This window comes from Gasterosteus aculeatus, chromosome 3 (assembly GCF_964276395.1).
Source record: "Gasterosteus aculeatus chromosome 3, fGasAcu3.hap1.1, whole genome shotgun sequence".
NCBI classification, from domain to species: domain Eukaryota; kingdom Metazoa; phylum Chordata; class Actinopteri; order Perciformes; family Gasterosteidae; genus Gasterosteus; species Gasterosteus aculeatus.
Window position 1 is genome coordinate 10,265,294 of NC_135690.1, and position 265,671 is coordinate 10,530,964.

At 43.9% G+C, this 265,671-nt stretch overlaps 25 protein-coding genes, 2 long non-coding RNA genes and 1 other non-coding gene across 66 annotated transcripts; 10 read left to right on the plus strand and 18 right to left on the minus strand.

Moving 5' to 3' along the window:
- Positions 1 to 633: 633 nt before the first annotated feature.
- b3gnt5b (UDP-GlcNAc:betaGal beta-1,3-N-acetylglucosaminyltransferase 5b) lies at positions 634 to 5,303 on the minus strand. Of its 5 annotated transcripts, none has more exons than XM_078099121.1 (3): positions 4,227 to 4,573; positions 1,535 to 2,850; positions 634 to 974 (listed from the first exon to the last, which is right to left on the minus strand). In XM_078099121.1, the coding sequence occupies exons 2-3, from the start codon at positions 2,549 to 2,551 to the stop codon at positions 930 to 932; spliced, it is 1,062 nt and encodes a 353-aa protein (XP_077955247.1). In that variant the 5' UTR covers positions 2,552 to 2,850; positions 4,227 to 4,573; the 3' UTR covers positions 634 to 929. The 5 variants fall into 5 exon arrangements, with proteins under 5 accessions (XP_077955247.1, XP_077955248.1, XP_077955245.1 ...); XM_078099122.1 differs by having other exon boundaries at positions 1,535 to 2,846; positions 4,227 to 4,432; XM_078099119.1 differs by lacking the exon at positions 634 to 974 and adding an exon at positions 5,039 to 5,303 and having other exon boundaries at positions 1,320 to 2,850; positions 4,227 to 4,432.
- Positions 5,304 to 9,326: 4,023 nt separating this feature from the next.
- tbl1xr1b (TBL1X/Y related 1b) lies at positions 9,327 to 23,905 on the minus strand. 3 transcript variants are annotated; one of them, XM_040171610.2, is made up of 16 exons: positions 23,663 to 23,905; positions 21,585 to 21,649; positions 19,848 to 19,951; positions 19,562 to 19,707; positions 19,160 to 19,385; positions 17,785 to 17,917; positions 15,906 to 16,047; positions 15,424 to 15,487; positions 15,240 to 15,337; positions 13,252 to 13,312; positions 12,817 to 12,938; positions 12,508 to 12,582; positions 12,296 to 12,423; positions 11,817 to 11,982; positions 11,587 to 11,688; positions 9,327 to 11,509 (listed from the first exon to the last, which is right to left on the minus strand). In XM_040171610.2, the coding sequence occupies exons 3-16, from the start codon at positions 19,903 to 19,905 to the stop codon at positions 11,483 to 11,485; spliced, it is 1,548 nt and encodes a 515-aa protein (XP_040027544.2). In that variant the 5' UTR covers positions 19,906 to 19,951; positions 21,585 to 21,649; positions 23,663 to 23,905; the 3' UTR covers positions 9,327 to 11,482. The 3 variants fall into 3 exon arrangements, with proteins under 3 accessions (XP_040027544.2, XP_040027543.2, XP_040027545.2); XM_040171609.2 differs by having other exon boundaries at positions 23,241 to 23,883; XM_040171611.2 differs by having other exon boundaries at positions 23,237 to 23,883.
- A 3,335-nt stretch (positions 23,906 to 27,240) lies between these two features.
- On the plus strand, positions 27,241 to 31,920 carry kcnmb2a (potassium large conductance calcium-activated channel, subfamily M, beta member 2a). Of its 8 annotated transcripts, none has more exons than XM_078099129.1 (6): positions 27,314 to 27,406; positions 29,682 to 29,883; positions 30,024 to 30,140; positions 30,290 to 30,460; positions 30,668 to 30,863; positions 31,011 to 31,920. In XM_078099129.1, the coding sequence occupies exons 2-6, from the start codon at positions 29,705 to 29,707 to the stop codon at positions 31,293 to 31,295; spliced, it is 948 nt and encodes a 315-aa protein (XP_077955255.1). In that variant the 5' UTR covers positions 27,314 to 27,406; positions 29,682 to 29,704; the 3' UTR covers positions 31,296 to 31,920. The 8 variants fall into 8 exon arrangements, with proteins under 8 accessions (XP_040027111.1, XP_077955255.1, XP_077955252.1 ...); XM_078099128.1 differs by having other exon boundaries at positions 27,351 to 29,602; XM_040171177.2 differs by lacking the exon at positions 29,682 to 29,883 and having other exon boundaries at positions 27,241 to 27,406.
- Positions 30,273 to 32,837, minus strand: LOC144405504 (uncharacterized). Its single transcript, XR_013467119.1, has 2 exons — positions 32,444 to 32,837; positions 30,273 to 31,262 (listed from the first exon to the last, which is right to left on the minus strand). It is a non-coding gene; the product is annotated as an uncharacterized LOC144405504 (long non-coding RNA).
- Positions 32,409 to 44,875, plus strand: LOC120815991 (phosphatidylinositol 4,5-bisphosphate 3-kinase catalytic subunit alpha isoform). The gene is made up of 21 exons (XM_040171173.2): positions 32,409 to 32,927; positions 33,819 to 34,234; positions 34,376 to 34,585; positions 34,700 to 34,950; positions 35,300 to 35,545; positions 35,760 to 35,845; positions 35,944 to 36,049; positions 36,643 to 36,795; positions 37,285 to 37,419; positions 37,770 to 37,894; positions 38,020 to 38,101; positions 38,270 to 38,434; positions 38,535 to 38,638; positions 39,104 to 39,275; positions 40,016 to 40,122; positions 40,394 to 40,515; positions 40,895 to 40,973; positions 41,164 to 41,334; positions 41,486 to 41,603; positions 41,711 to 41,862; positions 41,989 to 44,875. The coding sequence occupies exons 2-21, from the start codon at positions 33,883 to 33,885 to the stop codon at positions 42,257 to 42,259; spliced, it is 3,207 nt and encodes a 1,068-aa protein (XP_040027107.1). The 5' UTR covers positions 32,409 to 32,927; positions 33,819 to 33,882; the 3' UTR covers positions 42,260 to 44,875.
- Positions 44,876 to 45,176: 301 nt separating this feature from the next.
- Positions 45,177 to 47,649, minus strand: kcnmb3 (potassium calcium-activated channel subfamily M regulatory beta subunit 3). The gene is made up of 4 exons (XM_040171180.2): positions 47,416 to 47,649; positions 46,678 to 46,875; positions 46,247 to 46,421; positions 45,177 to 45,630 (listed from the first exon to the last, which is right to left on the minus strand). Exons 1-4 carry the CDS (start codon positions 47,499 to 47,501, stop codon positions 45,292 to 45,294), a joined length of 798 nt encoding a protein of 265 aa, XP_040027114.2. The 5' UTR covers positions 47,502 to 47,649; the 3' UTR covers positions 45,177 to 45,291.
- Positions 47,650 to 49,004: 1,355 nt separating this feature from the next.
- On the plus strand, positions 49,005 to 56,602 carry mfsd8l2 (major facilitator superfamily domain containing 8-like 2). Its single transcript, XM_040171174.2, has 11 exons — positions 49,005 to 49,390; positions 49,594 to 49,779; positions 49,992 to 50,054; positions 50,163 to 50,282; positions 50,516 to 50,595; positions 51,038 to 51,299; positions 53,142 to 53,215; positions 53,558 to 53,771; positions 54,638 to 54,760; positions 54,936 to 55,066; positions 55,847 to 56,602. Exons 1-11 carry the CDS (start codon positions 49,315 to 49,317, stop codon positions 55,925 to 55,927), a joined length of 1,410 nt encoding a protein of 469 aa, XP_040027108.2. The 5' UTR covers positions 49,005 to 49,314; the 3' UTR covers positions 55,928 to 56,602.
- Positions 56,603 to 73,918: 17,316 nt separating this feature from the next.
- ephb3a (eph receptor B3a) lies at positions 73,919 to 99,298 on the minus strand. Its single transcript, XM_040171537.2, has 15 exons — positions 98,763 to 99,298; positions 94,029 to 94,093; positions 91,409 to 92,081; positions 89,226 to 89,381; positions 87,342 to 87,677; positions 86,472 to 86,596; positions 85,586 to 85,742; positions 85,278 to 85,386; positions 84,951 to 85,003; positions 84,590 to 84,712; positions 83,705 to 83,952; positions 79,945 to 80,160; positions 79,540 to 79,689; positions 77,764 to 77,957; positions 73,919 to 75,602 (listed from the first exon to the last, which is right to left on the minus strand). The coding sequence occupies exons 1-15, from the start codon at positions 98,818 to 98,820 to the stop codon at positions 75,491 to 75,493; spliced, it is 2,775 nt and encodes a 924-aa protein (XP_040027471.1). The 5' UTR covers positions 98,821 to 99,298; the 3' UTR covers positions 73,919 to 75,490.
- Positions 99,299 to 108,458: 9,160 nt separating this feature from the next.
- LOC120815695 (neuromedin-U receptor 1-like) lies at positions 108,459 to 111,090 on the plus strand. The gene is made up of 4 exons (XM_040170587.2): positions 108,459 to 108,589; positions 109,396 to 110,120; positions 110,289 to 110,513; positions 110,660 to 111,090. Exons 2-4 carry the CDS (start codon positions 109,418 to 109,420, stop codon positions 110,974 to 110,976), a joined length of 1,245 nt encoding a protein of 414 aa, XP_040026521.2. The 5' UTR covers positions 108,459 to 108,589; positions 109,396 to 109,417; the 3' UTR covers positions 110,977 to 111,090.
- Positions 111,091 to 113,117: 2,027 nt separating this feature from the next.
- On the minus strand, positions 113,118 to 117,930 carry cpdp (CPD photolyase). Of its 2 annotated transcripts, none has more exons than XM_040170586.2 (10): positions 117,817 to 117,930; positions 116,462 to 116,808; positions 116,213 to 116,361; positions 115,807 to 115,989; positions 115,538 to 115,696; positions 114,888 to 115,086; positions 114,527 to 114,679; positions 114,288 to 114,409; positions 114,039 to 114,198; positions 113,118 to 113,942 (listed from the first exon to the last, which is right to left on the minus strand). In XM_040170586.2, the coding sequence occupies exons 2-10, from the start codon at positions 116,715 to 116,717 to the stop codon at positions 113,794 to 113,796; spliced, it is 1,530 nt and encodes a 509-aa protein (XP_040026520.2). In that variant the 5' UTR covers positions 116,718 to 116,808; positions 117,817 to 117,930; the 3' UTR covers positions 113,118 to 113,793. The 2 variants fall into 2 exon arrangements, with proteins under 2 accessions (XP_040026520.2, XP_040026518.2); XM_040170584.2 differs by lacking the exon at positions 117,817 to 117,930 and adding an exon at positions 116,989 to 117,233.
- Positions 117,242 to 120,686, plus strand: LOC120815696 (UAP56-interacting factor). Of its 2 annotated transcripts, none has more exons than XM_040170588.2 (9): positions 117,242 to 117,453; positions 117,651 to 117,791; positions 117,873 to 118,045; positions 118,969 to 119,117; positions 119,291 to 119,363; positions 119,458 to 119,513; positions 119,702 to 119,776; positions 119,964 to 120,090; positions 120,188 to 120,686. In XM_040170588.2, exons 1-9 carry the CDS (start codon positions 117,381 to 117,383, stop codon positions 120,287 to 120,289), a joined length of 969 nt encoding a protein of 322 aa, XP_040026522.2. In that variant the 5' UTR covers positions 117,242 to 117,380; the 3' UTR covers positions 120,290 to 120,686. The 2 variants fall into 2 exon arrangements, with proteins under 2 accessions (XP_040026522.2, XP_040026523.2); XM_040170589.2 differs by having other exon boundaries at positions 117,313 to 117,453; positions 117,876 to 118,045.
- A 210-nt stretch (positions 120,687 to 120,896) lies between these two features.
- Positions 120,897 to 134,632, minus strand: LOC120815693 (TSC22 domain family protein 2). 3 transcript variants are annotated; one of them, XM_078099130.1, is made up of 5 exons: positions 132,216 to 134,514; positions 127,220 to 127,294; positions 123,504 to 123,555; positions 122,581 to 123,136; positions 120,897 to 122,508 (listed from the first exon to the last, which is right to left on the minus strand). In XM_078099130.1, the coding sequence occupies exons 1-5, from the start codon at positions 133,784 to 133,786 to the stop codon at positions 122,444 to 122,446; spliced, it is 2,319 nt and encodes a 772-aa protein (XP_077955256.1). In that variant the 5' UTR covers positions 133,787 to 134,514; the 3' UTR covers positions 120,897 to 122,443. The 3 variants fall into 3 exon arrangements, with proteins under 3 accessions (XP_077955256.1, XP_040026516.2, XP_040026517.2); XM_040170582.2 differs by having other exon boundaries at positions 120,897 to 123,136; XM_040170583.2 differs by lacking the exon at positions 127,220 to 127,294 and having other exon boundaries at positions 120,897 to 123,136; positions 132,216 to 134,632.
- A 2,553-nt stretch (positions 134,633 to 137,185) lies between these two features.
- Positions 137,186 to 141,760, plus strand: LOC120816103 (profilin-2). The gene is made up of 3 exons (XM_040171441.2): positions 137,186 to 137,613; positions 138,729 to 138,921; positions 139,736 to 141,760. Exons 1-3 carry the CDS (start codon positions 137,485 to 137,487, stop codon positions 139,831 to 139,833), a joined length of 420 nt encoding a protein of 139 aa, XP_040027375.1. The 5' UTR covers positions 137,186 to 137,484; the 3' UTR covers positions 139,834 to 141,760.
- Positions 141,761 to 142,582: 822 nt separating this feature from the next.
- On the plus strand, positions 142,583 to 147,827 carry LOC120816101 (uncharacterized). Its single transcript, XR_013467120.1, has 6 exons — positions 142,583 to 142,901; positions 143,027 to 143,215; positions 143,335 to 143,456; positions 143,532 to 143,694; positions 144,134 to 144,249; positions 144,318 to 147,827. It is a non-coding gene; the product is annotated as an uncharacterized LOC120816101 (transcript).
- A 647-nt stretch (positions 147,828 to 148,474) lies between these two features.
- On the minus strand, positions 148,475 to 150,902 carry LOC120816530 (alpha-2-HS-glycoprotein). The gene is made up of 7 exons (XM_040172198.2): positions 150,621 to 150,902; positions 150,076 to 150,183; positions 149,847 to 149,928; positions 149,589 to 149,743; positions 149,399 to 149,494; positions 149,183 to 149,254; positions 148,475 to 149,076 (listed from the first exon to the last, which is right to left on the minus strand). Exons 1-7 carry the CDS (start codon positions 150,885 to 150,887, stop codon positions 148,666 to 148,668), a joined length of 1,191 nt encoding a protein of 396 aa, XP_040028132.2. The 5' UTR covers positions 150,888 to 150,902; the 3' UTR covers positions 148,475 to 148,665.
- Positions 150,903 to 151,663: 761 nt separating this feature from the next.
- LOC120816534 (sentrin-specific protease 5) lies at positions 151,664 to 156,618 on the plus strand. Of its 13 annotated transcripts, none has more exons than XM_040172208.2 (11): positions 151,664 to 152,066; positions 152,690 to 152,781; positions 152,903 to 153,799; positions 153,888 to 153,993; positions 154,387 to 154,534; positions 154,654 to 154,701; positions 154,861 to 154,938; positions 155,365 to 155,502; positions 155,595 to 155,678; positions 155,791 to 155,841; positions 155,938 to 156,618. In XM_040172208.2, the coding sequence occupies exons 3-11, from the start codon at positions 153,046 to 153,048 to the stop codon at positions 156,052 to 156,054; spliced, it is 1,524 nt and encodes a 507-aa protein (XP_040028142.2). In that variant the 5' UTR covers positions 151,664 to 152,066; positions 152,690 to 152,781; positions 152,903 to 153,045; the 3' UTR covers positions 156,055 to 156,618. The 13 variants fall into 13 exon arrangements, with proteins under 13 accessions (XP_040028142.2, XP_077955262.1, XP_040028147.2 ...); XM_040172213.2 differs by having other exon boundaries at positions 151,839 to 151,933; XM_078099141.1 differs by having other exon boundaries at positions 151,839 to 151,933; positions 154,460 to 154,534.
- Positions 156,545 to 164,596, minus strand: LOC120816532 (protein crumbs homolog 1). Of its 2 annotated transcripts, none has more exons than XM_078099132.1 (8): positions 164,354 to 164,596; positions 162,056 to 163,021; positions 160,405 to 160,955; positions 160,112 to 160,277; positions 158,135 to 159,053; positions 158,013 to 158,054; positions 157,757 to 157,879; positions 156,545 to 157,502 (listed from the first exon to the last, which is right to left on the minus strand). In XM_078099132.1, exons 2-8 carry the CDS (start codon positions 162,717 to 162,719, stop codon positions 157,250 to 157,252), a joined length of 2,718 nt encoding a protein of 905 aa, XP_077955258.1. In that variant the 5' UTR covers positions 162,720 to 163,021; positions 164,354 to 164,596; the 3' UTR covers positions 156,545 to 157,249. The 2 variants fall into 2 exon arrangements, with proteins under 2 accessions (XP_077955258.1, XP_040028137.2); XM_040172203.2 differs by lacking the exon at positions 164,354 to 164,596 and adding an exon at positions 163,325 to 163,512.
- zbtb41 (zinc finger and BTB domain containing 41) lies at positions 164,471 to 171,189 on the plus strand. 3 transcript variants are annotated; one of them, XM_078099134.1, is made up of 11 exons: positions 164,471 to 164,905; positions 165,155 to 166,471; positions 166,708 to 166,915; positions 167,179 to 167,248; positions 167,366 to 167,513; positions 167,809 to 167,938; positions 168,046 to 168,141; positions 168,211 to 168,317; positions 168,428 to 168,533; positions 168,636 to 168,724; positions 169,300 to 171,189. In XM_078099134.1, exons 2-11 carry the CDS (start codon positions 165,331 to 165,333, stop codon positions 169,929 to 169,931), a joined length of 2,727 nt encoding a protein of 908 aa, XP_077955260.1. In that variant the 5' UTR covers positions 164,471 to 164,905; positions 165,155 to 165,330; the 3' UTR covers positions 169,932 to 171,189. The 3 variants fall into 3 exon arrangements, with proteins under 3 accessions (XP_077955260.1, XP_077955259.1, XP_040028136.2); XM_078099133.1 differs by having other exon boundaries at positions 165,298 to 166,471; XM_040172202.2 differs by having other exon boundaries at positions 164,608 to 164,905; positions 165,295 to 166,471.
- A 144-nt stretch (positions 171,190 to 171,333) lies between these two features.
- On the minus strand, positions 171,334 to 172,894 carry LOC144405505 (complement factor H-related protein 3-like). Its single transcript, XM_078099148.1, has 6 exons — positions 172,754 to 172,894; positions 172,478 to 172,604; positions 172,136 to 172,297; positions 171,882 to 172,046; positions 171,647 to 171,672; positions 171,334 to 171,538 (listed from the first exon to the last, which is right to left on the minus strand). The coding sequence occupies exons 1-6, from the start codon at positions 172,754 to 172,756 to the stop codon at positions 171,527 to 171,529; spliced, it is 495 nt and encodes a 164-aa protein (XP_077955274.1). The 5' UTR covers positions 172,757 to 172,894; the 3' UTR covers positions 171,334 to 171,526.
- A 3,958-nt stretch (positions 172,895 to 176,852) lies between these two features.
- LOC120816533 (complement factor H) lies at positions 176,853 to 179,812 on the minus strand. Its single transcript, XM_078098916.1, is given in 12 exon segments — positions 176,853 to 177,037; positions 177,146 to 177,171; positions 177,338 to 177,502; positions 177,595 to 177,756; positions 177,835 to 177,882; positions 177,988 to 178,047; positions 178,498 to 178,689; positions 178,802 to 178,975; positions 179,342 to 179,533; positions 179,618 to 179,672; positions 179,675 to 179,713; positions 179,804 to 179,812. Coding segments are annotated over 12 exon segments (1,134 nt in total). The 3' UTR covers positions 176,853 to 177,025.
- A 733-nt stretch (positions 179,813 to 180,545) lies between these two features.
- Positions 180,546 to 184,943, minus strand: LOC144383028 (complement factor H-related protein 1-like). Of its 4 annotated transcripts, XM_078099144.1 has the most exons (10): positions 184,742 to 184,928; positions 184,466 to 184,657; positions 183,925 to 184,098; positions 183,621 to 183,812; positions 183,144 to 183,209; positions 182,963 to 183,019; positions 182,369 to 182,530; positions 182,111 to 182,266; positions 181,475 to 181,500; positions 180,546 to 181,358 (listed from the first exon to the last, which is right to left on the minus strand). In XM_078099144.1, exons 1-10 carry the CDS (start codon positions 184,869 to 184,871, stop codon positions 181,245 to 181,247), a joined length of 1,269 nt encoding a protein of 422 aa, XP_077955270.1. In that variant the 5' UTR covers positions 184,872 to 184,928; the 3' UTR covers positions 180,546 to 181,244. The 4 variants fall into 4 exon arrangements, with proteins under 4 accessions (XP_077955270.1, XP_077955272.1, XP_077955271.1 ...); XM_078099146.1 differs by lacking the exon at positions 183,925 to 184,098 and having other exon boundaries at positions 184,742 to 184,943; XM_078099145.1 differs by lacking the exon at positions 182,369 to 182,530.
- A 1,243-nt stretch (positions 184,944 to 186,186) lies between these two features.
- On the minus strand, positions 186,187 to 189,850 carry LOC120816535 (uncharacterized). The gene is made up of 7 exons (XR_013467121.1): positions 189,723 to 189,850; positions 189,353 to 189,418; positions 189,177 to 189,233; positions 188,583 to 188,744; positions 188,325 to 188,480; positions 186,595 to 186,620; positions 186,187 to 186,500 (listed from the first exon to the last, which is right to left on the minus strand). It is a non-coding gene; the product is annotated as an uncharacterized LOC120816535 (long non-coding RNA).
- Positions 189,851 to 190,991: 1,141 nt separating this feature from the next.
- cdc73 (cell division cycle 73, Paf1/RNA polymerase II complex component, homolog (S. cerevisiae)) lies at positions 190,992 to 204,340 on the minus strand. The gene is made up of 17 exons (XM_040172218.2): positions 203,768 to 204,340; positions 202,944 to 203,049; positions 202,703 to 202,772; positions 202,543 to 202,605; positions 202,262 to 202,314; positions 201,878 to 201,966; positions 201,507 to 201,720; positions 200,571 to 200,669; positions 200,325 to 200,403; positions 199,250 to 199,314; positions 194,201 to 194,258; positions 193,290 to 193,325; positions 193,061 to 193,148; positions 192,804 to 192,965; positions 192,449 to 192,549; positions 192,028 to 192,169; positions 190,992 to 191,877 (listed from the first exon to the last, which is right to left on the minus strand). The coding sequence occupies exons 1-17, from the start codon at positions 203,896 to 203,898 to the stop codon at positions 191,841 to 191,843; spliced, it is 1,593 nt and encodes a 530-aa protein (XP_040028152.1). The 5' UTR covers positions 203,899 to 204,340; the 3' UTR covers positions 190,992 to 191,840.
- Positions 194,862 to 199,184, plus strand: LOC120816537 (beta-1,3-galactosyltransferase 2). Of its 2 annotated transcripts, XM_040172222.2 has the most exons (3): positions 195,367 to 195,772; positions 195,875 to 195,991; positions 196,601 to 199,184. In XM_040172222.2, the coding sequence occupies exon 3, from the start codon at positions 196,818 to 196,820 to the stop codon at positions 198,039 to 198,041; it is 1,224 nt and encodes a 407-aa protein (XP_040028156.2). In that variant the 5' UTR covers positions 195,367 to 195,772; positions 195,875 to 195,991; positions 196,601 to 196,817; the 3' UTR covers positions 198,042 to 199,184. The 2 variants fall into 2 exon arrangements, with proteins under 2 accessions (XP_040028153.2, XP_040028156.2); XM_040172219.2 differs by lacking the exon at positions 195,875 to 195,991 and having other exon boundaries at positions 194,862 to 195,772.
- Positions 204,341 to 204,482: 142 nt separating the features above from the next.
- Positions 204,483 to 209,744, minus strand: LOC120816538 (parafibromin). The gene is made up of 8 exons (XM_040172223.2): positions 209,549 to 209,744; positions 208,917 to 209,022; positions 208,698 to 208,767; positions 208,481 to 208,543; positions 208,199 to 208,251; positions 207,811 to 207,905; positions 206,654 to 206,867; positions 204,483 to 205,769 (listed from the first exon to the last, which is right to left on the minus strand). The coding sequence occupies exons 1-8, from the start codon at positions 209,677 to 209,679 to the stop codon at positions 205,662 to 205,664; spliced, it is 840 nt and encodes a 279-aa protein (XP_040028157.2). The 5' UTR covers positions 209,680 to 209,744; the 3' UTR covers positions 204,483 to 205,661.
- A 6,119-nt stretch (positions 209,745 to 215,863) lies between these two features.
- rgs13a (regulator of G protein signaling 13a) lies at positions 215,864 to 219,139 on the minus strand. The gene is made up of 5 exons (XM_040172040.2): positions 217,411 to 219,139; positions 217,239 to 217,298; positions 217,090 to 217,151; positions 216,829 to 216,995; positions 215,864 to 216,749 (listed from the first exon to the last, which is right to left on the minus strand). Exons 1-5 carry the CDS (start codon positions 217,479 to 217,481, stop codon positions 216,564 to 216,566), a joined length of 546 nt encoding a protein of 181 aa, XP_040027974.1. The 5' UTR covers positions 217,482 to 219,139; the 3' UTR covers positions 215,864 to 216,563.
- Positions 219,140 to 220,081: 942 nt separating this feature from the next.
- rgs1 (regulator of G protein signaling 1) lies at positions 220,082 to 221,658 on the minus strand. Of its 3 annotated transcripts, none has more exons than XM_078099150.1 (4): positions 221,497 to 221,658; positions 221,138 to 221,222; positions 220,894 to 221,060; positions 220,082 to 220,698 (listed from the first exon to the last, which is right to left on the minus strand). In XM_078099150.1, exons 1-4 carry the CDS (start codon positions 221,641 to 221,643, stop codon positions 220,522 to 220,524), a joined length of 576 nt encoding a protein of 191 aa, XP_077955276.1. In that variant the 5' UTR covers positions 221,644 to 221,658; the 3' UTR covers positions 220,082 to 220,521. The 3 variants fall into 3 exon arrangements, with proteins under 3 accessions (XP_077955276.1, XP_040027777.1, XP_040027778.1); XM_040171843.2 differs by having other exon boundaries at positions 221,138 to 221,217; positions 221,497 to 221,648; XM_040171844.2 differs by having other exon boundaries at positions 221,387 to 221,573.
- Positions 221,659 to 224,593: 2,935 nt separating this feature from the next.
- On the minus strand, positions 224,594 to 228,960 carry rgs18 (regulator of G protein signaling 18). The gene is made up of 5 exons (XM_040171842.2): positions 228,688 to 228,960; positions 228,119 to 228,220; positions 227,857 to 227,918; positions 227,224 to 227,390; positions 224,594 to 225,950 (listed from the first exon to the last, which is right to left on the minus strand). Exons 1-5 carry the CDS (start codon positions 228,807 to 228,809, stop codon positions 225,696 to 225,698), a joined length of 708 nt encoding a protein of 235 aa, XP_040027776.1. The 5' UTR covers positions 228,810 to 228,960; the 3' UTR covers positions 224,594 to 225,695.
- Positions 228,961 to 265,671: the final 36,711 nt, after the last annotated feature.

Here is a 265,671-nt window from a genome sequence, read left to right on the forward strand (position 1 = left end):
CCTGTCAGCAGGTACATGGGTGCAGGAGCCATTTATTATAATTTCGCTGTTAACTGTATTATAAAAGCAATAAGGTACTTGAGGCAGTACTTTATCTTCAATAATTTGCTCCGTGTCGTGCCAAACACCCCCGAACTGTTATATTAATGGACTATAAAGTACAGCCTTGTATGTTATTGCTTTTCTATAACATTTGTTATGGTAGTTTCACTTTGAAAAGTAATGCAAAAATTGCAATTGCATTATGTATTGAATATTTTTAAGCCATGACAACATAGAAATCTATCCTGTGAAACGTTTCATGGCTCTTTACATGTTATGTTTCCAACTCTGTTGGAGCTCGTTTTAAAGGTGGGGAAGGAAAACGGCAGAATGACAACAGCTCCCTCGCTTTTTTTCACATCCGTTTGAAAAGATTGCAGCTTCTACGGAAAGTACGGGCGGTAAACCACATCTTGCACACACTGTCTCTACACTGTGTGTGTGCGCCATGATTCCCCCAAAGTAAGGAAACTGTTGCCGTGACGTGCTGAGATACTTCTGTTTCTTGTAATGTAACTGTTAAAAGAGTGGGGCAATTAACCGCTCTGGTCAGGTTGTTGATATAACTACTATGACGAATAATAATAACTCTTTTTCTGACTTTCAAGTAGATTTTATTTAATAAAAAAAAAGTCTTTTCACAAATCTAATAACAAAAAAAAGATATTATGACAAGAAAATGTTCAATTTAGAGGCATTGCGTTGTTGCTCATAAATACATATATATTTTTCAGCACACAAGCCGTTTGTAAAGTTTTCTCACGGACACATCAGTTCTACTTCATTGTGAGGAATGTTGCACATCGTGACATGGAGACATTTTTAGATTTGACTCACCAAAGAACTGCATATCTTCAAGCTGCTTCTGCTGTGTGGTTTCTGTCTGGTTATGTATTTTTCGTTTCTTTTGAGGTTATGGAGTTGATACATGTCTGGGAGAGAAGTTTTTATCTTTTGAGTACCATAATGTTTTTCAACCGATATGTGTGTCGCAGCAGTAGAAATAAAATGCAAGATAAGGAGAATGTTCTTTTATAATCAACTGGAGATTGAAGATATAAGCTAGTTCACATATTAGAATCTAATTTGTGAGAACATGGGGTTTGAGTTTGGACTACATGTAAACAGTGTCTTTTTATGAACTATCTCAACACAACCAAGTAAACTTGTGCGTTGTCCATCGTGAACTTTTTTTTTCCTCTTTGCCTCCGGAAACACAGAACATGCGCTCCAGTGTTTTGACATCGGTGTCCGACTGAAAGGACTGAGGTAATATCTGCAGCGACAACCCTCCATTTATTTTGACCTTTTACAAACTCCCTCTCCTGCATACCAAACACACACACACACACACACACACACACTTGACATGATACTACAAAAAGGCTGCTTTGCAAGGGTATGTGTTAAATCTGTAGGGTTTACAAAGGAGGGACATTTTCACGGCAGTACAGTACAACCTGCCCATGAGTCCGGAAGTCTTGTGCTTCACCTGCAGGTTGGTCGCCGCCTCCCAGAGATGATGGATGTCCTCCACGTGACCATGTGAGGTCATCATCTGATCATAGATACACATGTGGTAGGGTGCTTTGCCCTCGCCTGCGAAATACACGTGCTCCTGCGGAGACACACCCACTGCGTTGGCACAGATGCCCATGAAGACGTCGTCTATGTAGATAGTGGCGTTCAGGGTCAGCGTGGCTTGGTAGATTTTGTCAGCCACGTCCCTGGAGACCACGTACCCGGCCCCGGCTGTGTAGTCAGGGTAAACCATCCACTGGTACATCTCGTAGGGCACGTAGTACTTGCTGTCTCTGCTGCGGATCGGCGGTGCCCCCCTGTGCACTCGACCGACCCAAAAGTCTGTGACGCCTCTGCTGCTCACGTCCCGCAGGTAGCTCACCAGGTTGGGCATGTGCACGAAGATGTCGTCGTCGGCCGTCATGAGGAAGCGAGCGTGTGGGCAGCGGGTGTGCATCCAGTGGAACTGCAGGATCAGCTTCAGGGTCAGGTTGTGGAAGGAGTCTAAAAAGTCCTGTTGGATCAAATCCCTGTGTAGACGGTCCTCGTGGACGAGCCCAGTGCCGCCTTCCTCCTGCTCGGCCGCAGGCCTCCCCAAGGCAAACACCACCTTGACCGTGGCTCCCAGGGCGTTCTGGATGTAGGTCTCATTGCCCCAAGTGGACCTGATGGCGTTTCGCCTGTCGATGTTCTCCGGGGATGTTTTGACAAAGAGGAGGAGGAGGACGTCCGTGTCGGCGCACTTATCCGAGTGGTCCAGCAGGTAGCGAAAGTCGCTGAAGCGCCTGGCCTGTTCTCGCGGGATGGTGAGGCTCTTGTTGATGAAGGTGAAGCGGTTGCCCAGGTAGCGGTAGGAGTAGGACTTGACGGGGCTGAAGACGTTGCTGTCCAGCTGCTCCCAGCAGACCATCATCACCGACAGCACCAGACAGGTGGTCATCAGCTGCACGTACTGGCATCTCCGGATGCGCCGGCAATTCACAAACATTCTGGAATCTCGTCACCCTGTGCCGCCGGTCCCCGTCTGGTTCAGGATAGTGGTGAAAGGGCCGGTTGTGCGTGTGTGTTTGAGCGAGCAGGTGGAGAGGTGGAGGTTGATCGTGTTGTTCCAGGGCCTCAGACCAGAACTTGGTGGATCGTCCATCCTAGGCATTCCACATTTAGCAGGCGGCTCATGGGGAGGTGGAAGTCACTTAGTCTGCAGGGAGACGTCCTTCATCTCGACAGAACCAAATTCACAGTCGCCCAACAGCTGGAGAGTCATCCTTCCTCCTGGAAGCACTCTTCCTGAGTGATGAGAAGAGGTACACTTCACTGTGGGGGCAAGTTTATTTACGACAATATTGAAGCCCAGAATTGGTTCTCCTTTTCTTTCAAAAGGAGGAAGTGTGAAATGTAAAATCACTATATTTCTTCAAACTCTGCTTGGCCAATATCTATAACTGTTAAAAAACTGGTTTTCTGTGCAAATATCTTGTTGAGTAATGTTCCAGGAAGCCTTTGCTTTTTAAAATATAGGCGTTTAAGTAATCGTACATTCAGGACGTCATTATGGAGATAGAGATACACATTTAGACCACTTTAATTCATAGTCACAGAGAGAGTCATTGACACTGTTTAGCAGCAGCACAGTGGAAAATAAACTGAACTTTGCTACATCTGTTTGTATTCAGTCTTTCTTTTTGCAGCTGAAAAGTCAAAAGTTGTGGGCGGGGCGAAAGCAACGGATCGACTGAATAAAAAAAGCTAACACAGCAAATGTGCCAATGCAAGCCAGTCCATAATGGAGGGGTTTAAGGTGCAGACCCAGTGAAATCGCTGAGAGTCATGGAAAGCGTCGCACACAATGGAATAACTCTCGGCACAATGCGGGACAAGAATAGTCTGCTTCCGGCCGGCCCTGGGCTAAAAGCGTGGGGCGGTGTCATGATGGTCATGGGGCCTGGGACTCCCACCGCACCCCAGGAGCTTTTTAAACATCATCGGATGGCCTGTGCCTAATGGGTTCACTGGCTGAGAGCTAATAAGGACAAACCTCTGTTACATCGAATTATTTACTACTTTACCAGGGTGGGCCGCATGCTTCAATTTGCAACTTGACCAGATGTATATCTATATCTATTTGCAGGATATCGTGTTTGCACCAGAAGAAAATTCAAACACAAAATACATAGCAAACTGAGCAGTTTGTATAAGTCTCCTATTGCTCATGTGAAAATCTGTGTAATCTGTCACCAACCAACAACGTGAGTCGATCATTATGATCCGTACTACAAAGAAAGTACCTCTATTTACAACGTTAACACTTTTCCTTCGATCATAGTAGTTTTGTGTTGGCCTCTGGTCGGGTGCGTGAGGGCACAATGGTTACAAGTAGTTAATTATACTTCATTTTGTTTAGATTATTGACTAAAGGCGTTGACCATGATGCGCTTTTCAAAGGCCGTTCTATCTGAGCATAGTACAACACACTGTACGACACACAACCACTAATGAACGTGTCAGTCCTCCGTCTGCTGCATCTAAAACCAGGCCTGTGAAAGCGAGCCGAGCCTGGAGCTCATTTACACAATAATTTGTATAAATAGAAAACACACACGGGTGGTGGCAGAGAGGATGTTTGGAGGGGGGGGATCACTCAAACTGATCTCTCCAAAACTCACCGGTCAAAAAGATTTCTTCTCGGCTGCACGGATCCGATGCTCAGCCTGAAGTTTACTTCTCCTCTAGTTGACAGGAGGGGAAACGGTTCTCAGGAGCAGCCATCGATCCCTCGTTTGTCTCGCGTGTGGGGACTGCAGTCAGTCGACGTGCCAGTTGCCTCTGCTCTTCTGTCCCCTCCCGTTCCTCTTTTAGTGCGGGGGTGGTCCTGCCGTATGCGAAGGAGTCAGAGAGAGGAAGCATGATGGGTGACTCTGTCCCTTCATGCTCCCCTGAGAGACATTGAGCTCATGAGAATTGGACGGATAGGCGGATTGAAGAACTGCAAGAGCTTTTGTTTTTTGCCGGTGTAGAGATTTTAATACATGCTAATTGCTTTACCACTTTGAATTTGTGGTTTGTGATGGAGCGTAAGTGGGTTGTATCAAAAACAATATATTCTTAGTATCAGAAAATACTTTTGAAACTCGAAACTTGTCCAGGATGTGGGGAGAAATATTTAGCTTTGTTGAAATATAAGTTAGGGAAGACAGAGAGAGAAAGAGAAAGCGAACCAGAAAATGAGTTTCTCTGAGTTGGTTAGTCTATTGGCTATTTATGTATAGAAGTATCTTCACAACTAATAGATGGGCTTTTTATGCTGATATTCATGGCCCTTTTCGTCCAGCGTCACTTTGACATTCACTTTTAGTCGTTCCGTGAAGTCTCAATTACAATTGAGTAGACTTTTTAATGACATTTGGTGGTTGGATCCTCATGACTTTTGTCATCTTTAACTTTTTTCTAGCATCAACAGGCCAACGCATTCACTTACCGTTTAAAATACTTACACATACTGGCTCAGTGTGGTGAATACATTCAGGGATCCCAGATTATGCATCCTGATGTTTATTGACGTCACTGTACTCCTGATGGCCCCCTCATGTGATTAAATCAACAAAATGAGGAATTTGCATCTCGTGACAAGGTTCGACACAAAACAAAGTGCGGCATGTAAATATAGTCATGGTGGTATTCCTTCATTTACTTCATATTCTGTGCAGACAAACAAGCAGCCACAAAACAGTCACACTAGATCTGATGTGACGGCCCATTTCAGTTCAGAGTTTGACCCGTGCGGTGAGTGAATATCTAAAAATATACTGGCCTGATTAGAAGAAATGCTCCTCAGGAAGTTCCAGTCCGGGGGACTACAGTACAAGACTGTCAGGTCCTGCTCGATGCGTCATCGCCCCCTGGGGGTCCTAGACAAGAAGGACCACGGGCCCCCCAGAATCATGATAAATGAAGTCCAGGACTATGGATCAGTAAAGAAATCTTTTATTAAGCAATTAACATATACCATAAATAATCAATAACATAACTATCTGAATGCAAACTTTACACACAACATTTAAACAGAAAAACAAACATAAATAAAACTGCTGCTTGCGGGCCTTGGCTTCTGCAAATGCAGCCGCTATGACTTTCGTATCTCAGGACCTCCAAACATCTCTTTCCATTGAACTCAGTGCCATGTGAGCCTCTCCTGGCACATGGTTGACCTCATATAGGTTTTGATCAACTTCAAAGCAGAAACGCTCCTCTCACCAGAGGCAACAGAGACAAGAAGAGTCAAGAGGAGACGCAATGCAATGCTTAGATAACTGTACAAATCCAGAAAGTTTTCACTGTAAATGTAATTTAACATGTCATTTGGGCAGGTGAAGGCGTGGTGTGGAAAAGTGTAGACAGCGGAACTGATCTCCAATTCAAATAATCCTCAATGTCATGCATTGTTTGCTCCAAATTCTTGCAACTTGCACAACGTGTCCCACTCTTTAGCACCTGTTGCATGCTTGTCTTTGAAAACAGGCAACTGTAGAGAACATAGACATCTTTCAGTTTCGAGAATGTGACATTCAGGCTTCTAAGGGCTGTGTCTACTAAAGGGAGAAAGAACTGCCCTTTGAAGGATTCTTCTGGACTGGACTGGGTTTCTGCTGCTCCCTCATGCTGAAAGTGTTTGCTGCCTTTTCTCTGGAAGCTCCATTTCAATTTCCAGTTCTTCTGCAATGTGTACTGCATCAAATTGACATGAAGCAATTCAAGTCCTCACTCCCTGTGTGTCTCTTCTAAGAGTTGCCACAGAAACATCTAGACTTTGCAGGAGCTTGCTCACAAGGTTAACCTGGTACAAGCCCAGAGAGATATGTGCTTCATTTTTTCATCTGTGTGTTTGACCGGCACGTTGATGCCGGCTAGTAAGGGGCCCCTTGCATCAGGGGATTTTTTAAGGAAAAATGTTAAGTGTAAAAATAAAATTGTTAAGCTGGTACAGAAATACACTTCCAGCACTTGTTTTTTTTAGTTAGAATGTCTCCATGTATGAATCCACCTCTTAGAAGCTGCTTCCTTACTCCACTGTACAGTAAGACAAGGGAGTTTTTGTTAAAATCACTTCTTAAATCAACCGGGTATTTTTTTTTGGTGGTATGATAGTAAAACAATCGCACGCAGTGTGTGAGATCACTCACAGCTGGCTTCTGTTGGAGGAAAAATAAACACTTTGGAGTAGTAGTTGGAAATGAACTAGAAATAGTAGGAATAATAATAATATTTAAATTTGATATAGCTCTGTTCTAAATTAAAAAAAACACTTTACAAATGGAAACAGAAAAAACAATAAGAAAAAATCCAAGAAAGACAGGCATAAATAGAGATATACACGTGGCTCCGCTCCTTTACCAAAGCAACCCGGCCTGTCCAAATTCCTCCCCATCTCATAACTGCTCTGTTTAACACCTGATCCCTAAACAACAAGGGCCTCCTACTCAATGAATTCATAACCGAAAATAATCTGGACTGTTTAACCGAAACATGGCAAAAAACAACACGACTACTTTTCATTGAACCAAACCACACAAACAAAGGAGACACGTTTTGACAAAACATCAAAACTCCATCAAAACTCCTTCACCCATTGTGCCCCCTGGTACACTGACCAACAAGACAGGGCCGTCCACTGGAACGCCTGTGCCCTTGACCCCCTCCCCCCTAATCACTGACATTATCAACTCCTCACTGTCCTCTGGTTTCATACCCCACTCCCTCAAGCTCGCTGCTGTCACCCCTGTGTTGAAAAAATCCGGTCTCGACCCCGACATCCACAGCAACTACCGACCAATCTCCAACCTCCACCATTTTTTTCCCTTCGGAAGCTGTTGACTCAGAACTCAAGTCCCACCTCAACCTCCCTCTACGAACCCTTCCAATCCGGCTTACGCTCGAAACCCAGCATGGAAACCCCCCTACTGAAAATCGCAAATGACATTCTCCGGTCTGCGGACTCTGGTTCCTCACCATCCTCCACCTCCCGAGTCACTCACGGTGTCCCCCAAGGTTCCGTGCTTGGTCCCTTCCTCTTCGTCATTTACATTCTTCCCCTTGGACAAATCATCCCTCGTCATGGCTTCCAACTTCCACGGCTACGCCGACGACACCTAACTCTACTTCTCCTCCAGGACCATCACCGCAGTCATCCACTCCACTCTCACTGCCTGTCTCACTGACATATAATCATGGTGTTATGTTCCCTGCTAGGGTCCGGCAACATAACAAAAACAAACGAGATGGAAAATAAGGAATAAGGAACGTCAAAGGTGCAGAAGCAGCATGAAGAGGCGAGCGAACAGGAGAAGAAGGCTGCGAGCCTTGCAATGAATCAGCTGAAGGAACTGGTGCAGTGATGGAAAGACTTTTTGTGGCCAATTCCAACTCCAGCTTGCGTAACTCGAACTGGCGTTCCTCGCACTCCCTCTGTCTGTCCTTTTCAACCGCTTCATATTCCAGTTCTCTCAAGTCAAAATCAACCTCCAATTTCTTAATTTCAATTTCTTTTGCAATCTCCTTTTCTTTGACACTTCGATTTTCTCTCTCAACCCTTAATTTAGCCGTTCGATATTGCAGTTTACACTCCTGGAATTTATATTCCCGTAGTTTGAGTTCCTGTTCCGATGAACTTCTAGCAGCTGACAACTGAGAAGCAGGATGAAAAAGAGGACTTTCCTCTCCCTCAGGAAGGAACTCCCTATCTACTAGGCCTGCAAAAACAGCCTTGAGCAAAAACAAACGGAATGGAAAATAAGGAACGTAGCAGCCAATAGTAACTCAAACTCAACTGCAATAAATCTGAAACACTCATCGTCGGCCCTCCCACCCTCATCCGCTCAGCCCAGACCGTCTCTCTCAACATTGATGGCTCCATCGTCCCCCCCTCCTGCCTGCTCCGCAACCTCGGTATCATCATCGACCCATTTCTTTCCTACCGCATGACACCCACATCACCAAGACTGCGTTCTTCCACCTTAGGAACATTGCACGGCTCAAGGCCTCCCTCTCCATCTGCCACCACCGACATTCTCATCTCTGCCCTCATAACCTCCAGACTTGACTACTGTAACAAAATCCTCACCAAACTCCAATATGTGCAGAACTCTGCCGCTCGACTGCTCACATCACCCCGGTCCTATGCAACCTCCACTGGCTCCCGGTAAAATACAGGGTAGACTTCAAAATATTACTCATCACCTAGAAAGCCCTAAACAACCTGACACCTTCCTACCTCTTAGACCTCCTCCCAATCCACGTTGATTTCTTTTTTCTAGTTTCTGTCGATTTCTATTATCTGTACTTTTCCCTTTTACATTGTAAAGCGTCTTTGGGTACACAGAAAAATGATATAAAATATATATACACTTTCATTTTTTTTATATCTTCGATACAGAAAAGTGGTCGTTGCATTGCGCATTGAACCATTATAGACATACTTGCATGAGTTTTCATATGTAAAAACTCCAGGCCAAATGTTTGACTTATAGGTTTGCAATTAACAGTGAAGAGAAAGCCAAAGCCGGGGGTCTTTGTCTTCTAGGTAACACCAATGTACATTCAATGGCAATCAATCCAAAAATGTGTTATTTAAGAAACATTTATCTGGAACAAAACGATGGACGAAGCAGCGAACAACCGCTGAAGTCCTGTCAGCCACAAAATCTACACAGAAAAACTGGTGATTCAAGAACTCCTTCGATGAAGACACCAAGGAAGAAAAAGCAAACACATTATTATCAAAATAGATTTTATTATAGACCTTCTGAAATCTGAGTGATGTTGAGAACAGTCAGTTCAGGAGGCTGCAGACTGCAGCCATGTGTGAGAGAGAAAGAGAAAGTACAACATCGGTGAGGCCAAAGGCCAAGCAACAAAAAGAAGTTGGTATTTACATGTTCTGTGATAATACAATGACAATTAAATCCAGATTTCATTACAGTTTTTCATCTTGTGTACGTAGCTACAAATAAATCATTACAAAAGTTTTGAGAAGTACAAAACCTTCAAGGGGTCTCTGACGTAGCAAAGATAGAATAAGGTTAGTACTTTCCGAAGCGGCACAAAGTAGCAAACACACACCTGAAAGCCGTGTAAACACTTATCATCTAAAAACAAAATGTTATAAAATACCTTTCCACCGTCATAGATGTCATTGGAAATAGTGTCTTTGTAGTACGATCCAATCACTGCTGACTGTGGTAAGCAAACTTCAAAATACTCTAACTTCAGTACAAAACCTTCCAACACAAGTAACTGACGGGGTGTGTGTGTGTGTGTGTGTGTGTGTGTGTGTGTGTGTGCGTGCGTTAAGCCATTAGTCGTCAGGGCTGAGAGATTAGACATGGAATGCCATAAAGTTGTCTTCTTAGAGGTCAGACACTTTCTGCAGATTCATCTTTCAATGAGACGCGTCCATGACGGCTTGAATAAAAGCAAAGAAAACTTCAAAGAGGATTTCTCTCCGCATTCGTTCCTATGACTTTAATCTTAGTTTATTTGAAAAAAAACATTCCTCATGGTCACAACCAACAAGAAAAACCTCAGATTCTCCATTTCAAGCGTGAAGTAACTTTAAAAGCCTCCATTGGCGCACAAAAGTCTCACCCGTGAACCCACAAATATATTCAGATACAATATATAGAATTACATGCTGATGCCATGTTACTTTGAGTCATATTCTGCTATTCAACAAGCAGACGTGCCTCAAGAACACTAACAAAAGTGCCACCGCTGCCTGCATCGGCCGACGGGCAACGACTGGACTGCTGGACCAACTGGGAAACAAACTCCGGCCGGGAAGTGAAACTCAAGCCTGATGTTTAATGAGCACGCGGGGGAACAGGACACGATTAGCACGGCGCAGTCGGGTCATCATTCAGCATTAGTTAGCAACCAGTCATTAATACAGGAAACAAGCACAATTACGACTTATTTGTTCACATCAGATGGATGCGAGCGGTTATAGACCTGCTGTCCCCCCTCCCTCCCTCTCCCTCCCCACAGGGCACGATTCTCCTTTGGCTCGTCGCCTCACTACGGACACAAGAACAGGGCGGCCGTCTGATCACGAGCTCGAGACCCAACCAGGGCGAGTTTGCTGCCGGACGCTGGAAGGTGACTTCACATCGGAGTTGGTGTCTTTCTGGCCAGCAGACTGAGAGACCAGTTACAAAGATCTTTTTTTATGGGAGTTCTTTAGCGCTCTATATTGACCTGATGAATTGGGCACACCTGAAAAACATTTCTGAAGGATAGTTGCAAAAACAAAGGACAGTTCAGCCTTTTATTAACTGTTTTAAACTTTGTTGAAAAATCTCAATTGTGACTCGGACATGTTAGATAAAAAAGAGCCCATAAAATGAGAAACTAATTCCATCTTCTCAGCCATACATCTGCATTATTGATGAACTGATCTGATAAACAGCTTTGAACAACCATTGTAAAAGACAATAATTGCCCCCTCCTCCCCCTCCTCTCCCGCCCCACATGTACAGTAATAAAAAACCTGCAGAGATCAGTCAAATCCAAAACAATAATGTGCACAGGACATCAAATGCTGACATATGCAATATGCACACACCAACAGAAGAACACATCTTTAGAATTCTGGTACAAAGGACATAAAACAGGAAAGCAAGAAGAATCCTAACGTTTTGGTTCGCACGTGATGGGTCCGACACGTTTGCACAGTTACAGAGACGGCTTGCACAGGTGTCCGTACAGACCTGATGCTTGTGCATATGAACTGTGTGTGGCGACGGTGTGGTTCTTTTGTGTACATAGTGACGGCATCTGACTGCAGCAGTGTGGCGCACAGGCAGGGGCAGTCCCTCATTTTGGCTATGTACACATTCGTAGTCGGTCCACTGCTGCCCCCTCACGAGTGTCATTTCCTCAGGTCCAACACGCAGACCTGCAAGAACAGAGAGGACGACAGTCTGACACAATGCTGTGGAGCAGCGAGAGGCGGAGCCCGCGGGAAGAACTCACCGATCCGTCCGACGCGCTCGCTCCCACTTTGTCCCCCGTGGCGTTCCAGCACACTTCGAAGATTCCTCCGGTCCCCCGGTAGCTGTGAACTAAAGCACCCGTCTGAGGAAACACACACACATACACATATCAGCAATGAAATATATTCCGCCCTTGTATTCATGTAAAGTGTGTCCAGTCATTTGGGCTGTGGTAAAATGTGGTTAGATTTTGAAAGCATTTCCCCGGACCTGAGTGTTCCAGATGTGGACACACTTGTCAAAGGAGCCGCTGGCGAGGTGCCGGCCGTCGGGACTGAAGGCCACGCTGTAGACGGGCTCCTGGTGGCGGGTCAGAGTGTGGATGCACACGCCGCGCTCCACGTCCCACAGACGCACAGTGGAGTCGAACGATGCACTGAGAGACGGAACAGAGCGAAGAACGAGCTGAGGGAACCAACATACGGATCTGAACGGCTCGCCCTTCTCGCTTTATCATGTGAATCAGTTGATACACTAACAAGTATCAATTACCTCCCAATCCGATACAATAGCATACTTGTGTCTTTCAGTAATAACACGATTGTCACGGTCAGTTTGCCACTCCTGCTCTGACACGTTAGGAGTTTAGGATCGGCGAGGTTGGGATTATGGAACGGGAGGCTACGGATCTCTCAGCTGTAACATACGGTTTGTTCCTTAAGATGCTCGGGTACCGCTGTGTGCCCTACCTGGCCAGCATGAGGTTGGCGCTGGGATTGTTGGTCCCAGGGCCTGTGGGGCTCCACTTGATGGTGTAGATTTCTTTACTGTGGGCCTGGAGGTCGTGGACGCACAAGTCCTGCTTCATGCTCCAGATCTAAACCGGAGAAGAGACCGGCTTTTATCACCACGTCCGTCGGCACGCTTGATGCAGCTACATGTGCACGATAATCGCACTGACCTTTAGTGTCATGTCATCGGAGCAGGAGGCCAGCAAGCTGCCAGTGGGATCCCACTTGATGGCGTTCACCTCATTCTAGTGAGCAAGATTTCAGTTACAAAACAGTACAAAGCAACTGGACCGGTACGTGATATAATAAATGCACTTCCTCTACTAAGAGGTTTATAAGCCAATGCCTCCCAGTAAGTGAGGGACTTTCCTCTTAGGGTCCTTGTTAGACTTAAGAATAAATACACCTTAAGGGCATTAATTATCTTTCATCAGAAGCTTTCGTGAGTCAATGCCAGAATCCATATTGTTCCGTCTCACCGTGTGTCCCTGGAAAGTCTTGACAGGCCGGTCCTGACCCAGCTTACACACATGGATGCACATGTCCGTGCTGCAGGAGGCAAACGTGTTGTTGCTCTGCCAGTCCACGTCCAGAGCGGGCGCTGCAGGGAGGCAGAGGCACAGCTTAGAGCTGCTGCAGCAGTGTGGTGTGCGGAGAAGGAGCACGAGGACAAAAGACGTAACCAATATCACAGCCTGACACTAGTTTTCGTACTGCCACGTCGGGTCTGGGAATTCACGTTGACCATTCTTGAAAAGGCAGAGCCGTTGTACTAAAGTGTGTAAAGAAAAGTTTGGCTGAATATGGCTTGCGGCCAGATCAGTTAAGCTTAATTAAATGATATGAGACTATCATCAATATGATCTCAGCAAAACCAAATCCGTCTAGACTGCACAAGGACTCCCATCACTCACCGGAGTGGAAAGGGAATTGTTGTTTTGCCTCTCCTGTGTGGGCGTCCCAAATAATTGTTGTCTGTGTGGAGGAGGACATTTTCATTATTAATACTAAACCAGTAACGTTCATGTCATGAATTGAATAAAAACACAGACATACAACATAGAAGAGGATGCTCTTATTCAACACCAGTTGACCTGAACAATGGGAGCGAGTTACACGGTGACGGTAACATATCACACACACATTTTCATGCCTCACAGCCTTCAGCTTTTTAGCATTCAGATGAAAGCTCAAGGTGACTCTGCGCATGCAAATATATTTGTGTACACTAGATGGCCACATTGGACACAGGAGGTGGGCCTGTCTGGCTCTGTAGCCCGTCAGTCTGTAACATCTGGGAATGTACCAGGAGCCCTACGTGCAGGGATCTACTGAGGACGGACCCTTCGAGCACGTCCACGCAGAGCTTCCATTTGCAGCTTTTCAGCTCCGCCGGCACTCGGCACGAAGGAAACTCGTACCGATCGCATGCGTTTTAATGACACACCAGCTACTCAAATGCGCCTCCCGATACGCATCACTAATGGAGCCACGTTAGGAGAGGCTGATTAGTCGGAGAAGGGCACCATGGAAGTTATTTCACAATAATAAGAAAACAAAAGCCAGACCAACGCTGTCAAACAGGAACCGGCCGTCCATTCTCTGCAAGGCCTTTCGAAATAAATCTGTGTCTCATTTGTTCAGAGATTATTAAAAGCTGCAATGTGAAGCAGCTGATCTTTTGAGAAAACGTACACACTCGCATCCAAAACGAGGTCACAGAAAATAAAAAGCCAGGCACGCTATCTTTCACTTCACAATTGGATTGGATTGAAAGCAGCAGCAAGATACAGATTTAAAAAATGAAGTACTACATTTTAAGCTTTATGTTTTTAAAATGCAGCATTTATTTTTTACGTGAAAGATCAAAGACTTAACATAATGTTTGTATTATTATACTATGTATTAATGAATTCATCTAGTGTCAATTGAAAAACTGACAATAAATAAAGTTGAGGTATTATTGAATTTAGATGTTTTTATTCAGGTGTCAATAAAACTAATTCAATAGTACTAAATTAGAGCGCAAGTGAGACATTACTGTGATGTTTCTCTTGAAGTGGAGACAGATTGTGCCTCACCTTCCAGTTCCCATTCAGAGGGCTGTCACGCTCAAAAGGATTATCCATCAACATTTTTACACACGATAGATTATTTCTCATTGTTACTGCTATTTTCAAAACACTGCATATTTTTAAAGATGCATTATCAAAAACCAGATGACTTTGCTCCCACAATATTTTTCGGTTCAATATTAGTAATGAATGGAACAGCTGTGTCTCCTTGAAGGTTAAAAAAATGATTGCAAAGAAAACCAACAATGAAAAACAGCTCTTGTTTTCAAAAAGTCGTAATCCTCCTAAGGGAGATTTTGGTGATATTTGAGTAAATATAGTTGTTTAAAAAAGATGATTCCACCGCTGTATGAAACAGACATAACAATTAAAAACACCCTGTTTAACTACTAACCCTTAAATAATTTTTGATTCATTATACCATTTATCAAAATAAAATACAATCATTTAGTTCCTAATCATTTGCACAGTGTGTTTTTATGCAAATAACCAATAGATGACAACGAGGTGAAAAGGTAGCATTTATCATTTTTGACAGTTTACATTGAATTCTTATCGGTTGAATATTCTTTGGGACGTTGGTAAAATACGTTATTCTAATTACTGGTAATTTTCTCCCACATTTTTGAATAATTCCACACTCCAGTCAGTCATATATCATATTTAAGAACCATCCAGGTGTTACATCCCTCTTTAACACAGTGTTATAATGTCACACTTTTAGTTTCCTTTACAGTGGTAATTCAAAATAAGCAAAAAGTGACCCAAAAAATCCTTTGGCAAACTCATTCTTCTAAAAATCCAAATCTTAAATCAGTGAGCCTTACCTTGTCTACGCCAGCACTGAGGATGAAGTTTCCTTTCTTGTTCCACTTGAGTGCAAATATCGGCCCTTTATGCTGACCCAAAGTACTGGCCAGGTTACCTGAAAATATTACACATTTAGCACAGCGTAGGAAGTGAGCAGAAGCACTTCATCGTCCGTGCGTCCTGGCAACCCGCTGGTCTTACCGTCTTTTGTCCATATTCTAGCAAAGCCATCGTACGAGCCCGTTGCTAGCAGCGTCCCCTCGCTCTGAGACAAGGACAGAGTTTCAAGTCACATCAGTTTCAAGCTACATGCATCTTTCTCAGTTTTTATTTACATACGAATTTGGCCGAGCGTTACTGTTAAATGGCACTTCATCAAGGAGAAACATGAAGATGGAAGTAGTTAATTAAAGACAAGAAACGGAGCTGATTTGCTGTTGAGAACTGACTTGTACAGGTCAGATAAAAAAAAGTTTGCAGCTGAGCAGCATTAAAAGCCCCCCTCCCCGTGGGAGTTATCTGGAACCCCCATATATCTGGAAGACGGAATGCCTTCCAAGCAGAAGGGGTCCCCCCCCCCCCCCCCCCACTCTCTTACTAGAACTGCCCTCAGTGGAACAGACGTAACACATCGACGGTTCAAACCCCCACACCCACACCCACACACACACACACACACTCACATTCCAGTCAAGTGAGGTGACGTCTTTGTTGCTGGGTACGTCCTGACCCCCTTCCCGTATGCAGTGCCTCAGAACCAGCTGAGTGGACCCGCCCGTACTGTTCTCAATCAGGTTCCAGATTCGTGCTGTCGAGTCCCCGGACCTGTGAACGCACACACACACACACACACACACACACACACACACACACAGACACACACCATTAGGCCGCTAACATGGCTTCGACTCTCATAATCCGTACTGAAAGTGATATAAAACTGACCATCGCTGCTCTTTAGTAGGGTTGAGGTTTGAAAGCATTTTATGGAACCTGAACCCAGTATCAAATCCAAAATCTTTTTAAATCCCTATCAAACCTTTTCACATCATCTGTTGAGGAAAAAGGAGAAAGAAGTTTTACAAGCACAAAACTCATTAACTGTACGGCCCCTAACGGAACTTTGTTGAGGTGTGCTGATGCGGAGAAGCAGGCCTGCTGGATAAGTTCCTCATTTGTTGTTTGGAAAAGTTAAATACAAACTACTAATAATGATAATACAAATTGGTCCATGTGCTGTGAACTAATTGATGTTCTGGATTACAATAAACTTCGTTTTGGATTATGGTGATTGACATTTTTTTAGTCATCAGAAAAGTCATCAGACAAATTTCCACTTGTATCTCCAATGTCCACCAATAACTTCTTTTAGTCAACAACTGACTTTTAAATCTGATTAAAAAAAGTTGTGTGGAACATTTGCTTCAGCTCCATTCCTCCCTGTTTACATCATTGATGGGCAGTGAATTCCCGCGTGAGGGTTCTTATTGCGCTCTCCTGTGAATTGGTTTCCGCATGTGATCGGGTACGTTTGCTCTGAAGGGTTTGGCTGTTAGGAGTGACGCTTCACACCGACTCTCTCCGCGGTCTTCGAACATCGGAGACCAACACTTGACCTTTTTGTAGAACACCACGTGGAAAGACTTGTGACATTTATTTATCAATTACAGTGAAAAAAGACGTTGGTGTGCAGCAGCGGACGGACTGCTGCTGCTGCTGTCCCGCTCGGGATGAGACATCTTATATCGATGGGTTTCATTTTTCTATGCTAATCTTTCATTGGTCAAAATGTCTGTATTTTGAAGAGTCTTTGGTTGACTGTGATATAGCCGAGCTCTTGTTTTTGTGCCAACTCTGTTCTTTTGTTTGGTTGAAAAATAAAATTAAAAAAATAATCTGAAGCCACGAGTTTCCACCTAGTGTGCGAGTCACCAGCATGGAGATCTGTTTCGATATGGGGACTTGTGCATTTTGCTTGCTTTGACCCTCCACAACAAAAGGAGGATGCAGTGAAAAGCAGTAGAGTGAACAGAACCCTCCTCTTGAAGCAACTTGTCTGGTTTTGCTTAAGACAGAGGAAATAGTCTGGGTTGTTAAAGATGATGAATGAAAACAAACTTTCGCACAGGTGGCTCCTCAAGTCCACTATTGAGCAGCCAAATTAGTGTACAAAAAACCAATGACTTGAGTCAACAAAGAAGAAGGACTCACAAAAAAGGCTCACTCTCCCAAACCTGTTGTCCCCGAAGAAGACAATAATACATGTTCAGATAATCAGCTAAATGACCAGTAATGAATATTTTACTTTAACTCACGGAGGTCATTTTATGTTAAATAGGATAAATAAGCCTACTCTTGGCCAGAAACTGGAGTAGAATGTCATTAAAACCACATTACTACTAAATGTAAAAAAATGCTAATAACTTTACTCACTTCCTGCATTAAGACAATAATGCATTCATTGTCAACTGTCTCTGTAGGAACAACATGTTCCCACAATATTCTTAACCAGGGAGCGTGCGTTATGACCAGCGAAGCGATGGATGAGGTGGAGCTACTGACCCGGAGGCGAGGAGGTCGTTCACTGGGTTCCAGGCGCAGATAAAGACTTCGGATTCGTGTCCTCTCAGCACCATGGCTTTGCTTTGCGGGATTTCCACGTCCCTGTCCACCTCCATCATCTCAGAGTGGTGATCTACAGAAAGGTTACCAAACAACGGAATACATGAGCTATCGTTACGAAGATGAGGAGGATTATGGCGTATTATTAAGATTTGATTAACAATAGATTATTCAATTTAAAAGTAATAGCCAGCGTTTTCCTACTTTTCTGGCCCACTTTTTCTTTACGGCTAAGTGTATGAACAAAAAACTATTTAAGCCCCAGCAGAGACTCATGGGGAAAGTCTGACATCATCCGATTTCCTACGAACCGGAGCAATTCCCCAGCAGGATGGCAGAGGAGCTGGTTCTCGACATGGCTCAACAACCATGTTCAGAGTGTAAACCAGCTTGAATACCCAACAGTTGCGGATTTTAGGAGCACGGTGTTCTTGTTATTGCATGACTAAGAGTGGTTATAGTAAGCCGCGGCGTGTCCAAATAAATAGCCACTATTCACGTTATGGAGCCCATGTAGGACACTGCATGGCAGTAAGCCAATGCTGGACCCGTCTTTAGCACAAACGAACCTGAATCCATCCCTCAGCGCTCTGTGTAATGGGATTCTGAGGCTCAGCGCGTTATTTTGATTACAGCCCGTTAGGTGGTTTTGAGGAAAAAACAACCAGACCCCATTTTTTCCTTTTTACGCTAAAACAAACAAACAAAGTATGTTCAGGGAAAAAGTGAGTAAAAACAGGAAGGACCAGACCACGAGGAAACACATGTGCCAGTTTCAGGAAAACACCATTGTAGCTTTGAGTAATATCAGGCAACCCACAGAGCGTTTACAAAAAAAATAAATCCAAATGTTTTTACTGCAGCCGTCAAGCGAAAACAACCCGCAAGACGCCCCATTGGTTTATCTTACTGCACGCTACTTCAAATATACTTTGCTATGTACTTTTATACAACACAGCCCGTCTTTGTAGAACTCAGGTCTTTTGTTTATTAGACTGACAAAAATAACAATGTTTCCTTTTCTTTCAGTGATGTTATTTATCACCACACCTTTTATCAACAGTCTGCAGAATAAACCAAATGGCGTTTGCGAAGATTATAACAGAATTAATGCCAATAATGGAGTTAAACAGTTTACACCAAATCTTATCAACATGAATTTGATAATATTAAAGCGTTAAACAAAAAAGTGTATAATTCTGAGTAAGAATCATTCCTTGATTTTGGATGACTATTCCCTCCACAGAGCACAAGAACACCAACCCTTTGATAAGGAGCTGATACAGTCAGTGTTCACAATCATGGGCTAGCTTACTGGCCAAGGCGTGGGATCCGTTCTCCTCCCCGTTGGCAGCAGGCTCTCCGTTCTTGGTGCTTCCCTGAGGCCCCGTCCCGCTGCCGGCCGCCTGCTGCTGCTGCTGCTGCTGCTGCTGGGCCAGCTTGTCCCTGTAGGCCTGCTGCCTGGTCTGGACCACATCTGGCATTACGGCGTCGATCAGAGACAGCGACTCGATGGGCCGCCCGTCAAATAAGGTCCCATCCTACAGAGGCAACATATTTATATTCATTATCCTGAAGATCATCCACCAATTCAGAAACAACGTTCAATCCAGAGAGCGTTCTGGAGTCAAAATAAAGCTGACGGGGCACCACTTCTTGCCAACGTGTTGTGGCGCTACAGTCATTAGTAGTGAACAGTGTAGAGAGGGAGCTTGACCTCATTGATGCTGACTTCAGCCTCCACATACTGCAGGCCCTTCTGGATGATGGAGATGAGGGCAGCAGGGGGCACAAGGGCTCCATTGATGTTGGACTGGCTGATGTGGCTCTCTATGCCGAAGGTGAATGCTGAGTGGGAGAAGCCTTGAGGAGGCACGGGTGATTGGGAAGGTAGGATGGTGTCAAAGATCAATTACAAAAAGTCAGGAGCAGAACTGCACAATGTTGCATTCTAAATATTTAAAAAGTAAATACAACAGAGATTTACCTAAAAAATGACTTACCTGATTCTTGCAGGTATCTGTAAACCAGGAAATTGACTTCATCACTGCTTATGCTCATTTTTAGTCCTGGTGATTAAACCATTGGGTCAGCATAGGATACGAGCCTGTAAAAGCCAACCACAGAGAGGGAATCTTGCTTAATTAAGCTTTGGTAGTGTTAAACACCTAAGAACAGCTGAGAAAAGGTTTGAGTAGTAAGCAAGGTAATGATAGTTAAAGATGATATGTTATACGCAGGGGCACTGTGCCAAAGAGCAGAGGAAAGTACAGGCACACACACACACACACACACACACACACACACACACACACACTATGGTGTTACACTACGAGCTCACTAACAAACTGGCACACACTGTGAAAAGAGAGAAGAGGAAGAAGATCAAATATCACCTCGCTTGACCTAGATCTTGCAATTTCCATACAGAGATGCAGAACAAGGCAAGCTGTGATCTATCTGGTGCATGGTAATGTTTTGGCTACCGAAGCCTTCTAGCACTCGGCAGGGCACCAGTTTCCATTCATTAACCTACAACTGGGAATAATTATCAGCTGTCTTGGCAAAGCATGCTGGGAAGTTTGGACCAAAATGTCCAGAATAAATGGGTTTTAAACCTCAGCAATAATAGATTCTACAGCGCTTGCATCTGGGCTCCTCATTCATTTATGCAGAACCCGCACTGTTGAAATGGGACTGTGGAAATAAACAAGGGGTCTGGACGGAGGACTGTTTCCAATACGCCAGCCTGCTGAAAAGTCAACATGTCTCCTGCAGTTTCCCAGAGGCTGAGGTCCAAGACCAACTGCACCAAGAGGCGTGGACTCTAGTAGAAGCATACCAGCTGTCGGGATTCAGGGTCCTGATGGCTCGTAGGCTCATGTTTCTAAAAACCCTGCTACCCGAACGATGACCGAACGTCTGTTGACCATAAATGCCAGACATTTTTCTACATAATGTAATTCTAACAAAATATTATATATTTTACCAGAACAGTTAACCCTACTTTAAATGTTGTTTAGGGTAGGATCAGTATAGTTATTGTTGATTCGGGTGGGATGGTTGGTACCATCTTGTACAAGTGTAAAAAAGTATTAATCAAATTTAGTTTGAAATTTATTCAAAAATGTATTAATTTCTGGTTCTCTTTTCAAGCACGGAAACTTTGTCACGGAAAAATGTTTAGCCACCGCTAAACATTTAACAGAGTATCAAGTGCAGGTAAATACGTGATCCAGAATGCATTTAATAAAAAATAATAATTAAAAAAAATAATTTTGCAGCAAAAAAAATAAATCATGGCGCTGTTCGATTACAATGCCACATATGGCCTCATTCGCAGAACTCAACACAATCACAGACAACCTCAGTGTCAAAATGAAATCCCTCTAAAATGTAATATATAAGCTTTATAGTTTGTATAATTATCATACTTGCCAAAGAGTTAACATTATGATCTCAAAATGACAAAGAAATACCACTGATCAGTTTTGGTCCGTCTCGATGTTGTTGATACACTGACAGAGATTTCGCTCTTTCAACCAAGTCACATTTCCTCAGCTTATTGCTGAAAACAGGGTTCAACATTTACTATCAAGGGGACATTTTAAGCGGTGACCTATTCAAAGAGCTGTACCGACAACTAGTTATGCAGGCAATAGATATTTCAATGTGATTCAAAAAGCACACAAGCATGCAACCAAATAAAGGGTTTGACATTAAACAGTGGAATATATTACCCATGCGGTCGTGATGTCTTCAGATGTGCATCATAGCGCCGTAGTCCTCAGCAATTTTTCAGCCCCTGAGTGTAAAAAAAGAAATTGAGTGCTTCAAACAGATGAATTATACTAAAAAATCTGGAGTGGGCATCACAACTGATGCAGAGGGCAGTCGATATGTCGCCTATTCCCTTCAGTACTGTAAACAACTGTATCTATGATGTAATTACTACCACTAAATAAAGAAAAAGAAAAAAATACATGTAAGATAAATTCAATTATATAGTCTCGTTTAAGTGATTTTTAAACTTCCCACCATGTGTGATGGTTTGGAACATCACACATGGAACACTTTTGCTCATGTTAACGTGTTTCAGTCTTGGCTGAGCGGGAGAAGAAGCATATAGGACAAATCAAACACACATACACCTGTCAGTCCTGTGACAAGTTATCTTAGTTAGAACCAGCGTGTCCATGTGGGTAAAAGGGGGGTGAGCAGAAAGTGTTGAGAACAAAGGGGCCATGTCGGAGAACAATAATATAAACTGGGTCAGCAATACAAAAGAAGCAAACACATCCTGTGGGTATTAGTGCAATACATGATGTATACGTGAAAGACAGTCAGGGGAAGTGTGCTGATGTCTTGTGTGTAGAGTAATTGAAACGGAAATGGTATTGGCACATAGTAGATGCTTGATGCCTGCAATTGTTGCTGACATCTGGTACCCCCCCCCCCCCCCCCCCCCATGGGGCCAATGACTGTAATGTCTTAACCACTATTTCTTTAAATGTGTTTTTTTTTTAGCTGGGGGGGGGGGGGTGGTGGTTCGGCTGTCCCTCCACGGGTATGGTTGAATAAGTGCAAGTACATGGTCATCTGCCGGATGCTAAACAAGCAAGCGAGCATGGAGAGCTACGTGAAATGTATCCCCCGCGCACAGCGCGACTCGGTGGGCTGGAGAAACTACAGTGTGCACGTTAGCAGACACGCTGCGCGGAGCAGATGATCGACTTCAACTAAAAGTCAAGTCACAATCAAATGTCCGCTCTTATACCGGGGAAACAATCAAATGCATCACAGCACGGTCTCAGTAAAACGCATCACTCATTTGCCGCTTTACTGTTCGTTAACGTCAACTTACTGTACCGACAGTCACTAAGTGGATGTACAGGGGAGCTGGGAACACACTTTATCCGCGCATGTTAGTCTGGGTAATTGTCCCGTTAACACGATATATTTGCCCCTTTTTGCTTCGTTGACAAATTAAATCGACGTATTAATCTACCGCCACATGGAACGCTCTAGTTCCACTTTGGTGACCTGGCGTTAGCACGCAGGCTAACATGCGTGTTATCATAGTTTCACGTTGTGGCGCTAACGGTCACCACACATGGCTGTCAGGCGATAATAGGCTGAATTTAATTTATTTGATTCGGGGCACCCACATTTAATAACACCATGACAAACTAGTGCATTGAAGCCATATGGTTTAGCGTTTACAGGTTTTTGGCTAACAATTGACTCCAATAACGTAAAGTTAGCTTCTTTGAAACAGCATTTCTGAGTACAGTGAAATCAGCTTGACATCACTTCTAAACCTGCTAGCACGCTAGCTATGTTGCTAACACTAGCATGCTATGCTAATGACAGCGTTGCTACAATCTCGTACCTACTTGGATAAAACCTTTCAATAGACGAGATCTTCCACAGCTCGTGTGTTCAACTCAGACCATGTTATCTCTTTAATCGATCGCAAGACCGGCTTTTTACGCACATGTATAACTATCGATATGTTATAATATTTAAACTTAAGCCCGGCGGTAAAGACCCAGCAACGGCTTCAGACGTTCGACTCGGTGGAGTGACCAGTCATGCAAAAATGAGCTGCCTGTAACTACTGTTATTCCAAAGCGCCGCTTTTTAACGCTCCACGTTATGAGCCGACGAAGGCAATGTGTTCACCGTCTCCTCTGTTAAATACTGCAAAATGGGATAGGTGACTTATGTAAGATTACTGTGAAATACAAATATACGTCACAACAGCAGTACTCGTACCGAGCATTACTAGGATATCAAGCTACGTTAGGTGACAAACCTAATTCTTCAAAGACCTCGTGGTTTGCTGAGGTGAAAGTCGCCCTCAAACGTTGAATTAAATGAGCTCCTGGTCCGTTTGACAGGTTCACGGCAAAATGGAGCCACATTTCCTAGTTGAAACCGACCAATGAGACGCAGTTGCAATGTATACCCGGGCCTCTGGAAGTTTGTCCCGTAGCCAAGCACTAGTCATAACAACGGTGCTCGCCCATCCCCCACTACACCCCATTTCTGCTTGTCCGGTCATCACTAGCCATGGCTTAAATGACACCCCGCCCCCTTTCCTTTGCTCGGTCATTCAGACTGGTAAAGTCAACAACAATCTTACGTCACCGTTGCAATATGCGTTTTACACCGTGTTTTTTTTCAGTGTACATAATCCATAACCATATTCACTCATCCAATGTTCCCAAACAAAGATTATTGCCTGACATTCATGCCCTGATTCTCTGTAAGATCTATGAAAGATTTGCACGAGTGTCTGCAGAGCTTCAACATTCTGTGTGTCATTCTGTCGTGGATCACAGTCACATTTACTGTAATTAGTTGCAGTTTAAGTGACGGCAATACCTCAACCTATTGTGATGTGAGATGATGAAATAGCATGACATTTGAATTTAATTAGGGAGCCTTGAATTAGTACAACAGCAGCAAGAGTGCAGTATGTACTTTTCAGTGCAGTGTTTTTCTTTTTTTCCTGTTATCAAAAACTTGCTTTGCTGGGAGCACAGATCCCCTTGCAATATCCCCTCTTCATTTATGACATCCCATGCATCCTTACAAACAAAGAACAACCATAACTTTAAAAAAAAATATATACATATATATATATATATGTTTTGTAAGGCAAATCATTTATTAATGCAAAAATGTCCCAGCATTTACCAAGTTGACAATAAAAATGTAGCCGAGGTACAGATTTAGCATGCAATTGGGTGATAAAAGTCTCATAGGGTACCCTGTCTGATTTACTGTGTTGTTGAGCGATGGATTATTTGTCAGGCGCTCTAAACCACTGCAGCCCGCTGACTTTGTGCCTCTTCTTCCTCAGCCTCTGAGCTGTTTGATCCTCCCTCTTCACAGTGCTCATCTGGTCCTTTGACAACATCCTTGCAGTTCCATCCATCTTGTCTAAGAACTTGAGCAACATATTCACCAATATGAATGGCAGTTGATACGGTATGTTATAATGCATTGCCTATTTTTATAAAACCTAGAGCAATATTAGGAGGATTCGACTCATTCTCTATTTGTAGTAGTTCATTCAAGGGTGATTTCCCACATTCTGCCTCTTGATTCTTTCTCCTCAAACTAGGAGGAACAAAAATCTGTTCTCTATCACTCCCACTGTGTGAGGGTGTTTTGGCTGCCAGCTAAGAAATGTGAAGCAAATTCCTCCTCTCCAAAGCTTTGTTTGCAGCATGCGATTCCATCCGCTGTGGACATTGTAAATTGACTGATCGCTTCTATAATACATGTACATACTGGACTTTAACGTACAGTCAAATAATATGTGTCCAGCATCAAATTTTCCAAATGTCTACAACACAAGTTGTTCTTGATAAAATAACATTATCACTAGTTCCCTCCATAAATGTGAGGATAGAAGGAATACATCAGTATCTGTGTGGGCGCGAGGAACTAATCTACAGGAGAATAACACAAGGTTGCTAGGGATGCGATGACAGCGGCAAGACTGATAAATATGTACCAGGGCTGTTGGTATTGTGTAATTTCTTGGATACTGGTACACGAGTGTCAGCCAGTTTTATCCCCTGCCTCAGCAACAGCAGGGTCGTGTTGTCATTTTTTGTGTGTAGAGAGGAAGTAAAACAAGCAAGATATTGCTTATATATTAAGATATATAGAGGCAGATAACAATTCATAGTCTTAGATTTTCATCTCTTAAAAATAGCAAATATATAAAGCTGTGAATAATAACTGGATACCCCGCCCCCTCCAAAGAGAGAGAGTTACAACCTGAAACTGTGTTACTTCTTTCAGCAGAGGGATGCACAGTAGTTGACTCTTTACAACACAAACCCACTGACCACCAAACACTGCCTTGGGTCCAAGCTACATGCCATATGTCAAATAACAGCAAATCAAATGTAGGACTCAACTTAACAGCTGAGACCCCACTGCATCATTAACGTTACATTCTGCTCATGTCTGCAAGAGAGTAACGGACAGGAAAAGAGGAAATGGGAGCAAGAGAGCAGACTGGAGCTCAGCTTCACTGCTTCCTCAGCAAGTGCTATTTTTAGAGGCCGATAAAACAAAGAAGTAGAATTGCCTTTCATCCCCCCTGTTTCACCTCCAAATGTGGTACTCAATAACAGTCTGCGTCTCTTTGTAGCCATGTGAAGGCAAATAAATATGCCTTTCCATCTGCCCTTGAGTTTCTTTGTTGTTGTCCTACAATACTTGTGCATATTCTTTTCTCGCTTAATGTATAAAAAATGGACTGTTCTTTTTTTTTCAGGCTAAATTTAAGCCCTGGGTATAATTAAATGGGAAAGCATGTGAGCTAGGAGGCAGGGAAGCTTTGGAGTTCTTTAGAGAGATATTTTTGTTCTACATTGTACGCTGTGGCTGGATGTGGCTTGGTGGATGGGGTGGATCTAAAGAGGAAAGCAGTACACGCTTCTCAGGATCTGACCCGATGCTGCGGCTGGGCCGAGATGGCTCACCCACACTGTGGTCTAAGCGAGAGAAAATCCTCCAGCTGTTCGGGCCAACATTGTCGGTGAAATCACAGCCCACATAACACGTCTCATAAGAGAACAATAACATCTACAGATTCAGTTTGTTTCAGGTCTAGCATGCAAAGCTAATTTTCTGGTGTATAGAACTGAATAAAATAAAAGAAGGCATATATTCCACCCGGCCACTTCAGGGTTTATGAGCATTCAGTCCATCAAGGAGACTCCTAGGAATTATTATTGTTCATTTTCTCAGAATCATATAAAAATAGGTCTAATTCTTTTACCTGGAAATATAGAGTTTCTATGGCAGCAATACAATATAATGGTGATGTGTGACTATGTTTTAATCGATTGGTAAGACAAAACAATAGCTTATGTCTGCAAATGTTCTCAGTCTTTATTTTTGCCTTAAAGAAAAAAATGTCTCTGGGGAATAAAGGTCAAATTGCGCCTTTACCAACAGACCACCTAATCGGTCTTTAGCAAGGTACTTTTCAACACTTATTAACATTTTTCCACGCTTTTACATTTGTCATATTATCAACATGAAAGCATCACTCCCAAAAATTCCTAAGTATTCAACGAGATCTGTTGCTTTGTTCGGCTGCCGAGGTTACAGAGACCTCTTGTGGCAAGACGCAGGGCAACGTCTCCCAATCAGAGACCCAAGCTGTGGCCTCCAAGTTGTTTATGTGTCCGGTGCATTCTTTGATATGGAAAGGCAGAGGTGTTTGAAATCACCGCTCTTGAACTCCTCTGAGGATGTGCTGCAACGTGCATAGCAACGGCCACACGGTCCAGCCAACCACAGAGAGTGAAGATTCATTGTTCCAGACCAGCTAATTTTAAGCATGACAACATTGTACAGGGAACTCATGTTACTAACACAGGTATGGCAGGCATTCTCTTCACTTAGGGACAGACTTTAAATAAGAGGTAGCCAGCTGCTATCCCTGGGAGGGACCATGTTGGAGAGCCACAGCTGACAGTTGTAGCCTAAGGTCCGGATTAGCATAACAACACGGATTGAAGAGGTAAGATCTCACTGATTGTGAGTATTATCACCACTATTTCATGTCAGCTTACATGGATCACACTCAGACGCTGTACTTTGAATGTGCAAAGACAAGAGGTGATTACAGGCTTTGTAAATACCAATTGAGACCGTCTGCTGGAAATTGATCACAACCAGAGGTGAACCTGCAACTGGGAATAGAATGGATTGATTAGGAAAATATTTCATCGCATACAATCAATTTTTTCCAAGTGCATTGATGATTCTTAACTAGATAATATTGGTAGAATAACGCTGTTTTTCACTTCTGTGTTTGTGCGACAACTTAACAGCAAACAGTTGCAAAATACTATTAACTGTGAACTGATGACTGGTTTTCATACATTATGCAGAATGATATAAACTACATGTTCATTACGCTTGAGACGTGTCATTTGTAAAGCCTTTGCACTGTTCACACCATCTGCACCTCGGTTAAGTGTTTACTGCTCCGCTTTGCCTCGGTGGGGTGCTGTGCAGTGCAGCATGAAGTCACCACACACTATAGGGTGACTGACGTGACAGCAATAATCACTGGAGGGACAAGGCAAAAAATACCTCCTGAGACATTCTTCGTCAAAGGGCGTGTTGACAGCAGGTCGGGCTTTGAATTCCGCAGCGCTGTTCAGCACGCAAGGTGAAAGTAAACACCTTCCGTACTGACTTATTTACACAGGCTTAGTTTCTACATCATGAACGCACCTTTATTTCACATATTATGTACGACTAGATTTTCTCTGATTGACAGAGACCCAAAATAACCCTTTAATCCGTAGTTGTTTAGCGTCTTTTGTGTGTGCCCTTTACACATATCTGTCTTTAACGGCTGCAGCAAAATTCTTCAATGCAGCTGTTGGTTTAAAATCTACTGCTGAACTTTAGTAGTAAAAAAGACGCTGTCTGCTCACAGGCCCTCTGACCCATACAGTGATACGTCCACGTGTAAGATAACACCGGCTCTGTTGACGTGTGGTCCACCGCTTGCCATTTTGGTCTACCACTCATTCAGTCAGGTTCATCCGTCACAACATGGGAGAGAGGCCGCTGGAAGAAACATGAACCGAGGACACATCCATAAAGATTATACAGTGAGGTTGACTGATCCCATTTCCCTCCGGCTCTGGATGTGTAGTCCATTAAACTGATAATCGGAAAATGTGAACGATAAGTTCCTGCTGGGGAAAGCAGTTTCACACTGGTGCATTTATTTGGAAACAACAGACTGCCTCCAGTGCTTCATGTGGTGACAATGCAGACTCAGTAGCTATTAAAAAAAACATGACAGGACGAAAAATGCATTTAAAATATTGTAATTTTTCTACTGTTTTTTTTACGGCCGATGCTATCTCAGATTTCTTTCAGATTCAGTTAAGTTTTAGCCATTTCAATTCAATGATTTCTTGAAAACTTTAAGTATTTCCTAAGTTGAATATCATTTCTACCATTTGATTGATTGTTGATTTTGGAAACTGAGAAAAAAATGATTGAATATAGAAACTTCAGAAGATAAGAAGTTTTGAATGTCTAACTAATGTCAATCTAGCCTGCCTGTCCCACAAACCAGGAAGGACTGTTTATTCCTTATATTATTAATCAGACAATCAACTGCCACTGTAAGACCCGCTGTCACGAGGCACGGCTACAAATTCACCGCTTTCAAAGCCCTTTTAAAAATCGGCTTATGGAGTATGAAGCGATCTTTCCGAAAAGGGTGTGTGTCCATGTTTAGCTGTAACCAATACAGACATGTGTGGAACTTGAGGGACTCCAGTGGCAATGGTCAGCGTGCTGCAAGGAGAGAAATTGAAAAGTTGTAAGACGGATGTACATGGGGGGTACACGTGCAAAATCCTGTGAAATATTTCTAAAACATTTGTGGTTTCCTTCAGATTCCCTTCGTCACACGGGAGTTGTCTCTCAGCAACATTTCCCCTAAGCAGCTGGAAAGGCAATACAATGAGGAAATTACTCATCTATGAGGAATTCCTTGGCTTGTTTTCTAACTACTCTGCAGCTTATACTCTGACAAGGTTGTTATCGCCCACAAAATGAAAACAACATTCTTATTGTACTCACTTGTTTGAGGGCTGAATGGAGGCATCCAAGGTGTCCTTGTTGTCCCAAGAGAGGACCCAATGACTTTGTGTTGACAGAAGAAGTGTGCAGGACACAACAGGTAGGTTTTTCATGAGCACCTCATTAGGAATGAACGCCTTTCATCTGCTGCTATCTGTCATCTTGTTTTCCCTTTGTAGAGTTCCTTTGTGCTGAGAAAGTGATGTTTACCCAGTGGAGACCACTGTATCAGAGGTGCTTCCTGTCCCAACACTGCATGCTACTCAGACAAACTGCTCATTGCAGAGTTACCAAGGGAGGCATATGCTTCATAGTGCTATTGTACAAAACTGGACATATATTTGCAAAAGTAGTGGGTTTGACCGCAACAATGCACCAAAGGTACTGTATGTTTTCTTTTGTCTGACCTATTTGGTTTGTAACTGGGGACTTGGGACTTCTGTTGTGTTTACCATCCTCGTGGTTTGTGGTTTGTGTTTGCGGGACGCTAAACATGGGAAAAAACTGGCCATGATTCACAGGTCCTTTCAGCAATCCTTCCGTTCCAGCTCAGCAAGCAAAGGAGGACGTGGACCATCAGGAAAGATGTTTTTCGTGGCCCGGAACAGAAATGTAGCAGGTCAAGGAAATGAAAGGAGGTAACAGCAACATTGCAGAGGAGAAAAACAGGGCCTTTGTGGCCGTGTAAAAAAAACACCGGAAATCTCTAAAATGCAATTACATTTAATGTCATGATATTTGTATTGTATTGAGAAAAACAAGGTCTACTCATCTTCCCCATCAATAGGTCAATTTATCAGAAATTTCGTGACGTAGATTTATTGGACAAGAAGAAGACAGTGACTGCTCTAAAGCCCGGTGAAGATCGAGCCATATTTCTGGGACTCGGGATGATCCTCTCTTCAGTCATGATGTACTTTGTCCTGGGGATCACAATATTACGCTCTTATGCAGAAAGGTACAGGCGTGCTGTTTAACGTCGGCTTCTGGATGAAACATGTTTTATTCATCAGATGTGCTTGGTGACAAACTGCATTCAGTGCTCTCTCAACCTGAAAAGTGCAACAGTACAACAATACATAGCTCATGCCAATTTTCATATCATCAGATTCCTGAAATGTTTTCTGCTGCATTTAAAACTGGATCTTCATTTAAATGTCAACAGTGTGTGGACAGAGGAGGGCGTGTGCGTTGTTCTCAACTCCACGGTCACAGCAGACATGAACTGTTCCTACAACTGTGGGTCGGAATGCTGGAGAGCCTCCAAATACCCCTGTCTGCAGGTCTACGTGAGCGTCAATAACACGGGCCGCGTCCGCCGCTTATCTCACAACGAGGAGTCCCAGGACACCAGCTCCGAAGTGAGTACAGGGCCAGACGCACCTGAAGGAAATTCTGAAAATACTCCCATCACGATTAAAAGAAGCGGCGCGGCCCTCGCTAAATACAAAAAAGCATGACTAATCCCCCCTGGATGACCTTGGTGTCCTTCAATCCTGTCCTTGCAGTGCGTCTACGTGCCCAGGTGCCAGAAGGACAGGGTGGCCATGCATGTCATAGTCATGAACATCTCCGAGCACCTGAAGGTGAACCAGCAGGTCCCCTGTTACTACGACCCCAGCGAGCAGCAGGAGGCCGTTCTCCTGACGAGGCTGTACGACCATCGCGTTGTCTTCCACTCGCTGCTCTGGCCCTCCTGCATGCTCACAGGAGGGGCCCTCGTTATCGTGATGGTCAAGCTCACGCAGTACCTCTCCAGACTGTGCGAAGAGATAGGGAAGATCAAGAGGTGAAATACGTGCAGTCACCGTCAAAGCATTTGCTGGTTTGGTGATGGACATGTGAGATGAAAGGAATTGTATCTACTAAACACCCTTTCTGTGACCTATTGCAAACATTCCTCTTCTTCTGAGGCATCGGGAAGAGCTGACTCTGTCTCCAGATCCAGGATGTGTCTGTTTATCAAATTGAACTAAATGTTCCAACTTTTAGAAATGCAACAAAAAGACTTTTGTACAAGGAAGTCTATGACTGGATATGCCTGGTGTCAACGCATTGTAAAATGTTTTATGGGTATTTTCTATGCTCTATCTCAGATATGGTAAGTTATGAGCATGTGGTTTGATATTGACAATGCCAACTTAATTTGACGGAAAAAAATTCTGTACGCATTATTAATGTTGAGGAACAACTTTAACAACTATCTCAAACGTTTCTTAAATTCATTTGTTATCTCCTCAACTTGATCATATGTGTTTATCTTATGAAGTGTTTTTTTGTTTGCTGTGACTTTTTAAAAACTGTAACCATACCAACAATTCAAAATGTAAAGTGATTGAGACATTATTGCACGATGTCAACTTCGGCACCGGTTTACCAAATAAAGCTTACGGCCCAGAAATAAATTCTGATCTCAAATTCCAGGGTCACAATTTCCCTCTTTAAAACAAAAATGATATCCGTTTACAGTTTATCTCATAAATAATCACAAAAAGGGAAATGGATAGATTGCATGACTTTGCAGGGCCCTTACTAAGCTGTATGGGCACACACTTCTTTTTCCTGCAGTAGAAATAAAAGACCATTTCCCCAGGATGTTTGTGTGTTAGAAACCACACAGAGAGGATGTACTTCTGCCACACTTGCAAAATCTTTTTACTTTAGTTTGAACGGTTGGCTGATTTGGTGGCGATAGCCATGGTCTTTGCATTCCTATCCTTGAATATATGACTATGTCTGTACAAGGATTTATTTGAAAATAATTAAGATTACACCAATATTGTTTGAAGTTAAAAAATAGTTTACAGTTATATAACTTAGTCAACAAAAAGCAGACGTATTGAGACATAAGCGATGAAAACCTACAAATAATTCAACTACCAGTGAAACTTTTCCCTCATCTAACCTTTTTATTCGGTGGCTTTTCTCGTGTGCTATTTACCGGGCGTTTGCTAAGTTCCATACTCCATAAGAAAAACAGTGGTTTCCATCTCATGACGACCAGCTTTTCTCCAGCAGCTCAGACGCGCACTCGGTGTGGGAGGGAAGGTCCACGGCGATGAGCCCGCTAGCAGCCTTCCAACCGGCTATCGTTAGCTGCGCGCGGCTAACTCGCCACCAAGCCGTTCACTTTTGTTTTCGGGACGCCACGATGAAGAACGTCGCGAAGTATTAATGGACTTATTCCACTGTAGCATATCGACAAGAACCAACGGGGTCCCCGGGGCGTCTTTTCTCCTAATAACATCGGGTCCGCGCCGACCCCTCGGTGTCATTGTTCGGATGGACCGTCGTTAAGAGCTAGCGCCGCCGCTCCAGACTTCCCGAGCGGGCACGAATGGGATCTGCTCGGCTCGCGGCTGCCACTGGGTGTACTGGCGGATTAGCTTCGCGGCTAACCGGTTGGCGTTAGCTATCTGACACAGGTAGCCTGATATTTGTGTATTTTGTTTGTGTCGTGCGTTGTCGTGTGTGTGTTGACTTTCAGCTGTTATTCAGAAATACGTGAACGTGACCCCCGGGTTACATTGTGGGAACGCCAGACTAACAGCAGCTTAATGTCTCAGGCGGGGTACTCGTATCGTAGCGTTAGATGACATTGGTCCCCTTGGATAACTTGGCTAGCGTGATTTCCCCAGCTAGCTAAGAAAAGGCACCCAACGTTAACGCTGATACACGAGCAGCAGCAGCACAACACAAACTACCGTAATAGTTCGGGGAGACTGTCGAGCCCGGGTTAAAAAACTGTAACTTAACGTTAGCCGCGGTTACCGTCTAAAGCCCGAGTGACATCAACGCTCGCTAGCAAACATGTTTGTTTACATGCTTTTGAGGCGCTTTCACTGGACATTTTCCAATCAGCTCATCGTTGCCCTCTCCGAGTTAGCCTCGAGTTATTCTAAACGCCAACTCGCCAAGCCTAAGTTCCTTTCGTGTAGTTTCCGTCCGCTGTGATGACACGGTGTCGTTGGGTGAAAGCTAACGCTGAAATGATTGACAAACGTGTGCGGTGACATCTTGGACGGCTGCTAAGTTTAATTGTGACAGTTCAGGCTGCGATGTGTCACTACCGGCTCGCAAACACGCAACATAGAAATATGCAGTGGTGCCACGGGCATTCCCTGTTATCCCGTTGCTACATTTCCCATCAGCTTTGGGCACCCAACTCTGGGTCTCTCCCCCCGGAGTGTATATATAGCATCATTATAGCCTGTCACTATGCAACTCTAGCATAGGTCCAATGTTTACCGCAAGCCTTTTGCATTAGTGTGCACAGGTCAGTGACTCTCTTCTAATTTTTTTCTTCTTTCTCACAGCTGGTTGACATTGCACATGTGATAATTAGTCGACTCAGAAAAAAGCAGATTCCTTGGCACGACCATGCCTCCAAGGCCTTCCTCGGGAGAACTATGGGGGATGCACTTGATGCCCCCCAGCATCCTGGTGGACTGCCTCCTGCCAAATGGCATGATCCTCACGTTGGAGTGCCTCCGGGAGGCCACGCTCGTTACAGTCAAGCACGATCTTTTTAAAGAGGCCAGGAAGTACCCTCTTCACCATCTGCTGCAGGAGGAGAGCTCCTACATCTTTGTCAGTGTCACCCAGGAGGCCGAACGCGAGGAGTTCTACGATGAGACCAGGAGGTTGTGCGATCTCAGGCTCTTCCAGGCCTTCCTCAAAGTCATCGAGCCGGTGGGCAACAGAGAAGAGAAAATTCTCAACAGAGAGATAGGTATGGTTCATGAATTATTCATAACGGGTGTACGTAGACCGTGGGATTATTATTACCCATAGTCAGGGAAATTAACATACTGTTGTTGCACGGCAAATCAAGGCAAATGTGTTTTTATCAAGCCCTTGTTCTTCCTTTCAGGTTTTGCCATTGGAATGCCCATTTGTGAGTTTGATTTGGTGAAAGACTCTGAAGTGCAGGACTTCAGACGGAACATTTTAAATGTTTGCAAAGAGGCTGTGGACCTCAGAGACAGTAACGGACCCCACAGCAGAGCTTTGTACGTGTATCCTCCCAATGTAGAATCGTCTGTAGAACTTCCCAGGCACATCTATAACAAGCTAGATAAAGGTGAGACGCTTTATGTATGTACGCAAACATTTACAGTCGTGTTGTTTACTCCTTCCATACACATAGAACAATTCTAAACTATTTTAATTGGATCTTTTGTACTCTTTCCCTCAGGTCAAATCATCGTGGTCATATGGGTTATTGTGTCACCAAGCAATGACAAGCAGAAGTACACCCTGAAGATCAACCATGACTATGTACCGGAGCAGGTGATTGCCGAAGCCATCCGCAAGAAGACACGTAGCATGCTGCTCTCCCAGGAGCAGTTAAAAATGTGTGTACAGGAGTATCAGGGAAAGTACATCCTCAAAGTCTGTGGCTGTGACGAATACTTACTGGAGAAATACCCTCTGAGTCAGTACAAGGTAATCTAATTTAATCTTGCGTGTGCTGCATCTTAATAGCATTGTACTTAGTGGGGGAGAGATCCATTTTGTGTCAAATTATCACGTCAATACAAATGTGCCTGACATTTATGGGATAAAATTAATATGCTGATTTAAGGATAGAAGCTAAACACATCGTGGTATATAAGTACAAACAACGGAATGTCTGTGTTACTGCTCAGTTGTACCTTTTTAACATCCAATAATTTGCATGTTGATAAGCCTAGAAATTGTATGAAAGGGTATCAAAAATGTCAAACTGCATGAAAAGAATCAAAATGTCACAATCCTGGCCGCTTCAGAATGTCACTTTCTGTGTCCTTGACAGTACGTCCGCAGCTGCATCATGTTGGGACGGATGCCCAACTTGATGCTAATGGCAAAAGACAGCCTGTATTCCCAGCTGCCCATAGACAACTTCACCATGCCGTCCTACGCGAGGAGAATATCCACAGCAACGCCCTACATGAATGGGGAAACGGCCACCAAGTCCCTCTGGACTATCAACGGAACGCTGAGGATCCGGATACTCTGTGCCACTTACGTCAATGTCAACATCCGAGACATTGACAAGGTACGCCCGCTGTGGTGCTGTGGCTGCTTCACCTTGTTTTATTTACAGCTCCTCTGCTTTGACAAAAAAAAAAATACATTCTGGCGGCTGTCTCTCATCTGCACCTCCTTGGAGGTTCTGAGAAGACGTTCTTCATTTCATGCAGTCAGGCGTCCAGTGAACGATATCTGCCCCCGGATCAGCGTGTAAAACCTTTTGTTTGTGGCTGCTCTAGATCTACGTCAGGACCGGGATCTACCACGGCGGAGAGCAGTTGTGTGACAACGTCAACACCCTGCGCGTGCCCTGCTCAAACCCCAGGTAGGAACACGCCATGCAGACCGGCGCTCCACGCTGTGGGAACATTTAGCCGCTATGAGGTTTGATTACGTTAACGCCATCGTCCCCGTTTGTTCCAGGTGGAACGAGTGGCTGAACTACGACATGTACATTCCAGACATCCCGCGTGCTGCCCGACTCTGCCTCTCCATCTGCTCGGTGAAGGGAAGGAAGGGAGCTAAAGAGGTTGGCTACGTTGAAATCTGTAATGCTTGAGATTTCTGCTTTGGTAGATTTGACGTTGTGAAGCTCGTCATCCAGCAGCTCCACGTGGTTGCTCTCGCTTATTTCAGCACTTTCTGCAGCGGATAAAACTGTTTAAGAGTACGAAAAATGATAGAATCCTATTTTTGTCATCGCAGATTTCTAGAACTATCTTGTTAGCTTTGCCAGGGCAGTGGAAGAGTTAACGGTAAACAACGAGGCTGATAACAATGGGTTTAAACACTTACTCGGGATTACATTCAGACATCTTGCAAATCCCCTCATGCGAGGTTGGGTCATTCGAGTCCAGCGTTGCAATAAAACACAATTTTATATCAAGGTCAATACGGAATATTAATGCATTGGCTGTTTTAAAAAAAACAAAAAAGCATTGCCAGCCTGATAAATCAGGGTGGGACTTCACCATTGTAGATTTGAATGTTATATTTAAAAATAATTTTACAATCCACTTCTGTTTGGTCGTTATTGAAGTAAACAGTCAGCTAATATAAGCGTGGGAGACAAACATACCTTCGTTTTCTTAATCTCATCGTCTTTCTGGTGTTTTCCTGCAGGAGCACTGTCCTCTCGCCTGGGGCAACATTAACCTGTTTGACTACACCCACACACTGGTGGCAGGGAAGATGGCGCTCAACCTATGGCCCGTCCCACACGGCCTGGAGGACCTTCTCAACGCCATCGGTGTCACAGGCTCTAACCCCAACAAGGTGAGCGGCAAATGTCAGCATTGTGTCGTTTCTACTAGAGTCTCATCTTTCCTTACTGAGCGGCTTGATACACGTCTGAAACGTAACCAGACCCTGCTTTCCTTTGGCGGTTTGTCTGTGTCTGTTAACTGGAAAATATGTTTTTGCAATAAAACAAAATGTATGAATTGTAATATCGTCTCAACTTCAGCTACGAAGGGTAGTTTCGGAGGGTGTTGAAACTCAAAGACGATGGAATAACATTGCATAAAAGATAATCTTTTTGAAGCTTTTCTACTATGTTTTTTGCTCATGCCGGCGACTGACCTCTAAGCCTCATTACCCAGTTTACAGCAAGCTGGGAACAGGGAACTGTAGATTTTCAGAACTGGATTTAAGCCGCTTCGGTTAAACCTTCTTATCCCACCTAATTAAACACTCATTGTGTCAGGGGACTTTTTTTGATTAGAACAAATACCTTTCCCCTCTCACCACTTTCTAAACCTGCAGGAAACTCCTTGTCTGGAGCTGGAGTTTGACCACTTCAGTTGCCCCGTCAAGTACCCGGAAATGACCATCATTGAGGAACATGCAAACTGGAATATATCCAGAGAGCTTGGCTTTAATTACTGCCACACTGGTTTGGTAAGATAACGAGAATTTGTTATTGTTTCCCCCCCCTCCCCTCCCCACTGAGATCTAGTTCAATTACTTTATTTTAGCGCAAAAAATCACAAATTTGCCTACGAGGGCTTTACAGTCTGTACGTAGTAAGCCAAATAATGATTTAAAAATTGTTATTTGTAATCACAACCGTAGTAGAAATGGTAGATTAACAACGATAACAAGCCTGGATGAGATCTCATTGTCATTCTGAGCAGCCGCCACATTTTTTTTCCTTCCGCGGACGGCAACCTCCTTTTGACTCTGTTTAATGAGACACACCACCACGCTAACTGTTCAGCTTTCATTGATTGTGTTCTTCTGCGTCTTAGAGTAACAGATTGGCACGTGACAACCCGCTGACCGACACTGACAATGAGCAGCTACGACAGGTGTGCAACAGAGATCCACTCTCTGAAATCACTGAGCAGGAAAAAGACTTCCTATGGAGACACAGGTAATGGGTCTGCACTTTCATACCAGTCTATGGGGCTTTTAAGTAGTTTAAAAAAAAAAAAAACATTTCATTTTTACATAAAAGTCAGTGTACTAATTCATTCTCTCCCCCTCAAATCCTTCCAGACAAGACTGCGTCAACATGCCGGAGATCCTTCCCAAGATCCTCCTGGCTGTGAAATGGAACTCAAGAGATGAGATTGCCCAGGTAAGCTCAGGTTTCCACTGCTGACTCGGCTTCGTTTTAAAGGACGTTACTCTGGGAGATGGGTGTGTTCCTTACTTGGTTGTTGTACTACTGTAACTGATATTTACATATAAAGCGTGTGTGTGTTGTATCCAAAGTCATTGATGTTTTCCTTCTTTCTGTTTTTAGATGTATTGCCTCCTGAAGGACTGGCCTGCTATCAAACCAGAGCAAGCCATGGAGTTGCTGGATTGCAACTTTCCTGATCCTATGATCAGAGAGTTTGCAGTAAAGTGCCTTGAGAAATACTTAACTGATGACAAACTCTCCCAGTACCTCATTCAACTGGTGCAGGTGTGTGGTTCATTTAATGCCTCAGTTTCATACACTGTGTTTATTGTGTTTTAATGCCAATGTTTCATGCTATTTTCTATGTGTGTCATTTTGTGCCCAGGTTCTTAAGTATGAGCAGTACCTTGATAACCCACTGGCACGTTTCCTGCTGAAAAGGGCCTTAACCAATCAGAGGATAGGACATTTTTTCTTCTGGCATTTAAAGTGAGTTCATTTAAAAAGGTCTTCTTTCAAGAATTTGTGCAGCCGTGACTTGGAAGTTTAAACTGATGTTTGAATGTCGGTAAAGGGAAACGTTGCCAATTCTCAAGCTGCTTTGTGTTGTTGCAATGCCAGCAACACAAAGCCACGGATGACACACATTTAGAGGACTTGAGCTGGCAAATGAGCAGGCAGCTCTGGGCGCCGGTAACTCAAAGGAAGGCAGAGCTTTTTCACATACCACCCACATTGCAATGATACAAAGATGGTTGGAAATCTGCCACGTTTCCCTTTTTGAGTTGTCTGTTTCTTAATCCTAAAAGATTCAAGACAGTTGTGTGAACAGCTGATGGCGGTCGATGTTTCGGGATGCTCTTTGCATGCGTGCATTAGCGGCGAGGCTGTGGATACGTCTCCCGTTGGCACACAGGCTGCCTCTTCATTAGTGTTTCTCCTACATTTGTGCAGGTCAGAGATGCACAACAAGACAGTGAGCCAGCGGTTTGGGCTGCTGTTGGAGTCGTACTGCCGGGCCTGTGGCATGTATCTAAAGCACCTGAGCCGACAGGTGGAGGCCATGGAGAAACTCATCAATCTCACTGACCTCCTCAAACAGGAGAAAAAAGATGAGGCGCAGAAGGTAATGAGACAGCCGGCATCTGTTAATTGTGATCCACTGAATCGTTGAGTTTAATCTGGTCAACATCTGGACCAATCAAGCCGCACTCGAATGATAGTTTGAATGGTTGCTTTTTCATTTGCTTGCTGCGCAATACATTGCAACCCCACATTTAAAAAAACATCAATAACAACATCTTTTCAATAATAGGCATTTGGAATATGGAATATTCTTTAGCTTGTATGACTATTAAGCATGCTTTAATAAATATATATACACATTTTTATAGTAAAGAGCCTTCTAAGGAAGTGAATACTACTACATTCACAAATGAATGCTTCTTATTAGAAAAATAAATCTTTGTGCTTATTTTGAAGAGGACACTATTTAAAATATATAATAGGTATTTTAATATGTGACAGAGTAAACCTTCATATTTGTATTTTGCTAGCTCAAAAGGAATGTTGACTATGATCGTAAAAGTACCGGTAATGGTCTCTAAGCAAATGCATTTGTTAGCTGGCTAACAAGCAAATTGAGCTAATATCTTAATGCAACATTATGAATTCGCTAATATAGCATTCATCAATGATGAAAGGACCGGCAACCAGCCACACAGCACAACGCAGGTGCTGGTAGAAGCTGCATTCATCTCATTGTGACAGATATTTATGATGCTGCTGCTGCTGCTGACTACTCACCAGCTGTCTAAAACTAACATTTGATTAACTCATCACATCACCTTCTGTCTCCCTTTTAAGGTTCAAATGAAGTTTCTGGTGGAGCAGATGAGAAGGCCAGATTACATGGACGCCCTGCAGAACTTCACGTCCCCACTGAATCCTGCTCATCAGCTGGGAAACCTCCGGTACGTCAGCATCTAACTCCCTCCTCTGAAAAACGGCTGGCATTTAAAATTAATTTCCTTTTGCAGGTGTTGCTTTGGACTTTTCCTCTCTAGAGAAGCAAAGTTGTTACCTAATAAAAGTGTGTGTGTACATTTACGGACATAATTAACTCCATGCTCTGAAAACACTGCCTCATTTTTACAGCAAACCCAGTTGCTTTTGTCGAAATAATGTACATTCTGGTTTGAGAAAGGATTCTGGTGCACAAACGTATCCTTTTCTTTGTTTCAGTCTGGAAGAATGCAGAATGATGTCGTCAGCCAAGCGACCTCTCTGGCTTAACTGGGAAAACCCAGATATGATGTCAGAGCTGCTCTTTCAAAACAACGAAATCATCTTCAAAAATGGAGACGGTGAGTTTTGTCTCTGCGTCATTCCCTCGAGTCTCTATTGTTGCCTCTCTCTATTTAGCCGTCCATGCTGTATATCAGCACACACGCAGACTTGAAAAAGCTCTTGCTGAGCACGGCGCATAATTCTTTCTAAGCGCGTGGTTCATAAAATGGCACATAAACTCAACCCCATCCCCGTTCTTTACATAGAAATTCCGAAAGAACAAGCCAACTATCATTGGAATCGCTGTTAACGCATCGCTGTTTGAGCATTTTGCTGCACCATCTGTGGCATAATTGACTTTGACAGCTCTGCCCCATAACGCAACGTGGAGTTGATCAAAGCAACTAATATTCACCTTACTGTCATCCGCCTCCTCGGCTCTCTCCGCCTCCGCAGATCTGAGGCAGGATATGCTGACGCTGCAGATCATTAGAATAATGGAGAACATCTGGCAGAACCAAGGCCTTGATCTCAGGTAGGCTCCTCACTTCACCGCGACAGGAAGGATGCAGGTGCATATTAACAGGCGCTGGATGCTTTCATGTTCTGCACTCATACACAAATGCAGATTAGCAGCAAGCCAGCACAAGTCATTTACTATGAAGACCATCACTTCTTCCCTAATTATTTGTGCCTCTTTATGTTTCTGGTCCTTCCTCCAACAGGATGCTGCCGTACGGGTGTCTGTCAATCGGTGACTGTGTTGGATTGATTGAGGTGGTGAGGAACTCTCACACCATCATGCAAATCCAGTGTAAAGGAGGCATAAAGGGGGCCCTGCAGTTCAACAGCCACACACTGCATCAGTGGCTCAAGGATAAGAACAAGGGAGAGATGTGAGTGGCAAAACAGAGATTTATACAGCTCTTCCGTAGGATGTAGAATCAGTTATAATGTAAAGACTAAATACAAGATTAAGTGTCTAAAATAGTTGGATACAGCTACTGAATTGATTCTGTGACTGAAGTACTTTCCATGTGTTCTTAGGTATGACCAGGCCATAGATCTGTTCACGCGCTCGTGTGCGGGCTACTGTGTAGCCACATTCATCCTGGGCATAGGGGACCGACACAACAGCAACATCATGGTCAAAGATGATGGACAGGTAGATATTGCATTATGAATGATTTCTGTGAGTATAGATGCTGCAGCTATTGCAAAAATAGCTGCAAAAATAGCTTGCAAAAATCATTCATATTTACCTTTTCACAGCTGTTCCACATAGACTTCGGCCATTTCCTCGACCACAAAAAGAAGAAGTTTGGGTACAAGAGAGAACGAGTCCCCTTTGTGCTCACGCAGGACTTCTTGATCGTTATTAGCAAAGGAACTCAAGAGTGCACCAAGACGAGGGAGTTTGAGAGGTAACACCAGCTACCGTTTGATTTAATCAGGATCAAGATTATTCATCATGGACTTAGTAGAAATTTTGATTGACAGACTTGAGTATCCCGCACTTTTCTCATTTATTTTTCTCTGTCCACCTTCAGGTTCCAGGAGATGTGTTACAAGGCGTACCTGGCAATCCGGCAGCACGCCAACCTCTTCATCAACCTCTTCTCCATGATGCTGGGCTCGGGGATGCCCGAGCTGCAGTCGTTTGACGACATCGCCTACATCCGAAAGACCCTGGCCTTGGACAAGACGGAGCAGGAGGCGCTGGACTACTTCATGAAGCAGATGAACGACGCTCACCACGGCGGCTGGACGACAAAGATGGACTGGATCTTCCACACGATCCGCCAGCATGCCATGAACTGAAAGGACGACTGACACAACAGAGGAGTAAACAGCGACTAAGACCCGAGATAATACTGAGACGCGAGGGAGGTATTTTTCACCCAAACACACTACGACCTGGTGATACTTCTGCCAGCGAGTGACTGTGAAACATGCCAGAGCACCACGGGATAAAAGGGTGCTTAGAGGGCCTATTTCAGGGACATAATGCCTAAATGCGCCTGTTTCTACAGGTTTCTGACTTCTTTCCCTCGTTCGCTGCACTATGAACTTCAGATGACGTCATATTTCATCGGTCTTCTTCATAGGAACTAAGCAAGTGTAATGGACCTCGACAACGTTTGCCTTCTTTTGTGTGGACAAACTATCTACAATACTACTAGATTTTTATTTTTGTTTTTTTTCCTATTCCTTTCAATACATCTTCAACCATCAGCATTAAGAAAGCCACGTGGTGAAGCGGTGTACCATGAGCACAGACGGTTTTTCTAGAGAGGAACACTGCTTCTTTTCCACTACCTATTTCAAACTGATGAAAGGCAAGGGAGACCTCGGCGAAACAACGGGAAACGGGCGATGAGAAGCCTGGCCGGTGACCACAGAATCACCATTACCCCATACGACCATGAAAAAAGCAACTGCAGAACTTATAGGGGACATGCCGTTAAACACTTAATAGCATTTAACACTTAACGCTAACCAAAATAGCAACTTATTTGTAGCCTACAGATGACGTGTCCTTTAGCACTATCGCCAGATACCTGACTTTTTACAGCAGAATATCCACATACTTGTAGCAATCAGTGCACATGTTCCTTTTTCGAGTCTATTTTCCACTGAGCCAAAGTACTAGATGTTCAACCCCACTATTTAGCGTTCTTATTGTAAAAAAAAAAGATAAAGAAATAGTCACGACTATTCCAAGTCTCTTGTCTGCACTCACAGCACTGATCTCTGCAGTATTTATTTTTGTTTGTTTTCGTCTATCAGTATTATTTTGTGTTGTTGAAGCACAAGCGTCCGTCGTCCATCCCCACGCAGTCGTAACACACACGGACCAGAGGAAGCTCCCCGGTCGGTCACCTGTCATTCAGCTGATAAAGACAAGAAAGACCAGGGGAGACGGATGTGTAGTGTTCCCTTTGTGTGCTGTGCTGTTACACTATGCAAGTTGTGATACCTAAAATGTAATGAATACTGCTTGGGGGAAGAAATGGAACGAGTCAACGTCAAAGTAAAGACGAGGAGCGAGAGAGACGGATGCTTCTCTCCATCGACGTGCTCACGCTTTGTACAGACAGAACAGAGAAGAGGACGAAAAAAACCCGAAATCCTGCAATGTAACAGAATCCTCTACTTCTTCCCAACAAAAATAACTTTGAGAAAAGCCTTTGGACCTTGCCTTTTTCGCTTCTCCGTTTCAGGTTTATATTTGGAGCTTCAATCTAAGCCATCTGCATAATGTTTTCGAGCCGTGGTTTTGCTCCCGTCGTCTTGTTCTCAGTCACACGTTTGACTGGTAACTTAAGACCGATTCTCTGCTCGCATTTTGCCATGTTGTCCCAGATCGTGACGTCCAGGTAAAAACAAGTAACCGAAGTGAATTTCCGTCAACCTTCCAAGTGTCTTCTTCCCTCTTTCCTATGATTGTCACCCTTATGTGTGGAAGAAGGATCTCTGCAGGTTCGCTCACTGCTCAGACACGTACGTAAGAGGTCAGTAATTGTTCCAGCTTCACCAAATGATACACAGCGTTTTCCCGGACACTCAAGTCTGTGTGCGAATCCACTTTTTTTTGTTTTTAGTACCTGGCTATGGATTTATAAATGCCGGGGAAACCGATCCTAGTGAGATGCGCGTGCTTCTGTACAGGCGACAGAGCAGTGGGCCGGACCCAAAAGGAGAAAACCAGACCCCGTAAACTTTATTGAGCAACTCTAAAATGACGCTATTTCCCTTTTTGTAATTGTTGTTTCTTTCCTCTCACAACGCTTCATGCATGAGGTCCTTGAATTATCTACTTTTCTTTTTGACCTCATGTTGTTTACTTGAATTTCGTGTAAAGAAATTACCTGTTTACTTGTGTGAGGTACAACAAAGTCACAGCGACGGTAACTGATACTGACACTGCTACTACATGTGCAAATGCTTTCTTGAATTACTACAGAGGTAATATATTTTTGTATTTTGAAATGTAAGCAAACTCGTATATGTAACTGCTAACCAAAAAACAAAACAAAAAAAAGGACAGCGAGAGGAATCATGCATCATGTGCACCATCCTACCCAGTAGACAGCTTGTAGTTGTTGAAATGATATGAATGACAAAGCAGAGGTGGATTGTTAAATGAAGGACAGGGACCTGATGCTGTTGCCAGAGTACGATGTTCACGCCGAGTGGAGATCTCTCGCCCTGAGTGGAAGTCTGTAAGCACAATGAGGAGGAAGAAGAAGCTACCTGCATGTTTCAAAAGAAGCAGATCCCATATGTAAGTTATATATCCATCTGAGTATATATATCATTAAACTCTTCAAATACTTGTTTTAGTTATCCCATATGACAATGTCTGATGAAAAAAAACCCTGTATGCATTCATTTATTGTATTGTTGAATAAAAACATTCTACCGATCAAAAAAGATAACCAGACTCTTTTTATTTATTACATTGCTTTCTTGCAAACGAAATGTATGTAATTAACGTGCCACTTTTGTGCTTCGTGAAAAGATAGAAATTCACGTGGCTGATATCCTTCAATTTGTGCCCAACAAGGGAATCTTCCAATTGAAATTACACTAAGAATCTTTTCTTCTTCAGCCATACTGAATAAGCTTTCAAGAACTTTGACGTTACCGTTGCTTTTATTTCATTAGAATAACCCTGCTTTCCAAATCACCTACTTTTTATTCAGCTTGCTTTTAACAAGTGTATGCTGTATATGCATTCCGTTTGGACCTACTATTTCCTCATAACATTGCTTAACAAGGTTCATCCTCTTTCTCTTCTATCCATTTCGCGCGCACGCGCGCACACACACACACACACACTGGATGTGTCACGACGGAGACTGCACGCCGGATGGCTGCAGCATTCGGTACAGTTTGCCCTGAGTGTCCGTCGGTGTCAGCCGGCCCGCTGCGGCCAAGCGCTGCGTCAGCTTCACAAGGCCCACCAGCAGCGCTCCGCCAGCCAGCATCAGCCCGGGCCACAGCAACGCAGACAGGCCTTTCTTCAAGGTGTACTTCCTGCTCAGGATGACGTCCCCGGGGTGCCTCGTCGGGTCCGTGAAGCAAGACGACGCGCTCCCCAGCTGAGCGTCCAAGCTGTTTTTCAATGTCCGCACCTCCGCCAGAAGTTCGGCTCCGTCCGATTGACATTTGGGGACGTAGAAACACTGAGCGAGAGAGAGAGAAGATACGATTCATTGTCATCGAGTGACCTGCTTGTTTCAGTATGCAGCACTGATTGCAATCAGGGAGACGAGACGACAAGTTTCTTTTTATATATATATATATATATATATATATATATATATATTTAGTATTTTGTCTGTTGCAGAGAAGAAAAAAAAAAAGCCCTTCCCAGCCTCCATTTGCGGCTCTGAAAAATATGTTTTGTACAATTCCTCTGAATGGAGCAGAAGTGCATCATGCGAGCGTCTCCTGATAGTATCTGCTGGCTTATATTCACAAGGGTGCAGGAATCAGTAGTTTTCCATGCTGTCATCGTGCTCAGTGCAGCTTTTCTTCCTCACCTCTTTTCTCAGGTGCTTCCTCAAGTCCCTGCCTGGATGTCTAATATGGAAACATTAACATGGATGACCTGAGTCCTGAACAAGCGACGCTACGACCCACTGCACGTAGTCTTCATGCTCAAGCCCACTAAACTCCTGCAGGTCTTTCAAGTCACCTGCAGGTTATCCCACCTGGTGTGGAGCAGATTCAAATCCGGTGCTCATGAGCCTTTGAGTCCAAACATTAACCCTGGAATGTAGAGCTGTGAATCCCTACCTGCGGAGCGAGCAGGACGGACTCCTCGTCAAAGTGGAGGAAAGCCCTCTTATTGGAGCTGGTGAGGTTGACCGTGACCCTGAGGCAAGGTACAGTGCTCACACCTCTGCAGTCCACCCACTCCTCCAGGATGTCGGCCTGCAGCAGCACGCAGCCAGCCTCCTCCTCCCAGTCACTGCAACACAAGAGCAGCATTCGGATGCATCCCAGCCAGAGCCACAGCCATCGGTAAGGTAACACCTTTTTTTCATTTGATAATATAATAAGTGTAATGCTATGTAAGGCTATTGGTAGGAATCCCCAGTGAATCTACGAGAACAATAACCAGTTGCAGCCCTGGTTGCCTCATCTCATGCTATAAGTTATGTCATATATATATATTATACGTATATGACACATCTAACAGCATCAGCAGACAAACCACAGTGCACCTGTTCACGTAAGGTTTGACCACAGTGAAGCCGACCACAAAGAACATGAGCACGGAGAAGGCCATCATGGCGTAGCCCAGCAGGACGGCTCTGTCCTCCCCGACGCTCGACGCTGGCATCCGAGCTCGCTGCCCCCCGCGGCCCCCCACGCCGCAACTCCACTCCTGCTCCTGAGCCGTGTGCAGCAGCTCCCTGTGTCTCTCTCACGCACACGCACACACATACACACGCACAGGGTTTAAGGATTTTGTCCAACATTTTAAATTTAATTCATCAAATTTAGTTTTTGACTCGTTTTATGATTTGGTTCATTTTAATTAATCTTCTATTCTTTCAAACCATGTGATTCCCTTCTGTGCTCAAAGTATCCACATTCACTTTGTTTTTCTACATAAAACCTTTGTTTACACGAGTTTAAAGAGTGGAATTTAGTCTTTCAAATAACCTTGGTGACCTCATCAGATAATATTTTGTCGAATAGCTCACTCCAGGTCGACAGAGGACACAAAAGGCCTAAAAGTCCTTCTTCTCACACGTGAACTGACCTTGATTTGTCTTTATTGTGATGCAATTAAAAAAAAAAATACAAACTGCTCAAAGCGATGCGCCTGGACTTTCCGGCATGGACAGTTTGTTCGACCATACATCCTGTGTCCAGGAGTTGAAAATCAGAATTTGGAGGTCTGTTGAGACTTGACGGGTTTCACAACAGTCTACGGTCGATGGTCCTTCTCTTACCGTGTCTGCCGCCTGCGAGCACCCTGCAGGTTGATGCTGATGGGGATGGTGAAAGACCTCCGGGGAGAAGCTGTGTTCACGAACATACCCGCTCCTATCTCCCTCTCGGCCACCTGCCGCTCCTGAGTGTGTGCGTCCGCCTAACAAGCTCTTCTCCCTCTCTGAAGGTCAAGGTTTGTCAACAGCTGATCATCTTGTGTCTCAGATGAAGCACGGCGACTGAGAGAACCAGATTTCAGTTCATTCACAGGGAGGCTTCCCGTTGTTTACCGCGGCTCAAAGGTGAGTGCTACAACAGCTTCCGCCCTCCTGTGTGTTTCTATAGAAACCCCCACAGGTACAGTAAGCCAGGTAGGATGCTAATGGCCTCTCAGTGGGCCCTGGAGGCTCCGCCGCATGAAGCAGTTTGTCCCGGAAAAGCAGAATGAATCCCTTCTTGTTGCTTATTGTTGTGCACTGAATGAAGCAGCACGTGTTCGAAAACGATCAACCGCCTCTACACCCATTAAAACACACGTTCACAACAGATACCGACCCAAACACGCGTGTGCTTTGATCATCCTGCTGGCCTGTCGAGCTGAAAACCCCTCACATTGTGCAGAGAGCGAGTTGCTGAGCAAGTTTATATGTGTTATTCAAACGATTGAAACTCATTGAATTATTCATGCGCTGAAAGAAAAACATATGGAGGTATTAACTTGGTGACAGGTGAGTTTAATAAAACAAGCCCAAGGCTTGGAACGCGACTGCAGCTTGAGAATGGAGCCAACTATTCATTAAACAGAGAGCAATGTCACACCTAATTTATTCAGTGTTGAATACAAAAGAGCATTATTTTTGGAGGGGAATAAGGCATCTAATCTGAAAATGTAATTACAGTCTATCTGATGTATTTTGTACCCTGGATGTTTTTTATTACTCTGTGTGAGGCCTCATGTTTTTGAACAGTAAAGTTATTCACATGCATGGTCTACAACAGGGTACATGGGTCCGGATGAAGTGCTTTTGATGATGACATTAAAAATGCATAAAGCTCAGTGTACACTGTAAAAGAGAATCCTAATTTGACGGGAAATAGCTCTAACTTTTTACTGTAGTTTTTCTGTTTTTATATTATATCCAAAACTGTAAAATCACAGATATTATCTGTAACTTTGCAACCCAACTCATTTCAGGTATTATGTTAATAAGAACAAATTAGATTTCTGTCTAATTTTTGTAGAAAAAATTGACTGTATTATTTATCTTTTTTCTTAAATTACATTAAAACGTATGTACAATAACAATAATACTCTCAAGTTAAATGTCTAGCTTATTATATAAAGGTTTGTGTTCATATTAATAACATTTTTAAGGTAAATCGTTTTATATTAACTTCAAAATCATCTGAATCTCAATTTAGCTGTTTAACTTTTTCATCACCAAACACAATGCAGTTTTTTCAAAAAGTACAATGTTATGTTCAAACCTTTTAAGCTGCCGGTGGTTTTTTACAGTGTACTTTACCTCACCTGGTAACCTGAGACATTGCCTTGACCATGAGGCTCACAGCTTGCTGCTGGCTGTGCACGTGACTCAAACAGAATGTCCTCTTCAACATGAGTGGAACTACTGATATAACCTTCCTGGACTGTGTTCTTTTCACTGCTCATTCTGATGTATTCTGCCACGTGTTTTTGACTTCTTATGCAGGAGAAGCGTTGCTCATCTCGGTTTTCCATCTCTTAGCGTCTGGATGAATTCCTGGGATAATCCGAGCCCGCGAGTTATACTAATTGAACGCACAGTGTTTCCTGTCATCTGATAATGCCGCTGAACAAGACTCTAAACAGCATGTGCAGTAAGAGGTTTGTGTATCAAAGGGCAGCAAGTCACTGAGCGGATGGGCAGCTAGTCACAATGGATAATCTCCAAAAGAGGAATCTAACTTTTCTTACAATTGGATTGATATTTATGCTGAACGGCATTGAGTACGGTAAGTTCATGATTGCATCTTTACGGACCAAACCACGTAAGATAATGGTCTCATTATAGCCGAATCTGCCTGGCAGTTAGGCTTTAAGCACGCATCACAAAATATATTCATTTTCTGTGCGAGTAAACAAGGCTCATTATTTACATATTACCCCTTGTTTTCCTCCTCACCCGCCTTCCCCCCTGCTTCTCTGGTGGTCTCAGCCGTCATTCTGCCCACAATATGGAGGTATCTCCAGATTTTAGAGGCCCCCCCTTACTTCTTGGGCCTGGGTCTGTCGGCCTTCAGCCTGAGCGGGCTGCTCACCGGCCCGCTTTTTGGCTTGTGGTCAGATCGGAGCCAAACTACAAAGTCCATCATCCTTTTCTCCAATCTTTTCGAGATTGCCGGTGAGTGATCAAACCACAAGAGAAATGTCACGACTTTGGGCTCGGTCAATGTTCGCTGCAGTGTACAGACTTACAAGTCAAATAGATTCGTTGCACCATGTTGTTCTTATATGTACCTGCTGCTAATATTTCCGTCCCAACCTTTAAGTGAGGTGTTTGTTTTACACAGGAGATGCATTTTTCAGCAGGATTTTGTCTTTATTTGTCCTCAGGGAACTTCATGTATTTTATTGGGTACTCAAAGTGGCTGTTGTTGTCCAGTCGTCTCGTAGCAGGTGACACGCTCGCTCACCTGCACGCATATCACAAAACAACACCCGAAAGCATTGGCTGTGTATCCGCACGCTGCGAGGCGTAACAGAAAGACGCTGTTCCCGTCTCAGGTGTCGGCGCGGGAGCGGGCTCCTCCATCTTCGGTTTCCTGACTCGCAGCACTAAGCCGGAGGAGCGCGCCGGCGTCTTCGCAGCCATCATGGCCTGTCGACAGGCCGGCCTCCTCGTGGGTCAGTTCCTCCCCCTTCGTCTTACCAAAGACACAGGGTCTCATTTCACCTCGCCTCCGCCTTCCGCCTGTCTTCTCAGAAATATCAGACACAGGGGACGGTGCGGCGTCTTCTTTGATGTTCAGCTTCGACTGTGAGAAGAAACCGTTCAACGAGGTTGGAGGTTTCAATCTCCGCACGTCCTCTGTTCTCACTCCATCTCCTCTTTAAAGTTCTTCTCCATGTCTCTCCAGGGCCGGCATTCAACCTGTTCCTGCGGCTGTGTGATTTCAAACTGGGGCCCTTTGTTGTGAACAAATATACATCTCCTGGGGTAACAGCATCCAGATAATAAGTAATCTAAGGATCTCCGAAAGCCTCATGAATACAGAAACAACCTTTAGAAATAGTCGCCCTACATTCTGCACTCCTCTTAGCTCACACGTCTTTTTTTATCTTCTTTGTAGAAGAATACAAAAAATGCCAGCAGCAATACTCGTAACAGCTGAAATCGATCTATTTTCCAGCTCACGGGTCTCTGAATAGCACACCTGTAGAACAGTTGCAACCTAAATGAGATATAACAAAGCGCTTACGTTCCATTATTCCACATAATTTGCCAATGTGTGTCTCTCTGTATTACACTGTGCCAGGTTACTTTATGTCTTTAACGCTGTCCCTCACACATCCAGCGCTTTATCTCTGCGGAGAGTTTTCTCAGATTTTGATGTTGTACAAATAAATAAATAATTAATCTTCTTCATCCTTCCTCTCAGATCTTTATGTGCCTGTTGTGGGTGCTGCTCCAGTTTGCCATCCTGGGTCTGTACTGGGACGTACCCCCCGTCAGCTCGGAGGAAGGATCAGCGATGCTTGAGATGAAACAGGAGGCCGACGATGAGGAAGAGGGGCTGCTGATTGGTTCTGACGAGGAGCCCCTGCCCACCTACAGAGCGGTTAACTCCGACCAATTGGAGGCCTCCACCTCGTCTGGGACGCGGCCCGTCCGCGGCGCTTCCATTCTCAGCACCTGCAGAGGTGAGCGAGCCGGTTCGACCAGCTGTTTCGGAACAATGACTGTCATCTCTGCTCTGCCTTCTTTTTAGTTGTTCAGGTTGGAAGACGTGTCACTGCCAATGCACATGTTTTGTATCAGCTCCATTGATTCCCTTGCATGCACGCACACACACACACACACACACACACACACACAAACGCCTTCCATTCTTCAGGGCTCTCAGGAGTTCTGTGCGGCGTGTCGGATCACATTCCCTGTGTATTGATTGGACTTGTGTGTATGTGTCGGGGTTATGTTATGAGTGTGCATGTATATGCACGATGTCACGTGTCCTATTGGATTAGTGTCACAGCAGGTTTACATGGGATGCAAGCAGTGATTGTGTGGCATTATTGATTAACGCTTTCTATATGCTGTTTTTGTGCGTTGTCCCCTGTGTGTGTGTGTGTGTGTGTGTGTGTGTGTGTGTGTGTGTGTGTGTGAATCGATTCACTCTTTGAGGATGTGCCAAAGGGATGGACAGTAGACTTTGTTCCTTATTGACCGGGTTGCTGCGGTGGGCTTGTGGATGAAATGGAGAAGGAATTGATAATGTGGTCAACGTTCTTCTCATTGATTCCTGTTGGAATTGTTCGAATTGACAACGCCGGAAACTTGCGATCAAAAATAGGGGGTCTGCAGCTTTTGCACATGCTGTCAAAGCGTCTGTTAGCTGTTGGATGGAATTAATTCATTCAAACATTTATTTAAGCCTTGAAAATCATCAAGGGCCCCCCTTATCGCAATAATGCAAATAAATTAAACAAGCCTAGTTAAACCACCTCCGCAACATTTTTTGTACAGCTAAAGAATCCGAAACTTGATAGTATTTATTTAAATTCACAAACAACTGCATGCATGTCCTATAATTAGCACTAAGAAACAGAAAGTAATGAATTGCAGGAAGAATTAAACATCTTGTTGAATAAGCTTGCTGAGAGTTAAATGTTACATTTCTTAGTCAGTCCAGACTAAACACACAAAACAAACAAGCTATGCGGCTGATTTTGTTTCTTTTGCACAGAGCATTGATGTTTCCAGATGTTTGCAGTCTTCACGCATAGCCAAGCAGCCGGCTCAAGCTTTGTATTCACCTTACAGAGAGTTATGTGGGTCAAATGAAAGACATTATCAAGTTGCATCATGGAAGTTGTCGTTTGACTCGACTCGCGTATATGGAGCAAAATCCTGCAGTATCAATAGTGGTAAAACATTGTCTGTGAAAATAAACCAAACGAGAGACCACTGATGATGTATTTCTAACCTGTGCCTACATGTGCACACATGAAATTCTGGCATGGAATAAATATGAACACTAGCTTTTTACACTGTAATGCAGTAGTTCACAACAATGAAACCACATCAACAACCGTGAACAGAGAGAAATGAACCGTAGTAGATCCCACACTGCAATATCAAGCCATCGAGCCATCTGGTGCATTCTTCCAAATTTAGCAAAGCGCCCGGCTCATTTTTACTTCTCTCCAAGTCAAGACGGGGGTTTTGTTCCAGGGAAAGCTGGTATCAAACATTGGATTTTTTTTTGTATATATCCAAATAACCTATTATTATACTAATTATTATTGTTATTATACATATCATTTTTTCTTGTGATCGTGTTTCCGACTCTCACCGACCTCTAGAAAAAGTCACGACTCATCCCGCCTGCCTCCTCCTGGCTGACGACCTTCACATTAATACGATTTACCCTCCTTTGCCAGTTGAAACTTTCAATTCATCGGCACCACTTGAGCTGGCTTCATCATTTTCTCCTCGCTTTCTCTGGTCCTCAGTATCCGTCTCTCCTGTCTCTCCCTCCGCAGAGCTCCTGAGAGAGGAGGTGGTTGTTCTCCTCACGGCTCAGTTCATCACTCTCTTCAATCAGACGGCGCTGGAGGTGAGAGCAGCTACCGTTGATATCCATCAGCCGGCTTTTCCAAGCATTTCACACAGTGTCACACTATTTTACCCCGAGCCTCATCCAGACTGCATCAATCCAGGCCTCACTTGCCAAGACTCGCTGTTACTTTGAGAGAATAATCAAGTATCACTCAACGCTCAAAGTGCGACTGATGCGTAATCAGTCTCGGGTCCCAGACGTGACACACGATGAGGTGTTTCCCCCTCTTGTCATTAAAACTTCTTCTTTTGATCTGTACTTAAATTAACAATTGATAAGAATCTCCTCCTCCGCTTCCGACAGAATCCCTTTGTCTAACCTCTCTCTAAAATCCCTCAGACCATGGTGACTCCCATGACGCAGCGCCTCTTCAGCTTTGGCGAGCTGAGCAACAGCCTGATGTACAGCCTGTGCGGGGTGGAGGTCATCCTGGGCTTCTTCTTTGTGCGCTGGCTGAGCAGGAGGGTGGCCGACCGCGCCGTCCTGGCCGCAGGCCTGGTCATCTGCTGCGTCGCTTGTATCTGGTGCCTCATCTTCCTCTGCAGCCCCCGAGGTGCTGACCTGTCCAGGGGAAAAAACACGCAAGCACCACACCGAGGCCAACGCGCTCTTAGGAGATGCAGCTCCGTGCGCAGGCCTCTCCGTCAGACTGCTGTCGCCGTCGTGTGCATTTTTGCAGATGAATGGGCCCTTTGAATGACATCATCCAGGCAAACTGGATCCTGGATGCTCACGTTGGCTCCGCGTCTGAGGCGGCTCGTCACGTTTATCACTATGATTACTAGTGGCAGGTGCTGGGGAGTGCCTGAGCAAATATAACAGGATTACAGTAATCTAATTAGACCAAAAGGCTATTTGCTAGACCGTATCCTACTTTTGTTTGCTATTTTCTACAGTTACAGTTAAAACAAGCAAACACGTGTATTACAACTTAGAAGTAGGGGTACCACAGGATAAATACATTTTTCTAGAATCATTCATTCAAAATCATCATTATGCAGGAACATCCAAAAATGGAGTGGGCACGTATATTCACACCAACACGTGCACGCTGCAGAGCGGCACAGAACAAATATGGAGTGGCTGCCAGCTTGGCAGTGGTTTAGCTTTCACACGGAGCCATCTCAAGTGGTGCCAACCGGTTTTGTGCAAGGAACCTAAAAACTGAGAGAAGGAGGGATGGAAAACGAAAACAAGATCTGATGCGAGTCCCCACCACCACGAATCAGCTAAAATATATATTTTTCCAAATAATTGAACAGCTACGGGATCTAATATATGTATTTGATGTTCTCAGGGGGGAACAGGTTACATTGCAGTCAGTAAATGTGATTGCTTAATAATATGTTCCGACGTTAGGGGAAAATGAAATAATTCAATGGGCCTGACGCCGGGGTGTTATCTTTGCAATCCTGCCAGGTGGATATGGATGGGAGCTGTCGAGTTTCATCATCGGAGTGTTTCTGCAGCTGCTCGGGCTTCCCTTCGTGGCCGTGTCTCAGGTGTCTCTCTTCTCCAAAGTCACTGCCGAGAAAACACAAGGTTGGCTCCCTTCACTGCTGTTTACACGGTCTAACATATTCAAACAACAGATTGTTGCTCAGCATATGTGATGCAAAGAAACAGTTATACGTGCGTTTTTTTTTTTTTTTTACGTGCCATATTTCGGCGCGGGAAAAAAATAACTTCTCCTTATTCTTTGACGCTTTACCAAAAGGATTCAGCCAAGGTGTCAGACGCTCGGTGGGGGGTCTGGCCACCATCTTGGGTCCTTTGTGGGCTGGAGGACTCACCAATAATTTGTACATAATGTTGGGCATGATGCTAGCTCTCCTCATAATGATCACAGTAAGTAGAGCGCAGCTCACAAACAGCGTCCAACTGATAGAAAATGGCTAGAAATAAAGCAATTCTCATGTTTGCAATAGTTTATAGTGTGCATACTCTTAGCTCAGCTCTGCATTTAGACTGGAATTGATCAAATGGCAAGCCGTCTTTTGTTCTTAACGAAATGCCAATACAACCACCTAAGCATCCTTTACCTTTTAATGGGTCTTAACACTTTGATTTAAATCTTCTAACAACAATGAGCAAGATGCTTAATTACTTTCTTGAAAAGCGTATTTAAGATCATGAAAAGGAAAATCAAAATCTACATAACATTTCACTCTTTCTTTGAGTTTTTTGAGACACTGAACTATTATAGAATAATATGGTTAATTAACAAAGCCGTGCTGAATGTCAGCTGCTTGCAAAGCTTCTCCTGGCTGTAGCTATTTTATTTTAAATCCATCTTCCTGAAGCTCTAAAGCACGACAGTTAACATGTGATTTTTTTGTTTGATCAATACAAGTACCAGCGTGTAAAAAACACGACTTCTGCTTCTACAGGGAGGTATATTAGGAGCTGGAATTGACATAGTAAATACTCTTATCACAGCGCTTCTCCCCTCCTACCCTGCACAGCACACTATGTTCCTTCTCTATTAGAATCTATCGAACGGCGTGGGGTGTTTTAAAAAAAAAAAAACAACCAGTGGCTACTTGCCAGTTAAATCCTCATCCCAGCATGTCTTTGATAGCCTCTGTTTATCCTCTGAAGCCACATCACGCTCTTCATTCTCCTCAGGTCATGACGGTGTTGTCCTACGACCGACTGACGGAGCCGCGGGCCGTGCAGAGCGCCCAGGGCTCTGATGGAGGAGGATAGAGCCGCAGTGTGTGTGTGTGTGTCTGTGTGCAGACAGACTTCAGAGAGAATGGATGCTCATTGCGGAGGAAACAGGAATGAGTGTGTGAATAAAAATTGTTCAAACCCCAATACGGTACCTGAGAAGCTGTCAGAGAGGTGATCACACAGGTAAAAGCACTTTGTGTTTGCTTGTCAGCTGGTATTAGAATCTATCTCCAATGCGCATTCCTATCAGACTCTCCATTATACTTCACACAAGGGGGCACCATTGCTCCCGCATCGAATGTTTCGGAGGCGTAATTGAAGATGAAAGCAATTATTTATAAACTGAACTATTTATATTCCCAGGTGTTGATGAGAGACGGGGTTTTTTTCTCTCCACGTGACCCACGCACCAAGTTGTTCATTTCTTCCTTTCTTCCTGCAAAAAAAAGGAAATGAAACGGTTGACACAATGGGTGCAGAAGTGGAGTTGTCAACATCTGAGCAGCTCGGTGTCGGCGTAGCCGATAGAAGAAGAGGGTCAGATAAAGTGACGCTTTAGAGGATATTTATTTGTAGTGTTGCATTAAAACTTCATTTCTAGTCTTCATACAGCCTTGGATGCCGATAGACATTATCAGAGAGCATATTCCTGTATATCTAATGTGCAAATGAGCAGCTCATGAATTAAACCAAATTGGGTAAATACTTGTTAATTAGCCGGCTGTATCCGTTGACTTTGGGGAGATTTAAAGTTTAATTGCCTGTATTCATAATTCAAACCATGACAAGGTGTATCGTCAGCTGTTTTTTCCTACATTCTCCTCTAGGATGTGCTGTGAGCTACACTTGAGGAGAATGCAGTAAGCAGCATCACGGCATTGTGGATTCCTTTTGTTCAGTGTTCATGGTTTGGGCCAATCTCTGTGTTTTTGCATAATTGCAGATAAGGCTCAGTAACCTTTTCCTGTTTTCTACACCCAGCATGTGATATTTGGCTTTCCAGAGGCTTTTCGCCTGAAATGGAAATTTTAATCTTTGGGACTCAAGGATATAATATATATAAGTACTTTCATGCTCTGATCAGCGTATTCAGGTACTTGACATTTTAAGGGAGATAACAGGGTGCAACAGAAATCTGGTCAAGCCTGAATTTACTGTTTGAATACGCTGGCTTTTTCAGCGCGATTATTTCTGTGTTCTTCAAGAATCTCATTCACAACAACCTAAATAACCGGAAGCGTTTTGCAGCCCCTGAACACTTGCATTCAAATCTTCCATCTACGATGCTAAATATTCACAAATAGGAATCAATGTCTTGTAAGCTGTAAAAATGATGACCACACAAAATAATACCTTCCTCCTTTCACAGATGAAAAGTTGAATTTATATTCAATAAAACACACTGAATCCAATGCTACTGCAGTGCTACTCGGTCTGGTATCACCAACGTTGAGGGGAGACAAAATTACATTGCATTTATATGGAAAGTGTGTTAAGGATCATAAGACAAAATTGGAAGTAATTCACTATATTTATGACATAAAAAAAAAAAAACGTTACACTATATTTCCATGTTATTGATGCAGAATTTGCACCCCGATTTGTGTGGGAACGCTTTGATCAGCTTTGACTGATGGTGAACAAGCGCCATTCAAATGTTTCAATATTGTGATGGCGTCACCTTTTGGTTCACAAAGATGCTTCTAACCAGCACGGACAGCTCAGAGAAAGAATGATTTGATTAAAGAAATGTCTGACGTGAAATACGAAAAAATCATTCAACCTTTGGCAGGAAATAGCGCGTTCTTATAGGACCCCACCGCTAATAGTAAAATGCTAATAAATGTATTTTAGGGCCTTTAGAGAGATTGCATGAACGCTTTGTTATATAACTCATAAACAGGGTTTTCTGTGTGGTGCCAAACAAGCCCGTTCTCCTCCACACCGCGATGATGCTGCTTTCACACACAAGACGCCATCAGCGCAGTCAGCTGAGGTAAAGGTGAAGGTTTAAGGATACAGAGAACAACCACATGATGCAGCAGCCAACAATTATTTGTTTTAAGGACTGACGAAAGTTGTCACTATGGTTGTGGAACAAACCAAGGTACAGTGGAGCTCCAGTGGAAGCATCTGCATGCTGCAGTACTACATGAATTTAAAATGTCTCGGTCTGATTTGTATACTAACTGTTTCCATGCCACGTCCGGGACGAGCAACCGGGCTCTGTGCAGTACTCAGTGGAGCGCAAAATATCTTGGTAGCTTCAACAGTTATTCAGTGTCGAGTGCTTTTCTCTTTTTTTTTTGGTCTGCTTGCTGGTGCACAATGAACTCAACTGTGAACACGGAACAACATTCCACTTTGTCCAAGGCTGCTCCTCCAGCTTTGTGAGGTGCGGATTTAACCGAGCCAGTTTAAGAGTAGTTTATCTTTCTACATATTGATGCCCTGAAGCAACACAAACACCCTCCCGTGTACGCTTTGAATTTACACGTGCAAGATGTTTCTGATGAATCAAACCAGGGGCTCGGATCTCCGTGTGAACACAGTGCCAAAAAAAGGGTGAGTTAAGTTTGACATCAATGATGCCACAAACATTCTGTGAATTGAACAAAAAGGAGACAACAACATATTCCACTACAAACGTTTCCTGTTTGGACACATGGTGCTTAAAATGTGATTCCTTGTTTCTTGACGGAGAGCAACGGCTTCATGAGGTAATGAGGACAGCTGTTTAGGAAATATTTGGCGAAAATGCAGAAAGCTGTTGAAATCACAATTCTCTTGTTTTTACACCCACTGTTGAGAGGGAGAAACATTTGGGACGGGGGTGAGAGTGTTATTTTCCCCAAAACAGCCCCAATTTGTGCACCAGATGACTAGTAGAACGAATCCACTTTCCATCAAAGGGAACTTTACCCGGGCCTGTTTTCACTGTTTTGCATTGCTCGCAATGAGAGAGTCTAACAGAGATAAAAGTAATTGGTCATAAAGAGGAAAACAGCATTCGACTGGAGCCAGTGTGTAACAATTATGTTAACGGGTGGATGTGCTCTTCCTGATGGCATCACAGTAGCTGGACTTCGTAGATAGATCGATGAGTTATCCTCTAGTGAGGAACGGGAAGCGGGATGAAATCACGCCAGCAATTTTACATGATTCACTTTTTTGTCATCCAGTCTTTGTGCAGCAAGATTTATCCCTACAAATCATCAATATATCTAATTCAACAGGAATATATTTATTCAGGATGTAATTTTGTTTCTGCAATGGCAGCAATTCATTAAAAAATCCCTGACATAGATGTCAACGCGTTGGTCTCCTGCCAACCGAGGTAAAGATTTACTGTTTCACCGTTTTTGTTGCTGACTGGAGGACCTGACTTCTGGATGTCATTGACAAGGTGTGGCTCAAGTCCAATTCTGTGCGTGTGCAGACACACAAAGGGAGGGAGGGAGGGAGGGAGGGAGGAGGAGGGGTGGGTTGCTACAATCTTGTGACAGTTTTTAAAGTATTTTCTTTTAGTATTACGTCTGTGAGCCGGCACAATGCTGTGAGTTTTTAACGTAAACCATTGCAGAAATATAAAGACTAATGAGCAGACAGGCGAGCGGGAAAAGACAAAGAGGAGGGACAGCGTGCACGAGGCGCCCATCGATGAATCACAATCCAGCGTTAGATTCAAAGACCTGTGTGTCTGGCTGGGAGGCAAATGATTTGATTCATTACATGTGATGGCGGTGCTCGTAGGGGTGAGGGGGGGGGGGGGGGGGGGGGGGGTTGCACATGTATACAGTCACTCAGGAAGCCCCCCGCTAAATTTATTGTAGACTCCCACCACTGTGTGTCTGGCATCGCCTCGGATACATCGAATCAATTGCCTCCACCCACACCGACCATCCACCCCCGTACTCACATTAGAGCCTCGGTGAAGTGAATTCCTTCGGGACGTGAACGAGCGCCGTGTTTAAACGCAGCCTGGCTCATTGATTGCAGCCTTTTGTAACAGCAATGGAAATATATGCAGATAATTAGCCGGCGCGTTCAGGTATGTGGTTTGCTTGTGAACTTGGCGTTGCTTTGCGAAGTGGGAGAGTTTTTTTCTTTTCTTTTTTTCTTCCTGCAGCAGCAGCAGCACCAAAGAGCCTCGGAGCAGACAGTACATTTGCTCATCAACTGGTTTCGTTCCAGTGAGAGGTAAAAATTATCCAATATTTCACGGTCTGGCCCTTTGAAGGTGGCATTATTTCAGCAAAGCTCAACGCGCAATGGGGCCAAAATTGCCATAGTTGTTCAAACAGAAGCATCGTTTTCATGGGTGGATTTTTTGGGGGGCAGACTGCAGTAAACAAAGCACGTAAACAATCGACCCCGATGGGTCAGGTCACACCTCCCGCGCCCCCCCCCCCCCCCCCCCCCCGAGGCGGCGAAAAAACGCGGTCATGCTTGTTGTCTGCCAGCGATGCGGTCGAGGTTTATGTGCGAACGGACACGTGGGAGCTCATTGATCCCATTAAGAGCCTGTGAGAAGAATATTATAAAATGATGAGAACTTCATAGGAGGTCAGGCGAGGATCAATATTAAATCCTATCTCATTTATAATCCTGCTGAGCAGAGGCTCCGCCGGGCTTATCTGCTTAAAGAAAAACGTATTTGACAATTTACTTTAATGCTTGTTTGAATAAATGTAATGAGACGCAAGAGCTTTGAGATGAAATCTTTTTCTCGTCTGTTTGCAGGCGCTTCAGTGCTATTTCGTTGTCAACAAATCCACTATAAATACACTGATGGATGATGGAGAGGTTTGACCAAAAAAAAGGGCTCACATGCATAAACACAAGTATAATCAGGGAAAGTATTGAGATATAAAATAAAAAATTCAATTCATCACATTTTTGTTACATCTCCTGGCAGATTGATATTGTGTCCTCGGCTATTTTTAAGTAGATTTGGCTGCTCTTATCTGCAATCTCCGCCCTCTTAGACACAGCGTCTTCAGATCAAGGATTAACTTTCTCATTATACATATCACTTAGAGGATTAACCCGTTGGCGCACTCTCATCTCCCCCAGCTATGGATCTGACCTGTAAAAATGTAAAATACGACGGGGCCAGCTGCAAAGAAGCTCAGAAATCTTTCTCTCTCACTCTCCCAAAATCTGGAAATACAAACCTCTGATTTTTGCACAATCCTCGAGGCCAATTAAGCTGTGAGATTTGTTTGAAGTTGCAGATTGAAAGGAGAGTTTGACGGTCCGGGGCCCAAACAGTGGGAGGGAGACCACGGGGGTCCGGGTTCCCAGAGCCTGCATGTGTAATCCAGTCTAACATGCATGCAAATCTCATCTGTGCCCGCACACAATGGCCTGTCTGTGTGACGGAGGGAGGCGGGTGGAGGGGAGCAGAGGGAGGGAGAGAGGAGAACCTGTAAGTGTGTGTCCACTGCTGCCAAAGCGTATATACACCATGATAGGTGGAAGGAGACCGAGCGCAGGCACACTAAAGTTCACAGACGAGTAAGACCCTTTTATCGGGGGTTGATATTCAAACATCCATGATTAATCCAAAATCTGTGGAGCTCTCCAAGGAGTAAAAAAAGAAAAAGAAACCCACAGCACAACCCAATGAAAAGAGAACATTGTGAATTCCTGGCACTGCTCTGAGTTCTTCTTCGTTGCGGTGTAAAAAAACAAAAGTTGGCAACCAAGATCTCGGGGGAAATTAAAAAATCGTTGTCTTATCCAGCCAATTAAATGATATACACCTTTTTGAACGTGGCTGGAGCTGGCCGCCGGAATCTATTTATGACAGTGTTGTGGTTTCCACCTCCACCGCTCACTTCAGAGAGACGTACACTTCCCCCCCCGCAGGGTGAGGCTGGAAACCAGAGGTAGGGGGGGGAGGGGGGATTTCCAGACACAGAGAACTTACTTTCCATCTGTCTTTATCATATAGATTCACAGGATTAAGCCAATTGCAGTTTTAGTCCTGAGCAGAGGCTCAACATTGGATTAGATAGTCAGAGAGCCTTTGTGTGTCGCCTCCAGTCTCCCAGCGTCTTACTACTGAAAAGCGGGGGTGTTCCTCGATGCACGCCACGCCTCCCACTCCGTCACATTTGGATAACTTTCTGCATGGTGTGTGCGTCTTTACTCTCCCGGGCTGCTCGCGCCTCTGCTCTGTCGGGACCCCGGTGGGCAGACCACGGCTCAGCGGGGGGTTTTCACTCCAATTTGCCATCGTTTGTCACCATTTGTTCGTCCTGACAAACGAAATGTTTGCCCTTGGTCCCGTCCCGTTTGGCCACAGTCACAAATGGCGTCAGCTGCTGTCTTCTTTTTCATGGCTCTATTTTTTTTCACTGAGTAACTCGGCCCTTCATGCCAGTCAGGGTGGACGATTTCTTCAAAATAGTTCCCCCGTATAACTACGTAACTTCATCCAACATTTATATTGTAGCATGTTGGTGTTGCATGGTTGGTGCCGTGCTTGTCTCTTGTGTTTGGTGAGTTCATTAGAAGATGAACTGGGGCCTTTCGGCTGTAGTTTCTTCATCCGGGAGCCAGCGGGGCTCTGAGACTCCTTTTCTTTGACCGCGTCTTCTCGTCTGCTGTTAATGTGCTAGGACGTCTTCTCCAGGCTCCAGCTTCATTGTGTACCTAAATGTCTCTTTTACTGGCCCTTGGATTTCAAGCTAATTGCATGATGCACTTTAAACAGACATCCAGGAGGCCAGCTGGTTTGAGGCCTGACAGATGAGGTTGAGATGTTTCGGGCAGATACGGCAGGCATGGCGACCTTCTCCGTGGTCAGATGAAGCTGATTTCTTGCTTTCAATCACTCTCTTGCATCTCAGTTGACGTAGCTGAGGAACTAAAACATGTTCAATTGCGGTCCGGCTCCATAAAAACACAGGAAGGTCAGACAACCAAAGAGCTTTCTGTGGCGTCCTCGGCGAGTTAAGCCTTTGTTTGGGTTGCTTGCAAATGGGCAGGCCATAAACTTTAGGTGACTTTAACCGCGAGGAGCCGATCCAGCCGGGGATTTGGTTTCTCGTTTCTTCCGGCCGCACTCCTCTCCGACGTTCTGCGTCACAGTGGTGGCCGTAGCGTTATGCCGAGTGGCTGTTTCTCCGGCCACGGTGACAAGCAAGATGGCAGAGATGTGGACCGGAGGCTCCTTGGCACGGAGGCCCGGGCGGCTTCCTTTCAGCCCCAGTGAGGGACTAAGCACAGATGTCTGGTTGGGAGTCATCGAGTTTTTCTCGCGAGCTGTAATTTTTGTCTTGTTTGAAGTGAAGCCCGAGGCCCATCTCATGTTCAGCCCTCGTGCCGATTCACACGCACACATTTATTTATCGTGAAGACTCATTACGTGAAACGAAGAGTGTCAGATATGAGGGAAGCTATTAAGGAAGAGCAGCGGGCCCAGTGGTCTGTCGTAAGGGGAAACACTATTGCTGAGATGAGCTTTATATTACCAGCGGAAGAGTAAATACTGACCTTGCTGTTTCCACGTTTGTGGCCCTGAGGGTGTTTTTAGTCACTGGTTGGGATTTATAGAAAATTAATTGTGAAACATGAATCCAGAAGACAAATATTTTGTCTTTTGCCTACAAGGAAATACTAACAAGTATTATGTGTGTAGCTTAAGCCGGATATATTGTATTCTTCCTGGCCATAGACCTTTGTTGTTATTCAAAACGATTAAATAAAAATCTAATTAGGATGAACATGTATTTTTAATCATTCATTTTAAGTCTATCCAATATGCTATCCTGCAGCTGTAAATACGGACTGCAGCTCCAAGTGTGTGTTAATCCACTCCTATAATAATCCTTAACTAATGCTCCATTTAGTGCTGCTTATGTAAAAAAGTTATTCACTACCGGGCTGTTTAAAATTCCGTTTCTCACAATGCTGTGATGTGATACGATGGACGTTGGTAAAAGGTGTGCAATCAGTGACTAACACATAAAAACACTTCTAAGTTGAATTAACTGAGGTATTCTAAACTTCATAACCATCCACCACGTTCTAATCAAATCCCTTTCATCAAGAGCTCATCTAGTTGTTGCAAACTATGTTAATGTGTTAAAATGAGCAGATGATCCACCATTGTGGCTGCAATCAGCACAGACTTTCATTACTGTATGTTAAATATTATAAAGTAATGGGAAGCACAGCAGTGCAAAAACAAAGCGATTATGAGTCGGCGCCGAGGGAAAAAAAAAAGTCTCACTCCATATCTCACTTCCATATTTAGTTTTGATTGCGTGGTGGCTACAGGTAACACTCGTGGGATATGATAAAAAATTGAAGTACAACATTTAAGCTTCCTAAATTAGATTAAATGCAGGTCTCTAAATGGAAATCACTCGAGAAAAAAGGTATTTCATGCAGACCATGATCTTAGTCCAAATGCAGCTTTAAGGCATAATTTAAATAGAGGCTTAAAGTATTTTTAAAAAGGCTTAAAACAAGTTTTTTAATCTTGTTTTTTTTCTTAATTTTTAGGCTTCTGAGAAGGATACAAAAGATTGATACTGTCCTGTCTGGATTTTAACTTTAACTTCTTGATACACTTCCATAAAGTTAAAGAGCCTCGCAGAGAGATGGTCAAAATGAAAGCAGAAGAAATCCAGACTTTTAGTTCTCGATATGGTTCAAGCTCCCAACCACCTGGATTGATAATGCAACACAATAACAACTTTGAACCCTGTTAGGTAAAAAGTCTAAAAAGCCCGACGTGGAATCACCCATCAGTGGGGTTCTGTTCTCAGGCGTCACGATGCTCCTTCAGAGCTACAGAAGACATCACGCATGCTCCTCGTGACTGGTACATTCACATTTTAAAATATTGGATTCACCCTTTTTAAGATGATTTACAAGGATGAATATACCAATCCATTAGATCCACCCCATGTGACTAGAGGTCACATGTTGACGATTTTGATGAATATTGACTCAGCTTTATAACACGCAGCTTTACCTCGTACATTCCGTCTCATTGCCTAACACACATCTGCACGCACACGTATTGTTGCTCTGCTTTCAGTCGCTGTTTCTCTGCATGATTGTTTGCACCAGAAACAGCAGGAAAGTCTCTGTTTCCTCCTAAAATCGGATTACAGGGAGTTTGAATTCCTGCCAGCCCTTTGATGACCAGGACAAGATGAAGACATGGAAAACTCACGAGAGACCATGCAGGGTTTCTTCTCGGAAGCTTGCAGAAGAGCTTTTTTTTTTCTTTTTTTTGTTAAACTACACACACTTCATAGAAGAATGTCTGTGCTCTTGCCAAGAGGAGCCAGCAGCACAACAAAAAACAACATCAAAAGAGCTGACCATCACTCGTACATTTAGAACAGTAGAAAGACTCAACCACGAGCGTACCGAAGAGAAGCATCTGACAGGGAAACATCAGCAACACTAGTGTAGCATCAGCTACATTAGTGTAACATCAGCAACATTGTAAATAATTCATCTTAAACTCTTCATTATGATTCATTGATTATGTTCATCTAGGCATATTTAACAGGCTTTCCGGCATACTGCTAATGTCTAATTTCCGTTTTGTAGCAGGAAAAAATACATTAACAATTGTGAACATGTCATGCATGATCATTTTTAAAACATTAAGCGGTCTCAGGGAGCTGATTGGATTAGCTGTTTGACCTCACTTAAGATGTCAGCAGCGGTGTGTGTGTGCAAAATGAGGATGAAAGCTAAAAGGCAAATACCTTTCTGCTTTTATTAATATACCAATCAATATTCTGACATATCCTTGGCCTACAGTCAATGCCACAGAGAATCTATTGTTTTCCCATAATTATGGTCGGTCAAAAGTGACACAACGTGACGTACATCACATGATCAGGCCAGTCAGACGCATGCCACTCAAATGCAATGATTTTAATTATCATGATCATTCTGTGTGACATGTGAGAGCATCTGCGTGTGACAACAACACGAACACCGCGTGTAGCACAAGAGAAGACATGACGTGAAATTAAACGAGCTGCAGACGAAACAAAAGCAGACTGACTGACTAATTAAAAACATTTTTACAGATTTGTGTTCGGTGGGCAAATATGCAGCCTCCCTGCGCACATTACCAGACAAATTTGGCGTATTTAACAGTTTCTACTTTGCCCTCTGGCTGTATAGTTAATATTTTTGTTGGAATTTACATTTTCATTAGCATAGGGAAAAGCCCATTTACACGTTTCAGTAATGTCAGCTTTCAAGTTTGTTGAGTTGGTTCATTTGTCTGCAGCCGCCGAATCAGTCTGGCTGAGTTCCTAAAATCATGTTTTCTGCTAAACACTCAAAAATAAAAGATGCAAATGTTGCTGCCAAACAATCTGCGTGTGTCGTGAAAGGCAAATTGCAATGTCAAATCTTGATTTAACATTCATAAATAATGCATAGCTGATCATGAACATTGGAGTTTTTTTTTTTTTTAAGTGCCGCTACGACACGTGCACAACATGTTATGGAGCAAAGTCCCAAAGTCCCTCTTCCTCAAGCCGAGTCTCCCATTTTCTGTCTCGACTTTTCATTATCCTTACAAATCTCCCAGTGTGCTAACAAGACGCTACGCTCAGTGAGTGAACAGACGGAGCTCAGGGGGAGAAGAGGATCAGAGAGACTCGCAGCTCTTGGGTTTGTGTGTGTTTAGAGATTCACTTTTTTCCCCCACCGCGTACAGCTGGGGCTCAATTAGTGTCCATTTTTACTAATTAAGTACACTCTGCCTGAATCAGTGGTGCAAAAACTAACGTTGTTTTTGAAATGGTGTGCTGCATCGGGGCGAGCTGCCCCTGAGGCCGGCTGGAGGCCCTTCTACTGTACACTGCTCATCCTCTTACTCTCTCCCTTCATGTGCTCATGAGATGAAGAGAGGAAATGAAACACTCCCAGTGGTTTTCACTAAGTCTTTTTTCCTGGTCGTGTACACAAAATCCTACATGCGGGACGAGCGTGTTTTTAACAAATCAGAGCGTCGATGTTTAATTTGACTCCTTGTGTGATCCCGTCCTTCTTGAACCCGGAGCCCTGCAGACGTGGAGCGTCTCTTTCTGCATGATATCCGTTGCTGCAGCGCCGCGCTGACGCCCAGCTAAAGGCTGGTGGAGTTCTGTGCATATTCCCCTAACAATGTGAAGCCGAGTAAGCTTGGCACAGCAGATCAATCCTAAAGGACTCGAAGAAGAGACCCAGTCACAGACATTTACAGTGTGAAAATACCCTCCCTGGTGTCTGAAGTTAACACTTTGTAGTATGATATGTGTTAAATTGCTACCGCAGAGAGAACTGGGTCCAAGACGGTCAATCTCTACACACCATCTGCGTACGGTATTAATTTCCCAGACAAGACGACGGTCCTTCGGCAGAAGGGTCAGACTTCTCCAAAATGATCTGTCAACCCCTTCATCCCCTGTCGCACTCTTATCAATGCTGCACACTTCCCTCTCCTCTGTTGCCATGGCTACGGTTGGGCAGGGATGAGCTGTATCAAAAGCGCTCTGGAGTTTAGCGAAGACTCTTCTCCACACTTAGCTCTGTTATGTTGCTCTAATCCCTTGCTTTTGATCTTTTTTTTCATGATGGAGACATTAAACCCGGAGGAATTCAGGGTGTACCTTACAGAACCTCATGCTACCGTTTGACTGGTTGAAATGCTGCTCCTCGGCGGACTGATGCTCGGGTCTGGCCGGCGCTGCTCTCCTTCCGCCAACAGATACCGCCTCATTATCTGCAGTCCACAGATAGCGAACCTCTAGCAGTCTCGAGCACCGCTTTCTTCTACTCCCCTCTTTGAAGCAAAGGCAAAAACAATGAAATGCATTATTTCAGCTTGACAAACCCTTGAAAAAGAAGCCCTCTTTGTACTGAATTAGGACTTTGAAATATTTTACCGGCATTTGACATCTAGCTTTAAACAAGATTAACAAGACTAAAGCCGTGCAACCAACTCTGTGAGGCTGCAGTTTGGCGCAGCTAATGTCAGAAAGCTAACAATGGGCTAATGAGGGGAACATGCTAATGTGCTTTATGGGTCCAAAATCAATGTCTAATGCTACGTGATGCGCGGATGCCAACAACCGCTTTTGTTTCATCATTTTACAGCCTCCTCCCCGTTCTGTCACTTTAAAAAGAAAAGGGAAAGGAGAAAAAAAACGCATCCTCCCCTCCTTCCAGTGCAATTATGAAGTGACTAAAACAACAAGCACTTGAGTAACACTTCAACGGCATCTCAGCAAAATGTAGTTCAGCTCTTTCATTTCTTCTGTCACTCATAATGTGAACGTAACGCATTCCAAATTATTAAATATAACGTAGTAGGCTTCATTTGTTCAAGCCCTCTAATGCTATTTAGAAATACTTGTAATTAACTTAAGTGTATCCCTGAACACCCTTTCACATTTGTACAAACCCTGCATATTTAACGGTAGTTAACAGACTGCGACCACTGCATCTCAACTGTATTGTTGCACTGCTGAAGTTACATCTGATCGCTTCTTTCACCGCTGACTCAAATTGATGGCCATCGATATAAAGCCTGCGGCCCCTCTGCGTGCCTCAGACAGTGTGAGGGCGCGATGAGGAGATGCGCATGACTGTATTCTGCTTATATTTCCCTCACTCTGACTACTCTTCTCCATCCTGCGCCCTGTGGCCCTCTGTGAGAAACATCCACATCACTGACAGATGGTTGAAACGCAGCGAGAGTGAAGAAGAAGAAGACAACAACAAGTAGAGTTTTATTTATGGGATGTGTGCATCCTCATCTAGTCTAATTTATAACAAAGTCGTTTCCACTTCTGCTTGTGTTCAGGCTAACCGAGCCTCTGATTCCTGATTATTCCTCCGCTGCACACTCGACCGGCGGATATAAACTATAGCAACACATTGGAGTCAGTGCTGTCTTTAGAAATCCACTTTCACCTGTCATATTAACTCTAGCGACTGACAATTAATGCACGAGGAGCGCACAAACTAGCCCACGCATACTCATCTGACACGCAGCTAAAACCTTAATTAGCAGATTCGATTTTGAACGTATCATCATGCAAAGACGTGTTTTGTGTGCAGCGGGTATGAAAAGTTGACTGTGTGTCGTGCTGTTGTGAATATGCTGGAGTTTATACGGGCTGCATGATGAATAGCTCGTGTCAGATGTTACCATGGGGATGATTACTTGAAAGCAGCCAAGGCACTATAAGCATTTGGGATTTCTAGCCAACCCTTCAAATGCTTGGCAGGCCATTTATTTTCGAATATAAAGGTAGTTTCAGGCGATCAGAATCTGTTTGTGTGTGTGTGTTTGTTGTGTGTTGTTGTTTTTCCGTGATGTAGACAAAAAGGAGACCACGCTGCATTTCAGTCAAACACTCTGCTCCCATTTAATTACAAACCTGCCGGTGACACATATCGCTGTCAACATCCGCGGCTCTGACCCCGTTAGCAGCTGGCTCGTCGCTGCTCTCAGCTCGGACGGCGAGGAGGTGCTTTTGTTCCTTGTGTGTCTCTCTCCCTCATCTTTGCAGTGAACTGTGAAGCCCTCCTCCGCATGTAGCGGTGAATCCCTGAAGCCGGCCGGCCGGCCTCTCTCACTCACAGCCTTGTTTCTGCCAACACGCTCCACAGGCCACAACAAAAGGGGGCCTGTGGAAACAACCCCTCAGAACTTTGACTGGTGCGATCCGCCCCGCTGCTCCGAACGGATACTTCTGCAGATTTAAGAAAGATAAGGAGTTAAGCTCAGAATCCACCGATCCCTTTGGTCTTCTTTTCTTCTCTTTGCCCAATTTGGGACATCTGCCCCGAGACCACAGCATCACCCCCCCTCCCACACTTTGTTTACTTAAAAGCCTAAAGCCTGACCCCCCCCCGGATCTTCCCTATTCGTGCCCCCCTCTGGTGAGGACTTGTCATTCAAACTGGGTTGAGAGACCCAAGCCCCTCTATCTCATCAGCAAACATACAAATGCATAATCTGTTCATTCTCTGGAGCCCATTCACGTGCGTGCCAATGATCTTTGTTGGTCCTTGTTTTCACCAAGAGCTCATTGCTTTGGTGCTTTAAAGCTCACGCCGGCACTCAGATGTGGTCCTTTAGATGCTGCATCAGGCTGCATTTACTTTTTAGTGTGAAATGGAGAATGTCACAGTGTCTGTTTGTTTTTTTCACCTCATGGCAACGGTTACGAGAGCGTAGCAGAGCACGCGCAAAAACTCAGCTATGAAATGTCAACTATTCACTCTGAGTCACGGTGAAGAGCAGTTTGAGGTTTTATGAAATTAGTTTAATCTAAATGAGTTACCACAGGTATGTAGTCAGCGCAGCCAGTTAGCTTAGCTTAGCACAAAGACTGGTCACAAACAGCCTTTCCCCGAAAAACAGTAACTAAATCCGTCTCCATCTGAAATCTTGTAAATTTAATCTGTACAAAAAAACTAAAGTATTCAAACCAATAAAGGAATTTATATTCACTCAAGTAATGTACTAAAGTAAAGGTTTGAGGTACTTTATTTAGGCAAGTCAACGTTTTTTCTCATACTTGCAGATTATTTATAAAAAATATAATCAACAAATAAATAATGATATATTTGTCCGGGTTAGGTTAATTAATAATCTCACTAAGATCAAAATGAGAACGGCATATTTTTCTACCCATGGAAAGCTTTTATTTGCGGCGCTCTCTGTGTGTCTTTTGAGTTGATATCAATGGGATTTTTAATGAGGTTTTGTTGCTTCGGGATCAGAAGGTCCTGGTTCCACTGTGGTTCTGTGTCTTTCAGTCAATTCCAAGGAGTTACAGGTCCCAGGCAAGGAATAGTATGGCGCATAAAACAACCAATTGTCATTTTAACAACATGGTTAGCTTTTGTTCAAGAGTTAAAAACGGCTGTTTCCTCCCTTTTTGGGGTATTTTTTTCTACGCCAACAGCTAACAATTTTTCTGATGCACAATATCCTCTCCCTCAAACCCAACAGAGTATACTGACACCCGTAAATCATTGTCCGGGGCTTCTAAGGCCCTTTATTGGATCACACACTGCAGAGAGGCGCGCGCACACACACACACACAAGGTGGTGGGTGAAGCCTCTCTGGGCACAAAGTGCACTGTCATGCTAATCACCAGGCCCTGCAACACTGAGGGCTTTCATGAGGAAAGTGCTGGGAGGTAAAGGCAAGCCATTATTTACCACCGCAGACCCGTGTGTGTGTGTGTGTGTGTGTGTGTGTGTGTGTGTGTGTGTGTGTGTGTGTGTGTGTGTGTGTGTGTGTGTGTGTGTGTGTGTGTGTGTGTGTGTGTGTGTGTGTGTGCCAGGGTGTTCCTGTGTTGCAGCTTTCTTAATTAAATGTGAACAAATCATTTGAGGGTAGAATTGAGTATCTCTGTAATGAGACGTTTTTCAGCTCCCCATTGATACTTTTCATTAGACACGATGCTGCTGCAAAGATTACAGATGCATTTAGTGTCATCTTTGCTGAAATTCTCAGATATAATACTTGAAGACCAGGGTTAGGGAGTAACGGATTATCTTTAACAAGATTAAAATAATCTGGTTATAAAAACTGGTTAATGTAATCCGTTAATTTGGATTAAAACAGAAGAATATATCAGAATTTAGCTCTTTTACGAATATAGAGTAAATAATGGGGAAAATGGGAAATGATACACTGTTTTCTCAAAGGGCAATTAGTGTCTATAAATCAATCAATGACTTCAGTGGATTTAAGTGGGCAGGTTTCAGTTGCCAGGGTAAAGCACAGCTGAAATAGTTAATTTTGTATAACCGGAAGAGGCTGAGTTTCATGGAGATACATTTTCTACTTATTCCTCATCTCTGATTCTGCTACATAATTGCAATGCTATCAACATTGATGAATAAAATCTGCTTCTTTGGGATTCATGCACACTACTCTTTAGAGATAATACAATCAACGTCAAATATGGATGAACTCAAAACACTTCACCGTCAATGTCAAATCAAAGGTGATTTGAATAAAAATAGATCATAAAAATGTTTCCCTTTGAGTGTAGTGCAATGCACCGTATCACATGTTATGTTACAGCATTACTGCAGCCAAGCTGTCGGTTTCCTTCATCTTTCAACCATCACTTTCTGCCGTGCAGTATTTTAAAGTATATGTATTATAATTAAAATAGAGCATAAAATGATTACTGAAAAGGCTTTGATTTCATTTGTGCTTGCAGTGCAGAGATGCAGAAATTCCTCCACAGTGAGCGTGAAGAAGAGCCGGTACCAAGTTGTTAAAAAGACTCCATTTTTTTTTTTTTTTTTGTGGTTCTCCTCACAGCTTCGGCTTAGTGCTGCATGCGCTTCACCACAAAGAGGGTAGCTTTCCATTGATGAGCCGGCACAGGCAGCTTCAGCACCACCAGCAGCAAATCACTACTCTGTTAAAAGGCCCTGATGCGTAGCAAACTCTCATGCCAAGCCTCCTCGCTCCAAATCTGCCTGCTTGCAGACCCCCCGTAATTGGAGGCATTAAACCTGCTTTGGACAGGATGGCAAATGAGCGCTTTGAGCTTGGAAGAGAACTGACTGGTGCATTCAAAAGGCAAGTAGATGCAGCTAAATCTGACAAATCACTGCCAATCCAGCAGATCTGTGTGCGAGATGTGTGTGCGTGTAAGTGTGTATCGTTATGCATTTTGTGCCTATGTGTCTTTTTTTGTGTGTGTGTGTGTGTGTCTTTTCTTGGCTGGTATTCGTGTGTGATTATGTACATTCAGTGTAACGGCGACGCTGTTAATCTCTCGGTAATCGTGGGGATCACCCGGGGGTAGCAGGGATTTGACGCAGATTGCCTGGTCGCTGACGGGCGTCCAGCAGCCATGGAATAAAAAGCGTCCGTCATTCTATCATCACTCCCTGCATTTTTTCCCTCCACCGAGCGCACTCATTAAAACCTCTGCGGAGGACTGCCGCAGCTGATTTACCATCACTTAATGGCCTGCGATACAATAATGAGACATTTTCCTTTAGGTCCGGTGCCATTTTGCATCATTTTTAAGATGCAGCAGTGAAAAACATTGCAGCCGGCCCGCTCAGATGGAGGCTTTCCTCTAGTGAGAAGCGAGCCACTGCAGCCTGCAAAGCTGGAGACGCTTCAAATGTTTAATGGTAAACAGGAGGAAAAATCTCACTGCTGACATTGTGTCAGATCTCAGATGCCACAAGTCACACGTTAAACGATGTGGTAGCTTCATTAAAAGCCGGTAGCACAACAATGTAGACAAATGGTTTAGAATGTCGACACTTTTTTTGCATTTATCGGCTATCTACCTTCAAAGCTTTGACACAAATGATAAAAGCCGGGCTTTGTGAGCTGCCCAGTGGAATAACACACAACGTCTGCAGTCGGTAAACTGCACATTTCGATCTGAGTGCTTCACAAGACCTTTGTGTTCACCATGTATGTGTGTGTGTGTGTGTGTGTGTGTGTGTGTGTGTGTGTACGTGCACATCTTGCGAACAGCAGAGATGATTAGAGAACATGGAGAGAACACGACATTACCAGTCCCCCCCTTTGCAGCTGCTGTCTAAACATCGTGCCCCCCCCCCCCTCAAAAGAACAGCTCCTTTTCAGTCAATAAACACAGAAGGTGACAGCTTCTCTCATCTGCACTGGAATGGAAAGAGACCCGGTTCTGTGTCCTGGGTGACAGATTAAAGCCAAACAACACTGACATTTGGTGCAAAGCCAGATTAACTTTGCCTCCTTGAAGCCTCTCCAGCAGAAACACAGACTGAAATCCCCGGAATAGTCCTGTGGTCTCGCTAATTGGCGAGCCGCGTGGACCGGCCTTTGATTAATCTTAAACCTTAATGAGTCCATCCCAAGCTGCTGTGATATTCCGACTGAGGAGGTAAAACACACTTGCTATTCCGTCTTTTCATCCCCCGGTCGGATCAGATGAGACCCGGAACTTAGCCTAGTGAACCCGCCAAGAAATCAAAGAGAATACCAGAGATCTGTTTAATAATTTATTTGCATATGATTATCGTAAAAATACTGAAAGAGAAATGCTTATTTTTTGTTGTAGTTTTCTTGATTTTTTTCTTCGCTTTTTTACAATCTAATACACCTTTAATTGCACAGGAAAAAGTCTGTCCTAACAGACACACAGTTTCTTCTTTCTTGGTGACATATAGTTTCAGATATGTAATGACCATTTAAACGGAAATTTCTCCAATCGTTTGCTCCTTTACAATAACCAAACAAGCATATAAACGAGGGTCATAGAGGCCAGCATCAGGTCAGATGGTTGTAAATACTGAGCTGGCTGGTCAAATAGAAATATAGTATTATATACAGGCAGTTGTTTTAGATAGGAACTGCACTGACAGCTTGCTGAAGAAAACACATTTCAGAAGAAATAAACCAATGAGTGATTTGTTCTACATTAGTGTTTGTAGGTCAGGTCAATATTAAGTCACAAAGATATAAACTGGATATGGAACTTTTTAATTCCCACTGATCTGCAACACATTAGCCAAATTAAAATATACAACACAACACTACCACAGGCGCTTATTCTGTCTGAGCAGAACATTTCACTTCTTAGTTTCACTCATTCATGTCTGTCTGGTTTGTTAACGTGTGAAAAAACAAGCATTGTAATAAAAAAGTTAAGCCCCGGTGCTTTAAAAAAAAGCAAAACACCTCTTTGCAATAATACGTAATAACTTAGCATTCAAACAATGCATATATGAGTCAAATAAGATTAGGAAAACATGGACGTTAAAGTCCACACAGCAAAATGCCACCAAAGCAACAGTTAATGTGGAACTTATTTGTACTTTTCTCATGAAGAAGTTTCCACTTTGGCATGCACATGACGTGTCCCGCATAGTGTCAGTTGCGTCTCTCCTCGGACAGAAAGACGGTGTGAAGACTCGGATGCTTTGTACAGATTTGTGACATGTATGTCCCCCAGTACATGTGGAAGACAGTATTTAAAAGGAAGCAGATGAAAAGTGTGTTTTCTTGGTTTCCCCCCCCACAAAAAAAACATAAAAGAACAGGTTGGGTAAAAAAAAAAAGAAAAAGGTTGATTGTGTGATTGTATTGACGGTCTACAGATGTCGGGCAGTCTTAAGAGTTAGTTTAAAGCTTTATTTTGCTTTATCTTGGCACTGTTGTGTCATGTAGGCATTGATTCCCATCATCTGTGTGAGCTCTCCGGTCCTCAGTCTGAGGGGAATGAGAAGAAAAGACTGATTCCCAACCAGCAGAAAACACATGCAGACATGCAAACACAACCTGAGAGGGGGCAACAGGAAGTTTGGCTTTATGTCAATAGTCACAAAACCACAAGTGTCAAGTAATGAACACACACACACACGCACACACGCACACTTCAATGGACAGTTCTCTTTAAACGCACATTAAATCTCCAGTCGGAAAGAAATCTCCAAAACAGTCCTCTTTCTCCCTCTGTAGCTTCTTTTCTTTCCTTCTTTTTTTTATTTTACATCACGCTCTTCACATCAGAGTTTTTAGGTAGTTTTTATTCCCTCTGCGTCCTCCCGTTTGCAGCGGCTCACACTCTGATGGGGAGAGTTTGGCTCATCTGTTGCCGAGCTATTTCCTCACAGCTTTCCGGGCTCTTCCTGTTGTGTCCCGGCAGCGTCCCTCCGAGCCGCAGCAGGTCCCTGCCAACACACAGCCGCACAGGTCAGCAGCGGCTCCGCAGCCACTTCAAACCACGGATACGATCATTGTCACGCGCGCTTAAGTGCTCTCGCTGCAGGCGGACGAAAGGTGTAATCCGTCTTAGGGTCGGATGAATTCTGCGTCGTGCATATGCAGCGGAGATGTCACGCTTCTAAACAATGTAAGTGGAGCATCAGGAGCTGTCTTGATCAAGCTGATCTGGGCAGCCGTAAAAAGTCCATCTCCAAATGCCCAGCCAAATCTACGCATCAGCTTTAATAAAAACTCTACATTTTTCTTTGCTATCTTGGAAAGAGTGCAGCGAGCCCCTCTGTGTCTTTTGTTGCTCGGCCAGTGTCCTTGTTTTTAAGGCCCTCTGCGCTGGAGATACTCTGCAGATAGAGAAGGATATGAGATGCAGCGCTATCTGCTCCAACATCATTGAGCAGCCAATGGCAGGTGAGCAGGAGCGTGCGCCGAGACGCTCTCAAAGCCCCGCTCTGACAACATGATCCTTTCTCTCTCCTCCTGCTCCTCCGTCTATCTGTCTTGCTGCTGCATATAGATGAGGCCATAAATTAATCATCGGCGTGTCATCTACACACAGCGACACGTAGCATAACATGCACACGCGCACTCGCACATGCAGGCGCTCGAACACAAACAAACGCCGCCGCGTGCGCACACACGCACACACATGCATCGCCCTCCCCTGATGCATTAAAAAGCTCATTAGCAACCTAATTAAACACATTCCTCTCTTTTAGCTTCTCCTCAATCTCCCTTATTACACACACTTCATCACCTCCTGCTTTTCCACATCAGCAGCTCAGGCTGCTGTCTGTCCTATCGCCGAAATTCCAGCATCCAGCCAAGAAAAGGGGGAATTAAACTGAGGTCAGCCATTACATTTCCACACACAATTAGCTTCGCTGAGCCCAAATCCTGGCATAGGAGCTGCCCTCGGGGCTTTGTGTTCGAGTGAGACTGCGAGCCAAGGAGCTGGCACATAACCTCAATACTGTATGTATGAATTCTGCCTTTTGTGGCTATCGCAAACAGGGAACTATAATAAAAAGTCAGAGCCAGAGCTTGATTTATTATACATAACTCCAGAGCTGAGGATCTAGCATCTAAACCAGTTCTAATTATATAATTGACTGGATGCCAGGCTAACAAAATTCAGAACAAAGGCATCAGTGAAAATGGCTGGAACTTTTGAAGCCCCGGCGCTGAGAGTTGAAAAACAACTTGTCATCATGAGGATGGCTACCTATGAATAAGTCAACATCTCAACTTCCAAGGGAATCGTCAAGAGAAGAAGAGCCCGACACTTAGAGTAATAGCCTCAAAGCTCAAAGAAATATCAACGCAAAAGATAAAACAAACCAAACCCAACGAGCATGAATCTCCATTTGCCTCTCTTTAGGATAGCCATATATATATATATCTTATTCCAACGACCCAAAGCCACAGCTCCTCTCTGCACTGATAAGCCTTCACCGTGCACTTCACAGCCGCCAAAATACATGGAACAATTTCACACAAGTTGAAAGGGAGAGAATTGCATCCACCCGTTTTGTGTTTGCTCTATTCAGCTCAAACCTCAAAAGCATGCAGTGCCTATATGGGAATGTAGCTAGCTGAATATTACATATATTTTCAACAAAAAGTCTACTAAAGTCAGCCAACAGCACGACACATAACAAATCCAACATAGTGAACTTAATGATAGAAGCTCCTGTAAATATGTTGGCAAAAATTTCTACTTCCACTGTCCACATTTACTGCAACCTCTGGTTGCCGTTTCTATTCTTAAGACCGGTCAGCAGTTGGAAGTGTATTTTGCGTCTACTTGGTAAAACCTCCTATACGTAGGCTGGAAAACCAGCAAATTCAGCAAGCTCATCAGAAAAGTTGCCAAATTTCACAGCGAGCTTTCCAGTGTCGCTACAGTGAAGCGCTTTGCTCTTTGTTGACAGAGATTTCAAAAAACACTTCACATCCGTTTTGAAAGTTCTCTCCACTCCCTTCAAAGTAAGAGAAGCCACTTGACCAAACAATGCCGAAGGGATAAACCATGAAAAGACCCTTTCCCTACCGAAGAAGACTCTCTGTGGGGAAGCAACAGGAGTCTTCCTCTGCGTGTGCCGGACTCACCCTGAGTAGGTGCTGGTCACCACCTTTAGGCTGGCGGCGTTGCGGAGCAGCTTGTCCAGGGTGCTGACGATGCGGCAGAACTTAGGCCTCAGGTTCCTCTCCTTCATCCAGCACTCCAGCATCAGCTGGTGCAGCACCATGGGGCAGTCCATGGGCGGGGGCAGCCGGTAGTCCTGCTCCACTGCAGTCATCACCTGAAGGACGGGAGGTCATCCTGGTGAAGCTGTCCTTAGGCAGAGCAGTGAGCTCAGTGCTAAAACCAACGTGCTAACAAAGCGCTCCGTAACCGCGTCGACATGTTACTGTGTTCTTCAATCTTCATTTATCCTGTTGGCATGCACAAACATTTACAGCCGAGGTTGCAGGGGAGGTCCTAAATCTTGCAGGTATGTGGTCATTAAACACCATAATTGGAGAAATTGTACCTTGGTGTTTGTGCTTATTAGTTATTAGAATCATCAGAGTTATTAGAGCGTATCCTCGTAGGTAACAGTTTATTCCAAACCAGAACGTTTTACAATATTATTAAAGGAAAAGTGAAGAGATCACCCAGCTTATAACAATTCGTCCTGTGGGGTCCATGGATATCACTATTTTGTTATATTTTAAGATTTAACTGATATGGCAGTAAAGTACAAATGATTTACCCAGAATATAGTACGTTTCATGTCGCTTCACAACAGAGTCTGGTTCTGACTCATTTATGTTATGATCACTCTTTTTAAGTGTGCTGGAAGAATAAAACCCAGTTACTGTATTATGTCCCACATTAGACAGTTTCTCAGCTCGTGCTGTCGTACATTACAATCTTCTCCTCAGCATCTTTATGAATCTCTGAACACTATGTTCTCAAGTATTCTCAAAGTTGTCACTTCAAAGCTGCCCTGACTGATAGGAGAGACAATAAGTGGAGGATAAAACCGTTCACCCATTGATTGGATTTTGCCTAGCAACCACCGTTCCCTCCATGAGCTGTGTATGGGTTTTAAAACCCCCACAACAATAAAAAAAAAGCCATTTGGGAAAAATAAAACATTTCTTCAGCACCTCTCTTCTCCTGCTGCTTGTCCTTTGATTTTTATGTTGTGCTTCTAGCTGGCGAGTATTTCTGTTTATATCTCGCATTTGTTGACTCGGTTGCTTATTGAGCGATGACTGTGGCACAAAGGCTACTGGGAACAATAGAGGGCCTCCACTTTGATGCTTTCATTACTGCATGTGGGCTTTGTTATGAAAGTTATATGCATTACTGGCATTTTTCCTTTCAGCCCATTATTTTTGTACCGTTACAACTGTCTTTTTAAAGCCCAACACAGCAGACATTCCCAGGAGAATAAAGTGGAGGTGTACACGGGCTTCAGTGCTTTGTTCATGGAGGAGGAACCAAGAGATTTCTCTTCCTTTCCTCAGAGCTCACTGGTGTAGTAACAATGTCTGTGGGGCGCAGATAGCCTACAGGTAACAACGCACAGAACCGCAAAAAAGGCTTTTCCTGAGTTCTCCTTTGTGTATGTGAGCGAGGCTTTGCAGTATGGATTTGTAGAGGGTGGGCAGGCCAGGGCTGTAAATAAGGTGCTGCAAAAAAAACACTACAACACAAACACACAGCAGCACCAGCAACTGCAATGCGTAGATAAAGCCAGCAGAACAGGCCCAGGTCCAAAGCGCCACGCTGGAGTTAAACTTAAAAGTCCCTGAATGTACATGTAGTCTATACATATATATATATATATATAATATATATATATATTGTAATACGAGACTCAGTTGACTCACATCCTGGTTGCTCATGTCCCAGTATGGCCTCTCTCCATAGGACACCACCTCCCACATGACGATGCCGTAACTCCACACATCACTGGAAGAGGTGAACTTCCTGAATGCGATGGCCTCCGGTGCCGTCCAGCGGATGGGAATCTTCCCTCCCTGCGCACACGCACACACACACACACACACACACACACACACACACACACACACACACACACACACACACACACACACACACACACACACACGGAAAGAGGGCATCAACACAGTGAGATACAAAGCACATTTCACTGAGATACGCAAATATATATATATATATGCATGCACCATGAAAGAAGCAAATTAGATGAACGAGCTGAATTTAACATGCACAGAGTGTGCAAACACAGAGTCGGCAGACGTGATACTGACCAGGGAGCTTGTGTAAGTGGGGTCAGCAGAAGTGTCGTCCAGAAAGCGCGACAGGCCAAAGTCGGAGACCTTGCAGACCAAGTTGCTGTTGACCAGGATATTCCGGGCGGCGAGGTCTCGGTGAACATAGTTCATGTCTGACAGGTACTTCATCCCTGCAGCGATGCCACGCAGCATGCCGACCAGCTGTGTCATCGTGAAGCGCCCGTCGTTCAGCTGCGAAAGCACAGCCGCAGGCAGGTGGAGGAGGACGGGGGGGGGGGGGGGGGGGGAGGGCGAGAGCAGGGGAGGGGGAGGCAGTTAATGGACAAGTAGCAGAGACCAGGAATGAAAAAAGACAAGGAGAAGCACGGGAGGAGACGATAGGGGAGAGCGCAGGAGATGGAGTGGAGGAGAAAGCACCAGAGAAAAGCAATCAGTCACCGAGGGCACACAAACATGACATCTGTCATAGTGCTTCACGGCGGCTCCTGACAGTCAGTGACGGCTGACCTTTTCACGCACGCCGTCCAATTACCTGATTAATTAGACCCTTTAATGTCGTACTGAAGATTAAGGCTCTATATTGACTCCACACAAAAAAACAGAAAGGAAGCTGAAACGCTGAAATCAAGAACAGACAACTGCAGGTATTTTGTTACATATTGCAACTGACGGACAAACTAGTACACAAAGCTTTGTTTGTGCATTTTTCCCCAAACGCAAACATTAAAGCGCAATTGTTTCTTTGACTGCATTCGAATGGCATGTTGCTCAAAGCTTGTTTGCCACACTTGAAAGTTCCTGATGTGCAGAATTCTGCCATTTAATGTTGAAATGAAAGAAGCATGAAACAAATCTGAGATTAGTGCTTCCAGGGTTTAATTTTCAATTCTCCACGCGTGCGAGGCGCGACATAGTGGGATCCACTCCAGATCATAACACATCAAGCCAACGGCGGCTCTTGACCCCCCCCCCCCCCCCGACGCGGGTGAATCGAAACGAACCCATTCAACGTCAATACACAATCATCCATCCATCCATCCATTGTCAAACCGCTTATCCTGCACACAGGGTCGCGGGGGGGCTGGAGTCCATCCCAGCCAACTTCGGGCGATAGACAGGGTACACCCTGGATTGGTCGCCAGCCAATCGCAGGGCAACACAGAAACACACAACCATTCACACTCACATTCACACAACTACGGGCAATTTAAAGTCCCCAATTAACCTAATCCCCAGAGCACGTCTTTGGACTGTGGGAGGAAGCCGGAGAACCCGGAGAGAACCCACGCAGACACGGGGAGAACATGCAGACTCCACACAGAAAGGCCACTGGGCGGAATCGAACCCAGGACCTTCTTGCTGTGAGGCAACAGTGCTAACCACCACGCCACCGTGCCGCCCTACACAATCATCCGATTTGTTTTTTTTTTTTTTTTTTTTAAGGAACGGATGAAAAAAAAAAAAAACACACTACGCCGCCAGCATTTCTATCATGAGCCCAAAACGTAACGCGAGTAGGAAAAGAAAAACAATTTCCGACATAATCAATCCCGCCTTCGACTCCACAGCGAGAGAGACAGCGCAGAAGCACAAGACACGACATGAGAAAACGATAAACATTCTGCTTTGTAGTCGGCACACTCCAGTGAAGTCTGACAGCTAAACCAGCCGGAATGGATGGATGTGTAAACAGCCGGGATTCATAGCAGGCCTTCGGAGCCGCGGCGCCGTGTACATATGTCCGTCTGTGAGTGGCTGTTATTGCTGTATATCGTTAAGGCCTCTACATGTGCATATGTCCTGTGTGTGTGTGTGTGTCTGTGTAAGTGTGTCCATGTCTCCGGGCACCGCGGAGCAAAGTCCCACGTGCGTCACAATGCATGGGCAGTTTGGGCGTGTGCGAGTTAACGCCACCACCGTCTCCTCGCGTGAAGCAGAACTCTGAGTCACTGCAGGCGGCGTGAGGATGGCGGGAAGCGGGAGGTGAGGACAGCGCGGGCCGTGCAGTTTATTGTGTTACTTGTGGGACAGCTGACTGAGAGGAGTGGGTGAGAAGGAGGAAAGAGGCTCCGGCTGGACGCTCAGATGCAGCTTTTCATTGTTGATAAATCATCTTTAAATAATAAGAGTCGTTTTTAATAGCCTAAAAAAAAAAATTTCAGAAAATGAGTGGTGTCTATTACAATGTTCAGGAGCCCGAGGGGATGTTTCCAACGAAAAGTAATTGCCAGTTATCCGATAATTACTTTTCCGGGAAAAAAAAAGAAAAACATTTGCTTCGGTGAGGATTTTTTTTTTTACTGCGCGTTGAAGTAAACAAGTCAGTTTGAGATCACTTCAGGGTCTTATTATCGACAACTGAGGAAGAAATATCGTTGCAGCTATTTCCAATGGCGTGTTGTGTCTGAGCAACAACACAAAGCCATACATTCATACATTTTGGAACTTGGCGACACAAACAATTTTGCTTGATGTTTTACATTATACAAATGGTTGGTTACAAACAGTAAGTATTACTACCAATATTCAGCATTCAAGACTCATTTATTTGTTCTTTATCATCTTCATCAATTTTGCCAATTTACACTGCACCTTCTTCAAATAAAGTTATTGTAAGGCGTTAAATCACATTATATTATGATATTGTAGAAGTTATAAATAAAACTACGGATTTTACTGGAAAAAATATTTCTATTCTATAAAGCATGATATATTTTAAGAAAAATAGGGCTGATTTTTCTAATAATTTTCCAGATTAATAAATCAATTGATAATTGACCAAAAAACTGTCAAAGAATTGTCAATGTTGTCCAAAGCCCAAAAAACTATCCTGTTTTTAAAAACTGGTTTTGGAAAAAAATAGTTTAAAAATGATAAAAAAACTAAGAAGCTGAGTTTTCAATGTCCTATTAATAAATGAAGCCTCGGCATATTGAACGACAATGAATATTACACCTTGTTTGTCCATGTTTGTCTTTCCATGTCCAAGCAGACAGGAAGTAAGTACAACAAACTGTAAATGGTTCTCAGCCTGCATCAAACTATAGAAGTGTGGCTCCTGGGCATTAAGCCCACTAACATTAGCAAATATCAAACAAGACGGACAGTGTCAAGGCCCGTCTGCATCACGTATTCCTCCTTTATGCAAACAAGCAGCTGCACATCACTTAAAGATAAACTGCTTTTAAGACCAGCAGCGTAGCATCGATTGACCAGACGCATTAAGTAGCCTCCTCCAGCCGAGCAGTTACAGTAAGTAGACTTCTTCACGGCCCAGGCGTGCACGATAACACATTTTCAAGAATGTAAATGACATGTAATAGCCCCCCACGCAGCTGCAAATGTACTGCGTGACACCTCATTCCTTATCCCGCTATTGTTCAGCATTGTGTGTAGGTGGCGGCAGGTCTGAACATGAAACTCTGATCGGTAATGTATTCTTCTGTACAAAGAATCTCTAATGCACCGAGGCAACCCGAGCCAAAGGTCTGCTTTGTGACAGTTTTCCACCAGGACGTTTTTGCATCAGAAAGCCTGTCAGCATCAGTCAGTCCCGTCAAGCTGTCTCCAGGCGTTATATTGCACATTTAATCTCTATCACTCAGCAAGCGAGTGCCTCAGGGCGTTTCCACAGAGTCAAACACACCGATAACCCGCAGGTGTCGTGTGTGTGCGTGTGCGCGTGCGTGTGCGTGTTCCTCTCAGCTTTGATACAAACAGAAAGTCGTCTCCTTTGTCAGAGGTGTTTCGGCACGCGTCTCCCCGCCAGACTCACCCTGAGGAAGGAATCGAGCGCGCCGTTCTCCATGAACTCCGTGATGATGAGGACGGGGCAGCTCCGCGTCAGGACGCCCTCCAGACGGATCACGTTCGGGTGGTCGAACTGCCCCATGATGGAGGCCTCGGCGAGGAAGTCCCGCCTCTGGCACTCGGTGTAGCCGGCTTTCAGCGTCTTGATCGCCACGACCATCTCACGGCGTCCGGACTGCTTGAGCCGTCCGCGGCAGACCTCCCCAAACTCACCTGGATTGAAGGAACACGGTGGGGGAGGGGGTGAGGAGAAGAAGGGGGTGAGGGTGATGGTGAGCAGGAGTGGAAGGAAATGGGAAGTTGGGGAGGGGAGGTGGTGGGGGGGGGGGTGCAGGAAGAGGGAACGTTACTGGTCGGATTCGGGAGTGAGGGAGCTGATTTGAAAGAGTTGAGGGTCGGCTTCAACTGTGGGAGGATTAGAGAAGAGAAGGAGAGAGGACAGGAGGTCAGGGGTCAAAGAGGTCGGGGAGAGAGGGAGTGGCCCATAGCGATTGTCTGTACGACCGTGGAGTGGTGAAGGGAGAGAGAGGACGGGCGAGGAACCTGGGGGTTTTGCATTTGGTTTCTGAGACCGAGTGTGTGTGTGGGGGAGAGAGAAAGAGAGAAAGAGAGAGAGAGAGAGGAGGAAGGTTCAACGAGCAGGAGCAGATTGTCATTTGAGTTTGAGACACAACATGCCGCCGGAGGGAGCAAAAAGAAAAAGAATCCTCCAATCCTTCCCACCCAGCAGCTCCCATGCAAACTCCATCCCAACACCTTCCTCCCAAAGAGGACTCTCGAGGCTCGGCGGCGTCCTGCTGCTCAAATGAATGATTAATAAACCAGAAACAAAAAGTACTTTGTTGTTTACCTGCACCGATGACTTCTTCTATTTTCACGCAGGATATGTCTATCTCCTTGGCAAACTCGTGGACGGCATCGTTGGGGTCTTCGTAGGTGAAAGGGTCGATGTACACTTTGACCCCTGGAGAAACTGGATAAAAAAAAAGTCACATTCTAGTCATATATGCCGTGGTAATGTAACTTGGTAATGAAAGTTCAATTAGAAGCTTAGTTTAGCAACAAATAGAGGGCCAAGTCTTCCCCTGAGCAAACAGGGAAATGGATCCCTGACTTAACCATGTGATCGGATAATTGATTGAATCAGCTGGATAACTGTACTGGCATGACCCCGAAAAAACACGAGGTTCTCAAGCTGAACACAAACTCACTGTATTGCTGCAATTTCTCGGTGTACTCGAGCTCTGAGCCGCTGCGCTGCTTCCTGTAAACAAGCGGAGGACAAACAAGGTCACACTCACACAATCAGTCTTGACCCTTCCCACTTTCAGAGAAGCAAACAAATATCTGACTCAGCGCCGTAATAAAAGGCAAAGGCTGCTGCGGGTCTTTTCTCTTCTGGAGATCCTTGTTCAAGCCAAAAGGATTACAAACCTTCTGAAAGTATGTTAAAATTTAATGAGCCGCTTTGTTCTCAGTGTAACCGACAAAGTGAAACATGTAGTTCAGGCTGCGAGTAATAAAAATCCATCACTTACTTAAGGCAAACCACAGCGATAACCACCAAGGCAACGATGACCACCAGACCCGCCGAGGCCGAGCCGATGATGAGGGGCAGCTGGTCCTGCACGGACTTCTGAGGGTTACCTGCAGCAAACACCCAACACGTACACGGACAAGTGAGCAACAGGACAAACACGCTTCAAGAGATTAAAGGGAGGCCTGTAATGAAAGTATAACTGCTACCAATTAAGGCCGCTATAAAACAAACAAGCTTGAACCATTATTAAGAAAACCGCGGCAGCGGATCACGGAGAAGTAACGGGGGGGGGCGGGTTGTCCGTACTGTGCAGGCTGGTGCTGAAGTCCATGGGGTTGCTGTAGCGTCCGTATCCGGCGACGGTGCGAGCTCTGACCTGCACCAGGTAGGACGTGGCGGCGCGCAGCCCTTCCACCTTGGCTGAGCTGTGCTGGGACGTGACGGTGTGGGACATGGCCTGGCCCTGAAGCCGAGCACAGGAGCGTTAAAGCGGTCGCAGAATTAGGAGGTTGTTGCTGCTGCATCTGGTATGAACCACAGCTTCTGGTTGCTAATGTAGTTTTTATTCCTCTTTTATCATTTATCATTAGCCTTTAATTGTCAGGTATATGAAAACAAAATGAAAAGTTTAATGGAAGAAATAAAACACACCTTTGCTCAATTACATGGACATGGAAATAGGATAAAGGCGTTACTGCAGTTTATCTTAATATAGTAAATGACCTTTAATTTCTGACAGCTAATGTTACGTTAATGTTACGTTAGCTAACACATCTTTTCTTCATTGTACTTCATCCTGTAATTGTTACTTGTAACAAAGGTTACACCAATTTAAAAGCCAGGCTTAAATACACAAATAATAAAAGACAAAAAGCAATTAGGATTTAGGATTTGAGTCTTTCTACATCAGTACATTGTACTTCGGTGTCGGTCACACATTGGTCCTGTATCTACGCGGTTTTACTACGGAATTTAATGAAACTAATACATTTTTATCAGTCTGCCTGGCGTAATCTCCGACAATAGACATTTCTAAACCTCCCCAGCCGATCCGCCCGCACACGATTCAATATTCAATTTTTCAGCATCCATAAAAATGCTTCTCTCTGCACGAGGCTGGAAAAGCAGATTTTCGGAGTCATTAAGAAAAAGCATTGTGAAGCAAACGGGGGGCAGAGAAACCAGCGCTCACCCTCTCGTGGTATTTAATCTCGTAGTCGAGGATGACCCCGTTGGGCTTCTCGGGCGGCAGCCAAGACAGGCTGAGCGCGTCGGAGGTGGAGCGCATCAGATGGACGGTGGGCACCGCTGAAGGAGCTGCGGTTCCAAAGAGGACAAAGGCACTTTCAGGCATTAGACTGTTACTTCACATTTTGGGGAAAAGGGGGGCGGCGGGGGGGGGGGTCGGGCGAGGGTTCCGTTTTGTGACGAGTCACAAACCGTCACTGTAAGATCATTGTTATTCGAAATGCTTCAACCTTAACGGTTTAAGGAAAAAAACGGTGCACATTTCACCTCCTCGGTTTGGCAGCTTATTGATTGATGAGGCCTGAAAGTGACTCGATTGATGCTCATTGTCCATAAAGTCCATAAACTGCAGTGCGGTGGATTAAGTGCAGGTTAACTGGCAGAGTAATTTCAGCCTGTGAAAGGCGGCGAGCAGTTTGGTGGGATGATGACGGTGCAAATATTGAGTAGAAATGATGAAAGGTGACATTGTCAGTGATGTGAACGTTACGACGCCTGGTTGACCGAGTGCTGAATGCCGACAGTGAAGATACAAAGCGTAGCCCACTTAACCTTTTATCCCCCGTAACTATAACTCCCTCAGCGGAGAGTCCGTCGCTCTCCCCGAGCGTGTTCAACAATGTTTACTGTTGGTGTTGATACGGCTCTGGAAACCAGAGCTCATTAGACAGTCATTGACATTGACTGAACTTAGGATCCACTCACGCGCCTGTTTCCTCCCGATGTTAAGTGGTATTGATCGCGAGGGGGGGGGTCTCTATGAATTAACTTGTGCACACGTCCCACGTCACTGACGCATCGCGCTTCCACTAACCGGCTTGGTTGGTGGTGATGTTGACCGTGGAGTAGCTGGGGGAGGTGGGGTTTTTCCCAGAGACCCCGTTGACGGCCTGCACCTCGAAGCTGTAGCGGGTGTGAGCCTGCAGGTTTCGCACCACCACCTTCCTGGGCCTCAGGCCCAGCCTGCGAGGGGCGATGTCCACGTTGTCGTCGCAGCGCGTGCAGGGGCTGCGGTCCCGCAGGCATTTCTTGCACACCACGTTGTAGACGAGGTCGCTCCTCCCGCCCGTGTCCTCGGGGTCCTCCCACTCCAAGGACAGCGACGTCTCGTTCACGCTGGATATAACGTTCTGCGGCGCCGAGGGTATTGCTGCAGGAACACACACACACGCGCGTGCGCACACACGCACACGTAGGCGTTTGAGAAGGTGGGCAGGCAGAAAGGGAAGAACACACAGTTGAGGCTTTAGTCACGTTCCCTATGCACCGCTTACATTATCCTCCCTCAATGGGGAGGGAAATGTTTTAATATCGCTGAGCAGTAAAATGAAGAAGAGCACGCACAGAAATAAGAAAAGACAGTAATCCTTTTTCTTTCCTCCTTTCCTTTCCTTTTTTTTTTTTTTTTTTTACAAATTCCTTTTACACAAATAAATGTGTTGCTTTACATGCACCTAAACAAATATGAAGAAAAAAAATAACAATTGGGCAAGGTCCTGGAACAAATGAATAAATCAACATATTCAGAGACAGGAGGATAAATCCAACATGCGTGAGCAGAACGGCTGTTCATCGCTAAGTAATGCCGCTTTATGAAAAGCACGATCCTATAGAGCTGCACGCCGTCGCTCAGCAGCCATGCACAACCCCACCCGGTGCTCGTGCAACTTGGCTAATCCACCCTTGATGGAAATTCACGTTTAGCTACGAGTCCACCCCAAGGCCACCACGGCTCAATAAGAAGGGCCGCATCTTGAGTGTTTCCAACCTGGAGAAAGTGTGATGACCACAGCGGGAGGCAACAAAGATCGCTTCGTGCTTTTCGTTCTCTTATGGAGAAAGAAGAGCAGGGCTTCCCCCCCTCCAAGCCCCCAGTAGCAAAGTCTAAAGTATCTCAAGCAGAAGAGAGAAAGGGAGAGAGAGGGAGAGAGAGGGGGGGGGGGTTGGAGATGCTCTCAGGCCAAGACTGCCTGCCGTCCGAGTTCAGCTGCTCAGCCGGCTCGCCTTGAGCAGCGTTTCCCTCGCCCTGTCCTCGCTAATTAGGCGCACACAGCTCAGAGTGGAGGCTCTTCTAATTGGACACCCGTCTAAAACGCACGCTGAGCCCAAGCTGCCGGCCGTTGACCGGCGCCCGAGCATCTCTTGTGCAACGCGGCCCGGCTTTCCGACACGAAGCCCGGGGCAGCTTGGCACGAGCTCTGACAGCCCGCGGGGACGGAGCTGTCAGGACGCCGTGTTTGTGTGTCTTTGCGTGTTTAGTCGGAGGTGGCGCTGGAGTCTGTGCGCGCTGGTCAATGTCAGAGTCCACAGTGTTCCTGTGAGGAGAGTCTGGGGAAGACAGCCCTGCGTGTCGTTTTACAGGGAGGGGAGGAGGGACGGGGGGAGGGAGGGGGGGGTCACCGGTCAAGGCAGCACATGTCTCTCTCCATCAGTACCACTGCTAGGACTAATCTCAGAGGCCTCGCCATGCACGACGAGCGTGCACGGCGCGGTCGGCAACCGGAAACAGACCAGTTACCGCCAAACGGTTTGTAACGACACCCCAGGGAAATGTCTGTCTCTTTAGCTACTGAACACCGTCACAGTCGCTCTCTTTTTCGGTGTAACACGCTTTTTTCTAAACTGGAAACCACGAGGTTCATCGATACAAGCAACATCTCTTACAATGTTCTTCACAGGGCGCCAGAAGACGACTTACTGGTGCAGGCGGAGTCCGGCGGGTCGCTGTCGGCGCGGTAGAAACCACTCTGGCAGGGACAAATGTTGGCTCCCCGTGCGCTGGTGCGACTGTTGGGTGGGCAGGGAGTACAGGATCCCTCCCCGTATTTGGATTTGAAGGTCCCGGGGATGCAAGCTGGAGGGGCGGCGGAGAAAACAAAAAACATCAATAAGAACAAAAACAAAACAAAAGCATTCTGTGCTCGTCATTTATCTAAAAGAAAAGCAGCTGTCACATCTGTCACAGAAACAAACACGGCTGCTGTGAAGTACCTGCAAAGCTCCACATTTATGCAGGAAACGCTGATAGGCGGGTGAGAGAGGGGTGAGCGCGTAAGTATGAGGTCTTATCTGTCTATTTGCACGTGCTCTTTCATTTTCACTATCTACCAGGGGACATTAATCTCCCCAAAAAGAGAGTCGGGATGACAGCCAAGTTTCATGTTGAAGAGGAGGAAGAGGACGATGGAGATGAAGATAGACTGCTGGAAGGAGACTTCTGTTGTCAGACAAACAGGGATGGAGAATGCTTCTGAGAGAAGGGATCCACCCTAAACCCATCAATCAATGTCTGCCGTGTCTTCAGCCTCTCCAAACCGCACGGATGAATACAAACAAGGCCCCCGCACGCATGCACCAGAGCTCCATAATGATCTGGTAAATCGATGCGCGCGAAGGGACCAGAATCGTACGAGACTTAAAATTAGCCGAGGCGAGTTATCAGAAAAAACATACAAAATGCGGTAATCTTAAAGGCGATGTGTGCAAGCGATTAATTTAAATTCCAAAGTGTCACGCCGAAGGTTGGCTGATATCGAGTCTTAAGGATAAACCGGCGTAAGCCCACACTAAAAAAGGATTCAGATAAAGGGGATTAGCAGCAAAAGGTCTGGATTTATCAGCCCCCAGAGCCCCACATTTTACTGTTTGCCACATTCCTGACTGGTGGAGTAAAAGTGGGATCTCTGGAAAACATCTGTCCTCTCAGCGTGAGGGCTCGAGAAACCCAGCCGGTGAGAAAGAGTGTGATTAACTAGTTAACCTAAGTGGTCTTTCAGTTTGAACTCAAGTTCCACCCTAATTCTTAACGACGGCGCTGCGGCTCCAGAACCGTGCAATAAAAAGCCCCCGAAAAGATAAGATGAAAATGTACTTTCTCTCATAATTCACAGAGACCGTACGGCTCTACATTCTCCGGTCTGATTTATTTTTCCTCTATTACACGGCGCCTCATCATTTTCATTTATTTGTTTGTTTTCCTCGCCTCTTTTTCGAGGGGGTGCTGAATCACCTCGCCGTCTTCCATCCATTAACCTCTTTGGAGGGCAAGATGATTCTCCCGTTTTTTTTTCTTCCGACACACTAATGTTTTCTTCTCCCTCTCCATTGTCTCTCCTCCTCCTCCTCGTCGTCGTCGTCGTCGTCTCTCCGCCTCATGCAGTTAGGCGGCCGGACCGAGGTAAGAAACCAAACGTCTGGGTGATTAATGTTGGCTCACGTTGGTTCTGAGCGGCGGTAATGAGTGTGGCCGCCCGTAGATTAACTGACGGCAGGCCGCGGAGGAAATTGCACTCCATCGCCACCGCTGGCTGAGGCTCTGGAGGGATTTCTATCAGACATCGGCGGCAAGCTTTTAACCTTGAGCCGCCAAATGGCAACGAATGAGCTCCCCGGCGCATGTTAGACACCCTTCCTCGCACCGAGGTGTGAAGAGGCTTCACTTGTCTGTCTTTGACTTCCTGCAGGCCCCCCTCCCTTTTCATCCTCCTCCTTTTGGCTGCTGTTACTATCCCATCTTTGGCAATTCACACCTTTTTAGCCACGCTGTCTGGCTTTCTCTGTAAATATCTCTTTTCCGTGGACTCGGGACGCCTTTCCCTTTATTATCTGCATTTCCCCTGCACTGATCTACGGGGCCTCTACTTGCATTCCCGCTATCCTTCTGTCCCTCCCGTCCTGCTCTCGCAATATTTGTATGCTGCTCCTCTCTGCAACACCTCATTAATTCATACTCTCCTCCACCCTCCTCCACCCCCCACCCTCCCTGCAGGAGCCGCAGAATAAATGCAGAGAAGAGGGCGCGGGCTGAGGTGGTGACTTGCTCGGAGCATATCAAGTCGCTTTGGTTAAATAAGAGTCCAAACGCCTGCTAAGCACGCTTACCTTGGCACTGAGTGCCGTCCGCAGAAGGTTCGAAGCCAGCGACGCAGGTGCACGAGCCGACGGGAACCATCCACTCGCCGTCCCCGTTGCAGTACAGCTTCAGGGGGACGGACACCTCCATGGCGTTGGTCACGCATGCCCCGGGAGCGATCACCAGAGAGGTGGCCTCCGCCCCCGTAGCGGTCTCGGGGAACACAGCGAAATTGGCGATGGTTGTGGAGCACTTCTTAAAGAAAACCCGGACCGAGATGAGAGACATGCAGGCGCCCAAGTCCTGGAACGCCAGGTAGAAGCCGGCCTTGGAGAGGGGGCCAAAGCTGCGCACTTTGGTGTTGATCCTGCCCGCCTCCAGCAGAGAGAAGCTCTCGTCCGGGGCAATAGTATCCACCTTCACGTAGGGGTTCTCCCTCCACAGGGGGCTGGCTTCTGTAGCGGTGTCCCCCTCCGACTCATAGTAAAAGAGGTTAAAGGTTTCTTTGCAGGAGCCGGGGATGTTGGGGATGCTGGCACAGTCACGGACGGAGAACTTGAGCTCTACGTAGACGCGCAGCACGCCCTTGCGGGGGATGAAGTCCGTCCTGAGCCAGTTGTTCTGGTTGGGCTGTCGGACGTTACACACCTGGTAGGTTCGGATTGGGCTCATGGAGTCGTCGTAGCCGCTGACCTCCTCCCACTGCGGAAATAACGGAGACATAAAGCGGAGAAGAGTAGGTTTGAGTCTACGATTTGACTGAATTGCATTTATTATCCAATGCTTTTTATTAATGCAGCGGCAGTACCACATGTCGTTCAGCAGCTACTGAGCTACGAGCAGAAACTTGTTTATCCAATATGTTGTTAATTAAAATTGAGCACTGTTAAAGGCGGTGCATCTTAATGCGGCGCATTGAGGCGTAGAGGGCATCCAAAACAGCAAAGTGACGTCTGCTATGAACAGAATGTAGAAATGCAACATAAGCACACGAAACACAGACATTCCCAGTGTGGCTGTGTACATGTGGCCTGTGAGGAATAATTTGCAGCTAAAATCCATCTAATTAAATGAATCATTCAGAAAATCATTACAGACTATTACATTTTTCAAACACATTTCTTGCCTCAGGGCCGTTTGACTAACTGTACGGATGCTGATCATGTGTTGTAGTTAAAGTGTGGAGACACATACCTTTATAAGCAGCGTTCATAACTAAAACTGGCGCAATCAAAAAAAGTCTGGAGAGAAGATTGGGTTTCTATCTCATATAAATATATATTATCTGTGCTAAGAGAGATGAGAGCGTGACATTGACACTTTGAATGGAAACTTTGCCCAAAGATCTATAATGCAAACAGTGAGTGATTTATTAAACTGGTCATCTAAATGCAGTGCTGTCAGTGTGATTGCACGGTGGGAGCCCTCCTGGGCACGATTACGCAAAAATATATATATATATTTATATACACCTGATAGCATTTGCCTCTGTTGTGGTTAATATACCAGGTACTTTTTTTTAAATTGTGTAACTTTGAAAATCACCCCTCTAGACATGGACAAAAGCTAGACATTAGCTTTTCATGTTATTAGCCCTCACTTTGTATATGTACCTAAATCTGACTAACATCACAGGTTTATGATAAATGGCCTCATTGATCAACTGATCAATTTAGTCTATTAGGAAATAACCTTGTGGGAAGTCAATCTTTTTTTGATTTTTTCCCTAATTCCCTCTTGGACAGAATCCTTCGTTTTCATTACAAATGAGCGTCCCAGAAATTGATTATTTCAACTGGGAGAAAATAATGCATAACTCATCTCACGTCTCTGAGCTCCGGTTGCAATTTATCCCCAAACGATGAGCCCAAGAGTCAGCATTAGATGTCGTAAATCACCAGCAACACGTTGATGCACTACCTGACAAATATGATAATTGCCGGCCCCCCCCCGAACGTATGGGCTTGTCAGGCGGAAGGAGAGGGGCTGCCTCGCCAGCCATGACACATGACTTCATGGACGCTGGGACATTCACAGCCGGCCCTCGAAGGGGGGAAAAAGGAAGGAGGAGGGCTGCCCGAAGATCGTTTCCATGGCAACCCAGCATTTCCATTGACTGACTTTGCGCTCACGTAGCGAAGACAAATTACGCTGGCTAGGAGTGGGGGGAGGTCTGTCGGGGCTCTTAGCCCCGGGGTCAAATTCATGTTGTTTTATTTTCTCACCATTCCTACAGGGGGTATCAGCTTAAAACTTTAATTTCTACCAGCAACGCGCTCTTGGGTCCGTATTATAAAAGACCCAGACACATGCTTTCAATTATCAAGCTCTCTATCCAGGGGAGACGTTCAAGGTAGAGCCGACCTACCAGAACTTACACACTGTGGGGATTAGCTCTGTGTATCCCAAGGTCTGCCATTTATTGTCGCCGTTTGCAGTACTTCATACAGAAAATCTTTTATTTCTCCCACACAATGTGTTTCCCATTTGCTTTTTAGTATCCTGGAAAGCAAACATACTCTGCAAAAACAAAGATATAAAACAGTAGGAGGTGTGCTGTTCAAGGCAGACTGGTCTCTATTAACAAGCAAATGGAACAAATGTTGTTAAATTAAGAAGAAAAAAAAACTTGCATGCTTAGTAACTCACCCCGCTCTCTGGGAACGTTGTCCATGCGAGCTCTGTGGTGGCCCACCGACTGTCAATAAGGGTTTCTGCAAATTAGGAGGAAGAGGAAGGTTGACAGGTAATGATAATGGTGTCCGTGCAGGAGGGAGGGAGGACAGAATTGTTGCACAGCATTAAGGAGCACACACACACACACACACACACACACACACACAAACACACACACACACACACAAACACACACACACATTCCTTCTGCTTGACAAAGGATTAAAGGTAAAACTTCCTTTCTTCGTCTTTCATAACGTCCACCCACACGCACTCAGATTTTGAAAGCGCCGTGACAATAAAGGCATATCTGTGATGCCGCCCAATTAGGCTCTCTCTCTCCCCGTGTGTCGCTGGCACCTGCAAATGTCTTCCTTTCAATATTCATTTGTAGAATTAAGAACAAAGCAGCATCCGAGATGCCTTGGGATGCGAAATATTCCATTAAACTAGCGCCGGCTCAGAGAGGTCCCGAGCAGGAAAATGGGTAGATCACACCAAAAAAAAAAAAAACACAGTAAGCATAACGAGTTCTCACGTGAAGCGGGCAGACGTCTTATGGCTCCTTTTTACGACTTTGCGAGGAGGCGAGTGCCGGGCAGATGAATCGCAGGCCGAGAATAAAACAGCAGGATCAATGAGCGTTGTTGTCAGACTGTCAATCAGCCGTCACCTGATTGGTGCTGCCGAGTTCATTACACCTCCGAAGACCCGACGCCTCTCCGGCCTCTCAACACACAGCTGTGGCCGCGTCCACTCCCATTGTTCTGTTGCCGTTAGAACGTAATTACTGAAGCGATTATGCCCCTTTTTTTTTCCACGGAGACTCAGCGACACGACGCCTGCTGTGCACCATTTGCTTACAAGGCGTTGATTGTAGTTGCCGAAGGAGGGTGCGAGATGGCAAACAAATCGCGTGACCTGCGTGGAAATACGGCGGCACTCTTCCCAAGACACGTGGCTTTGTTCTGGAACCACGGCGTGGCCAGATGTTTTGCATTAAAGGCCACTTCCACTACAGTGTTGTCTTTGTCCCTGTCTGTCAATAACAGAAGCAGAGAGATCACTGGTCCGTCTGTGGCTGCCGAGCGGGAGATATGTGCCGTGTTTACAGTCCTCATTAGAGGGACCACAATGGCTCTTTTTCTTCTAAGAGGACGAGAGATAATGAATAGGAGAAACATGAGAGATTACATCTGTTTTAAACCAGTGCATCAGGTGGTCACATTCATACCGTGTTCCCAATAAAAGATCAAAGGCAAAAGTCTTCTTTGTTCTTACTTTCAATGCAAATGACCACGGGTCTGTGTGTGAACGGGGACTCAATTTCACCAGTGCTTTTTGGATGTGCAGTGCAGCGGGTCACTGTCCACCGAGCATGTTAACGTTTGCACATGACTACCAGTTCTCATTTGCACATCTTCATATTCCTCAGAACGGGTAGAGTTCTTTTTTCAAGACAAACAAACGCGTGACCCTGAGAACGGCTCTTTCTACGGAACTAAGCTCCAGCTAATTCGGTGGCATATGAATTAAGAGAATGAAGCATCATTGATTTAACGACCACTAAATGATGATGCATAAAAAATTAACTAATCACATGAACCCGTAGTGACTTTATAATTTCTTAATGGTGGGTAAGCACAGGATTCATAACCAGAATACTTCCATGTGCAGAAAGCGGTGTTTTAGGGAGTGAAAGGTTTTAATAATCACTTCAGCAGTGCTTCAATGTGAAAAGTAATTACATACAAAGGGCTTGTAAGTCGCTGCCTTCTTCTCTGTTGGAAATGGAGATGACGTTTACCTCTGTGTTAAATTGAATAAGCAGCATTTACAGCCCAAAGAAAATGTGACATTTACCGAAAGAACTTTACATACAAGAAAACTCCCTCTCGCTCACTTATAAACGCATTCTCGGGCCTTCCATACCGAGTTAGGACATTATCTGCAAAGCCCAGATATAGCACACCGAATAAGGTTCTTCTGCCGATTAGCAAGACGAGCAGCTGCTATCTCCGCTCGCAGCGCGGCCCCTCTGACTGGATGCTCTCGGCCTACATGCTGCTGATCCGGCTCGTCCCTTGGGGGGGTCCGATCCCCCCCCCCCCATCGCCGGTTACCCGCGGGCGGTATGGTGACGATCACAATCGATGAGAGGTGGAGAGGAGCAGAAAGTTGACCACTCTACGACTGTACGAAGCTCGCTCCTTTTCGAGCGCGATGCTGAATCCCCGGCACATTGAGACGTCATCTTCTATCAGAACATGACCCTTGACCTCCCAGCGAAGCAAGAGACCAGCCGAGTTCTGCACTTATAAAGAGTTATAAAATCATGGTGCTTCCAACAGCAACTATTATTAGCTGGCTGGAAATGGTCGACACTGTACGTCCCCCAGCTCAGCGTCTGAGCCCGAGTGTGTCGCTCCCTGTGAATCCGGCCATCGTTCAGCAGCAACTGACGCCCTGTCGTCAACTCACTAAATCTTAGAAAAACGGTTATATTGAAAAGAAAAGCTCCCATTTGTTCCCCAGTTCTCCTCCTCCCTGTTAAATTTACAACGCCTTGGAGATTCCCCTCCCGTTATAACTCAAATTTAGAAATCCCCCCCCCACCCCTCCATCTCCCATAAAACTACAGCAGCGGTGGATTCATTCTGCCCCTGGGGTACGAAAACAATGCTGCAGTGGGAACTTTAGAGCACCCCCCCCCCCTCCCATGGCGTTTTTACCGTTTATTTTATTTATTTTTTTCTTGATCGCCTGCCGGAGCCCGAACGCCAGGCAGCTGCGTTCCCGGGGGCGCGTCGGGTGCTCACACATGCTAATGTTTTATTCGCTTTGAGAGAGCGGGCGCGTCATGAAAGGGAGGCCTCGCCTCGTACAACACTGACTCTCACTGCCAACACGCAAACAAATATTAAACATTAACGCCATCGTGGGGATCAAACGTATGGCTGTGAATAGGTGCGGACTGAAGACACCCCCCCCCCCCCCCCCCCCCTCCCGGGTTTCAGCTCTGGGAAGTCTTCTAAGAAACGGCTCATTTGTGTTTTAGTGTGCGTGTTTCTCTCCACACAATCTCAATGATTACAGTCGAGCGCGTCGCTCAGTTTGACGCTTGATAAGCACTTTCTGAACAAGTCAAGCCGACCTAATTCCACATCCCCTCAGGGCGGCTTGCACCTGCTATTGCAGCTCAACAAATAATTATTCCTGTTGCTGTTTTATGTATAGGAAGCAGCATCAATGCGAATATGCATTTTCATACAATCCCAAGCAGACACACTGCGGATTAGACCTTGTAGAACGCTTCCCCATTGGTCATCCATCTAGTTTATGAGCTTTAAAAGGAGTACAGCCGAGGCGGACTGTGAATACAACATGAGAATGTCACAGTTGCTGAGGCTCCTACCGCAGTCTGTTGGTGTGAATTGGAGAGAAGTCGTCACTGTAGCTTGTCTAAATAAGCACACACTTTAATTTGAAATCCAGCTCGCATTATCCAAGGGAAAAAGAAAAAACTTGCCAATGGGGAGAAAAAGAGAAAAAACTAATTCCACTTTCAATCCATGTGTAGAAATCCTCTGGAGTTGGCAGCTAAATAAACAACATTGAAACTAAGTGAAAAATACCCCCCCCCCTCTCATTTAAACCCATCCGGTGATCTGCCCTTCATCTTTATCCTCAGAGGACAAACATTAGTCAACCCAGGAGCTTTGAGTAACCGTCAGTGGTCCGGTTGGGGAAACGGGGCCGATCATCACAGAGTCCGAGCCCACTGGGACTTGGAGGGCTGCTGCCGCTGCATTGATTTACTTGCCGACACCAGAATTGATGAAGGATCAGGCTTGGCTGTGGTCCAGGAGAGGCAGATTGGACAAGGGGGGGGGGTGCATGGCAGTGAAATGTGGCTACACCTCAGAGAAGAGTCGCAGGGTGATGGAGAGAGCCTCCGAATGGGGCTGCAGCCTGCTTGTTAAGCCATTGACCTTTAATTCACACTACTCATCCAACGTGTTTCACATGCGTGTCCCCGAGGTGCTCCGGAGGACCACATTGATCCGCTGTGGTCGGACCCACTTCAGCGTCCACAGAGCCCTGATTGGTGGGTGGACGCAAACGGCGGGTTTACCGCACATCACTTGGGCAGTGAGAGGGGAAAGAGGGACGCCCCCTCCGTACTGTACCGGGCGCTCTGGGGGGGGGGGGGGGGGGGACAGGTGGGCTCAGCTTGTGTCGGGTGTGACACAACAACAGGGACAATAGCAACAGGGCAGTTCTTCAGCCGCAATGGGAACACTGGGATGTCACCACACACACACACACACAGGGGGAACGGGGCGTGCTGATACATGTGTAGATTGGATTACAATCGCAGAGCAAATTGATACTCACCGGATACGCATTCTATTAAGAGCTTTAATTATTCTAAATATGAACGAAGAGTCTTGCTTACAGATGTGATTGAGCCTTCCGCCGGTACAGTAACAGCAAGAATGACTGATATAGTATTTAAATGGGATATCAATCAAATTATAAGGAAAAAAACACCCTAAATGTGTTTGTTTTTTCTTGGTCTTTTGTATTATTATTTTTTTCTTCCAATGACAATAATGTGTTTCGTTGCCAAATTCGACATGCATCCCAACACTCCATTGTTCATCCACGCGACAAAAGTGGTGTAAAAAGCGTGAAGCCACGTACCTTCTACAGCCAGCACGGCGGGCACGACGAGGCTGCACAGCCACAGCAAGTAATCCATTGTCACAAAACAGGCTTCTCCCACATGAAGAACAAGGCGCGCGGACTGGACCCTTCGCGGGGGGATGGAGCCTCTGCAGCTCAGCTCTGTGTTCCTCTCCCGATTCTCATGTCTTCACTTGTGATGAAGGCTCGCGCCGCCCCATTTTGCCACCCCAAAAAACAAAACAAAATAAATATATATATTTTTTTAAATGGGAATTGTTGCACTCTATCTCGTCTGGGTGTCTCGTGCGTCCGCCTGCCGCTGTCTCTTCATCGGACTTTACCGACACCGAACCTGAGCTCGAGGAGGGGGAGCGGGTGAGAGAGGGGGGGGGGGTGCGTGTCTCTGCTACTGCCCGGGACTTTTTTTTGGGGGGGGGGGGGGGGTTGCAGGGTGGAAGCCGTCTCTGTCCAACGGGGGGAAATCCGTGTAGTCCACTTTGGCCCCACTCCGCCTAGCTGTTGCTTCTCTGTGAGGGACGTGCGTCGGAATGGCAATTACTGGGACAGAGACACAGTGGGGGGGGGGGGGGGGGTGCTGGATGCACCAAAGCACACATGAGGAATAGCAAGCTTCCGGTCATTGTTTTTCAAAATAAAAGCTGCCGATATGCTGTGGATTAGCCTGCTTCGTTTATTCATTCCGGACCACACGCTTCACTTTGCCACAATGTGATGTAACATGTTTCACTACCGACATGTTAGTTCACTTCTGCTGATGGTTTTTGATGCTATTCGTCTTTTTCTTATCGTTAGCGTTTTATTTATTTTTGTTTGTTTATTCATCTATTTCATTATTAATTCAGTACGTTTTGGGGAAATCCGCCTTTCCTTATAATTTTGTATTTCTATGTTTGATGTTAAGGCTACTTTATATTTATTTATACACGATAGGTCTGCATTAGTATTCTCTGCACTTTCCATCGTCTATCCTCCAGTTTTTCTAAAACAACTAAATAGTCACCATCACATCTGGTACAGCTGCAGTCATTCATCATTCATCATCATTTCCCTGCATTACAGGATTTTTTTTTTAAGGATAAACCCCACCAGACCAGAGAACCTCTTCACAATAACATCCGCAGTCTGTGGTCACAGTGTTTCGTACATCAAAAAAATATAAATTAAGTGTGTCCGGCAAGCTGAGTCACGCGGGTAACCGCAGCCGTCGTGCTTCGTCACCGGACATGATGACATCATCCTAACCAGTGATGTCATAGCAGCTTTAAATCACCTGTCACTGCTCTGACATCACCTGTAGGCGACGAGCCCCGTCGATCTTTTATTGTTTCACGTGATTTTTCTTACGCTTTTACTATGAAGTGAAAAGAGCTACACTTCCGGGTTTCTCGTGGATCCGTCTGCAGCGATTGACGGTGCAGGCTGGCGGCGTGGGGGGGCGAGGAGGTGGGAGGAGAAGCAGGAGGACCGGGCTGGTCGCTTGACTAAAGTGTTTGTCCGTCCTGGACGGCGTGCACGACGCGCGCGCACGCCGCCGCGTAAAAGCGTCTGATACCGGCTTCGCGCGGACTCCGGTCTTCGGTTGGACGTGAGCTCCGGTGACCGCGGGGAGACAGCGCCTCCCGCGGGCTGCCGACAGTCTTTCTTTAGGCTGAGAGCCCCCCCACTCCCCCCCCCCGCATAACACACTGTGTGATCCGAGTTATGCACATCACATCCAAAAGATACCCATGGGTGTGTTTTTATATTTACTCTTGTATCACAATAACGTACATCGACATGTGGACCGATGACACAGAAAACAGGACAGAGAAACATTTACTGCTCCACCATTTTACAGTAAGAAGATACAAGTGATTTCTCCAGTAGAAAGGCTTCCTCATTAGTTCATGTCACGCTTTGACCTTTTTTTAGGTCCCTTTCCACCACGCCCACCCGGCCCTTTTGTCCCTTGGCAGGTTCCAGCAGAGAGGGAGAGAGGGAGTGTGGTGGTTGGTAGAAGAATGGCTGCACGGGGACAAGGCTCCCCTTCACACCGCTAATTCATCCCTCTGTGGCCCCCCCACACCCGCTGCTGCAATCCCCTCCCCTCAGAACACACACATACAAAGTGTTTCCACCAAAGTCCCTCTGAGCTACAGGCTCAAGACCCCCCTCACACACACACATCCAAGCAGCTCCCCAATCACCTCCACCCCAAAGTTTCTTTTGTCCCGCGGGCTTTGTGCGCTAATTAACTACAGTTCAATTCCCAGCAGGATGGGGTCAGCCTGCACAGTGATGGACGGCTCTCTTTAACCAGCTAAATTCAAACTAAAGACTCCCCATAAAGACAGATCGCGTCCTTAATGGCAGCAATGGAACCGTCATCGCGAGCGGGTCATGCTGCTGCGCCTCTTAATTGTTAAACATCCCTCAGTGTTTTGGACAAATTGTGTTACAAATCATCTCTGAAACAGTCCTTGAATTCCCTTGGAACACACCAGAAAACAAAAAATCATTGAATAATTACTAATGGATTCAAATTAAAGCATCCAATAAAAGTGCCTGTTATCTTTCCACCGAGCCACTTATGCTTGTTGTCTTTGTGTGGAGAAAAAAAAGCTTTGCAGATGGTATCGCTTTGGGGTGGGGGTGGTGGGGACTCGTGCTGTGATGCCTTCCGTTTCCTCCGTACAGGTGTTGTTCCAGCGTAACCTTTCCCCTCCTCAGACATGATGGACTGCCAGTTAAATCCAACCCCCCCCCCCCCTCACCCCCCAAGCTGCTGACTGGACCGGGATGGTGTGGTGCTTCATACGTTGCCCCGACAGGTGGAATAAAGGATCGCTGCTCTGGAGGCTCTTTCCGTCCTGCTGCTGATGAGAAATCTCTTCTCGGGCTGCCGGGGAAAAAATTCCCCGTTCCACCGAGCATGCGGAGGAGACGCGAGGAGCCGAGTGTGAGGCGGAGGGAAGGAAAACGACCTCTGTGGGACAGCGAGTGTGAAGCCGACAAGTACAAATGCAGTTTCTTACAGATGTTTTTGGCTCATGGTCTAAACATAAACACTTAGAAGACATCATTCATGGAGTTCGCGTTGGTCCTATAGATGCACAAATAACAATAATTTAGTAGGAGCAGAGATGAAATGGCTTTTGTAAGATAAGTGCAGGAACCTTTTCAATATGTTTAAGTTCCATCAATCAAACAATATCTATGCATTATGGGTTTCTAGGTAATTGGAAAAGGTCATCTATTTTATTGGAATCTACATAATGAAAATGGAAAATGACCTTGAGCAATCTCACTGTTCTGGAGCTTTCTGTCACGCTGGAGGAAGTTTGCTAACAATCCTTTTCCATGTAAAACAAAGCTTGTGTTTGTCGCACAACTTTAGCCGAAACGTGACAAAGCTGCTACAAAAATCTGGCCATTAAAATCGGACACTATTAACTCGATTTACAGCAACAGACACAGGTAGTCTTTTCCTCATGGCCGCTGATGTGAGACAACTGGCAAATGACCCGTCAAACAACGGGGGACATCGCTGTCCGATAATGAGGGAAAAAACAACCAGGAGAAGACTTCGCCCAAAGACCCCCCCCCCCCCCCCCCAATAATTCTGCATGGATTTAAACATCTGTCACTGCCCTGTGTGAGCTGCTTGTTTGCTAACAAGGCCGAAATGAAGAGCTCGGCGTCCTTGTGAGCGCCGCTGGAGCACCACACAAAACAACGCGGGCGAGTGGCGCTTTGCTCCATTGATTGGAGACGTAATGATACGTGATTATGCCCAGGCGGGGGGGCGGGGGCTGTTTAGCCCGCTGCTTAAAGGCCCGAGCACCGCTGGGCCTTTCAAAAGTGACTGCCGTCCCCAGTGTGCTTCTGTGCAGCGCTGATTGATGGGATGCTTGAATTGGTTGTTGGTTTTTGAGGGCGAGCTGGTTGGGTTCGTATTCGCGAGAAAAAAACTCCCCGGGAGTGGACTCACCTCGCGGAGCCGTCAGTGTAAACCGCAGCTCCGAACAAAACAACATAAGCTGCACTTCGTCCGACTCCCAAACTTCACAGCTAATCGGTGGGAAGCCGTCACTTACGTTACCAGGGGCCTGCGTGACGCAGGACATCGTCTCGGGCGATCTTAAGTGAGACGAGTGGAAAGCTCGCTTGTGAAATAATGAGCGCTCGTCCGCAGCGTGGAGGCGAAAACTAATTAAGAACAATTCCATTTCAGCGGGCACAGACAGTTTCAGAAGAAGTCTTTTTCTTTTCAGAATTATTCACAGGAGGCGTTATTGATGATTCGCCACATTCTGCAATTTTCCCACCATTCTCCTCCTCCATTATTCATCCACCTCTACTTTTTAATCTCCTGTGAGCTGACTCAGAACTCCACTTCCATTTGCAGACTGTTCCTCCTCTACGCTCAGGTCTGTAGCATTGATTAAATGGACCCCGGTGGGCCGGGGATTACATCGGGCTCTATTTGAAATGGCATTTCTACAGTGTTTTTCCATTACTGAGCATACTATTGGAATTTAGATAAACTCGGTCGGGGTAGTCTTTGTTGATTTCTGCAATGATTCCTCTGGGTCACACGGGGTCCATTTGTTGCAATTTAACAATTACTATCTCTGGAGCGGTTGCTGATTCTCATGTGTTCACATCCCTTACCAGCCGCCCCGTCTCCCCCAGGAGGGCGGAGGAGAGGAGGAGGGAATAGTGGAGGTGGAAAATGAATGTTGAAGGTTGTTTTTCATCAGCTGAGATGGATCAGGGACACGATGGAACAGAACTGAGACAAATTAGATAACAGAGGACAAGAGCGAGAGACAAGCACGCCCGTTGTTCCCGTTGCGGAGTCTGACTTGTAAACATACTTGTGGTTTCGACTGTGAGCTCAGCGCTGGTTGTCAATAAACAGCTGGACCCCTTTTCTCTCCGAGCGGTGAAACGGTCTCACTCGTTGCATCCGCAGCAGGTCAGAGTGAAGAACCATGTGATCATTAAATGTGCGTTTGAGCACTCTGTTTACTCACTGAATGAAAATGGGTCCATGCTTTCCGTCATTTCATTTTCTGGCTTCAACTCCGACTCCATTGCACACAGATGTTGACATGCAGAGGTTTTTCTACATCCATTATTAACGCCAGCGATCGTTCAGTAACGACAAAGCCTGCAGGCTTTTGACCTTCTCCTCGCACTGTGATATTCTCCAACAAGTGGCCACTACTGCACTGTCCAACAGCTTCTCCTCTTCTCCCCACAGGTGGAGTAGAATGTGTGTCAGGCTGTTTTGCTTCTAACACTTCTCTTTTGCAGCTAATAAAAACTGTCCGGTGCCGCTTAAATTATGCAGTCATTGTAGCCGCAGATCTCCACTTCAACAAAGGATTTCCTGGACCTGCAGAACGTGCAAAATTGATTTTTTTTTTTTGTCAGGCAGCAGAATTTTCCTCTTCATGTTTTTCTAAAGCACAGAAATGATCTTGCAGACTGTTGCACACAACTAGTTCAACAACCAATTACCCCGACCTGTCATGTGGACCAATTTAAAAGATTTCATAATTGTGCAGAAGAGGCGTGAGGCAGGTGATTAAACACTAGTAAGAAAGTGATTAAACACTAATGCTAATCGTTCAACCTTTAATTTAAAGTTGAACTAAAATAACCCATTGAAAGCAAAACTCAGTCATTCAAAATGTTGAAAATCCAATTCAATTCGATTAATTTTATTTTGCTCAAAATTGCAAATTACAAATTTGCCTCAGAGGGTTTTAGAGTCTGCGCGCATGCGACATCCTCTGTCCCAAAACCATCGGCACAGGAAAAACTCCCCAAAAAATGAAAACCCTTCCATGGGGTAAAAAGGGAAGAAATCTTAGGGAGAACGTCAGTGGAGGGATCCCTCTCCCTGGGATGGACAGACTACAATGGATGTCATGTGTAAAAAATGAACAATGTAAAATATGTACAATACATTCAATTCCTACAACAGAGATGAGTCAAATAATTGCGGGTAGTAAGCAGGTCACCACCGTCAGAGAGAAGTAGCAGTTAAGTGTAGCTCAAACTGGCCTTGATGAAGCCGGCTGGAGGAGCACGCACCAGAGGATGAGGTAATCACACATTGCCGTATATTAAGACTCGTTCTTCCACCAGCAGCGTCAAACAGAAACTACCTTCTCCTGGAGACTCGCTGAGCGTGACCTCCTGAGCCCCAGCTCGCAGAACAAAGCAGAGGAGTCAATCTGTGCTTCGAAGGCTCTGCAAAACCTTTTCATAATGAGGTCAGTGTGAAGCCGTGTGCCATGTGTGTGTGTGTGTGTGTGTGTTTTGTTTGTGTATGTGTGTGTGTGTGTGTGTATGAGTCAACCGCCTTGAGAACGGTTTGTTTCATGTTTGAGCGGATTAGCAGGACCAAACCCCCCCCCGGAGGATTGCAGGCTGCACCAGAAGTGACTCCACAGTTACATTTAAAAAGTGATGACGAACAGCACTTGTGAGTGTGTTGCCCCCCCCCCCCTCTCCGAGCCCTCCTCTCCTCCGCATTCTCGCGACAGGTGACACAGAGCGAGGAGCCTCAGCCGTCAACTGACATTTGGGATGCAGATTTCATCTGGCACGAGGACAGTGGATGTGTTACATTGTGATGCAACCAACTGCATGTTTCAGATACATTCCTTATGTTTTCAGTGGTCATTCACTGACGGAACATGAGCACCTCCCAGTGTCAGGAAGGAGAAGTGGAGTATGTCAACTCCACACCGTCGGGCTGACCAGGGACGGAAAAAACTAAATCATATGTAAGTGTCCTCAGAAAAGAGAGTTTGCACGGTAAATTAACTTGAACTCCTTGAAGGTGCTCTTCGTGTAAACTGTTTTCCCACATTTCTTAATTAGAATGTAACATGCACACACACAAATAACATTTTAGTTCCAAGCCATGTTTGACAAAGAAATACTATATAATTAAACAAAAATGAATTGTTCACTATGAAGTCTGGTTGCTGTGTGGTACAGACCAGCTACAGCCAGCAGACTGTAAGCGTTGCTTTGCTCAATGACACAATGGATGACAGAATGTTTGAGTTTGTTAAGACACAAAGTTACACAAAGTCAGCCACAAACTCAAAACAGAGCCTGCAGTAACTTGTAAACAGAGCTGGAAGGTCATTGTCAACTTCTTATATGGTAGTAATAAAATAGTACAGTGTCCAAACAGCACCAGTCGCGTCTTCTGAAAGTCCTACTTTCTCACAGTCGAGCCAACAGAATGATGGACATGTACTCCAGTCTTCCGCCCAAGAGACTTTCTTCCATTCTGTTGATATACATCCTCAATCAAGAGCCCTCGGTTCTTAAGTATTTCCCACATAGGAGAAATTTATTATTATTTATATCTGAAGAATGTCCTTTAGTAACTATCCTCATGTTGTTTGAAGTGAGCCAATGTCACTGGCACTTCATACTGAAAACCCTTGTGTAAACTTTAGCTAGATCTAAAAAAAGCCTGCACCCAAATTAGGAGAGAATGTTGTCACTGCTGTCCTCTCCTTAAAGTCAGTGGCAGTGACACAAAGTCGAACAACCTCTGCAAAAGAGGGGATAACCATAATTATGGATTAGACAAATTTGTACTGGAGAGGAGAAGAGATGCTGAAGTGCACGGCACCACCCGCATGCTGCGCTGCTAAGAACTCAGCTGCAGCACATCCTCTACTGCACGCCTGCTGCACAGTGTCAGTCTGCACGACACAAGATATATATATATATATATATATATAAAAACTCATGCCCAGCCTCGGGGTATACATCCTGTAATAGTGCATTTTTTCAGAAACCAAGACAAGCATATTGTTTTTATGTTAAGTAAGACAAGGAGTAATGCTTGTGATATGCGTTCAATATATGTCAAGTCAATAATAATGCCCAATGTCCTGAATAAGAAATTGTCTTTATTCAACTGATGTAGTGTGTTCAGAATAAAAATACAAAAACTATTTATATAAAACAATGACAAAATGCTACATGGAATGTTCCACTGGTCGATGGGCAGGATATTCTCCTCTTGTACAAATACACAGGTGTCACCATTAGACTTATTGTAAAGACCAGCGCAGTAGAGCGGCTCGGGCGAACGAACAAAAAAACAGGACCGAAAATGGACACCGAAGGAAACATGCACACAATTTCTTTCTGTTTTCTTTCTCTAAAGAAAAGGCATAATAAAAAGAAAACCAGTTAGCTTTTTTCAAGTAATCTATTCATTATGATTTAAATTGCTGGTTTATTCTCATAAGTCGGTCAGACCGCTGCTGGCAGATTTCTAACGAGAAGCAAAAGAGCTCAGCAAATCTCTGCTCTCATGTCTTTACATTGGCTTCCAGAACAGAGCCTGCACACAATAAGCCCGCTGCCAATAGACCTTAATTAAAAGAGGTGAGGAACTCTTTTTAAAGACAATGAACCGAATAGGTTATGACGGAGAACAGACGCAGACACATACTGCCAGTTGGGAGGCCTGTATGCCGCCAAGCACAGCTTCAAACAGTTTAAATGAACCCTCCTTATATCTGCTGTGATGTGACTCTGCAGCATGAGGGAAACGTCCGACCATCATCCCAAGTCCAAAAGCCTTCTCATGGCCTCGCCTCACGGGTTGCATGTGTCAATGACCAGTTTCATTTAGTTTAAACAGAATTTGTATTACTCGAGAGACAGTTTAGCCTCAATCCGAATGCAATGGAATTTCCTGTTTGAAGAACTAAAAATAAAATCCCTCCACATTGGGAAAGCTCAAGAGGAACTGCTTGAGAGGCAAATCCAACTTTAAAATCGGCTTCGTTAGACTTCCTAGGGGAAGTGAACTGTTTTTGTATTGATATGGGAAAAGTTACCCATGGTTGTGTCGCAGTGTCAATGTCATCATTTTGGAAATGGACAAAACATCAGTAAACTTCATCATAGCTTTTGGGAAAAATTGCATCAATCAAGCACTTCAATGAGCTCCAATAAAAACATGATTAGTGATTATTTTCATAAAATATTGACAATGTCATTTTTTTTGTCATGAGTAAAATTAGCCTGTTATTGATGTATTATTCATGCATGAGTGGGATTCATCACTTGTTCAATTTTGGCGAGCATGCTAGTTTTCCAAGTGGAGAATAACTTGTCTCAAAGCCAACTTTTGTAGCTGCCCGCTGCATGCTGCATGGGACCCATATTGATTCCTCTGTTTTGTTACATAAAAGCGTGTGCAGCCGACCGAAGCTGTCACATTTTCAGGCCTCTGACGAAAGCTCCGTCACCTCTGATGATGATTTATTGCACACTTATTCACAATCATCTAGTAGCTGAGGATTCATCAGCATGTCAAATATTTACGTAGCTCTGCTTTGTACATGTACGTAAATATATGGAGGATTCTATTCTGTTTTGGGCTTCTGGTTTGCTGACAATGAGGTTCAAACACAACAGTAAGACAATGTACTGAATGATTTTGAATCACTTGAAATCAAAGTAACTTGTTACACATTGAGGTAACGACAACCTGAGGCGGGCCAATCACGCAGAGACAGGAGAGAGAGAGGAGAGAGAGAGAGAGAGAGAGAGAGAGAGAGAGAGAGAGAGAGAGAGAGAGAGAGACAGGAGAGAGAGAGAGAGAGAGAGAGGGGTGGGGTGCTCAAATACTGGAAGTCGTGGCACCGAAGCACCAAAGCAGTCAAGACAAAGCACCGAGAAAAACTAAATCCAAGATGTTGAGAAATTTGATGATCACACTTTCATTTCTTCAACTCATTTTCATCTCAATCCCTCATCGAACGCACAAACTGCAGGTAAGGTTGTTTTTTTGTGTTCAAGATGCATCTCAATACCTGTGTTGTGCATGTTGAATGGATGGAGAAATCTCTCGTGGTAGTTCACACTGCATTAGAGTATGCTGCGTATGAATTTCAAATGACAAAATGACACCACTCTTAATCTTAATCTGGATTTAAGATATATAAGTAGGTTTGGAAATTCTCTTTCTATCAAACCATCTCAACGGAAGAACAATATATTTCACTTCGTTTTTGGGCTATTTAGCTTCTATAACATGTTTCATGTGGGAAAAACATCCAGTTATCATCTGCATATTTAAAACTTTAAAACAAAATCACTTCAACGAGAAATACTTTTAAAACCACATATCTTTAACTTCTGAGCCACCATCCAGTTCCATTCATATTAAAACCCTGCAGGGTTTCACACTTGTTCATATCATTGCTATCCTGATTTATTTGAAATGCCAGGCAGCGGTTTTATTTTATTAAGATAATATTTCTGGGCATTCACAACTCATTTGCAAATTTAAATATGCAAAACATTACTGAAAAAATAACAAAAATACAAAAATTATTGATGTCTTAGCTGGGGAAGTTTCATGGGGGAGTCTTTTAGTGGAATCCTTTTTGACCCGTAGCGTCTTTAATCATCGCTAAAGGGATGATTACATAACATTTTTCATTACAATGATCACACTTCCCACAATGCAGTTGAAAAGCACCTTTCGCAAGATGGTCTTTGACCGCCAAATGCCTCCTTAAAACTCCTGTCGGTTTGCAACAGTTTGCAAAGCCCCCTTTTCTCCTCTCTCCGTTAGGTCTGCAACCCAAGCGACCTCCATGCCAGTCGTCAACATGTCCGAGCTTAACTGCTCCTTCGCTGCTCTTTTCCCGATCGGTGCGGCGGTTTTTAATGACGTCGCCTGCCCCGAGGCGGCTCTGATGTGCGGCATGAACATCTCCAGCGTGTTGGCCAACGCCACAGCACAAGATTTGGACGACATGTGCATGAGCGAGGCCGACTACCTGGCCATGTACCTGGGGCCTCCGAGGTCCCCCGTGTTCCTTCCCGTCTGTGTCACCTACCTGATCATCTTCGCGGTGGGCGTACTGGGCAATTACCTGACCTGCGCTGTCATCTTGCGCCACAGGGTGATGCAGACGCCCACCAACTACTACCTGCTGAGCCTGGCGGCGTCTGACCTGGCGGTGCTGCTGATGGGCATGCCGCTAGAGATCTACGAGCTGTGGCAGAACTACCCCTTCCTGCTCGGAGAGGGGGGCTGCTACTTTAAAACCTTTCTGTTTGAAACCGTCTGCTTCGCCTCCATCCTCAACGTGACGGCGCTCAGTGTGGAGCGCTACGTGGCGGTGGTGCACCCCCTCAAAGTCAAACAAATCACCACACATGCTCACGTCAAGCGGGTGATCCTGATGCTGTGGGCGCTGTCCATGCTGTGCGCCGTGCCGAACACCAGTCTGCATGGGATCGTGACGCTGCCTCCAAAGTTCGGACGTCAGTTTCCCCGATCTGCAATCTGCTGTGTGTATATTTACTTTTTATTTTAGAATTTATTTTAGCCATGTCAAGAGTCTGCAGCAATGCTCACACTGACAACATCTTCTGTGTTTGCCACCATAGTTTAGCGTGTAAGCGTGCAAGCACACCCGCGATCGGGATCTAATCTATTGCGTTCATCTCCATCCTCAGGTGTGATTCAGCCGCCCCGCATCTACAGCTGGATCGTCCTGATTTCTACGTTGGCCTTCTTCCTGCTTCCCATGCTGATAATAAGCATTCTCTACCTGCTCATTGGCTTGAGGCTGAGAAGTGAGAAGATGAACGCCAGCCTGGAGGACACCAGCTTCGGACCGGAAAGACGATCCTACCAGCAGAAACTGAGCAAACGCAACCTGCAAGTCACCAAAATGCTGTGTGCGTGTCATTTCATTCATGTTGAGGAGCAGATACCGCACACACACACGCACACACACATTTAGAAGGACTTTATATGTATAACATGTCTTTGTGTCGTCGTCCATCCTTTTGTCTGTCCTAAACTGTCCTTCTGTCCCGCGCAGGTGTGCTGGTGCTTGTGTTCGGCCTTTGCTGGGCTCCGTTCCACGCCGACCGCTTGATGTGGAGCTACATCGAGCTGTCGTCCGAGTGGCACCACCAGCTCTTTGAGCTGGTCCACGTGGTGTCGGGAGTCTGCTTCTACCTGAGCTCTGCCATAAACCCCATCCTCTACAACCTCATGTCCACAAGGTTCAGAGAGATGTACAGACGCAGCGCTTGCTATCCTCAGAGCAGGCCGGCGAACGGATCCGACGTACAGACGAACCGACGCAGCACCTTCAGCGAGAGAATCGCCAATAGCACAAAATCATCAACTTAGTCTGGCCCAAAGGTCCACGGATATCATGCAACAGTTGATGTTGAATTACAGTAGCCATATAGTAGCCAAATATGTCCCATCGAACACTTTTTATGGCGTGTTTGTGGCCCCCGTAGAAGCAGTTAACGCTACAAAATAGTTCTGGGTTGGATTCTTCTCTGTGCGTAGTTGCCTGACGGGGTTTAGCTAATGAACGCAGGGTCGTTCGCTTGAAATGAATGCACTACGGCTCGTGTTTGAAAGGAGGAACATTGGTCTCAATGAAAATAAGGCCGTGGTTTGTTTGTGAGGGTCATGACAAGTTTGTTTTTTTATTACTCTTTTGTGCATTTACTGTACCTGTGATGTAAAATGTTTCTAATTCTATCTGAATGGATCTTCCACACTGTACATACACTTTAGTGGGTTTTTGTCTTTGTCTCTTGTAGCAGATGGGACTACGAACAACATTTTTCTGTGGAGCCCTGTTGAACAAGGACAGAAAATAAACCTCAAAATGTGAATTAACAAAAGTATCGCCGGGTTAAAAAGATCACTTGTGTTTATCGCTCTCCAAAGTGTTATTGTTATCTCATGTGTTGAATTGCTTTGGAATTTTGCAAATTGTATTGAAAAAGATCGTGTGGATATTCATCAAGTCCTTTATCAATGTACAAGATCTTGTGCAGTTTTTCTGTACTGTTTAATAAAAAGCAGGCATGGTTTTCTCAGCATATAACCACCAAAATGCTTTTAAATGTCGGTGCTGCTGGTGAGATATTCTTGTGTGTGTGCTTATAATTAATCTTTACACTTTTGGTGTTCAGACCCCGACACAGCAACCAGCTGCAGGACTTCTGTGTAAACATTATGTCTAAACTGCTGCCCAACAAAACAAATTGTTGTTGGCCGAGGGGCCAACAGAGCCTTTTCCACTCAGCCGTCTCCTCTCATGTTACTGTGACACACAGTGCGAGGTGGAAAATACGTTCAACAAATGAGGCCGAGAAAAAAGGAAATGATGTTTGCAGCAAAGCAGGAGGGCAGAACACAAAGACGAGCTAGCAGATGGATAACGACGGACCAGGTAGTAACGTCACAGTGTCATCAGTGTGCCTCATCAACGCTGATGATCAGCAATCTGCCCACAACCTGCATCCCAACGGCCCCACTGTTTAATAAACTCAACCCACAGTAGATGGAATTTTGTAATTCATTTGTTGCCTCATGAACTAGCAACATTTGATTTAATCTTCCTTTCCTTCAACCCGTCCGGCTGTCTAGATTGGTTTGGCTCGAGCTGCCTGTTTTGGGAGATATTGTTGTGTAAATGTACGCCTCCTCTACAATATAATGGAACTATGTGGCATTGCGCTTGCGGTGCTTAAAGCACCCCGAAAATAGCTCCCATCATTGCAAACGCCGTATGTCCACCGCCCATTCGAAGGCTTTCACACGGATCGACCGTGAGCAGTGAACGATAATGTGAGCGAAGACACTTTCCCTGCATCCTTTGTGTAAATTGCTTGTAGAGACCAGGAGTGTCCTGGGTTTTTATTGTCCCGCGTCCCTTAATCGACAAATTTCCCTTTTAGACACGAGCCGGTGTGCATTCATCTGTCGAGGCAGGAGAAGAACATCTAATATGAACGATACGCTTGTACGTATCAAACTATTCTCCATAAGCAAGAATGTATTGCTGGACATTGCTATCAATATTGTTTATTGATCCATTGTTAGTAAGTTATTTTCATTGTATATACAGCGTTTGGGGTTTACGCAACAAAAGCAGCACGTCAAAGCAAATGCTCAGTTTATAAACTATTCAGAACCATATAATTGCTCAGGGCCTGAAAACAGAAAATACAGTAAACTATCCCACTGTCATAATTTTATTCCCTGTAACCAGAACTGGTTTTAGCTAAATAGCAGGAAGCACAAGAGTGCGAGGTGTAAATATCTTTCCAGTGAAATTAACTAACGCAGGTCAGAGGGGGAAGGTTCTGTATCATGGACGGCAGCATGCTGTAATCTGTGATACGTTCTTGCGTGATTACCTTAATTATGTTGGGCAGAATTACGTGAGATCTCAGTAAAAATATGCATGCAACACAACTGTGATGTAACCCACTCCCAGCAAAAATGTAATGCGGCACAAATGATTTTGTGTGGATGTGGATTGAAGAACATTTTTAATCAAAAAGGTTTTAGTTTTCACTTTCCTTTGTTGACAACAAAGTTCAAAGTGTGTCCAAGCTACGCTTAGTAATGAATGAAATGTTAATGCAATCAGTTGAAAGCGATCTTTAGACTGGTGAATAATCAAACAAGTCTGTTAAAGGTTAGATATGCTGGATTTACAGATACAGACATTTTAATGGGTAAAGGAACTGATGAGAACAGAAAAGAGTTTGGTGTGAAAATATGGTTTTTAAGAAAGGATTCCATCCACGAGAGATGCTCTAAAAAGAACATCAAGTGTCGTAGACATCGGATGTTGCAACACTTAAATCAAACAAGGCATTATTTGCTTAAAAAAAAAACACTAAAATAAAAGTAACATAAAACAAAGCAAATATTTTGCTCTTTCTTAATTAGGCGTTGACACCACTGATCATTTTAAAAGTGATCTATGTCAGCAAAGTAGACCCTGCATGTGATGTGTGGAGGCCTCCATCAACACGGCATTTAGCACCTTTTAGGAATCGGTTTTGGACCAAACAAGCAGTGAAGAACAACACATCTCGCAAGAATGCCCGTAAAAACCTCCCTGAGGTAAAGACGCCAGGGATTCAAGCCATCAGCGTTGTGTTCCCGTCCCTCCAGATATTTCAGGCTTCAGTGGCTCTTGGGACGGTACTTTCTCTCGAACGCGGCCACGTCAAACTTCCGCAGGCAGCCTTTGTAGTTCATGTAGCGGATCTTCCCGAAAACCTCTCTCTCTTTCCAGCCCTGGTCATGGATGCCACAAATGGACCACATGCAACCTGCAGCAGGGATACGCAGTGGGGAGAAGCACGAATGTGTGAGTCCGAGAACATTGAATGAGCGCCTCAAAGTGAGGATGTGACGCGCGTCCTCACCGACGAAGCCATTGGGGTCCTGGCCATCCAGAGAGTAGCGATCGTTTAGGTACAGAGCGATTGAGAGCGCTTCCTCCGGTGAGGACGTCCACTCGAGGATCTTTTTGGCCCAGTACATCCTCAAGAAACCGTGCATCTTCCCCTCAGTGACCATCTGGTACTAATGGGAGATGGAGCGACGTAACATGGTGAGAAAGGCTTCCGCGTAACACGGCCTGGCGAGCAACGTCCATGTGAATGAGAAGGTACCTGAGCACCGTTCCACAGATTGTCGTGCGTCTCGGCTTTCTCCAGCCGCTCGCGCGCGTAGTGGTGCGGCCTCTCGTCTTTAGCGTGGTCTTTCAACGTCTTTTGAGCCCACTCGTACGCACCTGGGCAACACAAACACATGTACGGTTTGTGTAAAGCAAAGGGTAGAAGGGGACAACAGGAGGTGAATGACATCAAACGGACTCTGCAAGATATCAATTTAGGAATGCAAACCGGACCCTGGATGCTGTCATATTTCTTGTTGTAGAAGCAGAAGTTGTCAGTCAGCTCTCGGCGCACCACCAGCTCCTCGATGAAGGAGGCGACGGAGTGACCTGCAGACTTCCCACTGCTCTGAACTTGCGTCGCCACACGCTGGGCTGACAGGTGGCCTGATGACGAATGAAAAAAGGAAGGAAACGATAAAAGAGGCGGACAAAGTAACCAGAGAAACACAAGATTGTCCGTTAACCACCGATTCCAGGATTTTAGTAAAGCAAACACAAAAGTGAATACAGAGTTGCTGTAGATTAGCAGGAAAACATTTATCCCTTCCAAGACATGCATTGAATTCACACTTCTGCTCATAGTACTACTGACCAAAGCGGATCCAGGGGGACAACTGGCTGAGGGCAGCCGCGTTTGGGTCGTTGCGTTTGGTGTCAAACAGTTTCAGGCGAACATCAATGAAGGACTCCAACATGGCCAACCCCCCCTTGGTGCCTGGCTGGGCCCACTCAGTGTCTCCTACTGCTCGGTCCACCTGCAGCGAGGCCAGGGTTTTGTCCCAATCTACTGGCTGTGAGGTTGAAGGAGATAGAAAACGGAAAGAACGAATCATCAGCGGTCACAGTCCTTTGCCTTTGCTTACGTTACAGGAGGCTCAAACTAGTGGACGCCATATCGATCACTGAATTGCGGTGGAAGCGCGGCTTCCTGCAGCTTCAACACCCGGTGATGGGATCAACTGAATATGTGCAGAGGCCTGCAGAGGGTTGAAAGGAAATGCTTTACTGCAGCGATCCGCCATCGAAACTCTCAAAAAATCAATGAGCTCACCAACAGCTTTACTTTACTACTATTGATCTTCAAATACCTTCTGAAAAAAAGATATATTTTCATGAAAAGAAAAATCATTACCCTGTTAAGAGAAAGTACAAAACGACTTTGTACTTTCTCTTAACAAAAGGCATGTTAACTTGTATTCAGAACTATTTTGATGTGCCGTTGACTGTAACTGCAGCACGTACTTTGGCAGTTGTTGTAGCTGCGTAGGAGTGTTTCTCTACCAGAGGAAACTCTGTGAGAAACTCTGGCAACAGCTTTGTGATTTTCCCTCTGATCGTCCTGGCGGCATACTCGAGCTTGGGTGATGTGACCCAGCAGGGGACAATATTATGTGCATCAACCTAAAAAAAAAAAAGGGAGAATGAGGTATACTGATAAAAAAAGGCGGGAAAGGTGAAGTAAATAATAAAAGGTTCAACACTCTGGCTGTATTAAAAGTCAAAGGTTGTACCTGTATAAGGGGGATTTCGCTTGGGAGAGTCGCTTTAACCTCCTCCAACCACTGCAAAGGCTCTCGGAGGGGGGAGAAGTCTGTCACCACTGCTCCCAGGCTGTGCTCAGCAACAAAGCCCGGCAGAACCTCCCCGGCCGAACCATGCAGCAGGTGGAACTGGATGTCCAAAGCTTTGCATTCCTGTTTGGGTCATAGGCAGAACAGCAACGTTTAATAGACCTGGCCGTGGGTTAAGGTGTCAGTCCAAAAGGCCTGTGATAACTAATGAAAGTTACGTCTCCAAATTGATCAATTGTTTTAAATCGGGTTGATACAAACGCAAGTGAACATAGACAAACAGGTCATATGCAGGAATGCAAATTACTGCTGTACTTGGTGCATTCAAAAAGCACGACTTAAATACCTTTGCCACTTCTTCCAGGCCTTTCAACATGAAGCTGTAATGTCTCAGAGTGGACAGTTCGGATTGTGGGACAAGCAGGCAGACACAGACGTGCAGAGGAAGCTTCTCCCTCAAGGCAAGCTGCTGGGCATGGACCATCGCCCAATTATCTGCAACAGGGAGGGAAGCACACCCCGAAACATGTCAAACGAACCAGGCTGTCTCTTGTTGCATTGCAGTGTTGTTGTTGTTGTTGTTGTGAGTGTTTACCTTGTACCCGGTGGTCTCTCAGCATCCAGTACAGGACACCCTCGGAGCCCTGCTTCATCGATTTAGCGTCAGATATAAAGCGGAGGCGTTTTTTGTTGAATTTCATGTCCTTGTTGTCCTTTCGGAGCTGCTTCAGGTGGTCCTTCAGCCAGCCCGCAGCTCCAGCGCCCTCGTGGTTCTTCTCTCCCTTCTTCTGCTGCTTGGCGGCGGGCTCGGTGGCGGCGGCCGACGTCGCCTTGCGTTTTACCGCCGACATGACGACTCGACGGGAGAGCGGTGAAGCGGGTCCGCGAGCACCGGGGACAGCGAGCCCCAACAACCGCCTCGCGTCAGACGAGAGAGTTGCGCTGAAAAGGTAAACAAACCCCCGGTAGAAAGAGGAGGAGGGCGGTAAAATGTCAACAGAGATAACGCGCAAAAAAAATCAATTAAGAAACACTAAATCCGTATTAAACAGTAGGTAAAGGCCAGCGACACAACGATGACGCTCGGCTACAGAAGCACATCAATCCATGCAGATAATTTACCTCCTGCAAACCCAGAGCAGCATGCGATGAACACTGAAGGAAACTTGAAGTAACGTGAACGGTTCACGTTACGTCTGACCGCGTTGTTTCAAAGCTAACGTTAGCTAACCGAAGGATACGGCGGGCGACTTTTCCGTGTTCGGGAGAAACACGCTAACGTGCGTCGGATTTCCCTTTATGCAAACAGTTCCACGAGGTTTTTTATCACACACATTTCGTTGTATTTCACTACATTTCCCACAATGCAAACGGTGGACCATCTCCACAGCGCATGCGCGGCGCCGTTTACGTTCGGTTGTGACGTGTGTGTACGTTGTAGCGTAAGTTAGCCTTAAAAGGGACGGACCGGCAGCGCCCCTTGCTACCTGCGTGTGTTCGTTGTGCTTTAAAGTATGAACAAAGGGGTTTTTACAGCAGCTCGGGGGAGGAGACCAGCGGTTCCCGACAAAGTGGACATGTCCTTAGGTAAGGTCCTCGGGAGCGAACAATAACGGCACTGGAGTAACGTTACTACAGTCAGCTAATGTTAAGCTAACGTTGCTTGCGAGTGGGAGGCACAGCCATGTTGGGAGGTTGTCTGTTGCCAGGTGGCTAAATATATCTGCTGTGAGCACTCGAGATGCCTCTTTGTTTTAACGTTGCTCGCGTAAAACACTTAACAGATGACATCATTCGGTTGAACAAAAAAGAGCAACAGTCAAAAAGGAGACAGGCCCCTGCGAACCGTCGACCGGTGAAGAGGACGGGCCGTTTCCCCCAAGCGAGGGGAGTCGCGTCAAGACCCACCGGAGCGGTCCAGCGAGGTGCGTGCGTGCTCCTGGTTGTAACCTTTTTCTCTCCGTAACATGACACGTGTAATGAATGTCGCCGAAAATGGTCTTCAGCAGGTGGAGGCGTCCCTCGAGGAGGAGCAGCAGCAGCTAAATTGAGAATCCGGAGAGTCCCTCCCCCGCCGGGGCGACGACGGGGTCAAGGGGTCATCACGGGACTGGCGGCGAGGCGGCCCGCTGCCCTCCTGAAGCGACTCGGGACAATTAACAGAGCAGGGGTCGGCCAGGTAACGGAGGACATGCTGCAGTGGACACTAAGATTGGGGACATGCTACTTATAAGCCGATCTGTGATGTACGGTGGCTTTGGAAGAGGATTTTAATAAGCATATCATATCTGTCTTTCAGTATGCATATTAAGAAGGAAGTCCTAAAATGTGCTGGAGACACTGTTTCCTAAATATAAAGTATACTACAGCAAATGTCGTGGCATTAAATGTTTAGCATTAGTGAGGTTGACATACAGCCGCTGTAATAAAAGGTCTAAAACATAACGTATCTTTAAACTAACAGAAGCTGAACCTGAAAGCGAGGACATCACAATTGAGTATCCAAAAATAGAAAACTCCCCTCATATAAATCCTGTTGTCTTCATCAGAGAACCACAGAACGCTCCACTTCGCTCCCCATCGTTTTAGGACGGTTATCTATTTAAGGCCTAAAGGGCTCAGACTTTGTTTAGTTTTTCTCTCCTATTCTGTTAACCGTGTGCAAGTTTTGTTTTACTTACTGTATATTCAGTTTAGTCGTGCCACTTGGAGATGCTTTACTTTTTCCTCATTCTAATCTAAATTCCAAATATATCTGAGTACATACGTTTATTAAAACTCAATCTCGTACACGCTGCTGACATTCTAAAGATAAATGCAGACGCTGATTGGGTGGATTGTCCCACATTACTTTCAAGTTTTTAGTATCAAGCTCAATCACACTTGATTTCAGGCTGTAATTCATAGATTCAGCAAGGTGTAATTTGTATCAAATTGAGTTGTATAACTCAAACATATTTCTGATTGGCTTATTACGCTACAATACCGTGAACCAAAAGTGTCGTCTCTTGCTGCATGTTTTAGAAGCGCTGCAGCTTTTCTAAAGTTGTACCTTTTTTTTTTTGGTTATACTGATGTACTTTCCGGCGTTTCCCTTTTCAGAAAACTAGACCAAAAACAAAGCCGTTCATTCAGCGCGGCGAGGCCCCGTACAGGAAGCAAGAGGCACAGCGGCGGCCCTACGGGCAGCCGGATCCTCCGAGCGGTCACAACGCCACAGCGGTCAGGAGACCGTTTCAGCTGCGGCGGCGGTGAGAACACCTTTCTCAAACACGCAAGATTCCGCTTGAAGATTTTAATGTCAAATGGGCGAAGTGGAATGAAGACTCGTGTGAATGAGACGGATGATGTGGTTTACTGTGTATGCAGCATCGCACACAGGGCAGCCGTATTTCAATTCTGTTTTGTCGTGGCACTCGTGCAGGCCAATGCCGCTAGTCCAGCAGACTCGGAGGGAAGCGCGCCAGGCGATATTTCTTTTTCACAGAGGACTCAAGGTACATGATGGGTTACGAGTGACATGGAGAGTCCTAATCCAAATCCAGGCATTCTACTTTGTTTATTCCTCGTGTCCATTGGTCCATGTTACAGGTACAGGCCCAGGTGCAAAAGTCCAATCCTCACATTCCTCCAGTCCGAACTCGGCAGTGAGTATTGTTCGAGCTCGGTCTAATTTTGCTCAATTTTGTTAAAATGCCTAATTACCCTCATGAGTCACAGGCAAGTGTGACATTAAGCAAATTACACTGCTATCCATCATTTGGGGTGGGGAAAAGACAGATCTTTGCCATTTCGTGGTCTGTGATGCTAAACAACTGTTCGGTTCTTCCCCCAGGTGGCGCTCATCAGCAACCAGTGAGGGGATCTTGACCGTTTCCATTGACAACCCCACAGCCAGGACTCAGCCAGAGTAAATATCTGAATCCCTACACTACACACAGGATTTAGACATTTCTCATTTATTCCTAAAGAAGTGTAGCTATACTGTATGTTTACTGGTATATTGTGTAACGCACACTAACAAGTACTTTTGGAAATATGCGTGTGTGTTAGGACTTTCACACCCAAGACCACCGACTGACTTGACTTGTTCGCAGGCCGCCCTCCGCTTGGACCCTGCACCCCCCAGCAGCCGTCCCTGCTACGGTGAAGATGGAAGTAGTGGAGAAGAAAATCCCCAAAGGAGTGCCACTGCAATTTGACATCAACAGTGTTGGGAAACCGGTGAGCTCTTTTTAATAGACACGTACATTCCTCGCACGGCCTCAAAGATTACTCCATAAAGTGTTTCAGCAACTCTCGTGTACTTTTCTTTCCACAGCAAACATCAATCACTCTAAATGAGCGATTCCGCGTCCTTAAAGATCAGCGCGCCACCACTGCACAAAGTGGCAAGGGCAGCCGGTTCGTCACCGTTGGTTAGCCGCCAAGAAAAGCCCGACGAGTAATACTCAAGGCGCCCGTTTGTTCTGCTTGGAGCCACTGTGAGCCACACCTTTCTGATGGGATGTGCTGACCCACCTTACTTACGGGAGGATGACAGCGGGGCACCAGCACAACATGCACAATTGTGAATTGAGTCCCAATTCACTTCCATGTTATTTTACTCCACTGTTTATATCGTGGACGTCCTTTACTGTGCAAGGACCAGGACCACCCCCCCCCCCCCCTAGGACATGGGACTGTTGATGCACCATGAAGACTGCTCAAAAGTATTGTTTCAGAGGAACGCTATGCATTTGTTTTAGGTGGCACATATGGTTTAAAGACATAGGAATTGTTTTTATGTTTGTTCAATAAATGAGTTTCTCCTTTTTAAAGCTTCAGTTTAGTTTGACGCTAAAGTCTTGTCTGGTCCGACAAACTAAATATATCACAAGTTAACTTTCTGTGGGTTATGAATGGTTGAAGAAAGGGGATCCAATACTTTCACGAGGACAATTCAAGCTTCCGGAAGTTTGCACAGTGAATGGTAAAATGTGAGGATTAGACCATATGTTATGTACACAACTTTATTAAAAAAAATGCAATTTGGAATCTGGATATTGCTTTTATTTAAATACATTAAAATTTGCAATGTAACAAAACTATTGGCATATGAAATTCAAACACCATTTAATGAACAAACATGGCTCACTTCATTTTTCTGGGACTAGTGTCAGTAACACTAGGTTATTTTTCTCTGCGTCTCATCATTTCACCCCATTTACACTGTTCACAGACTATCTTACAATAAGAGTGCTGAATAAAAATGAGGTAAGAAAGTGGTTTGAAGATTAGATCATGCAGAACAGCAACAAAATATTGTGAAGGAAGTAACAACAAAGAAAATACATGTGTGCATTTAAAAATGATCAATTTACACAACTTTGCATCTTTGGTTACAAAGTAGCTTGAATGATTTCACAGCTTTTCCTTCCCAATTCCCCCTCAGGAATAACAGTGGGAGAAAAGAAAAATAAAAAGGAGGGAGGTGATGGCAATAATTCACTTTTAGGTAAAACTACCACCAGAATTTAATCTTCAAATAAATTCTGTAGGCTCACATTAAGATTTGATGTCGACGGGCGACATGTCGCCCATCAAGGCTCTTAATACTTTATATAATACAAAGGAAAAAAAGTACATTCATACTGGATTTTGACTCATGAATTGGCAATTGCAGCGTATAGTTTGAGTTAGTGTTGAGCAGGTCAGATTTGATGGGTTCTAGTTTAACAACAAGCGTTGCTCTTGGGACGTATGACGAATCTGTTGAAACACTGTAGGAGAGGAAACAAGCCACTGGGCTCCGATTAGACTGGTTCTGTGAAATTGTTCATTTATGAGAATAGCAGCCCGGTAATAAATAAAACACTCGACAGTAGAACTCAAAAGACTGATGAAGAGTTGGAGTTGATTACAACGTAACGGCAGCAGTGTGGCGCTCTGAAAATCAGACTTTCTCCCACTTACTTTACAACATGAAACAGCAAGGCTAACAAATAACCCCCCTTACCCACTCAATTATCTCCTTTCAAAATAATCATCGCTTTTTTGACAATCACTGCCTTTGCCCCTCATGTGAGCCGAAGCCCCTCCCTCCCAATGACACCCTCGGGTTTGAGCGGGTCTGGGGGTCAGGTCGTGAACCCGTCCGGCTCGGCCTGGTCCAAGAAAAAGACATCCTGTCCACGAGCTCGGACGCAGCAGTAAGCCGCTCCGGGAACACAGCCAAGATGAAAACAAACAGCCCGACCTTCCCCGACGCTTCTTCCCCTCACACACGGTCTCTGTCCCAGTCCGTCTCGCTCTTGATGATTGCATTAACACTGGAAAGGCCCACAGTACAGGACGCATACACACAGCCACTCCAACACCAACTCACACTTACTTGCTAACTCACTCTGACACACACGCATACATGCACACACACGCGCACACACACACACACACACAGACTGTACTGTGCGGTCAAGCTGGTGGCTAAGAAGACACGTTTAATTTCACATAGACTATTTGTAATAAATTGTAGAGAAGCTGATGGGTTTTTTTTCTTCTTCTTTTTCTGCCATATGCCAAGCCGGGCAGATGCACTTCAAGCGGAGGTGACGTTGGGTTGCATTTGTTGTTGGCTGGGATCGAGCGGAGTCTGGGGATGCTGCTGGAGCTGAAGCGGCGGCTGGGCCTGTAGCTGAGGCTGGAGCTGAAGCGGCGGCTGGGCCTGTAGCGGAGGCTGGAGCTGAAGCGGCGGCTGGGCCTGTAGCTGAGGCTGAGGCTGAAGCGGGGGCTGGGCCTGTAGCTGAGGCTGAGGCTGAAGCGGGGGCTGGGCCTGTAGCTGAGGCTGGAGCTGAAGCGGCGGCTGGGCCTGTAGCTGAGGCTGAGGCTGAGGCGGGGGCTGGGCCTGTAGCTGAGGCTGAAGCAGGGGCTGGGTCTGTAGCTGAGGCTGAAGCGGGGGCTGGGCCTGTAGCTGAGGCTGAAGTTGAAGCTGAAGCGGCTGGGCCTGTAGTTGAAGTTGAAGCGGAGGCTGAAGTTGATGCGGCGGCTGGGCCTGTAGCTGAGGCTGAAGTTGAAGCTGAGGCTGGCCAAGTCCTTGCTGGGGGGGCGAGGTGCCGGAGCTGGCGGCCGACTGGGCGGGCAGCTGAGACAGCTGCTCGCTGTTGGCGAGAGATTTCAACACAGCGTTCTCCCTCTCCAGCACAGAGTTCCTCTCAAACAGCTCCTTGATCTGCTCCTTTAAGACCTCCACCTCCTCGCGCACCGCATACATCAGATGGCTCTTCACCAGGTCCTGCGAGAGACAGAATATATGCAACCGGATAAAGAACATAAAAACAGACCGATTTTATTTAACACTGACATCAGGGCCACGTTTGTTCGTGTTCAGTAATAAAGAAGTTGAAATAACGAATAATAAAGTTGAATATTAAAGACCCGTTCTATTAAAACACCACGACAGTAAATCAAGACAAGGACGAGAGTTGCTAGTTGGTGCAACCAAAGCTACGAAGAGGAAAGGTCAAAACAAATGAATTGTAGAGGACACGTGAATAGATTCTGCTCTGTGGTGCTGCAGTCTTACGCGTAGCTATGCCTACTTCCTATATTTAAAAAGTCAAAACCATAAACTGTACAAACCATGGTTAAGGATTACTTACCATTGCCTGTTCAATCTTATTATCAATGGCAGCAACATTGGATCCAGACGCCCTGTGAGAAAAGAAGACATAATGTTCTGTTAAAATCAATCTCCCAAATTCAAAACTTCCTGGAGAGTCATATTTCAACTCCGCACATTTTTCTTTTACAGCTTTCTTATCGTATCCCCAACTGATGGCAGAGGAGGGCAATAAAAACAAAGACCGTCAACAGCAAACCTAAAACAAATGACCGCTCAACTTATCCAACCATGCGCTATTAGACAGATCATTTAGAATGACCCGTCACCTCTTGTGCATACCAAAGAATTTACAACTCCATTAAAGATTAGGTCACGGCGTTTACAGTAGAAGAAAAAAAGCAGCGTAGCTGCGGGCAACGCAACATTTGCTCCTGCAAATTTTGCATAATTTTGAAGCGCTGCTGCAAAGGCTTCACTAAATAGGGGGCTGTGGTCCAAAGGTAGCACCACAATCAACCAACTTTAATTAATCCAGTCAGAGATGGTTAGATCAACAGATAAATTCTTAATGAAACTTCATTTTTGACACACGCTTTTAGGCCTGCAACAACGCATTGATCAAATTTATGTAAAATGATAAAATTATCAAAAGATTCATTGTGTGTTCAGGAGAGGATTCACACGAGTGTTTCTGGAGGTTGACAACAAGAGGGCAACGCACCACCAAACCATAGTTGTGATTAAAACGTATCTCTGAGTAGGAAAATTTGACATTGAATAGATGATTCTGATTATTACCTTATTGTGTGGACGATATCAGAAAGTTGACATAAACGAGGAAAACAATTTCCACAAATGGAATTTAATCCTTTCAAATTGCGATAGTGGCGCTTTGTTGCTGAATGACCTCACTGCCACTGAAGCAGGAGGAGTGAAGCACTTCTCCAGCTGGCTTCAGTTGAGGCAACATTGAGGTGGATGAGATCAAACCGGGGAACAAAACAAGAGGAAAACTCAAAAACCACCCAAATGTACTGGCGGCGGGACATGTGACAAACTAGTGATGAGGTTGTAACCATGGAGACGCAAAAAACAACAAGGCAAAACTACTTCTCAACCAGTGAGGGAGATTTCCACGGTGAAGGAGCTCTGCTCCCCGGCTGCAAAGTGGCTGAAGAGGAGTTTGATAAGTCGCGATGGTTTGGGCGGCCGCTCGGTACCTCACTTACACGGACGCCAGCGGGCATAGCGACCCCTGTCAAAACCATATTAGGACACCATCTGGTGCTCAACGTAGAACTTCTTTGAACAACCGGCACCGGGGGGGGGGGAGATTGTGGAAACCAGTTGAGAGTTGCGATGAGTGAGTGTAGTTAAAGCAGCGATCCTGACACGCACCCACGCATGTTTAAGCTTCTACGTCTCATGTCAAAGCAAAGAATAAAACCGGTTTAAAAGAATGGTGAAGCTTCCTCCTCCTTTGTTTGTCCAGCGTTATGAAGCGAGCGCTGCATAACTCCTGATGTTAGTGAGGTCAAGCGCCGCAGACCAAAGGGCACGGCTAATGGGCCGCGACAGAACGCTACGGTTTGATCAATGCACCCCCCCCAAAACTCCTCCGTGAACGTTTACATGCTCCGGGTAGAGTTTGGTGCTTCCCCGAGCAGTGTGAGCTGTGATTTAGGAATGTCAATAAAGGAGCCATTAGCGACAGAAAGGTTTACGCTCATACGGAGCGCGGGCGAGCGGAGCGGCGGGGGCACGTAGCTCATCTGAACAGTTGTAGCATCTTGCCTCAGGCTTATTTGAGAACAGTAAATTTGCCCCCCAGCCACACATAGGAAACCAAGCAAAGGGAGTTTTACTGGGCTTGAGACGTGAGCGGACAAGTTTTCAGAGCTGGAGAGGGCCGATCACGTTGCCAAGGACAACAGGTGCAAGTCAATCGTACAAGTTCAACATTTTGGATTAATTCATAGCTCATTCGGGTGAAATTAGCCTTTGAATTCTGGCCAAAAATGTCTTTGTCGGGTCAAAGTGACCGTGACCTTTTACCACCAAAACGTAATCAGTTCCTCCAGGAGTCGAGGACGCTCAGGCCAAACTCTCGGGCCTTCCCAGGATTTACTGAATCAGAGCATTCAAAAAAAATAGACAAATTTACCGCCAATCCAAACGAAGACATGATCAAATGATTGAGGGTCAACGCCGTGTCAAAGACGGGGCCACCGTTGCTCTCATGGAAACGAGAAGCCGGTCCACAATAACAACAGACACAAAGAAAGGTGGTGAAGCACGGGGCTCATGAATACTATCTAATATATTTGGCCTTCTGTCGAACGTATTATGAGAGTAAATTGGTAAAAATGAAGGTAGCAAAAGTAAGAATGTATCGAGTCTTTAAGTAATAACATCGAATCTTATGTTTGATATTGCACAATAATCGATTCACCGGTTCTTCTTCCTTTAAACTAAAATAAATGCAGTTGAGGCAGCAAATGGATCTGTGTGTGTGTGTGTGTGTGGGGGGGGGGGGGGGGGCAGTTCCTCAATGGCTGGTGTGTCAGATCTGTATTTCTCTATAAAAAAAAAATTAAAAAAAGAGAAAGTTTCATTTCCTGTCACTCAGATCTAGTTTCATGTGCTTCACTTTTCATTTTTGTAAGAAAAAAAGAAAAGAAAAGAAAAAAAAAGGCCTCATAGTGTATTATTTTTTATGAGCCGAGTCAAAAGATCAACCGTGCATCTCTTCTCTTGCATGAAACTCTTCGATAACTCAATGATGGATGTCCGATGTCTCTTGTGATTAAAAGGTCATGGGACCTTTTGACGGACACATTGACACGGTGCTGCACTACAAACTGGGCTGAGCTCCGGCTGTTATTTGGCTCCCGTGTTACAGTTAGCACACGCACACGTCAACCTCACTTAGCCACTTGAAAGCCACATGTTTAGGATGTTAACATCTTATATTTATTCTCTGGCAGTTGAAACTGTAAATCATTCTGCAAGCAACACAATCAGTTGGACGTTCAGGGATGCAAACGTGCAGCTGTTCCAGATCACTGACTGGGAAGTCAAAACTCTTGTGAGCGGCAACGTTACCAACTGCCTGTCGAAAATATCTAGACTGCTGCTCTGCTTCCTGCGTCGACTTTGATCATTTCATCTGTGAATTGAGATGATCAGGTTTTCAGTTTTCCGAACTACTTTGATTAGATGATTGTCCTGAAAGGTTCTTTATAATATATGCCAAAAAAAATTCCCCTTATGCAATTTGTTTGTCATATATCTGCAAACAGACTCATAGCTGCTACTGGCTGACATATATTGGCCTACTCAAGTAACTGAGCTAAATCAGACTAAATGATCCATCCCTTATTTGAGAAAAAGCTGAATTGTTGATTAGCAGTTGCCGTCGCACTTGATTTTACTTATATAAGTAAAACGTACATTGGACCATACAGATGGTGGCCAAACCTGTGGAACACCCAGGCAGTAAACAAAGCAGAGTGTTTAACTTACAGACAATAGCGTTGCACACAGTCGATGAAAGCCCCAGAGGCAAATCACACAGAAGTGGTTTGGGAAAGTCTCTTGTCCAATCCGCGCTCTCGCCTTTGGGCTCCGTTTCCAAACTCAACCCATGCACGTGGAGAAAGCAGAGCCCTCTCCAGCAGAACACTGCACACACACACACACGTTGTTACCCTACTGCAGGCCTATCCAGTTCAATCCAGTATAGTACTGTACCTATCACTGTGGGCCTTTGAGTCCCTTATTCTGCTGCCAGACTGGAAGGCCTGGTAGAAAGCCTTGGAGGGGTTCCTGTGTCAACCACATTCATGGAGAGAAGAGAGAAAAAGACAAGAGATAGGAGAGAGTTGAAACACAGAGAACAAGACAGAAGTCCCACAAATCTTTCCTTATGCAACTATGCAAGGTGTGCAACTTATCCGGAGAAAACGCCTCTCGGCTTTGGGACATTTGAACGGAGCAAAGCAAAAAGAGGCTGCGGAAAGGGAGCTCTGACCTCAATGCAGGAATGTGCGCTCAAAAGTGGGAACAGCTTCTCAAACTTTTAAAGGCACCCCCCGCCCATCGGGCCTCCCCCCTCTCACACACTAGGTCGGGCAATCACTCACACTGTGGCCGTTTTCCTCAACCAAAAAAATCCACCAGTACAAATGTAAATCCTTCTCCGCTGTCAGAAGGTTTGGATAGCTGACTATGTGGCTGGTCAGTAGCGGCGGGGACACGGTGTTCCGTGCCACGGGAGGAATATTCGTGGGAGGGAAAGGAAATACCCCCTCTGACCCCTAACACACAATCACACATGCTGGCACACACGGACACACTCATTTAATCTACTCCAGGCCTTTAGAAACCAACTGCTTGTGCACACATGAGGAACCAGGAGTTGTTTTACAGCGTGTGTGAGAGTGTGTTACAGCGGCCAAGTCTCTTTTCCTAGAAGTCCCTCGCGCACACACACACACACACACACACACACATTACCTCATGTCTAAACACTGACAAAACTCCCCCTATGCCTCTGCTTAATTTTACTTACTGGAGGAGAAATCTCCACACACACACACACACCTCAGATAGGTCTGTCTTTATTTATCTTTGTCAGAGCTACAGCTATCGTTTGACCTCATCAAGGTCAGATGACTTGGTGTACAGCAACCCCTTTCGGGAGCGAGGTTATGGACTGGAGGCGGAGAGGGGGGTGTGGGGGGGTCATCCTTCCTTGTTTTCAATTAGCAAACACTCGGCGCTCAATGGCTCTCTTTGTATATCCGAAATATAACATGTCAATATCCATTTATGAAAGCCCCCCTTTGTCAACAGACCCTGTTGAGCAGTGGGGCAGCCCCCCTCCCTCCCTCCCCTCTTACGTATGGTGTGTGTGTGTGTGTGTGTGTCTAAGAGAGGAGGACAGAAACTGTGTGTCCAAATCAGTCAATAATAAGTATTTTCTTTTAAAACCACCCTTTCAAAAAGGACCAAACCAAAAGGAAGGCTGCTCCGGCTTCGCCCGACGCCGACCTGGCAGCAGACTAAAATAACCTTTTGAGTGCATTCTTGCTTGTTGATGTAACACATGTAGCTTGAGCGCGTCACATGGTCCTTCCTTCAGTACGCTCGCTGCAGGCCAGTGCGCTCATCAAAAAGGTTAAATACAGCACGATTCAACCTCTTAATAAGCCTGCCAACTCATTGAGCGCAGAAAAAGTTGCATTGCAGCGGCGTAGGGCCCCCCCCCCCCGAGAGGTGTGATTGGTCGGTTAGGGGCCGTTTCGCCAGTGCAAAAGAAACAGTGAGCGGTCTCGGCTATTTCCAGCACAAACCCTCCTATGAAGCTCTGTCAAGTGAGCCGCTGTGTTAGCGCACAGGGAAGACGGGCTGACAACGTCCGGGGTGGCAGCGGACAAACGGCTAGTCAGAGGGAGGGGGGATTCAAAGAGGTTAGAGCCCTTATTTTCAGCATCAAAAGCATTTGGATTTTTACTCAGTGAAAATAGAACAAAAGCGAAGCAGCAACACTACAAAACAAACGAGAAACTGGGTGGGAAGGACGGGAGTTAGTTGCAAATGGCTTCATTGAAGCAATGCATTTAAAAAGGGGAACTCCATATATCTGTGTGTGTGTGTGTGTGTGGGGGGGGGGTGGGGGGAACTTATGTTGGGGAAAGTTGTATAAAGCCTTTAAGTCACATGGAATCAGATAAAGGGACTAGATGAATAGTTGACACAATAACTGAGAGCGCAGACCTTTAAGAAGTGAATGAGAAAAAAGGTGATAATCATGAAAGATCGACAAATAATTTAGTATGAAAATTATTTTTTGCCTCTTGGTGATGAAAAGCCAGGGAGGTGCAACACGGCTGAAAAGAGAGTCCCTGCAATGCTTCATGTTACTTGAGTACCACTTTCCAAAAACAAGATAACCAGTATATTCTCAGCTGAGCTTATCTGCAGCACATCCTCAGAGGGACGGGCCCCTGAAGCCTCGGACCCGTCCGCCACCTTCTTCTGTGTCAGAACGACGCAGGGCCCCCGACCTGGGGCGGGGGTGGCTGGCGCAAAGACTAGTCTTTGAGCAGGTTTGTGTCGTAGACTAGGGGGATGGAATACAGTTTTACACGGTTACTGCTCCCCTGCGGATGCCGTACGGTTTTACAGCGCGAGTGATGGCAGCCGGGTCGGGAACGCGGGATACTGGGGTGATTATTTGGGGTGCAAGCGGGGGAAAAAAAAAAAAAAAAAAAAGGTGGAGAGCAACGCGGGGGCCTCGGACTAAAAACAGGATACGGCAGTAGACCAGAGGTCACATGGGGAGGGGAACGAGTGGCACATGTTGCTTCTCAGTGTCACACATACACCCACACACAAAAAAAGTGAGCTGGTAATGTCCCTGTTTGTCAAAAGTATTGCGTCAGCACCCCCCCCCCCTCCCCGCATGGATACTTGTGCACACTAAGCCAACCCATCCCCTTTCAGACACACCCCTCATCCACCCACACAGACACAGGCTCTCCATTCACGTTAGCAGTAACTGCTCCTCTACGGCCCTCCAAGTCCAATTTTATATAAGCTACCATTACGCAAGGACAATAATAAATCCGCCCCCGCCCGGGCTTATGAAGGCTCAGACCACAGAAGAAATACTTTCAACCCGCTAAATAAGAAAGCCACTTCTCCGCGAGGGCAATAAAGACATCATAACGCCTTCAGTTGTTGGAGCCATCTGGGAAACATCACGCGGAGGAAATCATATTCTTAAATAGGAGGACATCTGCAATCTGTGGTCTATATCTCCAATGCTTTGCTTCAGTCAGTTAGTTAGTTAGAAAAAGTAAAATTAAAATAAACTACAGAGTGGGGGGGTGGGGGGGGGGGGGGGGGGGGGGCAGACGATAGATTTTCGCTACCAAAGTAGTAGTAGTTTGTGAGGTGGGCAGAGCCGAAAGAGGCAGAAAATACTCCAGGCGGCACGTAGAAATTAAGAAAAGACCAAAAAAAAAAACTGAAGGAGTGGAGGGGATGAACCCAGCATAGTTCAAATGCCGGGTGGAGAGCGGCAAAGCAAGTATCGCTTTGCCGCTTCCCCCGCCGCTTTGAACATACCACAGTTGCTGCAGCAAACAAATGTCATTCAGCACTTCCTCTGCACAGAAACAACTGCCGTGCCTGTCAGCCGGTCCCCGGGGCGGTAGGTACGCCGCGCCGGTCGTACGACACCAAGACGAAGCCGCTCGGCCTCCAAACCATCGGCCCGCAGCTCGAGAAGAGAGAGGGGGGGGGGGCGCATGTGGATTTAAACCACGCTCCAAAAAAAAATTTGAAAAAATAAAAAACACCCTCACACCCTACTTCAGCTCGCATCGTAGTGCAAAAGAAAAAAGGGCCAAACGAGCACAGTTGGTTGACCCACCCCACTGTCACGTCGCTTATCTGCAGAACAGGGGCACAGTGGAAAGACTACTGCGCAGTGTCTGATAGGGCTCAGCGGTCGTAGGAGGCTCCTGCTCTTATCAGCCTGGGAGCCGGCTCCTCTCGCAGGCAAAACACCGGCCCGTCCGAATAACACGGCCCGAGTTGGCTTTTGCGTTGTCCCAAACCAATAGTAGAGGATTTTAAATGTGAGGTAAACGGGGCAGTGTCACACTTATGTGACATCCATTTCGCTTGTTGGTTAAAGGCACGATCACATCATACTAGGTGTGTGTGCCTGTGCGTGACCAAAGTAGCTTTATTTAAGTTTGTTTGCAGACTTTATAGAAATGTCCCATAAGAACACGGCACACTCAACAAGTTTAAAACATGGTGTAAGAAATGTTCCCTCTATGAGAAGTGTTCTGGAATGTGAATATTTAGTCTGGTCTGCATACTGCTATATCTTTAAGACTGTAAATGAAAAAAAAAAAAAGATTTAAGGCTCGGTATGATTTCCGCCCATGTGTGCAATCGATTACGGGTGAAACTTAGCGCTAAAACACAGGAATTAAGAGATTACTTGAGGAAAGGAAGTGAATTCCACGATTTATAATAAGATTATGCCAAAAGAATAATGCCACATTTCAATCTAAACCCCGATGGATTGTAGTGTTTTGTATCTCAATATTCAGTGTCCCACAATTTTAGGGGATAGAATTTTTCTGCTCGGACAGAAAAAGAACTTGCCTGAAAGAATAATCATGTTTAGCGAGTGGCTAGAGGCGAATAGAAGGCAGAGCAGCGAGTGGAAACACAGGATATTTTCAGCTAAGGCCACTGTTCTGGAGCTGGATAGAGGAAGAGAAATACGCCACTAAAAACCTCCAGGACGAAAACACAAATTCACTGTGCACGTTCAACGAGGTGTCCACCTCTAGTGTGCCACACTGCACTTACCTCTTTAGCGCCTAATGAGAAAGAACAGACATTACATGTCCTTCCTGGGCCACTGTTCTCTTCCTACTACACTGCCCTCCATACCTCCCCGGAAAACAAAACAAAAAAAAAAAGGGGGGGGGGGGGGGTACCTGTTGATCTAACAAACCAGATGACTGACTACCTGCTTGTGATCCCGACCCGTGTCTGCTTAAACAATCGCCTAATGTGCATCACCTGAATGGGGATTGTTCAATTTTGTGTGTATTATGGACAAAGTTTTACAAGCGGCGCTCAACAGGGACGATACTTTTAACAGAACAAAAACACCCGCACACACTTTACGTAAACATCTAAAGACGGTTACCTGTCCGCGTCCCCGTCGACAGGTATGTGGATTCCAAACAAGCTGTTGACAGTGGGAGTGGCGAGGTGCAGGCTCTCGGGCATGAAGGGCTTCATCGGTTCCTTCCCAGAGACAAGAGGAGAATGTGCATCGACGAGTCCCTCAAACTTCCCGCCGCCGCCGCCTCCCTCCACATTTCCAAATACAGTTGCTGGGAGGCCCTGCATCCCTAAAGCCATGAGAGTCCTGCTTTGGGGCGCCTGACCTGGAGGCAAACTTGAAGTTGTCACATTTGGCAAGGCTGCACTGGAGGCACTGGAGTTCACCGCGACGCCAGGCACGTTTTGTACTCCGGAGGACGTAGGGTGCAGGCCGTGGGGTTGAGGCTGCCCGGCGGCCGTGTACTGACTCACAATCTGCTGCTGCAAAGCGGATCCACCGACCGGCACGGAGGCCTCAGTGGCCCCCATTCCTCCGGTCTGCTGCGGCAAGAGGCCGGAAGACGGCTGCCCGGTAGTTACATCTCCTGCGACATCTCCCGCGAGACTCGGCACAGAGGAGACTCCGGTGGCTGGAAGCAAGACCGGAGGGTGCCCCTGTCCCACAGGCTGCGGCCCCGTCGAGACGCTGGACGCTGGGATGGACTGGCCAGTGGGATGCTGCTGCTGCTGATAGTACTCTGTATGGTTCTGTAGCATTCCAGAGGACTGTCTGGTCAGGTGGTGGCTCATCGCGTGCTGCTGCGTAGGGTAAGCAGCAGGCTGGGCCGAAGGAGGCATGAGGGCAACCGCTTGAGGCAGGCCGTTCTGTCCGACGGGCAACGCGCTTTGGGGGCCGGAAGGCTGGATACCGCTGGTGAAAGCGGTGTAGTTTTGATGGTGGATTTGTGGCGGCTGCTGCTGCTGCATCTCCACTGAATGCATGCGGGACGAGGAGAGCGAAGCATCCGCCCCGGAGCCCTGACCTGAGTGCGTTGCCGGGGCAACTGCGGAGCCTCCCGTGTGCCCGAGCCCACTGTCTCGGTCCGCAGCAGGGTCCAGTGTTGTTGCACCGGCATGCCTAATGCCATCTGCAGTCCTAGAGTTATCGGAGTCCTTATCGTAAAATTCTGTACAAGTCCACCTGCCCCTTCGAAAGGGTTCTCCGGTACCATGGTCGAGTTTGATGACCCTGAAGCGCGAGGTGTAGCTCACCGTGGAGGGGGCGGGTGAGGCCGCCGAACTGGCCGGCGACGCGTTCACGGACACACCGCCTGAGGCCCGTGGGCCGATCGCCGACGCTCCCCCCGGCCGAAAGTCCCCGACGAGGTTGCCCGACTGGCCGGCTTGAGGTATGTGTGGTGGCGCCAGAACCCCGAGCGCCTCGGGCTCCGCGGCATTATTCAGGGCTTCTTCGGAGGAACTCCTTCCGCACGCAGGCTCGTACTCTGCCCGCGACATGTCGTATATCTCCGACGACACGTCTCCAGCCAGAGACTCGTCGGGGTCCTCCAGACTCTCCGTGTCGTCGACGGCCCCCGGAGGCCCCAGCTGAGCCTGAGTCACACTTGTGATCTGAAAACAGCTCTTTTTCTTGGCCGGCATTTTCGACATATTTGACAGCCTGATTCCAAGTCCGGTACGGCTACGTTTATCCTCCTTCGTCAAAGAAAGAGCTGGATCCAGCTTCTATTTGCGTAGATCGCATTAAACAGCCAGATTGCGTTTATTTTACACGTCCTAGCGAACGATAAGTTTAACCAAATTTGAATCTACGCCATCTCTCTTCCTCTCTCGGTCTCCTGTTGCGTCTCACGAGCCCATAACGCAACGCGTCGTGTCGTCCAGTCCGGCAATGCGGCTCGACACACCGATAACCAGCAGCCCGCGGGGCGCTCGATCCGGAGCTTTCCGTCGGTACGGATCGGCCAACGAACGTCCCGGCTGTGCGGTTGTCTAACGGCGGTTGTCACAGGAGTGTATCGCCCAGCGGCGGGACCTACTTTCGGCTGGGGTGGGCCCGCAGCACTCTTTCTTCGAGCTAGCTAGCAAGTCGAGCCCAACTGGCTGCCGCACAGCCCCCTACGTCGGAACAAGTATGCGAGACATCTTCCAGGAAGGAGTCCTTCGTATCCACTCACCTCACCGGCGTAAAGTCATTCGGTGGGGACACCTACGTTGAAGAAAACGGCAAGCGAGAGAGGAAAAGACTTTTAAATTCCAGCTTTAAAACAAAATGTGAATCTAAGCAGCGGCCACAGTTGCCTTGCTCTCTCAGTCACTCTTGACAAGATGGCTATGTTGTATGAGAAACCGCGCTGCATTGTGGGTAGGTAGTGTACGTAAGGATGTTTGCGTACGACGCGATTGAGAATTCCCCCTCGTGGTGAGTTCAGGACCGCGTCGGAAAATAAAGTGTTGGACTTGCAATGAGCACGCAGGTCATTATTTCAATCAATCCAAACGTGAATATTTTCTGAAATAGTGGGTGGCACGATCATACCACCATTCACACCACTAGAATACACGTTTTCATCCCAGATAATCTCATTCCACTTAAATCATATTGATCAAATATACTATCTCCAGCTGAAAGCTGTGTGACAATTGGACAAGAGAGCTGCTGATATGGGTCTTGAAACAAACAGTTGATTAATTAGTGAATATTTAATCAATTATATTAATTGCCATTCATTTTTTAACCAAAGCGCCAAATATTTTCTGGTTCAAGCTACACTATTCTAAGTACTTTTCTGCTTTTATTTTATTGTCAATTAAATACAAAAACATAAATACCAAACCTTTGGGACCTGAATAATATTTTACATCTAATATCTATTTCTTACATCTCAGATCTCCTTCCCTGTCTTTTTTATGCTGGAATGGTATATGTTGGCAAATTTGCTGTGTGATTATTTGATTAATTTATTGAATTATTTTGGAAATAAGAACCTAACGCCTCTAACAAGTCTCTTCCTTTTGTCCTTGATTGATTACATTTGAAAAACTGGACTGAATAATTCATCACTATCATGTATGCACATTCTGCTTGAGTGATTGATGTCATTGATGTTGTCAAGTTGTAATGCAGTTTTTAAAAACATTAGTGACAAGACACTGATCTATGGTAGCGACATCTTCCTTCAACTGGGCCGCTCTAATTCTAAAATACAGCAGATATCAGAATACTATAATAGAATACTACTTTATTGCATATTGTTTCATTTGCCTAATTTCTTGTTTCCCCTGACAAATATGTTATTTCTTTGAAAAATAAATGTCAGACTGTATTCAAATGCACTTGAATGCACCATCTCTCTCTCTGGTCTCTCTCTCTCTCTCTCTCTCTCTCTCTCTAGGAATTTGTATGCGTCAGCTGATATTATCAGAATTATCCTATAAATGCACGTAGATGTTTTACAGTAGTTTCATAAAAATATATTTCATCAACATATTGTTCTCGTTTTGTGAAGCTGATTTATTACAAGTTGGTTGATAAAAAGCTATTCATAGTTCACTCGACGTTTAACACAGCTTTAAAATGTAGAATAAATTCATCTCCCAGAATGTTTTCAGATTTACAAAACAAAGATTAGTTCTTTGATGTTTTGTAGCTCTGACAGTTGTGAGTATACAACCCATAGAGAACACGGCCTCTGGTGGATAAGAAGATAAAGTTTTACTTTCAAAGGGGAATATTTATTTTTTTATTTTTTGGTTATCTTTATTTGAACTCCACCATCTAAACTGATCCAACAGTACCATACTGTGGTTACGATAAATACAGCATAATTTTAGCAAATTAACCCACCAACTTGTCATAAAATGAACTGACAGGTTATAGGCTTCCTTTGGATATTTTACTTTGAATAATGGAGGTTACATGGCTATAATATAACTATTTCAAGTTTCTATTGAAATTACAGATTCTGCGCCCCAGGAAATATAGAACATCTTAACAATGTACCATATATTAGAATAAATGTTTCTTCAGGAATCTATCACTTAATTGGTTCATTGAGGGATCATTTGTTTCTCAACTTGAACATTTTAACATATACTTACTGTATTGGCTGATGATGCTGCTTCTGGTATCAACAAGCCATTTCACACAAATAAGTAGTATTGACTCAAATCAATTTAAACTTTATTCTAATATTAGAAAAAAATCATCAGTTAAACGATAAAGTGACTCTTTTTTTAACCATGTTCAGACATCAGCACTACCAAAATATTGTTTTTCACTTGTGTATTTGGCTGTCAAATTGTAAATTGGGATTTAAAAACTGGCCAAAATGCATTTGAATTATTGAATACATGTATTCAAAGTTAAATGCTTAGGGGCGATGATCGTTTGCTACTAACAGTGATTGCAAATGTGAAGAAAGTGATTAATGTGCATAAAGTATTGTTATTCCACTAAATAAGTAAATTGTATGCTTCGCATAATGGCTAAGTATGATCTAATCCGATTTTATTTTGTTTGCATCTAGATGTTATGCTACAACCTGACCTAAAACAGTTCTCCACCATGTCATCAGTTTTAATTTATGCATGGAAGTGAATCTGATACAGTAAGCAACAGTTTTAGCATTTTAATGTTGCTGAGATACAATGTTGACTGACACAGCATAACTTTAAATCTGTCTGAAATACGCAATTTACTCAAATAGGATAAAAATTGTGGCCTGTGAGTGTCATTCGCCATTAGTGTGTAACCTCCAACCGGGCTCTTGAATTTAAACATTTTATATTATTTTTCAAATAATATTATGAAAGTTAGAAGACAACTTTGGAATCAATCAGGCATGTAAGCAGATCGGACCGTGTTGTTCCCATGTGTACGGACGGTACCATCCAGCTACACTAACTATCTGACGTAACGGTCTGTCCTTGTCATTGGGTCTTTGAAAAGGAGAAAGAAAACCTTAATGAATGAAAGACTGTTTGACTCGACGAGTCAACCAGTAAACCCTAATGTGTCCACTCGTGTACCCCGCCATTCCCTCAGACAGAGGACTCTTGGACTGAGCAGATTAGTCATGTTTTATTCCGCCGCCTGCTGCCATAAAAGCGCCGGCATCTCATTGTGCGGAGGGATCTGATACGGACTACACCCAGCCGCCGCATCACTACCCTGGCTTTCTTTTGCTGCCCTAGCCTTGGCGTTGGTTAACGTCGGAGTGTGGGTTGGATTGGAGACTCCCAAATTCGTATTTTGGTTTTCCTCCGGTTTAGGTGTGTCCCGCTTGGCAACCGTACCTCCGAAGCTCTAGGGATTTTTTTATATATAGCATCGATTTCTTTAAAAAATGTCTTGGCAAAGCTACGTGGATAACCTGATGGCCGATGGCAGCTGTCAGGATAGCGCCATTGTTGGATATACGGACGCCAAATATGTTTGGGCAGGACATGCCGGTGGTACATTCAACAATATTACGGTAAGAGGTCGAAATTTAGGTGGACCGTTACACGCGTGGGTGCGGGGTTTCGTCTGACAGCGTTGTTTGCGTCGCTCGCGCAGGTGCTCGCCAGACGCGCTGGAACCGTTACCTCGCAGGGTCTGAATCCCCAGCGCGGCGCTAGCTCCGCGCTAGCCCCGCGCTAGCCAGTTTATCGGTGGCCTGTCTCGTTTATTTCCTCCCAAAGGAAACGTTGCCGGATTAGACCTCGTGGCTAGCACATACGACTACCCTCGTTGTGGCAAGCGCCCACTTTAAACGCCCCCCCTCGCTGTTGTTTTCGTGAAAAGAGGCCAATTTAAAATAATAAAATACCGTCATATTATCCCGAACGCTAATTTTACAGCCAGCAAGTAGACGGTGTCTGACTTAAGAAAGCGGGCATGCTTTTGTGTGCACGGCCGCCTTGATTAGCTAACGTTAAGCTGCTGCTTTGCCGGCTACCTGCCGGATAATTAGCCAGCCGACGATAAACCTTTCATTATTATAAACGCGAGAGATCCAGATGCATATTCGTGCATTAATAGTTTAATTTTTATTCTTGGGGGGGGATCTAAGTAAAATTTATAACGGTCTGTATTTTAATGCATTGTGAGACTAGATGGCATGAGAGCTGGACCGGTGCATAGACGTCACTCAACTTCCGCCAATCAATGCATACATGCGATGTGGTCAGTGGAGGAATTGAGTTTTAAGTTCTGTTAATTATCCGCATATTTTAATATTACGCTGGTCGCACAATTGGTTTTAAACATATTGCTCGTGCCAGGATAGTGGATTCTCTCTCGATATATCAAAGTAGGACGTTCACTTAAATTAACAATAGGATATATAATACAAGGTTTTACGGGTAAACGACAATACACAATGTTCAAAAGCAAATGGAGGGTAATACAATTGCGTCTTTTGGATTTATTTAATGTACTGTCACCAAAGGCTTTCTGTATATTGTTACTGTGTAGCTACTATAATTTTTATTTTTGTAATCCTTTTTGGGGAATTCATCTTTCTTACTAACGTTAATTGTGTTTGTCATTCAGATTCCCATACAGAAGCAAAAATGTACAAATCCTGTGTTTCTCTTTTCCCCTCAGTCCCAAGAAATAGACATCCTTATCGGTAAGGACAGGGAGACCTTTTACACCAGCGGTCTCACTCTGGGCTCAAAGAAGTGTTCAGTCCTCAGAGATAGCCTCCTTGATGACGGGGACTGGACAATGGACATCCGGACCAAGAGCCAAGGAGGAGAACCTACATATAATGTCACTGTGGGAAGAGCTGGAAAAGGTAAAAGTTTAGTTTCAGAGCAGTTGGCCTCCTCGTCCTTTGTATTATTGTTGAGCAAAAACATGCAGCTGTAGCTTGACTAAATTATTCCTGCAGATGGGATCTTCACATCAACTTCATCAATAATAGAGCTGTGGTTATTCTGCTGACGGTGGCTGAACAATAGCCTATCATCACGTTTTATATATGTTGCGACGTTCTTGTAATCGCACTGTTTAATCAACTGCAACAAAACGGCAACATCATGCATTACATTAGCATCGTCTTCAGGACGAAGTTCTGAGACCAGCACAGGTGCGTAGGCAAGAGTGCTTCTCACACAGAGGATAAGAAGCTGGACTATTGTTAAGAATGTTTTGTAAGTTATTAATAACTTCCTTGAAATGCTGCTTCATCACTTTCTGACGCGCCTGACCAAACCTGTGATGTTTTCTAGTAAGCCTGCCCGCGTGCTGGCACACGTGTGCATCACTAAAGGTGACATTCAACCATGTGTTATGAATAGTGCAGTGTCTGTAAATTGCGCACTGGTTCTCTCGGTGACTATTCAGTTTAAAAGGTAAAGTGAGTCGTTCAATGTTCACTCGGAATTTTTAGGAACTGAATTCTCATCATTTGGCAGTCCGGAATGTACTGTCAAGAGTTTGGACTGGTACTATACATGGTATCGATTACTCTATGTACCTGGTAGTGAAATCATATATTTCCATGTTTAGTACCAAAGGCTACTATTAGTCCACAAGCTCCTTTTTGTGTGAACATTTCTTTTTTGCAATCCAAATCGTAATTGTGCCTTGTCCATCTTCTCTTTCAGTTTTGGTTCTTGTAATGGGAAAAGAAGGCGTCCACGGCGGCGGCTTGAATAAGAAGGCTTTCTCAATGGCAAAATACTTGAGGGAATCAGGGTTTTAATGTTTTCAAGCTCATAGATGAAATTGAGAGACAAAAAAGAGAAAAGAAATATTGCTGTTAAGATTTCTCCTGCAAGCAGTCAAATGTCTTGGAAACTTTAATAGCAATGGAAGTGGTAAGATACTGTGTCACCTTTGTCCCCCCCCCCCCCCCTTTGTTCTGTAGGGTTGGGGAGGGGGGAGAAGTTGTTCATTTCTCTTTTTTCCTTGTGTGCTCCAGTATTGGTTTTTAGTCATGGGGAGAGGAGGAGGTCCATGGTGGAAATCTTAACAACAAAGCACATACAATGGCTGGCTGACTACCTGAGGAGGTCTGGATAGCAACCTATCCATCAACTTAGCAGCTCACTCTCTCCCACCGCATTGTGTTGACACTACTTCCAGGATAAGATGGCATTCAATGAAACTTCCCCCTTCCCAGTCAACTTTTGTAAACAGCCTTTTGTTTGGTTAACTCCTTCCACACTCCTTTTTTTTTTTTTACGTTTCCACACTAAAATATTGTACTTCTCATATTTTTGGCCCTACATTAATGGCATGTTCCTTGAAATGTTTGTTAACCAAAAGTGTGCAAAGAAACGATTGTAAAATAAATTTCAACTCCCCTTGTATGACACTCATTTAGCAACTGGCAAAAATTCCAAGGGGAAGTACACATCTAATAGTGGCGATAGTTTGCATAGTATTGCTTTTTGAGCATTGCTACAGGATCACTTTTTTTTTTTTTTTTCCATCAGCATGAATTTAAAAGTTGCATGCATACCCTCTTAGCAAGCGCCCTGTTTACCGCCCCCCCCCCTCCCCCCATCCCAGCCAAAACTATCCTCTCTTCTGCCTCATCTTCGTCTCAGAGACTCTGTTAAACAACAATTTCCTCTGACAACGTCCTGTATGTGTATACCAGTTCACCATCCTCAAGCACAATGTCTTTTACCCTCCCATTATGTGCTTTTGCTATTGTATCTGAATGTGGTCTTACATGTTTATGATGTGGTTTTGGGCTGTTTGAGTGTAGTTGCAAGGTCAGCATTGCTGAGGTCTCAAGATGTTGTCACGAGACTTCCCCACATCCTGGAGTCTGACCGCTCGTTCATTTGTCAGTCAGCTTCTGCTATTTATACATTTTCTGTAAATCACTACACACCTGTTACCCCCCCCCCCCTTCTCTCTCCTTTTCCTTTGGACCAATTGTCAGTATAAAAGAATTATCAGAATTACTTCAGCCTAATCTGATTGTTGGCATCATCTGTTGACTGTAAATCATAAAGCCAACTTCTAATGACTGTAAAACATTTAACTGCTTCCATAGACTTCAACACTACTTAAACCCTTCATCACTAATTGACTTGTTGCTAACTTTATGTCCATTAACCAATGAAACGGTAATGTCATTTGACTACGGTATGAATGCATTTTGACTGTAAACCAAGGCTGTTGGGCTCCAACACTTGGGAATTATTTGCCTTGTGCTTTAGTCATCAAAGGTGTATTCACAAATTGTCATAGTATGGTACTTAGAAGTATATTTAAAAGAAGAAAAAACAATGCTGTGTACACTAAACATATTGAAAATGGTGTTGGTTGGAATAAGAACATTTGTAAGGCGTCTTGTGAAATTTTTCTGAGAATAACTGTGTATTCTGTGCCATAAAAATTGATCTGATCTGTTGCTACTACGAGTTGGATTTTTAACTGCTGTCCCAGCAAGAAGTAACTTCTAATGGCACTTTCCTAAGGGATATTTTGAATCAGTAATCTCCAGACTTTGGAATATGTACAGAATTAAACAACAGAAAAAAAGTTTGCAATACTTTGTCTTTTGTTTTCTTTGTTGGAAATTCCATCTGCCACAAAATCTATTTCAAATGCCATGAATTGATGAGACATTTTGTTTACCGACAGATCAAATAAAAGTTATTCCAACCAGAGTTAATGCCAATATGTCCTGTCTGTTACACTATGAGTACTGAGATTTCATTTGAGTTTGAACTTGATGTATTAATGATCTGCCACATTAATAACTGCAATCGTTTGAAAAGCCTGAAAGCTGTCTGTTTCTCCTCATTCATTCAAAATCTAAGTTACAAACGTTTTCCTAACTAATAACATTTAAAGAGTTACCTTCCCGATCAGACCAAAGGAAAAGGGACACGTTGATATAATTAAAGAAATAAACTGTCGGCTTTAATTAATATAATCTTTAAACACAATTTAACTTTGTACAACACTTGTACATTATTTTAGTTGCATTTTCCCAAATCTCAAACTCACTTACAGTACCAGTCAAAAGTTTGGGCACATTTTCACATTAAATTCAATGAGAAAGCATGTCCAAATTTGACTGCTACTGAATTTTCATTTCCTTAGAAGTTGTGTAGGCAAGGAGAAAGCAAAACAGATATGAGCGTATGCCGGTTCTAATTGTATGACCAAAGGCCTGAAAACAAATACAATTAAGCTTAAAAGCCTTGATATGACGGCCAAAAAACCCTGAAGAACAGTCAACGGTTTGTCTTTGTCAGATGGTTACGCTATGAAAAATACATTGTTTTCTACATCGTATAATTTCATTAAATTTATAAGGGTATATTTTGCCATCTTGATATGTTACCCTTCTGACCACAAAGGCACGCCCCCACATCACTTGTTCTATTGGAAACATCTGCTGTGTTCAGGTGTGTGATTAGGTGTTATCAGGACCAGACCACAAAAACTCAGGCTTTAAAACCACCAGAGGTGGAGAGCTTAGTGTTTGAGGTAATTGGCACATACGGTGCTTCTTCGCTGTTCCAATGGCATGTAGAGAGAGCAGAGGCAGTAAGATTGTACTATGTTTAACACTTTTAGTTGTTTTCGGTTCACTTTGCCATTGTGCTCGACTGACAACGCTTAAGGCATTGGATAAGTTAAGGGGAAACTCAACACATGTCATGAGTCAATCTGAAGGAAGGGATGTGCGCCATGGAAGACTCTTAATAGGGAAAAATTCTATGCAAGATAATGAGCTCGGAGGATCTAAGGCCACAAATACTTTCCTGGATATTGATACAGATTATCAACAGGACATGGGTATGTAACAGTGAGATTTTAATCAAATTCCCTGCCAAAGTTGTTTTTGTGTTTTACTTTTAGGCCTGTGGTTGATCCGCATGTCTTGTTATCGTTGAGCCTAAACAAAGCCCTGTTCTTTGTAGGTTGGGGAGACCCTATTCAATTTCAACAAGGGAGAGCTGGCATTTCAAGCCCAAATTCAAAGCCAGAGAGTGAAGTGGTTGATTGTCTTCTTAAAATGGATCCACGGGTTGAATGTATGGGCAACTCCATGAAGCTTCAAATCCAGTACACTGATTCTACCCCTGGATCGCTGTTCTTTGTGGACAGGGGTACGTTTAATCTATTGGGAAGAAAGACACTTTCAATACAAATGATCATCATTTACATTGTACGCAACACTTGATGGTTAAAATGCTAAAGAAAAATGTTTGTTTCATTAACTGCTCAGGAAATGGTCTTTCTCCTCTGCCGCTGTCCAAATTGCCCCCGAGCTGTGGTTACACAATCCAGTCTACACGGCGTGATCTGGTGTTTGTTGCGCCTTATGATGGTTGCTTTGTCGCTCTTGAGGTCTGAAACTTTTATTCGGAGAACTTTGCACACTTGAACAATGTACATTTGAAACATCATGATTTCTGGATTTAGGAGGATTGCTACGTTCTTCCATTGCGTTGGTCCGGGTTACCAGTGAGGATGTCATGCCCTTTGAGGCAGTCTTCACCTAACCCTCCAATGGTGGCATGCCATCCCCAGGGCATGGTTGTGAGAACTGGATGGACGGTATCCGTTGCGAAAATTAACGTCAATTGTAAGTGTTGGCCGCTTTTTATTCAATTGTTTTTTGTTCTTAATAATGATAGATCGAGGCATAGCATTTCTTCTGTCCAAAACGTGTCTGACAAAATGTCTGGATGCTTGGGATTGTCATCTGTTTTCATGTCAATATCTGCTTGATTTATCTGAAACTAAACTCTAATCACGCCCCATGCAGGGGCGCAGCACAACATTGCTGTGTGATTGATTACGTGTTAGTCAACCAACTCTTGCTGTTTTGTACACACATTAAATGTGACTTGTTTTCCTTGCTAAAATTATAACTTTCCCTAATGACTCTCCCAAAGGCATATTTTCTATTACTTATTTAGTTTTACTTTGACCAGGAAATTGGCCATTTTTGCCTTTTTACATGACTAGATTTTAGTTAACCTTATATTTTTTGGAACGCTTATTTGGCTCTACTGTTCTAGTGATTGGTGACTGGGAGCCACTGATGACTGCTTCATCCAGATGTGGGTTCAGTATAGTTGTACATCCTGAGGGTGTGGTCATCTCTGCCCGGTATGCACCCTGTCTAGAGAAAAAGGTAAGGCTAAATTTTTTTGCTGCTGATATTCCCCTCTAAAAATTGAGTGTAAACCATTTGTCTTTCAGAATGGAATGTACACCCTTGACTTGGCTGGAGAACAAGAAATTAGAATTTCCTGTCCATCACTTTTGCCGCCTCAAAATGAACAAACCTCATCTGATGGTGGTAGAGAACTGCGAACTGAAACCCCAAGCCACCAGGCGTATCCCTCCCCACCATTTCTGTTAACTTATACACAATCTAATGCTCCCCAGGTAACTGGTTCTGCAGAACAACCCTCTGCCAAGCCTCCAGTCATCCAACAGCCTACTGGGCAACTGCTTTACCCTTATCCGTTCTATGTTAAAACGCCATACGCTCCTGAAGGGACAACGCCTCGGATTTCCTCTACAATGTCCCCCACAATACCTACTCCAGAGAACAAAGTGCCCTTAGAGCCTAACACTACTCCTTCTCCAATAGAGCGGCCCCTTTATCCTTTCTATCCACCAACTGCTGCTCCATGGCTTCCACAGACCGATGCTCCTAGGGGCCCAGTAGAGCAGCCATTCTATCCATTTGATCTGCCAACTGCTGGTCCATGGTCTTCCCAGCCAGAAGCCCCTCCTAGCCTACTAGAGCGCCCCCTCTATCCCTTCCACCCAAAGCCAACTACTGTTCCAAGGCCTTCACAGCCTGAAGCCCCTCCTAGTCCAACAGAGCAGCCCCTCTATCCCTTCTATCTGCCAACTGATGCTCCATGGCCTTCACAGCCTGATGCCCCTCCTAGTCCAGCACAGCGGCCCCTCTATCCCTTCTATCTACCAACTGCTGCTCCATGGTCTTCACAGCCAGAAGCCCCGTTTGGCCCAGAACAGCGGCCCCTCTATCCTGTTTATCTGCCAACTGCTGCTCCATGGTCTTCACAGCCAGAAGCCCCGTTTGGCCCAGAACAGCGGCCCCTCTATCCTGTTTATCTGCCAACTGCTGCTCCATGGCTTCCACAGCCCGAGGCCCCTCCTAGCCTAGTAGAGGATGCCTTCTACCCAAAGCCAACTACTGCTCAAAGGCCTTCACAGCCTGAAGCCCCGCCTGGCCCAGTAGAACAGCCCATCTATCCCTTCTACCCAAAGCCAACTGCTGCTCCATGGCTTCCACAGCCCGAGGCCCCTCCTAGCCTAGTAGAGGATGCCTTCTACCCAAAGCCAACTACTGCTCCAAGGCCTTCACAGCCTGAAGCCCTGCCTGGCCCAGTAGAACAGCCCATCTATCCCTTCTACCCAAAGCCAACTGCTGCTCCATGGCTTCCACAGCCCGAGGCCCCTCCTAGCCTAGTAGAGGATGCCTTCTACCCAAAGCCAACTACTGCTCCAAGGCCTTCACAGCCTGAAGCCCCGCCTGGCCCAGTAGAACAGCCCATCTATCCCTTCTACCCAAAGCCAACTGCTGCTCCATGGTTTCCACAGCCCGAGGCCCCTCCTAGCCTAGTAGAGGATGCCTTCTACCCAAAGCCAACTACTGCTCCAAGGCCTTCACAGCCTGAAGCCCCGCCTGGCCCAGTAGAACAGCCCATCTATCCCTTCTACCCAAAGCCAACTACTGCTCCATGGCCTTCACAGCCAGAAGCCCCTCTTGGCCCAGCAGAGCACCCCCTCTATCCCTTCTATCTGCCGACTGCTGCTCCATGGCCTTTACAGCCAGAAGCCCCTCTTGGCCCAGCAGAGCACCCCCTCTATCCCTTCTATCTGCCAACTGCTGCTCCCTGGCCTTCACAGCCAGAAGCCCCTCTTGGCCCAGCAGAGCACCCCCTCTATCCCTTCTATCTGCCAACTGCTGCTCCCTGGCCTTCACAGCCAGAAGCCCCTCTTGGCCCAGCAGAGCACCCCCTCTATCCCTTCTATCTGCCAACTGCTGCTCCATGGCCTTCACAGCCCGAGGCCCCTCCTAGCCTAGTAGAGGATGCCTTCTACCCAAAGCCAACTACTGCTCCAAGGCCTTCACAGCCTGAAGCCCCTCCTAGCCTAGTAGAGCAGCCCTTCTACCCAGGGCCAACTGCAGCTCCCAGGCCTCCACAGCCCGAAGCTCTGCCGGGCCCAGTATGGCAGCCCCATCTCTTCCACTTTTACACTCGGCCAAATGCTGCACCGAATAAGACGCAACCAGAAGTCCCTTCCGGCCAGGTAAAGCCGTCCCTATATCCCTTTCCCTTCTACTCTTTGCCCAGGTCTGGCAGCATAGTCTCACAAAACCCTCTACCTGTTAACTGCCCCCAGTTTTGCCACCCTGTTTCCTATCATTGCTGTCCCCAAATTGCATTTCATCACCATATACATCAAATTATCCCATTTGGACTTCATGCTCAAGATTCACCTTCACTCAATAAAGGACCACATCAACCTTCAGGTTCATATTCTGGGTTTGGCAATGACTTAGGTTCTGTTCCCCTTCAAAAGCCAACTGATTCAATGACGACGCAAGCTCCTGACACTTCCACCCCTGTACCCATTTCAATTTCATCCCTTCAATCTGGAAATGCAAAGAGGACACATATTCTGCCACCAGATGGCAACCCTGCTGCACCACAGTATATTCCTAGCAAGCCTGCAAATCGTGGAGGGACAATTTACCCCTATGATGAGCCACGGTATCTTTATCCAACTTGGTCATATCTACAACAGAGCAAGGAGCTGCAGAGTTTGACGCAAACCCCATCACCAGCTTCTGAGAGTGTGCCCACGATACCGCAGGTTCAACGTTATAAACAAGAAAATCCAGTGCTGAAATACAAATCACATAATGTACAGCCCCAAAAGCAGCAAAACCTGAAACTATTGGGTTGGGATATGAATAATAATCCATCTGGATCTTACACTGGCCAGTTTCTTCAGCAGAAGAAAATGGGAAAGCAGCAAATGCTTAAAGATGCTGAATCTCAAATGAATGAGAAATATACATCCCCCAACAACACATCCGGACTACAGACCTTATTGAGCAGCTCAAGAGAACCTACCAATCATGGATCAACTTTACACTCTTCTGCTGATCCAAAGGGTTATGTACTGCTGCAGCGTGGCCCACAGGATGGGGAGCCAAACCGTTACATTGACTCTCCTCTGCCTTCTGGTGACCTGGTTCACGATGCAAACTTAATGGCACATTTTTCAGGGCATCATGGTCAAGAACCTGAACGTCTTCAGAATTTAAAGACCCCACAGAAAAAATCCAAACTTCCCAGATTGCTGGGGAGAGGAAGGTCCAATCGAGACTACCTGCCAAGGCATGGCGATGAATTGGGTCAATCATAGTAATCTCCTTGGCTCATTTTGGGCCTTGGAACTAGGATCCTTGATTTCTTGCGTCATTCAGATTCTTGTAGATAATGACTTTTAGACTCAATAGTGACTTCACTTCATGTTCCAGGAAATCAATTTCAACAAAAGTACTCTGCAGCTGCTCACAATCTAACAGTATGTTAAAATGATAGCGTTTTAAGCAAGCCTCCAGGACCACTGTCTCTTGCAGGACTGAACCAAGCCTTTGTGGGGAACTGAAAAGCAGAAATGTGCGATCTTCTAAATAAAACATTTAAACAACTATTTTTTTCTCGATGTCTAGTTTGTGACCCTTGGTACTTGAAAGGTGCATTGCCCTTGTTGAATAAATTTGTCTCGTCATGACTCACTAGCTGGTGAACATTGACCCATTTGTGCAAAAACAGTGAATAGAATTTCCTCATTCAACAACCTTGCACCTTTAAGTAATCTAAAATGCGTTGTAGCTTGTTTCTCAAAGGATGTGTATTTTCAAAGTCCTTTTTATTCATGCACTCCAACCGGTACAATTTTTCCTGATTAAGGCTCTTGTATTGCCATTTGGAAATATATCTACATAAATGCCTGTTAAACTTAATGTGTTACAGTGAGTAGTGTTAATGTTCATATATATAATTTACTGACTGACCTTTGCCTGTTAAAGGAATACATAAACATGGAAGTAATGTTTAAACTTGTTTGGGACCAAATTGGATAACTTTTCAACTGGTTTGATAATATACGGCAATGTCAGCATGATTCAACAAAGACTTTTACGTTTATTTCTGTACCATTCTTTGATATCGTGTAGAATCTTCATTCAAGCTGTAAAAGGCCTTGGGTAACATTACCGGTCCTTGACCGCTACCTTAAAGTATATCATGCCACATATTCAAAGACTGAACACCAAAACCATTGACTTCAGAGGTGTATCCATTGGAATAAAGACAAATCTTTAATATACATTGTACAGTAATTCTGTTTGCCATGCATCATGAGTACCAAATTGGTGTGTTAAATCTGCTTATGGGAAATGGTAATCAATTACCATTTCCATGCCATTTCAGTTATTACTCTACAGGTGTAGCTAAAGCAAGTGGGTTTAGGATCTGTGGGAATTAACTCAAAATAATCTGACCCTTCCTGGGCACACTGGCACAGGAGTAATGGGATTGTCCATCACTGAAGCGATGGTTGCAGCAGGTAAATCTCTTTTCACCACGACAACGGGGACCTCTGCACTTGCTGAGGAATCGGAGGACGATCCAGAGATACTATCTGGAGAAGGAGGAGCAGCAGCTACACCAGCAACTAAAGAGGCTACGGTTACCCCTTGAACTGACTCTGCTGATTCTGAAGACAGAAAATCACTTTGGTGAGGGTCATGTAGAGCTGTTAGTTTGTGGTGTTTCAGACCATGCTTGGGTGACTGGCTGCTTAGGTGTATGTGGACCACTGATGGCATGGCTGCAGTGCTGTTGGAATCTGCTGCAGTACTGTTGGAATCTGCTACAGTCTTGGCATCAACGGGCATCTGAAAGTGTATGCATCAGCAGAAGCTTAGGATATATTATCCATATAATTGTAGCATATATTTAATTGGGTTTCATTTTTGGCTATGTTAAAATATGGTACTTTACCAGAGTTGAAAACATCTTGCAATCCACTGTGTGATCAGTGCTCAAACCTTCTGCAGTGCAAAAGCCACGCACCTAGTGGGGAAAAGATACAAACATTCAATGAATTCAAATAATAAATAATTTATTTTAACCATTTAGGGGAATATTTTTGTTCAGACGTATCTGTGTTCTTTAAAGCGCCGCATCAGGGCTAAAAATGGTGCTCTGTGTACTTACAGCTGCGAGGTCATGCAGGGGCGTGCAGGCATCCTCAGTGCAATTAGCCTCAGCAATAACATATTCTGCTGAATAGATCGGTCCACGAGATACAACCTGAAACAATGTATTAAGAAGTATTGATGTACTGACGGACTCTATTTAAAACATACGTTTATGGAGGATTGAACCAAACAGTTTCTGGGCCCACCTTTGATGACATCCTTCCAACCTCCTTTACAGCGTATGTTACATTCACAGTCCTGTTGTTGAAGGTTGCCAAAGAGGCTTGGACAAAGTCCAGGGCTGCGGTGTCATTTAGGGGAAGGAGGGTAGCACAGCCAACACACAGGTCTTCCGTGGATTCTGTCATCAAAGAAAGACGCATGCAGGTTTTTGTCTATAGAGTGACACTTCTGGCAACTCCTGAACGTGTGTGGGTGTCACGTTGAGTGTGATAAAGTTTTACCATCAGTTTTACACTTAAAAGCTAAGACCGTCAGAGCTCCGCCAACCTTCTTCAGCACCACATCACAATCTCCTTCTATTGCCTGATGAGACACACAGAATCAGTACAAATAACAGAATATTCAATCTGGAGATTTTCTATCATATAAAATCATCAGTAACTTGAGCCTTGTTTGAATTAATCTAGCTGTGTTTTAGAACATCTGTGCACTACTGGCACACAGTCTCACCGTAGATATTTTTGGCCTGACTGTGCAGTTGGCAAGGGGTGTGGGATCCAGCACATGACAGTTTGTCTCCAGCAGGTCAACTTCCAGCACATAGATGTCTCCATCAGGCTAAAGAGAGTTAAAGCATTACTACATTACATTACAGCAGTATACAATTTCAAAATCCACCACCTGTGATGTTTTTTTAACAGAATACTTGAAATTTTGAGGATTTTGAATCAATTTTGTATTCCTGGACAGGTCCAACCACACACACTGTTTAGGAATACACATAGATGGATTGTTTTTTAATTGGGTAATGAAATACACCTAAATAGAACATAAATGTGTAAAGACATTATGTACACTTCAAAACACGATATACATTACGAGAAAGTATTATAACACAACCCAAAATGTAGTGCTTCACAAATATGGGGAAATAAATGTTGTTTAGTTTTGTACCGTATGTCAATTTTTCTGTCTGTCTAAAAAGCAGGAAAAGAGAATGATTAACTACTTGTATACATGTTTTTACCTTCAACTATGTACTACACCTGTCTTACCTTAGTATATATCTTGATATCTTCAACCCTGTTCAGTGCATACTTGTAGCCATGAGTGTGCTGGGCATTGAGGTAATCCTGAGCCACCAGAGCAGCCTCCTCCGCTTCGAAGGAGTCACACTTGGGCTTTATCACGTTCATCTGAGCCCATAACCCCGCAAAGAGTCCCAGAATCAAAGTGATGCCCAGGAAATTCATTTCTGTGAGAGATGCCACACAGAGGTAGCAGTTCAGCAGATAAGGGTTGGAAGGGGAATCTACGCTCATGCAGCCTAGGGGGTTTATATTCTGTTTTCTAACCAACAAAACTGAGCCAAGTCAAACACCATGATCATCCCTCATGACTCCCCATGTGAACTGTGAGTTCTCTGAGTGATACTCTGTTTTAGGATTGCTGCCAAAACAAATAAAAGGCTAAGGTATAATTCATTAATGATTTACTGAGTTTTATGTTGAGATATACAGGAACATCTCACACTGTGATTTCCAGTATAACGCTGTGAATAGATCTGACATGAATCCTTCTTGACTGCAATATCACAGAAAATATGTAAAGAAATTCATGTTCAAAGCCCATGTTGTGTAACTCGCCGGAAAAGTGACTTGCTCAATGATCTATGATCTTCAGCAAAGAGGATATTTGCCGACACGGGGCCATAGTTGAGGGACAGAGCCTCTCATCGCTTCCGCCCCCCTTATTTGGTCTGTATTTGTCAGTTTGCACAATACACAAGGGCCTTTTAGGGTTAGACTGAGGTTGCTGACAGATATACCGATGAAATAATTCAAGAATTGCTATTTCAATCTTGATTGCTATATCAATTTAGTTTTTAGGGTCAATATTGAGACGCCATGTCTAACTCTAGTTTCAATAATAATTTTGCTGTATGGTTTAGCTGACATTTCCAAATGGTAACAGCAAGCTGTCAAAACAAAATGTCCTCCAAGGTTCAATCAGGTCTTTTTCATTGATTTAACCGTGAAAGACAAAATGATAGTGCTAAATAAACACAAGCAGTGTATCTACTTGCTTCATAGTTAGACTCACAAATTGAGCAGATTTTTATGGTTTTGGATACTACTAAAAATGCACCACTTAAAAGGAAATGGAAAACACAAATTAGGGATTTCATTTTTGTACGAAGGAAATACACATGCCTTCAGCAACATTGCTTAACGCAGCCATTGTCGCGACCTCTAACGACTTTTCCTCAGTGAGCTCTGATTGGCCAGCTGAACAATGACGCATTCCAAATGCGACTCAACGTGGAACGCGTCGTATAAACGCTGCTAAGAGCGCTGCAGGTTGAGAGGTTAAAACAGTTAAAAATTGTCTATTGAACTATGAAAGTACACTATTCACCAAGCAGTTGAAAAGGCTGGACTCTAATCTGTCCATAGTTCATCCCATTTCGAAGTTCCAATGAGGCAAACGAGGCAGTAACGGTAGGGCAGGCTGTAGCTAGCAGCTCACCATTTGTTACCCACCCATGTTACCGTTAGCACATTTAGCCAAGGTGTTTTCGTGTAAACACGTGTAAAGAAGAAAACGTCCCAGACTGGGTAAACCCCGAGTATGGAGGAGTGCAAATTGTTGTGTTAGCTAAGGGACATGCGAGTTTTTAAACTGCGTTGACAACTTTTTAAGGACATTTATAATCGTTACGTCTCTCTGCTCCTGGATTTGACTAAAATTATATGAAAATACCTGTCACTAAGTAATCTGTGCACACGTGTCTGCAAAGCCTTCATGTTTGTGAGCAGGTCCTCAACTCAAGGAGGAAGTAACGTTACTTGCTATGCAACAGAGTGGTCACGGTTTTATTATGGTACATATCATCCATATTAATGTATTATTATCACTTATGTGGCAACATGCAAGCAACCGATAAAAGGGAGCTGATCGTGCCCTCGAGTTGTACTAAATTCCTTTAACCACCGCTTAGTGTTAGTTAACGTCAGAATTCCGAGAACTGCTAACTTGTCCAACTAGGTGCAGCTTTTGTTTCAAAGTGAGATGAAACTACATAGGAGCCCGGTTTAAATAACGAACCCATTTTGTATTGCAGCAATTGTTCCCATTGTAGATTGCTCTAATGAAGAGGCCACCAGAAGGGGGAGGAAAAGCAAAGACGATCAAGTAAGCTTTGGAAATCTCAAGGTGCGAATCAGCCTCCAAATTCATCCGCATCCAAAAAGCCCACGCTGGCTCAGTTTGCAGCATCTGACTTGGAAATATCAAAGGAATTTAAATCTATTTCTTAAACTGGCATTTGGTAAAGGTGGACCATGGACGAGACGAAATTGACTGCTGTTCCTGCGTTGCTGCACATGAGCTGTTGCACTTCACTTCACAGCAGCTGAAAAGAAACCCACAACACTGTCACGTGACTCCCCATCGCCGACTCTAGCTGGCCTCTCCAAGATGCCCCGCACACAGACAAAAAAGGGATTCCTGTCTTCCGTCGAGGGAGTTTCCCGTCTCTCCAGGCCAGCCAAGACACGCGTGTGTTGTAAATTACAGCTTTGGATGTGGAGAAAGCGAAGGGAGGCCCGACGAATTGGGACATTCAGGAAAAAGAAAAGAGCTTGTGGGATCAGCTTTGGCCTCTCGAACACTGTAACAACCCAGTCAGAGAAAAATAAAAGCAAAGTCCGAATGTACCACACATCAAATGTAGAAAATTCACTTAGAGCATCGGTCCTTGTATCCCCTCTCGGATCTGATACTGGAGCTTCAGGCGTGCTCAAAGGGAAGAATCCCCCGCTGAAGCTTTGTGACTCTGTCAATTTGTCAGAACCGCTGAACGCTTCCACTTTGTTGCACACTCTGGTTATGGACACAAATGTTTCTGCGTGTGCCATCAGTCCAATCGTGCCCACAGCTACACAACCTAAAACTTCTGTACAGCTCGGTGAAGTGACGGAGCCTTCAAAGCTTCCACACACCGTCCAAACCCTGTTGAGCACAGAAAGCCAGCCAGGAGTTTTAACTGCACATTTGAAAGAAAGAGGGGTAAAGGTACACGTTCAAAGGCCCGAGGTTGAGGGCCCTTCAGGACAAATCACAGCTGTCACTCCAGGTCAGGAGCAAGTGACGAACCAGGTCGCTCAAGAGAGAATCACTAGTAGAAAGACTTCTCTAACTGATATCAGCGTTCTAAGACAGGAAATCCAAGGTATGTGTCTTTTTCATTTTTATAATTTCTGGTTTACATTTCTGCTTCTCACTGCTTTTTGAAATAACATTTTTCCATGTTTTGATAGAATTTCTCAAGGATTTCTACAGAATGTATGGATGTTTCATCCCATTACAAAAAAGAGACGTTTTGAGACATCTGGAGAGGAAGTTTCACACAGATTTCAGCGACAGGTACATTTTGTCAAACATCTGAATCCTACGGTCTTGGATCACTTTGAATCATTTAAATCTCTCAGTTTACATGATGAATATCTCAGCGGTTGTTACCAGGTGCAATCACGTGTATTGTTTTCATCCTCTGTGTTTCAATGTGTCAAAAACAATGTTCCGGTGACACCTACAGTAGTTCTTCCACCAGCGGTTTGAGTACTTTGCCTGTCTGTCTGTCAGTGAACAGTGTGGCAAGCGAACACGATGAAGCTTTGAGAACTTGAAAAAACTTTTGGGATTTCTATTTGAGATCCAATTTAAAGAGATTTTTGAGTAAATAGGGTGGTAGAAGGTGGTGAATCTGTCATGATTTCATCCCTGAACCGATTCTATTCTATTCTTCTGTCTGTGCAGGAAAAATTTCGTCATCTCAGAAGTTATCAAATCCCAAACTGTCATTGTTCAGAAGCCTGTTCCCTCCTTCCAGGTGGTCTACAAGAAGCACACACTGACACTGGATGACTTGTCCACACTGGCAGATCAGAACTGGCTCAACGACCAGGTCATCATCTAAACGTCTCCCTCAGGCTTTGATCGGGAAAACATTTGTGATGAAGAGCCTGAATGTTTCTGCTCAGTGTAACTTTTGCTTACTTATGTGACTAATTGTTTCTTCTTAAGGTCATTAACATGTACGGGGAATTAATTCTGGAATCTTCCCATCACCAGGTAATCTTCTGCCTGGATATCATGTTTGTTCTATAACCGTCTTTCTATTTATTTTCTTAAACTGTTTATCATAATCTGACTAGTATGCAACCCATTTTTCCCAGACAAATAATTGGTGTACGACTAATTCGATTGACATTTTTCCCCTTGTCCCACCAGGTCCATTTTCTCAACAGCTTCTTCCACAGGCAGCTCATGACTAAAGGTTATGATGGTGTTAAGAGATGGACGAAGCAGGTTAGGTCTAAGTTGGTAGTGGTTTACTGATTGGTGTGATTTCTAAAATTTGAAGTCTGCATGATTAAATTAGCATGAGAAGACACAGGTTGACAAACCTTAGGACTTTTGCAAAAGATTTTTAACATGACTTTTAGTGACTTTTTTCATAACATACTATATACTATGACTTTTGTGTGCGATTCATTTGTTATTTTTGTAAGGCATGTTCTGGTTTGCTATTAATAACATCTCTCATATATTAACTTACTTTTTATGACCTATGACAAACTCTTTAACACTATAATATTACTTTTAATGACATTTTTGTCTAACACTACGACTGTTCATGAAATTGTTGAAAAAAAACTATTCCAATTGCTTTTTTTATGAGACATGCTATATCTCTCGTCTTAAAGCGGCTTTAACCTCATCTTCCTCGCACAGGTGGATTTGTTTTCTAAGAGTTTGCTTTTGGTGCCGATCCACCTGGAGGTTCACTGGTGTCTGGTGACGGCTGACATTGAAAAAAAGAAGATCTGTCTTTACGACTCTCAAGGAAACGCACTCCAGAAGGTTGCACGGGTAATTTGTTTGTTTTTGTCAATGCAACAAACTACATAAACATATCGTTGTCTTTTCCATAGTAAACTGTATTTATGCTTTTCTTATGATAGAACATCCTGAAATACTTGATGACCGAGGCAAAGGAGAAGCAGCATACTGATTTTGAAAGTGGCTGGGAAGTTTCATATGATGAGGTATTTACTTCACGTCTTTTAGGCCGTCATGGTAACTACAACATCCAAATGGCCCAAGGGATTAAAACATGACTGACAGCGATGTGTGGTCTCCCCCTGTTACTCCTTACAGATAATCCCGCAGCAGACCAATGAAAACGACTGTGGAGTTTTTATCTTGGAGGTACCAAGGTTTTTTATTTTTTTTAAATCTTAAAATATGTCTGATTCTCTAAAGTCACATGACTTAAGCTGCATATTGTGTTTTTCTTTTTTACAGTACTCTAGATGCCTTGCTCTGGCAAAACCCCTGCAGTTTTCCCAGAGGGACATACCAAAGATACGCAAGAGGATCTACAAAGAGCTCTGTGACTGTAAACTCCATGAACAGCCCTGAAGACTTTCAGTAGATTGTGTGCGTTGCTTTTGATTGTTGTAGGAAATCAACGATCCTCACTTGACTCAATGTAGTGCTTCTAATGAGCAGAAGCTGTGCAGCTGTATGGCTGCACTGTGAGGGCCACGGCTGGACCTGCACTGGCGTCTTCTACCAGGTGCGCTGATCATGCTAGATCATTGTGATGTTTATGTGGTCAGTAATGTTTCCTGAAGGAAAAACCTCTTCATGTTCCAGTAAGACTTTGACTTGGAGTTTACACAACAACAGAGCACCACCGAGCCTTCCCGAGAAACTGCCTCTCCAATTCGATCTCATCTTTCAGGGTCCTTGTCTGTTCTCACTCTGATATCTACTCACCTTGTTTGCACTTTTTTTTTTACTCTATTTTTCTTTGGTCATTTGTTTGCATCATAGTTTACCTGTATGCACCAGATAAATGAATGGAGGCTATTGTACTTTGTAAAGAAAATGTGAGCGATCCATATGATACATTCGTATTTATTTGCACAGTGGAATTCTGTTAATGAAGTTGTAAATAAATCAAGACAGTTTGCAAAATTACACAACACGTTTATATTTTCACTTCACCGCATGCAGAACAGCCTTTGCACATTATACTAGGGTACATAAAAATGTGTAAAAACAAATTCCTAGCAATGGACCAGTGTTTTATTCATATCTAGTAGATCATAACGGAATGAATGTGTCCCGTTGAGGACATTTGAGCACATACTGATAAGAAAGCTGTACTCCATATATAAAAAGTGGAAACTTAAGGCACAAGACAGTGACTATGGAAATTCAAATTAATACATATGCTTCCATATATACTGTATTGATCAATTCATATTCATTAGCAAACACATCTGTTCACAAGAGACTCATTTCTAAAAGTGGCCTCATCAGCACACTAGAGATAATAGAATAGTTTTACACAATGTATACTGCATGTGTGCCTCTTTGCTACTGGAGAATTCTGACCTTGATGGGTTTGACTTTGAGAGAAAGAAATCTGAATTGACCGATCGATCATCTGGCTCTGTTATATAAGTATAAAGTATCAGTCTGGCTGATGTACCTTGATACTAGATCCTGATCACGTATCACTGGGCACTATATTTCAAATACACTCCAATTTCAATCTCTACCCTGACCAAGTGTAGTCCAATTTGATCATTCTTGAGTCAGGGCCCTAATCATTGATGTAGAATCCCCAATCAATTTCTGGCTCATCGTCGAGGCGTATCACAAGGTAGGACACCAGCTGGAAGAGGTTCTGCCACAGGCCCAAGAAGAGGTACAGGTAGAAGTCACTGACGTCAATTTGGCAGTGTACTCCTGAGTAATTCATATCACACACGCACTCAAAACTGTTGACATAGTTGATGCAGAAGCCTCCGTTCATACATGGGTCCGAGACACATTCATCCACATCCTTCTCACACCTGCAGGGAAACAGCACACAAGTGGTTATGGAACAAAAATGACAAAATGCACCATTTAACTTGCGGTCATTCACATGTATACAAGTATTTGCAAACTGACTGACTGATTATTTAAATTAACTTTCCCAACAGATCCAGTCTGAGTGGCTTTGTTCTGGGTTTAGCGACCCCCGGTGGGGGCATGTGGTGGACCTCCAGGGTTGAGAAACGTCGAGATCAACAAAGACAATAAAATTTGATCATGCGAGTCCTACCACTGTCCTGTGAAACCGGACGGGCAGAAACAGCTGTCGTCTGCTTCCGAGCAATTTCCTCCATTGAAACAGCTGTAATCCCATCTTGTACCCGTGCATGTAGATACAGGCAACTGAGGGAGTCTTAACAAAATAAAAGAACACAGCAAGAAATATCAATGGCTCCCCGATTTGCATGGGTGGATCCAATATTTACTGGATTAATTGATACGATGGAGGTATTTAAAAAAAAAACATTTTCTGTAAAAGCACTTACGGATTGGTCTCAATGTACCACGGGACTTCAGGAATCTTCTTCCTGCAAGAGACCCGTTTGTAAATCAGAACAACTCAACAGCTTTATGCCACAGAGATATCGACCAATGCGGAAGAACTCACTCGCAGTATTCTCCGGTCAGATTCTGAGGGCAGAGACACGCGTAGCTTTTGAAACCTCTAAGGCACGAGGCGCCTTGGCTGCATCTGCTGTATTCACACATATCAACTTCCACCTCACACCGTTCCCCGCTGAACCCCGGCTCACACGCACACTCGAACGCCCCGGGCACGTTGGTGCAGTGGCCGAAGACGCAAGGGCTGGAGAAGCAGCTGTCCGTTGGATGTTGACAGAGTGGACCCGTCCACTCAGAGGAACATGTGCAGCGGTGCAGGTCAAACAAGTCCTCACACACGCCCTGGTTGTTACAAGGGTTTGGTGCGCACACGCTGGCTCCCCAGCAGCCGTGCCGTGGCTCACGGCCGGCGTTTGTCCTCGCAAACTTCTCTCCCTGAGGTCTGGGGAGCTTCAACTCAGTGTTCAAGTAGAAAGGGAGGGCGAGGCCTCCAATCTCCACTGGGCCCAGGCAGCCGGTTAGGTTCACTCCGGTGTCCACGCTCAGTCCTCCAAGGAAAATGTCTGCTCCCTCCCTGATAAAATCCAGGTTGCCTGCAGCTGTTGTGGACACGCCCCGCTCCTTCTCCTCTCCGTCCACAGTCAAGATCCACCTGGAGGTTGAGAGCGTCTGGTTCTCCATGCTGAGCGCCAAAGTGTGCCACTCGCCGTCCCTGATTAGACCCTTGCTCTGAACTGTTGCCTTGTGGAGATCTTTGCCGGCCCCCGACTGGAGCTCCATGACCACATGGGCGTTCAGGAGGGAGACGCTGAGGTAGTCGGAGTCCCTCTGCGCGTGTATTAAGGTGGCTGAGGCCTGTCTTGTGCGGAAGCGGAGGGAGACGCTGCGGAGGCCGCGCTTAATCTGCCCGTTGGTTTGGTAGTGCAAAACACTGCTTTCAACACTAAATGTCACATTGGACAAACCTGAAGGAGAAATAGGGAAGAGACTCTATGAACTAAAATGACATTATCATTCATTTATCTTTTATTCCAGTGACATAGTACCCATTCTTACTATAATGACCCCAGCTGAACAATAAAGCCTCTGAAAACTTGGTTTCAAAACCTTAAAGAGTCACTTAATGTACAGTGGTCCTTGCTGTCCTCTCAGGTTGAAGGTATCAAGCATATTGCATCCGTAACCAGCGGTTACGTCAAAGTGTCCTAAAGTACAGTATCAAAGACAAGATTTTCAGGGGGTGTTGATTAAGTATTTTTATGTTTTTCTCAATAACATTTAATAATTATCATGACTAAATAGCAGACAATCAAAGTTAAAGTTCTGTAAAAAAACAAAAACATACTGAGTTATTATTCACAGCGGTAAACAAACAAACATTTCAAATAGAGAAATGCAAATTTGGCAAAATGTTTCAAGTTGACGTAGGTTTCCCGTGGTCAACGCCTGGTCTTTAAAGCTGTCTAGAAAGGGCATTTAAAGGAATCCACAAAAATGGTGGGAAAAGGCCTCCAACACATACAAAGAGAAAAAGGAGAAGCGAGAAGGCGCCGCTGAGTGCAGACTACTGATAAAACGTAATATGTGTAGAATACAGGCACTGTCAAAGTGCCTTTGACGGGCATCTACTCTGAACCAAAAGCTCCTTTTCTCTTTGTAAACATGTGACACCTCCAGGAAGACTAGCCATCATACACTTCCACGGGCATGTGGTCTTAATCCCACCAGGGATTACAACCTCTTACAGGAATCCTGTGCAGGATCTCTGCCTCGAAGCTGTTCTCTTCTGTAATCAGTCACACTGTAATTAATCGGAGCCCTCACCAGTGAGACTGTGGAGACTCCATTCAGTGGATCAGAAATGGGCCAGTATTATGAAAGCCACACACATTCATTGTGGATCTTGGCAATGTTTTTAGTGTCAGGGTGGCTGTGCACATCATACTGTTTAAAGCATATACCTCAGGCTTTCTGCGGCAGTCCATGAGACCCTTTTATCCCACCTATTTTAACACTCACTCACATTCAAAGCCCTGCGAGAGGGGCTGACAAACAGCCATGGCGGGGCAGGGAGACAGCTCACACCATAACACCTCCTCGCACCGCTGCCCTGCAGTGTTGGGGGGGCAGTTACAGATGAAATCGTCCCACATGGAGTAACACACTCCCCCGTTGAGACAGGGGTTGACCTTATGGAGAGAGACAAATCCCAAACAAAAATAAAGACAAGCCACGTAACTCGTTATGTCGTTATGCAGTGCAGAAAAGGAACGATGATGTGACACAAGCTTGTTAAAAGACATTAAAACGACTCACAGCGCAGGCATTCTCACTGCTGCATCCTCGCGCAACGTTGACGAGGCGCTCCAGGCTGTAGGATTCCACTGGAGTTGCAATGGGATAGAACTGCAGCGGCTTGCTGTTTATCCTCAGATCCTGAACGCACCCTTTGAAGTAGCCACCAAATGAGGCAGAGGCCCTCGCGTCTAGTAGCCCCCCGACAAAAACCAGATCCCCGGGATGCGTTCGGATGGGCCTGATGGGCATAGAGCCCCGGCTCTGGGCTGACTGGATCAACACGGCTGCCATTCCTTCCAGCTTCACAGTCACCAAATGGAAATGGCCGTCATTGACCGCACCTCGACCAATGAGGGTCTCAAAGTTGTTGACTTGAACTTTGACCCTTCCCTCTTCCTGCCACAGGCGGAGGTACTGGCTTGTGCTATTGGCCAGAATGAGGAGAATCCCGCTGGCCTGTCTGGTGCGAATGAACATGGATATGGTCACGGCATCATTTGGGTCATCGTCCAATGAGAAGACAGCATAGCTCTCCAGGTCTTTATTTCCAAACCTGGCTGTTATGTACTCTGCATGGGGACGAGGAAGAGAGAGAAAACGCCATGAAAGTCACACTGGAACAAAACTAGCTTCCATCTGAAACAGATATTATGATATGCTTGTAAAATATGCTCATTTACTTTCTTAACACGATTCAAATGAGAGGATTGAAACCACTTATATGCTGACTATTAAATCCATTTAGCATCGCTTTTATTCTATCTTCAGCTGGCAACTGGGGCCCTTTGTGTTTCCTGTTGCCAGTTTGTTGAGCTGACGGGAAGCAAACAGGAACCGAAGCGGTTTCCTTAACAACAGAATTGCAATGAAAGGGTCTATATTGATCTTATCTAATTGATTTAATTTCCTTTCAGAAAGTTAATAACTCTAAATTGCTGCAGTTGTCAATTAGACCATACCCATGCAGTGTTGACTGACAAGTGAGGTTCTAGTCTGTTTCCAGCTCTGCTTTGACAATGAACTAAAGTCAGCCTCTGAAACCCACGTTTTTTTAATCCCCAGCCCTGAGTGCCATCTAATTGCATGACTGCTGAACACAGTGCTATTTCTACTGACTCTTTAAGCTCCTTTAAAGTCTGACTAAATTTGTCATCCTGCTGGGAAGCTTTCCAGCTGAGGTATCTCCAATGACTGAAGTTCAACTTGACTTCACCTATATCTGCTTTTACAGCATGTCTTCTTCTCCCCCGACATCTTCCAGTAATTATGTCAGCAGATTCGACATGGGAATGCTGCCATTGATGAAAAAACACTGCACGTGCTTTTGAAAGTCAGTCAAAATATTTCAAAAAATATCTTGTTATACAGTTAAGAATGATATTTTATGTGAATCCACTCATTTAAAACACACACAGAAACACATCATAACTCAGTCTCATCATCCTTGAAGACTCTCGTCGTCATAGCTAAACTATTTCATAAATAAAACATGTGTCAGAGGTGTACGTGTGCCAAATACCCCTCAGAGTTGAGCCCTTATCTTATTTTTGTGTGCTCGGCTTTTCTCAGATGGAAGATTTTGAGACCCGAACCTCCTGGTTTCGTTCATTTTGTTTCAATAAACTTGAAGCTATCTGAAGCGATTATTTGTTGTGTGTGAACATCTCACCATCTTCACAGTTGGTTCCCTCATAGGGCCTGTGGCACTCGCACCTGTAGCTCCTCCAGCCCCGGCTGACACAGCGCCCTCGGTTCTGACACGGGCCGTCCTCGCACTTGTCTTTGTCGCTGCACCCCGCCGTGATGTTTTCCTGGACGTCTGAAGCCTCCGCTGACACGGCAGGCCACACCAGGCGCGAGTCCACAAACACATCTCTGAAGCAGCCCAGGAAAGAAGGTGGGTAGCCTGCTTCACCGGCTGCTCTGGCCGAAGCCCGGCTCCCGCCGACTGCTCCTATGAAGAGGCTTTGACGAACTGCTCCCGCCTCTGGGAGAGCCGAGGCGGGCTCGAGCAGCTGGACTTTAGCGCTGTGGTCTCTGGTGCAGTTTCCTTCGGTGCAGAGCAACCGGATGAGGCTGACCACGCCACCCAGAGATGCTTCCACCGTGTGCCACTTGTTGCCGGACAAGTGCTCCGGCAGCTCCTGGACCAGTGTGCTGGAGCCTTGGCCTCTCAGGCTGCGGAGGGAGAGGTGCCCATCCGTCAGCTCGATGCTGAGGAGCAAGTCGTCCACTCGGCGCTGCAAGAGGGTGCCGACCGGTCTCGCCGTCCTGAAGCTGAATGTCACATTGAGAGGAACGCCTTGGTCTAGAAGCTGAGTCTCTACGTACATGAAGCCTCGGGACTCCAATGAGAAGACGGTGGGCGTTTGGCATCGAGGGCCCGCGAAGCCAGGAAGGCAGAGGCACGCGTGCTGATCGTTGACAAGCGAGGGGGAGCATACTCCTCCATTCTCACATTGGTTGTCGTCACACGCGGAAAGTGCAGTTGAGCAGTTTTCTCCTCCGTATAGGCGCCCATTTTGGCGCTGTTGGGAGCAAAGGCATCTGAAAGCTCCGTTGTGGCTCTCACACACACCGCCATTTTGGCATGGCAGCTGTTGACACCCGCGGATGTCTTCATCAGAGAAAGTCCCTGGAATGACAAATGCAAATAAATATTAACTTCTCAAAAGGAATATGTCCACAAAAGTGAAACGGTCAGCAATTTTTTGTTTAAAAATAATATAATTAAAAAAATAAAAAATAAATAAACTGATCTATAAAGACGAGAACCCAGAACCACATTTAAAATACATAAAATGAACTACTTAATACAAATGCTTTTGAAAATCTAGACAGTTGTAAAAGAACTGTGATTGCAGATGCATGTTGCATGTTTTGCAATGTTCTATACACTTGATAGACACCTCAGCCCAAATGTACATCTAAACATTACCTGGATGAAGCAACAATAACATCCACACTTGCAAACTGAATCTCAACATTGTCCTCAACCAGTCCTCCAAATAATTCGATATTTGGCAGTATCTTAATTTCCGTCAAAGACAGGATTGGAGGTCTTGTGTGTGCAGCTCCATCTTCAGCTATGCTCCTCCACCATGCGCTCACTGAAATGCTTTGAGCAGAGCAAGCCTTGTGGGATGGATTAGGCTAATGCACTTACGGTGTCTTATACATTAAATGTGTTTGCAAGGCGTGAGGTTCATCCAAGGAGGGCTAATTTGAGCAACTCAAAAAAATGTGAGGGGGAGAGATAGCTTGGACTTTGGCTCAGCAAAAAGTGTTGTCTCTTTATTTCAAACGCTGTCTTCTGTAGAAGGAAATACGCCCACATTCAATTGTTGCTCTGCACTGGGCTCTGGCTCTTTTTCTAGAGTATATAATGGCCCGGGATTTGTTCATTTTGGAAGTGTACATATTAATGTAGTCTATTTATTTATATTATATTTAAAATCAAGACTCGTATCACAAACCTTGACTTAAGTGTAAGAAGAGGGGTTGACTTGGTCATTAAATATTGAACTTAAATGAAAGTATTATGGCTACAATTTAAAACCACTGGGTCACTGCAATCGAAACCTATTTAATTGAAAGTAGCTAAGGGCACTCAAAGTTTAAGAGCAAACAAACTCACTATGCAGCCAAAACTGGCTTTTTCAGTGAAACGTAATTATAGCACTAGTAAATTACATTAGGGATGTGTTAACATGTAAGCAACATATGTATCTGGCTGCAGCGGCAGTAAATTTAATTTAATGTAATTTCCAGTGGTTGAATTTCTCTATAACAGTCTAAATATATATATATATATTTAGACTGTATATAGTCTATATATATATATTTAGACTGTTATAGAGAATTTCAACCACCGGAAACAACATATTTCACATGGTCATATTTCATACTAACGAGAAACATTGATTTGAATGAATTTAACTTTTTTTATTACAAGTATCATATTTACCTCAGAATTGTCCTCAAATGAAATAGTTGAGTCGATGTGTGCAGTTGATGGAGGTGTCTAATTACTACATTACCCATGACGCCCTAGTACGACAGCCCTTCATGAGCCTTATCATCACGCTCGACGGCACGTCCTCCTCATTTAATCCGTATTTGACCTTTCATACTTTACGTATATAATTAAATACAAATGAAACATCGTCGTCTTTTTCTCTGTATCTCTTTAATCTCGATGTATGTCTCCGCCTGTAATCGGGCGCGTTGCAGGACAAACAGCTGCGCGAGCCAATGAGCGGGCGGCTTGTTGCGTTGTTGGGGCGTGACACTTCCGAGGGAACTCTTATTCCTCCTTTTACTCCCCGTATGTCTTGTCAACGGGAGTGCGCGGGTCTTTATTTTTCCCCCAACAGGCTCGTATCGCTAAGGAGGGATTTGGTATTTTATAAAACGCCCCGATCAAAGGGTAGAGAGTCGACTTCCGGGCAGCGTCCAGGGTCGTTTGTCAACGCTCCCCTCGCAGGGGGGCCCCGTGCGTCGCACCGACAACATGAAGGTAAGGGGTCCTTCAAGTGGAGACGCAGTTTGCACCAAGATGAAACGTGAATAATTCAGCTTCATTTCAGTTTGCACAGACACGCACCGTGCTGATAACAATGAGCTGTTCCTTATGCTTTAAATGGGAGAATAGCACTTCAACTGATTGCAATAATTCCCAATTCGTGCACATTTGTGTTACTTCTCGCCACAGTGCTTCCCTTGATGGCAGCTTCCTGCTGTTTATACTACTGTTGTTTTGTTAAAGGACATGCCCAGTGCCAGTTGTCTCCCCTCCTGTCTGTCACCACCGTCTCAATGTGGATCAAACCTCAGCAGTTCAGGAGCCGTTCAGGATCAGCACAGGACCCTGTTCAACCTCAGCATTAATCGTGTCCCTGTGATTAGCAGGTTCCATCACACGGTCGCCCAACGGACCCACCGATGAAGAAGAAGCTTTGCAATCCGCTGCGTGCCAAACGCGGCAGGCTGGCCAGCGCCAGCGATCAATCTGCCCCAGAAGAGAAGGTCACCGGGTCCACGGCCCAACCCAACCCTGAAACCGTCCCAGAATTGAGCTCACCAACCCGAAACCTGGCCATGACGCAGCACAGTCACGAGCTCCTCGCGTTCCTCAACGAGGACCGGGCCAGGCGGAGGTTCTGCGATGTGTCGGTGTCCGTGGGTGGGAAGCTCTACAGTGCCCACAAAGTGGTGCTGGCCCACGGTAGCAGCTACTTCCACGCTGAGCTGTCCAAGAACCCCGCCACGGCGCACGTGACTCTGGACCACGTGGAGGCCTCGGTTTTTCAGCACCTCCTTGGCTTCTTGTACACCTCCAAGTGCGCTGTTGCAGAGATGGACCTGCCGGCTCTGACCGAAGCGGCCCAATTCCTGGACATGATGGATGTGCTGAAGCTGCTGTGTGAAGAAGGTGACGACAACACAGGACGTGTGGTCCCGGCCCAGGGCGAGATGAGCGGCTCTCCCCGGGTGGAAGTGGCCTCCAGTGGCTCGCCAGGCGTTAACGGGGTCATCCAGGGCCCACATCAGTACGCCTCAACGGAGAAAGAGAAGACGCCAGATCAGAGAGCCGTCACCACGCGGAGATCATCTCGCAGGAGGAAAACCCCCACCAAATATCAGCCCACCATCGACACTCCTGAGGAAAAACAAAGGAGTGTCTCCTCGAGGGAGCAAAGCGACGAGAGAATGGAAGAAGCCGGAAAGTCGATGGTGGAAAACCGCTTTCCCAAACTGGACGCAGACGAGACGTCGAAAGCAGCTCGGGGGGAAGATGAGGTGGACGAGGAGGGAGAGGACGATGGGGACGCGAGTGAAGACTGGGTTGCCCAGAGGAAAGCTGTTGAGGCTTGCGCCGTAGAGCAGAACAAAGCTCAGCAGGTTTCGGACGTAGAAGGGGTCGAGCACGAGGCCGGCGGAGAGGTGGAGGAGCCCGTGGCAGCTGCAGGAAGCTCCACACAGAGTCCAGTGTACCCCGAAGGTCTGGCTCCTGTCATCATCCAAACCTCCAGCAAGAAGATTCTCAAGTGCCCCAAATGTGACAAGACGTTTGACCGCGCAGGTGGGGAATATGAAGTTAGGACTGGATTGTTTGTGTTTTTCCACAGTAGCTGTTCTGGTGTGTTAATCGGTCAGATAACCATGCGAGACTGACTGAGATGTTAAACCAAAGAATCACAAATATTTAGTTTTGGTTACTTATTTGGACTAAAAAATGCCAGAGAATTGTGAAAAATGCCCATTCTAATCCATCACAACTCGTACCATCTACTAATGCACCTTTCCTGCATTCTGTAGGGAAGTATGAGAGTCACACCAGAGTGCACACGGGGGAGAAACCGTTTCAGTGTGACGTCTGTCTCCAGCGCTACTCCACCAAGTCCAACCTGACCGTACACCAGAAGAAGCACGCCAGCGACGCCCCCTTCCAGAAGAAGGAGCACAAATGCCCCTTCTGCAACAAACTCCACGCCAGCAAGAAGACCCTGGCCAAGCACGTCAGGAGGTGAGACGCATCCGGTCAGCGCCGGGTTTCTGGGGGGGAAGAACAGTCTCGACCCTCTGGTCCACAAAAAATATTACGGGAATGTTCTCGGACAGGAGAAGAAAAAAAAAAGACATTGTTGTTTTTTTCAGCTTTCAGCAATGCATTGTGTGCGTTTACTGCGTAGAGCTACCTCTCCAGTAGATGTCCTTGATGACATGACCGTGTGCTGCAGGCCTTGTTTATGTAATGAGATAATGTGGGATTCTTCATTATCCTGTCAGGTTTCATCCAGACCACGTCCAAGAGTTTCTTACAAAAAGGAAGAGGAAGAGTGAAGGCTGGAAATGTGCAGTAAGGATTTCCGATTGTCTTATTATTAGGAGATGAAGCATGATGTTAAATAAATGAGTAAGTAGTTTATTTAGATTTTTTAAAATTTTCTGTAACCTTTTGAACGTTTTGAACCAGATTTGTCTGAAGACCTTCACACGCAGGCCTCACCTGCAGGAGCACATGATCCTGCACACCCAGGACCGGCCTTTCAAATGCTCCTTCTGTGACGAATACTTCAAGTCGAGGTTTGCCAGGCTGAAGCACCAAGAGAAGTTCCATTTAGGTGAGAGATTCATGGTGAAAATAAATTCTTCAGATCCTACAGTTAAACAATTGTATCAAGCGTGGTTACACTCGTCGTAGTGAAGCCGGCGCCGGAAAGCGACGCCACAAGAACAAATACATAAAAACAAACAAAACAAGATTTTTGTTACAAATAGCTCACTGATCCACGAAAAAGATGTATTTCAACGACGATGAATCCGTTTGGAAAGGTTCAGGCTCACTCTACTGCTCCCAGTGCGAGGAAACAAAGCTTGACATTTTACCGCTTTCATTTTGTGCCCCCTCATTCTCAGGTCCCTTCCCCTGTGAGATTTGTGGTCGACAGTTTAACGACACGGGCAACAGAAAGCGGCACATTGAGTGCACGCACGGAGGCAAAAGAAAGTGGACCTGCTTCGTCTGTGGTAAATCCGTAAGGGAGCGGTACGTCTCTAAACTTCCCCAACACACTCCTATCTTCTCCTGAACTGCAATCACAAATGTTTTACCCTGTGCTGCTTTGTTGAGAGATATCTTTCTCTTCTACATAGAACAACTTTGAGGGAGCACCTGAGGATCCACAGTGGGGAGAAGCCTCACCTCTGCAGTATCTGTGGCCAAAGTTTCCGACACGGCAGCTCTTACAGGTGGGTCCGCTGAACTGTGAAGAATGTGATTTAGAAAGTTTCAAGTTCAGTTTTTTTTTTTTTGGACAGGCTCCACCTCAGAGTCCACCACGACGACAAGCGATACGAGTGTGACGAATGCGGCAAAACCTTCATACGCCACGATCACCTGACCAAACATCAGAAGATACACTCTGGTGAGGACAAACGTTGACAAAGGAGACCCTGGTTTCTGGTCATAGTAGAAATAGTGTCAACCTTTCACTGTCTCCGGGCAATGCGTGAATTTAACCGAGGTTTATTACAGGTGAGAAAGCACACCAATGTGAAGAATGTGGCAAGTGCTTCAGGCGCCACGATCACCTGACGGTCCACTACAAGAGCATTCACTTGGGAGAGAAAGTTTGGCAAAAGTAGGATTACTCATAAATAAGTCACACATGCAATTTTATACTGGGATTTTTAAAGAAGGGTAGTTTTCTCTTAGCCTTCCTTTGTTATTGGTTTGTTCACAGGTATAAAACCGCTGTGCATCAGTGTGAGATTTGCAAGAAGGAATTTAAAGGAAAGTCTAGTCTGGAAATGCACTTCAGGACACACTCGGGTAAGGAAACGAAACAGTCGGTGCATTTGTTTGTCGCCTATTATTTCATATGTATGAGGACAGAAATGTGTCGGTTAGTTGCTTTAGGGGCAAACAGTTTATCTCATAATATCCTGATGAAATACTCCTCAGGTTCATGAAGTCAATATTCTTACCAATCGATGATCTATTTAGAAGACAAGGAAATAAGATGTGGCATATTTGTTTATTGCAGGATAGCTAGTTAGCCCGTAAGAACCAAATTTGGATCCGTTCGGATCAGTTCGAACGTAAGCGCTGGATTGTTCGGATGCTTACTACAGAACGACATGCTTGGATAAACAACAGATGGGTTGAATGAATTAAAAAATAAATAAAAAATGCTTCAAATGAATAAGAAGATATATAAATATGCGTTTATAGGCCTACCTCATACTTTGGAAGCCAGTTCATTTAAAAACAAATGACCCGGTTCACTCTGTTGAATACTATAAAGCGCCATTGGATTGTTAAAATGCTGCAATTCTTATCGAAAAACCCAAATTTGCATTAAGCAGTGAACAATACCCTTTGATTTCCTCTTGTGTTCGTGTCAGGTGAGAAACCCCACACGTGTCCAGAGTGCAACCAGACATTTCGCATCAAGAAGACCTTGACGAAGCACATGGTGATCCACTCAGACGCCCGTCCTTTCAACTGCCCCCACTGCAGCGCCACCTTCAAGAGAAAAGACAAGCTCAAGTACCACGTCGACCACGTGCACAGCGCCCGTTTCAATGAGCAGCCCCACGGCACTGGGCCCGGGGAGGACAAAGAGGTCTCCGTTCCCTTTGGGGAGGCCTCTAAGGTGTACAGCGCTGAACCCAAGTCCGCCGTCCAGAGCGGCCCTTCCACTGCCCATGTCTGCGTGCCGGTCACTTTGGTCCCCGTCCAGATGGCGGGTGGAGCGCAGGGGGACCCGAATGCTCACAGGGCCTCTTCTCTTCCCTCACACAGCGCTGCGAGCATGCAGGCTCAGGGGCCGCAGCAGAGCTCCAGCTTCCAGGCGGCTGCAGACCTGGCCTTTTTAGAGAAGTACACCCTCACCCCTCAGCCCGCCAACATCGCCCACCCCGTGAGACCCGATCAGATGCTGGACCCCCGAGAGCAGTCCTACCTGGGCACGCTGTTGGGACTGGATTCAGCTTCCTCCGTGCAGAACATTTCCAACTCTGATCTCACACACTAATGCTCCTCAGCAAAACCGGATTTATAAAATAGGAAGAGAAGCTACTGTATTCAGCACCTAAATATATTCACAGTCCATAGAGAGGACGATCATGGAACGTCATTACAATTGAGATAAGCATGACCTGGTTAATGTTTAGGGGGATCTCCGGAAACTCACACCTTATTATAGATTAAATTAAATAGATATATTCAAGTACAAAAAGAATAAAAGTGTGGATTTAAAAAGGTGTTTTTCTGCTTTAGCTTTGGTAAAATTATGACAAATATTTTCAGAATATCTACAAGTGACAAAGGCCTTCTCCTACACGGATGACAAGCTCCTGCCCAAGTCGAGAAGAGGCTTTCTCCGCCATGTCCAGACCCTAACAAAGTCCCGGGAAGAAACCAGAATCCAACTGTGGATGGAGAAGCTTGAGAAAGACCCTTCAACTGTCGTGGAGTTAAAACCTTCCCCTGGCCCAGAAGCACCATGTTCCCAACTGACGATCAAAAGCTGCTCAGGCCAGATGGGCTACAAGACCTGTCCGACCACCTGTGAGTGTGGAGGAGCAGATACTGTGGAGCACTGCCCGCTCTGCCAACACAGACCGTGCTTTTGTCAATAAAAGTGCAAAGGACTGTAGAGAAATGGGAAACTGTCAGATAACCATCACACTTCGGAAGAGGAATCAGAACTCTATAAAAACAGTTACAGGAGATGAAAACAAATATCTGGAATGTCAAGGCTTGACAGGAATTTAAATTTTCAATTTGGATAAATGATTGTAGTAATTCATCCAGTAAAATTGAAATAATTTGTTTGATTATATATTTTTGGTTTTAGTAACTTATGATAAATCACCTTGAACCCTGGATAAATGGCCTTACCACATGCAGAACTAAATATCCATAGGTTGTATAAAATATTCGCAAGTTGCATCTTTGTAATGCTGATTAAACTTAAACGGTGGCCTCTAGGAAATATGTTTCCACTCATGCAGTGTCCCGTGTACAAGAACCTCGTTATGAGTACCAACAATGAATCCATGAAATCCAATTTTAAAAATGAAATCAGTGGTTATTCTGAAAATATGTTTAGAAACGTATAAGCGGAAAAGAGACAAACTGTAAAGTGGAATGAATGCTGCCGCTGTCAAAGACACTTTTAATTGTTGGATATTGCAATTTCAAACAGTTAATATTCACGTTCTGAATAAGCGGCGTTACTATTCTAAAACTTTGCCTCATAGCCAATAAAATCTGATGTGATAATTATACTTGTAAGTGATCATCAGGTCTGTGAAAGGCGGATAGGACGTACCCCCACCTGCAAGAGTCCCGTTACAGAGAAAGTGGATACGGATAAAAGTTCTATGGATGAATTTGTGGAAATTTCAAATCAAACACTGCAAACAACATGGAAAGATTACAGCTGGAATCCCAGGAATTTATTTAGACCTTATTTTTGCAGTTTCAAGCATACAAAGAAGTCTACACTATGTTGCCGTCAACAGATCGTTATGAGTAATCTCATTTCGCACACTAGCTGGATGTAGCCGGTCCTGAAGGTCCGCTACATCCAGGTAGCAGATTCTTCCCCTTGGCGATGCAGCCTTAGCACTCACCCTGTGTGCAAGAACAAAACAATGCAAATGCATAAGATGACTGAATAAACAGTAGTAGTGAGTCATGTGAAATGATGTCAGTGTAAATAAATCCCTTCTAAACACTCACAGTCCTTAACTGCAGCCGGTTACAACCTGCAAAGAATCACATGGAAGCACAGCAGTGAATGTGGAGCAGCCTACTGACTCCTCACTGGGAGGGCGAGTCTGTCTGTTCTGTGCATTGTTAACATGTCAATATTTAATTCATCATATAACTTAATTACAAACACCAGTTTATTGTGAGACTCATTGAACAATCATGGATACATCATTGACTTCTGTAAAGTTAAATTTATACTTACAGGCCGAAAATGAAATTCTTCCATCGGTGCAAACACCGTCGGAATACATAGGAAAGAAGCCCGTTTCCACACATTCCAGTCTCAACTTCTCACCATTCCCTATAAATTTAACTCCGTCACTTATGAATTTAGGATCTCGATCAGTGTCCACTGAACAGAAGTTTGCTGCACAAAAGAACCAACCGGTTAAACTTTCACCCACACAGTCAAGCTCTTTGACTGAATTTTACAGGTGACATTTTTTAAATGTTTACCTTTGCAGGTGGGTACTTCTGACCACAAACCGTTGCTGTAACACACCACTTTCTCTGGTCCCACTAGTTGGTAATAACTGTTGCATTGGTACTTCAAAAACATTTCACCAATTTCCACAACATCACCATTAGCAACTGTGGGGCGTTCTCCACAATTTATGACTGAAAAACACAAAAAAAGTTAAGCTGTAACTTAAACTCAGATTTAAAGATTCAAGGTAAAGATAAAGGTAAGACCCACAAGTTATTAGCACTTTGGATTTTCTTTGGAATCTTTTTCTTGCTGATTCATAATAGCGGCCCATAAGGAACATTAAAAGGTGACACACTGACGACACTCACCTATACATTGTGGTTTGGGAGACCATATGCCATCTAGACAAGTGCTTGTCGCCCACCAGCCCTCAACTGCTGGTTTACGTCCGTTATCGCAGCCATAACGGAGCTTTGTTTCATGACCATAAGAGCTCTGTTCAGGGACCAAAAAAACACTGTTCAGTTCGGGGGCTGAACAAGGCTGATCCGACTGTCGCGCTGAAATACAACATCAAATAAAAGTACATATTAAACAATTACCAAGTCAAGATCATTTTACGTGGCATAAATGAATGTTCTTACCATGCTGAAATCGTTGAAACCAAACCAGGAGAACAAACCCAAAATATCTTCTCCAACCCATTTTGTCACAAATTAAATCACCAAGACGAAGCAGAGCTGAGAGCCAGTTTACATGCAGCCAGTTAATCATTTGTTGAGGGCATTTCCCCCAAAAGTTAGGAAACAGTAAACATTGCGCTGAGCTACTCTCCTCATGCAGCACACACAACATGAACAACAAGCTTTGGGTGCTTTAGTCAGATCAGTAACATGCAGCAAAAATATGAAGGTTCTTCAAATACGTAAACAAAGTAAATGGATCAATATTATGTTCTGCTGTTGCTTCATTTGCACTTTGTTTTTAATCCGTTGTCCCAGTTTTTTTACCCAGTGGACACATTCAAGAAGAGGGTTAATAATATTCTACAAAGCACCGCTCTTGTCTTTCCCCTTTGTTCACATGTTTAACGCAGAATGAATCATTTTATTTGTCAGACATGCCGTGTTTATAAAGAAATCGATGAGTTAGTTTACAGTCCAGATTCCAATAGATAACCTGAAATAACCTGAACCTCGTCTATGGTCAGAGGTCAGTATCATGAAGCCACAATACGCAGCAACTAGTAACAAAAGATGGGATACTGGAATCAAGAAGCATGTAAAGCAAATAAACTCCATTATTTATTCATACAGGCCGTTACAATAGGTATTCTGAAACACACATGTTACACGATTCAATTGGATAAGTTCTAAGCGTAAAGTCACTTATGGGCAGGTCATCATTAAGTTTACTCGTTAGTCTGTCGGTCTATAGTTCTGTGTATTTTGCAGAGATGCTGCTTCAAGTAATTTAATACAAAAGGCCTAAAACGTGCTCATATATCCAATGGGTCAAGTAAATCGTGTAAAGATTTCTGTTAAGATTTCTATAGAGAACTAAATATTCAGACTACTGTAGACCAAAGTAACTTTCTTCTTATTCAAAGTAACGGTCTTGTTGTTAGTGAATTAAGTGTTACAATCATGAAAAGATACAAGGAAATGTTGGAGGTTTCTGGGAAAGAAATCAAATGCTAACGTGATGAATCACACATTTTTGGGTCCAGTTGTTTTCCGGTGGAGCCTCTTGGCTCACGATTATGGTCATAACTTGTACAACCTATAAAAAACAAAACAGCAGTGAGAATTTCAGAAGGTAGTTTAACACACAGAAACATTGTTATTGATTCGTCTGTTCCATTTCATCCTTACTGACCGCCAGAGGCAGTGCTTCACACTGGATCCTCTTCTGTCTCGCGCATGCGCAGGTCGAGTCTTTATACCAACAAAGTCACTTGTGACCTCGGATGACCTCCCTGACATACCTAACACTGCCGATGTGGTGCTAGTTGACTTACTAGGTCAACAGTAGCACTGTGTACAATTGTTTCTATTGATGTTACAGCTTCACAGTTAGCAGGGTGGTCCTGCCCAGGATAACTGATGCGGTACCGGTTGACTCGGTTAACAGCAGCATTCAGTACGCTACACTTGTTCTGTAAATATTTCGGCTAACTGGACGAGATACATCTGACCAGAACGACACGCACATTGTGTCACTGGAGATCTGGCAGTAATCACGGTGTCCTCACTAACACAGCAGAATGCTGGCGCTGAGACTGCGACTATCGGTTAGCAGAGTGTCCTCGCTCAAGCTAACTCGCAGAGATGCTAAGTGGACTAAATCGACATTGACGTGGTGTCCACTGAAGCTTTTTACACTGTGCAGCTGTCGGTTGGCCATGTATCCTCGCTCACGGTGATACACAATTTGCTACAGCGACTGTCCTAGTGAATAGAATGCTCGACCGCTCCCCTCTCGCTGTAAGGACCAGCTATTCGGCCCATCTCCACAGTAGCAGAGGTGGTCCCGCTCGAGCTAACTGGTGGAACCACCCAAGCCCTTCTCAGAGCACTACCACCGTTAGGATGGCCTTGTGGGGCTGTCTATGCCCCGGCTGCTCCATGTCCCCCGTCGAAGTGTCCCTGAGCAAGACACCTAACCCATAAATGGTCCCCGGGCAAAAATGTATGAAGCCATGGGTTAAAAATGCAATGTAAGTCGCTTTGGATAAAAGCCTCAGCTAAATGACCTGTAATGTAATGTAGACGGTTGCCTTACATCCTTTTCCGCCTGTAGGGTGGACTGACAGCGGGCGGGTCGGAACAATAGTAGCATCAAAACACTACCTTACACCCCAAGGAGCCCCTGTGGCATTTTGCCTGTCACAGCAGATGCCTGCCTCCGAAGGCAGTGCGCAGGGGTGTAGAACAGGACTCTGCTCTGGACCACAGGAGCCCGCCAAGGTTAAAGAGCTAGTGCTCAAGCATTTCCCGCTATACCGTGAGGGAAAGCAGATGTTTGTCCGGTTGGTCAACACCTCTGCTGTGTTGACGACTATCAGAGGGGGTCAACTGATTACGCTTACTTAGGAAACCTTTGCCTGACCAGCCTACGGGCAATAACCAGCAATGAGTGACTTCTGCATCCAGAGGTGATGCCGACCCACTATCCCCACCCGTTCTCCCTGAAAGAGGGGACCACCGCTCTGGGTCAAGATGCTCTGGCTCACACGTGGCCAGAGGATCCTCTTCAGAGGCCTTTGTCTCTGATCTGTTCTTTACAACAAGAGGAACCTCTTGTTGCAACCAAAGGGCTGGGTACCCGATGTACCCGCCCGAGAGGCAAAAAACAGATGGAAACTGTTTTCTGACCGGTGTGCCATTCTCAACAGGACCCCGGTACAAGGCCCTGTGCCTGCTGTACTTGGGTTTCCACAAGTCCCTCCTCTATAAGGGCAAGTCTCCCTCTACCATTGGATCACAGGCGGCCCCATTTTGGGGCAGCATACCAAGGTTGACATCACACATCACACAGTAAGGAGCCCCAGACTGGCGTCCCTCTGTCAAAAAAAAAAAAGAGGGGGGCTTCGCAATCATGTCCTGTGAGTGGCCATATATATATATATATGATTAAAAAGTCAACAATGGGACAGTTTTTTAGTTCTTGACCAAGGATGAAACTGCGTGGTGCCCAAGTTGTAGTTTAAACACCAAACTATTGTTGTATATGTAACATTTCAGGAAATGTACAGTACTCAACAGAGCTTCTTCCATGCTTGTTTACACAGAACTGAACCCACAAAAGGGAGACGTCGTCTGTTTGGAGTCCAGATTTCAAAATGATTTCCCGGATTGCCGCAATAAAAAGTCTGTGTAATCAAACTGACCCACTTGCGTAGAAATTAATGATTAATACGATCCGCTTTTGTGTGTGATGGCCATCCGCCGGAAACTAACACGTGAGAGCAGTGATAGTTTTGTTTTTTGTTTTTAACATTTTATTTACATTTTTCAAACTGCCTCTTAAAAGTTTTGGGTCACCTGCCTGTTGATATTTTTCGGCTGCAGGTCACAGGGAGCCGAGCGCGGGGGCACCTTTGTTTCAATGAATAAATGGTCTTACCAAATACAGAACTTAATATCCATAGGCTTTATAGAATATTCACAAGTTGCATCTTGTTCATTCTGTACACATGGCATCCATTGTAGTCTGTCCATCCCGGGAGAGGGATCCCTCCTCTGACGTTCTCCCTAAGGTTTCTTCCCTCTTTTCCCCATGGAAGGGTTTTTCATTTTTTGGGGAGTTTTTCCTGTGCCGATGTGAGGGCTTCGGGACAGAGGATGTCGCATGTGTACAGTAAAGCACTCTGAGGCAAATTTGTAATTTGCTATTTTGGGCTGTAAAAAATAAAATGAATTGAATTGAATCTTTGTAATGCTGATTAAACCTAAACTGTGGCCTCTTCAAGGAAATATTTTTCCATTCGTGCAGTGTACCGTGTACAAGAACCGTGTAATGAATACCAACAATAAATCCGTGAAATCCAAATTTAAAAATTAAATCACTTGTTTTTGAAAATATGTTCACTTACAAGACTTACAAGCGGAGAAGAGACAAACTGTCAAACATTTCCTGATCCCTGATTTCTCGGTAACGGATAAAAGTGGATACGGATAGAAGTTCTATGGATGAAATTGTGGAACTTTCAACTCAAACACTGCAGACAACGTAGAAAGATTACAGCTGGAATCCCAAGAATTTATTTAGACCTTATTTTTGCATTATCAAGCCTACAAAGAAGTCTACACTATGTTGCCGTCAACAGATCGTTATGAGTAATCTCATTTCGCACACTAGCTGGATGTAGCCGGTCCTGAAGGTAGCAGATTCTTCCCCTTGGCGATGCAGCCTTAGCACACACCCTGTGTGCAAGAACAAAACAATGCAAATGCATAAGATGACTGAATAAACAGTAGTAGTGAGTCATGTGAAATGATGTCAGTGTAAATAAATCCCTTCTAAACACTCACGGTCCTTAACTGCAGCCGGTTACAACCTGCAAAGAATCACATGGAAGCACAGCAGTGAATGTGGAGCAGCCTACTGACTCCTCACTGGGAGGGCGAGTCATGTAACTGAATTACAAACACCAGTTTATTGTGAGACTCATTGAACAATTATGGATGAATCATTAACTGCTGTAAAGTTAAATTTATACTTACAGGCCGAAAATGAAATTCTTCCATCGGTGCAAACACCGTCGGAATATTGAACAAAGAAGCCCGTTTCCACACATTCCAGTCTCAACTTCTCACCATTCCCTACAAATTTAACGCCGTCACTTATGAATTTAGGATCTCGATCAGTGTCCACTGAACAGAAGTTTGCTGCACAAAAGAACCAACCGGTTAAACTTTCACACACCCCCAGTCAAGCTCTTTGACTGAATTTTACAGGTGACATTTTCAAAAATGTTTACCTTTGCAGGTGGGTACTTCTGACCACAAACCGTTGCTGTAACACACCACTTTTCTTGGTCCCACTAGTTTGTAATAACTGTTGCATTGGTACTTCAAAAACATTTCACCGTTTTCCACAACATCACCATTAGCAACTGTGGGGCGTTCTGCACAATTTGTGACTGAAAAACACAAAAAAAGTTAAGCTGTCATAGCAAACTCACTTAAAATTGCATCACAGTTAAAGAAATACTACCCACCTTCCACCTTAGCCCGTGTCCCTCCGTCATCAGATTCAGTGGAGTGTCCTGATCCACCAAAACATTCATTAGTACTGGCGTGTAATCGATAGTGACATTAGATAATGATAACTGATAATTGATACAAATACACAGATGGTGAAAGGACTCCACCTTCAGGTTGTGTCTCAGTGCCAGTGGATGTACCGCGCCCCCCACCTGCTCTCCCCCACACTGCAGAACCAGAGAGCACAAACATTCACTCTCATGGATCACAAAATGAGGCAAGGTCCAATAAGTAAATCTGGTTGTTAATGAAAACATGCAGAAAATAAAAATATTACATCTCCCAAAGACGTTACGTGTCGTGATGCAAGTTTCTAGTTTCAGCGGCCAGTCCTAATACATATCTAAGCATTACACACATACATCCATCGCCAGTCATGAGTTGCTTATTGAAACAAAGCTCAAATTGTTTAGAAAAGGGTTTTTTTTGGAAGTAGGTTGTGCACCAAGAAAAGGAAACAGCAATCTGTGAACACATTTTGTTAATGAAGAAGACAATTGTTACAAGTAAACAATTAATTTCACTTGTTATTGTTCAAAAGTGATTCCCAAAAGTTTAATAAAAGATACCCTCACCATTCATTAATTATTTTCATGACAAAGTGTTATGCCACTTACAGCATGGTGGGCTTGGAATCCAGTTTCCAGATATGCAATAGAGAGATTCTTTGGAGTTTGCGGCATCCACAGAATATCCATCCTCACATTCATACTCCAATTCTGTACTGTCCGGAAAGATTTCCTGGTATCCCCGATGAATGATCACTGCGTGGGGGATTTGAGGAGGCTCCTCACATGAATTGATATTTTCTGCAAAGAGGCGAAGGATGAAATACTACTTGAATTGGTGTAGCTTTGGGAACTCAAAAGGTATATTTATTGTTTTTTCAGCTTGGCGGTATGAAACATCTGACAGACTTACTCTCACAGACCAGCACAGGGGACCATGTTCCATTGGTACATGTGGTAGTGGCAGTGTTGCCTTTGAGGTCATATCCGTCAAGACATTCTATCCTCTTTTTGTACTTATTATTGTACCAACCACTAGTGGTTTCTTTTACATTGGGTATATGTGGTTCTATGCAGGCGGTTTCATCTGAGGAGGAAAGAAGGGGTTTACCATGGCGGCTCTATTTTTTTTATATTAGTCTAGCAACAAATATTTCAAAAGACTTTAAAAGCAAATGCTCCACTACCCTGAATCTGAAAAAAAAAAATTCCCAAAGTTTTTCATTTTTTGACATAAATATTGAACACCATCGTTCAGATACGTAACATAGTTTTTACTCCACGGTGTCTTACAGCTACAGATAGAGGGCGTCATCAATTTAAAGGTTTTATACATTGTACGAATACAATAAAGTTTTCCAAATAGCGTTGGAACAAAGACATTAAAGGTGACGGAGAGTTTACTGTTCATGCTGAAGACAGACTGAAGGCTTTCTGCGTCTCCGACACTCACCTATACATTGTGGTTTGGGAGACCATATGCCATCTAGACAAGTGCTTGTCGCCCACCAGCCCTCAACTGCTGGTTTACGTCCGTTATCGCAGCCATAGTAGAGCGTTGTTTTATGATCATAAGAGCTCTGTTCAGGGACCAAATATCCACCGTTCAGTTCGGGGGCTGAACAAGGCTGATCCGACGGCCGCACTGAAATACAACGTCAAATAAAAGTACATATTAATTTACAAAGTCAAGATGTTTTCAAGTGACATAACATATTAATGTTCTTACCATGTTGCAGTCGTTGAAACCAAACCAGGAGAACAAACCCAAAATATCTTCTCCAACCCATTTTGTCACAAATGAAATCACCAAGACGAAGCAGAGCTGAGAGCCAGTTTACATGCAGCCAGTTAATCATTTGTTGAGGGCATTTCCCCCAAAAGTTAGGAAACAGTAAACATTGCGCTGAGTTACTCTCCTCATGCAGCACACACAACATGAACAACAAGCTTTGGGTGCTTTAGTCAGATCAGTAACATGCAGCAAAAATATGAAGGTTCTTCAAATACGTAAACAAAGTAATTGGATCAATATTATGTTCTGCTGTTGCTTCATTTGCACTTTGTTTTTAATCCGTTGTCCCAGTTTGTTACCCAGTGGACACATTCAAGAAGAGGGTTAATAATATTCTACAAAGCACCGCTCTTGTTTTTCCCCTTTGTTCACATGTTTAACGCAGAATGAATCATTTTATTTGTCAGACATGCCGTGTTTATAAAGAAATCGATGAGTTAGTTTACAGTCCAGATTCCAATAGATAACCTGAAATAACCTGAACCTCGTCTATGGTCAGAGGTCAGTATCATGAAGCCACAATACGCAGCAACTAGTAACAAAAGATGGGATACTGGAATCGTGAAGCACATTTTCATATTAGCTATTTAATACATTGAACAGTTTGTCATTGAGTCCCTAATGAGCTCTGATTCTTATCATTCAGTCCTGATACTAAACCTCTTAAAAACACATTTGCCTGATCCATACCTGTTTTTGCTAATCTGCTCTGATATCTATGTTATCACACTAACACGCTAAAAAAAGACAGATAGATGTGCTTAAATACGACGACAAGCTAAATGACCACAGTGATATTTATTTTTAACTAATTTAAATGGCCCTTTGTGAAAGTATTCACAGACAGTCGTACACAGAAAAATAAACTCCATTGTTTATTAATGCAGGTCTTTACAACAGGACATCTAAAACACACCTATTATGTTACACGATTCAATCGGATGAGTTTTAAGAGTAAAAGCTGTTCACAGCCAATACTTTGCTTTGGTGAAATGTGATTTCATAAGAAGTCTGCAGAAATTGATCATTGCAAAGCTTTGATCCATTTTGTGCTTTGTACTATTTAGCACGTTGGCTAACATGGGGAACTTTGGTAAACATTGTACCTGCTTAGCCTCTCATCGTCGTGTTCATCATGCGGCTGTAAGCGTGACGTTAACATGTAGCTCAAAGACCTGTGTGCTAATGCTAATGTCAGAGGCACTGGGACGGCTGTAGCCTCCTCATGTTCATCCATCAATAGATGTGTTCACTTATGGGCAGGTCATCATTAAGTTTACTCGTTAGTCTGTCGGTCTATAGTTCTGTGTATTCTGCAGAGATGCTGCTTCAAGTAAATTAATACAAAGGGGATAAAACGTGCTCATACATCTAATGGCTCATGTCAATATCGCAAAGATTTCTGTTAAGATTTCTATAGAGAACTAAATATTCAGACTACTGTAGACCAAAGTAACTTACTTCTTATTCAAAGTAACGGTCTGGTTGTTATTTCATTAAGTATTACAATCATGAAAAGATACAAGGGAATGTTGGAAGTTTTTGGAAAAGAAATCAAATCCTAACGTGAGAATTCGCACATTTTTGGGTCCAGTCTTTTTCCGGTGGAGCCTGTTGGATCTAGAAGAGGTCCATCCTGCCGTCCATGCTCTTCTGTGCTGTAACAGCAAACTCCCTGGTTACAACACAGACAATAAGCAATGAATAAAAAAGTTAATTAAGTCACACAAAATCCCAATAAATTATAGTTTAATATTGAGTGATCTAATATTAAATATGTAAAACACTTACACGGTAATGGTCATAACCTGTACAACCTAAAAAGAAACATAAAACAGCAGTGAGAATTTCAGAAGGTAGTTTAACACACAGAAACATTGTTATTGATTAGTCGGATTCATTGATTCAGTCGGTGATTGCTGCACCTACTGAAAGAAATCAGATGGGTTTTATCCCATATTTCCGTCTGTGTGAACAAAGTCTTTGGCAATTCCATTTTTGACTTGCTTTTTAATTCTTGTAAATTCAGACCCTGCCACTGTTTCTTGCTGAAGTTATAACTACTTCATAAGTTGTGCTCGTGAGTCTTCACCAGGACGGCGTTTGTTGGACTGAAAATAAACAACATTTTCACAAAAGCAACAGTCAATAGCGACTTATTGACGTGTGTTAATCCGTCTTTGGAGAACCATCAAGCTCTGTGACACAGAGCCATATGATGGATAAGGCTTCAGCTGCACAGGCAACCACTTATTCATAGGATCAATTCATCATTAGATACATTATAGATGTATTTATGATATATTTTTTGGAGTGAAGGGATTGAAATGTAGTTAACGTTGGAACGCTTTATAATATCTCACAAATAAATAGCCTAAATAAACATTGTGGAAAATTTAAATATAAAGACGATACTTAAATACTTACACAGGGTATAAATCATTTTTCCATTGATGCACGTAACCTTTCTGGAAACATCATCCCAAATACATGGAATAGACTTCTCCTCTCCTTCCTTTATAAAGTAATTTACAGATGGTTTTAAATTGGCCAATCGAGCAGGATCCAGGAGGCAAAACGCTTCTACAAAATATTAAGAGAAAAGAAACATTTAAAGATTATATTTGGGGATATATGGTTGATATGCTTGGGGAGTAACCAACACCTGTATTGGTTATTTTATACCTTTGCAGATGGGTAAATGTGACCAGCGGCCATTGCTGTTACACGTCACGGTGTCTGAACCCACTAGTACGTAATAGCCATTACATTGGTATTTCAGAAACACAGCATTCCGCTCCACAACATCACCGTTTGCAACATGTTGGTGTTTTCCACAGTTTACGACTGAAATGTAATGAAGAGGTTATTTAAAATGTGACATTAACATGAACGTTTTCATTTAGTCAACCTAAAACGTGGCTGTAATTTGACTTAATTCGCATTTTTTCCAATGTGTGGTTCTCCTGCACCGCGGTGTCTCTCTCCACATGACGTCACCAGCTGCCCTCAACCAAAAGTTAGTGCTGTGATGATGATGAAGACAAAATCCCTGAATCTTTTCCCACCAATAAAACACTTAAGTGATATCCCAATTGTAGTTGTTACCTTTCAAACCAAGTCCCAGACAGATTTAATTTAAATGCCCAGTAGCTGTACATTCAATTTCTGTTGTTACAGTAACTGGTTGGCAAAGTTTGCAAAAGTTACACCAAGTGAATACATCAACCGAGTTTTATACATTTGAGTTAAAAACAGGGAAGTTCATTAATTATTTACCCTTTGTGTATAACGGTTTAATGTCTCCCTCATTCAAGCCAGGGGTGGTAGACATTCCTGATAAAGGTAAGACATACCAGTTATTATTACTTTCTTTCTGATTCATAATAATGGCCGAAATGCTTTACAATGACCCTTTTTAATGTTTTGCCAACATTTTTAAGAAATGTTCATAACTTACCCCCAGTGTCCTGTTGTTTCTGACTGTCAGTTGAAACTCCAGCATTTCCAGCATCTGGTCTGCTGGCTGATGAGTGGAATATGAAAAGACATTTGATATATTATCACACACACACACACACACACACACACACACACACACACACACACACACACACACACACACACACACACACACACACACACACACATACACACACACACACACACACACACACACACACACACACACACACACACACACACACTCAGTAGCTTGGCTTTCATGAAGTGGACCTAAACAAGTATTACTCCAATGCAACCTTACAATATAATGTTTCGTTAATCACCACCCCCCAATTGTTTAGATATTGAGTATCAGTTTTACTTCTTTCCCATGCACGTTATTTCAGCATGTGGACAATGATCAGAGATGATCTATTTTGCAGTAAAGAAAAAGCTTTTTTAGCACTTAGATCTCAGCGTGTTGCACACTTACAGCATGGTGGGCTTGAAGTCCAGTTTCCAGATATGCAATTGAGAGATTTTTTGGAGTCTGCTCCCTCCACAGAATATCCATCTTCACATTCATACTCCAATTCTGTACTGTCCGGAAAGATTTCCTGGTATCCCCGATGAATGATCACTGCGTGGGGGATTTGAGGAGGCTCCTCACATGAATTGATATTTTCTGCAAAGAGGCGAAGGATGAAATACTACTTGAATTGGTGTAGCTTTGGGAACTCAAAAGGTATATTTATTGTTTTTTCAGCTTGGCGGTATGAAACATCTGACAGACTTACTCTCACAGACCAGCACAGGGGACCATGTTCCATTGGTACATGTGGTAGTGGCAGTGTTGCCTTTGAGGTCATATCCGTCAAGACATTCTATCCTCTTTTTGTACTTATTATTGTACCAACCACTAGTGGTTTCTTTTACATTGGGTATATGTGGTTCTATGCAGGCGGTTTCATCTGAGGAGGAAAGAAGGGGTTTACCATAGCGGCTCTATTTTTTTTATATTAGTCTAGCAACAAATATTTCAAAAGACTTTAAAAGCAAATGCTCCACTACCCTGAACCTGAAAAAAAAAAAATTCCCAAAGTTTTTCATTTTTTGACATAAATATTGAACACCATCGTTCAGATACGTAACATAGTTTTTACTCCACGGTGTCTTACAGCTACAGATAGAGGGCGTCATCAATTTAAAGGTTTTATACATTGTACGAATACAATAAAGTTTTCCAAATAGCGTTGGAACAAAGACATTAAAGGTGACGGAGAGTTTACTGTTCATGCTGAAGACAGACTGAAGGCTTTCTGCGTCTCCGACACTCACCTATACATTGTGGTTTGGGAGACCATATGCCATCTAGACAAGTGCTTGTCGCCCACCAGCCCTCAACTGCTGGTTTACGTCCGTTATCGCAGCCATAGTAGAGCGTTGTTTTATGATCATAAGAGCTCTGTTCAGGGACCAAATATCCACCGTTCAGTTCGGGGGCTGAACAAGGCTGATCCGACGGCCGCACTGAAATACAACGTCAAATAAAAGTACATATTAATTTACAAAGTCAAGATGTTTTCAAGTGACATAACATATTAATGTTCTTACCATGTTGCAGTCGTTGAAACCAAACCAGGAGAACAAACCCAAAATATCTTCTCCAACCCATTTTGTCACAAATGAAATCACCAAGACGAAGCAGAGCTGAGAGCCAGTTTACATGCAGCCAGTTAATCATTTGTTGAGGGCATTTCCCCCAAAAGTTAGGAAACAGTAAACATTGCGCTGAGTTACTCTCCTCATGCAGCACACACAACATGAACAACAAGCTTTGGGTGCTTTAGTCAGATCAGTAACATGCAGCAAAAATATGAAGGTTCTTCAAATACGTAAACAAAGTAATTGGATCAATATTATGTTCTGCTGTTGCTTCATTTGCACTTTGTTTTTAATCCGTTGTCCCAGTTTGTTACCCAGTGGACACATTCAAGAAGAGGGTTAATAATATTCTACAAAGCACCGCTCTTGTTTTTCCCCTTTGTTCACATGTTTAACGCAAAATGAATCATTTTATTTGTCAGACATGCCGTGTTTATAAAGAAATCGATGAGTTAGTTTACAGTCCAGATTCCAATAGATAACCTGAAATAACCTGAATCTCATCTATGGTCAGAGGTCAGTATCATGAAGCCACAATACTCAGCAACTAGTAACAAAAGATGGGATACTGGAATCGTGAAGCACATTTTCATATTAGCTATTTCAATCCGGAGAGACTTGTTGAAATTTGAACAATGCTTTATTATAACAGGTATAATATGATATTGCAAGTTGTTTGGGGCTTGGACTCCATCCTGCTGCAGGATAGACCCGGGGCCGGGATCTCGAGCCGAGACGAGGCATATCCCCCCCTTTGGGAGTCCAGACACTGGTGGTGGTGGTAGAGCCCAAGTTGCATAACTCTCCTGCTATGCCAGGTTCTGCTGTAGATTGGAGGTGTCAGGGGTGGTGGCGGGTCACCTTTGGAGCGTGCTGAAATGACAACTGACAGCACAAGAGAGGAGAACAGTTTTTAACATTTGCCTGCCCCAATGCGATTGGTTCACGGTAACGACACCCACGTCTGATACTACCCGACCCCGCCCCTAATCAGCTGGCCGTGCGCCCCCAGGGAGAAAGGAGGCCACCAGGGAGAGAGGAGGCCACCAGGGAGAGAGGAGGCCACCAGGGAAGGGCACAGCCTGTCCAGTCTTCCTGACTGAATTTTCGCCTAAGCTTCATTTAATACATTGAACAGTTTGTCATTGAGTCCCTGAGCTCTGATTCTTATCATTCAGTCCTGATACTAAACCTCTTAAAAACACATTTGCCTGATCCATACCTGTTTTTGCTAATCTGCTCTGATATCTATGTTATCACACTAACACGCTAAGAAAAGACAGGTAGATGTGCTTAAATACGACGACAAGCTAAATGACCACAGTGATATTTATTTTTAACAAATTTAAATGGCCCTTTGTGAAAGTATTCACAGACAGTCGTACACAGAAAAATAAACTCCATTGTTTATTCATGCAGGTCTTTACAACAGGACATCTAAAACACACCTATTATGTTACACGATTCAATCGGATGAGTTCTAAGAGTAAAAGCTGTTCACAGCCAATACTTTGCTTTGGTGAAATGTGATACTCTCTTATTGTCTTGACAGAACTCGATACCATGTTGAGATAACAACACCATTTTGTCATTTTTACAATCAGGAATCACACATTTTTGGGTACAGTTGTTTTCCGGTGGAGCCTCTTGGCTCTGAAAAAGGACGATCCCACCATGCATCATCCTCTGTAACGCAACAGCAAGCTCCCTGGTTACAACACAGACAATAAGCAATGAATAATCCCAATAAATAATACAGTCCAATATTGAGTGATCTAATATTAAATATGTAAAACACTTACACGATTATGGTCATAACCTGTACAACCTATAAAGAAACAAAAAACAGCAGTGAATATTTCAGAAGGTAGTTTAACACACAGAAACTTTGTTACTGATTAGTCGGATTCATTGATTCAGTCGGTGATTGCTGCACCTACTGAAAGAAATCAGTTCACACAAGATGGGTTTTATCCCATATTTCTGGCTATGTGGACAGATTTATTTACAATTCCATTTTTGTAAGCATGTTTTGAGGTATTTAGGAGCCATGCACCGTGCTTTGTGTAATCGAGGGGCAACTCGACCTAGTGTGGTCGAACAGGAGATGGTCGCGTGGCAGAAACGGTGTGAACTGGCAGAGGCTTACAGTTTTTTTTGGATTGCTAAACGACAGCGGGCACAACTGGAGTTACATGTGCAAAACTCTAACTACAGTCTGCACAGCAGCAGTTCATGTGGACCAAACTCTAGTTCGTTTTTTAGTGCTTAAACACAGTTTTCAAAACTCTACACACTTATCCCATGACTTATCCACAACCTGCACAACACTGGATTTACAGCACTTTGTTCAAATGCTAAAACACTGCTGTCAAAACTGTGAACCACACATTCAAAACAGAATGTGCCTTTTTAACACTGCTGATTGCAATTTCAGCTGAAAGGCTGAGCAGGTGTCTTGTTTCAGACTTGTTAGTGAAGACGCACACACACATATATATATATATATGTATATAGGTAGAGCTCAGAAAGACTAATTTTGGAAATGGAACAAGCAAGACGGCTTGGTGGAGGGAGACAAAGAAGAGACAAAGAGCTGTTATTTCAGATGAAATAAGGGCTTCACTTCTAGACCATGTGGTGACCCACGGTCTCTCATTGAGAAGGTTGAGGGTGGAACCCAATCTGCAAATATCCACAGTGGCATCTGTAATGCCAATTCTCCATCATCAACAGGTGAGAGGAGTTTTTCTCTGTCTGGAGGTGGAACGTGTTTGTTCACCTCCCACATGACCAAATGTCTCTTCTGGAAGCCGGATGTGAGGACACTAGTCCAGAGGACTGCCAGGGATGGATGAGGACCTCCAGAAGATTCTTCCCCAGGTTCATGGCAAGAGAGAACATTAGATGTGATGTTGATGAAAACCTGTGGCCTGATGCTAGAGAGAGGCAGGATTAGTCCCTCAATTATTTGTTCCAATTACAGTGTGTACTTTTAGTTTCTACCTTTTTTTTCTTCTCATAACTGTAATTACATAAATTACTACAGACTTGAAGCAAACGGCTAATTTTCATTTACCTTAAAAAATTGTTATGTTCTAAAAAATGTAATAGATCATGTGAAAGAATGTCACTCTTTGAAGAAAATCTTAATTTGTATGAAGTCACTGAAATAAGCTGTGCTCGTGAGTCTTCACCAGGACGGCGTTTGTTGGACTGAAAATAAACAACATTTTCACAAAAGCAACAGTCAATAGCGACTTATTGACGTGTGTTAATCCGTCTTTGGAGAACCATCAAGCTCTGTGACACAGAGCCATATGATGGATAAGGCTTCAGCTGCACAGGCAACCACTTATTCATAGGATCAATTCATCATTAGATACATTATAGATTTATTTATGATATATTTTTTGGAGTGAAGGGATTGAAATGTAGTTAACGTTGGAACGCTTTATAATATCTCACAAATAAATAGCCTAAATAAACATTGTGGAAAATTTAAATATAAAGACGATACTTAAATACTTACACAGGGTATAAATCATTTTTCCATTGATGCACGTAACCTTTCTGGAAACATCATCCCAAATACATGGAATAGACTTCTCCTCTCCTTTCTTTATATAGTAATTTACAGATGGTTTTAAATCGGCCAATCGAGCAGGATCCAGGAGGCAAAACGCTTCTACAAAATATTAAGAGAAAAGAAACATTTAAAGATTATATTTGGGGATATATGGTTGATATGCTTGGGGAGTAACCAACACCTGTATTGGTTATTTTATACCTTTGCAGATGGGTAAATGTGACCAGCGGCCATTGCTGTTACACGTCACGGTGTCTGAACCCACTAGTACGTAATAGCCATTACATTGGTATTTCAGAAACACAGCATTCCGCTCCACAACATCACCGTTTGCAACATGTTGGTGTTTTCCACAGTGTACGACTGAAATGTAATGAAGAGGTTATTTAAAATGTGACATTAACATGAACGTTTTCATTTAGTCAACCTAAAACGTGGCTGTAATTTGACTTAATTCGCATCTTTTCCAATGTGTGGTTCTCCTGCACCGCGGTGTTTCTCTCCACATGACGTCACCAGCTGCCCTCAACCAAAAGTTAGTGCTGTGATGATGATGAAGACAAAATCCCTGAATCTTTTCCCACCAATAAAACACTTAAGTGATATCCCAATTGTAGTTGTTACCTTTCAAACCAAGTCCCAGACAGATTTAATTTAAATGCCCAGTAGCTGTACATTCAATTTCTGTTGTTACAGTAACTGGTTGGCAAAGTTTGCAAAAGTTACACCAAGTGAATACATCAACCGAGTTTTATACATTTGAGTTAAAAACAGGGAAGTTCATTAATTATTTACCCTTTGTGTATAACGGTTTAATGTCTCCCTCATTCAAGCCAGGGGTGGTAGACATTCCTGATAAAGGTAAGACATACCAGTTATTATTACTTTCTTTCTGATTCATAATAATGGCCGAAATGCTTTACAATGACCCTTTTTAATGTTTTTATTGATAAGAAATGTTCATAACTTACCCCCAGTGTCCTGTTGTTTCTGACTGTCAGTTGAAACTCCAGCATTTCCAGCATCCGGTCTGCTGGCTGATGAGTGGAATATGAAAAGACATTTGATATATATGTATATATATAAAATATTTTTTGCTTTTTCATATGATAATGCGAAATGTACCAAAAATGATCAGGATTTGGTACATTTAGCATTATCATTTGAAAAAAGCACGACAATATTCAGATAACCTTTTCAAACGTTTAGAGAAAATCTAAGAATGTTCAGGGGACAAATCTGACATGTAGACTGAACGCCCTATGTGAATCTGCTGAATTATTGACGTTGTTTAAAAGACAAATGAACACATTGACAGCAAACATAATGTGATGTTCTTACCATGAAGTAATCTTGGAAAACAAGCCAAAAGAACAAATCCAAGACGTCTCCAGCACATCTTGTTGGATAAGAATCGTCTCCCCCACCAAGCAGACCAAGCAGCGCAGTGCAATTGAAAGCCAGTCAATAATTGATATGAATATTTACCCTAGAATTTAGGAATGCAGTGATCGCTCTCTGCAGCGGTCTGACGTCACGCTGCTGCAAGCAAACAAACACTTGCTGCATATTGATTTCAGAGATGAATTTATCTGATTAAAAAGTCATCAACGGGACAGTTTTTTTAGTTCTTGACCATGGATGAAACCACGTGGTGCCAAAGTTGTAGTTTAAACGCCAAACTATGGTTGCATATGTAACATTTCAGCAAATAAACAGCACTGAACAGAGCTTCTTCCATGCTTGTTTACACAGAACTGAACCCACTAAAGGGAGACGTCGTCTGTCTGGAGTCCAGATTTCAAAATGATTTCCCGGATCGAACTCGTGACGAAATTAATGATTAATTAATGATGGTAGTACTAATGATGATAATACAATCCGCCGGACACCGAACATGTGAGAGCAGTTATAGTTTGTCAAGTTTGCATTTCTAACCATTTAAATACATTTTTCAAATTGCCTCCAAAAAGTTTTAGGGTCAGGGTTAGTTTTCTTCATCCTTTCACAAATTTAACTTCAAGAGTAAAATTACAATTTCAAATGCATAACTTTGCCCTCAGTTTGCTCGGAAGCTATGATTAAAACTTACATTAATACTTCCTACAGTGCAGGGAGAACAGTTTAAACCCTTTCTCACAGAAATAATTAAACATTGATCAGAGATGATTATTGAACCATAACATTTCAATGTTTTGGAATTATTTTTATTTTATATATATATATAAATAAATAAATATAAATGAAAAAGACATTGCTTAGCAGCACACCTGTTAATATTCCAGCCTGTTGATTCTCCACTAAATACGTAAAGCGCTTTTCTAGTCTTCAGACTTCTCAAAGCGCTTTAATGCTTCGTGTCGTCGTTCCCTCATTCTCACCCTGATGACAGGGCCACCTGCTACCCAGGAACCAACACACACACAGCTACAGCAGCAATGTTGTGGCTAAGCGTCTTGCTGGATTTTTTTCTCTTTTCAGGGGGCATTTACTCACCTTCAATTGTTTACTACCAGATGAAAACGTAATGAACCCACTGGAAAAAAGTGGACAACTGGAAATACTAATAAAAATGAATATTAACAACCTACAATAGGCGGGAGACAGACATTTTTTTTCTCTGGAGGTTTTATTGTCAATTTAAGGTAAAGACTTAAAGCAATACTTTCCAAACTGTTTGTCCTCTAGCACAACACCAACAAAGAAGAAGAAAAAAAAAAAAAAAAAAAAAGACTAACGTGGCCATTGCATGACCAAGAGAGATGCCGATCCATCAGAAAGACCGACTGGCTGCTCTAGCGAGCTCATCCCACGGAGTCGGAGCAGTGTAGTATTACGGATCACTTACCTGCTTCCTTCTCTCTGCTTTGGATCCAACAGGGTTCCATCATATGTACATTCAGACCACACACCCAAAAGAAAGCAAAGTGTGAAGGAAGTCTCTTTCCTCAAACTCCGTGGCCATTTGGTTTGTACAAGAGTCATTTTCACGTAAACCGTTCAGCGTTTAATTCAAAATTCAATTTCAAAATCTTCTCACCGTGAACCAAACTGAAAACCTTCCTTTTCCTTCGACCCCGTCAAGTTGCTTAACATCCCATTGAAATAGTTTCCACAGTATATTGCCTTTTTTTAATATAAAACATATTTGTTTGTTTTTTTGGTACTACATGAAAACATTAGAAAACATTGACAGCAAAAAAAAAAAAAAACATCCCCTCAATCTCCTCTCCAGTGTCCAGAGCGACGAATCCAGCGCTTTGCATCAGGACTCCTCCGGGACGTGTTGGAGGACGTTCTCCTCCTGTGGAAGTGGGGATGTTGGAAAGTGGGATGGCACCTGCAATGAAAGGGGCTACGTGACCGAGGACAGTTGGAGCGGGGGGGGGGGGGGGGGGGATAGGCAGGGTCGAAGAATTAATTTGAAGGAATTCCGTGAATCGCTGCGTTGATCTGAGCTCAGAACCGGAGGTGAGCTTTGTGTTTCACCAAGTATCTGATAAATAGGAAAAAGAAGGGAAAATGGGTGAGTTTTTTGCAACGCCGTCCACTTAATGAATATAACGCAGATGGCGGAATAATGAGATGAGAGAGGGGAGCGAATGAGCCAAATGAGGATACATGAGCATGCTAAATCCAGACGGACCTGTCCAGGGTTTCCCAAAAGCGCAGGAAGACGGGCCGGTCCAGATGGCGCCTGTGGCGGCTCAGCTCCAGCACGGTCACGTCCCACTTCTGCACGTTGGGGTCAGTCTTTGCCTCGTCATACTTCAAATGAAAGGCTCGGACTGGAGGGGAGACAATTGAAATGGTCAGTATTAAGTTAAAAGGCGTGTGTTGGTTAGTTCAAGGTGACATTCTTAAATGTCTTTGATTGCAAATCAAAAATTATTAAATAAAAGCTGGAAAAGATGGACAATCTTAAATGCTGAGGTAAATAAACATGTTTCTAATAGTCTTTATTTTCTATGTGACCAAGTGAGAATAAATATTTGTTATATTTGAGCCAGCGTCAGCATTACCCACCATAACAAAGTACGGTAATCATTTCAGCCATAACTACTCACTTTTGGCAAAAATGTCGACAGGAGAACCATCGGGCAGCAGCCACGGCCAGCCTTTGAACTGCCAGGCCGGACCCTGGACGAACACCGCCACCACCCGATCCCTGCAGGAAGACGCACGCATTGTAAAATGGGTTTTGCTTCAAGTCTGGTTAGGAATCTTTATGTTGTAAAAGTGAAAGTGAAGTGAAAAGTGGGCACCGTGAACCAGTAGCCCCTCAACCAAAAGGGCTAAGACGCATACACTGGATCTCAAAGGTTAGAAGCAAAGGAAAATGAATCCACTGAACGTAAACTGGATTAACATTCTAGAGTAAAGTTCAATATTTTCAGGGGTCCAGGCGATGGAGATGCTCACCAGTCCTGTGGAGCCAGTTTAAGCGGCTGATCGATGATGCGGTACGGCACAGTGACACTCAGGGTGGTGCCTCCGGGCTGGATCTGGTCTTTACGCCTCTGAAGCAGGACTTCGTTATCGCGCTGGATGCCTTGCTTCTTCTTCTCTTCTGGCGTGACGAACCTGGTGTTTCAACCGGAGTACGATTTTTTTTTCACAATCTCGCTCATTCAGCGATTACACTGCAGGTGGAGACAACGGTCAGAATACACACTTACTTAAGGTCCTGCAAGAGCTCCTTAGCATTGAGCATTGTGATGAGGGAGGTGGTGGCAGCGGGGATGATGACGATGGGTGTCCGGGAACCTGTAGAGAGAGTCGTGATAGTGCTTAGAGACGGGTCGGACAGTGAAGACAATAAATACAATGCATTTGTATGTCAGACAAGAGAACAATGAAAAACTCGTTTACTGCCTTATGCTTAGAAACTCCTAAAATGCCATTTACCTTTCTTCTGATTCGGCGGAGGTCTGGCTTGTGAAACTAAAGGAAACAGGAAACACATTTCACAGAGAGGTAAACGGACCAGTGGTACAGCTACACATACCGAAAGGGTATCGCAATAAACTGCCTTTAAAATGTCACTTCATTACTTTTCCTTATTATTTGTATAATTGGAAGATATCGTATCAAGCGGAGCTCCACTGTCTCTGCTGTGCAGCAAACATGCCAGTTAACCCCTAGTAGTCATCTACTACAAACACTGATGCTGCTTTGTTGTGCGCTCACATGTTCTGCGCCTCGCATTTCCTACGCAGCGAAAAAGACCTTGGATTCTTCTCTACAAAACAAAAGCCTCTTTCCAAGAGGACGACTATTTCCTCCAGGAAACATGTTCATACTTCCTGTGGTACGGTCATGTGTGGCAGTTAAGTTACACAGACTGTGGCATTAGAAGTTGTTTGACCCAACCCGAGGTAATTAGTGAGTGTATGAAACCTGGTTTTATTAGGTGATGTTTTGACATGTACTTGTTAAAAGTACCACTCCGTTGACCGGAGTACGTGAGATGCAAACCACCGCTGTCAACAACGAATCGCGGTTTGCATTTGAGTACTTTAAGTAGGTGTGGTTGGCCTTTGTGTTTCTAGATTCTGGACTGGGTTTCTAGTGAGTGAGGTGTGTGTCCGTATGGTTGAATGCACTGCAAGTCGCTTTGGATAAAAGCGTCACCTAAATGACATGTAGTGTAAACTAGGCTGCACACTGAGGAAAGTCCGCTGCAATAACAGATTTCCTAAAAAATAAAATAAATAACACTTGTATAACGCTCCAATTCTGTTGGATTGCGCAACCTTTACCAAAACATTGTATTACAACGTAAGCACACAAGTGCACACGTCAACTTGGGCACCAACCTGGTCGCGGGACCGGCTGCAGCGCCGGGGTCTGGGCCTTCCGAGCAGATGCTCCTTCCTGGAAAACACAACATCTTACTAATAAATGTACTATTCCTCCAACCGACTGCTGAAACAACACAACTCATTGAGACTGACGAGGGAATATTAGGGGTGGGAATGGAAAACAAACATTGTTTCAGCACAGAGTGCTGGATTTATAACAAAAAACGACGAACAAGAGCACCAGCAAGAAATTGGCATAATAATTATTTTATCTTTATTATTTCACAGGGTTAAATAAGTCTGAACATAATTTGAGTTGAGTGAGGATATTTGTGATCAATCTAAAATGCAAAAGATTTAAATGTGACACGCAAGAGACCAAAAGATCTTCGTATCGTGCTTAGAAAAAAAACAAACAAACAATGTAACTGAATATTTTACTGGAGTCATTTAGACTGTCTCCATTATTTGCCCCTGAGAAAAGGAAAGAAGGCCGGATTACAATTCTGACAACCGATGCACGAAAAGTTCACAGACCCACTACTTATAAATTATTTAGTGAATACATGGCGCTTCAGTAACACACACAGTGCAAAGTAAGTTCAGGTTGAGTAACGAAGCATGAAACTTGAAAGCGTCAAGAACCGAAAACACTGCACAGGAAGTATTGTGAAGAAAGACTCCGGTCAGCGATCATGGTGACAACCTCGTAGGGAGCGACTGCTGGGCGGAACGCAGGTTGTGATAACGCTGCATTGCATTAGCCTCAAGTTAGGCAGTCATTGCACGGTTTTCCATTCGCACGCAAATGTGAAGCTAAGTCTAACCGTCTTATACGGAGAACATTTAATCATGTCAAAGGCGGACAGAGCGCAAACAGAAACACCCCTCTTCCTCCCGTCCATGCTGCGGTGGAATTAACATGACAAGCAGACCTCCACGGCTGAAAGAGCGCAGCGGGCACTTTGCTGTCCTTATTTGATTTACAGTGAATGCTTAACTCCTTTCTGGGGAGTGGGCGTGAATACAAATTGCCCCCCCCCCCCAAAATCAGGCGGCAACAGCTGCAGAAACGGGGTGACGTGGTGGGAGAGCAAAGCCGTCACCAGGCCAACAGCCGCCTCAGAACGAACACTCCTCTTTATTATCCTCCTCCTCCTCCCTCCCCCCCGCTCTAACGCAGACAACCCAGCGACGGCACAGAGCAGAGCGCGCGGGGAGGGTGAGAAGAGGCACATGTGGGGGGAGTGGGGGGCGTTAACATGAGAGCCTGTGACTAAAAGACAAAGAGCGAGGAGAAAAGAAAAAGAACGAGAACAGAAAGAGTAAATGCTCGGAAACCGAAGAGAGACGCGAGAGGCTTGTGCATCATCCACAGCCGCGGCTCGTCTGACGAGACACAATCCGACCAGCGAGGACAGTGGAAGGACTCTGCGGCTACCGTCCAGCCTCTGGGGACAACAACGGCAACATGGCAGCTGTGACACATGTTTTGCACATGTGGCAGCCACATTTCACCGCCATTCTGACAAACAGCCTCATGGAAGCAGGATCGTAAATACATGGCGGTTACTGCGGTTCCAAGGGGTGAGTTAAAAACGGCAAACGCACATCAAAACAACGCTGACTAAAGGGGGGAGGGTGCTGCTGCTGAACCGCTGAGCAGCTTGCGGATGCATTGCTCTACAGGATGTGGAGGGTGTGCCTCGACTAAAAGGAAACGGGTGCGTCAGCTGACCAGCAAACAGACAGAGACGGAGGTCTTCGGCATGTCAGTCGCCACAGAACACGCTTTGTGCTGCCGGGGTAATTTGAAAACGTTGTGTGTATTTCGGGAAGAAACTCCATTTGCGAAGCCTGAAACAGCCCGGCCCTCCCAGCACCGCTCCCCCCCCCCCCTGGATGCCAAACACACAGTGTTGAGTTGAGGGAGCGTATTCGGTTTGTTCTCGCCCCAGAAACAACAGAAGCTGAACAGAAAGAGAAAGTGGCCTAAGACGGCAGTCTCTGCTGAACAAGCTGAAAAAAGGAGCTTCTATAATAGTCTTTGGGGGTTAGCATGCTGTAAAAACACTACAATCTTTTTATTTTGGGTCTTTTTGGCATTTTGATCTAGAGATTTGTGCAGTGATGAGTCAAAGCAGGAAGGAAAGTGTATTTTTAATCCATATTAGGAGTTTAGAAAGAAAAAAAAGGGGGGGGCCGAGGGGGTTACTGATGATCTCTCAATGTTTATAAATTTTGTTAGCAGACGGCTTTGGATTTACACATCGAGCAATACAGAGCGACATTATACATTGAGCTGCGTTTCTGGCTGCATGATGAATCCCATCATCTTTTCAGCTCTGTTGTTGGACTTAACCAATCATTTCCCTCTTCTTACTCAAATATGTTCCCTCCTCTTTGGTCTTGCAGAGAATCAGAAGACACGCGACCACAGAGAGGACTGACACCGCTCTCCCCCAATGAGATACGAGTCAATTGATTACATGGAAAACGAGCAATCGAGAGTGGGGGCCGAGTTCCTGAAGCAATTCCCCACATACGCACGCCTTCCATCCCTTCCAGGGGCCAAGGACTAGCGAGCGGATTGTCATTACAAGCGTCCGAGGGAAGCAGCCCTGCTGCAACAATGCAGTGGAGACGACGCCATTGCTGTGCGCACACGGCTAAATTTCTCTACCTCCTCTCACTGTTGGGTCTGCTGGTCTTTCTGGTCCACCAGGTGTGGCTGCCCAAGCTCACGGGGAAGCCGTGGGGGGGAGGCCATCCTTTGGTGTCCTTTGGCGGCGATGAACTTCGCGCCACCAGACCCGAATGGAACCTGAGCGCGCCGCAATCGGCATGGCGGTTCGTCCGCGTTCCTCGGCAGGTGCTCACATCCGACGCCAACGTCAGTTCCCCCGAGAAGGAGGGTGTCCGGTCTCCTCAGGGAGACGCGGGTTTGCAAAACACTAGCACAGGTGTGGAGGGAGAGCTCGGCGGCGGTGTGACCCGCGGCCCTTTCCCTTACGTCATCAACGAGCCGGACAAATGCGCCGGGGGCAGAGCGGCACCGTTTCTGGTGCTGCTTATAGCCACGGAGGCTCGGCAGGTGGAGGCGAGAAATGCCATCCGGCAGACATGGGGCAACGAGAGCGGCGCTCCCGCCCAGGGACTCGTCCGGCTGTTTCTGCTGGGGACGAACGAAGGAGAGCTGGGACTTTTACAGCAAAGGATGCTGGAAGCAGAAAGCCGGAGGTATCGCGACATCATTCAGCAGGACTTTGTAGATTCCTACAAAAACTTGACCATGAAGACACTGATGGGAATGAACTGGGTGGCAGTTCACTGCCCACAAGCTGGCTACGTCATGAAGACGGACAGCGACGTCTTCGTCAACACAGAGTACCTCGTTCACAAGCTGCTCGGCCCCGACCAGCAGCTGAGGAAGAACTACTTCACGGGCAACAACATGAGAGGCTACGCACCCAACCGGAACAAAAACAGCAAGTGGTACATGTCTCCGGAGCTGTACCCGAGTGACAAGTATCCCACCTTCTGCTCCGGGACCGGTTACGTCTTCTCTGGAGACCTGGCGAGAAAGATCTATCGGGTATCCCTGCGGGTCCGCCGATTGCATTTGGAGGATGTGTACGTGGGAATATGCCTGGCTGAGCTCCGGATCGAGCTCACTCCTCCACCCAACGAGTTCCTATTCAACCACTGGCGCGTGTCTTATTCCAGCTGCAAGTACAGCCACCTGATCACGTCACATGGGTTTCATCCCAATGAACTGCTTAAATACTGGCATCATCTTCAGAGTAACAAACACAATGCCTGCATAAACACAGCGAGAGGAGGAAGGGCAACTTGAATGCAATAAACAGAGACTCAGCAAATTCCTGGGAACATGTTAAAACCGCTGCATAAAAGGTTGTGTAAAAGCTGATGTCTGCTTTGTGCTTTGTGTCAAATATTTTGTACCAACCAGATGAAAAATGTTTCTGTATGTTTGAGTCAAACCATTGGAGAGTTTATGGGCACCATAATATTGTATATGTTTCACTGTGGTGCAAAGTCATAATTTTGTCATAATGAAAGTTGTGTTTCGTACATTTTGCCTTGCAAATACAGGCTGCACTAAAACCAAATAAATATAAATAAAACAAATATCCCCACATCATTTCAAAAGACATTAAAACATGAATTATGCTACTAGATGTCAAATTGCTGACAAAACCATGTGGGACAAGCCACTTTTTGAGTACAAAATATATTTCTGGGAATTGCATTTGAAAAATTACATTTGAGGACTTGTGGCACTAAATACTTATTGCTTTGTTTGATACAGATGCTTGATTGTGTGCCTAAACATTTTACGTTTAAATCACCTGTAATATGAATATAACAACTAAGTGGGTAAAATCTAATAAAACAGTGTCTAGAACAATTTGGAGGTTTATAAATATGTATTATACTGTAATGAAGCCTTGTAAAGCAGGAAAAGACAATTTGGAGATGCTACAATACCAAAAACGAAGGCAATACCTCGATCTGTTGCAGAGCCCTACATTGAGGCTTGGATTAGCAGCTTGTCTAGCAGATCACAATAAACTATAAATGGAACATCTGGATTGTGCAAAGTGACTTCAGGGTCAATCCACTCTGGATTAGTCTAAAAAAAAACCTGCAAATGTTTCATAGTCAGCATTGCTTAAGACGACAGAAAGTCTGCGGTCTTTCACACACAGAGAGCACATTGTGTCTTGGATCAAATGAAAGTAAGATGTTTGTGGGTCACTGTCCGGCTAATGGTAGTCTACATCTAAAAGCAAATACCAGCATTTGGGTTTTGCCCAGATCCCCCCCCCACCTCCCACCGCTTGTCTTTGTTTATCTAACTATGTATTCCCGCTGTAAAGAAGGAAAACTTTAAGTAGCCTTGAAGCATAACACTGTATGTTTTCAATGAGTCTCCTGCTTGCAGTTAATATGTAATAAATGATTTTACGCTTTTGGCGAGTGAGCATTTTTCTAACAATTAAGTCGTCTAATCTTCAAACAGCCAGGTTTTGTTCTTACCGTCACTGACTTCAGGGTCATGCCGTGGTAGGTTCCCATGGTATCGATCTTGAAACCCTCCGTTTCTGTGAAATAACACAGGGGAAGTTCTTGGTTACTGGCAGAACAAAACAGTATTTTCAAGTGTAATTAAATCGAATGCCTGAAAATGCAACTAACCAGATTGATTTTTGGAATTGAAAGATGCAATCAAAACAAATATTCACTACTCATTTTTAGTTGCATGTCCTTTTTATTGTGTTTATTTTTCTGAAAAGTACAATCCCTGTAAAATGCAACCGAAAATGACTGTTGACGGCTGACGATGTGACTGAGAGCACAAGGTGACAGGAGGAAACAGCTGTGGGACTTTTATTGTCTGCAGGCCAGAAGATCTCTTCAGCACGACCATATTATATTTAAAAAAAGATGCAGACTGCGAATGTGTAAATTAACAAGCTCATAATATTGCTGCCCCTTCAAGGGCATGAAAAAATGACTGATTACATTCAGGCACTCCGAAGTTTCTGGGTTAAGATGCTAAAATGTATTCTGACTGAACAGAACTATCACAACACTCATTGGGGAAATTATAGCATTTATGATCATTTAAGCATTATTCTTCCAGCTGCCCCCAGGCGCTGTAAAAATGTAATATAACAACATCGTTCAAGTTGTAAGCAGGCTTACTATCATGTTATAATCCCAAACAGCATGAATAAAAGCACCAGTAGCAAAGCGCTGCGTGGAGATTACAGGTGCACAACCCCGCTCTGTCGCACAACACGCAGCTGAAGATGATTAGGGTGTAAATTTGATAATCACGTATGCTAAAGATGACATAAGCAGGTTGTTGTTGCAGTTTTGGAAATGTAATTCATGGTGCTGTTAGATTACCACTGCATGGCCCCGTCTTTGTATGTGGGAGACCAAACTGCTGTGTGGAGGTCTCACACAGGTGTGAATCAAATCCAAGTTATGTTGACGCCCAGATCAATGATCAGTTAACAATGTTTTCCTTAAATGCCTCGCACACATGCAACTCTTTTAAACCTTTTGGATAAAAATTAGCTACAGAAGAACAGAGGAAACTCACCCTCTTTTCCTTTGAATCGCTCCTGATCGTATCTGTTGTAGGCAGCTGGGACGGGCTGCTTGTTCCTTAGGGACGGGTCCTGGAAACAAAAACATAACATTTTTTAAAGACATTGCATTGAAAATCTGTTCAATTGGTTAAGATATATTATTTGACAAAAAGAAATGGGAAAATTAACAATTTCCCAGTTCCCAGTAAATGACTGACATATTCCGTTTACATGCACACACAGAATTCTGTTCTCACCACTTGGGTCGTGTTCTGTGCGGGTCTCTGCTCTGGTGCTCGCCCTTCTTCTCTGGCTTTCACTGACTGAAGGATGGCAAAGATGTTCTTGGAGAAGTTCTGCAGAGGAGCAGTACAGAACAAAATTATTATCATTTAGTGAACACCACCCAGGTCTGAGAGTGCCAACCTGAAGATTTCAGTGTAAAACACTGTACCACATGAAACCGCTCTTCATTAGGATTAAATTTAAAACACACCTGGCTAGTAATTAACATGAGCCTTCACATTTTCTATTCAATATTACATATGAAAACATTGAATACCCTGTAATGCACAAGATACCAATATATTAGAGTTCAGTCAGACGTAAGTCTTCAGGCAACAAAGGTGATCTGAACAGCAGTGGGACATAACACTGAATTAATATTGTGAAAATGAATACAAAAGTTGTCCATTTCAAGGTTTCTCAAAAAAAATGCTTTTTTTTTAAAGCAGTTGTCAAACGGAGCGAGAAATGTCAAAACTGATAAATAAAAAATCGTGGTGAGAGAATACATCAGGACAGTGGTAATTGCTCCAAGCATACAGCCATTAAATACTATAATGGTTAGGAAAGAGCATATTAAAAGTCCTCCTGTTTGCCTTTGAATATGTATTTTAAATACAAACTCTGAAAAATATTCTATTGCTGCCATCTAGTGGTGGAACTCGTCACCTCACTTGATTCGGTATTTACACAGTTGGGCTATTGTGAAGTATTTCCCACACTCAACCCCATTGTCCAAGGGAGTTCAGCAGGATTGCGTAAAATGTGTACAGTATCAACCTACTCAAAAGTGCCTTGACAGTGTGAATCGTTAGAAATGGCAATATTTGACAAAATTGCTATCAAGAAAGAAAGAACATTGTTTGCATAGAAGTATCCTTGTGGTTCGAAGGTCAGTGGACTCTGACCTTCCCAGTGCTCTGGAGGATGGTTGTCCTGGTCCTCCAAACTCTCTCTCTGCTGACGATATCTCTAGTGACATCCACCTCAGCGTCCACAAAGCTTCTCTGCTTCAGGGTTATGTCATCATCCAGATCCGTTTTGATGGTGGATCGTTTTTTCGCCATAATCTTGGCTTTAATGGCTGCGATTTTCTCCACCGACATGGCCTCAGACAGTGACCTGAAAAAGAGAAGTTAAGACCTTGATCAGTTAATACTGACACTGAGGTATGTTGAATAGAGATCACAATTAATCTGAATGATTAACTAATCAACTTTGGGAAGATAATGGCCAGGAAGCCCATTATGCATATCCAGGGGTTACAAGTCCATTATACCTGATCTGGTCAGTCTGCACGATGCCCTCTTTGTGACCCTCCAGGCGGGCAGCCAGTCGCTCCTTGTCCAGACGCACTCGTTCCTCATCCTGAAGAGGTAAGCAGTGCACACAACATCAACAGATTGCTGAATATTATAAGATGCAACAATAGATCCCCATGGTTTGCCCAAAGAAATGTTTTGCTAATTGCAAAAAAATACCGTTATCAATTACAAAAAGTACAGAAGGAACATTTCTGGTTTCTACCAATAAACTGTAGACTAAATGGACAATTAAACCTTTCAATATGCACCAGATAGAGAAACTACTCCAGAGCTCCACAGACCAACATTTGGGAGTATCGTGCTAAAGCAACTTTTGTGGAAGAGATTCATCAGTTTACCTCAATCCTGGGTTTTTTGGCTTCAGAAGATACCTCATCCGCTGCCCTTTTCACTATGAAGCAGAACAGTGGTATTAATTCAAAGCACCACGTTCCATTCGCTTTCATAGCAACTCTCCAGCCTGCCGACTACATCGACATTCCTAATACACATCTAATAGAAAATATTTTTGAAAATGTGACCCACTAGGAGGATTAGCAGAAGATACAATTCACTAAGTTGCAGCAAAGACTGCAATAACAATACATCTGTTCACGCAACAGATATGTTGTGAGCTTACCTTGCGTTGGCCTTTGCAAACCTATTTCTATGGGGGCACTTCTGTCGATACTTGTTGATGTAGCTATGAAAAGACAAAATAAGAAACGGCATCAATTAGTTACCGTGTAAACCAACTACAGTCAAGATCCTCCTCGTACGGCTTCATCAAAGTTACTTACAACTCTCCCCATTGAGATACGACAGTAAGCCTTTTCGATCGGGTCGTCTGACAACCGGGATGTTCTCGGTCTATCAACGGCATAAAAGGATGTCACACAAAAACACTTCTGGGGCAAAAAATTGGATTGAAATTAAAAGTCGTTAAGAGGCAGAAAAAGAGGATCAATTTACAGATTGCCCTCAAATAGGCACATTGAGGCACTGACAGGTTAAGGCACTTTGATGGTTTCAGTCACTTACTGCAGCTCTTCGCACGTAGGATGGATGCGGAAGATGCACATTGTTGAGCAAGAACAAGATAGAGTCCAAAGTATAGTACTCTTTGGGTTGCCCCTCTTTGCCGGTACTGAGGGTAGAAACAAGAGAGAAAAAAACATTTGGAAAGCACCCAAACCTCAACATTTCATCGTCATAGAACATGACTCATGTGCAGGTTACACCTTAAGTTAAATCTTCAGTGTAGAAATCCTTAATACGAACCTAAAGTAACGTTAAGTTTACTTGCTCAAAGTAACAAACACTGGATTCAAAATCAAATGGACGCAGAACTACGTTGCAGTTAACGTCAATAATTGGTGACTAAAGTTAATCCTTCGGCAACAACATTTTTGGCGTTACATGACCAACGTTGCCTTAATCAAAGTTGCTATTAGTTATAAGTGATATCACGAGCAAAAGTAACGTATACTCGCTCAATCCACTGGAGCCCTGACTCAATGGGAACACAACTCAAGGATCGGCAACGCTCAGGTTAGCATCACAATGCTAGTACACTTAGCTAACAGTAGATCTCTCAATAACAAGTTTAAAACTACCATTACATACAAACTAAAACAGATCTCTGCTAAGTGTGACGCGTTTTAATTTAGACACAATATCTATGTAAAACGCCAAAGTTACCAAAGAGTGCTTAAAGTTTCATGTAACGTTACAACAGTGAGGAGTCGAGTTAGGTTAGCATCTTAGCATCTAGCTAGCGAGCCTTCCGCAGTTAACGGCACCAGAAGGCACCGATGAGCTTGAGCCTTCAGGAGCGATTGAGAGCTAGTTTGGCACTGACATACCCCCAGATTATGTAGTTGGTCTTCACATTTTTCGGCCAGGAGAACTCTCCAAATATAACTTCATCTCCTTTAGCGACGATTTCTTTTTTCTGGATGTTATACAGACGGAGAACACTCAACACGTCCGCCATCTTCACTTGTCCTGATGTAGCGCGTCAGCGAGGCCCCCAGTTATCAACACCAGGTGGCCTCTCGACTGCCTGATCCGTTTAAAACTTTAAAGAATGCCCGTCAAAGCTAACATAATTAATTTCTTCGTATTTTCCAGATCGAATAAAAATATACGGTGTTAGTATGGATGTGATTGTTCAGTGGTGTATCAAACCAAAAATAAAATGTAAATTTCCTTTAAGACAAAAAACGACATTATTTGAAAAGCAGCTAATTGTTTATTAGGGGTTTACATTGCCACTATATTCAAGTACTTACCAGTTTGGCCCCATGGATGCAGCAGACAATAATGAATCATGGTGGTGAGATATTTGTGATCTACCATGATACGTCTTAATATAAATATAATGTGCTTCAACTATGACAATTGTATTAATGATCCAATAAACATATGTTAAATAAATTAGGATGAATAGGGTTCAGTGTAAAATATGAGAATAAGTCGATTTCTCCAAATTAGACAACCAACTTTAAGACCCAGAGATTGACATTATTGTTTAAATAAAGACAATTTTAAATAATCCTTCCAAAAAAACACATCACATTTAAGAGCAACAATGATATTCTTTTATAGGATACAGTCGACAAAGTGCAAACAGACAACTCAGTTAAAAAAATAAAACTGTCAATGGGGGAAATAAAATGTAAATAACAAAAAGGGTTCCTAAAGGCCAAAAAGGCAAGAGTTGTGACATGAATATTACTATAAGAAACATTTTCAGTTTAAGTAACTTAAACTACTTTTCGCAGTCAATAGAATACATTAGTTATTTGACTTAAGGTGCTTTGTTTCACTTCCCGTATTTCACACTACATATGTTCATAAGTTATAACAATACTACATAAGTCCCAGGGACAGGTTTTCAAATTCAAAATGTTACATACAACCTTCTAAAATCATACAAGGAACCACTGCAAGTCCTCATAAAGTAAACATATGTTTTCACTAAGCCTCAAACATGGACGCTTACGTTATTCCTCTTATTAAATCTGCCAACATATCGCTATATTAGGGCAGAAGTTAGTGTACAATGCATGCCGTCTCACTAAGAACCATCAATTTTAAACTCTTTCAAAATTATCGGAATATAAATGTAGAAAGCATTTCCAGTGTTGTCCACCCAGCTGCAAACGTTGTCAATTGACTTGTAAGTTACAGGATTTAAATACGTAAATCGGAATAGTAAATGACAAACATTTTTTGGGTTAGTGCTGTTTTAGGGGACTCTACATGCCGAGTGAGACACACTAGTAGACCGTGAAACATTCTTTTGTGCGCTAACGTCACGAATAAGAGACAGAGCAATTACTTAACTAGATCAGATCAAGGGATAGGTTACGAATGACACTCAAAGCTTCAAGGTCAAAGCCAAAAAGAAATACGCACAATCAATTCTTATTTCCTTTTGGTCTTTGATTTTGCAAAAAGCATATGTAGGCCTGCTCTTGTTTACTTAAAAATTGTCTCTTCAAAATGTTTTATTACTGATGGATGCCAGTTTGGGCTCCAAATGTTACACCTTCCTTATTAAGATGAAAACAACATTTCAAAAGGGAGCTGGGGACAATTTTTCAGTAACAGCCATATTCACAGAAAATGTATTGTCTCTTAAGAGATCACCGAAACATCAGCATTGACAGAAAAGGAATCTAATCCTGTTTGCTTCATTTGTGCCCGTCAAAATGAACTCTGGAAAGATAATTGCCTCATACAGAAAGTCCATTATGTGTTCACAGCCGGGACAAGTCCATTATCGCTGATCGGGTCGGTCGGCACGATGCCCTCTTTGTGGCGCTCCAGGTGGGAAGCCAATCGCTCTCGTTCCTCATCCTAAAGAGGAAAGCAGGCCACACGACATCAACGGATTGATGAATAATATAAGATGCAACAATAGATCCCCATAATTTGCTGGTTGGGCCACAAAGAAATGTTTTTCTAATTGTAACAAAATGTATTTATTAATTATAAAAAGTACACACAAATCATTTTTTTGTTTTTACCAATAAACCAACTAAATGGACAATCAAATGATTCAATACTGTAACTAATGAACAAATCTGAAGCCAAATCTTTGACCTGGGATGCAAAATGTTGGTTGTGCTGATATTTTTATTTTGGCCAAAACTAACCTCACGACGGTCTAAACCCAGCTCACGTTCCCTATTAGTGGGTGAACAATTCAACGCTTGGTGAATTCTGCTTCACAATGATAGGAAGAGCCGACATTGAAGGATCAAAAAACGATGTCGCTATGAACGCTTGGCCGCCACAAGCCAGCAATTTTGACACCTCCTGCTTGAGCTGGGTTTAGACCGTCGTGAGACAGGTTGTGTATATTTTTTCCACCTAATTGCAAAGAACATTATGTCAATAATGGAACACGTAGGCCTATTAATAGATAAAGGAAAAATAAATTAAACACACAAGTCATACATGTTAAGCCCCTGTCAAGTAAAAGAGAATTTTATTTTAAAGTCTTTTTCTTCCAAAACGCTTGACGTCCCAATTTAGTGCATCTCTTCCTTGAGCCGAGAGTTCTGCAACACTACAATGCACTGCTTAATCACTACAGTGCTTCCACAACCATTTTACTGTCAGTAAATGAAATGAGTGAAATAAAATGAAATGAATGAGAATGTGGTGTGAAAAAAGAACATTGTTTGCATAGAAGTATCCTTGTGTTTGGACATTATTATCCTCAAGTGGACTCTGACCTTCCCAGTGCTCTGGAGGATGATTGTCCTGGTCCTCCAAACTCTCTCTCTGCTGACGATATCTCTAGTGACATCCACCTCAGCGTCCACGAAGCTTCTCTGCTTCAGGGTTATGTCATCATCCAGATCCGTTTTGATGGTGGATTGTTTTTTCGCCATAATCTTTGCTTTAATGGCTGCGATTTTCTCCACCGACATGGCCTCAGACAGTAACCTGAAGAAGAAGAGAAGTTAAGATCTTCTGAAAAGTTCACTGCTTCAAGGAACTGGTCTGTGGGTGTAGCTATGTAGTGAAACATGGCATCCAGCAACATTGATCAGTCAATACTGACACTGAGGTATGTTGAATACAGATTAGGGCTGGGCAGAACGGCCAAAAAGAGATTCTGACGGTATCCCGGTATTGCTTTAAGTAAATTCATCAACCCCAAAATGGACCGCCGGCTACCCGAGCAGCTGTTCGACGCTCGCTGGTCAACTTGCTCGCAACTGGCCTGCAAGCTTGTTAGCGTGTTATGGCCACCAGAGGCTCGACAGACTTTGCAATAACTCTTTTCTGATCTAATGTAACTTACGTTGGATTTTCCAAAACCAAAAACCCTCCAAAACAGACACATCTTCGCTCTTGCACAAGTGCACAAGTTGTGTTGGTGCATCTCTGGTCTCTCGTTGTTCCTCCTGTATCGCTCTTTTGCGTGTTTTCATGTAGGAACAGAGTTACTTCCTGTTGTGAGCTGTACCCAGCATGCAGTTCGGCGGGCTAACTTTTATAAATGTACAATTATTAGTGTTTTCCAAATTGTTTATGTGTCACTCCGCGTGTTTTACCCTGTTAAAAGAGTCTTTGTTGTGGGTTATTCATTGTTGTTAGAACCATGACTCAATCTCAACACACATAAAACAAGTAGCTCCGACGGCTGGACGCTCCTCGATGACGGGACGATGATTCTGCTGCCTGCCGAAGAGCAACGTTAGTTTATACCGCTACGTGAGAAATTCATACAGTATGGAAACCTCATACCGACATACTGTTAGAACCGGTATACCGCCCAGCCCTAATACAGATCAATTAATCTCAATGATTAACTAATCAACTTTGGGAAGATAATGGCCAGGAAGCCCATTATGCATATCCAGGCGTTACAAGTCCATTATACCTGATCTGGTCAGTCTGCACGATGCCCTCTTTGTGACCCTCCAGGCGGGCAGCCAGTCGCTCCTTGTCCAGACGTGTCTTGTCTCGTTCCTCATCCTGAAGAGGTAAGCAGGGCACACAACATCAACAGATTGCTGAATATTATAAGATGCAACAATAGATCCCCATGGTTTGCCCAAAGAAATGTTTTGCTAATTGTAAAAAAAATACCGTTATCAATTACAAAAAGTACAGAAGGAACATTTCTGGTTTCTACCAATAAACTGACTAAATAAACAATCAAACTTTTCAATATGCACCAGATAGAGAAACTACTCCAGAGCTCCACAGACCAACATTTGGGAGTATCGTGCTAAAGCAACTTTTGTGGAAGAGATTCATCAGTTTACCTCAATCCTGGGTTTTTTGGCTTCAGAAGATACCTCATCCGCTGCCCTTTTCACTATGAAGCAGAACAGTGGTATTAATTCAAAGCACCATGTCCATTTGCTTTTGTAGCAACTCTCCAGCCTGCCGACTACATCGACCTTCCTAATACACATCTAATAGAAAATATTTTTGAAAATGTGACCCACTAGCAGGATTAGCAGAATATAGAATTTAATAAGTTGCAGCAAAGACTGCAATAACAATACATCTGTTCAAACTTCATGCAACAGATATGAGCTTACCTTGTGTTGGCCTTTGCAAACCTATTTCTATAGGGGCACTTCTGTCGATACTTGTCAATGGAGCTATGAAAAGACAAAATAAGAAACGGCATCAATTAGTTACCGCGTAAACCAACTACAGTCAAGATCCTCCTCGTACGGCTTTATCAAAGACATCTGTGATAATGTTTTAGCTAATAGCCAACACAACCACAGATTGCACAAGTGTATTACTTACAACTCTCCCCATTGAGATACGACAGTAAGCCTTTTCGATCGAGTCGTCTGACAGCCGGGATGTTCTCGGTCTATCAACGGCATAAAAGGATGTCACACAAAAACACTTCCGGGGCATTTCTCGGATAAAAATTAAAAGTGCTTTAAGAGGCAGAAAGAGAGCATCAAATCATGGTCGCCCTCAAATAATTAAACCACTTCGATGGTTTCAGTCACTTACTGCAGCTTTTCGCACGTAGCATGGATGCGGAAGATGCACATTGTTGAGAAAAAACAAGACAGAGTCCAAAGTATAGTACTCTTTGGGTTGCCCTTCTTTGCCAGTACTGAGGGTAGAAACACACGAAGAAAAACCCAAAGCACTCAGACCTCAACGATATTTTCTCGTCATAGAATATGACTCATGTGCACAGGCTGCTTCAGGTTACACGTTTACGTTAATCTTCAGTGTACAATCCTTAATACGAAGCTAATATAACGTTAGGTTTACCTGCTCGAAGTAACTTAAACACTGGATCTAAAGTCAAAGCATGAACTAGGTTGCATTTTGGTGACTAACGTCAACTCTTTGGCAACAACATTTTCAACAGTAAGTGACAGCTCTAATAACGAGTTTAAAATTACCATTATACACGCTATGGTTAAACGTACACCTGCTTAGTGTGCTGTAATTTTATTTAGAACACAATAGACATTTAACGACAAAGTCTTATGTAACGTTACAACAGCGAGGAGCCGAGTTAGGTTAGCATCTTAGTATCTAGCTAGCGAGCCTTCCGCGGCTATCGGCACCGATGAGCTTCAGCAGCAGGCCATCAGGAGCGATTAAGAGCTAGTTTGGCACTGACATACCACCGGATTATGTAGTTGGTCTTCACATTCTTCGACCAGGAGAACTCTCCAAATATAACTTCATCTCCTTCAGCGACGATTTCTTTTTTCTGGATGTTATACAGACGGAGAACACTCAACACGTCCGCCATCTTCACTCGTCCTGACGTAGCGCGTCAGCGAGGCCCCCAGTTATCAACACCAGGTGGCCTCTCGAGTGCCTGATCCGTTTAAAACTTCTAACAATGCAACACAACTTCTAACATAATTCCTTTCTTCATGTTTGCCAGATCGAAATATCCCTGTCCCCCAAAAGCCCAGGATCACAGGACTTAATGACTACAGGCCCGTCTTTTGAACCGCTAGTCCTGTCCCACCTGAAGACCTTCACTGACCCTCTCCTCTCCTGGACCCCCTGCAGTTCGCCTACACAGCCAACAGGTCTGTAGAAGCTGCTGTCAACATGGCCCTCCACTACATCCTCCAGCATCTGGACTCCCCAGGAACCTACGCCAGGATCCTGTATGTGGACTTCAGCTCTGCTTTCAATTTTGTTGATGATGAGTTGAGTTAAGTCATCTGTAAAAATCTTTTTGTTCCACACAAAAAAGAAAGAAGAAATTCACACAAAAGCACCCTCAACTAAATAGTGTTGGCTTTACTGAAAGTACACATTGTTTGGCTGATGAAAATATAGAAATCAACAAGTAGAAATATGTATGTAAACGTCCCAAACTATAGCCTATGTGCTAAATAGTCAAGCTTTAAATTAGATGCAAAAAGGCCTCCTTGAAATGATCAAGTGGAGAGTGGTGCCGCTATGCATGCTGGGATATTGAGTCCGGCCATTTTCTTGGGTGCTCCGTCCTGTGATGAATTTAACTGTTTGCAGATACGCTCACAACTGAATGAAGCACTCTCCGTTAAGGTAAAGGCTGGAACTATAAAATGCAATAGCAAATGTGAAGTCCATTTAACAAACACAAACAGCACGATTGGAAATGACAAAGAGAAGCATTTAGAATCACAATCAACTATCACAACTACTGGAGCTTTTTTTTAGCTGTATGTTTTTAAACAAACTGACAAGTCACAAAATCTATTACGTGTTGTTGCCATTTTGAGCACTATGTGTCCATGGAGGTTTTTTCTAATCACCACTGGGTGGCAATAGCACATCAACTGTAAGCACACACGATACTTTGTAAATGAAAACACAGGTAGTTTAGCTCATTTTAAAAATAAAGAAAAAAGCGGCAAAATCAGTATGAATGCATCCAATAACTCAAATATGGAAAATTAATAATATCAAGTGGAAAATCACAAAATACCCAATCATCTAACAGACTTTTCCCCGTCTCAGCCAGGAAACCCAAAGTGTTAAAACACAGTTTAACCTTTGGTGCGGCAGGTGCAGTGTGTGTTACCTTAATCACGCTGGCTCTGCTTTCAGTCATGTCAGATATTGTCACTTAAAACCATCAACATACGTGATATGTACAAGTGTGATAGAACTCACACAGCGATTGGCTGATTGGTTTTGAATCATGGTGCATTATGACCGCGGTGCTCCTTATCTTCACGGCCTTCCTGTGCTTCTCAGCGTCTCTTAGAAGAGGAAGCATGACTTTGTGTTGCTCGGATCGGAGTGTAGCTCGGTAAGGAGCAGTTCTCCTTTAGGCCGTCAATTGTCCTCTGTGCCACAACAAGACCCGATGCACGGTTGCTGGAGACTCTGTTTGATGATCGCTCTTGTGTAGAAATGTATCTTTAGCTGGACAGATGGAAAAGGCTGTCTATTTTAAAGTATTGTGCAGTGTGTGCAACCACCTGCGTCATAACTATGGTTGGATAGAAACCATTTAAATGCTGGTTTATGTGAGTGATGCACTGCAAATTATTAAGGTAATCTTTCTCCAGACATCAACCTCTTTTCAAAAATTGCAATTCTTCTTCTTTGTGCAATAAACACACTTAATATTTATGTGTGAAATAAAACGTGTTTTCCTCATGCTGTTGTTCGGTCTGAGACCATTTTGCTGGCAGAAATAATCCGGCTTTGAGTTACCTGTCTGGGAGACTCGGAAACGACGAACTCTTCATAAATTCTCTCTGCTTTCTGTTTAAGCTCCTGCAGACTATCAGAGGTTGTGAACTCTTCACAGGCGAGCCAGCAGTCAAGATTATCCTCACAAAACTCTGTTTTCAGAAAGCCCCATAATGCTATTTGTCCACATTTTACGCAAGAGAACGTAACGTCTCTATGAAGAGAACAGAAATCCACCGTGTTATTAGTTTTGCGTTGCTTGAAAGCGGACGGAAATTACATTTCTGGGCAAGGAGTGCCTCAAGAGCCGTTAAAATAAGCCTGACTGCGAATTATACGCACTGTACTTATTCTCTTTGCTTCCCATAGGTGGAGATATGTCTTACACAGCCTGTTCATTGTTGAATTTGAATCGCACTTTGTCCTCGGTGAATCACTATCTGACAGTATATTCCTCCGAATGCATTATGCTGCTGAATCTCAGAAGGATTTTCCTATCACTCAAGTGAGATTTCCACCCTCACCACTTGTTCCCGACTGCCTCTCCTTACGTGTGGTCAAAGCTTGAGTTTTTCTCTGACCTCCGGCACTCTTTGTCTTTCCCTCTGTTGACATACTGCCTGACTGTTACAAAATTATAAGTCTAAATTTAAGTCTAAATTATGAGTCTTTTGTGTGTCAAACCTTCCTTGATGTTTAATTATAAAGCAGACGTTTGCTTTGTATTACAACCTCCATCACGTTTTCCCCGGTTGAGTGGAAAGCCTCAACGTCATTCAAGTCTCTGCTATTCTTAGTTATAGGTTAAGTAGTTACTGGTCACAAGTTTCTCTTAGCAGTTTTATTTTTTTTCTTCAATATTAGGGATTCCCTCGCTTCCATTATCACTGCTGCTTTTTCCTGTTTTAACCTTTTTCTTTTATTAAAGCTAATTGAAAATACTGAAAGACTGGTTAGCCGACGCAAAATCATAAAAAATAGAAATTATCGATTGTTTTGTAAAAACATGGGTTAATAATGTACTAGATGAATACCATGCTGTATGGTAGAATACATGAAACTCGTGTTTGAGACCACAAATTCATGTTCACAATGAGGCAATAAGTCAAGTGAGAAGTACGGTCAATTTCTTATAGACTTACACACAATATGACTTATTTGTGCAACAAGAAGAGTCACCTGCTGCTGGTTTAAGGCGCCTCAGCGTGCACTTTGTCTTCACTTTTCAGAACCTCAGGTTGCTGCCAGTACTTTATGGATATCACCAGTGCACACGTTGGAATCAGTGCAATTACGTCAGGATAAAACACATCAGTTATTTTCTCACCAAGTACCTCTTTAAAAATTTAAAGAGGTACTTTTGAGATGACTGCACTCAAGCAGATAACTGAAAATTGGCTAAGCAACTGCAACGCAGACAGAAAAATGGAGATTATTAAGGATTTTTACAAAATGGAGACAATATCTTTCTCAGCACATTAACTAGGAAGCCGTATACATTGAGAATTGGAGGTCAAATTCACTGTTTCACAGTTATAAAATTAAGGGTTTTAAACGTGCAGAGCTCAGATTTCAGATAAAATTGTTATTTATCAGGCATTAGATGAGATTCTAGTTGCCGTATAAAATGGCAGATGTGGCAGGTCTTTTGAATCCTTTGGGAAGTAGTCACTTTATTGAAGTATAACTATTACATTTATAAACCCACATGATTTCTTATCAAATCCTTGCCGAGGCAGATGTGTAGCCACATGTGAGCCGGGAAGCAAAACGCAATGGTTTGTCTAGTTCCGAGTGACCGTCCGTATGACATTATTTCCTAAATCTGAACTGTTCAATCAAACCTATTTAGGCCACAGGGGACCACAAAATACGACAGAACTGTTACTGTTTGACGCATGAATGAAACACGGAGTGGGTCAGCATCCTCTTTGATCATCCCCATCAGAGACGGGCAGTATTTCTATTACTTGTAATTGAAATATGTATTTCAATTACATTTGAGTATTTTGTAGCTTGTATTTGATAGGGCCAATAAAAATCCAAACGTAACTTGGAACAAAATAGTTTATTAAAATCTTGTGCGTACCTGCATGGTCAAGTTGTTTTTTTCATGTGTACTTTGGCTGACTTCCGCAGTGGGAGCACCTCCGGCTCACACCGCATGGCGATTCTTTGTGTGCGTTCTGGCTGTTTGCGTGTCTTCCAACTGATGCATGCTGGGATACATTTGAAAGATTAAAGAGCAACGATGGGGACTACGGTGCCCGAAGGCAAACACACACAGAAGGTGAGGAGCAGTTTCTTCCCTCAGGCTACACGTGTACTGAACCACTGACGTTCACTTTGGAAACTCACTAAATAAAATGAACATAATCCAGCCAGTCCGGTCACTTTTCCTTGTTTCACTGTTTCATTCTATTTCTCTGGAATGGATGATATGTTGTTTAACTGTTTCAATTTTGTGACATTTTAATAATTTTTCCTACATTATTTTCTTCTCTTTATCTGTTCTATTTGTCAATTGATGATGGCATGAAAAATATTCACATAATCTATGAATGTTTTTATAGACACATAAAGAAATGCATTTATTTTTTAGTGAAATATATTGTATTCTACATCTCAGTTTATTACAGTTTGGCCCTGATGTTAATATCCCCCAAATGATGAACTGTAATAACTTCCCTGAACCTTTCATCCAGCGTGTTAACATCGTTGTTAGCATGCTAGCATGCTAACATGCTCACAATGACGTGTGAGCATGTGAAATACGGTCTACGAAGCTACAGCTTCACAGAGAATCGTGGCTGTAGACTGTTCGTCTAAATATCTTTCAATCCTAAAAATTATCCTGTTTTTAATTTGACACGTTAGACTCACGTAGGTTTTAATCAAGCTGAACACTTCCACGTTGGATCATTTTTGTACCTTCCTCTGAAAAAGACCTGAAACAAGGCGTCCTTTGTCGGACTGGTTTAGCGACGTCACGTAGTCATCCGGAGACCGCGGCCCATGTGGTTGCAAAAGGATGATTTTGGTTTCATGACACACAAGGCGGCTAAACCGACGGTCTCGCTGACTGATTGGTATCTTATAGTGGATATCCTCATAGTTTCGATTTCTACGTTTGCGTCAAACTCTGCGTCACCACTCAAACGCCCCGTCTCTCAGACTTGACTGCGTATTTTTTCGGTCTTCTATTGCACTCTCATGGTCATATCTATTGTTGGATCCTTTGGTTACTAATAAACAGAGTATTGCAAATAAGTAAAAGATGAGCGGTGGGAAGTGAGTAATCTGCGGTAAGCTGCAACTAAGTGAAAAAAACGGATGTTCTCAAAAAAAAAGGATGTTCTCATTCTGCTGAAAGCCATTTTGGCAAAAACACAAAACGACTGCTTTTACACTGACAATTTCATCTCTATTGCTCTCTAAAGGCATGAAAGCGCTTCAGAGGCATTTCTACTTGTCTGTGTTCATCCACCTCAGTGTGTTTGCTCGCACAAATGCAAGAACGAGGATTCGGGCCGAGCATTTGGGTCTTAACACTTCTCCCTAATTGCTGTGACCTTTAACGGAGCGATACTTGACAGGTTTCCCCACGTAAACTTCCCTTTTGGGGAGTTATTTTATAACATAATCCAGTTTCATTTCTAAAACTAAAGTTCTATACTGATTAATGAAAGACTGAATCATAAGACAAAGGCAAGAATGTGCTTGTAAGACATTCAAAAGCATTAACGGACACATTTGGCTGCGTAGGTGAGAGCATTTATGCAACAGTCTTTCTCACTCATGTCCTAATTGTTAACCCTTCAGATTGTGAAACGTGTGGGCTACAGTGTACAACGCTAAATTGAAGCTAATGGTATTTATCTCAAGCTGACAAGCTGATGTAAAATACATGATAGTGTAAGACAAGTGAATTGTTTTTCCAAACTTGAGGAGGTTAAAGGGGTAAATGGGAGGAAACTGTACGCTAAAGCTTGAAGAATGATTAAACAGTTTGAGAAGTATGCATGTTCACTTTCAGAAGAAATGGTTTGCAATTTAAATACTCGCTGCCGTGTAGCAGAGAACATGAGGGGTAAATGCTGGTGTGCTGCTGAAGACTATTCAATATTCAAACAATAAGTAAATATTTGAATGAACAAAAACTGAATAAACAAAAAAAAGGAAATGATGAGTAAATTGTTGCACAGATGCTTCATTGTTTGTCATGTGTGAGAAGAACAAACTTTTGTCTTTGTGCCCCTGCAGGTTCAAAGCAATTTGTTTTCAGTAGATTTGAAAGCAAATATTTAGTTTATTATCAAAAATGTTCAATATCCCCATTCCCATAATGTTCTTAAGCTTATTACTAATTATAATACAATTAACACATAACCCCAAGTCATATCAGTGTGTTATTGTGGTCAGAATGTTTAAAAAAAATTACACAGTGCATAAAAATAGGTATCTTGATAGTGTACTTTCTGTTGCTTTAGTGAAATAACAATAAAAGTAACATGGTGATCAGTCTTTAACTCGAGCTCTTGCATCTTGGGTGTTGTTTGCACCACACGCACTCTTCATAGCATCTTGTACAAAAAGTCCCTCGCATTTTGTCTGCATAATCGTGGCATCTCCGGGAAGTCCTTTGCTTTACAGCCGTTATCACACGATCTGACGATGTTCGAAATCGACCCTTTCCGGCCTCTCTCTCTCTCTCTCTCTATCCGAACCTTTCGGTTACACCCTCTGGTTGTGAACAAACTGTCTTCGCCTCTTTGATGACGAGGTTGCGTTCTCCCCTCTGACGCAGTCGCAAGAGGCCAACGCAGACACGGGTCTTCTCAGCCACAGGAGGGACCGTGTTGAAATGTCTTTTGGTGCTAAAGAATCACCACCAGCGGCGCTCCGACAAGCAAAAACGCAGTTTCTCTCAGGCATCCAGCGCATCAGGCTCAGCTTCACAGTTCACGATGTCTGCGGCATCCGTTTTCTTTACATCTTAATCGATTCTGATGTGGAGTCTAGTAGGGCCTGGTAGATGTCCGACCTGAGGAAACGTGGGTAAGAGTCCCTCTCCATCAGCCCGTAGACGATCCTCCGGGCGTCGTCGAAGCACACGGCGGTGGGCGTCTTCATGTTCCGTCTGATCATCTCTCTGGTCTTGTGATCAATGTTGATCTGGAAGCAGAGACATTATTAATGAGGGTGGTTTTCGAAAATAAAGTAAACTCTGTAATACAGAAACCTCTGTGCTTACTTCTCTCGGAGCCTCGGCTTGAATGTAGCGTTTAAAAATCTTTTTGGCCCTCGAGGACATCCTGAAGGAAGACTTGATCTTCTTATAGTCCTCACACACCAGCCAAAAATCGATGTTTTCATCACTAAACTCTGACTTTAGGAAGGCCTGGAATATCTTCATGCCATCTAAACAGACAGGAAAAATAAGAAGATGGTTTGTCAGCGTTATGGAAAAGAATACTGATTACGAAACCTGCCAACGGGGTTGGATGTAACTTACATTTGGATGATAGGAGGCCTTCCAGTGAGTGTGACCACTGGGATATCTCCTCATAGCAAATACTGCAAAATGGGAGAGAGCGCTGTCACTCACACGAACAACAGGTTTGCCAAAACTTCAGATCATTTGGAGAGATTCCCTTCACTTACCCCTCGGTGGTGGCGGCTTGAGACGATCTGCACTGAAGCCGAAGCTTTAGGTTTCCTGCCCTGGTTGACCAAACAGAAAGCAGCCAGGTTCACTTACTGGCACGTTGTCCTTGTACTAAAATACTTACAAGCAATGACACAAAAAAGGGGGTCGTTGTGATCAAATATTTACCTCTTCTTGTTATCAGTGTCCATGTTGAGGGGCTGCAGCTCCCGTGGTGGTGATGCAACTAAACTCAGCATGGCAACGTGTGTGACTGCGACTGTGAGATCTGTGGCCGTGTCTGTTAGACGAGTTGGTGTCCACCTATATATGTTCAGCGGAAGTTTGAAAATGAGGTTGTTGAGTAGCGTCACAACATCACGCTGAACAAACCGCAGAGAAAGAGGAAGCTGGGGGGGTGACGCGGGTGCAACTATAAACTATGTGTACTGTACTTAGATCTGCATCGATACCTGTTTATTTTTAAATTCGGCCATGCAAATAGGGCAGTGGAAAAGTCAGCAGCAGATAGGCAAATGCTTTGGGCAGTGTCCCGAGCAGCCTCGAGAACCGATGACACTGTTTGGAGGATTTGGAAATACTTTATTCTTCCCTTTACCGATGAAAAGGTGAATTGATAAACAGTGCATGTTCGAGGCTTTTCTGCTACTCGGCCTGGTACTATCATCCGCTCTTGATCGCTAAATGTCAACTAGTTAAATAACCTAAAGCCACAGACAAGGAAAACCGTTCCTGTGCCTTGTTTTGTCCCTGGCAGAGCGTCAGTGCAGCATCTGGCTCCGGGTCAATTTGAAAATGACTTATTAAAGTTTCTCGCCATCACTAGATATTTGAGAGTGGAGGCATACAAGATTTGTGGGCGGAAAATAGGTGAAACACATGTCGACTCCCGGAAGCAAACCACTGTATTTATCAGGCACGCAGCGAAGCCGCCCCAGCATTTCAATTTATAGACATTACTGAAACTTGGAGTGAAAAAAAATGCCGTATAGGGGAAGACGTATTTCAATGAAAGGTCGTCAACTAACCCGTCTGAAAACGTCATCGCATAAAACATTCGAAAAACAAACAACCTCTATTGTTGCTCAATGTTGTGGGCCATGTCTCTGTAAGGACTTCTTTTATTCAGTTCCTGTTGACAGGGAGTTCTGCCAAAACAAAAGCCTTCATTGTTCATCTGGACATTCCTCCGACTTTGTAAAGACTTAAAAAGAAAAGCTGATCTGTCCCATTTCCAGTTCCTCCTCTTTCTGCTGTAGTTCACTGCTCATCATATGAGCATTGGGGCCGCGATCAAAACTACTTCTGTCGATGAGGACTTTCTACAGGACAGCCTCCAATTTACAATTTGTTTAAAACGTGTTACTATCTATTTGCTTTATCCACCTTATCTTCTTAAATCTCATTTCAATATCATCCTGCTTTTGAGCCTCCGTCAGCTGCCGGTTTGATGAATGCGGTGACATGAAATTTACATATCAAGTCAAGTTTTAAAGTAAACTTAGCGAGCTGCTGTGCGCTGTTCCCTGTCACTGTCTATGTTCATGTCAGTTTGCGCGACAGGAAATGCTCGTGTTAGGAGGCAGCTGCTGGAGGCCTGTGGTGACAAACTGTTATCACAGACATGTTCTTTATCCGTTGCAGCACTTGTTTGTGAGTTTCCTCCGTCAACGTTTGTCCCTCTTAAAAATGATTTTCTGCTCGGTTTCCACCATTGTGTGTCCTCATCGCTTCCCGCAATATCCACAGCAGTTTGGCCCGAGCTACACATTGCCTCAAATCAACAAGGGCAGGTTTAACGCGAGCTTTGCCCGACTTGATCTTTTGCGGTGAGCCGTCTGCATAACGTACAACAGCACCTCTTTGAATGAACCCTCAGCGCGTTCTGTGCCACCAACACAAGCAGAACTAAATGTTTGTCTAACACCCTGCGGCCTCGTGGAGAAACCACACTCTGCTTACTTCCACTTTCCAAACATGAAAAACGAGGCAGACAATAGACACGCTAAGATGCACACGCAGGAGGGAACAACAAAACTGCGGCATTTATAGAAATCACGTGCATTTAATGTAGATCCTACGCGCTGATACACATTGAGACATGACATGATGTTCGGTTCCAGATCTGAAACTGAACAACGTCATGTCTCAATGTGTAACTCCTGCTTTGTATCGCTCTTCTGTATTTGCATATGTTTTACATACAAGAGTTTTACATAGAGGATTACATAAGTCTTTAAAACACATCATGTCCTCGCTGGACAAGACAAAGCAAAAACCCCAGCGATAAAATAGTGAATACTGTATAATTCTCTGCATGACACAACCCACGCTAATCTTCCTTTGAGTGGGGGATTAACATGGAGGACAATGAGCTTAGTTAGAGAGGATTTTCCCATCACATCAGATTTAAAGTTGTGGTTTAAATCTTTTTACGTTTATTTTCTCACGTTGAATGAGCTCCAAGCAAATTGCCACCGAAAGTTCCCTCCCCTCCACACCTTTGTCTCTGAGAAATAGGGGATTTACACAGTTCCTCTTGAGAAAGTACAAACTTCCGACGCAACTGAGATGTTGCGGAAATATACCACACGGACAGAGAGCGGATGCGTTTTCTCCTTTTCCTTTCGCTGTTGTTGTTTTGTCTTCTTGATCACTGATTAATGCTGCTTGAAGGACTCTGTTGCCATCTGCTGTATCTTTTGACCCACGACTGGGTTTCAGTACACAGACTAAGCACGAAGCTGGTTCAAAAACACAGCACGCAAAGTTCCCTCCACTATTTAGTTTTTAGTTTGTGTCCAAACCAGAACAAGGAAACACAAAACCGAGACAAATGTTTAATACACTCACATATTTATTTGCATGCGAAAGTAAAGTAAAAATGTGTTTTTTAGAGCGTTATAGGGTTCATATTTGCGTAATCAATCAAGGGTTTATAATACTTTACATAGAGGGACTCTTTTTAATATGAACTCATTGGGTGGAGGAGAGAAAATAGATAATCATAGAAGAATTACATGCACAGTATAGATTTTTTTTTTTTTTTCACCGTGAAATTATTAAAGTGATGATATATAATACAAGCGACACATTCTTTTGAGTTGCAACTCTCTACTAAAACACAAAGGTTGAGAAGCTATTTCTGCTAGACTTGGGATCTGGATTTTATGGCAAAAACATGTTATCCACGTTGAACTAGAGGAGTGGGACAGAAGATCAGAGTTGGTGAAACGATTTTGCAAGCCTGTATCTGAGAGGCTGTCGGTTTTAAAAGAGTCACCTCGAATCATTTCTCCTCAGGAGTCCCTGATACATGTGAGATTTTAGGAAACGCGGGTAGCAATCCCTTGCCATCAGACTGTAGATGAGCTTCTGGGCCGAATCAAACGAAGTCAGAGAAGGCTGGGAGATGTTCTTCGTTATGTTTTCTCTGGTGCCACAATCTATGTTGATCTGGAATCAAACAGCAACTATCCTTTATCATCATTCACTGTGAACTACTGGGGGCAGTGTGTACTTACAGTAAGAATACACAATTACACCAACTTATAAACAGTCACAACATCATTACAGGGCTTCTAAATTCAGATAATAATCAATGAGCATATTTTTTAACCTGGAATTCTTAAAAAATGAACATGCGCTCACCTGTCGGGGCGCTTCTGTTTGGACAAACTCGGAGTAGATCCGGTTGGCAGAGGAGATCATCTCTGGCGTCGTCTTGATTTTTTTATACTCCTCACAGGCGATCCAAAACAGAATGTTCTCCTCGCTGTACTCGGACTTCAGAAACTCCCGAAAAGCTATCTGTCCGGCTGGAAATCGCAGACCTCAGTTAGCGCGCAGCGAAATGTAACAATCACATTCATGCAGAATTTGAGGAGACTCTCACCTTTACAACTGAGGACTTTGTCCACGGACTCACTCCAAGTCTCCACATCCTCCAGTGGATCCTTGGGGAAGCAACACAATCTACCCTTGAAAAGAGCATAAAGATCTATCACTAGCAAAGTTACCTGCAAACTCAACGGCACAAATCAACGGCGCACCACACCAGCAGGTCAAGTCTTTGACCCGACAGCAACTTCACATCACTACAAGCCCCATCAGAGATGGAGAGACTGAGCAAAGTGAGACTTACAGTGAGTGAAACTCTCCTTGGTACTTTCCACATGGCTGCTGTGAGCTGCTGCCTGTTGAAACTTTTAAAGGCCCCCCCAAAAAAAAAAAATCAAATGTGCAGTAACTCACTTTATCGCCATCTCCTCGTCCTCTACAAAGGGAGAAAGAGATAAGATCCTGCAAGACCGAAGATGGGGTTGTGATTCTTTGGAAAACGAGGGAGTCAAGTGGCTGAACAAATCCGAATGACCCCCCCAGTCTACATGAATGGAACATATGGAAATCTGCATGCAAAGTATTGTTGTTGGGAGACACCTGGCATCCTTCCGTGTGTGTGTTGCACCTTGAGGAGGAGGGAGCACCGGCTGTGATTCGAGCTGACCGCACTTGTCGCCCGTGAACGGTGCTCATCGTATATCAGTTAAAGATATCAGGAAATAGATTCGCTAAACCAATTAACTATACATTCCAGAACATGTGAACTACATCCATATGAGTATAATCGGGAATGTGGTCACATAATCTCCTGCAGGGCGGGTGGAGTACAACATGTCGAATTTCTAACTTGATTTTACTACAGCAATGTTTAATGGTCAGGAAGCATTGGGGAAGGATCCTGACCATAAACAAATGGCCGTACACAAATCCATGATTAAGGAAAGCACTTAATGTTCCGGCATTTGCATATCTGCAGTGTTACTTATTCATCATGCCTTCAAAAGCGCACCAATTTACCAACTTGGCTCGTAGCTCAGTCGACGCAGGTGATCACGAGCCCTTGAAACCAAGCGGTTTTAATTTGGACAGAGATCCTGCATGTTTGTGGATTTATCGACCTTGTCAAATCGGCTGTGGCTCTGGAATACAGAAGTGATAAAACGCCCTGGGTTTCTCACAATTCATCTTGAGGTGAACATGAACGTCAGTGAGAAATTTCCCAGCAGTCCATGTTGTCAAAATGTCTAAACGAACGCTTGCTGGTGGCAGTCAGATGATTGCCATACAAGAGCAGACACATTCTGTGCCATTGTATTTTTGCGATGGATCAACACAAGAGAGAGATTTCTGAATTGCCACTTCAGAGAATATTATTACGCGCGGGTTATACGTGGAGGACTGTGCTCCAGTCCTCCAGTCCTCCAGTCCTTTGGCTCCTTTGGGTGTGTGTGAACAGCGAACATCACAAGTACACCCTGTGTGTTTTAACCTGCCCTGACCTCTCTGACCAGAGGTGGGGATGTGACCAAGCAAACAATGTAAATCACCTCAAGGGATGGAAAACACCCGGGCCGTCCTTATTTGCATGTGTGCAGACGCTCCAAGGAGAGGAATTTGTTTTTCAAAAAAGGAACGGCCAGGGAAGACATGACGACTTTGCCGGCGAGTGCTCCCTGTAGCATCCACGTTCTTAACGGCAAAATGAATTCTGAGCAGTCGGTTGTGACCGTCCGAGGACACCAGGGACTCACACACAGCCGTGACGCGACTCATTTGGTAAAGGAGCTTTAATTTGTATTCATATTGACATCTAAATCAAATTAGCTGAGGTTCACTAGTGATACAGCAAATTTGGTCGCACGTTGCAATTATTTTCACCACACACAGGGTGGCACTCTAGTCATCTACAGGCTGCTTACAAGGGAAGCGTGCACCTCTCTCTGTAAATGAATGATGAATGCTGATCCTTCTACTGCAGGGTGGGGCCTGCAGGATATAGCTATAACCTGGATAAATATCCTGCTTGATTTATATTTCAAACCCCTACACGTAAATTGGTAAGCAGGCTCTTTAATTTATCTAAAGTGTCTCTTTCACTTGACTTGCATATCTGAGGCCAGATTTGACCAAGCACCTATTTGACCTCGGCCCTTTTTTAAATTTGGTGGTGGTTTTCAACCTGTCTTTATTGTTCCACTGGAGATGACAGACTTGTCTCTGCCACAGAATTGGTTTGAGGGATAATTACCCGTCACCCTGCAAAGATTCTTCAGAAACACCCGGTCCGTTCATTGAGAAACATTCTGTCACTTTTAGTATCGAGGGAAACTGTCTGTCAGGCTGTCAACTGTGTCTTGTTCCCCCAAATGAACACTTAGAAGTACAGCGTGTGTTGATTGGACGGACCAGAGTTTCACCTTGAGCCTTTCATGACTTGTTTCTTACACTTATATCTTATTTAGGTTGAATAATATCTTTGCAGGCCGAGAGCATCGAGAGCAAACAGATTTGTGAGGGTTCATAACTCAGTAACTAAGACGGAGAGTTCGCAAAACCGTCTCTACCTTTGTCTCACGTTGAGTTTGATAAAAGCTTCTGAGACGAGACTGTCAAGGTTTGCCAGAAAAAGAAGATTTGAGATCAGCAGTTTGTCTTTTTACAACAAAAGCCCATTGATTTAAAACTACTGACACGACCCTGACGCCATGGCAAAAAACAGGGTTTGTTTTAAAGGAACCAATTTGTTTGAGCAAATCTTTGGACAAAACGTTTTGGTTTTAAACTTGGTTGGTATTCATCTTGTTTTTCTAGCCTCATTGCTGCAGGATAACTGCTTTAGCGCAGACTGAGTCACACATTTAAATACCAATGGCGGCGAAACAAGAAATCTGCCAGCAGAATTCGTTGCGGGCAACAAATCTTAAAATGTGATGAATTTGGCTGGCCAGCGGAGCTCCTACCTTTGTTAACACGTCGTCACGTTTTCCCCGTCTTCTCAGACCATTTCTGTGAGATAACAGCAGGAGCTGCAGCACGCGCATGCCGCTGTGTACATCGGTGCATTATGAATCTGAACCCGGAGGTCTTTCTGTTTTGGCATTTTGAGATGGACTTCATCCCTCTGCAGGGCCGTTGAAACCCCGGCATGTGTGTTAATGAGATGGACCTGCTGTGGGTATTGGAGCGTCGACAGCTTGGATTTGTGCTCATGTATGTACATACTCAAGAGTTTTTAGGGGCCGGCGTGATCGCTGACAGTTTGTAATTAATATACATTTGTCTTTGTAAGAAGTATAGCTTGTGCATTCATATACAGTACCATGAATAATTATGTGCCAGAGGGGTTGGTATAGATGACATCCATTAATATTCCAGCAATAAGGGATAGCGAGGTAAGTACACATGATCCCAACTCTCGCGCTGGTGTAATCAGCGAACATTATTTCTCCATTTGTCACATTTAAACATAATAATTCATCTACAAATTAATGACACTAAAGGCATCATATAAACATTTTCCTAAGTGTTTATTTGAATTTGGTATGTACATTTTACAACAGCAAAGCAACACATATGAGCACAGTAATATAATAAATTATATTAGATGAAAGGAAAGTAAAAAAAACAATTTTATTTGTTATAATGTCATATTAGTATTCAGATAAGATAAATGCATTTTCTGTGTGGAAGTGGAAACAGAAATGAGAGATATGTATCCCCTGTTAAAAAGTGTATGTGCTTTGCAGTCACCGTGGGTGCGAACTTTCTCTGCGAGTTCGCCTGGAGAAGTTCGCCTGGAGGGGGGTTGGACAACGCGAGGCCTAAAATCATGAGCCCATTTTAATGAGTTACGTTCAAATTAGCTTGGATGGCATATCAACTGTATTAAAGTTGTATAAGTTGGTGTTGCGGGGCTGAAACACAGCACATTGACTGCAGTGCGGCTGGATGGATACTGACAGTAGCATGAAGGCACTTCAGCCCAGATGTGGACCCGAACCTTCCCAATGATATTTGAGTTTTGCAAGATTTTTAAGAAAATCTTAAAACCATCAACAACGGTTAAATCCACAGGCTGTGCGGTGCCTCAGAGGAGCAGAATGCTTAGATTGTTCCATATGTGCAAAGTGAATACTCAATTCTGATTGGCCAGAGGGGGTCCAATACGGTCATGTGACCACACTGCTCTGACGTAGTGGCCTCTCAACATGTTTAAACATACTCTTTTGTCCGAAAAAGGCTACTGGTGTCAGCTGTTATCCAGCGGTGTAGTATAGCTTTGATATCTTGGGAAATGTGTGCACTTTCTAGCCCGGGTGAGAAGAAGAAGCTGCGTGATAGGCGAGTGGTGTCAGGCCTCTCGATTCGCTCTCCGCATGAAAGCAAATAAGCGTATTTCCCAAGATTTAGAACTATTCAAATCTTTTTATCATTGGCAAGCTGTCACGGTGTTATGTAAGTGGTTGCAAAAAATACCACACGGAAGCAAACTTGTGAATTACAAGCCTCAAACCACACGTTGCATTTCCACAGTTGTGCTGCTAATCACGGATTTGCCTCCTATGTAACGATCTGAGTATGCGACTACTCCAGCGCACGTCAGCCCGCCGCTACCAGGCCGAAGGTTCGGTCGTGGCCTCGCCCCTGTCGTTGAACACACAGGAGCGTGACCGTCTGCGAAACATGTTGGTCCCCGGGCCTTTCCTCCTGGTGAGACGCAGATAAATGTCAGAGTGGAGGAACCTGGGGTAGGAGTCTTTTTTCATCAGGCTGTAGACTATCAGCTGGGCGGCTTCGAAACAGCTCTTTGTGGGCTTTGCTATGACCTTCTGAATGGCTGCCTTGGTGTTGTAGTCAATGTTGATCTGAATAATAAAAGAAATGAAAAACAGAGCAGAATAATGACTTCTGGTGCATCGACTACATGCATTACATCGACACTGTTTAACAGTTCACACATGTTCACATGTCTAGGTGTGAATGCATGATTTTAGGGTTTTGTGTCAGGACTGGAAAATAGTTCATAACAGCACAACAATAGCACATGGATATGTCCGTCCATCCGTCCATATTGGATTCTGGCTGTCACCATGATGCTTTTTTGCAACCAGTAAAGTGAAGTGACCATATTTGGACCCCCTACTAGCCATTAAAGGGAATGCAAGATTCAGGCCCTTTTGCATCGCCTTCGCTCTTTTAAAAAAGGAAGTCGCCGCCTGCGCAAAGGTTTCGGTTAATTTGGTGAGAATACTTCTGATCTTGACAAGAGAGAACGAGTGGAAGCGTCAAGGTCCAAGGTGAGACTGGAATAAAGAAAAGCCGGTAAATCAACATGTGCAGGTTTTACGCACATAAGGTAAAATATGTACTGTATTAAATTAATTTCCAATTGTCAAGATGCTTTTCAATACTTTTTCTCTTGTGAAATTAGTTCTCCCCCGGCTCGATTAAGAGGATTGTTTTCCTCGAGGACACACGTGTCTGCGTGACGTTCTTAGATTTGATCGTTTTTTCTAATCATGTGAGAGTCACACATTAGTACAAATCATCACCACTAACACAGCTCTCAAAGTATTCAAGTGTATCAAACTCCACCACCAGCAATACTCAGCACACATTTACATCTCTCTGCAAATCATTCCAGCTGGTACACACTTTCATATTAGTGCAGAATGTTCCATTTGTACAGACATTCATCTTAGACGGAAAGTGTGTGGGTGACGCTCTCTCCACTTCTGCAAAGGCATGTGAAAACCTCAAACCAGACACCAAACTCTTAACGGTCACATCTGCTGCAGGTCATGAAATTATATCAGATGGGGGTCGCTTTGTCGTTGCGAGGCAATGGAAACCTTTTAATCTGCAACTTCCTCGCACAGAAATAACCCGACCTGCTTTGCAGGGGTGCGTGCATTAGATGCACGACCTCCGGTGGCTTCTGCTCTCAGCCATTGTTCGGAAAGGTCAACCTGCTGCAGGCCCGTGACTATGGGGGCGTAGGAGTTTACCCACCGTTCCTTTTATACAGTGACAACATTTCAAACCTACAACAGTTGTTTGAGCTTTTGCAGCTCTGCTCTACAGCCTATTATGTAGCATTACATATGTGCAATGTGTGATGGTTGTTAAATGCCTCACCTCTTTTGGGGCATCTGAATCAATATAAACCGTATAAATACATTTGGCTTTGGACAGCAGCTTGGTGTCTGAATCAATGGTCTTGTATTCTTCACAGGCCAGCCAGAACTCAATGTTTTCCTCACTGAACTCTGTCCTGAGGAACTGAGAGAAGCTTTCCACACCATCTGATGAAGGGAAACAAGAGTCACAGACACAGTGTCGGTTACTATGGTGACACAATACAGAGACACTCACTGAGCCTGTTGGGTAAACAAAGTTCACATTTGATTTTGGAGGATGTATGATGGAGGAATCAACTGTCATAACATAACAAGTCATAACTTAAATACGCTTATTGAAGTATTAGTGTCAGCATTGACTTTACCATATGAGGACGTTCAGTCATTTGCACTGTTTCTATGACGCTCGAAGGTGCAACTTTTGTTCTTATGAGGAAGTTGCAGTTTCTGTCTGCTATCTACGCTAAAACATTCAAAGATGTAGTAAAACTCGCTGCTCGCTGCTCACTCCATTAACTATTTATTGTTTTTTTTTTGTTTTTTGTTATTGCGATTGTTTGACAGTAAAATAAACTGTTTTGGAAGGCGATTCGCCTCAACGTTCTTGAGAAGTTTTGGGCATTAATCTGACCTGAGTGCTTCAGCAATTCTTCAAAGGAGTCGCTCCATTGCAAAGCTGTTTCTGGTGAGATGCTGCAAAAGAAATTCAAATATTCAGAGTTAAGGTCAGATCTTTCCCAACGATGCTGCAAGAAATGTCTCGGATTTTCGTGACACGTTTAGTTTCAATGTGCAACGAGTCATGGAGCGTGCTGCAAACCCAGGTTCGAAAATGAAGAATATTTGTCAAACACAACTTTGTACGTATATGAAATCAATGGACTTTGCCTCACTTGGTGGTGGTATTCGTCTTTTTAGTGGGACTGACGTTTTCATGAGAGCCCGACTTAGTGAGAAAAAGGCTTAGTCGGCTCTTCCTCTCCTTGTCTTTCTGTCTGCCAACAGAGGAGAAAATACATCAAGTTCCACCAACTGTCTGTACGCGCAAGTGTGGCGTTGTTCACCATATCAGCAACTCATGAGAGAATTACGCCCCACAGACACATTTCTAAAGTGGCTTACAAGACAAGTGATACATTACACAACCTCTTTGTGGAACAAAACAAATTGCAAGACAAAACGGCAGCAGAGACAACTTGTAAAAGTCTACCAGCCTCGCATGATGTCGGCTGTGGTGACTTTCAAATGAATTCCATAGAGAAATAACGTAGCTCTATACACCTGTATGCTGTTTTTGAGTAAAATAAGGCATTTCTTTTTTACAGGGAGAAGCCGTTGCTCGACCTCCTCTTATGAAAAAGATGTCACTATTGAGTCATTTCTGACGTTAACTGCAAGTTGGACTAACGCACGCAATGAAACGACACAAAAAACACTTGAAAACAAAGTTTCGCACACCAACCTGCTACTATCGTCCTTCATCGTTGGTGCCTGCAAGTCTTCTGGACTCAGAATTTTGAAATACGCTTCCTCCTTTGGGGCCATGTAGTTGAATTGAGGAAATAGAAAAAGAAGCGCTTCCATGCTGGTTTGTCTGTATCTGATGTGCAAACCGGCAGGCCACAAATAGCTCTGTCATTTTTTTTTTTTTAACCCGTCACTCGATGAACCACCTCGTCTTTTATAAACCCTGCTCGCTTCACATCTGATTTCCCATATGTTGTCTTCTTCCTGTAAAGGGGTAACCACTTATTGCTAACAGCTCAATCAGTGATACAGAAACCCCCCCTGGGTTCAACATCCTGTCAACTGTTTACTTAGAAATGTGAAAAAGACAGCTGGGTGCCCTTGTTCATTATTATTTTGTTTGTTTGTTTATTTTTTGCTTGGGGTTATATGTCACTGTTGCACGATAGCAACCGGTGCTAAAGCAATTATGACCTGACCGGGTAACATAAAAACAACTTCTGTTGTCGGACTTTATGTAAATGTCTTTTTGTGTTTATTCTTTGTCATTGCTGCTGTTGATAAATGTAAGAGATTATAAGAGATCATTGCTGTTATCCCCCAATTCACCGTGCACCACAATCAAGGACAGACACTGCAGGGATGGAAACAATGAAATGTAATGAATAATGAAATGTGTCTGTACAAAGCCTCAGCCGAGCTCTTTCCTGAACATCTTAATGGAAAAAAACTCCATGTGACATTGTGAGAAGCAACAGGGAATATGTGTGTTCCCCGGCAGATGGACACAAACGGGATTTATTTGTGAGAAATAAACTAAAAGATAACATGCAAGACGGCCTCAACAATGTTTCTTCACTTCTGACAAACAAATGAATATACTGCTGAAGAAAAACAGCAGGTGTACCAGACCAGTCATAGTTTCTTAATTTAAAGCCCCAATCCAATGAAAGATGTGTGTCCATTCCTTGTATGTTTGACCTTCGTTGTGCAGGAAGATGTATGTGCATTTATGTGAGTTTGACAGCAGAAGCCCTTTTTTTACTCCGAGATGAATGTGTACTCATGGCGGACACAAGTGTCATGCCGAAACTCAAACCCTCCAGTGCACATTGAAGATCATGACACCATAGATCTGCATTTCTTTGCTGTAATAGGTGCATACAGCAACCTAGCAAGGGGGAATTCTCTTACCTATTATTACACCCATGCGAGTGAAGAATTAATCAAATCCTTTGTGTATCCAAATATTAAAAACAACATTCAATGATTCAAAGAGACACAATCTGTACTGCAAAGGCGTTTACACAGCTACAACCCAGTGAGCCGATACTGAAGCTGCGGCATCCTTTTCCCTTCAGGTAAACAGCAGACTGACGAATCACTGAAACCAAATTAAAGAGCAGTCATTAGCTCCGCTGTATGTATTTGCCTCTTGTCAACATTCCGGGTGAGAGAACAAACCAAATCAATAGACAGACAGAAACAAAGAGGCTCTCCCACCAGCTGGGACCAACGATTACAATTGTGTTATTTTAATCATTTTGGAAGAATATTCTCATTTACAGTTTTAATTATTTAACCACAACACCAAGTCTTGTGTTTGGTTCTCCGTGCTGCGTGACTACACATTGCTAACAAGGACGGAAAGAAAAACAGAGAGTGTGCTTCTGCATTTAACGCCAGAGAAGAGATTTGTCTGAATTCAAGGTAGCGCAAGGAATAAGCAGTTTGCCTGAAGTGTCACTAAACATTCAGTGACACTATTAGAAAATCGCATAATACATTGTTCATATCATAATTGAAAACGTGCACCCGACATTGCTGATTGTCCTCATTCTGTTGCGGCCACCACTGAACACCATTATACATCTGTAAGTAGAGATAATATGCAAATGTATCTTTAGAAGTTTTGTGTGTCGCTTGGTAAAAAGGGGAAGTGATGGAGTTGAAACTGCTGACACGGGTGAAGGGGGAAGGCGGAGTATTGTTACTTCCTGTCTGAAAACATCTGCTCACATAAGTCTAGTCCGCCTGTTATGTTTGCATTTTCTGAAAATACGTTAAACTCAAAAATATACAATTTGAAAAAGAAACAGACTCCCCTGAACCAGCAAGATACTCACAAAAAAACAAAGCTTCAACAAAATCAAGGCTTGAAAGTTCTCCAAAATGTTTAATTTGCAAGATTCTACAGTATTTGTGTTGCATGCATTCCAAAGGAAAATAAACAATATGCCTCAGTGGGATTGCTTTCATCTAAAATTGGGACACTGCATATGTGATCAAGAGAAAGGCATGTGGGTGCAGAACAAAGAGGCTGGGCATTGATACGGCGTTGAACCTTCCTGTGAGAGAACATTATGTCAAACTAGCAAGGACAAGGAAGGATAAAGAACTTCTTCTATTCCTGTCCATCATTCGCCACATTACACATTCCATTTAAAGGCATCCAAAAACCTCGATGAAACAAGAAACAAGTCAGAGAAAAAGAAAATTCCCTTTTCACTTAGGCATGATTTTAAATTGTTTTGCAATTATGGGCAGAGGTATGGCGTCGTGGACAGGCGGGCTGCGTGTGGTATTATGTTCAGGTCCACTGGATAATACTTTCTTAAGTCCTTACATCATCATTCATGCGAGATGTTGTGGTATATGCCCTTCTATTTTACGCTTCTATTTCTATCGCAATGTATTTTGAAAGGTACGCTGCTTTACCTCACCACATTTATTGGATACTTTTTATTACTGTTTACTTTGCCAATAGAGGTTGTTAATACGACATATAAATTAACAAATAGATTATGATGAGAAAGCACTGTATATGCCCATAAAGATGTATTTTGGATAACAACTTCCCGAGTGCATTGAGCCCCGACCCGTCAGTCAGATCGGAGGATGAAGACGGAGAGAGCTTTCTGCAGTGAGAGTAAAACAAACAGACAGCAGAGGAATTACTGCACGTGTCAAACAGACGGGGGAAGAGTGGCAAACGGACCACTTTAGTGCCCGGAACACGTTGGTAGCTGCTAAGCTAATTCCATCTCAACATCTGCCCTGCGCGGCAGACAGTCTGAAGAGGACCACCGTGTCCCTGAAAGACAGTGGTTTGGAAAACGTCGCGGCTAAATGTGGGGAGATTGTTGGCACTTCAAGCACAGCCGTCCAATGATGGAGAGTCGAGAGCAAAGTGCACGAGGACATCAGAAGGAGTCGCTGGTTCAACGTGCTGCTGTGGAGATTATCGAATGCGTGTAAATTTGTGTCAAAAAACTATGATTAAATACAAAAATACACCCTTTCTAAAGTGATTACTCGTTAATTTATAAGATTTGGTCCTTAGAAGAAAAACAAACTTTTAATCGCGGTTAATGAATTTCAAAATGTAATGTTCTTTTTTTTTTTTTATCTATTGACCGCCCAAATTCTAATACTTCTTCTACTACTTTACGCACCTTATACAAATCTATATTGACTCCATTTACTGTCTGTGTGTCCGTGTTGAGCTGACCATGTTTGTTTATTTGTTTATAAAACTATTTTTTCAATTCTCTCCCACTTTTATTCAAAACATATTTCAATATTGATTAGTTGCGCCTAGCTAACTCACTAAGATCATGATTCTCGTCTGTGTGGTGCAGAAGAACAACATTTTCCAGTCTCTTGATAGCCAGCAGTGGTGCCTTCCAGCTTCGGTTCTGCTGTTTTAAAGATAATGACCCCTACTGGGTGGTTTGGTTGCTTGTGCGGTAGATGCAAAACAAAAAGTTGCATGTTATATGTAACCTTAAGGGAAATACTGGGGTCATATTTTCTCAAACACAAGCCCAATTATAAGGAGACACACATTAAGGAGTCGATGTGAGGCCTGGGGTCTCACATGGACCTAACTTTAAGCTCTCCTCTGCTCCGGTTGCAACCCACATAATAATAATAATGACAATAATGACAACTATACACTTCATTTATCAAGCATTTTTCTTCAAAAAGGTAAAGAAACAGCACTTAAAGACAAAAACAATGAAAGCATAAAACACAAACAACAGAGAGATCATTAAACCAGAAAGAGAACGAAATAAACTTCAAATACATAAAACGGCCAAGAGGGACGATAAGACCCAACACCATATAAAATATTCACAACTGATTTGCAATAAAAAATTATATTTTAAAGGCCTCTGAAGATGCTAAAGTTGGCATTCGGAGCACTGTTGCAGCAAAGTGGAGTAAAAGCTCTCCGTCGGTGCATTGTAATCACCCGCTATTTTTCTCTCCAATATTCCAATACTAGTTGTGTGTCGATCTCTTGAAAAATGGATGAAAGCTGTTGTTTTCACAAAAATAAGCCTGATCACACCACGGGGGAAATAATGTGGAAATGATCATCACATTATCTGATAGCATTAGTTGAACTACTTGTAGGTGCGGTTAAATGAATATGCAGTGTGCTGGCTTGAAGGTTTAAATCCGCACACCGAATGTGTAAAGTGGCTTTCACAGCTTTGTGAGGGGGAGGTGTGGGATCTCCCTCAATAGACTTTACAAGAACGTCGAGAGCTTCCAGGAAATGAGCTCCACTTTCAGCTGATGTGTCTGAGAAAACCGACAAGCAGACGCGGCTGCGCGTTGGTGACATCATTTCCCTGTGAGCGAGACATGCAGGTGCTCCCTCCACAGATGAAAGGCGAGCCACTTTCTGGTGCAAATTGTCGGCTCACAGCGTGCCGACGTTGGGGGAATGTACGAGCAAGCACAGAAATGTTTGCTCTGGTCTGCCGTGAAATGGCTGTGATGTGGGAAATGACTCAACACTCACAGTACGTGTGAATTCTCTTGTACTGAAGCAACAACGACCGATTCAGAAACTTACACTGTAGAAATTCTTTAGCAAGTAGGCTACTGAATAAATATTGTTAGAAGTTTTGACTTAAACTGTATCAGATAAGCCAATTTCAGGATATCTAGTCATTTTAATTTGTTTCAGACTAACCGATGGACAAGGGACGTTCTTTGAATTTGTGCTGTCCGTCAGAGGTCATCTACTTCAAATCAACCATGTTGCCCACTGACCAACCCTAATGAACACGGCACAGCGAGTCGTTGTTTACATATTAGCTTTGGATGAGATGGAAAATGGAGTCAATGGCGCCATCACCTGACGTGGTGAAGCTTTGTGATGCAGCAAAAGGGTGAACTTCATCCTGACTAATGTAAAACTATGTTGCTTATGGGTGATCCGGGTTTTAATGGGGTTGCCGCTGTGGAGCATGAATAGATATATTCCTCAGTCGGAAGAATGGGAGGAGACTCTAAACAGTTCAATGCGTGTGGATGTATGTTCAAAGTTACACATGCTGTCTGGACTCTGAAGCTTATTCAGAGTGGAGTTTTCTGCCTGCTGTTGCAAAATGCTAACTCCATCCTGATTACCATACCAGCTGCTGGAAAGATCGTTTTTCACATTTTATTTTTCTCTCTCGCGAAGCGTAGTGTGGTGTCAAATCAAAATGGACCACCCCACCTCCACTCGTGAACAAATTGGCTCTGCCACTGCATCTTAGTTCCATTTCAAATGAGAACCAAATGCGAGTCAGATTCCAACGCTTCCCATGAATAATGCATCTGTTTCTGCACACGCTTTTCACATTTATGTTTTATTGTGATTTTAAGTTTAGGCTCTTATCCAACACAGGATTATTTTTCTTCCTTAAAATATTCCTTTCTGAAGACTTAAGATGCATTACTGCGGAGCAGACACAAGCCTCTCTGCTGGGACAGAGCCGAGTGAAGGTGATGGTGCCAAGACGAGGTCTGCAAAGCAGGGTGTTTTTTGTTTTGTTGCAATGGCCTGTTCCCCAGCGCAGACACCCTGAGTGATGTGGTTGTAAAGAGGCCTGGACAGAGTTCTTTATCATAGGTCCATGAGACTTTCAGAGTCTCTCCAGTAATCAGGTCCACATGCCGATAGTGATGGATTTTACTCCACAGCGACTCTGCCCCAGACAACGCACACACACACAAATCAGAATTTACATGCCGAGTCTTTCTTGATCAATAAACATTTACTCCTGAGGTCTTAGTAATCAGATCAAATGCTCTGTTGATACATGAGATCACGCATAAATGGGATGACTTCTTGGTAAATATGTTCTGTCAATGCGCATAAACAAAATCTAATTCTCTCACATCAGCATGTGTTGTTTTTAATTCCAGACTCTTACAAGAAAAGACCGCTATTACTGTTGGACAACAAGCGTATGCAGGCAGAGGCCGTTGCCAACATTACTAAGATGCTAATGACATCGCTGTAAAATACAGACATCATTTTAATCAATTAGCCGGGGGGCATTTGCCTCACTGATGAAGACAGAGAGGAGAGCCACATATCGCCGTACTCCTGAGGTTGGATGAGAGGGAAGTTGCCCTATTTCAGCCGTGACAGATGTTGGAGCACGTCTGGACGCTGCTGGACTGCTAAAACTTTTAGTCAGCGGCTTGATATTTCCGAATCGACCTCAGTGTCTCATCATTGCAAGAAATGTAAGACAAGTTTTACTGGCGGACTGAGAAACAGACTCATACTGTGACACAGATTGAGTTTAAATTGTGAAGAACCCTTTTGCTGGAACAGCAGTTTGTGAAATGGTCTGCTGTCTAATTTTATATACGGGTAATATTTGTTTTTTATATAAAAATATAATTTAACAATTTAAACTCTAAGGTGAACAGATTAAAGACAGAAATGTTTGGTAAATGGATTGTTTTTTTTATCTATCATGCTCAAAACGCTTGCATAATTCCAAAGGCTCCCTCCTCCTCTCGCCGAATAGACAGGAGTCGATTTCTTAATCACTTTGACTGGCGCCGCTATCTCATCCGTGCAGCCAGGAGAAAGTAGAGTGTCTCATGCGTAAAAGCCAGATCTTTTTGATTTACTTTCTCCCCTCTGCAGGGGGGTCAGAGTTCAGATTCAGCTCCAGGCCCGTAGTCCTGGTGGGGATTAAGTGTCAAGGACGTTTTGGTCGAGGTGTCTCCAGCCAGGTCCTCTGGTTTTTAGGTCTGTAACCTTGCACAGTGCGTCACACGTGCTCCCCGAATTTCACCTCCAAAACACCTTCATCGAAGCATTATTTCATTTAGTATCGATTTGTTGTTCTCTCAAAGATGTCAATGGAGGTCGGTAACTTGTATTTTAGATAAATATAAATAGCTCTGTAGTGTCTGAGCCATAATTCCAAAAGACAATGTTATGTCCGCTGTTGTTGTTCGAGTCCTAGCTCGACAATATTGCCGTGCAGAAAGCTCCCATTTGACTCGTGATGTCTGCTACACCACCCCACTGTATGCTATCCTATTTCCAACTATCGAGGGTACGTTTTAATATTTTAATTTGTACTATTTATGGTAAAATCCTGAAATGCTGTCAAAGCGCCACATGTTTAAAACGAGTCATTTCTCCCCCTTTCCCTCATCATTGAGGTCTCTCTCCCTGCTTTCCTTCCCCTTTCTCTCTTTGTCTTTCATCCCAACAGCTGAAAGTTCTAAAAGTTCAGTTCTCCCGCTCTCACATAGCACGAGGCAAGTCTAATTAGTGTGAATCATTTGGCTGATGGTCTGTGAAACACATAGCGGCAATTATCAGTGCACTATAAACAGACTGTTATCTGTGAAATCCCACCGCCTGAGAGCAAAGAGGATGGATGCGTGATTAATATGCAAAGAAACCAGGTCACAGATGAAACTATCCAACGGTCAAGCTGTGTCAGTTTGGGGTAAAGAACGTTGTAGACATCGAGAAGCTACTAAATACAGGTTGAAATACTCACGAATGGAGTGGTGATGGGATGATATATTCCTGTAGGCCAAACCCGGAAGTTAGCAACGCACCTCGTTTCCCTCGACAAAAAGCCCAAAGGGTTTTTCTACTGCAGAAAATATGCAATGTAGCAAAGAAACTGTCATGAAACTTCCACGTTTTGATCAGCAAAATAATCTGCACAAATGAACAGAATGAATTTTTGTTGCTTGAATGAGAGTAAAAAGCTGCCGTTAGGCCAAAAAGAAACGACACCCCGGTCAGATGAGCGTGAGATAACAAGGCTGTGGAGGCGGACGAGTTTGCATAATGACATCTTTTATACTCATTTAGCCTCTTTTTTTGCCAACCACACAAAGCCTACAAATTCAAAATCACAAAAGTTATATTTTATATTATATCATATGAATATTTTAGCCTTTTTCCCATCCTCCATGAGAGAATCTATAACAAGACATTACACAATTTGCTTACACCGGATATAATTGATTAAGTTTGCAATAATAAATGAAGAAAAAGATTACTTTTCTAGGTACTTGCATACTAGAATAATTACATCCAATAATAGACCCAAAAATGCAATTCAATCAATCTTATTCCGCCACCAAAGCTAAATATCTTTATGCCAGCATTGTTATTCCTTGCTGGCTTTCCCACAGATCTTATGTTGAGGCGAACACTAAAAGGTCATTAAATTGGTCAGTGGTGTTTAAATTGACAGTTGAGATTTAGTTACCGGGAGCCGTGGTCCTCAGCTAACGACGGTAAACCCCATTATGTTATAGAATGAATCATAATGTTTAAAATACAGATTTCAGCATCGCCGGCCCACTGTGTACTACTTAATCAAATTACTTCTTGTGAATAGCTCGTGCTCTAGTTAACACAATTCATTTGGGTCTCATTAAAATGTTTATAATGAATAAAGAACCGACTTAATGTGCCACCGGAGTGACCTGTGACGGTTAAGAACGTCATTAGATCACCAGCCATCAGAGTGGAGGCTGATCCTGGAAGATTAGCGTGAATGTACAGAGAGCAACCTTGAAAACCGTATCAAGCAAAATGGTGCTTGTTCTTGTAATTATATCAAAGATACAGAAAATACATCCAGTTTCCTGTAATTAGACAGTAGGTCGTTGAAAGAAAGACAGTGAAAGTGGGTTCACATTTGTGGACTCATCTCTTTATCATAACGACCCTGCGAGTGTCATTACTCTTAATGAAGCGGGTCAACTGCCATGGCTACCGGGTGTAGATACCAGCAGTATTCATATAATACACTGTACTATGACTTGACACCAATTACAATTTCTCATGATTCTATTCCATTTATTTAAATGACTGTTCCAGAAATACGCAGGATTATTTTGGAGGAAAAAACTCTCTGTATGCGTTGTATCCACCACCTCCAAACCTCACTATATTTACTTTGTCGGTTTGTAAAACCTTCCATACCGTAATATCAGTGGCCCTGCATTATGGTGCGTTACCACATGCTAATGTTGTCACGGCTACGGCAGCAGAGCGGACTACGCAGGGGTCAGGCGGTACAGACTAGGTCAGAGAATGAGGCTTGTAAATGGAAGTTTGGATATCTGTCCCGCCTGAGGACATGAGCACCAACAGTAACTGAAGAAATGTGTTGAAATTAAAGTGCCCTTGTCGCACTGCAGCGATTAAGAATATCTTCTATAATCTCTCTGTTGGTGTTTTCTCGATGTTTTCACAATGAAAGGACGTTGGACTATTGTACTACTATGATAAAGGCAATTGCCACCTGAATGCAGAATGAATCCATAGCAGGGGGGCAAGTTGAACGAAGGTTTTGTTTTAACGTTGGGGGGGCGGGGGCATATATCTGATCTGCCGATGCATCCCTGGACGCCACTAAAAACAACATTGTTATGCATTCATTTATGAGGAAAAGGTCTTTATACGAAAAAAGAAAATGTTTCAGACACCAGGCGACAATTCAAAATATAAATACTGTTATTTAGCTTCACCGCAAGGCACAATACAGGCTCACAGAGCCAAAGCGCCTGCAGCGGTCTTGTTTTGTTCCATGTGAAACATCCTGCTGTATGATCCAAGAGCAGTAGAAGGCAGAAAGCAAAATAAATGATTTGTCCTTGCGCAGCGATCAAATCAAAGCTTTTAACTTTATAGGATTCAGTCGTACACATTTCTTTGTAGTTATTTCTTTCCGTTGTTTGAAATCCCTCAAAGGCCACCCAGCGACAGAGTTTCTTTCACAGTTCAGACACCGTGTACCAGCTGAAGTGGTTGTGATGCGTTGCAATCGGCTTTCAAGTCTTTGGTCATTTGTTACGGAACAGCTTCGGTCCATCCATATTCATACGAGTTGGACACTGGATTGACAAATCACAATGACTCCACTTTTTGGTATTTTTAAGATTGTGTTTTGAACGTGAAAAGCATCCGTGCACAGCATCCCTCACCAAACGCATGCTATTCAAGTTGTACTCTTGATGTATCGACACAGCATCTTCCCTGTGGAGAAAGGAGTGGTGTTTTGCCCTAATTAACCCACTTACATTGTATCCAAGGCCAAGATTAAACAGAACCTTTCATTTTCTGCGCCAGTCAACCGCATTTGTCTTCAGGAGACAATCTTCTGGGGTAAAAGAAAACACACTGTGTGGTTTACCATTTGTGTAAATCAGAGTCTGACCAACTGAGGCGGCGCTAGAGGCGGCTTATGAATCCAATCAACGAATTGTGCAGCAGTCGGCCGGTTTCTTTCTTTTCTTTTTGTTTCCGTGGGTGAGGGGGGGGGCGGGATTCCTCGTTCCTCTGTAAAAAAAAAAGGTCCCACAAAAGAGCAGGAAATGGATTGATAGGTGAGGCATTCTTCTCCACTTCAGAAAGTCCATCCTTGGTATTCATGTGAGTCCACCTGTCGAGGTACCTTCCTCCCTCCCAATATTCAGGGAGATTAACTCCGGGTGTGATAGAGGACACCCTTCATTTCACACATTCCTGTTATAAGAACTAATTAACAGGCAGGAAAAAAAACATTCACTAAAATATTCAGCCTATTCTATTCAACAGACTTGCAGAGACCACCACTCGTTCTGGAAATGTCCGCTTCCGCCGAATAGATTTGTTTTGGTAAAGTGAATTAGTCAGGCACTTGAGCAATGAATAAGTAATTCAGGTGTTTGCAATCCAAAGAGGGAGCAGATCAGTCGCATTGATATTCAAAATGCATCCACATAACTCACCGACGGAAGAACGGAGAGGAATCGATGGATCAGCTTTAAATCTGCTTTAAACCTGAACATGATGTCTTTTCTTCCGCTGGGACCTTCTGACAACTGATGAATAAGACACGTGCTGCTTGCAGTCGATACTGTTTTCTGGGACTCAGTGTGAGTTATTTAACAATCACGTTTTCAAACCAAACCAAAGTCTGTCATTAGAGCTTGTCAGCTTTTGACCACATACTTCAGCAATCTGCTTTATCTATTCAAGCTTTTCATGTAAATCGTATTTATGTGAAGATGCATGTGTGTGACTGCTAGAAGATGTAGAAAATTACAGAAACAGGTGTGTGGTTGATGTGAATATACAATATTCAATATTAAAGTTATGTATGCTACCTGAAAATAAATAGTGCTAAACCTTTTTTTTAATAAAAAAATATGTTTTGTAATTTGCTTAAGAGAAAATGAGGACATGCAAGTTACTTTAAGTCAAATATGTATAATATGTATATATATGTATGTAGACTATTTATTAATCCAGAGATTTATTGGACTGAAGATCTAACAATCAGAAAGATTTTAATTGAGCTCTTTTATTTGACAGACTATGTGTTAAAGAAAAGAAAAACAATTTTACAGGACAGGACTATTATACCTATTGGAGGTACTAGAACATTTTAAATAAAATTGAAGGATAATGCACTTGTTTTTTTGTTAAAGCAACCTCCCCTGTGTTGTGAACTCACCTTTGCCATATCTTCACGTTTAATGGAGACCTTTACAGCAAACAGCCGCCTGCAACCATTCGTTAATAAGCAACATGATTCTGCATTATTTTTATGGTCTGACATTTATTCTCTCTCAGCTCTGTTTGGACTCAACAAGCTCCTCAGGGAACTATTTGGCTTTTTAGTGGCTAAATGCTTTGCTGTGTTCAACAGCTTGTTGCTAGCAGTGGAACTGCTGTTTGGCTGAGAAAGACTGGGGCTTCATTGAAGTATTGCTTCGTGCAACTTTAAATGCAAATTATATATATATATATGTATATATATATATATATATATATATATATATATATATATATATATATATAGTGGAGTCACAGATTTTGTTGTCCTTAATCTGAAGGCTAGAAGCTTTATCCTTTAAAGAAGAATAAACGTAAACACAAACCATGTTCACCAAGTCTCAAGCAAAATAAGCTGAAATACTTAATATATAATATAAAAACTACGCGCATTCTTGCTCTGTGAAAATTGTTTGAAGGGCTAAATTTGGAATGATGCCACGCTTTTTTTTTTTCATCCTCCCTTGTTCACCATGAGGAAAAAGTTGAAACAAAAGTGTTTTCCACATACTTGTTGCTCGCAGCAACCGCATTTTTGCTGTAGTTCCTTTTGATCTAGGAAGGAGTGCGCGTCCTAGAAAGGATCTCCACTGGGAGCATCGTGACGCGCCGCCGAGAGGAGATGAGTGATGGCTGTCTAAAAGGTTGTCTGTTCAAGCCCTCGCGCCGGATGCCTGAGTGAGGGAGGTACGCCATCCCCACCCGCTCCACCCGTCAACAACACAACCCCGTCACTGCTGGCAGCAAAATCCTGTTCGGTATCACGAGGCTGGTGAGCCGCGTCACGCGCTTTTTTTCCCGCTCAAGCGATGAGGCCTTTGAGCTGTTTCGGGGGAAGTTAAGTGATGCAACCTTGTATCTCATATGCTGAAATGTGGCAAGTCATGTAGATGAAGCACACATATTCTCTCAGATGTAGGCGTGCGCGGGGGGGTTACGAGGGTCTCCACTGACGTTATTGTTTCAACAACACAGGATGAAAGGCCGTGAAAGTGTCTCAAAAGTTTCGCTGACCGGCATTGACGCCGGCGCCTCTCGCTCCGCGTCTCGACGGATGAGAGAGGGAAACATTTGCACACCTGTCACTCTCCGCTCGCTTACAAGAAAGCGCCAGCGTTGCTGTTGCGCGTCAAAGGGAGGGCACGGCATCTGGAAACCTCTGAACATAAGTTTATGCGATGAAGCGGGAGACGTTTGGGATTCAGAGGCTGAGTGAGGGCTGGTGTGGGAAAAAAAGATGACGTGTGTGTGTGTTACCTGAATAAGTCTACAGGTGCGTCACACTTCCATTGTGCATTTTAGGAATTTGATCAAACCAACCCTCCCTTTCAAGCGAGGGAAAAAAAAAAATGTCTGTGCTAATTGATGTGCCTCATCTGGAGTTAGTTGGGCCACCAACCTCACTGATCAAGCAGCAATCATCACATTGAAATAATCAAAGCACAAAAGGTCGAAATTTCTCCAAAAAGCAATCATCTGCCCGGTTTGTGGCGTGGACGTCCTTCCTGTGTCTGCATGGGACATGAACCATTGTCCGTCTTTACATCATGTCAGCGCGCGGGGATTGACTCCAGCCCCCCCGCCGCCCTCTGAGGATAAGCGGTATCCAAGATGACTGAATAAATATAATTCAGTACGCTTATATGTTGAAAGGAATTTTTACTTTTAAGAGAAAGAGGTTGGCGGCCTGCTGTTGACGTGTGGATTGAGGCCTGAGTGCTATCAGCATTCCTCTGAGCTTTGTTGGCCATGTCAAGTTCTTCCATCACTTGCTCCGATGGTCACTACGAGCTTAAAGACTGAGCAAGCTGTTACGTCGTTAGATGGGTCATAACGGTAGTTTTTTACACAGCGGGACCCCTGGCACTCGCTTTGGAAGCCGCTGCTCTACTTAACCTTGATGTAAAGTTGTTTAACAGCAGTTGAAATAAATCAAAGAAATATCAACAGCATGCCAGCCTTTCAAGGCTGTAATTGTACAGTACACAAGATGGTCACAATAAAAGTATTTTATTGCCCGTGTCTGAAAAAGACAAGAGAAGCCCATGTAAGGCCTCAGAACTCCCTTATCTTACTCTGCTTTTTAACAAGCCTGCATACACGTTTATTAAATGAAAAATGACCCGCTCATGCAGGACAATTACGACTGTGTTTATCCGGGTTTGAATAACTGACCCCAAAACACGAACAATAATGAACCTGAGTCCTTGGTGGTAAGTATTGAGCAGCCCGGAGAGTCATTGGCCCCTAATGCCCTGACTGTGAGGTGTAAGAGATGGAGGGGAAAGAGAAAAAAAAAAAGCTCTCCATCGCTACAGCTGCCAGCCGGGCGCCTCTCGTGGAATAAAAATGGACCTCTTATCTCCGGCTCTGTGGCCGCGGCTTGATCCACACTGATCTAAAATGACTTTGTAGTTCCAGGACATTATCCTGCCTCTTTGCCGCCATCAGTGGAATCGGCCAACACACAAGCATTAATTATAAATCCATTAAAAGGGCTGATTCGTCCGCAATGCAGCCATTATCAGATGACATGTCATTATTTTCTCTCTTCGCTGCAGCACTGAGAGGCGGCGGCTCCTGTCCTGTTCACAGGAACAAGCATCTCATCTGTTTTGGGGGGAGGTTGGTTTGGGAGCACAGAAAGCTCAGTGAGCGGGTGACGGGTCTCAGGGAATAATGTACCTGTATGTGATGTAAATGTTTTTCAATACATTTATTTGTTCGGTCCTAAAATCTTATGGACAATTGCCAAGAGTGTAGGTCAAAGTGGTGACTTTCTAAAATAAACTCACAATTTAAGTGATCCAAAGACCAGTGAGAGTTTTGCAGGACTGTGTGTATAAGTGGCTCCTCCGGCCAAATATAATTTATAATAAAAACTCCATACCCCGATGGAACATGTGATACCGGTGAAAACAACAGAAACAGCTGGTGAGTGTACATTTTTTCAGGTGAATTCCCCAGACCAAGAACGAACTCGCCCCTTTGATTTTTCTGTTTCTTTTGTGCTGGAATTTGCAGGGTTTCTGCATTTGCGATGCATTTTTATTAAATGACGTATGTTGGCTATGTTTTTGTCCATCTGGATGTGTTTCTTAACGTTATGATGAGTTGAGCCGCATCCTGCTGCTGTATGTGATGCAAAAGCAAGGAAATCCTAAAACAACCCACAGCACATAAATACTTTAACTCAAGCAAGCTTGTTTTTGTGCTTTATTCTTTACATTTAAGGGACATTTCTTGGGATCCGAGATTAAATTGGTCTTCCAAAGGCATCAAGGCGTATTGTGTGAAAACGTTTTAAAAATCTGGAGCTGTACAAATGCAAGGGCTCAGATGTTCACTTAATTAACAGAGAAAGGGATCTTATGTCTGTGTCCACTCATACTGTATGTTTGTGTAGCAGGTGGGTTGTGTGCAAACAATAAAACCCAATCCAATTGGATTTCCGCTATGTTGTGCAGGACAGATAAGCTATCAAATTACATGGTGCAGGAAAATCATGCCTTGGGAAATTACACACATTTCTGTAGATGCTTTTTTTTAACAATGTTGTTGTCCGAAGGGTAAACAGCTCCCTGGTGTTAATAATTGAAGAACCGAAAGGACAGAATTACCAGCATTTAAAACAAAATATGTATAAAATCACTGTGACCCGAGATGACTCAATTGGTGTCTTCTTTGAAGAAGATAAAAATTAAAAAGGACTAACTAGCGCTGTACAGATGCCCACATAAAATGAAGTCCTGCCTGATAATAAAAACAAACCCTTGACAGGAATTCAACCCCCCCCTCCCCCACCCCCTATCTTCGGTACCACAATTTCTCCCATTCTATAAAAATCACAGAACAAAGACACAACGAGAGGGTAAAATCTGCATGTACAAAATTAGCCGCAGGCTTATAATTTTATCCAAAACCGACTCCAACCCCTGAGCCTCGGGGCTGATCACACGTCTGAACAGAAAGAAATTCGGAGCTGAGTGCACCTGAACCTTAACCCTTTTTCTATTTGAAGACTTTGTTCTGTCAATAGTTCTCAGAGGCACACATGCTTTTCTTATTATTTCCCTGGTGGGGCTCCTGGAAGAGCTAATGATACTTACGGTACGTGTTGGTTTGTACTCGCTTTTTCACACTTCCTCGATATGAGATATACTCGTTATCTCCATCTGCGCTCTCTAATACTGAACTGTTATTCTTGTTAACTCCTGCCGACTGGCGCTGATTTCCATTACCTGCTGCTCGTGTTTACTTAAGATGCAGGCAAATGGTGAATGATGCTAACACAGCTGGAACAATAATATTCTGATTCTTCTTTTCACAATTTCTGAAACAAATCTGTGCGACTGTAAACAATCATTTGTTTATCTTCCTCACTGTAGATACAGAGAAGTTTCCAGTTAGTCATTTATTGGTGTCCTGTATGTATGAAATGTTTATATTATCTGCGAGCTGTTATTTATGTTATTATGTTAAGATGCATACATCTTTCCAGCATATTTTAACTGTAATATTTCAGATGTTCCCCAAAGTGTTTTAGATCCATTTCCAACCAACCTTTTTGAGATTTGATCCACCAAAAATATATAGTGTGACTTTGACAAATACACCTTGTTTTCTCCACTGAAATGTACAAGCAATACTTGGCAATTCATAATCGCTACCGAACCATTTACGAAACCAACGGGCATCTGTGGCTCAGGAGATAGCAGCCGAAGATGAGGTTCGATCCCCGGCTCCTCCGGCCTGCATGTCATTGGACAAGACAACCCCAAATTGTTTCCAGAGGCTGGATTATCAGTGTGTGGGTGTACATGAGCAAACTCTAGATTAGATCCTGATGAGAGGTCTGGCCCCTCTATACGGCTGCTCCTGCCACCAACTCCCTCTCATCCCCATCTTGCTTGTTCAGTGGCCTCTAATGGCAAAACACAAAGCATCTGTCTGCGACATGCACTGGTTCCTCAACTAACTCCAGTGTATAACCGCCACATCATAGTAGAATGGCAGAGGGTCACTGACCAAGTGCCAGTTTTGTTGCCTCCGTCAGTGTGTGCAACTATGGGTTGTTTGGTGCTCTATGAATGAAAAGTCCACTTCCCATTTAAATGGTGGAGAACGGCAACAACAGCGTCTGGTTGCAACATTTGTTTGTTGAGGATGGAGTGAGAGTGATTAGCTCTCAATGTGATGTCTATGTGGACACTGGAGAAGCTATTGAAACCAGAATATACTCAGGTTAAAACATATCAATATATCAGAGTCAATCTGCATACGAGATGCATTTTAATATATAGCTCTAAATGTCATTGGGGATTATGAGGCTCCAACCTCTATTTCTGCTGCTTCACTTTCCATATGCACACTAAAGAAAGTGCATTTACTTTCCTCTCTGTCTGATTTGTATTTTCCTCCCTCACATTTCATAATTACCCCACTCTTCTGTGAGAGCTATGATTAGTTGTGCCTTGTGTCAGTGTGCTTTGCCATTAAGCTTGAGAAAATGAAACCAATAAAACCTTAGGAACTCAGCAAATAGAAGGTCACCGGAAATATTTCATGTATTTAAATCTTGTTCTGCCTTATTTTGCATTGTGAGCCGACAGCATGGCAGGAAAGGTGAACGCGTTGCGCTCGTAGGCGTGTGAAACTGGCAGATTGGGTCAAGGTTGCTTCTGCATATGAACTCTGAACGTCCGGACGAGCATCCAAATGTTTTTTGAATATCCGTTTGGCTGCGGATCTCATTCTAATCTATATTTGACAGCGTCCCCAGATGGCAGTGGGCAAGGGGACGTGGCCACATGACCGCATCTTTCTCCGCGGTCCGTGCTGCGAGGACGACAGCAGTACGCTTGCTGTCTGCGGTGACAGATTGCTTGAGAGGACGCCCGTCTAAATAAAGTACCACTGTCTGTGATGAACCCAATCAAATGTTTGGAGTATTTAAAGTGTGAGTAAAACAATTTTTTCCATGGTTGTGGGTCACTGCAGGGCATTTAATTTGCGCCGCCGACGGCTAGACGGGACATGAAGAGCCCGGAAGGATGTTTTGAGTTGACAAACGGTGCATAATCATAGCACATCATTGAGACTTCAACTGTGTTATTCAAATGATGCCTGTAAAGGTTACTGGGAGGAAATCGCTCCTTTGAATCTCCTGTCAGACAGCTGGACACCTTTCATGGTTTGAAGACCTCCTCCGCGGCCGTCATTAGCACAGCGAACAAAGCAAAGGAGCGCGCATCACTTTATTTGAAGAGAAAAGGTTTTTGAGGTAAATGCGTGCTACACATTCCAGCAGACCCTCCGCTCTGCATGTTGTTTTTAAAAGACATTCCAGCAAACACAAGATTTGATTTTCACAAGATGGGCTTCTATGTGATAACCAGTGTGAAAGCTGTATTTTAAATGCAGTATAATTGACAACCCCCATGACCCTATCATGGAGTTCCTGCACTCAGTAGAAACAGCCCACTGCGAAGCCTCTATTTTCATGACAGTACGAACAAACTTGGACATGCAAAACAAAACTGCACTGTATCTAACCCATGTGATTGCAATAGATCCAAAGAGCTCTTGCAGCAGTGACGACAGAGCTCCCGTTGTAATGGAAAGGACACCATCTGGTAATCATGGTCTGGAAAGAGCACAAGCAATCAAGCCCTTGTTCTACGGCTTTGGCAGGTTTACATGGACGCAGATCAGTCCACCGGCTTGAAGGTGAACATCACATGAGAACAGAGGGAAAAGCAGAAATCGGAGACACAGAAAACAGATGCCGACACCAACGGCGAGACGCGCAGCGGAAGAAGATCAACTGCGTCTTCTTGGCTTTCATCAAAGTTTGTCAGGAAAGAAAATATGCCTCTGCTCCCTCACAGCCCCCAGGGGTTTATTTGTAAATGTCACACTTGTCAAACTGTCAGCAACTGTATATTCCGCCAATGCCGCATTTTCCCCCGAAACAGAGAAATCCAGCGGATGTATATTATAACACAACCGGCTGATATCATTTTTCATGTTTTATTTTTGGGATGCTTTCTTTTGGTCATCTTCCAAGACAAAAATGAAACTGGAAACGGCAGTGCAGTTTTTTTATGAAATCCTAATAAAAGTAAATGAAGACTCCAGCAACGACACACGCGCACAGATGAGCACAGACGAACACAGATGTTACAAGAACCTTGCTGCTGCTCGTCGGCGGACGGGCAGCATTTAGTCACCTCTCAACCACATCCTGGTTTGCGTCTCATTAAAAATGTTTGCCTGGATGACACCATGCTGTCTTCAACCAACTGTGACCACGTCGTCTGTTCCACGGTTCGGTAAATCGTTCTGGCCTTAGCTGTCTTTGAGATATGAAGTAAAATGGTTTCTAATGATCTACTAGAATAGAGCAAGTAATTCCATTTAGAAAAAAAGAAGAAAAGATGTGTTAAAATGACACAAATGATGAGAGGAAGCGACTAACAAGCAAAACCAAAAACTCTTTCCTCTACTGCAAAAAAAATGGATTTAATTGAAATAATTGAAATGATAGAGAGATAAATGTTTTAGATCTGAATGTGTTATAATAAACGGTTGTTTAGTAATTCATTAATAAAACAATAATAATCATGTTTTGTGTTCAGTGTGCAAATTATAGATAACTGTACAACTATACAAACACATTAATTTCAATTTAAACAATTTAAAGGAATAGGTACATTTTTTGGGAAATACACTCAATTCTGGCACGGAGTTTAAAGAAGATTGACAGCACCATGTTTCCACTACAAACAGAAGAATATGAGGCAACAAAAGAAACACAACAAAACAAATGAACTTACCAGCTTCCCTCATTCACACGTTGCACCTTTAAACTACACGAGCAAAGTGAGAAAATCAGATGTTGTGGACATACAGCAGGTTTATGGGCGGGACAAATCTTTGCTGTGGGGAAGTTGTTGAGTTCTTCGCTGATTACGAGATTCAGCTCCCAGTCTTCATGCGATGCTCAGCTAACTGCTGTAGCTTCATATTTGTGGCTCTCGGTCTTTTTGGAGTTTTACTGTTGCGATCCGATGGCCCCATTTTGGTGCCAAATGCGAAGCAGCAGGGAGTCAGACGTCCAGACTGATTCACCGTGTGCAGGCGTTTGGAGTTCAGCCTTCATCCCCACGGTGACAGATGCCACTTTTAACAAGCCCATAACTCGTCCGCACCAGAACAGGCACAACAACTGTATGAATCATAAATCAAACCTTTCTTTTGTGTCTCCGACATGAATGTTTTAAAACGCAGATGACTCAGGCAGACGGAGAGAGGTCGAGAGACTTTTACTGCTGCAATCCATCAGACAATGTACAGTGATAATTGTATGATTACTGGCGTGTGGGTCATAGACTCGCAGTTTGTGACCCACAGGAGGGTCTTTTGCCCTTTGAACCTCCGTCAGCACGCACAACTTGGAAGCTGTTTAACTGGAAACTCGAGGAAGAAGACATATTTCTTCATTCGGTTGTATCCAGAAGAAAAATAACTCAGCAGGCAGAGCGGGGGTGGGGTGGGGGGGAGGGGGAGGGGGTGTGGGGGGCAGAGACTATGGCTGTGGGAAATGATGCAAGATATTATTTTTACATTATAGCATTGTTTTGTCTGGATCAAAAGAATGGACGCCAGGGGAGCTGTTTATTTCAGACGGCATCTTGTTGCAGCTCACCAATGTGACGCACAGACTCAGTTCATCATTGTGATTATAATCTCCTGTTTTTTTTGTTGATTGTTGGTCAAACCAAATACACGGTTTGAAAGTTTCACTAAATTGGGGAACCGCTGAAGGGAATTCACTACATTTGAAAGCACAAAAGAACTTTGTATCGACTTGTCTGCCTTTGCTTCATCTGGCAGCAATCAACCAACCAAATCATCTTGCTGCACTCGGTTGTTGAAGTGCTTAAAAATGAGATTGTGGCTGAAAATAAAGAGTACTTCTACTATACTGATACTATAAGATTGCACGGCTGGACGGCATTTCTCCCGAATCTTCAGTTTTGTAATTATTCCACCTTTATAAATTTTGTGTCTGTGAAGTTGTTTGTTGCCACGGTACTCAAAACTACAGTTTAAAAGACATTCGTGAAAAATGTGCATAACTATCTATCAAGAAGTGGTGTGACTCACAGCACACAATCAAGGTTGAATAAAAGCCAAACGTTTCCACTAATATCAAACAATTCTATTTAAATCAAACATCAATAACGGCCCTTCTATTGTGCCTAAAATGAGCGAAGGCATTCTGGCTTTGGGAACAGATCACAACAATTGATCCCAGGGGAGCTGTACATCAACATGAGCCACCGCGGCGAGCTGCTGTGTGCTTTATTCCAACACGCATACATTTGCCTTGTTTAACCTTGTTTCACTACCGAAACTAATTGAAACGTGAGATTTTAATCTATGTCACATATTCTACCACAAGAGCAGCTGATGGATGTAAGTGTCAAACCGTTAAATTGGCACAATGAGTGATGGCGGTTTTGCCCTTCGACTCCCCCCCGTCTCATTTGTCATTTGTGAGCGGCTTTACCTGCCGCTGTGTCAACATGCCCACATGCTGCAACACTGTGCGGTGTCATTCAGAGTACACGGCACGAGACCTTGTCTTCTGGTCCACGTCCAATTCATCACAGCTCCTTCAGCGCACCTGCAGCTCTTGCCTCGCAGAGAGCGGCCTTCATCTCACTTGTACCTCATCACCAAGAATTGACAAACAGTGAGAGCGTTTGGCCCGGCACACACACACACACACACACACATTTCCCCACATTGTCCTCAAGTTATGTCGGTTTCACTTTAATTTCCAATCTGTGTTTGGTCTGAAATGGCAACACGGGGCAATTGATGAATGCGGGGTTTATGTGGGCAGTGGCCTACTTGAATGTTAGCGTGTGACTGATGGCTACATCTATCACTTTAATGTCATTATTCAAAATACATCAAGTAACTATTTGGAAAAGTGGGTCAGAAGAAGAAGTTGTTTGGTGGACCAACATGATATATGGGAGGGTTGCATCGCAGCATTTTAAGTTTAGTTTTGGCTCTCCTCCCTGTGACAAATCACTGCAGCACTTGAGTTAATGTCAGCGCTGTAACTAAATTAACATGAAACGGGAGAACCCACAAGCAGAGACGGCAAAGGTAGAATTTACCCTGGAGGTGTGGAAAGTTAACACATAATCCTGCATCGGAGGAATGCCTGATGAGCACATGTTTATATGTATGAGGGTTTGCTGCCACTTTTTATATGCCCATTAAATGTTGGAGCAGATGGTTATAAAGTTCACACGACAACATGTTAATGTTGCGCGTGTGTTCATGCATGTGTGAGAGACAAATTGTTACAGCAGTGATGCTTGAAATACCAAAACAACAACCTCTTAGATATGCAACTAACTCTGAAGTTAATGACTACATTTATGTTCGCACACTAAATCACGTTGCTGGGACTAATCAACTCCAGCCAAAAAATTCAGAAAAGGCATTTACATGCTTTGTAATAACCTGCTTAACCGCCAGACTTCTCAATGCAGGGCCATATTTTTTAACAGAGATTTTCATATTTCAAGATAACTAATGAGAATATACGTTTCTAGAACAAGAGAGATGGCAAGAAGAAATGAAACGGATGAGTCATCTTAGATGAAAAGTTTGATATTTTGGAAATATAAAGTTCTTTGCCCGGATTAAGATGAGATGATGAATACCGATCACTGCGAGCCAATCATACAGACAGGAGACTGGTTCAGCATTTAGCGGAGACTCACAGACGTTGTGCATCTCAATTAAAAGGAGAATCCCTACATGATCGGGCGATCGGGCTTTAAAGCTCTCTCAGGAAATTCACACTCTCAACAAAAGTAACATCCGGTCCAGCCGCAGCACCCAATAGTCACGCTGTGACCGGTTGACCTGTCTCTAAAAATAAACGTGAAAAGAAACGGTGAACACTGGGCTCTTATTTGGAAAACCGCAGAAAAATGAGGAGCTGAAAAAGTAAAGCGAGACGCAGAATTTAAATCTCTCGATTTAGAGATGCAGCGCCTGCTGTATTGGGCTACAATGGTTTGTCATTTTAAAAAAGGTGGGTTTTGAAAGTATACATTTAACCCATCCTAAATAATAACTGTGGGTTTGCCACATTACTGCACTCAAGCAAAGTGCCTTGCTCAATGGGGTTCCTCATAGTTAAGAAGTCTGAAAATTTCCAAGTAAATGATCAAAGGTTCAATGAAAATGAATAAGAGCAGTGAGAAGAAAACCATTTTAAAAGCTTTTCAAAGCTAAAGATTTCTTTATTCGGAAATATTTCTTCATTCAGTTTTATTCAGAAGAACAATGAATTAGCGGCCAGAGGGGGAGAGAATGGAGCAAATCAAAGTGGTTCTGTAAGGCAAGAAAGCTTCTTAAAAACAGTGAGTGCACTGTGTGTGTGTGTGTGTGTGTGTGTGTGTGTGTGTGTGTGTGTGTGTGCCTGTGATCGTAGCAGGATAGAATAATCCTTTTCAATTCTGCTACTGTAAAGGTTTCCAAATACACAATTGATTTTTTTTCAGGCAGTTTAAGCTTCTGTTGGGCAGGTTTTCGGCGCAGACACTACGGGTGAATAGAGTAGAAACCACCATAAAAGTCCCCCGTCGATTACTTACATGAAGGCATTTCTTTTTCTTGTCTTACTCATTTCTGAAATTGTGCGTTTAAATATGGAAATGAACCCGTATCTTATCAAATGTCATTTTTTTTTAGAAACAGAGCTCTTATCACTGGATGTATCCCGTTTCCCTTTGAATCACTCAGTGAGGATAGTGGAAGTGGGCTCAGATCTTGCACAAAACACTTAATTCAGTCAAATCATAATTTGATCATCTATTTAGTTTTCTTTTCAGGGTCCCCGTGGCAACTACAGAAGTACCCCCTGCTGCCTGGTAACAACACTGCTTCATTACTATTCTACAGACTTTTTTGTTTTGTTTTCTTATGACTTGATAAGATTTATTTCAATTCTTACACGATAATTGACAGCAACAGAGAAAGCTTGAACTATTTAGACAATTACAAAGCTAAAAGTGTTGTAATTAGCTGCTCACCGCGTCTTTGTGTGAAGGTGTTGATCTTGATATGCTTGAAGGGGAAGAACATGTGACACCTCGTCTTTGCAGTTTCCTGTCTCTTCAAAAGAGAAATGCCAAACGAGATAGAAATGACCTTTACGTGCTGGTTAACGCGAAACAACAAGCGCTCCGATAAGGACTCACATGAAGAATTGTGGGTAAAGTTAAAGTCTGTTCGCTGCCTAATACAAGCACTTTATCCAATAAATTATATTGCGCAGAAAAACATATTCTAATGCGGAAAACAATGTCTGGATGTGGTTAAAATCCCTTCCAGACAAAACTGGAGCTGAGATCCACTCAACTCTTTTCAAACCAAAATTCAATCAGTCTGCTGTTCAACTCCTGCTGTTCTCATGATTTAAATTACAAAGAGCGCATCAAAGCAACAACAAAAACTGGCAAGCAATATCTGAAAAGCTTACTGGAAGAATCTGAGGTTTCATGTCCTGCCATACTTCTAAAAAGTGTTGTTGTTAGTTAGTGTTTAATTGGGTAATTTCAGCAAATTAAAATATTGTTTCAGGGTCCAGAAGTTTAAGAAAACTGAATACATTTTTCTGGTGTCTGTTTAAATCCTCGATAACGCACCTAAACTGATAAGCAAAGCATCAGTAAACATCAGCAGCAGCCTATTTTCAACAGTGAGTCGGCTTCTTAACCACTTTGAGGCTCTTGTCGACCTAAACTTTTACATTTCAGTGTCGGTGACTTGTGAGTAATGACACAGACAGCGGTGGAACATTCGGGCAGAATGATCAGCAGAAAAGCGTTGCTTTGTCACGTTGACCAAACCAGGGACACGGCGTCACGTCACTGTAGATTCAAGGCACTTGAGCCGTTTACTGCATAATCATTCCAGGTTATGGCACACTAACGATAAACTCATCATGACATCTCAGTGCTGAACATATGGCACTGTGAACTGTTGTGTTGCAAAGTCACAAAGGCTATAAAAAAACAATATATTAATTAATGGTGAAACTTTGACATCAATCACATTAAAAGCCTGCTTTTTCCTTCCCGCGGATCATAAGTCAAACGAAGAGCCGACTCCTGCAGTCATTATAATTGTACGGTAGCTGCATCCATGATCTGCGTATGAAAAACAAATGCAAATTTCAGGAGTCAAGCATAATTGTATGTTTGACAGGTAACTTATATTTCTGTAATAGCCAAGTTTCCAATTTTCCTGAATGGCACAGGGAGCTGCTTGACATTGATACGAGGAGAGAATTCTGGCTTATTTTTTTGTTCTACATTATAAGTGAGCTTTTTCGTCTCCTCTTTCACCGCACATGGTTTATAATCGCTGCCATCACGTAGTTACCTCTCCCTTTGTCGCTAGCAGTGAGCCGGAACTGAGATCGGATTTTCTTTGAGTTTAAATGAATTATTTGCAGCTATTTTTTTTCTCTTTCCTTCCGGCGTGGCGACAATAAATTGCAGGACAGTGGAGGTCCATTTGCTGGGTATATAAACAATCACAAAAGACAAAAAAAAGAAAGAAAAAATGCTTTTCACAGGGAAAATAGCTTTTTCGGCCTTCTGGCAACCAATGTATTATCCTCACGAATGCTGTCGTATTCAGCTTTAGAAACATGTCACTGTGTGAGCTTTTCTTTGAGAAACAAAGAATTTCAGTTTAAATGTTTTTTGAGTGTTTTTTTTTGTGCAAAATATATATATATATACACTGTATATAAATACATAGATACATATTTTTGTATTCAAACATATTTGCTCTGATCAACTTGGCAGCAACAGAAACATGTGCATCAGCCTTCCTTCAAATGATGACCAGGGAAAGTAATTTTTTACCTGCTGCACTTATTGATGGAGATGCAGAATTTATCGAGGGAATATTGGTACCAGACGATCTCCGCCTTGTTGCCTGCCTCCGGCCGACTGGTGAACTCGGCGAGCGTGTGTGTGCGTAATGATTGTTGTGTATGTAAAAGCATTTTGTACTTGCGTGTTTGTGTGTTGTGAGTGTGGCTTTCAGAATGTGAATGAGTTTCGTTTCATAAGAGTCCGAGGCTGCAGTCAGATCTGTTGCTTCCGGGTGTCTTTGGGGGCGGTGCAATAAATAAATAATTAGAGGACAACTTGCAAGATATGAAGCCCACGTGTTTACAGCTGCGATCAATACCGTGATGTGAAACAGATTCCTGCTCTACTAAAGCCGAAAAAATATGGAAAAAATATAAAATAAAATAACAAAAGCAAAGATTCCTGCAATGAATTGCATTCTTTTTTATTTTCTCGTAGTTCCACGCTCCACCGCTTTTGATTTCATTTGTGTTGTTTTGCACGGCTATAAGAAGTGTTATGATGGGTTTGTGTGTAAGCTGCAGACAATGTGAGTGTGTGTTCATGTTCGTGCATCGATATCTGTATGCGTTTGTGTTTAGGGATGTGTAATGTTGCGTGTGTCGAGAGCCAACATGTCTGTGTGTGTGATTGTGTGTATGTGTGTGTGTGTGTGTGTGTGTGTACAAACAACACATTTCTTCAATTTAGCTTAGTGAAGCATGGGGACGCACGCCCTGTGCCCGTATTCATTTCATGGTCCCATTTGTATTGCACAATCGGAATGCAGATGAGCTTCACTGCTGATACTTTAGCACTTGCTGTTTGGCTTTGTCGTAATGAGGTATCAGTAAATGGGTTTCTATTACAGCGGATATCGTGATTAAAGGCAAGACCCAGAAAAATGTTGACCCAGACCGGCAGGATGACCTTAATCCCACAGATACACAGCAACCGTGTCATTAAGGTGTGATGAAGTCCTGAGATAAACCGACTAATGTCTCCTTCCGGGATGTCGCTCTGAAGTGAAACTGCTTCCTCAGCCGCTTCCTCGGAGTGTCACATTCCTCTCAACAAACTAATATTTGTTCCGACGCCCCACATGGAATTTTGTTCTATTTTGAGGCACTGCTAGTGAGGCTGCACCCACCTACTCCTCGTGAGACTATTGTAGCTGCACACAGACACACACATGCACGCACACGCACACACACACGCACACGCACATGCACGGACATGCACGCTCCCCTCGGATGTGCTTTCAGACACCACAGCTCCCGGGGATCTAGTTGAGAGGGATCGATGGTGGTTTGTGCACCTCCTGACCTGCTCTCTGAGTCGCTGCCACCTCTCCTCCGGCCTTCGACAGCCAAGAGGCAAGTAAAAAAAAAAAATCACACACACACACACACACCATAAACTCACCGTGAAATGAGATGGTCGCTCTGAAAAATGTCTGCGGCTTTATGTGCTCAATGCCAAGGAGGCTCCTCTGAATCCACTCTCAAGAGTGCTGTCTTAAACAAAAGGTTTGAGGCTTCCCTTTAAGTGCTGCTATACTTCATCGGGTTTCAGCTGTTTAGGGCGTTCTGTCACATCAGTGCGGCTGATGAGTCCTCTGCCAAGGTTAACGACTTTATTGCAACAGGGACAAAGTTGGAAGAAAAAAACAATTACAAACACACTGGTAAAATCACACACAGGGGAAACAGGGGAAAAGGACACGTATGCAGGTGATATTAAAAACCGGAGGAGCTCATACAAACATCCCACTTCAAAACAAAGAATTAAAAAAAACAGCAACTTTGATCTCCTTTTATTCACATCCTCATTTAAATCCAACATGTTAATATGAAGTCTGCTAATCTCGTTGATTAAAAGCATCAAATTTGAATCCTTTTGATGTGAGTTGCTGCAAAACAGGCAATTACATTTTGTACCGACTCAAAAGTCTTCTTCCATGTGAAAGTATATGTTTGATCTCTCCCAAAAACCTCCAGTGCTCAGTTTAGTTGAGATTCCAGTCTTCGTTCTATGCCGTCCGTAATAATAGGTGTCGCAGTCTCAAACCGGCAGCGCTTTTACTTCACGACCAGGTCGGATGGTAATCAGCATACAGATTACCATCCGCATGCTTGTCACCGTTAAGAAAACATTCGCTGTAATAACTGACAACTGGCATTCAAAGACCCCGGCATTCACCTGAAAGCTTGCATTTATTCAGAGTGCTGTGTGACTGCACTCTTTCAGAAGCATAAAGCTGTGCATGCCCCTTTGGGAAATCAGTGATCTCAGGTCAGCCGTTAACAGCACAGAAGCGGAGGAAGTGTGTCTCCCTTTTGATAAAAAGTGACTAATAACCCGAACTAACGTGTCGCAGTAACCTGAACTAATGTGTCACCGGCTGCCTTGCACACTCATCAGTGCGCAATGTGCATCATCATTTAGACAGGCATGTGGACTCGTGAGTCTCTTTACTGTTTGTATTTGTGTGCTGAAGTCCATCAACGCCTCCCTGCAGCGAGCCTGTCCGTCAAAGCGCAGAGGCGGCAGAGCGGCCACAGTCGAGTCGATGCATCAGGACTCATTAACCCCGAACACAGCGTGCCGCTCAGAGGCCCCTGGGCCAAATTACGGCGGCGCAGGTCTCCATTAAAAATATGTTATACTTCTTCTGTCAGTTGCCCGGTGAATTTGCAATCTAAATTAAATTGCCCCAAACTCTTGGATGATGTTTATGATTTAACATCCACCCCCACCACTGATTTTTAGAATGTCCAAAACTCCTCCGAGCAGAACACTTGATTGTTTAAGAAAAAATGTACAAAAAGTAAAATAGATATATTTAATTTAACAACAAGAGTTCAATTAAAATAACCCATTATTTTTAATTATTAATTCTAATTATATATATCAATTATTCAGGTATCTATTTGATGCATGCGAGAGGAAGAAGAAGAGCATCTCATGCAATAATAGTAGCATCAAGCCTACAGTGAGAGTGTGATAATCATCCATTCACACACACACGTATGACGCGCACAGCTCCGCTTTAAAGACGCACCTCGGCGTTTGGCCTGACCTGCTTTACCGAGCCACCCATTCATCAATGGGGGTCCTCAGCGGCATCAGATGTTTCTTTTAATGTAAAACTACAAATTAACAATGGAGTAACCAAGGGGAAGAAAAACAGGATACACTCTTCTCTATAAAACTGCATAATTAGACAAAACTAGGGCAAGTCTTAGTTGAAGACATCTACTGATGCCTGTAACTTCTCCCCAGTTTACTTTTGCCTGGAACTCCTACTCAGAGCAAAAACCTGATTTCTAAATTAATCCCTAATGCGAAATTGTAAACCTCAACTACCAACTAGACCGGGAGAGGCAAAGATTGGCCAAAAGTACCTCCCCTCCCCCAAAAAGTCCAGAGCTCACAGGGACACTAGCGAGAAAAAAGACTTAGTCCACACACACTCTTTCGCTCTCTTGTGATCTCCTTTCCAGTCCGGGGGATTGGACACACTTCATCCACTGGGCAGCAGCATAATCTCACACCCGCTGTTTCCAGCTCACTAAGAATCCCTACATGGAAGCTCTGCACATGTAGAGCTTCCATGTACATGCTCTACACAACTCATGAGTTGTGTATAGCATGTGTAGAGTCATAATAAACGGGTGACCACAGCAGACGAGGTTAAAGAGGGCCGGTGGCTTCCTGCACAGGTAACAGGGATGGAGGGATTTCCACAAGAAACAAGAGTTGTGCTGCAGACGAGAGGCGCGCTGAGCGAGAGGAAAACATTGCATCACTGCACAAATGCCTGCAGACTCCTGAGATCTGAAAGTAAAGGAGGAGTTTTCACAACAAATGCGCTTCCGCCTCAAAGAAGTTTCAGTCCGGGTTGAGTGTGAGAAGCTGCAGGGCAGAGATTAATAGATAGATAGACAGACAGATATACACTGTGACAGGGAATATGAGCGGAAGAGGAAGAGCACAGGAAGAAAGTGCAGACTTCAAATTCAAGTAAGAGGCTTAGTTTTAGTCAGAGGCCTTTTTTTTAGCGTTCTTTATAAAAGCTGACAGTGTAGATTATCCTGACGGCAAGGGGGTCGGAGTGAATGTCATGTCTGTCTTTCAGCACAAAACAACAATTCCCCATGACAATAACACAGTTCTGTGGCGCAGCTAAAAGCCAAAATATGAAGAGTACCACGACGTCCTGGTGAAAATCTGTCCTATTTTGCGGTAAGACGGGGACTGTGTGTTTAAAAAAAGAGGCAAAACAAGTGCTTTGTTGGAAATAATTTGCCGCTCCAGGCTATGCACGTCTGTAATCCTCTGGTTACTGGTAGAAGAAAGAGAGGTTGTGAACCGGACACGAATCAAGGCGGGTTGGCCCTCCACCCCGTTCTCGGGGACCTTGATTGAAATTTGACAATTTTGAGTGTTCTTTCACATCAGCCAGCTAGTTCACACTGTCCGGAGACAAAGACGAGCGTCATGGAAATCTACGAGAGGACGGCAACAGCAGAAACAGCTGACCGGACATGTGGATAAATGACGTTATGGCGTTTCCATAAATCCATTTAGCAAATAAACGTATTTTTGACAAAGACAAGAGCCACCTCAAGCGCCTCGAATTCTGCCCTTCTCTAGGAAGCGTTTCTAATGCGACACTTTAAAAGGCTCGTTTATATACAGTATGTGATTGGAAAGCATCTGATCCTCCACCCCTCTAGCGTCTACTTTGCCTGCACGTGTCAATTTCAACATGTTATCAAAATGAGCTTCTGTGTCTAGAAGAAACAGTTTTGCTCCAACTGCTTTGGAAACATTTGGGGTTGCAGAGTCGTTCGAAAGGATAGAAAGCTGTTATCAATGTGAAATGAGATGAAAAATGTACTTGAAAGCACCTCAGTGCATTTACAACACTATGAAACCACAAAGTAATGTGATTTCACAAACACAGCAAAGGACTTTACACATTTTTGCTAGCTGCATTCTAACAGCAGTACAGGTGCCAGACACGTCCCTGGAAAGACAGGCTGGAAAATAGAGTGAATATGCAACAGTTACAGAGAGGCTAAATAACAAATGCGTGAGGCGGCTATTTAGAGAATTTTTCTATCGGAGGGATCCAAAAAATCAGCACGCGAGGCACGTTTGCAGCTCATGGGGTCCATAGCCTGATTATTAGGAAACTCGGCCCTAGCCTACATTTTTCTTTATTGACGTAAAGTGGAGGTGGTCTTTCGTACAAGTAGGCTACAAAGAACCTTCAGAGCGCCATGATTTCCCACATGACTTTTGCGCTTTTCTAATTAAAGGATTCTGGTAATTAATTACAATTTCACGAGTTTGTCTTTAATATAAAACATTTTTATAGTCTTAATAATAAAGGTGCTTTCTAGTCATCTAAATCTCACTGATACCTGCATGCTCCTCTAATTATTTTAAATGAAAGCCTTGGGTCCAGCTCATGAATATTAAAAGCACAAGTTTGGGTTTAAAAAAACACATTTTTTACGCACCATTTCACCTACTTTTTGTAATTCAAATGTTTCTCAATGGACACAATCCTGAGTTTTTGTTTTACTTTTTAAAATATCAGCAAAGATGATACAAGCCGAGGCTGTATTTTGTGTTGTAAAAATGAACAATCTGCAATTGATGACATTTGGTACAATCAAACCTGATGGGGATGTCATTCAAATAGGCAAATGGTCAAAGTATTTAAATAGTCTTGGAGACATTTCACTGAAAACTTCAAATGTGAAAATGAATTGTGGCCCGATTAGAAGCTTTAAGGGATCTCCAAAGTCAGTATGTTTTGTCTCCTGGAGACTATAAATGTATGTATGTATCCATTATATCATTTCAAATTGTCACACCTAGAGCCTGGTGCAGTTGGATAAAAAGAACCTACAACAGGCCTTGGACTCTGCAACTCTGCGAATGTCAGCCCTTAAAATCACATGGGGCCATTATGAAATAGAATAAATGTGTTCCCTGTGACCAGGAAATACACAGGAAGTCTGACCTTGCTGCTAGAATACATCATTATATATTCTTTTAGCGTAATGAGCCAGTAGATGTCTTGTAGAGAAGACTTTTTGGCAAACAACATTTCTCGAGCAAATTACTCACACAATCTAAAATAATGAGAGCTGAAGGTCACACTTCGTTTCAGCAAACTGACACTTGTGCAGCTTGAAAAACTTTGGAGGTGATCGAGTGAGTCGGCCAACTGGTTTATTTGAAAACGGAGCGTCCGGCTTTGGAGTGTGTGCACAGCTTAGCCTACAGCGATATATTAGCAATTGTTTGGATGAGATATAATGTGATGTATTCAAATGGCACCGGCCTGGAAAAACGCTCATGATGTTATCCTTCCACGTGTTAATGCTCCATCGACCGAGGACCCATTACATATACAACACTTTTCCTGTGCTCAAGCTCACAAAAATGCCCTTTGAGCAATTTTGATGTGCGAGGAGCATTGCAACATTCGTTACATTCGTCTTCCAGAATAACAGAAAGAAGACTCCATATTGCATGCAATGGCACCAAATAATCCTCCACGGCGCCCTTTGTGTCTCAGAGCGGCCAGCTGTTTGACTTCACCACCCGGCAGCCGCCTCTGAACTCAGATGTGTGGATCAATGGAGCGGCCCAGCGTGGGTTGTAAAAGTTCATTAGTTTTTCACAGTTGCAGCTAAGAAAACGTAATGATTTGAAAAGATTCAAATTGAGGGGAAAATAAGAATCACCACAGTTGTGTTGATAGGAAGCTAGCAAACAGTCACATGACCACCATGTATTAGCTTATTTGTAAATCAAAGAGATGCCCTTTGGGTGCTTTGTTCCTTTTCCAGCCAGCAGCCTCATTCCACTCTCTACACTTTGCAACGAGACTCGCTCAGTGGTATAACTTGCTTTAGATCAATGATACACACCAGTGAACCCAAACTCTACTACGTGCTTTTGTTTTTGTCACGTCACGATGAGGAGATTAAAATCAGGGTCCATCAACAGGCCTCATCGCCTCATGATGATAATGCAACAGCGACCAAAAGCAGGGGCCTCCGTGGCTTAATGCTTTGCAGCAAGCTCAACTTCAGGAAGAAAAGATAATACCGTGAGGAGAAGAACAGCATACTGTGGAACAGATAAGAGCGGCCTAAAAGGTTTCTGAGTGAAATGTTAACTTTTCATGGAGTGAAAAAGGGAGAGTTATTTATTAATTTCCTTCCTTTTCTCCTCCCTTGCCTTAATGTCATTGTCCCTTCCTGCTTAGCACTAAATACAGAAAGGCTCATTTAGTGATTGGCTGCTGAACAGAGAGGAGCATTCAGGGGTTAAAGACTTCCCCTCAGGAGTTGGTGGACACTAAAACAGAGCTAAAAGGAGAGGAGGTATTGGACTTTGTCATTCAGCCAACAGTCGACTCTAAGTGAATGATAATGTCAGTGCACCATTGGACAAGTTTTTGTATTTGCCCATAACATACAAAGCAATTAGTTATGGGAGAATAATGAAAAAAACTGAAAAATTGAATAATGTGAATATTTTGAGCAGATAATAAACTCAACCATCCCTGACCCTGAAAAATATGAATAGTTATTTTTTTACTCTGCAAGTCGAGAATGCAAATTACAAGTGCAAAATGTTCTTTATAAAAGAGACAACCAAACAATTAACCTTAACATAAGTCCAAGGTCGTGTTGACTGCTTGACTTCAAATGAGAAAAGCGCATTGATTTATTCTTTTAAAATGGGGCCATTTCAGAAAGATAATAACATATGTCTTTTCCGAAGATCTGCCTCTATTCTGGGCACCTTGAACAAAATGTGACATTTTCCAAAGCAAAGATCCAAGGAAGGGGGCGCTGTATGTTGTGTGCACTGTAAATCCCCTCAGGCATGTTTATGAAAATTTAACTGAACCTATTTTCTTTTCAGAAAATGTGACAATTATTTACCATTCATTTTGTCCAAAGACATTTTCAGTTACATAATGAAACAGAAAATGAGCGATTTAATCGTGTTTTCGTGTTTTAATTTCAAGGAAATGCAGCAAAATTATCAGTTTCTCAAAAATGAATAGAACTTTGAAGCCTTCCTATATGCTGCTGCATGAATAACTCCACCAAACAAAACGGTAAAATAACATACAAAAAGATGAGATAATAAAAGGATCTCAAAGGAATAGTTTGACATTTGCGAAATAATTGCCGCTTTATTGAATACAATAACAATACCATTCGACTTGTCATTAAATATGTAGCTGTAGTGCCAGCAAATGGTAAACTTAGTAACAAGAACCGGAGGACACAGCTAGCATGGCTCTGTCACAACGGCAGGTCTCCTCGCTACCGCCATTCGACCTCTGCAGCTCATCCAGAATGCAGCAGCTCGACTGGTCTTTAACCTTCCTGAATTCTCCCACACGACTCCACTCCTCCGCTCTCTTCACTGGCCCCAGTTCAAAACATTGGTGCTCACGTACCATGCTGTGAATGGATCGGGTCCAGCTTACATCCAGGACAAACCCTACAACCCGACTCTGCATCTGCAAAACTGCTCGTCCCTCCCTCACTGAGAGAAAAACACTCGACTAGATCACGACTCTTTGCTGTCCTTGCTCCAAAATGGTGGAACGAGCTCTCTGAAGACACCAGGACCGCAGAGAGCCTTCACATCTTCCCCCGCAAACTAAAGACACACCTCTTCAGACTCTAGCTACCTCGACTAAAAGGCTAACAAATTGTAGCACTTAAATTGTACTTATAACGCCACTTATCTATAGCAAATTGTAAATTGGCTTATTTGAGGAAATTGCACTTTCTCGTTTCTTGTTCTTCTGAGTTTGTACCCTGTGGTTGAATGCACTTATTTCAAGTCGCTTTGGATAAAAGCGTCTTTCACACATTTTGTTTGTGTTAAAAAAAAGTCACATATGGATTCTGTGCCACAACCTAACAGTGACAGAGGGGCTCGAATTTATTCAGCAGCAACAGGAGTGTGTAAATAAACATGTTGCCTCTGAAGGAAAGTGATTTGCATATGCAGATAATATATTTTAACACATTACTGGAGAAACATAAACTGAAATCTCATATTATGGGTTTATGAGACATGCCGCAAGTCCTTGAGCAATACTGTATATTGAACTCAATAATTACACATGATGTGCATTTTTGCATATAAACGCGATGCCATTTAACTGCACCATTCATCATCACATGCATTAATAAGCACTGATTATTATGAGGCTATTTTATGGATAAAAAGCACTTTGATTTCCTGACTTGCATTAGGTCTTAGTTACCTTCTCTGTGCACGGATCCTGTTGTGTGACAGGCTTTCAGCATTCTAGGTCAGCCCTGCAATGCTCCAGTGTGACTCAAGAATGAAAGGCCATGTACAGGGAAGGAGCAAAAATAGCAGCCGGGCCACAGAAGCAAAAGCTTTGACAAAAGCCTCGGACATGTGCGTTCCCTGACCTGAATAACCAAGAGAGCTGCGGAGCACTCAACCAGGTAGGCCCCAAATGTGTTTGGAAAATAACACAATTTTTCCTTCTCGCGTCCATCGGCACTTTTCCTTTTGTTTGTAAGCTGCACCGGCTCACGGGGACGGCAGTGGCAGCGCCGACTCTATCTGGTCCCCTCAACGTCGAGAAGAGCTCATCAGACGCAAATTTGTTCATTTTAATAAATCTCAACGCTGAGATCATGTTTAATGTGCTGAAACGATTGCCAATGCGCCTCGGCCCCCTGTGGCGCTCACATGAAAGCGTGGGGGCATTTGTGATTTTGTTACCAAACATTTTTTTCCTGCAATGCTCGTCCAATTACTCACACCAGAGAGCTTTCTGTCCAATGGCGGTCTTCACTCCAGGCTCAAATGGAAATAGCCAAGCCGAGACCTCGTCATCGGGTTTTAATTTTGTTCGCACTTTTATCGTCTTTGCCAAGTTGCGACCAATTTTGGAGAGACATTCGAAGAACAATGGACAGGCAGCGCACACCAGCGTGTCCGTGATCTCGCTCACGTCGTGCTGATCAAATACAATTCCCTCTTTCACAACACAAGGTGCACAAGAGGTAATTAGTGCACATTGGTAGTCAGAGGGCAGCTCTGTTCCTGTTATCAGTCGGAACAGAAACACGTGTTCGGCCCTCAATGTGAGGCGCCATAGCTCATGAGAAAAATGTGTCACCGTCTTGTGTCATTTTCTGACGCACACAGTCACACAACGGCCACATGCCGGCGTGTTTTGTGGCCGTGCTTTTATGCCACAAGGTGCAGCTGAACCTCTTCCCCCCCTCCTGACTTCCTATGTGTGGGAGGAATCAGGAGTCACAATGTCACTCTTGACTCGCGATCACTTTGGCGCGTTCACCGGGCCGGAGGCGTTTGTGTTCAGGCGTGTTTGACACCAGTGCGACGTCGAGCCCTTTTCACGTCACCTTCCCGGTGGATTCTGAGCTTCCTCATCCGCTAGGAAGAGGTTGGATTCAGCGGCCGCAAATGATGAAAATCGCCTACTTTCGTCCTTAAGCTCAGCAGGCGGCCGAGGAGGGAAAGAAGGAGAGAAGGAATGAGCCAAACGAGAGATGACAGGGAATGCGAATAGACAGACGCTGAGAGCAAAAGGATTCGGGTTTGGGTGGTGGAAGGGAAGTACGGGTATGTCAGGTTGAGGAGACGAGGGAGAGCGAGAGGAAGGGAAAGAAAGGCATGAGAGAAACAGGGAGGAGGAGGGGGGGGGAGGCTGGAACTTTTCAATTACCACACACACGCAGACAACAAAGACCCAGATTTCAAGAGACTATAACAGTCTGCAGCCTGGAGGGAAAAGCTCATTTAGCCTCCTTCATTTCTCTACATCCTTTCTCCACACAAATTACAAGTTGGAATATTTTATGTGTTTTTTTGGTTGCACAAGCAAACGGGGCGTCTCTATTATTACAAATGTCCCGAATACCAAGATCAGGCTCCATCCTCCGGGTGGTGCATTGTGAGAAAGAGAACTTCCCCCCAGCTTAATATTTCAAAGTGTTTCAGCTGACTGAGAGACGGTCGGCAGCACCTACGGTGGCGAGAG

Coding starts and splice junctions, on each gene's coding strand:
- LOC144405505 (XM_078099148.1), bottom strand. Junction 172,047..172,135: donor AGAAGTACCCACCTGCAAAG/GTAAACATTTAA, acceptor TCTTTTGTGCAG/CAAACTTCTGTTCAGTGGAC. Junction 171,673..171,881: donor AAGAATTTCATTTTCGGCCT/GTAAGTATAAAT, acceptor GATTCTTTGCAG/GTTGTAACCGGCTGCAGTTA.
- mfsd8l2 (XM_040171174.2), top strand. CDS start 49,315: ATGGATAATCTCCAAAAGAGGAATCTAACTTTTCTTACAATTGGATTG. Junction 50,055..50,162: donor GTCCAGTCGTCTCGTAGCAG/GTGACACGCTCG, acceptor TTCCCGTCTCAG/GTGTCGGCGCGGGAGCGGGC. Junction 54,761..54,935: donor CACTGCCGAGAAAACACAAG/GTTGGCTCCCTT, acceptor CTTTACCAAAAG/GATTCAGCCAAGGTGTCAGA.
- cdc73 (XM_040172218.2), bottom strand. CDS start 203,898: ATGGCGGACGTGTTGAGTGTTCTCCGTCTGTATAACATCCAGAAAAAA. Junction 192,550..192,803: donor AAACTGGCTCCACAGGACTG/GTGAGCATCTCC, acceptor GTCTTCCTGCAG/GGATCGGGTGGTGGCGGTGT. Junction 192,170..192,448: donor TGTCGACATTTTTGCCAAAA/GTGAGTAGTTAT, acceptor TCTCCCCTCCAG/TCCGAGCCTTTCATTTGAAG.
- kcnmb3 (XM_040171180.2), bottom strand. CDS start 47,501: ATGTTCGTGAACACAGCTTCTCCCCGGAGGTCTTTCACCATCCCCATC. Junction 46,422..46,677: donor GTCAAACCTTACGTGAACAG/GTGCACTGTGGT, acceptor CTTGTGTTGCAG/TGACTGGGAGGAGGAGGCTG. Junction 45,631..46,246: donor CCGTCCTGCTCGCTCCGCAG/GTAGGGATTCAC, acceptor TCTCTCGCTCAG/TGTTTCTACGTCCCCAAATG.
- LOC120816530 (XM_040172198.2), bottom strand. CDS start 150,887: ATGAGCGTAGATTCCCCTTCCAACCCTTATCTGCTGAACTGCTACCTC. Junction 150,184..150,620: donor ATATCAAGATATATACTAAG/GTAAGACAGGTG, acceptor AACTCTCTTTAG/CCTGATGGAGACATCTATGT. Junction 149,495..149,588: donor TTGGAAGGATGTCATCAAAG/GTGGGCCCAGAA, acceptor ACATTGTTTCAG/GTTGTATCTCGTGGACCGAT.
- LOC120815693 (XM_040170582.2), bottom strand. CDS start 133,786: ATGTCGAAAATGCCGGCCAAGAAAAAGAGCTGTTTTCAGATCACAAGT. Junction 123,556..127,219: donor TCAAAGGCCCACAGTGATAG/GTACAGTACTAT, acceptor CTTTTCTCACAG/GGCGTCTGGATCCAATGTTG. Junction 123,137..123,503: donor ATAAGATTGAACAGGCAATG/GTAAGTAATCCT, acceptor TGTCTCTCGCAG/GACCTGGTGAAGAGCCATCT.
- LOC144383028 (XM_078099144.1), bottom strand. CDS start 184,871: ATGATTAACTGGCTGCATGTAAACTGGCTCTCAGCTCTGCTTCGTCTT. Junction 184,099..184,465: donor TCCCAAACCACAATGTATAG/GTGAGTGTCGGA, acceptor TTTCCTCCTCAG/ATGAAACCGCCTGCATAGAA. Junction 181,501..182,110: donor AAAAATGATTTATACCCTGT/GTAAGTATTTAA, acceptor GTTTCTTTTTAG/GTTGTACAGGTTATGACCAT.
- rgs18 (XM_040171842.2), bottom strand. CDS start 228,809: ATGGAAGCGCTTCTTTTTCTATTTCCTCAATTCAACTACATGGCCCCA. Junction 228,221..228,687: donor ATGAAGGACGATAGTAGCAG/GTTGGTGTGCGA, acceptor CTCTGTTGGCAG/ACAGAAAGACAAGGAGAGGA. Junction 227,391..227,856: donor AGAATTGCTGAAGCACTCAG/GTCAGATTAATG, acceptor TCCCTTCATCAG/ATGGTGTGGAAAGCTTCTCT.
- LOC120815695 (XM_040170587.2), top strand. CDS start 109,418: ATGCCAGTCGTCAACATGTCCGAGCTTAACTGCTCCTTCGCTGCTCTT. Junction 110,121..110,288: donor TCCCCGATCTGCAATCTGCT/GTGTGTATATTT, acceptor CTCCATCCTCAG/GTGTGATTCAGCCGCCCCGC. Junction 110,514..110,659: donor GCAAGTCACCAAAATGCTGT/GTGCGTGTCATT, acceptor TGTCCCGCGCAG/GTGTGCTGGTGCTTGTGTTC.
- LOC120815696 (XM_040170588.2), top strand. CDS start 117,381: ATGAACAAAGGGGTTTTTACAGCAGCTCGGGGGAGGAGACCAGCGGTT. Junction 117,454..117,650: donor CAAAGTGGACATGTCCTTAG/GTAAGGTCCTCG, acceptor AACACTTAACAG/ATGACATCATTCGGTTGAAC. Junction 119,514..119,701: donor CCTCCAGTCCGAACTCGGCA/GTGAGTATTGTT, acceptor TTCTTCCCCCAG/GTGGCGCTCATCAGCAACCA.
- LOC120816534 (XM_040172208.2), top strand. CDS start 153,046: ATGCCCCGCACACAGACAAAAAAGGGATTCCTGTCTTCCGTCGAGGGA. Junction 153,800..153,887: donor TCTAAGACAGGAAATCCAAG/GTATGTGTCTTT, acceptor ATGTTTTGATAG/AATTTCTCAAGGATTTCTAC. Junction 155,842..155,937: donor GTGGAGTTTTTATCTTGGAG/GTACCAAGGTTT, acceptor TCTTTTTTACAG/TACTCTAGATGCCTTGCTCT.
- tbl1xr1b (XM_040171610.2), bottom strand. CDS start 19,905: ATGAGCATAAGCAGTGATGAAGTCAATTTCCTGGTTTACAGATACCTG. Junction 16,048..17,784: donor AACGACCTCCTCGCCTCCGG/GTCAGTAGCTCC, acceptor GTGCGTTCACAG/GTCCGGGGACTCGACAGCAC. Junction 12,583..12,816: donor AGACTTTCCAGGGACACACG/GTGAGACGGAAC, acceptor CTTGCTCACTAG/AATGAGGTGAACGCCATCAA.
- ephb3a (XM_040171537.2), bottom strand. CDS start 98,820: ATGGATTACTTGCTGTGGCTGTGCAGCCTCGTCGTGCCCGCCGTGCTG. Junction 89,382..91,408: donor GGACGGCACTCAGTGCCAAG/GTAAGCGTGCTT, acceptor CCGCCCCTCCAG/CTTGCATCCCCGGGACCTTC. Junction 84,713..84,950: donor CGAGAAATTGCAGCAATACA/GTGAGTTTGTGT, acceptor TTTTTTATCCAG/TTTCTCCAGGGGTCAAAGTG.
- kcnmb2a (XM_078099126.1), top strand. CDS start 29,806: ATGCTTCATAGTGCTATTGTACAAAACTGGACATATATTTGCAAAAGT. Junction 30,461..30,667: donor TTACGCTCTTATGCAGAAAG/GTACAGGCGTGC, acceptor AAATGTCAACAG/TGTGTGGACAGAGGAGGGCG. Junction 30,864..31,010: donor CCCAGGACACCAGCTCCGAA/GTGAGTACAGGG, acceptor CTGTCCTTGCAG/TGCGTCTACGTGCCCAGGTG.
- rgs1 (XM_078099150.1), bottom strand. CDS start 221,643: ATGTTCCATTCATGTAGACTGGGGGGGTCATTCGGATTTGTTCAGCCA. Junction 221,223..221,496: donor GACGAGGAGATGGCGATAAA/GTGAGTTACTGC, acceptor GCTCTTTTCAAG/GGTAGATTGTGTTGCTTCCC. Junction 221,061..221,137: donor CAAAGTCCTCAGTTGTAAAG/GTGAGAGTCTCC, acceptor TGCGATTTCCAG/CCGGACAGATAGCTTTTCGG.
- LOC120816103 (XM_040171441.2), top strand. CDS start 137,485: ATGTCTTGGCAAAGCTACGTGGATAACCTGATGGCCGATGGCAGCTGT. Junction 137,614..138,728: donor GTACATTCAACAATATTACG/GTAAGAGGTCGA, acceptor TTTTCCCCTCAG/TCCCAAGAAATAGACATCCT. Junction 138,922..139,735: donor TGTGGGAAGAGCTGGAAAAG/GTAAAAGTTTAG, acceptor CTTCTCTTTCAG/TTTTGGTTCTTGTAATGGGA.
- rgs13a (XM_040172040.2), bottom strand. CDS start 217,481: ATGCTGAGTTTAGTTGCATCACCACCACGGGAGCTGCAGCCCCTCAAC. Junction 216,996..217,089: donor AGGCCTCCTATCATCCAAAT/GTAAGTTACATC, acceptor CTGTCTGTTTAG/ATGGCATGAAGATATTCCAG. Junction 216,750..216,828: donor AAGCCGAGGCTCCGAGAGAA/GTAAGCACAGAG, acceptor CTCTGCTTCCAG/ATCAACATTGATCACAAGAC.
- b3gnt5b (XM_078099119.1), bottom strand. CDS start 2,551: ATGTTTGTGAATTGCCGGCGCATCCGGAGATGCCAGTACGTGCAGCTG.
- zbtb41 (XM_040172202.2), top strand. Junction 167,939..168,045: donor GGTAAATCCGTAAGGGAGCG/GTACGTCTCTAA, acceptor TCTTCTACATAG/AACAACTTTGAGGGAGCACC. Junction 168,534..168,635: donor GGAGAGAAAGTTTGGCAAAA/GTAGGATTACTC, acceptor GTTTGTTCACAG/GTATAAAACCGCTGTGCATC.
- LOC120816537 (XM_040172219.2), top strand. CDS start 196,818: ATGCAGTGGAGACGACGCCATTGCTGTGCGCACACGGCTAAATTTCTC.
- LOC120815991 (XM_040171173.2), top strand. CDS start 33,883: ATGCCTCCAAGGCCTTCCTCGGGAGAACTATGGGGGATGCACTTGATG. Junction 38,102..38,269: donor CAAGAGATGAGATTGCCCAG/GTAAGCTCAGGT, acceptor TTCTGTTTTTAG/ATGTATTGCCTCCTGAAGGA. Junction 38,639..39,103: donor TTTTTCTTCTGGCATTTAAA/GTGAGTTCATTT, acceptor ACATTTGTGCAG/GTCAGAGATGCACAACAAGA.
- LOC120816532 (XM_040172203.2), bottom strand. CDS start 163,373: ATGTTGAGATTCAGTTTGCAAGTGTGGATGTTATTGTTGCTTCATCCA. Junction 159,054..160,111: donor CCTCTCGCAGGGCTTTGAAT/GTGAGTGAGTGT, acceptor TTTCTCCTTCAG/GTTTGTCCAATGTGACATTT. Junction 158,055..158,134: donor CTGACCGGAGAATACTGCGA/GTGAGTTCTTCC, acceptor GGTCTCTTGCAG/GAAGAAGATTCCTGAAGTCC.
- cpdp (XM_040170584.2), bottom strand. CDS start 117,011: ATGCTGCTCTGGGTTTGCAGGAG. Junction 116,809..116,988: donor CTGCTCTGGGTTTGCAGGAG/GTAAATTATCTG, acceptor TTACCTTTTCAG/CGCAACTCTCTCGTCTGACG. Junction 115,990..116,212: donor GCCTGGAAGAAGTGGCAAAG/GTATTTAAGTCG, acceptor TGACCCAAACAG/GAATGCAAAGCTTTGGACAT.
- LOC120816538 (XM_040172223.2), bottom strand. CDS start 209,679: ATGGCGGACGTGTTGAGTGTTCTCCGTCTGTATAACATCCAGAAAAAA. Junction 209,023..209,548: donor ACCAACTACATAATCCGGTG/GTATGTCAGTGC, acceptor TTCTACCCTCAG/TACTGGCAAAGAAGGGCAAC. Junction 208,544..208,697: donor GTATCTCAATGGGGAGAGTT/GTAAGTAATACA, acceptor GTCTTTTCATAG/CTCCATTGACAAGTATCGAC.